This window comes from Pecten maximus, chromosome 10 (assembly GCF_902652985.1).
Source record: "Pecten maximus chromosome 10, xPecMax1.1, whole genome shotgun sequence".
Lineage (NCBI taxonomy): Eukaryota > Metazoa > Mollusca > Bivalvia > Pectinida > Pectinidae > Pecten > Pecten maximus.
Window position 1 is genome coordinate 9,446,851 of NC_047024.1, and position 250,001 is coordinate 9,696,851.

General features: G+C 36.0%; 7 protein-coding genes and 4 long non-coding RNA genes across 26 annotated transcripts; 7 read left to right on the top strand and 4 right to left on the bottom strand.

The window, feature by feature from the left end:
- Positions 1 to 664: 664 nt before the first annotated feature.
- On the top strand, positions 665 to 14,598 carry LOC117336211. Of its 4 annotated transcripts, none has more exons than XM_033896665.1 (8): positions 665 to 884; positions 4,400 to 4,780; positions 5,414 to 5,522; positions 10,755 to 10,871; positions 12,490 to 12,596; positions 12,723 to 12,799; positions 12,902 to 13,085; positions 13,752 to 14,598. In XM_033896665.1, exons 2-8 carry the CDS (start codon positions 4,444 to 4,446, stop codon positions 13,880 to 13,882), a joined length of 1,062 nt encoding a protein of 353 aa, XP_033752556.1. In that variant the 5' UTR covers positions 665 to 884; positions 4,400 to 4,443; the 3' UTR covers positions 13,883 to 14,598. The 4 variants fall into 4 exon arrangements, with proteins under 4 accessions (XP_033752556.1, XP_033752557.1, XP_033752558.1 ...); XM_033896666.1 differs by having other exon boundaries at positions 12,902 to 13,075; XM_033896667.1 differs by lacking the exon at positions 10,755 to 10,871.
- Positions 14,599 to 15,535: 937 nt separating this feature from the next.
- Positions 15,536 to 16,749, top strand: LOC117336213. Its single transcript, XR_004534554.1, has 2 exons — positions 15,536 to 15,707; positions 16,241 to 16,749. It is a non-coding gene; the product is annotated as an uncharacterized LOC117336213 (long non-coding RNA).
- Positions 16,750 to 17,126: 377 nt separating this feature from the next.
- LOC117335982 lies at positions 17,127 to 20,834 on the top strand. Its single transcript, XM_033896283.1, has one exon. It carries the CDS (start codon positions 17,127 to 17,129, stop codon positions 20,832 to 20,834), a length of 3,708 nt encoding a protein of 1,235 aa, XP_033752174.1.
- Positions 20,835 to 26,333: 5,499 nt separating this feature from the next.
- Positions 26,334 to 29,152, bottom strand: LOC117335463. The gene is made up of 2 exons (XR_004534409.1): positions 29,109 to 29,152; positions 26,334 to 28,973 (listed from the first exon to the last, which is right to left on the bottom strand). It is a non-coding gene; the product is annotated as an uncharacterized LOC117335463 (long non-coding RNA).
- A 1,214-nt stretch (positions 29,153 to 30,366) lies between these two features.
- Positions 30,367 to 88,406, bottom strand: LOC117335462 (oxysterol-binding protein-related protein 11-like). 5 transcript variants are annotated; one of them, XM_033895468.1, is made up of 22 exons: positions 88,274 to 88,406; positions 66,378 to 66,412; positions 65,028 to 65,133; positions 62,341 to 62,388; positions 61,649 to 61,730; positions 60,577 to 60,650; positions 59,944 to 60,092; positions 58,445 to 58,559; positions 44,890 to 44,931; positions 44,457 to 44,537; positions 43,230 to 43,297; positions 42,685 to 42,800; positions 40,736 to 40,872; positions 40,015 to 40,100; positions 39,780 to 39,861; positions 39,319 to 39,532; positions 38,788 to 38,898; positions 38,349 to 38,509; positions 37,679 to 37,798; positions 37,090 to 37,251; positions 33,734 to 33,799; positions 30,367 to 33,442 (listed from the first exon to the last, which is right to left on the bottom strand). In XM_033895468.1, the coding sequence occupies exons 1-22, from the start codon at positions 88,370 to 88,372 to the stop codon at positions 33,368 to 33,370; spliced, it is 2,229 nt and encodes a 742-aa protein (XP_033751359.1). In that variant the 5' UTR covers positions 88,373 to 88,406; the 3' UTR covers positions 30,367 to 33,367. The 5 variants fall into 5 exon arrangements, with proteins under 5 accessions (XP_033751359.1, XP_033751358.1, XP_033751362.1 ...); XM_033895467.1 differs by having other exon boundaries at positions 60,571 to 60,650; XM_033895471.1 differs by lacking the exon at positions 88,274 to 88,406 and adding an exon at positions 88,023 to 88,239.
- Positions 88,407 to 103,100: 14,694 nt separating this feature from the next.
- Positions 103,101 to 129,323, bottom strand: LOC117335722. Of its 2 annotated transcripts, XM_033895898.1 has the most exons (17): positions 129,215 to 129,323; positions 125,355 to 127,745; positions 124,676 to 124,883; positions 122,147 to 123,805; positions 121,159 to 121,670; positions 117,875 to 117,918; positions 117,522 to 117,675; positions 117,163 to 117,326; positions 116,189 to 116,343; positions 115,467 to 115,547; positions 114,915 to 115,026; positions 114,514 to 114,591; positions 114,064 to 114,191; positions 113,555 to 113,671; positions 111,347 to 111,457; positions 111,079 to 111,139; positions 103,101 to 110,875 (listed from the first exon to the last, which is right to left on the bottom strand). In XM_033895898.1, exons 2-17 carry the CDS (start codon positions 126,397 to 126,399, stop codon positions 110,846 to 110,848), a joined length of 4,659 nt encoding a protein of 1,552 aa, XP_033751789.1. In that variant the 5' UTR covers positions 126,400 to 127,745; positions 129,215 to 129,323; the 3' UTR covers positions 103,101 to 110,845. The 2 variants fall into 2 exon arrangements, with proteins under 2 accessions (XP_033751789.1, XP_033751788.1); XM_033895897.1 differs by having other exon boundaries at positions 103,101 to 111,139.
- Positions 129,324 to 129,542: 219 nt separating this feature from the next.
- Positions 129,543 to 145,638, top strand: LOC117336164 (splicing factor 3A subunit 2-like). Its single transcript, XM_033896555.1, is given in 10 exon segments — positions 129,543 to 129,632; positions 136,957 to 137,136; positions 138,194 to 138,265; positions 138,713 to 138,759; positions 138,952 to 139,061; positions 139,725 to 139,774; positions 142,703 to 142,807; positions 142,809 to 142,844; positions 144,124 to 144,192; positions 144,871 to 145,638. Coding segments are annotated over 9 exon segments (1,089 nt in total). The 5' UTR covers positions 129,543 to 129,632; positions 136,957 to 137,010; the 3' UTR covers positions 145,345 to 145,638.
- On the top strand, positions 130,049 to 132,094 carry LOC117336165. Of its 2 annotated transcripts, XM_033896557.1 has the most exons (4): positions 130,049 to 130,611; positions 130,803 to 130,929; positions 131,042 to 131,060; positions 131,707 to 132,094. In XM_033896557.1, the coding sequence occupies exons 1-3, from the start codon at positions 130,214 to 130,216 to the stop codon at positions 131,045 to 131,047; spliced, it is 531 nt and encodes a 176-aa protein (XP_033752448.1). In that variant the 5' UTR covers positions 130,049 to 130,213; the 3' UTR covers positions 131,048 to 131,060; positions 131,707 to 132,094. The 2 variants fall into 2 exon arrangements, with proteins under 2 accessions (XP_033752448.1, XP_033752447.1); XM_033896556.1 differs by lacking the exon at positions 131,707 to 132,094 and having other exon boundaries at positions 130,803 to 131,237.
- Positions 145,639 to 153,887: 8,249 nt separating the features above from the next.
- Positions 153,888 to 239,335, bottom strand: LOC117336419 (transcription factor ETV6-like). Of its 6 annotated transcripts, none has more exons than XM_033896931.1 (10): positions 238,930 to 239,335; positions 182,085 to 182,160; positions 170,000 to 170,107; positions 167,258 to 167,362; positions 163,751 to 163,849; positions 161,727 to 161,948; positions 160,988 to 161,062; positions 160,521 to 160,649; positions 158,882 to 159,128; positions 153,888 to 157,113 (listed from the first exon to the last, which is right to left on the bottom strand). In XM_033896931.1, exons 1-10 carry the CDS (start codon positions 238,948 to 238,950, stop codon positions 156,456 to 156,458), a joined length of 1,740 nt encoding a protein of 579 aa, XP_033752822.1. In that variant the 5' UTR covers positions 238,951 to 239,335; the 3' UTR covers positions 153,888 to 156,455. The 6 variants fall into 6 exon arrangements, with proteins under 6 accessions (XP_033752822.1, XP_033752824.1, XP_033752823.1 ...); XM_033896933.1 differs by lacking the exon at positions 238,930 to 239,335 and adding an exon at positions 227,872 to 227,889; XM_033896932.1 differs by lacking the exon at positions 238,930 to 239,335 and adding an exon at positions 214,146 to 214,254.
- Positions 176,878 to 180,258, top strand: LOC117336421. Its single transcript, XR_004534615.1, has 2 exons — positions 176,878 to 176,981; positions 179,908 to 180,258. It is a non-coding gene; the product is annotated as an uncharacterized LOC117336421 (long non-coding RNA).
- Positions 200,947 to 218,165, top strand: LOC117336420. 2 transcript variants are annotated; one of them, XR_004534612.1, is made up of 4 exons: positions 200,947 to 201,740; positions 206,055 to 206,156; positions 206,301 to 214,650; positions 214,927 to 218,165. It is a non-coding gene; the product is annotated as an uncharacterized LOC117336420 (long non-coding RNA). The 2 variants fall into 2 exon arrangements; XR_004534613.1 differs by having other exon boundaries at positions 206,301 to 214,412.
- Positions 239,336 to 250,001: the final 10,666 nt, after the last annotated feature.

A 250,001-nucleotide genomic window follows, 5' to 3' on the forward strand; every position in this document is an offset into this window, starting at 1 on the left:
AGATCATTCACTTAAGTGCACCTGACGAGGTGAGAAGCTGTACAATACACATTATGTCCTATCGTGGTGTATGCGTGTTGTATTTTTGTTTGGTGTGAGTGTTTATAATGCTTTTGTACAGATCATTCACTTAAGTGCACCTGACGAGGTGAGAAGCTGTACAATACACATTATTTCCTATCGTGGTGTATGAGTGTTGTATCTTTGTTTGGTGTGAGTGTTTATAATGCTTTTGTACAGATCATTCACTTAAGTGCACCTGACGAGGTGAGAAGCTGTACAATACACATTATTTCCTATCGTGGTGTATGCGTGTTGTATCTTTGTTTGGTGTGAGTGTTTATACGCATGTGGGTTAATGTTGCGTCCCGTTTTGTTGCTCATTAGTGTATTCATGTAAAAAATACATTGTTGTACTTTGTTGCAACTTGTACATTCCAATGACGTCACATTGTTTACAGATCCCGCGTTGTGTCTGCACTGCCTGACACGAAGGCTTCATTCTGTGTTTTTTAGTGTTTTTGTTAGTTTTCTTACAATTCAATTGATCAGGTATGATTAAACAACCCCAATCAATATGAGGTGTGGATGTAATTTTAAGTTTAAACGGCATGTTGCGAAAAATACTTCAACTTTCACTTTGACAGTGCATTCGTGATCGTCTATACGGGAACACCGGCTTATATAAGCCGCGGTCCATTTTGATTGGCTACTGGTGTTGAGCTCAGCCAATGAGAAATCTGCACTATGTTTACATCCCGACACACGTTCCAACATGGCTGCCTGAGAGCGAAAATACGACCTAACGGAATAACAGAGGCGCTATATCTATCCTGTAACAGCGAACGCCGTCGTACCAACTGCATACAACGCTTCTAAAGCTGGTAGTTATATCAAACCATCATATTACCGCTATTCTGATGTAATAAATCCCCCGACCTAGCTACGTATAAACACATATATTACTCGACTCGACTACACAGTAAAAATCAAAGTACTGGAAGTACTGTAAACGAACATTATTGTTTAATGCAAAATCAGTAATCTTCTAAGTTTAAAGTTGATAAATTTACTGATATTGGTTTAGAAATTAATTGCAAATAATTTGAAATGTTTGCAGCTGTTCTGATATGATTGAACACATGCATGTTTCTGTAAGGTCCTAATTGAAATTGGAAGTTTGTTGATCTATCTTGGATGGATGAAAATAAAATATGTCTTCTTTCTTTCGGGAAGGCATCATCAGTTATAATACAGCCAGGACTCTGTGACCTTATTGATGCCAACTTCTAATATGCATTAAATTTAGGCTAGTTCCATCGTTAGCATATTTCAACTTAATATGATGAAACACACATAAAGAACTACTGAAAACCAAAACCAGAGCTGCTAATCAAGGCCCGCATTAGGAATGTATCCTATTGAAACTGTACTCAAGCAGGTATGGTACTTCAAAACAAAAAACTTGACTCCTTTTGTTCAGGAATCATTTGATGTTAATAAATCTTTATATGAATAGATATACTTCTGGTATAATTACAGTATTGTACACAATGTGATAAAGAATAACAACCATATAAAGACTATCTTCATCAAATAATTCAGCAAACAGGAAAAGAAAACTTCAAGCTTCATTTTCAACTTCAAAGCTGATAAAGGTTACAGTCCATTCGATGGGATGACACATTCCCTATTTATTGTCCCTTTCCAATGTTGATCATCCAATCATAGTGAACCACACAGTTGAGCAATGTAATTGCACAAATCACATCCTTTATGTGGAGAGAACTTTTTATGGGGTGTTATAAGATTCCATAACTGTATGCAAATTTGTGAATCATTCCATATCTATATCTATATATATACCGTACGTGTATATATTTACACATATCAAAATTGGAATGACACAGGAGATTTGCAAGTTTAAGTTCACCATCAGTCATGGGAGGTTTATGTAAAATGTTGTATTTACCGGGGTAATTAGTAATTTTGATAATATATTTATGAAGCTCTATTCTGTACTTTCTACCAGTGCTTATATTAGAGAATGGACACAATTATATGTTCTCCAATGTCAAAATTAATCATATGTAAAATATTAGGGGTTTATTTGACCGAGACGTATTTAATTCGCCATTTGAGGCCTGATTGCCGTCATAGTTGAATTACCAAAATGGACCTAAAATCAATATTTTTAAAAGAGAATGATCTGTGACTTGAATATTTCATAAAAATAATTTAATACACCGTTTATTAACTTCATTCAGATCTTCAGACACCACATAATTTGTGAAGTCATATATAGAAATATATGAACCATTTTGTTATTGATTAATTTATAGTTCATACAAGTAAGCACTAGATGTAAGCAGTAAGTATATGTACCGCTATCTACTGGCATGACTTTGAGTACAGTAGACTACACTCGCTTTGTGGATATTGACAGGATAACATATATTTACATACTAATTCAATTTTAGAATTGTAACTGAAATCTTGTAACAGCATGGCACAAATAGTCATCTGAACATTTGTTGTATATTGAAAAAATACTTAAGGTAAATATTAACTCATTTGCTTGACTTCAATTTTCAGTTTATCAATTCATTGATTACTCCGTGTTTGAAGTATGGTGTAGTGAGAATTTCAAGTCTTGATCATGACTTGATGAAAATTCTAAATTAACAAATTATTAAAATGAATTTGTTTGAAAAATAACACAAGTTCCACAGCAATATTATATAGAGTATCAATCACAATATATCAGAAGTTATAAAACTACAGATAACAATTAACGGCTGAATATCAAATTAAGTGAATATCACAAGTATTTTTGCATTTGTTTTTTAGATAATCCGGATTTCCGTCTTTAAAAAAATTTACCTAGTAGACGTAGTGCATAGTAAACGTAGCCATGTAACAGCTGATTTTAATCAGATTGACTTAACATGAACTTAACACCGTCTCAGTAGTTCGTCACAATCGAAAATTTGGTCGTGAATTCAGTATTTTTCAAATTATTTCAAAATACTTCCAGGTAAATGAAAAAAAAATTCTCGTAAAAATATCGATTTTGGGTCCACTATCGGCCATTTCGGTAATACAACTCTAACGACAATCGGGCCGCGATTCGCAAATGAATAATTAATTTAAAATTCGGTCAAATAAACCTCTAATATTTTATATATGATACAATTAGGCATTGAAGAACATATATATTGGTCAATCCTCTGAAAATAATGCCAATTTATATTATAATTAAGCCCCATTTTTCTTCGTTTTGGTATTTCCAAGTCCGCTTCACGTGTGGTCCGTTTCAGTAAATATTCTCGTCTGTGCCGAAATAAAAACAAGCTATATAATTGTTCATTTTAAACATGACAACTGCCAACCACACGTATCCAAAAATGTTATTGTTGATATCATCTGAATATTGCCGTAAGAAATCTGTCACTTCGATTGTAAACCCCCTGCCAAAGTCGTGGAAGAATCGACCAATCAAATTGGTTTAACTTTTGATTTCCGTAATCTTGCAGTTACCTCCCTTACAACAGTAAATATGTTCCAAGTATCGCCTACAACAAGCAATCCCGTGCACATAAAAAGATATTATCATTTGTATTTGATTTATTGGTCATTTTCGTCAAAGGAAATTGGTATATGGAAATCGATGACAACGTTAACGCTATGACCAGTCACCCTGACCACAAATGCCACCTAATTGTAAGTCTATACATATGTACAGTTCTTTCTCGCAAACACCGTTAACACGTACAGTAACCTATAGTATGATACAATGTATCGTCTCGTATGCCGTTATTGATATATTTCTTTCTCTAAATTATAGAAATACACACCAAGTTGATAATGATGTAACATTCTAGAATATACATATTACACATTTAAGTAAATCGCGGACATATTTGCAGACCTATGCTATAATGTCAGCCGTTTTGGAATGAACACGGAAGAGCAAAACTTTCTAAACATCCGGAGACAAATGCGCCTGCGCAATAGTTGTTTACATAAATATATTGACCTGGAGTTATTCGCAAAGTTCAGGTTCATTTAGTCTTAACATTTCGCTAGCGTTATGCATTTCTCAAATCGTATGCATCTTCAAAACATCTACTGAATATATTTCCATATTTTCGGTAAAACTACTATATAAAACGAAGATGTTTTTGCAGGTAAATTATTTGAAGCGTAAGGCAATGAGGGCAGCCATATTTCATTGAAACAGACAGTAGATGGCGTATTGGTGAATGTGGTTACCAAATATGGTCATATTTCTCAGTCCAGTTCTTGATTGCAATAACCGAACATTAATGTTCGTTTAAAAAGTGAAAGATTGAATTGTTGAAGCAGAGATATTTTTTTTCATATGTTCTCTTTCAAGATATGGTGAGCACACCTTGAAGACATCTACAACACAATAAAAAGATGCTGTTAAGAATTTCTACATCAGTACCAGTACGGTTGCTCCTGACGGGAAATAAATGTTTCAACAGAATTCAAAATCATGCATTAGCAAGAGGACTTGTTTCTAGCTTAGACAATGAACAATATTATACCTTACCGGTCTCATTCCAAACCCGAACTCCTGGGGAGAGGATGACCGTAGATGTTGGTATTTGGGATGTCCGTCCATTCAATATGACACCCCACACTCCACTTGTTTTTGCTGTCCACGGGGAACCTGGAACCTCTCAGGACTTTGAGGTTATAGGACGAAAACTGGCAGGCCATAATATCAGGGTGGTTGGATTTGACCTTCCCGGTAAACCTATACTATAAGTTTTGGTCACTTAATTGTAAATTGTATTTGTAATTTATAAAATAAAAATCTAAGAAATATTTATTTTAGCTGTATTTTTAGCTCGCCTGCCTGAAGGGCAAGTGTCAGTGTATGCAGTACTTGTTATACCCACTGGTATCAAATTTTCCATTTACATAATTTCCAAGTTTGTCCAAATGAAGAACCTTGACCTACTAGATTAAGAGAATATTTCATTTGAGAATATACAGAACATAGTTCAATATTATACAGAATATCAAATTAGTTCCCAACTTCCCAGTATCTGGCAACAAGAGTAGGCTCTTCCATCTCCCAATTCAAGTTAAATTTATTTCTTACAGACATTTTCTAGTTTTTTAATAAGTTGGAAGAAAGCTAAGGCCATGGTATTAGAAGAATGTATGATGCTTGGATGAAGGGCTACATTTGTTTAAATGAATAAACTTAGCCTAGTCTAGACTTACATATGAATAAAATGATAATCAGTTTATCATCACCATGTAATGACCTAGATAAACTTGCATTATAAGCAGGGAGCAACACAGGCACATTGGGCCTCTTTTATATTCAGATGAATGAAATGCAATCTTTTCTAAATGGTTGTTAATGTTACAGGAAATGGAAAAAGCAGACTTCTTAGACAGGATATATACCGCCTTGACTACAGCACAGAAGGGAAATATCACATGCTGACTACCATACTGGATGCCTTGGCAATCACTAGGTATTGATAAAATTGTATGACTGTACTTTTATTTAAGCATTGATGTCATTTTTTTTAGTTTCATCGGGGTATGAAACAAATTTTGTTTGCAAACTGTATGAATCCGCGTAGCGGATTCTTACAGAAGTTTGCAAACAAAATTTGTTTCATACCCTGATGAAATTAAAAAATAATTAACATCAACGCTTATAATTAATTTTTGAAAATGATTTTCTAAATTAAAATATGTTTTATGTACAATTTTACTGGTTTTAAATGGGATTTTTTTTCTCAAATCAATACACAACGTCAATTGTTGTATTGTGACGTCACATTTTTCGTGCCATTCTCGGAATTTCCATAGAAGAATGAAAAGAATTTTTCGACCAATCACATTTGAGTATTTACCATGAAAACAAAGAAAAATTAATTATACTCTGATAATCAGTTTTTAGCTCACCTGGACCGAAGGTCCGGTGAGCTTATGTCATGGCGCAGCGTCCGTCGTCCGTCCGTCCGTCCGTCGTCCGTCAACATTTGCTTCAAATCGCTACTAGTCAAAAAGTTCTTATTGGATTTTGACCAAATTTGGCCAGAAACATCCTTGGCAGAAGGGGAACAGATTTTGCATAAATGGTGACTCTGACCCCCAAGGGGCCAAAGGGGCGGGGCCCAATACAGGAAATAGAGGTAATTCCTTTAAATCGCTACTAGTCATAAAGTTATGAATGGATTTGAACCCAATTTAGTCAGAAACATCCTTGGGGGAAGGGGAACAGATTTTGCATAAATGGTGACTCTGACCCCCAAGGGGCCAAAGGGGCGGGGCCCAATACAGGAAATAGAGGTAATTCCTTTAAATCGCTACTAGTCATAAAGTTATGAATGGATTTGAACCCAATTTAGTCAGAAACATCCTTGGGAGAAGGGGAACAGATTTTGCATAAATGGTGACTCTGACCCCCGAGGGGCCAAAGGGGCTGGGCCCAATAGGGGAAATAGAGGTAATTCCTTTAAATCACTACTAGTCATAAAGTTATGAATGGATTTGAACCCAATTTGGTCTGAAACATCCTTGGGGGAAGGGGAACAGATTTTGCATAAATGGTGACTCTGACCCCCGAGGGGCCAAAGGGGCGGGGCCCAATAGGGGAAATAGAGGTAATTCCTTTGAATCGCTACTAGTCATAAAGTTATGAATGGATTTGAACCAAATTTAGTCAGAAATGTCCTTGGGGGAAGGGGAACAGATTTTGCATAAATGGTGACTCTGACCCCCGAGGGGCCAAAGGAGTGGGGCCCAATAGGGGAAATAGAGGTAATTCCTTTAAATCGCTACTAGTCATAAAGTTATGAATGGATTTGAACCCAATTTGGTCAGAAACATCCTTGGGGGAAGTGGAACAGATTTTGCATAAATGATGGCTCTGACCCCCGAGGGGCCAAAGGGGCTGGGCCCAATAGGGGAAATAGAGGTAATATCTTTAAATCGCTACTAGTCATAAAGTTATGAATGGATTTGAACCTAATTTGGTCTGAAACATCCTTGGGAGAAGGGGAACAGATTTTGCATAAATGGTGACTCTGACCCTCGAGGGGCCAAAGGAGCGGGGCCCAATAGGGGAAAAAGAGGTAATTCCTTTAAATCGCTACTAGTCATAAAGATATGAATGGATTTGAACCCAATTTGGTCAGAAACATCCTTGGGGGAAGTGGAACAGATTTTGCATAAATGGTGACTCTGACCCCCGAGGGGCCAAAGGGGCGGGGCCCAATAGGGGAAATAGAGGTAATTCCTTTGAATCGCTACTAGTCATAAAGTTATGAATGGATTTGAACCAAATTTAGTCAGAAATGTCCTTGGGGGAAGGGGAACAGATTTTGCATAAATGGTGATTCTGACCCCCGAGGGGCCAAAGGAGCGGGGCCCAATATGGGAAATAGAGGTAATTCCTTTAAATCGCTACTAGTCATAAAGTTATGAATGGATTTGAACCCAATTTGGTCAGAAACATCCTTGGGGGAAGGGGAAAAGATTTTGCATAAATGGTGGCTCTGACCCCCGAGGGGCCAAAGGGGCGGGGCCCAATATGGAAAATGGAGGTAATTCATTTAAATCGCTACTAGTTATTAAGTTATGAATGGATTTGAACCCAATTTGGTCAGAAACTTCCTTTGGGGAAGGGGAACAGATTTTGCATAAATGGTGACTCTGACCCCCGAGGGAGCAAAGGGGCGGGGCCCAATAGGGGAAATAGAGGTAATTCCTTTGAGTCGCTACTAGTCATAAAGTTATGAATGGATTTGAACCAAATTTAGTCAGAAATGTCCTTGGGGGAAGGGGAACAGATTTTGCATAAATGGTGACTCTGACCCTCGAGGGGCCAAAGGAGCGGGGCCTAATAGGGGAAATAGAGGTAATTCCTTTAAATCACTACTAGTCATAAAGTTATGAATGGATTTGAACCCAATTTGGTCAGAAACATCCTTGGGGTAAGGCGAACAGATTTTGCATAATTGGTGACTCTGACCCTCGAGGGGCCAAAGGAGCGGGGCCTAATATGGGAAATAGAGGTAATTCCTTTAAATTGCTACTAGTCATAAAGTGATGAATGCATGCATGTTCTAAAAACAATTCTTGAGGTCTTTGAGACCTAAGAGAGTCTGGACTTCATTAATCTTTAAAGCAGTTCGGATTCCCACACTATAACCATATATAGCATTGTTAGAGATTTACAAATAAAACAAATTGAATATGAACATTATTTTGACATTTGGTCTAATCCAACCAGGTGAGCGATACAGGCCCCATGGGCCTCTTGTTTTTAGCTCACCTGGACCGAAGGTCCGGTGAGCTTATGTCATGGCGCAGCGTCCGTCGTCCGTCCGTCGTCCGTCAACATTTCCTTCAAATCGCTACTAGTCAAAAAGTTATGAATGGATTTTGATCAGATTTGGCCAGAAACATCCTTGGCAGAAGGGGAACAGATTTTGCATGAATGGTGACTCTGACCCCCGAGGGGCCAAAGGGGCAGGGCCCAATAGGGGAAATAGAGGTAATTCCTTTAAATCGCTACTAGTCATAAAGTTATGAATGGATTTGAACCCAAATTGGTCAGAAACATCCTTGGGGGAAGGGGCACAGATTTTGCATAAATGGTAGTTCTGACCCCAAAGGGGCCAAAGGGGCGGGGCCCAATAGGGGAAATAGAGGTAATTCCTTTAAATCGCTACTAGTCATAAAGTTATAGATGGATTTGAACCCAATTTGGTCAGAAACATCCTTGGGGTAAGGCGAACAGATTTTGCATAATTGGTGACTCTGACCCTCGAGGGGCCAAAGGAGCGGGGCCTAATATGGGAAATAGAGGTAATTCCTTTAAATTGCTACTAGTCATAAAGTGATGAATGCATGCATGTTCTAAAAACAATTCTTGAGGTCTTTGAGACCTAAGAGAGTCTGGACTTCATTAATCTTTAAAGCAGTTCGGATTCCCACACTATAACCATATATAGCATTGTTAGAGATTTACAAATAAAACAAATTGAATATGAACATTATTTTGACATTTGGTCTAATCCAACCAGGTGAGCGATACAGGCCCCATGGGCCTCTTGTTTTTAGCTCACCTGGACCGAAGGTCCGGTGAGCTTATGTCATGGCGCAGCGTCCGTCGTCCGTCCGTCGTCCGTCAACATTTCCTTCAAATCGCTACTAGTCAAAAAGTTATGAATGGATTTTGATCAGATTTGGCCAGAAACATCCTTGGCAGAAGGGGAACAGATTTTGCATGAATGGTGACTCTGACCCCCGAGGGGCCAAAGGGGCAGGGCCCAATAGGGGAAATAGAGGTAATTCCTTTAAATCGCTACTAGTCATAAAGTTATGAATGGATTTGAACCCAATTTGGGCAGAAACATCCTTGGGGAAAGGGGAACAGATTTTGCATAAATGGTAGCTCTGACCCCAAAGGGGCCAAAGGGGCGGGGCCTAATAGGGGAAATAGAGGTAATTCCTTTAAATCGCTACTAGTTATGAAGTTATGAATTGATTTGAACCCAATTTGGTCAGAAACATCCTTGGGGGAAGGGGAACAGATTTTGCATAAATGGTGGCTCTGACCCCAAAGGGGCCAAAGGGGCGGGGCCCAATAGGGGAAATAGAGGTTATTCCTTTAAATTGCTACTAGCCATAAAGTTATGAATTGATTTGAACCCAATTTGGTCAGAAACATCCTTGGGGGAAGGGAAACAGATTTTTCATAAATGGTGGCTCTGACCCCAAAGGGGCGGGGCCCAATAGGGGAAATAGAGGTAATTCCTTTAAATCTCTACTAGTTATTAAGTTATGAATTGATTTGAACCCAATTTGGTCAGAAACATCCTTGGGGGAAGGGGAACAGATTTTGCATAAATGGTGGCTCTGACCCCAAAGGGGCCACAGGGGCGGGGCCCAATACTGGAAATAGAGGTAATTCCTTTAAATCGCTACTAGTCATAAAGTTATGAATTGATTTGAACCCATTTTGGTCAGAAACATCCTTGGGGGAAGGGAAACAGATTTTGCATAAATGGTGGCTCTGACCCCAAAGGGGCCAAAGGGGCGGGGCCCAATAGGGGAAATAGAGGTAATTCTTTTAAATCGCCACTAGTCATAAAGTTATGAATGGATTTGAACCCAATTTGGTCAGAAACATCCTTTGTGGAAGGGAAACAGACTTTGCATAAATGGTGACTTTTACCCCAAAGGGGCGGGGCCCAATAGGTGAAATAGAGGTAATTCCTTTAAATCACTACTAGTCATAAAGTGATGAATGCATGTTCTAAAAACAATTCTTGAGGTCTTTCAGACCTTAGAGAGTCTGGACTTCATTAATCTTTAAAGCAGTTCGGATTCCCACACTATAACCATATATAGCATTGTTTGAGATTTACAAATAAAACAAATTGAATATGAACATTATTTTGACATTTGGTCTAATCCAACCAGGTGAGCGATACAGGCCCCATGGGCCTCTTGTTTCAGTTAACTGTACCTTTCTGTTAAAATGTATTATGAAAATCTAGGATTATTATGAATTACCCGAGTAATGAAATATGTCTTTGAGACATACTGTTTAGTATTTACCGACATTGCTAATGGAACACATTCATTTGATGATAGAGCATTTAAAATGTGCTGTACTCATCTCTGACATTGCCTTCAGATGAAATCTTGATTTGATACACATGTAATGTACATCTGCCTGACAGGGTCGATGTGCTGATGGGTCATAGTGCAGGGACCTGGCTGAGCTACAAGGCAGCATCTGACCTTCATCTTGTCAAATCATCTGTTTTTCTAAACCCTCTTGCAAAACGACAACATCGGTGAGTATAAAGTCTTCAGACCTCAGTCAATTTACCTAATAATTTGTTATGACCAAGGAAATATCAGAAAAAAGATTTACAAATGGAAACTATGTCAAAAAAAATTTATTTAGAATAAATATTGTACACATCTATATTGAAATCAAAGTCAGGAAAAAAATATTTAGTAACAATCCTGAAATTTCCTTATGTACTTCATTTGTGTACATCAACCCTGAAGTATAATTGTGGCTTGAGGCAATATAAAGGCATTTTTGAAAACCTCAATTAGTATTAAATCATTTACATGAAAGATATTTTGTGAATTTTACATGTGAAACAGATATTAATTCTCTAAATATTTTGAGATCATTAGTAAACTTATTTAAAACTAGTTCATGTGTATTGACTTATAGTTTTAAAACCTGAGTTGCAGAAAAGAGTTAACTCTGCTTATGTGAACAAATTCATTTACACAATGAAATGGTAGTAGAGATTTATGACCAAATGGTGGTGCTATGTTTCATGACTAAAAATCAAATTACTAATGACCCAATCATACTGTTGTCATCAAACTTTACACATTAAGAATTTGAGGGGACATCAGACCCACTACAAATTAAGGTCAAGGTATAATTGGAAATAAAAAGTGACATCTCATTATTAAAGTAAATCTGTACTTCCATAATTTCAACGTCAGAATGCCCAAAGGTTTGAAATTGATACCAGTAGAAATCAAAATGAAAAAATAAGGATTTGCAAAAAGGTAGAAACTGAATACTTATAATTAGGATCAAAGGTCAAATTACCCTTTAATGTTATATATTGTAGATTGGAGTAGCATACATTTTGTAGGTCACTATATTATTGAGTCACTATATGATTTTATTAAGTTCAAGGTCACAGGTGAAGTTCAAAGGTTAAATTGAAAAAAAGAAAAAAAAAAGAAGAAATTTGACATCAGTTTTTAATATACAGCCGATTGGGTTCAAGGGGTTTTCCTCTATTTTTGTGTATGAAAATTGGTTCACTCCCCAAATGTAGTAATAGTCATTTAAGTAAAATGACAATGATCAAGGTTAGAGTGTCCAAAGGACATCAAGGTCATGGAGTCAAAGGTCAAGTTTGTAGCAATAAGAAAAGTATTTGATAGTTGATATTACTTGTTTCGCACTTGTTGTAAAATAAATAAAATTTTCATTTACAAAAATTAACTGACCAAGTGTCAAAATCAATTTCAATATCTCTAAACTGTTCAATGTTTTGTAATGATATTGTGAAGTTGGTGGAAATTGAACCTCACTTGGTAATGATCCAGACAATCAGGTCAAAGGATTGTAATTTGAGGTGGCTGCAATCTTTGAAATTTGGTTGATAATTATGGAGGACAGTGTGTCATTATCAGACATAAAACAGGGCCGTACTGACCTTTGGAAGAGATGTAATTGGTCATTGTGTAAATATTTCCTGATGTATCATACTGTAATTTTAATTTCACCTACTGTTACCTTAAGGGAGAGTATCACACACTGTAATAAAAAAGTAAAGCCTTTTTTCTGAAAAAACTTTCCTCCAATCAACAGATATGCAATAATTAAACTGTTAGGAGTAACACTAATATATACCAATTGATTTACAGAAGTCTCCGTCCATTTGTGGCTATCAAAATGTTAGCAGCAATCCTGAGGAACTCATATCTCCACTCAGCAGTTTACAAATGTCTTCCATTCATTTACAAGATTTTTGGTAAGTCTGAATTCACTATGACATTCAAAGTACATTGAATTTTGTATTGTTAATTTCAAGCCAACCATCATCAGACAGATGTCGTATTTGAAAATTTCATCGAAGTGATAACTTCATTTCCTGTAGGATTTGTGGTGCATGAAGAAGTATTTGCATCACTCCCCATAGCTGTGGAAAGTGCAAGATATGCTGATTTTAACAAGGTAATACTTTTTTTCTACTCACCTGAAACCTTCATAATTGAAAAAATATTATTGTTATGTGATATACATTTATATTAAATTCAATTTTTCAATTTCCTTTAGATGCAGGCCTATGCTGAATCTGCTGCCTGTAAGAAACACCCATTTGTTATGGCGATTACTCGGAATGATAAGATTGCAGAGTGGAACTTTTCCATGGAGATGGCACATCATATGGGAATCGAGGAAGGGGAGATAACCGAGTACAGAGGCGACTCTGTCACTATTGGCGATTCTGTAGGGAAATGTAAGTTTTTGTCTGAATTTTACTTTTGAACTGTTTCAACTCCTCAAAACTAATAAACATTACATTATTATCTGTTGAAGAAGCAGGAAAACGACATTTTCAACTTCTTTATGATAACCAAAAGGCCCATATACCTGATATTAGGTCTGTAGCAGGCTGGGATGAAGGGCTTGTTCAAATGGATGATCTTGACCCTCATTCAAGGTCACAGGGGTCAAATATGCTAAAATCTTTAAACAACTTCTTGAATTCTTCTTAATCTGTACTTTATATAATAAACAAATATTTCCCTCTAATTTTCAACCCCATTAAGACTCTATGAGACGAACATCTGGGCCAACAAAAGGAATTTGATTATTATAAGCTATAAGTTAGTTTTCTAAATCTCTTATGTTTATCCATACTCCAAATCTGGTTTCTACAGAACCAATACCGTGCCTTTGAGAAACTGAGCTAAACACAGATTTTCAATATGGGCCAACACAAACGTAAAAATTAAAACCTTAATCTTGCTATCTCTTCCTTTTCCCAACAAGACAGAACACAAGTTATGATTTGTTTTGAATTTGATAGTATATACATTTATACCTGTTACTGTGTATTTATTGAAAAGCAAATTAATGTAAATGTTTGGTATACTAATGTCATCAATGTTGTCCTTTTCAGATGATAATAGCTGCTATAGGCGAGTCCTCTTGTTTGAGAGAGGAGGCCATTTAGTACACAAAGCCCACGAGACAGAAATCATCAAACAAATACTCCTGCTTTTGAAAGTTGTCTGTAACCATGATTCTTGACTCCATATCACCCTCTAGTATTTTATAGAGACTGTTCGTAGACACTTTTACAACATTAATTGTGCCATAAACTTTTGTCTTGAAACAATCAAAATGTTTGAAGATTCCTGGACCAGATGGTTTGCCATATGTTTTTGTCTTGAAACAATCAAATTGTTTGAAGATTCCTGGACTGGATCTTATGCCATAAGTTTTTGTATTGAAACAGTCAAATTGTCCGGAGATTTCTGAACAGGATAGTATGCCATAACTTTTTGTCTTCTTTTTTTAACAAGATCTTATATTTAACATTCATCATAGTTATAAGTGTATTTCAGCTTATTAGGAAACGGGCATCATTAAAAAAAATCTTCAATTTGCAAAAGATAATTTTTATATTTGTAAATAATAATTTTGGTTTCCTGGTTTAAACTTAAAGTTTTAATATAAGTTACTATTTCATGTATGGCATGTAATCGCTTTATTGTTTGTACATTACATGTATTTGATACATTTTTGACAGTTTTAAATATTACTTGTTATATTGTTAATAACTTGCATAGCTTTAATTCTTGTTGAAGTAGGCAGGTAACCGTAAGAAAGTCAGGGTTGTGACCACATATCAACTTAATTGAGATAGACCTATACAATAAACCATTAACATTTGTTACAGTCAGCCATGTTTTATTATCTTTTATATATTTATATGTTTTAATAAACAGAATGTTCATTATTCAGCTTGATGTCAATTTTTTTGTATATTTATATTTATATACATATGTATATCACCAGATCAAGTTATAGAATTACCTGTAGCCTCTGTCATAGGTACTTTGATATATCATGTAATTACCTACTGTCATCATTTCCTATCCAAATGTTAGGGAACTTGATACACTATTGTTTACACTATTGTTTACAAGCATTGTATCTTGACCCGATTCTTGTTCGACACCACATTATGTAGAACTAGGTCCTTTGTTGATTTTGCAAAACTTTCCTGAAATAATTTAATATAACTTCATTCTTCAAAAATAACTCATTCAACTTCTCAAGTAAAGACTTAAGTAACAAAGTCAGCTTCTCCTACAAATTTGGAGGTTTTAATAACCCAGTCAACATCTCAAATAAAACCTTCAACAACCAAGTCAAAATCAAAACAAAGGTTAAAATAACCCAGTCAACATCCAAACAAAGGTTAAAATAACCCAGTCAACATCCAAACAAAGGTTAAAATAACCCAGTCAATGTCCAATCTAAGGTTTCAACAACCCAGTGAAAAACCAAGTAAAGGTTTCAATAACCTAGTCAACGGCCAAGCAAGGGTTTCAATAACCTAGTCAACGGCCAAGCAAGGGTTTCAATAACCCAGTCAACTTCCAAGCAAAGATTTCAATAACCCTGTCAACTTCCAAGCAAGGGTTTCAATAGCCAGTCAACATCCAAGGAAAGGTTTCAATAACCCAGTCAATATCTAGCCACAGATTTCAATAACCCAATCAAATTTTCAAGCAAGGGCTTCAAAAAACTAGTCAGCATCTCAAGTGAAAACTTCCATAACTCAGTCAATGTCGCCAAAGATGTCAATGACCTAGTTAAGTTTTCAAATGAAGGTTTCAATAAACCAGTCAATGTACATGCTGTCACAATCGCTTGTATTTGTATATTTGTCATGTGTGTCTGTATATATTGTGACGTGTTGTTACTATCTGTATGGCGTAACGGATGTTCCGTAGAGGGTGAGTGAGCGCGCACGAGCAGGAGCCATGACAGTGTTCTAACAGGCCGTGTCGACGCATTTGAGATATTTTAACATTATACGGGCACAGAAACCTTACAGTCTGTGGTAAGTATTGTTTTATCAGTTAGTAATTATATATATATTGGATAATCATCGTTTATTTTGTGTAAATAGGGGTTATTTTACCTTGGAATGTTGTTCATGCATTATGTCAACGTGCGGTCCAATCATGCATATCGTTCACTGATTTGTAACTTGTAATTTATTTATATACATTTGTTCAATCGTACTTTCAAATATAAACATGTATATTAGATATTTGGAAGGTATTTAGGTTATTTGTATATTTAATATGACTTTATAATCAAATTTTATTGTATGGAAACCCATAGGGATCGTAAGGTTAGTTTTTGTATGATTAAGTTGATACATGGACCAGCACTTTTTCGGGGTAAAAAGTGTCAATATTACATTTCCTATAATTGTATTCATTATTCATGCCATATTTATGGTATTCATGATACATTTTAGAAATAATATTTGAAATGTATACTTTGAAAGTAGGTGTAATATTATATAAATTAGCAATATGCGTGGTTGTGTATTTGTGTGTAGCAAGTGTGTTTATGTTTCCACAGCAATAATGTGGACTGGAGAGAGCTCGAGGTGAAGCCGGATGGTCAAAACCGCCTGAGTCATATTACAGGACCAGATGCTGCCATACTGGACTTCAGTAAATAAAAGCCCTATGTTGAGGACAAGGCACCATTTGCCGAATTATGGAGACCCAGATAGATCTGACGGCGGGTTCTCATATGTCAGTGATTGACAATATATCTACATTCATCATTCATTCGATGATATCAGCCGTCCGTGTAGGAGGCTGTGCAGACAGACAAAGTGTTATTTAGTCTGTGATTTTTTTGTATAGGATATTGCAACACGTGGGTAAACATCAGACCAACAGACTGGTGTCCTATATAAATGCAGCTGATCTCCACCTAGTGTTTTTCTGGAGCATAGGAGACATGTGCAGAGACATTGTTAAGTGTGTGTAAGATGTGAGAGTGTGACATGAACATTTGTAGTTATCTTGCTGTATTTTGTGTTGTGTTGTGTATATAAGTATATAAATTTACTATTGTTGTACATATCCGTTATTGAGTTTTCTTTTCCCCAACTGGAGAACAACCTCGCTTGTCCCACGTTACAAAATTGGTGGCAGCGGTGGGATAAGCCACGTTTGTCTCTGTAGGGATTAGAATACCTATAACGCTTTATGGTAATGTAAGAAAAACATTCCTAGGGATATTTCTTGGTACAGGAATTTGTCTTTGGGTTGTAAGTATTATTTACCGTTGTTACTTATCTGGACGGTTCTACATGATACAGGTAAGTACGAGAACTGGGGAGTTCCAAAGGACAAAGCGGAGCCGGTGTGGTAAGTATTACCCTGTGCTGTTTGTGTGTGCAGTCTTATTTTGTCATTCTTCTTTGATTGTTTCCCCCTGTTTGTTCATCACCATGACGTCGATTAAGGAGTTGACGGAGATTGGAAAGGATTTGGGTTATAAAGATACAGAGCTTCAGAGTTTTGTGAAGTCAGAACAAGCCCGAGAAAGAGATGAACGAGAAGCAGAAAGAGAAAGGAAGAAAGCTGAGGCAGACGAGACAATGCAATTAGAGAAAATTAGAATAGGAACTGCCATTGAACTGGATAAGTTAGCAAAGGAACGAGACGACCGAGAGGAAGCACGTGCCGAAAGGGAACACAGAAGGAAAATGGAGTTGCTTCAGGCGGGTTCTGCAGAAGGTACCAATGTGACAGATTACGTTCAACACCAACATGAGTTTAGAGGTGCTAGGGGACCTAAGCTTCCATCCTTTGAGGAAGGTAAGGACAATATCGACGCCTACATAGAACGATTTGTTCGGTACGCATCAGCGCAACGATGGCCGCAAGAGCAATGGGGAGCTAATCTAGGAGCTTTATTGAAGGGAAGAGCTTTAGACGTTTTTACTCGTCTGTCAGTCGAGGATTCTTTGAATTTTTATACTCTGAAGAAAGCACTCTTAAGGAGGTTTGAGAAAACTGAAGAGGGATTTCGGAAAAGCTTCAGATCAGAGAGACCAGAGCCTGGCGAAACCTTTTGTCAATTTGCGATAAGGTTAGACGGATATTTGCAGAAATGGGTTGAGATGACGAACACACCGAAGACATATGATGATCTGAAGGATTTAATGGTGAGGGATCAGTTCCTGCACTGCTGTGGAAAGGATCTCGCATTATTTCTCAGGGAGCGTGTTCCAAAGTCTATGCAAGAGATGGCGAGATTTGCGGATCAGTTTGCCGAGGCAAGAGGAACCAAGACAAATGTGATGATGGCACGACCGGCGAGACCTGGTGACAAGCAACACAACGCTAACCCTTTGGACATCAAGACCAATGATAAGAAAGGAAACTCTTTTGCGAAGGGTCCAGTATGTTTTAAGTGCCTCCAACCAGGACACAAATCTTTTGAATGCCCAAACAAGAAGTCTGGAAACCGGGTAGCTGGAATGACAAGAACTGTTGAGACGAAAGGCAACATACAGACAACAGAGTCCAGAGCCGTGGTAAGTAAGGGACAGGCTTCTGTAACTGGGAAAGGAAGAGGAAAGCGCAAAAACCAAGGATGGAAACCTATGGATAGCTCGTCGTGTGCTGTTGATACAAACACTCCGGAGCTGAGTAAGTCTTGCAGCGCTGATTTATCTGTAGCTACGAGTATGCCGGTAGTAAGAGGATGTATTGGAGAACACTTCGTGACTGTCTTGCGAGATAGTGGTTGTAGTGGGGTTGTTGTGAGAAGGAGTTTGGTGAATTCTACGCAAATGACGGAAAAGAACCAGCTATGTTCTTTAGCAGATGGATCCCGGATACAAGTTCCGATCGCTGAAGTGGAAGTTGATACGCCATATCTTACGGGAGCAGTGAATGCTTGGGTACTTGACACTCCTCTCTACGATTTGATAATTGGCAATGTGGATGGGGCCAGACCACCTGATCAGCCAGATGGAAGCTGGAAACGGACCCAGGAGACTATGCTAGCTGTGGAGACGAGGGCACAATGTCATCGAAGACAGCAAAGTTATAAACCGTTGAAGGTGTCTCATGTGTTAGACGTAGGGGACGTGGATGACTTGAAGAAAGAGCAACAGGATGATGAGTCACTGAGCAAAGTTAGGAAGCTAGCTGATGATGGGAATATCGTAGAAAGGAACGACGGTGGTAAGTCAGAGGTGTACTATCACAAAGGTCTACTGTACAGGAAATTCCACAGCCCTAAGGTCTCAAATGGCAAGACATTTCGTCAGTTGGTGGTACCTCGCAAGTTCCGTCAGGCTGTACTAAAACTAGCGCATGATTCGATCATGGCAGGACATCAAGGAGCGAAGCGGACTACTAACCGTGTCTTGACAGAGTTCTTTTGGCCGGGATTGCAATCGGATGTCGTTCGTTACTGCAGGTCATGTGATGTGTGCCAGAGAACGGTACCAAAAGGGAGGATTACCAAAGCGCCGTTAGGTTCGATGCCTTTGATCGATACCCCATTTAAGAGGATAGCTGTAGACTTGGTTGGACCGTTGCAACCCGCAACAGACAGAGGGAATCGCTACATCCTCACCGTTGTGGACTACGCAACACGTTATCCAGAAGCGGTAGCTCTCAGAGGGATAGAAACGGAGAGAGTGGCAGAAGCCTTGGTCGACATCTTTAGCAGAGTTGGTGTACCATCGGAGATGCTAACCGATCAAGGAGCGCAATTCACTTCCCAGATGATGAGGGAGGTCAGCCGTCTTTTGTCCATTCGTCGCCTGACTACGACCCCATATCACCCCATGTGCAACGGGCTCGTAGAAAGATTCAACGGAACACTCAAACAGATGTTACGTCGTATGTGTTCCGAGAGGCCAAAAGATTGGGACAAGTATTTGAACGCCTTGCTTTTCGCCTACAGGGAAGTTCCCCAAGAGAGTTTAGGGTTCTCACCGTTTGAGCTGCTATATGGGAGAACGATAAGAGGTCCGATCATGATTTTGAAAGAACTATGGACGAAGGAAGTACCAGATGACGAAGTTAAAACAACTTATCAGTATGTGATGGACCTTCGTGAGAGATTAGATGAGACCTGTGAACTGGCAAAAGAACAGCTGAGAACAGCGAAGATCAGCCAACGGAAGTACTATAACAGAAAGGCCAAGGATCGACAGCTTGATGTCGACGACAAAGTACTTATACTACTTCCAACGAAAACCAACAAACTGCTGATGCAGTGGAGGGGTCCGTACAGTGTGACGGCGAAAAAGGGTCCAATGGACTATGAAGTAGACATGGTAGGCAAGAAGAAGACATTTCATGTCAATATGCTGAAGAAGTACTTCAAGAAAGATGTGGAAGGAGCGGGAAGTATTGGAGGAGTCTTATGCTGTGTAACCGCAGCTGTAGTGCATGAGGATGAGTTGGAACCAGAATGTCATCGAGAGTTGGAATCATTTCCAGTGCGAGCAGGGAAAGAAGGAATGGAAGATGTCAATGTTTCTGAGCATCTCGCCACTGAACAGAGGAATGATGTGGATACGCTTCTATCGAACTTTAAGGATGTTTTGACGGATAAACCTGGGAGAACCAACCTAGCAAGTCATGACATTTTCACAACGACAGATGATCCTGTGAGAGTTAGGCCATACCCACTTCCTTTTCACACGAAGAGCATAATCAAGGAAGAAGTGGAAAGTATGCTTGAGATGGATGTTATAGAACCATCCACATCACCATATTCTGCACCAGTCGTTATGGTCAAGAAGAAGGATGGTAGTAATAGGTTCTGTATAGATTTCAGGAGCTTGAATAAGGTAACGGTCTTCGATGCAGAACCTATGCCCAACACCGAGGAAATTTTCGCCAGACTTGCGGGATGTTTCTATTTTTCGAAGCTTGACCTTACAAAGGGGTATTGGCAAGTGCCAATGACGGACAGAGCAAAGGAGATGACTGCTTTTTCTACTCCTCAAGGACTATTCCAGTTTAAGGTCATGCCTTTTGGTTTAGTCAATGCACCTGCAACGTTCAGCAGATTGATGAGGAAGCTGCTGATGGGCATAGCAAACGTTGAGAACTTCATCGACGACATCTTGATGTATACAAAGACCTGGACAGAACATCTGATTTGTGTTGTGTTGTGTATATAAGTATATAAATTTACTATTGTTGTACATATCCGTTATTGAGTTTTCTTTTCCCCAACTGGAGAACAACCTCGCTTGTCCCACGTTACACATGCAAAGATTTCAATAAACCAGTCGACCTCTCTAGCAAAGGTTTGATAATAAACAGTCGATTATTCAAGACAAGAGGGCCATGGCCCTTAATGGTCATCTGACAATTTTAAAATCATGATTTAAAGAAAGCAAAATTACAGCATGGGTCACACCAACCTCAATGATATAAAATATGATTGGCCTTCCCCAGTGATGTCTCGCACCAAATTGGTTGCAATTCACTCAAGGTTATGAAAGATAAGTAGGGTTTTGGAGCCCCACCCCAATGGCCCCAGTGGTCACACCAGCTTCATTTTTATAAAAACATGATTGCCCTCCATCTAGGATGTTTTGCACCAAATTTGGTTGTAATCCACTCCAGGTTTATGATAGAGAGTTTTAAAGCAAAGTTTTAGCAAAGTTCCCCTTTTTGGACCCCGTCCCATTGTCCCCAGGGGTTGGACCAGCCTCATTTATATACAAGAGGCTCATGGGCTTTATAGTCAACTGAGGTTTGAAATACATGTATTTAAGTTAATTTAATTGACCCTTTTAGGCCTGCCCATCAGTCCAGGGGGTCAGTCAGGGCCAACATGTACATACCATCGAGCTGTTATCTAATCCTCCCCAGGGCAAACGTGAGACCCCAGGGTTATGAGATTCACAATTTTGGTAAAGCACCCTAAGACCCTTCCATCTATGAAGAGTACTAATCTACCTTATTTAGGTCTTGAGAAGATGTTTCTTGAAATTTCAGTTAATATATGAATGACCCTTTTTGGCCCTGCTCATAAGCCCCTGGGGGTCAGTCAGTGCCAATATACATGTAGTTTACAACAGGCATCCCATACTGATAATTGTAACCAAGTTTGTATTATTTCCAATGGCAAGTGGAACAAATAATGCTCAAAAATGTGATTTCCCTGTATATATATATAAAGTATAGTAAAATTTACCCCCTCAAACACAAGACCTCAGGGTCATAAAATTCACAATTTTGGTAAAGGACCTTAAGACCTTTCTATCTGTGAAGAGTAATTGATTCTAGCATATCTGGGAGTTGAAAAGAATTTTTTTGAAATTTAGTCAATTTGACTCTTTTTGACCCTGCTCCTCAGGCCCCTGAGGGGGTTGGGACCATATAATAATTCACAATTTTGGTTGATCTTTGGCCATGGAAGCTTCCTGCCAAACATTTAATTTGGTTCAGTTGTTTAGGAGAAGGCGAAAATGGAAACTGTTTACGGAAGGACGACGGACAAAAGGCGGTTAGAATAGGCCACTTGAGACTTCATCTTAGGTGACCAAAAACAAGGCCCCATTGGGCCTGAATCGCTCACCTGCAATGCAGTGATCTTTTCATATATGGATCCTGCAGTTATTTGAAAGCATGCTACAGGGCCAATATAATGTCTCTCGGCACTTTGGCTATTCAGAAGTCATTTAAAGATTTAAGCAAACTTAACCGACGTGACCTTAAATGAGAGTCAGGGTCATTCATTTGAACAAACTTGGTAGCCCTTAACCCCAGCATGCTACAGACCCAATATCAACTCCCTGGGACTCTTGGTTATTGAGAAGAAGTTGTTTAAATATTTTAGCCTTGTTGACCCCTGTGACCTTGAATGAAGGTCAAGGTCATTCATTTGAACAAACTTGGTAGCCCTTAACCTCAGCATGTTACCGACCCAATATCAACTCCCTGGGACTCTTGGTTATTAAGAAGAAGTCATTTAAAGATTTAAGCATATTTAACGGACGTGACCTTGAATGAGAGTCAGGGTCATTCATTTGAACAAACTTGGTAGCCCTTAACCCCAGCATGTTACCGACCAAATATCAATTCCCTGGGACTCTTGGTTATTGAGAAGAAGTTGTTTAAAGATTTTAGCCTTTTTGACCCCTGTGATCTTGAATGAAGGTCAACTTTATTCATTTGAACAAACTTGGTAGCCCTTCACCCCAGCATGCTACAGGCCCAATATTAGGTCTCTGGGCCTTTTGGTTATTGAGAAGAAGTTGTTTAAATGGAAAAGTTGAAGCCGGATGGCCGGACAATGGATGCAGGGCCACCTCATAAGCTCACTTGACCTTCGGGCAGGTGAGCTAATAAGATCGCCCTCCCTAAGTGATGTTTCACACTAAGTTTAAGTTTGGATGTAATCCACACAATGATTAAGGAGAAGGGTTTTAAAGCAAAAATTCACCAAAGTTCCCCTTTTTGTGGCCCCCACATCCACTTTGTTGTTAAGGAGGATTAGTGTTTTGAAAGTAAAAGTTTAATGGCAGGTGACGACGGACGCAGTACAATGGTTTTAAGTCGTTCTGACACTTTGGGTCAGATGACCTAAAAAGGCCTTAATAACCCTGTCAACTGACAAGCAAATGTTTCAATAACCCCATATTTTTTCTTGCGATCATGATAACTTGACTAAATACAAGTTTTTCTTGAAACTCGATATGCATGGAACCCAATACCAATAAGATCTCTTGACAAGTTCAACAACCACACTGATTCAATTTTAACTTGCAGAGTTATTGCCCTTGTAGTTTATAACTATTGGATCTTGTGAGCACTATAACTTGAGTAAATATGAATGGATTGTTATGAAACTTGGTATGCAGCCTTTATCAATATAATCAGACAATATTCCACAATGGGACTAATATGATTGTTATTTACAGAGTTACGGTCCTTTGTGTTCTTACTACCATTGGAACTTTAGTAAAAATGAACAGATTTTCATGAAACTTACTATGCAGCATTGTATCAACAAGATTAAACATTTTTGATAATTGGGCCAATCCATTTGTTACAGAGTTATGGCCCTTTGTAGTTTTATTACTGTTGGACCATATGAATACAATAACTTGGGAATAGGTATGAACAGATTTTGATGAAATTTGGTATAGTTAGTCTGTGATCAGCTTATAACTAAATGGCTCCATAACACTGATCCCCAAGACAAAAACGAGAAGTATTTTAATTGCCGTTATAGTTGAATTACCAAAATGGACCTGAAATCAGTACTTTTAAAAAAAGAATGATCTATGACTTGAATATTTCATAAAAATAATTTAATACATCGTTTATTCACTTCATTCAGATCTTCAGACACCGCATAATTTGTGAAGTCATATATAGAAATATATGAACCATTTTTGTTATTGATTTATAGTTCACACAAGTAAGCACGAGATGTAAGCAGTACGTATATGTACCGCTATCTACGGCATGACCGAGCACAGTAGACTACACTCGCTTTGTGGATATTGACAGTATAACATATATTTACATACTAATTCAATTTTAGAATTATAACTGAAATCTTGTAACAGCATGGCACAAATAGTCATCTGAACATGTGTTGTATATTGAAAAATTATTTAGGTAAATATTAACTCATTTGCTTGACTTCAATTTTCAATTTATCAATTCATTGATTACTGTGTTTGAAGTATGGTGTAGCGAGAATTTCAAGTCTTGAACATGACTTGATGAACGTTCTAAATTAAAAAATTATCAAAATGAATTTGTTTGAAAAATAACACAAGTTCCACAGCAATATTATACAGAGAATCGATCAAACTATTTCAGAAGTTATAAAACTACAAATAACAATTAATGGCTGAATGTTAAATTAAGTGAATATCACAAGTCTTTTTGCATTTGTTTTTAGATAATCCGGATTTCCGTTTTCCGTCTTTGAAAAAAAAATACGTAGGCGTATTGCATAGTAAACGTAGCCATGTGTACATATGTAACAGCTGATTTCAATCAGATTGACTTAACATGAACTTAACACCGTCTCAGTAGTTCGTCACAATCGAAAATTTGATCGTGAATTCGGTATTTTGCAAATTCTTTCAAAATACTTCCAGGTAAAGGAAAAAAATGCATATGGTCTCTATACACACACCAAAGATTAATAGATCCTATATTGGGTCCATTCTTTCGTAAAAATATCGATTTGGGTCCACTATCGGCCATTTCGGTAATTCAACTCTAACGACAATCGGGCCGCGATTCGCATATGAAAAATTAATTTAAAATTCGTAAACCTCTAATATTTTACATATGATACAATTAGGCATTGAAAAACATATATGTGGGTCAATTCTCTGAAAATAATGCCAATTTATATTATAATTGAGCCCCATTTTTCTTCGTTTCGGTATTTCCAAGTCTGCTTCACCTGTGGTCCGTTTCAGTAAATATTCTCGACTTTGCCGAAATAAAAACAAGCTATATAATTGTTCATTTTAAACATGACAACTGCCGACCACACGTATCTAAAAGTGTTATTGTTGATATCATCTGAATATATTGCCGTAGTTATCTGTCACTTCGATTGTAAACCCCCTGCCAAAGTCATGGAAGAATCGACCAATCAAATTGGTTTAACGTTTGATTTCCGTAATCTTGCAGTTACCTCCCTTACAACAGTAAATACGTTCCAAGTATCGCCTACAACAACCAATCCCGTGCACATGGGAAACAAGATATTATCATTTGCATTTGATTTATTGGTCGTTTTCGTCAAAGGAAAATGGAATATGGAAATCGATGACAATGTTAACGCTATGACCAGTCACCCTGACCACAAATGCCACCTAGTATCTACCTTTCTCGCAAACATGTACTGTACGCAGTACAGTAACCTATAGTATGATACAATGTATCGTCTCGTATGCCGTTATTGATATATTTTTTTCTCTAAATTATAGAAATATTCATCTAGTTGATAATGATGTAACATTCTAGAATATATATAATACACATTTAAGTAAATCGCGGACATATTTGCAGACCGATGCTATAATGTCAGCCGTTTTGGAATGAACACGGAAGAGCAAAACTTTCTAAACATCCGGAGACGAATGCGCCTGCGCAATATTTGTTTACATAAATATATTGACCTGGAGTTATTCGTAAAGTTCAGGTTCATTCAGTCTTCACATTTCGCTAGCGTTATGCATTTCTCAAATCGTATGCATCTTGAAAACATCTACTGAATACATTTCAACATTTTCGGTAAAACTACTACATAAAACGAAGGTGTTTTTGTAAGTAAATTATTTGAAGCGTAAGGCAATGGGGGCAGCCATATTTCATTGAAACAGACAGTAGATGGCGTATTGGTGAATGTGGCTACCAAATATGGTCATATTTCTCAGTCCAGTTCTTGATGGCAATAACCGAACATTAATGTTCGTTTAAAAATGTTGGATTAAAGAAATAGACCCATTGGAATCTAATATAAATAGTCTGGAACTATTTATCCACTTACATTTAATTAGATTCCAATGGGTCTGTATTTCTTTAATCCAACACATTTTTTTAGTTTTTTTTTTAGCAGATACCTGGTCACCGATGATCGACCCATTCCAGTCCCACTACACTTCTATAAAAAAAAAAAAAAATACATGTTTGTGGTATCACAGATTTCACACTTTATTTTATCCGTATACATTTTGGGTGATGTATGATATATACAGAATTGGCATTCACTCTGTATACATGTACAATCCAATCGTCAGTCATATCGTTCTCTCAACACACGCCAATACTAAACACATGTGAACACAAAACTTTAGAACATAAACTTTTCCAAATATGGGAGAGAGAAACAAAAATAAAACTTTAGTATTCTCATCTTCACAAGCTATTATTGTAATCACACATGAAACATGTGAATCAATGAATTATGAATTTATCAGTATAATATTGGTCATTTTAACTCTCCAAAATCAAACTTTACTATTAAAATCTGGTACAGAAACCCCCTTCCTGATACTGACAAACCTGTCTGGGTGTCTACTGATCACTATATCTTTGTAAATCCGGTCAAATCTGACCTAAATTGGATCTAAAATCCCTTCAGTGTAAAGTAGACAAGATACACAGATCCCTGACAGCCTAATTACATTTATATACAGTAACTACAGTAAGATCTGGCTTCAGTACTTGTAACTATATATACCTACAGTAAGATCTGCCTTACAGATCACTGTAACTGTATAAACCTATAGTTAGATCTGACTTAGATATCCCTGTAACTATATATACCTACAGTAAGATCTGCCTTAAATATACCTGTAACTGTATATACCTACAGTAAGATCTGCCTTAGATATCCCTGTAACTATATATACCTACAGTAAGATCTGCCTTCGATATCCCTGTAACTGTATATACCTACAGTAAGATCTGCCTTCGATATCCCTGTAACTGTATATACCTACAGTAAGATCTGCCTTATATATCCCTGTAACTGTATATATATACCTACAGTAAGATCTGCCTTAGATATCCCTGTAACTATATATACCTACAGTAAGATCTGCCTTCGATATCCCTGTAACTGTATATACCTACAGTAAGATCTGCCTTAATATCCCTGTAACTGTATATACCTACAGTAAGATCTGCCTTAGATATCCCTGTAACTGTATTTACCTACAGTAAGATCTGCCTTATATATCCCTGTAACTGTATATACCTACAGTAAGATCTGCCTTAGATATCCCTGTAACTGTATATACCTACAGTAAGATCTGCCTTAGATATCCCTGTAACTGTATATACCTACAGTAAGATCTGCCTTAGATATCCCTGTAACTGTATATATACCTACAGTAAGATCTGGCTTAGATATCCCTGTAACTGTATATATACCTACTGTAAGATCTGTCTTAGATATCCCTGTAACTATATATACCTACAGTAAGATCTGACTTAGATATCCCTGTAACTGTATATACCTACAGTAAGATCTGACTTAGATATCCCTGTAACTGTATATATACCTACAGTAAGATCTGACTTAGATATCCCTGTAACTGTATATACCTACAGTAAGATCTGCCTTAGATATCCCTGTAACTATATATATATATATATTACTACAGTAAGATCTGGCTTAGATATAACTGTACCTGTATATACCTACAGTAAGATCTGACTTAGATATCCCTGTAACTGTATATACCTACAGTAAGATCTGGCCTAAGATATCCCTGTAACTGTATATACCTACAGTAAGATCTGGCTTGAATATCCCTGTAACTATATATACCTACAGTAAGATCTGCCTTAGATATCCCTGTAACTATATATACCTACAGTAAGATCTGCCTTAGATATCCCTGTAACTTTATATACCTACAGTAAGATCTGCCCGAGATATCCCTGTAACTGTATATACATACAGTAAGATCTGCCTTCGATATCCCTGTAACTGTATATACCTACAGTAAGATCTGCCTTAGATATCCCTGTAACTGTATATACCTACAGTAAGATCTGCCTTAGATATCCCTGTAACTATATATACCTACAGTAAGATCTGCCTTAGATATCCCTGTAACTGTATATACCTACAGTAAGATCTGCCTTAGATATCCCTGTAACTGTATATACCTACAGTAAGATCTGCCTTAGATATCCCTGTAACTGTATATACCTACAGTAAGATCTGCCTTCGATATCCCTGTAACTATATATTTACCTACAGTAAGATCTGCCTTAGATATCCCTGTAACTATATATACCTACAGTAAGATCTGCCTTAGATATCCCTGTAACTATATATACCTACAGTAAGATCTGACTTAGATATCCCTGTAACTATATTTACCTACAGTAAGATCTGCCTTAGATATCCCTGTAACTATATATACCTACAGTAAGATCTGTCTTAGATATCCCTGTAACTATATATACCTACAGTAAGATCTGCCTTAGATATCCCTGTAACTGTATCTACCTACAGTAAGATCTGGCTTAGATATCCCTGTAACTGTATCTACCTACAGTAAGATCTGGCTTAGATATCCCTGTAACTGTATATACCTACAGTAAGATCTGCCTTAGATATCCCTGTAACTATATATACCTACAGTAAGATCTGCCTTCGATATCCCTGTAACTGTATATACCTACAGTAAGATCTGCCTTCGATATCCCTGTAACTTTATATACCTACAGTAAGATCTGCCTTAGATATCCCTGTAACTATATATACCTACAGTAAGGTCTGCCTTAGATATCCCTGTAACTTTATATACCTACAGTAAGATCTGACTTATATATCCCTGTACTGTATATATATACCTACAGTAAGATTCTGCCTTAGATATCCCTGTAACTGTATTACCTACGTAAGATCTGCCTTATATATCCCTGTACCTGTATATATATACCTACAGTAAGATCTGCCTTAGATATCCCTGTAACTATATATACCGCACAGTTAAGAAAAAAATTTTTCTGGCCTTAGATATTACAATGTAACTGTATCGTACCTTACAGTAAGAATCTGGCTTAGATATCCCTGTAACTGTATATACCTACAGTAAGAATCTGCCTTAGAAAATCCCTGTAACCTTTATACACCTACAGTAAGATCTGGCCGTAGATAATCCCTGGTCAACTTTAATATACCTTACAGTAAGAATCTGGCCCTTAGATATCCCTGTAACTTTATATACCTACAGTAAGATCTGCCTTAGATATCCCTGTAACTATATATACCTACAGTAAGATCTGGCTTAGATATCACTGTAACTGTATATATACCTACAGTAAGATCTGCCTTAGATATCCCTGTAACTTTATACATATATATCAACAGTTAAGTCTGGTTTAGCGATCACTGTATATGTAACTATATTTACCTACAGTTCAATCGGCTGTAATTTTGAGTGGTGACAGTCTCGGCTGTAATTTTGAGTGGTGACAGTCTAACAACCAACAATAAAGAATTGTCCTAAAATTTTGACAATTGGTGATAGTTACTGAATTGCAACTACTTGTTGTGTCTTGCATTCTTTTTTGCATTACCCTTGTTGGCAATACGGAGTTTCATTAATCTTGTTATGATGGAGTTTATCACTCAAGGTTCATGACCGATCAAGTTAGAATCTGTTTTATGAATTCAACATTACTTAGTGATTCATGTATTCAACATTTCTTTGTGATTCATGTCACACCTTTACCTGCTATATTGGAACAAATTAAAAGCAATATGAGCATGACCTCATATAGATATATCTCCTCCCCAGACCTACCGACCTAATCCAGCGTTCAAGTGTGATCTTTGATTGAAATGCTGACTGTTTACCACCAAAATTTTACCAGGTGTAGAACTTGATTGTGAGGTTTGATGAACAAATTCTGTTTAGGGGTCCATGTGATATGTTGTAGACAAGCTTTGCACTGATTCACAAACTCACAGACAAAGTGGTGACTTATATATAACCCCTTTAGATGGGTAGTATAATTACAAAACAACAACAGCCTTCACATGTATCATATTGTACATGTTAGATGATCCACAACACTTACGTCAATAACAAGTAAAACTACAATTCTGACACCTTAAATTGAAATGGCTACAACTGCACCAATGCCATATACATGTAAACATAACATTTTTCATTGCATAATTGTTTTCTTTTCATAATACCCACATGTTTTCTTATATGCTTTGTAGTATAAAAGTGTTAGTGCAGAAAGACAACAATGAATTCTGTTAGCAATGGTCACATTTTCTCAATCATGCAATACACACACAACAATGTAGTTCTCATGGGATGCACAACTCTACTGACATCTTCAGTTTATACAGTATAATTATCTTTGAGAAGTGAACATTTTGAACAATGCAATGGGAATCGGGCAGATTTTTTGTATAATTTGATAAATTCAGATATGTCTGAAACAACACAGAATATGATTAGCTTAATACAACTTCCAAGTTTTAAAATATCTGAGAATAAGACACTGATGACCTACAGTACTTAGAAATCTGCTTTGCATTATTGCTACCATCCAAGGATATAGAGAATACATGGTCAGTGTCTTTAAATATAAGCTGTATTTTATTTAATTTTGGCGAGGGTAAAGAAAGACAAAAGTGGCAAGCCTTGGCGAGCCACTTTTGTCTTTCTGTCCCGAGCCAAAAATACAGCATATAATTTAAGACACTGACCATGTGCATGTATTCTATTCATTCTGCAACAGTTATCAAAAATAATCATTTTGGAATGAAACGGTATCAACTATAATTCAAATATGTTCACTTTTTAAACGTTGTTTCACTTGGAAGTAGGCTAGTCAAATTGACACACATGCTAAGATTCCAAAATACAGCTTTTTTCCGTCACTGCTGTATACAGCAAAAATATATATGGTGGGTGTATTCCGACAATGCGGTGGCAGTTGCAGGATAAAGCATTATAATTGGTTGCTATACCAGCCATATTGTGGGGATTGCACATGGATATAAATAGTCTATATACTTTGATTGGCTCGCTACCATTATTTATATGCAGTGATTGGTACCTCTGTCTGATGTCACCATTCACAGAGGTACCAATGGGGAAATTATTTGCAAACAAAATGTTGTTGATAAAATCAGAGAGATCCGAATGGTTTAAACAAAATTGCTGGACATCAATCTGCTATTGCACACATGGTGGCACTATTGTTTGCTTATGGTTGGAAATCAATAAAATCAGAGAGATATGGGCGTGAGAGAAACTCCAGAGTACCACCTGACCAACATGTACACCTAGCAGGTCAACAGTTGTTCGCTCATGGATTACTTTAACACCAAATTACATCTATAAATAAATTCTCAGCATAACTAAGCAAATTTCAACACGTCCATTTATCTCAAATTTTACTATAACTGCTTACTAATACATAATGCTGTTGGTAGTCATCTAAGCATTATGGGAAGCTAATACTTGTAACCCATCATTAACACATAAATTGCACTTGATGAACATTTTGTTAAGGGGAGGTAATTCTGACAAACCTCCTGGAACAGTTTGTTAAGGGGAGATAATTCTGACAAATACAAGGTAATTCTGACAAATCGCCTTCATTTATTGTATAATTATTGTTTCTAATGTGAAAAAAAAATTCAAAATCAAACAGGAAATACAGTAACTGGTAAATTTCTGTGGTCCTAAGCAAATCACAGCTAATATTCAACATCCAATTAGAGGTAATCTTAATCAATTCAATAGCTAAGCTGTTAAAATTTTATAACACTGAAATTTGTGTACACTAAATTAAACTTTAATAAACTTAAACAAGAGGCCCAAAGGGCCTGCATTGCTCACCTGGATATTTCAGTAATTGTGGCAAAATAGCTTAATTTAATTTATATTTCAAATATTTTCCTACTTTTTAACTGGGTCAAAATTATTAACCCATTTATACAATATTGGATTTTCTTAATCTAATAATGATCCTGACCACACCCTCTGTTTATACCTCATAGTCAAATAATAATCCAGACCATATTTCATAAAATTGCATTCAGGACTAGTAGGGATTTAAATCAAATGTTGACGGATGACAGACAGACAACAGACGGACGGACAGACGCTGCACCAGGGCATAAGGTCACCAGCCCTTCAAGCCAGATGAGCTAAAAATTTGAAACTCGTTTGTGGGATATCATTTCCATCTTATAATCTGCAGTCAAAACTGTCTAAGGTACACAAAAAATATGGCTTTTTTTCATAGAACAGATGCATTGAGACAAACCATGCAGAATATGCATTTTTTGGATTATCATTTACAACCAATTAATATTATGATTAAAGATAAAAGACTTCCTTCAATATACATAACAATATCATATGTATATTGGTTTATAATCAAAGCCCCACATATTTCCTTAAAATATCTGAGGTAGACCATTACTTCAGCTGGTCCCAAAACATTACATCACAACAAAAGCAATTATCGTAGTCATCACAGCTTATCAGATAATTCTGAAATGTGAACACTGTTGTGGATTTGATAGTACAATGTACTTCCCTAGGCTATTTACATAAGTAACAGCCATCCTATACTGTTATACACATCCTGATTGTCTTTGTCACACTCATTCAAACACCACAGTATGCAACATCATACATAGATACTTTTGACAAAGGTTGTTGAATGTATATCACATGTTTTTTCATTGTGTAGAATATCATTAGGCAACACCTGCATAATTCTAACATTGTGTGTTTTGACATTTAATGTAATTGTTGAGTAATAGCTTCTGAAAAGGAATATTTCCCAAGGTATATAACCTTAAATCGTTATATGACAACATAGCAGTGTATACTATATCACATGTAAACTGCTATACAATGATATCACAAAGTTTAGTGAAGTTGTTCATCACAATATACCTATCACAGGACAGTTTTCTATTGCAGACACTTTCATGTCCAAGCACAATTATAATTAATTTTGACAATATATATTATAACACATTTTTTTAAACCATTATACATCCTTTCCTTTGAGTCAATTTAGTAGTCTGTTTATCGTCTTGGCAGGCAATTTGAAAAGGCATGTCCATGCCACGACCTTACACTACACAAAAGGCAGATGCTCTCATCCTAGCTGGATATTCGAACACTTAAACACTGTTTTGCTATCCTTGTTAAGCAGAACCATTCATATTCCCCTCTTCTAGCATAGTGTTATATGTCCAGACGTCATCAACTTTGTGAAAATACTGAAAGAAAAGAAAACATGTCGCACTTTTTTGAAAACAAAATATTGTCACCTTTTTTTAATGTTAAAGAGTTATCATATCAGGACACTAATCATTTAAACTTCATTTTATTATCAATATTTAAAGATTAATAACTTGTATAGGTTATATTAAAAATAACTGTACATGAAAACTGAATTAAATTAAATAACTGACTATTAAGCCAGTTTATGACAAAACGAGAGTTCAATAATCATTGTTTTTTAATATTATCTCGAGTTCAGTAAAGCTGACTGAAGATTAATTACTTACCTTAGTAGGGAAATCAGTGCTGGTTTCCTTTCTGTGTCGCTCTCCTTCTCTCTGTCTCTCTTCCAGCTGATCAACAGAAAATCATGAGGGATCATTCCATGTCACCCACCCAAATTTAAGATATTTAATACAAGTTTAACATCTTTGTGAAAAGTTTCAGTTAAACAAAAACACAACAAACTAGAAATTGTTGGCTAACAATTTGACGGGCTTTTCACCTTCTTAGCATAAATGACCTAAAGGCTTGGTATTTCAAAAGGTAAAAAAAAACTATTTAAAAACACTTGATAGGTCATCCACATTCTAGTTTTGAATTAATCTGGCATCTGAAATGAAACGTTTCAACAGATATTGGACGAGGGGAGGTAACTCGTACAGCACATTGTACGAGTTATCTCCCCTCGTCCAACTAACGTTATATCTCAGATGCCAGATTAATTGAAAATTTCGTACCGCGTTAATGGCAAATGTTACCGAAACACTAAAAACATCAAAATCATCAGAATAACATGCTGCATCATACTGAGAATTTTTTTTGGAAAAAGATTGAAAAATGAAGATTTTCTAAAAATAGACTAATTTGACCCCATAGCGAACTCTTTTATTTGACCTCTGACCTAAAAACTTTTGGTGAGTAAAAGTTAGCGCTAGGCATTATCTACATATAATATAATTACATGACCTTTGTAAAATTAATGCTTTTTAAGTTATGGCTATTTCAAACTTTTTTAATATATGACGTCATGGCGGCCATATTGGATTTCGGACCGAGCCCAAGAAATCAAAACCTGGTCAGTGCAATCTCATAGTGATGTTGTCAAAGTTTGTGCTGAATCGCACTGGCGGAATTGGAGGAGAAAATTAAAATGTGCATGGTCTTGATGCAAAAAAAGAACAATGGAAATATTCAAAGTGGCATACCGCCTTAACGTGAATCGTTACCGAAAAACTAAAGACATCAAAATCATTGGAATAACATACTGAATCATATTTCAAAAGAAGTTTTGAAAAATATTGAAAAATGAAGATTTTCTAAAAGTAGATGAACTTGACCCCTTAGCGAGCTTTTTAATTAGGCATATTTTGTGTTAAGATGGCATAGCAAAAAGTTAGCCCCTTAATTATTCTACATATTATATAATTGCATGAACCTTGTAGATTAAACAGTTTTCGAGTTATGGTCATATCAAACTTTTAAGGTATGACGTCATAGCGGCCATATTGGCTTTTTGACCTACTTAATAATAGATGACTGCACCCCTTTGCCATATGCCATATAATGTAAGATAAATGTTACTGTCATACCTCCTACCATTTCGGAGTGAATCGTTCCGCAAAATCGAGTGCAGAAAAATAATTAAATAAGTATTTATATAATAATCCGAATTTTTATGTTAATGACGGTAGCGACAAAACAACAACTGTTCAGAATACATGATGACAAAATTAGATGATCTGACCACACGGGAACCTTATACGATGTTTACTTGCCGAAATATACGCAATTTAATTTTAATCCAAACCACCACACAGCTTCAGGTCGCCATCTTTGCTCAAATCAAAGCATCTGGGCGTTTGAAAGAGTTAGTATTGCAAAGCTTCTAAACGATCTTGTGATACAAATTCTAAGATTATAATAGAAACAAAATGTGAATTTTAGAATAATTTGATTTCAATTACTTTTAGTATATAGGTCTCTGGGTTAGCGAATCGTTGCAATTATTTACGATGAAACTTTAATGTTGCACTAAATACTGATCACAATATTTCTATTTAGACATTTTTTTAATTCTTCCATTTCATTTAATTCATTTCAAGTGTTGATTTAGATTTCCCAATAAATTCGTGGGAAATGAATTTGATGACGTAACCGGAAGCCCACATGCTATTAGAATGTGACCCGGAAAATATGCATGACGATAATAAAAACAGAAGATCATTGAACATTATACCGGATTATTTTCGCATTTTTTTGAGACACTAATGTGCTTAGATACAACGGAAGGTAACACTTATTTTGTTCATAGCTATCGTATCAAGTAAAACGAACAGTTATTGCGAAAATAGCAGTATTTGCTTTACCTAGTTGAGATAGACCTACTTTCGTTTAACAGTTTGTTACAGATATGGTCGTATAATAATTCATCTACCCAACCATAGTCGATCTAATTACTAATCCGCGAATTTTTCTATTAAGAATATTTGTACTTCTCATGTACAGTGCATCTTTGTTTAAAATTGACTGGTATGCAGGTCTGATCCTATTTTCCTCGTGATCAGCTGACCCTGACCACAGGTCAACGTTACGATCGTATCCTTTCGTAAAAACTTCATAATAAATGTTTATATTATCCACGGCATATTCGTCTTGATTACTACAATTTTCTACCTTCTTGCAGAGATATTATAATGTTAAAGATAATGTAACTATAGATTGAAAAATACTGCACATATCAACGAAAGACAATGCTTTCCCTAGATTAAAATGTTTTAGAATCTAATGCTACTGGTCACACAATATCTTTTTATATCTATTCTTTAAGTGGATGGATATGGCAACATTTTAAATACTTTCATATATAAATACTTATAACCGGTAAGCTTGTAATAATAATAATAAACAGAACAAAAACAATAGGTCTTTTCACCATTTGGTGAAAAGCCCTAATAAATGTAAAGCCAGCAAGCGTACAAGAACAAATCCAATGATTGCGAAATTCACCGGCGGCGGCAATCACACTATGAATTCATTATTTATGTATGCATAAGCATGTATAAACCAAATGAGAAGGGATACTTACAAATTAAAATCTCACAGACTAGAGATACTTACAAATTAAAATCTAACAGACTAGGGAAACTTACAAATTTAAATCTTACAGATTAGGGATACTTACAAATTAAAATCTTACAGACTAAGAAAACTTAGAAATTAAAATCTCACAGACTAGAGATACATGTGTACTTACAAATTAAAATCTTACAGACTAGAGATACTTACAAATTAAAATCTCACAGACTAGAGATACTTACAAATTAAAATCTTACAGACTAGAGATACTTACAAATTAAAATCTCACAGACTAGAGATACATGTGTACTTACAAATTAAAATCTTACAGACTAGAGATACTTACAAATTAAAATCTCACAGACTAGAGATACTTACAAATTAAAATCTTACAGACTAGAGATACTTACAAATTAAAATCTCACAGACTAGAGATACTTACAAATTAAAATCTTACAGACTAGAGATACTTACAAATTAAAATCTTAGACTAGAGATACTTACAAATTAAAATCTTAGACTAGGGATACTTACAAATTAAAATCTTACAACTAGGGATACTTACGAAGTGTTTATGCTCAGTTGCTGTATTTACATCCCCGATTTTAAGAGCATTTGTTACGTGTTCCCACAGCTTGCGTGATTCATAGTCTCCCTGTTTACCGAGCGGTCGTACCCTCTTCCGGAGTATGTTTAGGTTGTTCACATCAATAATTTTAGTCTCTCCCTGAACATAAAAACAAGTGATGACTCAGAACAGTACTCATACAAATCTTTTCTTTCTTGATGAAATGTATAAAACTGTCCTAATTGCAATAAAAAATAAAGAATATTAAATTTTGTGGAATATACATAAAAATGAACAGGTTTAGATAGGAATTTTTTTCAATTATATAGTTGAAGATTCCAAAAAGATTTTAGCTCTATGCATAACATTACAAATATCTGATACATGTGAGCATCATGCATTCATTGATTACGGTTTTATTCTGTGTCGCCCGACCATTTTAAATGGGTTAATATGTTAAAGCCCTAATCAACAAACACCAAACATTTGTGTGACGATGATCAGCTAACTATGATCCCTATCCCTACAGTTATACACAAGACATTCCATGTACATAAAGCACCACTCAGTCTACTTATGTCCTTACATTTGCATAGCTGAACTCGAGAATGTTGTTCCATTCCCCCTGAACTTTACAGGGGACAGTGCCGAGACTGGTGTTCTTCACTTCAGCAGACACCCGGTGTAGCTTCCCTCCATAGAATGGCTGTACATAAAGATAACAGGTGACCAATCAAATACAACTTCAGGGCAATTCAAACCAAATGTCTACAAAAGTCGTCAATTTCATAAAAATACATTTTAACAGCAATCAACCTCCACCTCTTTTTTAGTTTTGGTTTGATTTGTATTTTCCTTTTTTTATATACAATCATAAGACTTGAGGACCAAGTACACAGTCTTTTGACTCAAAGTGTGTTCAGTCTTATGACTCAAGGTGTGGACTGACTATCAAGTGATTGCAATACTTAGTCTTATGGTTCAAGGTGTGTTCAGTCTTATGACTCAAGGTGTGGACTGACTATCAAGTGATTGCGATACTCAGTCTTATGACTCTAGGTGTGGACTGACTATCAAGTGATTGCGCTACTCAGTCTTATGACTCAAGGTGTGGATTGACCATCAAGTGACTACGATACTCAGTCTTATGACTCAAGGTGTGGACTGACTATCAAGTGATTGTAATACACAGCCTAAGGATTTAAAGTGGGGATTGGCCATCAAATGATTGCAATACTACAGCAATACTGTAATACCTTAGTGTGGAATGTGACATTGGAAACAAAATTGGTCTTTTGACAGTTGATTGTAATCTTGTCACCCATCTCAGCCCAGGGAACAGTGAGTATAGACCGAGCATAGGCACTGGGCATCATAAACACATACTCTTCATCATGCTGCAGTAGCTTCAAACATACTGAAACACAACATACAGACAAATAGAGACAGCTGTAAATTTTATTTCGTGCAATACAATGGTTGAGAAATTTGAAAAATACATTCTGTATTCAGTAGTTGGTTTTTATCGAATATGTTCTCAGTCTTAGAGACAGGATAAAATTTAAGACAATAATTATGTAATTGTATGATGTTTGACCAACCAGGCATTGTAAAACAATATAAGCATTCCTCTAGACATTTTGTCTGCTCTGAGCAGGCTAATATTATACTGAAGTGACACAGTTAAGAACCTACTTTTGCCCACCATCTGTACTCCTACAGACATGCCCATGAAGCGTGACTTGGTATATATGGAGGCATTCATGCACATCTGTTTTTCTGGACACTCAAAATAAAAGGCTGACACTGCAAAAACAAACATTACAATTACAAAAATTGCATTAATACAACAGCATTCAGAAGTGGAGAATTTACATAAATCATCATCCATGAGAAAAGTTACTGGGTAAGGTATAGCAGGGGGATTGGAAAAGATGTTATCTTTAAAACAAACAGTGATTAAAACTCTGCAAGCTTTCCAAAATGTGTTTTCTTTGTCAAGCAAAGACTACAAACGACTTGAGCTGTGATGCGATGGTATGAAAGTGTTAAGTCAGCTTTCAAATTGACATGACACATTTTCTTTCCAATCACTCTCTAATAATGCTGACAATCTGACGGAGATGTGACGTTTTATCCATTCCAAGTCTTAGTTATGTTAAAATGGAGTCATAAAGATGAAATATCTTTTCAAATCATATGAAACTGAAAAATCTTGTTCTTTACCTGGGGGATGGTGTGAGACCTGCTCAGCACAAAATGTCAACTGAACTGGTTTATTACAGGTTTCACCTTCCTTTTCAATTGTCTGATTTTCCTGGTCAGGTGATCCAGAAGTGTTTTTTGATTGGCTAGATTTGTTGTTATTTTCTTGTAAGCGCCAGGAGCAATGAAAGGTTTCTCCAATGATAGGATTGTAAGGCTTTTTGGCAACAGAGCCCTAGGTAAATAGGTAAAACAACACTTTAAAGTCAATGTAGAAGGAACTTATACCCATTCAACAATTAATTCTACAAGTTTAAAGTTCTGAGCAAAAATGAAAACTGAAACTGCATCTGTTTGGAAATTTTACATCACAGAATTATTTTGCAATGGCAAACTTTATATCTAATAAAGAAAACCAGTTCTTAATCTACACCATGGCTGCTAGTGGAAGTAGAGCAAGTCAGACTATTACAGACACTTACCTGTCGGGCTGCATGGAAAGACGTGAGGTACCATTCGAGGACAGCCAGCATCCGAGACTCAGGATCTGGAAGGTCAGCAATTCTGTAAAGGAGAATTTATATGTTGAAGCAACTCATCATTCTTCATGAAATCTTATTACCTAGCTTATCAACATGCTATTACAATATCATACAATCCCTCATTTTTTAACGTGTAATTAGGGAAAAGAGTTATCCACAAAGTGTTATTACTCACTTGAGAAAGAAGTCAGGATGAGCCATACAGTCAGCGAACATTTCTAGTAGGGAACGGCGTTCCAGAATAAAAGTAGGAAGAACCACCTACAAGAAAACAAACTAATATTACCTCATCACCCTTCATAGGCTTATATAGTTACATGAAGTATTTTGTCAGTAAATGGAAGACTAAAAGTTTTTAACATAAAGAATAGCCTGGGGAACAATGAAAAATACTGAACACAATCTTGATAATGTATTATTTTTGCATTATTACACCAAGAAATCAGTATTGCTTCATCATGGATTTTATGGGTAATTTTAAGTTTCAAGGTATCTTTGTTTCAGTATGGGAAATGTAAGATTGGTTGACACCAACCTATGTCTGAAAAAGCCATTCTAATGTCTGGTACTGAGAATTTCTTTACACAATATTAATTAAAAAACGTTGGATTTCAATTTTAATATATCTTATTAAAAAATGTGTGAATATTCAATATAACACTGCCACAAAAAATACAAACTATACAGTATTATTTACCTCCAGTATCATATATGTACCGGTATCTTCTACAGAGTTATTGTAATATTTACTATTTGTACCAAGCAACAGAACTCTTTGGTATTAATATTTTTGGGTACTGGTAAAAATGTCAAAATATTCAAGGAGCTTAATATAAAATTCCGCAATGTCAAAAAATGTGTGACTTCGGACTTAGGAATAATTTACGGATACTGACCTTGGTAAGATCCATGCCAAGTTTGAGCTGAGAGAGGAGGTGAAGGATGACACTTTTGTGTTCCTCCACCTCGTTACCAAGGTCTGTGTCCCTGTAGCTGGCACTGTCCTCTACTTCCTCATCATGGTTAATTGGACCTGACAATACAAAACATTCACAGGGTGGTCAGAAAGTTACAATTTAAAGCTGGTCAGAAAGTTACAATTTAAAGCTGTCAGAAAGTTACAATTTAAAGCTGGTCAGAAAGTTACAATTTAAAGCTGTCAGAAAGTTACAATTTAAAGCTGGTCAGAAAGTTACAATTTAAAGCTGGTCAGAAAGTTACAATTTAAAGCTGTCAGAAAGTTACAATTTAAAGCTGTCAGAAGGTTACAATTTAAAGCTGTCAGAAGGTTACAATTTAAAGCTGTCAGAAAGTTACAATTTAAAGCTGGTCAGAAAGTTACAATTTAAAGCTGTCAGAAAATTACAATTTATTTAGCTTTACAAACTCTCCTTTTCTTCTTGTCTTTAAACCTGTGTAACATACCAAAATTTCCTATTCCTTCAATATCTCCATCTTAAGGTATTCTTAGACTAATATTTGCAGGATGTAATAATTGTTTATATACATTTCATTACAGTGAGGCTATGATGAGTAAAAATGACCAATGTCTGACAAGTAATATGTTTCGTACGTCACTATGAAACAGATCCGAAATAAATGTTAATTTCTGCTTATCGCTCATCTTGGGTTTCAATTATTCACGAAAACTTTGTGTCAAATATTCATGAAACTTTGTGTAAATTTTAAAAAAGTATTAGAGAAATATTTGTATCAAGTACTCATGAAAACAACATAAATGAAGTTGACTCAAATATCAAAACACCAGCATTCTGACTACAAGATTTTAAAGTTTCCATGAATTTGTTTAACATGTTACTGTGGAAACCATAAAGGTGACAACTGAAACAATAGGAATCTGCACATAGATGATTGATCATACCACATCACGTTATATTATTATACACTGATAACAGGGTAGCCTAAATCTGTGATTCATCATGTATAAATATGATAAACATTACATAAACTGCACTTCGCTTTTGGCGACTTGAGACAATTTGAGACCAAAGCAAAAAAAAAAAACAAACAGCTATACACTTCTTTGGCAATTAAAAACTGTGTTTTAAAAAATTTTGACAATTTGTTCCCTTTGTCCAGCAAAGACTTTTAAAGACCTAGCTTTGATGACAGTTCACTCTTCAGTAAAAGTGTTGAAAGTCAACTGTCATGTTTTCGAGACACATTTCCGTCCCAATAGCACTCTAATACTGCAGGCAGTCTGTTCCTTAATTGTATCAGTCACTTGCACTCTTTCTTGACAAAGGAAACACAACCAATTGCTGTTTGTTTTAATGACAAAAAATCTATCCATATAATATTGATACCATACTGATGTCTCTCATCCCAAACATCAAAAGACTTCCTTACTCAGGAACACAAAGTACCACATACAGGCCGAGGGTAAAGAAATAAAGGATATATATCAATCGCTAACATGCCAAAAACAGGGAATACTCAAGAGGTGCTTTTGAAATGAAAGATAACAAGGAAATGAAATAAAACAAATATATTTTGCATGCTTGTTTCTTTTTTATATACAGTGTTATTTACCCCGAAATATTTAACAAAATATATTTTTTTGTGAAAAATAGGTTACTATGTACCAAGTGTTTGTGAAATGTGTTAATCTGTATGGTGTCCCTGTAGTCCTAACAGTGTTAGTATGGTTTGAACACCACGACAATCTGAACTACTGACAATGAGATCAATTGGGATATTTACAGACTTCATGGATCTTCTCCAATATCAAACATAACCACCTTCACCCAAGGGAAATTCAATAATAACCTTTGTCCAGGGTCATACCCTTTGACCTTGAGGAAATGCTCGGTTAACTACTTACCATCCTGGACTTGGTCAGGCAATGTAAATGGCAGTGATGTGGCCGAAGAGAAACTTCCTGTAGGAGAGGGCACTCCCCCAGAACTGGTGGCTTTAGGCACAGCCACATGAGTATTACTGTGGTAAAGGAGTATGGGGGTTAATGCTGTTCCATCAATATCTACATGGGACCATACACTTACCGGTAATATCAGAAACATGATATGGCAGGCCATCGATATTCATCTGATTACATAATTATGTATATTCATGCTTAGTCTAAGTATTGATATGATTACCAACTTCTTTAAATATTTTCTTTACTTGTTATTTTTATTTAAATACAACAAACAACATTTAATACACTCAACTTATTTCCAGCACAATCCTTTTTTCTTTTTTAATTTCAAAAACTGTAATTTTTAAAGACGTAATTTTCATAGTAATGTCACTGAGTTATGACCTCATTCAGATACGTAAAATGTTGAACAGCACTGTTAGGGTTGACATTGCTCTGTGATAAAGAACAGGTTAGATGATAAGACAGTTTTTCACATGTAAACTTACACTGGTTGTGTGTTAGGGTCGCCCCAGTTGATAGCGGTAGTATTAGGGACAGGTTTGACGGAGGCTCCCTATGAAAGAGACAAAACAAGACTGTCAGGAAAGCCAGCAAGCTATATACAGTAACTCTGTCAGGGTTAGGAATGTACAAAAGTGATGGGCTATCATGAATCTAAACAAAACAATAACCTGTTGGATTTACCTGGTTAAAGCAACCAGAATGTTAAGCATTTTTAGGTTAGGAATGTGCCATCATAGCAATGTCTAGTTGTAGGTATATACATGTATCATGTTAATGTTTATCTACCTGAACCCACATAACATCATTAATATAACATAATATTATACAAATTGATTTGAATATGTTATAACTCAGTCTGTTCAATATGTAGGCAAGAATACTTTGTATTACTTGAATGCTGAAGGCTAACTTTAATCTTAATTGCTACAATTTTCTATTCTTTTTATAAAAGTCCAGTATATGTATAAGTCTGTATTGTTAAAGACTACACTGCAACACAATGTTCTCATTCTACACAATCTACATTACAGTAGACTAAAAGATTTTGAAAAAAAAGGATATTTGCAATCTTTTTCATGCAACAGAAAAAATAGAAAAAACATGATACTTCACTGAAGCAGGACATTTAAATTCAACAGGGAAAATAGCAAAACAAATTTACTGAAACCTGTAACAACAACAACTAAGACGGCTCCAGACAGAATACTCAGTCTAATTTTTTTAAGAAATATCTCAAATTAACAAGTATTTTATATCTCTGCATGATTAGCTTAAATCCCTATCAATACACTTTTTACAGTACATTTTGGTATAGGTTTCAGGTTTCAATATTTTTCAACATTTACCTAATGGAAATGAGTGAAAACTTGATATACAAACTATTTTTGAAGGAACTATGTCTTAGATCTCATCAATTATAACTGTCTTATTAATGAAGGACTAGGTGTTCTTGAAAATGGAATTACAATTCTGACTGAAAGTGTCTAAAACGTCACAGAGATGACTACATCTGTCACCACCTAGTTTTATATATCATAAATACTGGATAATAAGTTTCTGCAAGCCTTATGATAAAGTGTACTTAATTTAACAATTTCCTCAGAATGACCAACATGAAGATTGGAGCTTGAGACAAGGAAGAATAAAAAGAGCTTTAAAGGGAAAGACCGAAAGGAACAACATAATAGGTGTGCATGCTAACAACATACCTGTCGCTGTTGTAACATCTTCAGGCATTGTGATAGACAGGTAAGGGTAGCGTTGGAGGTCGCCTTGATCAGTAATATATCCTGTAATGGTACAAAGTTCATTAAAAATATAAGTCTCCATAACTTGATTTTAATACATAATTGGTACTTCATCATTAACAGGCACTAAATACTTCATACACAATGAAATATACATCTACAATTAGTATATCAATTCTATACAATTCTTACTTAAACATATTTCAGCAAATTTTCAAAAAGAAAAAGAAATGAAAACCTTTCCCTAACTTTTGAAAAATAGCTTTCCAAAATTTATGAATAACATTACCTGGGTATTTTCTAATTAATACTAAATTAAATATAAATTTAGATAATAAAAGTAATGTTAAATTCACATGCTTGAAATAAATTTGCTCCAGAACAAAATACTTACTGGATCAAGTCCTGAAATTGTTTCTCCGGCAGAAGGAAGGTGCTACAATTACAATACATTTTTATTGAAAAGAAAAAGTAACTGCCATCATTCCAAATATATATCATAATAGGTTGCCGATGTACATTCAAAATGGCTGGTGGGGAAACAACAAAATTGCTAAGATCTCTGTAACTTGACTTTGTGACTTGTGTTCATTAATGCAACCTCTTCCAAACTAAAGCTCTGGTCCCACCAATACTATAATCAACATAATAACAGCAATTTCACTTAAAAAAACACAAAAAGGGATGTGCTCAATCAACCATGTACAGGGGACCGTGTGAAGTCTTGGTAGAAGAAAATAAAAATCTATGGTTAAAAGACCGAGGAATATATCAGCAGATCAGTAGGGTAAAACCTTTCTATCTGAAAAAAGTGGGAGTGCCCCTATAGGGACAGGTATGCTTATTAGGTCAAATAAGGCATCTCAAACTCTATGGAGTTTGTCTGAGGTCAAATTAAACAAGCTGTAATATAACCAACAGTGTGTGTCCACACCTGGTCAAACTAAACAGGCTGTAATGTCACCAACAGTCCACACCTGGTCAAACTAAACAGGCTGTAATATAACCAACAGTCTACACCTGGTCAAACTAAACAGGCTGTAATATAACCAACAGTCTACACCTGGTCAAACTAAACAGGCTGTAATATAACCAACAGAGTTTGTCCACACCTGGTCAAACTAAACAGGCTGTAATATAACCAACAGTCTACACCTGGTCAAACTAAACAGGCTGTAATATAACCAACAGAGTTTGTCCACACCTGGTCAAACTAAACAGGCTGTAATATAACCAACAGTGTGTGTCCACACCTGGTCAAACTAAACATGCTGTAATATAACCAACAGTCTACACCTGGTCAAACTAAACAGGCTGTAATATAACCAACAGTCCACACCTGGTCAAACTAAACAGGCTGTAATATAACCAACAGTCCACACCTGGTCAAACTAAACAGGCTGTAATATAACCAACAGTCCACACCTGGTCAAACTAAACAGGCTGTAATATAACCAACAGTGTGTGTCCACACCTGGTCAAACTAAACAGGCTGTAATATAACCAACAGAGTTTGTCCACACCTGGTCAAACTAAACAGGCTGTAATATAACCAACAGTCCACACCTGGTCAAACTAAACAGGCTGTAATATCACCAACAGTCCACACCTGGTCAAACTAAACAGGCTGTAACATCACCAACAGAGTGTGTCCACACCTGGTCAAACTAAACAGACTGTAATATAACCAACAGTCCACACCTGGTCAAACTAAACAGGCTGTAATATCACCAACAGTGTGTGTCCACACCTGGTCAAACTAAACAGGCTGTAATATAACCAACAGTGTGTGTCCACACCTGGTCAAACTAAACAGGCTGTAATATAACCAACAGTCTACACCTGGTCAAACTAAACAGGCTGTAATATAACCAACAGAGTGTGTCCACACCTGGTCAAACTAAACAGGCTGTAATATAACCAACAGAGTGTGTCCACACCTGGTCAAACTAAACAGGCTGTAATATAACCAACAGTCCACACCTGGTCAAACTAAACATGCTGTAATATAACCAACAGTCCACACCTGGTCAAACTAAACAGGCTGTAATATCACCAACAGTGTGTGTCCACACCTGGTCAAACTAAACAGGCTGTAATATAACCAACAGTCTACACCTGGTCAAACTAAACAGGCTGTAATATAACCAACAGTCCACACCTGGTCAAACTAAACAGGCTGTAATATCACCAACAGTCCACACCTGGTCAAACTAAACAGGCTGTAATATCACCAACAGAGTGTGTCCACACCTGGTCAAACTAAACAGGCTGTAATATAACCAACAGTCTACACCTGGTCAAACTAAACAGGCTGTAATATAACCAACAGTCCACACCTGGTCAAACTAAACAGGCTGTAATATCACCAACAGTCCACACCTGGTCAAACTAAACAGGCTGTAATATCACCAACAGAGTGTGTCCACACCTGGTCAAACTAAACAGGCTGTAATATAACCAACAGTCTACACCTGGTCAAACTAAACAGGCTGTAATATCACCAACAGTCTACACCTGGTGAAACTAAACACACTGTAATATAACCAACAGAGTTTGTCTACACCTGGTCAAACTAAACATGCTGTAATATAACCAACAGTCCACACCTGGTCAAACTAAACAGGCTGTAATATAACCAACAGTGTGTGTCCACACCTGGTCAAACTAAACATGCTGTAATATAACCAACAGAGTTTGTCTACACCTGGTGAAACTAAACACACTGTAATATAACCAACAGTCTACACCTGGTCAAACTAAACATGCTGTAATATAACCAACAGAGTGTGTCCACACCTGGTCAAACTAAACATGCTGTAATATAACCAACAGTCCACACCTGGTCAAACTAAACAGGCTGTAATATAACCAACAGAGTTTGTCTACACCTGGTGAAACTAAACACACTGTAATATAACCAACAGTGTGTGTCCACACCTGGTCAAACTAAACATGCTGTAATATAACCAACAGTGTGTGTCCACACCTGGTCAAACTAAACAGGCTGTAATATAACCAACAGTCTACACCTGGTCAAACTAAACAGGCTGTAATATAACCAACAGTGTGTGTCCACACCTGGTCAAACTAAACAGGCTGTAATATCACCAACAGTCCACACCTGGTCAAACTAAACATGCTGTAATATAACCAACAGTCTACACCTGGTCAAACTAAACAGGCTGTAATATAACCAACAGAGTTTGTCCACACCTGGTCAAACTAAACAGGCTGTAATATCACCAACAGTCCACACCTGGTCAAACTAAACACGCTGTAATATAACCAACAGTCCACACCTGGTCAAACTAAACAGGCTGTTATATCACCAACAGAGTGTGTCCACACCTGGTCAAACTAAACAGGCTGTAATATAACCAACAGTCTACACCTGGTCAAACTAAACAGGCTGTAATATAACCAACAGTCTACACCTGGTCAAACTAAACAGGCTGTAATATCACCAACAGAGTGTGTCCACACCTGGTCAAACTAAACAGGCTGTAATATAACCAACAGAGTTTGTCTACACCTGGTCAAACTAAACACACTGTAATATAACTAACAGTGTGTGTCCACACCTGGTCAAACTAAACATGCTGTAATATAACCAACAGTCCACACCTGGTCAAACTAAACAGGCTGTAATATAACCAACAGAGTGTGTCCACACCTGGTCAAACTAAACAGCTGTAATATAACCAACAGTGTGTGTCCACACCTGGTCAAACTAAACAGGCTGTAATATAACCAACAGAGTGTGTCCACACCTGGTCAAACTAAACATGCTGTAATATAACCAACAGTCTACACCTGGTCAAACTAAACAGGCTGTAATATCACCAACAGTCTACACCTGGTCAAACTAAACAGGCTGTAATATAACCAACAGTCTACACCTAGTCAAACTAAACAGGCTGTAATATCACCAACAGTCCACACCTGGTCAAACTAAACAGGCTGTTATATCACCAACAGAGTGTGTCCACACCTGGTCAAACTAAACAGGCTGTAATATCACCAACAGAGTGTGTCCACACCTGGTCAAACTAAACATGCTGTAATATCACCAACAGTCCACACCTGGTCAAACTAAACAGGGTGTAATATCACCAACAGAGTGTGTCCACACCTGGTCAAACTAAACAGGCTGTAATATAACCAACAGTCTACACCTGGTCAAACTAAACAGGCTGTAATATAACCAACAGAGTTTGTCCACACCTGGTCAAACTAAACAGGCTGTAATATAACCAACAGTCTACACCTGGTCAAACTAAACAGGCTGTAATATAACCAACAGTCCACACCTGGTCAAACTAAACAGGCTGTAATATAACCAACAGAGTGTGTCCACACCTGGTCAAACTAAACAGGCTGTAATATAACCAGCAGTCTACACCTGGTCAAACTAAACAGGCTGTAATATAACCAACAGTCTACACCTGGTCAAACTAAACAGGCTGTAATATAACCAACAGTGTGTGTCCACACCTGGTCAAACTAAACAGGCTGTAATATAACCAACAGTGTGTGTCCACACCTGGTCAAACTAAACAGGCTGTAATATAACCAACAGAGTGTGTCCACACCTGGTCAAACTAAACAGGCTGTAATATAACCAACAGAGTTTGTCCACACCTGGTCAAACTAAACAGGCTGTAATATAACCAACAGAGTGTGTCCACACCTGGTCAAACTAAACAGGCTGTAATATAACCAACAGAGTGTGTCCACACCTGGTCAAACTAAACAGGCTGTAATATAACCAACAGTCCACACCTGGTCAAACTAAACAGGCTGTAATATAACCAACAGAGTTTGTCCACACCTGGTCAAACTAAACAGGCTGTAATATAACCAACAGAGTTTGTCCACACCTGGTCAAACTAAACAGGCTGTAATATAACCAACAGAGTGTGTCTACACCTGGTCAAACTAAACACACTGTAATATAACCAACAGTCCACACCTGGTCAAACTAAACAGGCTGTAATATCACCAACAGTCCACACCTGGTCAAACTAAACAGGCTGTAATATAACCAACAGAGTGTGTCTACACCTGGTCAAACTAAACAGGCTGTAATATAACCAACAGAGTGTGTCTACACCTGGTCAAACTAAACAGGCTGTAATATCACCAACAGTCCACACCTGGTCAAACTAAACAGACTGCAATATAACCAACAGTGTGTGTCCACACCTGGTCAAACTAAACAGGCTGTAATATAACCAACAGAGTGTGTCCACACCTGGTCAAACTAAACATGCTGTAATATAACCAACAGAGTGTGTCTACACCTGGTCAAACTAAACAGGCTGTAATATCACCAACAGTCCACACCTGGTCAAACTAAACAGACTGCAATATAACCAACAGTGTGTGTCCACACCTGGTCAAACTAAACAGGCTGTAATATAACCAACAGTGTGTGTCCACACCTGGTCAAACTAAACAGGCTGTAATATAACCAACAGAGTTTGTCTACACCTGGTCAAACTAAACAGGCTGTAATATAACCAACAGAGTGTGTCCACACCTGGTCAAACTAAACAGGCTGTAATATCACCAACAGAGTGTGTCCACACCTGGTCAAACTAAACAGGCTGTAATATAACCAACAGTCTACACCTGGTCAAACTAAACAGGCTGTAATATAACCAACAGAGTGTGTCCACACCTGGTCAAACTAAACAGGCTGTAATATCACCAACAGAGTGTGTCCACACCTGGTCAAACTAAACAGGCTGTAATATAACCAACAGTCTACACCTGGTCAAACTAAACAGGCTGTAATATAACCAACAGAGTTTGTCCACACCTGGTCAAACTAAACAGGCTGTAATATAACCAACAGAGTTGTCCACACCTGGTCAAACTAAACAGGCTGTAATATAACCAACAGAGTGTGTCTACACCTGGTCAAACTAAACAGGCTGTAATATAACCAACAGAGTGTGTCTACACCTGGTCAAACTAAACAGGCTGTAATATCACCAACAGTCCACACCTGGTCAAACTAAACAGACTGCAATATAACCAACAGTGTGTGTCCACACCTGGTCAAACTAAACAGGCTGTAATATAACCAACAGAGTGTGTCCACACCTGGTCAAACTAAACATGCTGTAATATAACCAACAGAGTGTGTCTACACCTTGTCAAACTAAACAGGCTGTAATATCACCAACAGTCCACACCTGGTCAAACTAAACAGACTGCAATATAACCAACAGTGTGTGTCCACACCTGGTCAAACTAAACAGGCTGTAATATAACCAACAGTGTGTGTCCACACCTGGTCAAACTAAACAGGCTGTAATATAACCAACAGAGTTTGTCTACACCTGGTGAAACTAAACACACTGTAATATAACCAACAGAGTGTGTCCACACCTGGTCAAACTAAACAGGCTGTAACATCACCAACAGAGTGTGTCCACACCTGGTCAAACTAAACAGGCTGTAATATAACCAACAGTCTACACCTGGTCAAACTAAACACACTGTAATATAACCAACAGAGTGTGTCCACACCTGGTCAAACTAAACAGGCTGTAATATCACCAACAGAGTGTGTCCACACCTGGTCAAACTAAACAGGCTGTAATATAACCAACAGTCTACACCTGGTCAAACTAAACAGGCTGTAATATAACCAACAGTCTACACCTGGTCAAACTAAACAGGCTGTAATATCACCAACAGAGTTTGTCCACACCTGGTCAAACTAAACAGGCTGTAATATAACCAACAGTCCACACCTGGTCAAACTAAACAGGCTGTAATATCACCAACAGAGTGTGTCCACACCTGGTCAAACTAAACAGGCTGTAATATAACCAACAGTCTACACCTGGTCAAACTAAACAGGCTGTAATATAACCAACAGTCTACACCTGGTCAAACTAAACAGGCTGTAATATAACCAACAGAGTGTGTCCACACCTGGTCAAACTAAACAGGCTGTAATATCACCAACAGTCCACACCTGGTCAAACTAAACAGGCTGTAATATAACCAACAGAGTGTGTCTACACCTGGTCAAACTAAACAGGCTGTAATATAACCAACAGAGTTTGTCCACACCTGGTCAAACTAAACAGGCTGTAATATAACCAACAGAGTTTGTCCACACCTGGTCAAACTAAACAGGCTGTAATATAACCAACAGAGTTTGTCCACACCTGGTCAAACTAAACAGGCTGTAATATAACCAACAGAGTGTGTCCACACCTGGTCAAACTAAACAGGCTGTAATATAACCAACAGAGTGTGTCCACACCTGGTCAAACTAAACAGGCTGTAATATAACCAACAGTCCTACACCTGGTCAAACTAAACAGGCTGTAATATAACCAACAGAGTGTGTCCACACCTGGTCAAACTAAACAGGCTGTAATATAACCAACAGAGTGTGTCCACACCTGGTCAAACTAAACAGGCTGTAATATAACCAACAGAGTTTGTCTACACCTGGTCAAACTAAACAGGCTGTAATATAACCAACAGAGTGTGTCCACACCTGGTCAAACTAAACAGGCTGTAATATAACCAACAGAGTGTGTCCACACCTGGTCAAACTAAACAGGCTGTAATATAACCAACAGTCTACACCTGGTCAAACTAAACAGGCTGTAATATAACCAACAGAGTGTGTCCACACCTGGTCAAACTAAACAGGCTGTAATATCACCAACAGAGTGTGTCCACACCTGGTCAAACTAAACAGGCTGTAATATAACCAACAGTCTACACCTGGTCAAACTAAACAGGCTGTAATATAACCAACAGTCTACACCTGGTCAAACTAAACAGGCTGTAATATCACCAACAGAGTGTGTCCACACCTGGTCAAACTAAACAGGCTGTAATATAACCAACAGTCTACACCTGGTCAAACTAAACAGGCTGTAATATAACCAACAGAGTGTGTCCACACCTGGTCAAACTAAACAGGCTGTAATATAACCAACAGTCCACACCTGGTCAAACTAAACAGGCTGTAATATAACCAACAGTCTACACCTGGTCAAACTAAACAGGCTGTAATATAACCAACAGAGTGTGTCCACACCTGGTCAAACTAAACAGGCTGTAATATCACCAACAGAGTGTGTCCACACCTGGTCAAACTAAACAGGCTGTAATATAACCAACAGTCTACACCTGTTCAAACTAAACAGGCTGTAATATAACCAACAGAGTGTGTCCACACCTGGTCAAACTAAACAGGCTGTAATATAACCAACAGAGTTTGTCCACACCTGGTCAAACTAAACAGGCTGTAATATAACCAACAGTCTACACCTGGTCAAACTAAACAGGCTGTAATATAACCAACAGAGTGTGTCCACACCTGGTCAAACTAAACAGGCTGTAATATAACCAACAGTCTACACCTGGTCAAACTAAACAGGCTGTAATATCACCAACAGAGTTTGTCCACACCTGGTCAAACTAAACAGGCTGTAATATAACCAACAGTCTACACCTGGTCAAACTAAACAGGCTGTAATATAACCAACAGTCTACACCTGGTCAAACTAAACAGGCTGTAATATCACCAACAGAGTTTGTCCACACCTGGTCAAACTAAACAGGCTGTAATATAACCAACAGTCCACACCTGGTCAAACTAAACATGCTGTAATATAACCAACAGTCTACACCTGGTCAAACTAAACAGGCTGTAATATCACCAACAGAGTTTGTCCACACCTGGTCAAACTAAACAGGCTGTAATATAACCAACAGTCTACACCTGGTCAAACTAAACAGGCTGTAATATCACCAACAGAGTTTGTCCACACCTGGTCAAACTAAACAGGCTGTAATATAACCAACAGTCTACACCTGGTCAAACTAAACAGGCTGTAATATAACCAACAGTCTACACCTGGTCAAACTAAACAGGCTGTAATATCACCAACAGAGTGTGTCCACACCTGGTCAAACTAAACAGGCTGTAATATAACCAACAGTCTACACCTGGTCAAACTAAACAGGCTGTAATATAACCAACAGTCTACACCTGGTCAAACTAAACAGGCTGTAATATAACCAACAGAGTTTGTCCACACCTGGTCAAACTAAACAGGCTGTAATATCACCAACAGAGTTTGTCCACACCTGGTCAAACTAAACAGGCTGTAATATAACCAACAGTCCACACCTGGTCAAACTAAACAGGCTGTAATATAACCAACAGAGTGTGTCCACACCTGGTCAAACTAAACAGGCTGTAATATAACCAACAGAGTGTGTCCACACCTGGTCAAACTAAACAGGCTGTAATATAACCAACAGTCCACACCTGGTCAAACTAAACAGGCTGTAATATAACCAACAGAGTGTGTCCACACCTGGTCAAACTAAACAGGCTGTAATATAACCAACAGTCCACACCTGGTCAAACTAAACAGGCTGTAATATAACCAACAGAGTGTGTCCACACCTGGTCAAACTAAACAGGCTGTAATATAACCAACAGAGTGTGTCCACACCTGGTCAAACTAAACAGGCTGTAATATAACCAACAGTCCACACCTGGTCAAACTAAACAGGCTGTAATATAACCAACAGGTGTGTCCACACCTGGTCAAACTAAACAGGCTGTAATATAACCAACAGAGTGTGTCCATACCTGGTCAAACTAAACAGGCTGTAATATAACCAACAGTCCACACCTGGTCAAACTAAACAGGCTGTAATATAACCAACAGAGTGTGTCCACACCTGGTCAAACTAAACAGGCTGTAATATAACCAACAGTCTACACCTGGTCAAACTAAACAGGCTGTAATATAACCAACAGAGTTTGTCCACACCTGGTCAAACTAAACAGGCTGTAATATAACCAACAGTCTACACCTGGCCAAACTAAACAGGCTGTAATATAACCAACAGTCCACACCTGGTCAAACTAAACAGGCTGTAATATAACCAACAGAGTGTGTCCACACCTGGTCAAACTAAACAGGCTGTAATATAACCAGCAGTCTACACCTGGTCAAACTAAACAGGCTGTAATATAACCAACAGTCTACACCTGGTCAAACTAAACAGGCTGTAATATAACCAACAGTGTGTGTCCACACCTGGTCAAACCAAACAGGCTGTAATATAACCAACAGTGTGTGTCCACACCTGGTCAAACTAAACAGGCTGTAATATAACCAACAGAGTGTGTCCACACCTGGTCAAACTAAACAGGCTGTAATATAACCAACAGTCTACACCTGGTCAAACTAAACAGGCTGTAATATCACCAACAGAGTGTGTCCACACCTGGTCAAACTAAACAGGCTGTAATATAACTAACAGAGTTTGTCCACACCTGGTCAAACTAAACAGGCTGTAATATAACCAACAGTCTACACCTGGTCAAACTAAACAGGCTGTAATATAACCAACAGAGTGTGTCCACACCTGGTCAAACTAAACAGGCTGTAATATAACCAACAGAGTTTGTCCACACCTGGTCAAACTAAACATGCTGTAATATAACCAACAGAGTGTGTCTACACCTGGTCAAACTAAACAGGCTGTAATATAACCAACAGTCCACACCTGGTCAAACTAAACAGGCTGTAATATAACCAACAGTCCACACCTGGTCAAACTAAACAGGCTGTAATATAACCAACAGAGTGTGTCTACACCTGGTCAAACTAAACAGGCTGTAATATAACCAACAGAGTGTGTCTACACCTGGTCAAACTAAACAGGCTGTAATATCACCAACAGTCCACACCTGGTCAAACTAAACAGGCTGTAATATAACCAACAGTGTGTCCACACCTGGTCAAACTAAACAGGCTGTAATATAACCAACAGAGTGTGTCCACACCTGGTCAAACTAAACAGGCTGTAATATAACCAACAGAGTGTGTCCTACACCTGGTCAAACTAAACAGGCTGTAATATAACCAACAGTCCACACCTGGTCAAACTAAACAGGCTGTAATATAACCAACAGAGTGTGTCCACACCTGGTCAAACTAAACAGGCTGTAATATAACCAACAGTGTGTGTCCACACCTGGTCAAACTAAACAGGCTGTAATATAACCAACAGAGTTTGTCTACACCTGGTCAAACTAAACAGGCTGTAATATAACCAACAGAGTGTGTCCACACCTGGTCAAACTAAACAGGCTGTAATATAACCAACAGAGTGTGTCCACACCTGGTCAAACTAAACAGGCTGTAATATAACCAACAGTCTACACCTGGTCAAACTAAACAGGCTGTAATATAACCAACAGAGTGTGTCCACACCTGGTCAAACTAAACAGGCTGTAATATAACCAACAGAGTGTGTCCACACCTGGTCAAACTAAACAGGCTGTAATATAACCAACAGTCTACACCTGGTCAAACTAAACAGGCTGTAATATAACCAACAGTCTACACCTGGTCAAACTAAACAGGCTGTAATATAACCAACAGAGTTTGTCCACACCTGGTCAAACTAAACAGGCTGTAATATAACCAACAGTCCACACCTGGTCAAACTAAACAGGCTGTAATATAACCAACAGAGTGTGTCCACACCTGGTCAAACTAAACAGGCTGTAATATAACCAACAGAGTTTGTCCACACCTGGTCAAACTAAACAGGCTGTAATATAACCAACAGTCTACACCTGGTCAAACTAAACAGGCTGTAATATAACCAACAGTCTACACCTGGTCAAACTAAACAGGCTGTAATATAACCAACAGAGTGTGTCCACACCTGGTCAAACTAAACAGGCTGTAATATAACCAACAGAGTGTGTCCACACCTGGTCAAACTAAACAGGCTGTAATATAACCAACAGTCTACACCTGGTCAAACTAAACATGCTGTAATATAACCAACAGTCCACACCTGGTCAAACTAAACATGCTGTAATATAACCAACAGTCCACACCTGGTCAAACTAAACAGGCTGTAATATAACCAACAGTCTACACCTGGTCAAACTAAACAGGCTGTAATATAACCAACAGTCCACACCTGGTCAAACTAAACAGGCTGTAATATAACCAACAGTCTACACCTGGTCAAACTAAACAGGCTGTAATATCACCAACAGAGTGTGTCCACACCTGGTCAAACTAAACAGGCTGTAATATAACCAACAGTCTACACCTGGTCAAACTAAACAGGCTGTAATATAACCAACAGTCTACACCTGGTCAAACTAAACAGGCTGTAATATAACCAACAGAGTTTGTCCACACCTGGTCAAACTAAACAGGCTGTAATATAACCAACAGTCCACACCTGGTCAAACTAAACAGGCTGTAATATAACCAACAGTCTACACCTGGTCAAACTAAACAGGCTGTAATATCACCAACAGAGTTTGTCCACACCTGGTCAAACTAAACAGGCTGTAATATAACCAACAGTCTACACCTGGTCAAACTAAACAGGCTGTAATATCACCAACAGAGTTTGTCCACACCTGGTCAAACTAAACAGGCTGTAATATAACCAACAGTCTACACCTGGTCAAACTAAACAGGCTGTAATATAACCAACAGTCTACACCTGGTCAAACTAAACAGGCTGTAATATCACCAACAGAGTTTGTCCACACCTGGTCAAACTAAACAGGCTGTAATATAACCAACAGTCTACACCTGGTCAAACTAAACAGGCTGTAATATAACCAACAGTCTACACCTGGTCAAACTAAACAGGCTGTAATATCACCAACAGAGTTTGTCCACACCTGGTCAAACTAAACAGGCTGTAATATCACCAACAGAGTTTGTCCACACCTGGTCAAACTAAACAGGCTGTAATATAACCAACAGTCTACACCTGGTCAAACTAAACAGGCTGTAATATAACCAACAGAGTGTGTCCACACCTGGTCAAACTAAACAGGCTGTAATATAACCAACAGAGTGTGTCCACACCTGGTCAAACTAAACAGGCTGTAATATAACCAACAGTCTACACCTGGTCAAACTAAACAGGCTGTAATATAACCAACAGTGTGTGTCCACACCTGGTCAAACTAAACAGGCTGTAATATAACCAACAGGTCCACACCTGGTCAAACTAAACAGGCTGTAATATAACCAACAGAGTGTGTCCACACCTGGTCAAACTAAACAGGCTGTAATATAACCAACAGAGTGTGTCCACACCTGGTCAAACTAAACAGGCTGTAATATAACCAACAGTCCACACCTGGTCAAACTAAACAGGCTGTAATATAACCAACAGTGTGTGTCCACACCTGGTCAAACTAAACAGGCTGTAATATAACCAACAGAGTGTGTCCATACCTGGTCAAACTAAACAGACTGTAATATAACCAACAGTCTACACCTGGTCAAACTAAACAGGCTGTAATATAACCAACAGTCCACACCTGGTCAAACTAAACAGGCTGTTATATCACCAACAGAGTGTGTCCACACCTGGTCAAACTAAACAGGCTGTAATATAACCAACAGTCTACACCTGGTCAAACTAAACAGGCTGTAATATCACCAACAGTGTGTGTCCACACCTGGTCAAGCTAAACAGGCTGTAATATAACCAACAGTCTACACCTGGTCAAACTAAACACACTGTAATATAACCAACAGAGTTTGTCTACACCTGGTCAAACTAAACAGGCTGTAATATCACCAACAGTCCACACCTGGTCAAACTAAACAGGCTGTAATATCACTAAGAGTAGTTCCCAGCATCAATGTGAAGAACTGAGGCTACTAAGAATAAATACCCAATAAATAATACACGTACTTACTATGTACAGTAGCTACATTAAAATGAAGATTTTCTTTCGAAAGATCTTAAAATTTGAGTTTATTTTTAACCATATGTCATGAAATTTATTATCACCACTAAAATAGTAACTTAATTTCAAAATGCAGAAAACTTTTCCTTAAAATCTGTGATAAGTTAAAACCGATAAAAAAAATTACATTGATTTTTTCGTTGAGTGTCTCGGAGTAGTCCTCTGCCTCGATAATGTACTCCTTGACCTCTCGGAATGGGTCGAGTGTATGGGGATGTGCTGCTGGGGCCTTGCCATGAGACCTGTATGCAAGTCAAACCATACATGTTATGCATACATTATGTGAGGGTTTTTTGCTTCACATTGACAAAAACAAAAGATTGAACTTAAACAAATTAAAAATGAAAAATAATTGCTTTCAGGTGAATCACCAATTACAGTCAAACCTGTCTATAGCGACCGCCCAAGGGGAGGCAGAAAAACGGTCACTATAGACAGGTTGCCTTTATAGACAGGTCAAAATTATTGCACCAACCAATTTACTTAAAACTGTCATAAATAAATTGTCATTGAACAGGGCATTCAGAAGACCAGTCAGAAGTTAAATAAATGCATAAACTTTATAAATCTGAAGGGTTTAATATTTAATGATTTGTGGACCCAAACACAAAATATAACTCAAAATGGTCTTATGGATAATTTTTTTTTAGATATTTTGTTCTGAAATAATGCTATATGTATCTATCAAATTATCTCCCTTTCTTTCATAAATAAAGAAAAAGAATACACAATAGTAAATTAATTAATTATATCTGTGTTACTACTAATTATTTTGTGTTATAGTCTTACTTCTTAAAACCAAAATATTTTTTTTTCTGACCCAAAATGAAATCCGGATATTTGTGTCAGTTTACGACTTTTTATTAGTATTGACTAATTAAAGATGGCGGCAGTACAAACGCTAGTACCGACAGCTACGATTAAGAAAGGCATTATTGGCTTTCATGTGAGTAAATCTTGTTGACAGATATGACCAGTGTTTGTTATTGAAGTGATGTATCCTAGTTGTAATCACAAAATTAACTGACCGTGTCAAATGAAGCCACCTGTGCACAGTTGCAATGTAATACCGACACGCATGGTGACCCGACTCCTCTCTTACCGAGCCCCAGGCCAGGGCAGCTACAGCAATTATAGGCTAACAGGTGGTAGGGGTCTTTTGTTTATATACTCAGGCCAGGGTTGTGGTGGTCCTTTGTTTGTATAATCAAGCCAGGGTCGATGTGTCTGAATTTTCCGGGGATTTTATGAGGGATGACTGCCGAGAGCAGAAGATGGCTGACAGAAATCGGTCGCTATAAAAAACAAATTAGCGACCGCCGTTCTGAAATCACCGGTCGTTAGCCACATTAGACAGGTAGTCGCTATACAGAGGGTCGTTATATAGTAAAATCTCACGGGGAATCTTAAAACCGGTCGTTATAGACAGGCAGTCGTTATATACAGGGGGTCGTTAGAGCAGGTTTGACTGTACTATGAGTACAGAATCCATTCAGAGGATCATGAACATTCTTTTCAAAATTTGAAATTGAGTGGCACTCAATGAAGTCTATATTCAATATTTAAACAGCATTGTTTTGTTGTAATGCTATGGATCCTCCACAAAATGGAACTGAAAACACTTACTTGGCAGCAACAGATTTAGTAGGTACTGCTACATCCTGATCTCCACGGACCGAAGGAGACTTCCGTAACCTGACTGGTACGTGTGCCGTCTCGTTCGGGGACAAGTTCATGGAGAGTGACCTTACATCAGGTTTTTGTGGCGGAGAACTCTGTAAAACAAATTAAATCATCTGTATTGTGACGCAGATCTACCTTCTCTCTAACTGAATAAAGTTTGGTGTTGTAAATAAACATAAGTATGCAACGCTCAATAAGCTCTGGAATACCTTATGTCATCAGAAATAGCTTTTTACTTTCCTCTTCACAACATTGTAGAATGTGAGAAATTATATGAAGATGAAGCAAAGAAGAAAAACAGGAGACTGTTATTACTAATTTGTATTTTGGATGATTTGTTGCCATGGTAAAAGAGAAATAGCAAAAAGTGACATCTTGCCAACACAAAAGGCACAACTAGGGCACCACTTTTCTGATAGATGTGCAGTACAAAGTATTTTAGTGGTAATTGCTGAATGATATTGAAGTTGTAGTCTGGCTAGCTTCTCAGATTTACACACATGCACTCACATGCATGCAGTCGTATTGAATATCCCCATCCAACCTGTTTTGGTGGGGACCTGTACTAACATTTACCATGTTGGCTGTGTGGTACTCAGCTGTAGACCGTAGCTTGTCTACCCAGTGTTGTCTCTCCTTGGCATCAGAGGCTGGAACAGCAAAATATTAATTTTACAGTTTAATATATTGAATTGGGTTTTTTTTGACAAATATTCTGAATGTTATAACCACCATCCTTTTTTTTAACTAAACATCCTTGAATCACCAAATTACAACACAATTACTTTTCCCAAAATAAAATGCACAATGAATATCAGTATCATATTATTTGCAAGATAATATTTCTCATATTGTTTCCATACAAGTGATTTATATATAAGGGGGAATAACCCTGTATAGCTAATCATAAACAAGGTATCATACCATGCAAGACATGAAATCTTATACAGGCAAAGAACAATTGCTAGGTTGTACAGCATCCCCTATAGACAAGTATCTTGGTTTTAGCTACAATGTATTTTTAAAATAGTTCCTGTATGGCACTGAAAATGTTCACTCAGCAGGTAGAGAGATTAATATGACTATACTATTCTACTTTCTTATACGTTAAGTATAACCATTATGTGTAATGTGGTTAACAACCAAGCCAATCTGATTAGTCAAAAGACTCAGCTTTATCAATGACAAGTATGTATTGCTGTTCACTTGCTACTACCCATGAGGGTAAGGACCATAACTCTTCCTTCATTCCATGTGATAGTCCACAAGGAGACATAACACAGACATATACTGCAGCCTCCTAAAACACACATACGCACTCACCACACGCATGCACATCGCAGGCACGGGAGGCCTTCCTTAAATGACCTTAGCTGTTGATAGGACGTTAAACAAATAAAACCAAACCAATCATTCCATGTTGGGGGGGGGGGGGGGGGGGGGGGAAGCACAGTACATTTATAAACTGATATCCCATTTTGGCATAAACAGGAAATTTTATGCAGTTCTGAATTTTAAACAGCTTCCATTCCAACACTTTTTCACATATCAAAATATAAATGGAATGAGAATGTATATGAAAGAGTCTGTAGTGAGAAGGTTGTAGTATGTAAAATGATTTTTTTTCAATATTTTGAAGAATGAATACCTCGCAGTCTATACAATTCACCATTGGCTGCATTAACTGTGAATGTCTGCGAGTCCTCATCCGAAGGAGATATGACTGATGCCTGAAGTATAAAGTAAGAAACATTAAGTCCTTTCTATATAGACAAGTATTATCTACTGGCCAAGTTCGATTCTGATTCTAGAAGTTTTCAGAAAATTAATCAATATATGGACTTTTATTTTTACACATTCATGGCATTTATAATAAGCAGTAATTGCAGGATTTTTTCTAGGAAGCTTTTTGGGGCAGCTACCCAAAATATTCAGTTTACTTCTTTAAATTTCCTTCCCAAGTCACTTATTTTTTCCCAAAAGGCAAAAAGGCCCATTCCCACACCAAGGGAAAAAAATCATCATGATATCTGAGTTTTTCCCTGTGATATTTTGTAATGTTTTATTTTTCATTTAGCATAAAAATTGAAAATTCACACAAAATATGAGCTATCCATGTACTGCGTATATAATGGTAGAATTCAGACTACTTTTTTATTTATCTATTCATTCTTAGGAAGTTGAGCAGAAGGGGTATATATGACTATAGTACGGATATAGACTACCCCTCCAATCACCATTAAAATGTCATCAATGAGTTTGAGAAGAGACAATAGACCAGTGAATGTTATTATCAATTAACAATTTAAAACTGTTGAATACTGCTTCTAGGGAACTTACTGCTAACTGGACGTAACCTCTAGGCCTCTGTTTTTTCTGTTCTTCTTTCTGTGAGAAATAAATACAGAACCATGAACATTAACATTGAACACCTAGTAATGACAAGTTAACTCAGCTCTTGTCTTTAGATATTAGAGTTCAGAGTGACTATAATGCTAACATCCTAATTAGAAACATAAACAGCAGTCTACTTTTTATAATTCAATGAAGATTGAACAGTTACAGCAGATCAATATGTAACTTGGTGTATACTGACCAGGGGATCTGTGTATGTAACTTGGTGTAGACTGACCAGGGGATCTGTATATGTAACTTGGTGTAGACTGACCAGGGGATCTGTGTATGTAACTTGGTGTAGACTGACCAGGGGATCTGTATATGTAACTTGGTGTAGACTGACCAGGGGATCTGTGTATGTAACTTGGTGTAGACTGACCAGGGGATCTGTATATGTAACTTGGTGGAGACTGACCATGGGATCTGTATATGTAACTTGGTGTAGACTGACCAGGAGATCTGTGTATGTAACTTGGTGTAGACTGACCAGGGGATCTGTGTATGTAACTTGGTATAGACTGACCAGGGGATCTGTGTATGTAATTTGCATGGTGTAGACTGACCAGGGGATCTGTATATGTAACTTGGTGTAGACTGACCAGGGGATCTGTATATGTAACTTGGTGTAGACTGACCAGGGGATCTGTATATGTAACTTGGTGTAGACTGACCAGGAGATCTGTATATGTAACTTGGTGTAGACTGACCAGGAGATCTGTATATGTAACTTGGTGTAGACTGACCAGGGGATCTGTATATGTAACTTGGTGTAGACTGACCAGGGGATCTGTGTATGTAACTTGGTGTAGACTGACCAGGGGATCTGTATGTACTTGTGTAGACTGACCAGGGGATCTGTATATGTAACTTGGTGTAGACTGACCAGGGGATCTGTATATGTAACTTGGTGTAGACTGATCAGGGGATCTGTGTATGTAACTTGGTGTAGACTGACCAGGGGATCTGTATATGTAACTTGGTGTAGACTGACCAGGGGATCTGTATATGTAACTTGGTGTAGACTGACCAGGGGATCTGTATATGTAACTTGGTGTAGACTGACCAGGGGATCTGTATATGTAACTTGGTGTAGACTGACCAGGGAATCTGTGTATGTAACTTGGTGTAGACTGACCAGGGGATCTGTATATCATATATATGTAACTTGGTGGAGACTGACCAGGGGATCTGTGTATATTAATATAACATGGTGTAGACTGACCAGGGGATCTGTGTATGTAACTTGGTGTAGACTGACCATGGGATCTGTATATGTAACTTGGTGTAGACTGACCAGGGGATCTGTGTATGTAACTTGGTATAGACTGACCAGGGGATCTGTGTATGTAACTTGGTGGAGACTGAACAGGGGATCTGTGTATGTAACTTGGTGTAGACTGACCAGGGGATCTGTGTATGTAACTTGGTGTAGACTGACCAGGGGATCTGTGTATGTAACTTGGTGTAGACTGACCAGGGGATCTGTATATGTAACTTGGTGTAGACTGACAAGGGGATCTGTATATGTAACTTGGTGTAGACTGACCAGGGGATCTGTATATGTAACTTGGTGTAGACTGACCAGGGGATCTGTGTATGTAACTTGGTGTAGACTGACCAGGGGATCTGTGTATGTAACTTGGTGTAGACTGACCAGGGGATCTATATATATAACTTGGTGTAGACTGACCAGGGGATCTGTGTATGTAACTTGGTGTAGACTGACCATGGGATCTGTATATGTAACTTGGTGTAGACTGACCAAGGGATCTGTGTATGTAACTTGGTGTAGACTGACCAGGGGATCTGTATATGTAACTTGGTGTAGACTGACCAGGGGATCTGTATATGTAACTTGGTGTAGACTGACCAGGAGATCTGTATATGTAACTTGGTGTAGACTGACCAGGAGATCTATATGTAACTTGGTGTAGACTGACCAGGGGATCTGTATATGGGTATGAAATAATTCATAATCACATGAACTCATTGATTGTTTCCATGATTAATGGATTTCTACATCATAATTGAATTTAAGCAGAAGCAATTTGATATTCAATATTTATTCATACATCAGAATAGAGCTCGAAATTGATTAACAGACCTGATAAGTTATGTAACAGCTTGGTAGGCCGTTGTGTGGACATAAGCTATATATAGAAATACCCTAGAAACAGCTCAGATGATAATGTGACAAATAGTCATGTTACACTAATAATTGTATATTAGTAATCTGTTGGCAGTAACAAATCACATGCATCTGATAACAGATTTTTAAGATAATTTACATGATATCTGCATGGTAAACTGAAGAATACTACTGATTTTCCCATAGCAAGCATTGTTAACCCACCTTAAATACCCATGCAGGCATCTGTTTCATCAACTAATTATGGAAATTCCATAAACTTCAAATTTGTCATACTAAAGCAATACAGAATGTAAGGAAGGTTCAAATTCCTTAACAAAGCTTTTTCCTTAAAATTGTGTAATGGTTTCCTTAATGGATACTTTTAAATTAAGGTTTAAGTTAAGGAATTTTCTGAAGTTGAGGAATGTTGATGAAACTGAGCTGGAACAACAAAATTTTGATAATCTCTCTATAATACATAGCAATAGATAAAACATACCTCAAAATACTCGAGCATGCCTGAATCCGGGTCCAGGACAAACCATCTGAACTGCCAGCCCTTGAAGGCATTGGTATATTTGTGTAGTTGTCCTTCCATTGGTTGTCTGTAAAACACCCAGGTCATGGCACTATCAACACACTAGACCATGCCAATATACACTTTCTGTCATAAAGTGAATAATCCACTAACACGATTTCCTTTTATTGTTCCAAGTACATGTTCATATTCATATTTACATAATATTTTATCAAGGTTTTAAATATGACTCTGCATTCATTAGGAGACAGCAGACACTTGACAAAGGATACAGTACTAGTGTAAGCGGACTCCAGAAACTTGTAATATTTATCATACACAACTGTGCAGTTGCTTGCTAAAAGTATATATATATATATCTTCTGGTTAATTGAGAGGAAGTCTGTTCTTATATATACTTCTGAAAAGCTCCTGATACAGAAAATTAAAGGAATACGACACTATCTTGGAAATAATGAACCGATTTTCAGGTCATGAAAATTGACATGAGTGATCTTTGCGTCACCATCGGCTTTGTTCCAAAAATTTAGTACATTGTATACTGCTTTTCAAACTGTCTTTTTTTGGTGTCTATGGTCGATATATATATATATATACATGTAGCTGCCAGAGCTCTGCAAATAAACGTCATATAGTGCGCTAGCACAATATGACACTTTTGTTTGGAAAGCTCTGGCATCTATATATATTTTAGATATATCTTGAACTACAAGCGAAAGTTGATTGATTGCGAAAATTACCACCACGCATATAAATAAGTTTACATATTGATTTTGAGCTTCTTTATTTTTCATTTTTTTTTAATATTATTATCATTTAAAAAAACGAATAAATAACTGCATCCAGTGTGCAACGAAAGAAATTTTGAGCAAGAACATCTAAATTTGGTACATGCACGTGGTAACCTTTGATCTACAATAATGTTTACAATATTGTTGGTTTTTTTTTTATTATTTGTTAGTATTAATAGATGAAGGATGCCATTTTAGGCATTTGTGTTACAAACAGTGCATAACAAGTTTCTATATCAACATCTAGGTGTTTTGCAAAACAATATTTGTCATATGATTATGAACTTGTATAACCTTACTCAGTTACAAAAGTACACATTTTATATTCCAAATGTCAGATGAACATATGAAATCCACTGTGTACGACCCTGACAGTATCTGTTTTCCCATGAAAAATTGATAGGCTTCAGTGGATCTGGAGTGTATCTGTCCCCCGTGGTGTTCCCGTCAACAGACACCAGGACAAATCCTGTTGTGTGTTGTCAAATGATATTACAAACATGCAACCAACCAACCTTACCTCATATGTTTTGCTCCCTCCACTTCTTCAAAATCCTTCAAATAAAAAGATAGAATACATTTTAAAAACACAAATGGATATCACATAACACACAAGTGTTGTTCCTACAGATAGTTTTATAAGTATGTATGAAGCTGGTGTATGCAAAATGAATCCTATTTTACAGAAAGTTTGGTGAGAATATGCATTATTGATGAGTACAGTACATATACTTGACACTGATCGTTATCTACGTGCAGTTACACAGACCTTCAGGTCGGATTCCATACCCAGTACATATCATTGTTTCATATGTACACTTAATCAATAACCATTATTTGGATTACCTCCACATGTGGTGTATTGAAGGGGATGTACCCTGGCCTAATATCACCCACAATCGATAGGCAGGGCACCCTTGTTAGGCCCGACAGCCAACACAAATAAAAAAAATCATTGGCAATCAACACATGTACATTAAAGGCATTACCAATTTACCTCTAAAACAGATAGAGGTGTTGGTATAAAAAAAAACACCATACCTTATACCTAAATCGAGTATCCTTATACGTATACAGCATTTTATAACATTCAGGTATAATGGATTGGTATCATAAGTATACATACAAACTTATGCATTACATCTAGACATTAGAGAATTACTAACAATGTATTACATCTATATGTTAGAAACTAGAGACAATGTATATTACATCTATAATGTTAGAGAACTACAGACAATGTGTTTCATCTAGAATTAGAGAACTACAGACAATGTACATCTAGAATTAGAGAACTACAGACAATGGATTACATCTAGACATTAGAGAACTACAGACAATGTATTACATCTAGAATAGAGAACTACTGACAATGCATTACATCTAGAATAGAGAACTACTGACAATGTATTACATCTAGAATAGAGAACTAGTGACAATGTATTACATCTAGACGTTAGACAACTACAGACAATGTATTACATCTAATTAGAGAACTACAGACAATGTATTACATCTAGAATTAGAGAACTAATGACAATGTATATTACATCTAGAATTAGAGAACTACAGACAATGTATTACATCTAGAATTAGAGAACTACAGACAATGTATATTACATCTAGAATTAGAGAACTACTGACAATGTATTACATCTAGAATAGAGAACTAGTGACAATGTATTACATCTAGACGTTAGACAACTACAGACATTGTATTTCATCTAGAATTAGAGAACTACAGACAATGTATTTCATCTAGAATTAGAGAACTACTGACAATGTATTACATCTAGAATTAGAGAACTACTGACAATGTATTTCATCTAGAATAGAGAACTACAGACAATGTACAGTGTATTTCATCTAGAATTAGAGAACTACTGACAATGTATTACATCTAGAATTAGAGAACTACAGACAATGTATTACATCTAGAATTAGAAAACTACTGACAATGTATTACATCTAGAATTAGAGAACTACAGACAATGTATTACATCTAGAATTAGAGAACTACAGACAATGTATTACATCTAGAATTAGAGAACTACAGACAATGTATTACATCTAGAATAGAGAACTACAGACAATGTATTACATCTAATTAGAGAACTACAGACAATGTATTTCATCTAGAATTAGAGAACTACTGACAATGTATTACATCTAGAATTAGAGAACTACTGACAATGTATTACATCTAGAATTAGAGAACTACAGACAATGTATTACATCTAGAATTAGAGAACTACTAACAATGTATTTCATCTAGAATTAGAGAACTACTAACAATGTATTTCATCTAGAATTAGAGAACTACAGACAATGTATTTCATCTAGACATTAGAGAACTACAGACAATGTATTACATCTAGAATAGAGAACTACTGACAATGTATTACATCTAGACATCAGAGAACTACAGACAATGTATTACATCTAGAATTAGAGAACTACTGACAATGTATTACATCTAGAATAGAGAACTACTGACAATGTATTTCATCTAGAATTAGAGAACTACTGACAATGTATTTCATCTAGAATTAGAGAACTACTGACAATGTATTACATCTAGAATTAGAGAACTACTGACAATGTATTACATCTAGAATTAGAGAACTACTGACAATGTATTACATCTAGAATTAGAGAACTACAGACAATGTATTACATCTAGAATTAGAGAACTACTGACAATGTATTACATCTAGAATAGAGAACTACTGACAATGTATTACATCTAGATTAGAGAACTACAGACAATGTATTACATTTAGACCTCAGGGAACTACTGACAATGTATTTCATCTAGAATTAGAGAACTACTGACAATGTATTACATCTAGAATTAGAGAACTACTGCCAATGTATTACATCTAGAATTAGAGAACTACTGACAATGTATTACATCTAGAATTAGAGAACTACTGACAATGTATTTCATCTAGAATTAGAGAACTACAGACAATGTATTACATCTAGACATTAGAGAACTACAGACAATGTATTACATTTAGACCTCAGGGAACTACTGACAATGTATTTCATCTAGAATTAGAGAACTACAGACAATGTATTTCATCTAGAATTAGAGAACTACTGACAATGTATTACATCTAGAATTAGAGAACTACAGACAATGTATTTCATCTAGAATTAGAGAACTACAGACAATGTATTTCATCTAGAATTAGAGAACTACTGACAATGTATTACATCTAGAATTAGAGAACTACTGACATTGTATTACATCTAGAATTAGAGAACTACAGACAATGTATTTCATCTAGAATAGAGAACTACTGACAATGTATTACATCTAGAATTAGAGAACTACAGACAATGTATTACATCTAGAATTAGAGAACTACAGACAATGTATTTCATCTAGATTAGAGAACTACAGACAATGTATTACATCTAGAATTAGATAACTACATACAATGTATTACATCTAGAATTAGAGAACTACAGACAATGTATTACATCTAGAATTAGAGAACTACTGACAATGTATTACATCTAGAATTAGAGAACTACGGACAATGTATTTCATCTAGAATTAGAGAACTACAGACAATGTACTTCATCTAGAATTAGAGAACTACTAACAATGTATTTCATCTAGAATTAGAGAACTACAGACAATGTATTTCATCTAGAATTAGAGAACTACAGACAATGTATTTCATCTAGAATTAGAGAACTACAGACAATGTACTACATCTAGGATTAGAGAACTACAGACAATGTATTACATCTAGAATTAGAGAACTACATACAATGTATTACATCTAGAATTAGAGAACTACAGACAATATATTACATCTAGAATTAGAGAACTACAGACAATGTATTTCATCTAGAATTAGAGAACTACAGACAATGTATTACATCTAGAATAGAGAACTACTGACAATGTATTACATCAAGAATAGAGAACTACTGACAATGTATTACATCTAGAATAGAGAACTAGAGACAATGTATTACATCTAGAATTAGAGAACTACATACAATGTATTTCATCTAGAATTAGAGAACTACAGACAATGTATTTCATCTAGAATTAGAGAACTAGAGACAATGTATTACATCTAGAATTAGAGAACTACAGACAATGTATTTCATCTAGAATTAGAGAACTACAGACAGTGTATTTCATCTAGAATTAGAGAACTACTGACAATGTATTACATCTAGAATTAGAGAACTACTGACAATGTATTACATCTAGAATAGAGAACTACTGACAATGTATTTCATCTAGAATTAGAGAACTACAGACAATGTATTACATCTAGAATTAGAGAACTACAGACACTGTATTTCATCTAGACAATAGAGAACTACAGACAATGTATTACATCTAGACAATAGAGAACTACTGACAATGTGTTTCATCTAGAAGTTAGAGAACTACAGACAATGTATTACATCTAGAATTAGAGAACTACATACAATGTATTACATCTAGAATTAGAGAACTACAGACAATGTATTACATCTAGACATTAGAGAACTACAGACAATGTATTTCATCTAGAATTAGAGAACTACAGACAATGTATTTCATCTAGAATTAGAGAACTACTGACAATGTATTACATCTAGAATTAGAGAACTACAGACAATGTATTTCATCTAGAATTAGAGAACTACTGACAATGTATTTCATCTAGAATTAGAGAACTACAGACAATGTACTTCATCTAGAATTAGAGAACTACAGACAATGTATTACATCTAGAATTAGAGAACTACAGACAATGTATTACATCTAGAATTAGAGAACTACAGACAATGTATTTCATCTAGAATTAGAGAACTACATACAATGTATTTCATCTAGAATTAGAGAACTACTGACAATGTATTTCATCTAGAAGTTAGAGAACTACAGACAATGTATTTCATCAAGACATTAGAGAACTACTCACAATATATTTCATCTAGAATTAGAGAACTACTGACAATGTATTTCATCTAGAATTAGAGAACTACAGACACTGTATTTCATCTAGAATTAGAGAACTACTGACAATGTATTTCATCTAGAATTAGAGAACTACTGACAATGTATTTCATCTAGAATTAGAGAACTACTGACAATGTATTTCATCTAGAATTAGAGAACTACAGACACTGTATTTCATCTAGAATTAGAGAACTACTGACAATGTATTTCATCTAGAATTAGAGAACTACTGACAATGTATTTCATCTAGAATTAGAGAACTACTGACAATGTATTTCATCTAGAATTAGAGAACTACATACAATGTATTTCATCTAGAATTAGAGAACTACAGACAATGTATTTCATCTAGAATTAGAGAACTACAGACACTGTATTTCATCTAGAATTAGAGAACTACAGACAATGTATTACATCTAGAATAGAGAACTACTGACAATGTATTTCATCTAGAATTAGAGAACTACATACAATGTATTTCATCTAGAATTAGAGAACTACAGACAATGTATTTCATCTAGAATTAGAGAACTACAGACACTGTATTTCATCTAGAATTAGAGAACTACAGACAATGTATTTCATCTAGAATTAGAGAACTACAGACAATGTATTTCATCTAGAATTAGAGAACTACTGACAATGTATTACATCTAGAATAGAGAACTACTGACAATGTATTTCATCTAGAATTAGAGAACTACATACAATGTATTTCATCTAATTAGAGAACTACTGACAATGTATTTCATCTAGAATTAGAGAACTACATACAATGTATTTCATCTAATTAGAGAACTACAGACAATGTATTTCATCTAATTAGAGAACTACAGACAATGTATTTCATCTAATTAGAGAACTACTGACAATGTATTTCATCTAGAATTAGAGAACTACAGACACTGTATTACATCTAATTAGAGAACTACAGACAATGTATTACATCTAATTAGAGAACTACAGACAATGTATTTCATCTAGAATTAGAGAACTACAGACAATGTATTTCATCTAGAATAGAGAACTACTGACAATGTATTACATCTAATTAGAGAACTACAGACAATGTATTACATCTAATTAGAGAACTACAGACAATGTATTTCATCTAGAATTAGAGAACTACAGACAATGTATTACATCTAGAATTAGAGAACTACAGACAATGTATTACATCTAATTAGAGAACTACAGACAATGTATTACATCTAGAATTAGAGAACTACTGACAATGTATTTCATCTAGAATTAGAGAACTACAGACAATGTATTACATCTAATTAGAGAACTACAGACAATGTATTTCATCTAATTAGAGAACTACAGACAATGTATTACATCTAGAATAGAGAACTACAGACAATGTATTACATCTAGAATAGAGAACTACAGACAATGTATTACATCTAGAATTAGAGAACTACAGACAATGTATTACATCTAGAATAGAGAACTACTGACAATGTATTTCATCTAGAATAGAGAACTACAGACAATGTATTACATCTAGAATAGAGAACTACTGACAATGTATTTCATCTAGAATTAGAGAACTACAGACAATGTATTACATCTAGAATAGAGAACTACTAACAATGTATTTCATCTAGAATTAGAGAACTACTGACAATGTATTTCATCTAGAATTAGAGAACTACAGACAATGTATTACATCTAGAATTAGAGAACTACAGACAATGTATTTCATCTAGAATTAGAGAACTACTAACAATGTATTACATCTAGAATTAGAGAACTACTGACAATGTATTACATCTAGAATTAGAGAACTACTAACAATGTATTTCATCTAGAATTAGAGAACTACTAACAATGTATTTCATCTAGAATTAGAGAACTACTGACATTGTATTTCATCTAGTTAGAGAACTACAGACAATGTATTTCATCTAGAATTAGAGAACTACAGACAATGTATTACATCTAATTAGAGAACTACTGACAATGTATTTCATCTAATTAGAGAACTACTGACAATGTATTTCATCTAGAATTAGAGAACTACAGACAATGTATTTCATCTAGAATTAGAGAACTACAGACAATGTATTTCATCTAATTAGAGAACTACTGACAATGTATTTCATCTAATTAGAGAACTACTGACAATGTATTACATCTAGAATTAGAGAACTACAGACAATGTATATTACATCTATGATGTTAGAGAACTACAGACAATGTATTACATCTAGAATTAGAGAACTACTGACAATGTATTTCATCTAGAATTAGAGAACTACAGACAATGTATTTCATCTAGAATTAGAGAACTACATACAATGTATTTCATCTAGAATTAGAGAACTACAGACAATGTATTACATCTAGAATTAGAGAACTACAGACAATGTATTTCATCTAGAATTAGAGAACTACTGACAATATATTACATCTAATTAGAGAACTACAGACAATGTATTACATCTAATTAGAGAACTACAGACACTGTATTTCATCTAGAATTAGAGAACTACAGACAATGTATTACATCTAGAATTAGAGAACTACTGACAATGTATTTCATCTAGAATTAGAGAACTACAGACACTGTATTTCATCTAGAATTAGAGAACTACAGACAATGTATTACATCTAGAATTAGAGAACTACAGACAATGTATTACATCTAGAATTAGAGAACTACAGACAATGTATTTCATCTAGAATTAGAGAACTACTGACAATATATTTCATCTAGAATTAGAGAACTACAGACAATGTATTACATCTAGAATTAGAGAACTACTGACAATATATTTCATCTAGAATTAGAGAACTACTGACAATGTATTACATCTAGACATTAGAGAACTACTGACAATGGATTACATCTAGACATTAGAGAACTACTGACAATGTATTACATCTAGAATTAGAGAACTACTGACAATGTATTACATCTAAATATGAGAGAACTACTGACAATGTATTACATCTAGATCAGAGAACTACTGACAATGGATTACATCTAGACATTAGAGAACTACAGACAATGTATTACATCTAGAATAGAGAGCTACTGACAATGTACTACATCTAGACCTTAATTAGAGAACTACTGGCAATGTATTACATCTAGATTAGAGAACTACTGACAATGTATTACATCTAGAATAGAGAACTACTGACAATGTATTACATCTAAATATGAGAGAACTACTGACAATGTATTACATCTATATCAGAGAACTACTGACAATGTATTACATCTAAATATGAGAGAACTACTGACAATGTATTACATCTAGATCAGAGAACTACTGACAATGTATTACATCTAGACCTTAATTAGAGAACTACTGGCAATGTATTACATCTAGATTAGAGAACTACTGACAATGTATTACATCTAGAAGTTAGGAAACTACTGACAATGTATTACATCTAAATATGAGAGAACTACTGACAATGTATTACATCTAGATCAGAGAACTACTGACAATGGATTACATCTAGACATTAGAGAACTACAGACAATGTATTACATCTAGAATAGAGAACTACTGACAATGTATTACATCTAGACAATAGAGAACTACTCACAATGTGTTACATCTAGAAGTTAGGAAACTACTGACAATGTATTACATCTAGAAGTTAGGAAACTACTGACAATGTATTACATCTAAACATGAGAGAACTACTGACAATGTATTACATCTAGATTAGAGAACTACTGACAATGGATTACATCTAGACATTAGAGAACTACAGACAATGTATTACATCTAGAATAGAGAACTACTGACAATGTATTACATCAAGAATAGAGAACTACTGACAATGTATTACATCTAGAATAGAGAACTAGTGACAATGGATTACATCTAGACATTAGAGAACTACTGACAATGTATTACATCCAGAATAGAGAACTACTGACAATGTATTACATCTAGACATTAGAGAACTACTCACAATGTATTACATCTAGAATAGAGAACTACTGACAATGTATTACATCAAGAATAGAGAACTACTGACAATGTATTACATCTAGACATTAGAGAACTACTCACAATGTATTACATCTAGAATAGAGAACTACTGACAATGTATTACATCTAGACATTAGAGAACTATACTGACAATGTATTACATTTATTAGACCTCAGGGAACTACTGACAATGCATTACATCTAGACCTTAGATAACTACTGACAATGTATTACATCTAGAATAGAGAACTACTGACAATGTATTACATCTAGACATTAGAGAACTATACTGACAATGTATTACATTTAGACCTCAGGGAACTACTGACAATGTATTACATCTAGATTAGAGAACTACTGATAATGTATTACATCTAGACCTTAGAGAACTCATGATAATGTAAAAGCTAGTTGTAACAAACCTGTCACACAATGCCTCTGATACCTGTTACCACATATCTGCCTGGATACTTAACTGTTTTACATACATGTATTATGAAACATATATACCATCATGTGTCAAGTGTCTAAATTTTGTGGCTGGCAATTAATTATAATAGAAACACTGCATAATTAAAACACACTATAGCGACACCATGACTAACATGTGTTTACCCTGTATTGTCTAGCCTTATGTACACATGATATAAATTTTCAGTTAGATTATTTCTTAAAACTTAATCAAACCTTTTCACATTATGCATAGTGCCCCCTCCCCGTCTTTTGTTAAGATAAATACAGCTAGCTCTACCACATTGACCTTAGAGAAGAAAGAGAAAGCGCAAATTAACATGATATGCTTATTAAGATATAAAATTACAACATATAAAATCACAACAAAGTTTATTAACTCAAATCAGTTATCAAAGTTTCATGTATTAGCTTATCGACTAATATTCACATCTGACACTATACAGTCTCCCATTGCCTCGGTGTTAATCTGGGCTACATCTATGAGCATTTATACAGATAAGCAGTCAAGATAACATGACGTAATTGTGGTCTTTTGATCAACATTATCGAAATAAAGTTCACTATATGGCTACGAATGATTCAAACACAGCCAGGATAGTGATGGAGAACAATTGCGTTACTATGACATTATTTTGGCACTGTGTTGATCATAATGTCACCACAAGACTTTGTACTGTGTATCAAATTGCTTGCAATTTAATCACAGAAAGGAAGTTGATTTAACAAGAGGCCCATGGGCCTTAACGGTCACCTGAGATTTGAAATATTTCAGTTTATTTAATTGACCCTTTTTGCCCCCCCTATCAGCCCCTAGGGGTCAGTCAGGGCCAACATATGCATATTATCAAACTTTCATTCCATGCTGAAAATGTTAACCAGAATGAATTCCCATAGAAATCAAAACAAATCAGTCAAAAATGTGATTTCCCTATATAAACTATAGTAAAATTTACCCCCTCCCCAGGGGCAAACTTGTGACCCCAGGGTCATGAAATTTAAAATTTCAATAAAGCACCATAAGACCCTTCAAACTATAAAGAGTATTTGATTCCACCTTATTTCAGTCTTGAGAAGAAGATTTTTGAAATTTGAAATTATAAATTATAGTAAAGTTTACCCCCGCCCCAGGGGCTAACTTGAGACCCCAGGGTCATGAAATTCACAATTTTGGTAAAGCACCTTCAGACCCTGCCATCTATAAAGTGTATTTGATTCTATCATATCTGAGAGTAGAGAAGAAGATTTTTGAAATTTCAGTCAATTTGACCCTTTTAAGCCCTGCCCATCAGCCCCTGGGGGTCAGTCAGGGCCAACATGTGCATGCCATCAAACTGTCATCCCATGCTGACAATGGTTACAAAATTAGAATGAATTCCAATAGAAATAAAACAAATAAAAGTCAAAAATGTTATTTCCCTATATAAACTATAGTAAAGTTTAGCCCCTCCCCAGGGGCAAATGTGAAACCCCTGGGTCATGAAATTTACAATTTTGGTAAAGCACCTTAAGACCCTTCATTTATGAAGAGTGTTTGATTCCAGCATATCTGAGAGTACAGAAGAAGATTTTTGAAATTTTAGTCAATTTGACCCTTTTTGGCCCCGCCCCTCAGGGCCCTGAGGGGTGGGGACCAAATAATTTACAAATTTGGTTGACCTTTAGCCATAGAAGCTTCCTGCCGAATTTCATAGAAATTGGTTTGTGGGTTTTGGAGAAGAAGTCGAAAATGTAAATTGTTTACGGACGCACGACGGACGACGGCGGACAAAAGGGGATTAGAATAGGTCACTTGAGACTTTGTCTCAGGTGACCTAAAAATGTTATTCTTCCAAACGAACATGCAAGGACATGTATGAAAATAAAGAAGGTATAATTTGTTTAGGAGTTTAACATAGGTAAATGTAAATATAACAAGAGGCCCAGGGGCCTTAACGGTCATCTGACTCTAAATTAAAACCCTTATATTATTGTAGTATGCATTCTCTGTAGCAAGTATATAGTGGCACTGTTGGCCATGGTGGCCATCTTGGATTTCTGAACAACCCAATAAATAACAACACTTGGTGTGGACCATCTCAGGATCATTTCTGGTAAGTTAGAGCTGAATCCCACCGGTGGAATTTGAGAAAAAGTTTGAAATAGGTGTTGTTCAGGAAAACCATGATTGCGCAATCATGTTACAAAATGGCCGCCATTGCTGCCATGTCAAAGTTTTTACGAGGCCAAAAAAATAACAACACTTTGTTGGCCCTGCTTCCGTAACATCTTCACCAATTTCCAGCTCAATGGCACCAGTGGAACTGGAGAAGAAGTATAAAATGTGTTTTTCAAGATGGCTGTCATGGCAGCCATCTTGGATTTCTGGCCGACCCGATAAATAGCTACACTTGGTAAGGACCATCTCAGGATCATTTCTGGTAAGTTAGAGCTGAATTCCACCGGTGGAATTTGAGAAAAAGTTTGAAATAGGTGTTGTTCAGGAAAGCCATGATTGCGCAATCTTGTTACAAAATGGCCGCCATATTGCTGCCATGTCAAAGTTTTTACGAGGCCAAAAAAAACCACTATGTTGGCTCGCCTTCCTTGACATCCTCATCCATTCCCAGCTCAAAGGCACCAATGAACCTGGAGAAGAAGTTTAAAATGTGTTTTTCAAGATGGTGGTTATGGTGGCCATCTTGGATTTCGGACCGACCCGAAAAATAACGAAAAATAACAACACTTGGTCGGGATCATATCAGGATCATCTCAGGCAAGTTTCAGCTCAATAGCACTGATGGAACTTGAGAAGAAGTTTAAAATGTGTTTTTCAAGATGGCGGCTATGGCGGCCATCTTGGATTTCGGACCGACCCGAAAATAACAACATTTGGTCGAGATCATATCAGGATCATTTAAGGCAGGTTTCAGCTCAATAGCACTCGTAGAACTTGAGAAGAAGTTTAAAATGTGTTTTTCAAGATGGCGGCTATGGCGGCCATCTTGGATTTCGGACTGATCTAAAAAATAACAACACTTGGTCGGGATCATATCAGGATCATTTCAGGCAAGTTTCAGCTCAATAGCACTGGTGAAACTTGAGAAGAAGCTTTAAATGTGTTTTTCAAGATGGCGGCTATGGCGGCCATCTTTGATTTCGGACCGACCCGAAAAATAACAACACTTGGTCGGGATCATTTCAGGCAAGTTTCAACTCAAAAGCACTGGTGGAACTTGAGAAGAAGTTTAAAATGTGTTTTTCAAGATGGCAGCTATGGCGGCCATCTTGGATTTCGGACCGACCCGAAAAATAACAACACTTGGTCGGGATCATATCAGGATCATTTCAGGCAAGTTTCAGCTCAATAGCACTGGTGGAAGTTGAGAAGAAGTTTAAAATGTGTTTTTCAAGATGGCGGCTATGGCGGCCATCTTGGATTTCGGACTGATCTAAAAAATAACAACACTTGGTCGGGATCATATCAGGATCATTTCAGGCAAGTTTCAGCTCAATAGCACTGGTGAAACTTGAGAAGAAGTTTTAAATGTGTTTTTCAAGATGGCGGCTATGGCGGCCATCTTGGATTTCGGACCGACCCGAAAAATAACAACACTTCGTCGGGATCATATCAGGATCATCTCAGGCAAGTTTCAACTCAATAGCACTGGTGGAACTTGAGAAGAAGTTTAAAATGTGTTTTTCAAGATGGCGGCTATGGCGGCCATCTTGGATTTCGGACCGACCCGAAAAATAACAACACTTTGTCGGGATCATATCAGGATCATTTCAGGCAAGTTTCAGCTCAATAGCACTGGTGGAAGTTGAGAAGAAGTTTAAAATGTGTTTTTCAAGATGGCAGCTATGGCGGCCATCTTGGATTTTGGACTGATCTAAAAAATAACAACACTTGGTCGGGATCATATCAGGATCATTTCAGGCAAGTTTCAGCTCAATAGCACTGGTGAAACTTGAGAAGAAGTTTTAAATGTGTTTTTCAAGATGGCGGCTATGGCGGCCATCTTGGATTTCAGACCGACCCGAAAAATAACAACACTTTGTCGGGATCATCTCAGGATCATTTCTGGCAAGTTTCAGCCCAACAGCAGTGGTGGAACTTGAGAAGAAGTTTAAAATGTGTTTTCAAAATGGCGGCTATGGCGGCCATCTTGGATTTCGGACCAACCCGAAAAATAACAACACTTGGTCAGGACCATCTCAGGATCATTTCTGGCAAGTTTCATGTGAATCCCACTGGTGGAACTTGAGAAGAAGATTGAAATGTGAAAAGTTTACGGACGGCGGACGACGACGGACGAAGCACGATGGCTATAGGTCATCCTGACCCTTCGGGTCAGATGACCTAACAATTAAATGTTTCAAATTGTTAGATTGTAATTATTGACAATATAAATGCAATCTCGGTGACAGATAAATATTCACGCCGTACCTTAGTTTTAAAAAGAAAGCAATTAATATGGGAACACAACTGGTTTGTCTGAAATTCCCTTACTGCATTTATCCTGTGACAAGCTTAAGTTTATCTACATGGTGAAGGTAATGGGCTTAATTATTACTGGCAACTACGTACCAGTATCAGGTAAAAGCACTGATTTTATTAGTGTTTCTTTACAGGGCATCACAAACCTCCATCACAAGTATTATGTTTAAAGATTGCAGGTGTCCTATATAGCTTAATAACTCCCATTCAAACAGCAAGTCCAAACAGACATATTGACCAATGGAAACCTTGTCAGTAATGAACACATCTCCTATAAAATGAGGCCACATAGTGATAATTAACTACAGCAGCACAATCTAAGATAACACTCCTACTTAACAGTGGATCCCTATCATCCCTATCGCACTGTTATCATTGCCTGTATAACAACAAATCTTCTGCGTCATTAACACCTTATTATACAGATTACACACCAAACAACATCCGACTTCAATTATTTACTGTAGACTCATCATGGATCTCCACATTATAGAGGTACCCAGTTCTGAGGAAACACCTAGTCATTGATCTTTGACCAGGCAATCTGGTGCACATCAGGATATCATAGAACAGTATTTACCTGCATGGTCAGCTTATAAAACAAGTTTTGACTATTGTTTTTCAGTCTTTGATAAAAAAAGTAAACAACAACAACAAAAATAAACAATATGGGGTCAAGTTTATAAATTACTTGATCTATTTTACAAATTCATTACAATTATTTGATTTTATATGTATATTGTTAACTCAATTCAGAGAAAGTTGATAATCCATTGAAAAGCATTACTGAATAGTTAAAGCATAAAAAGTGAGTGCTCTACAATACAAGAGGCCCAGGGGCCTTAACGGTCATCTGACTCTAAATTAAAAACCTTCTATTATTGTAGTATGTATTCTCTGTAGCAAGTATATAGTGGCAGTGTTGGCCATGGTGGCCATCTTGGATTTCTGACCGATCCAATAAATAACAACACTTGGCCAGAACCATCTCAGGATCATTTCTGGTAAGTTACAGCTGAATCCCACTGATGGAATTTGAGAAGAAGTTTGAAATAGGTGTTGTTCAGGAAAAACCATGATTGCGCAATCATGTTACAAAATGGCCGCCGTGGCTACCATGTCGAAGCTTTTACGAAGCCAAAAAATAACCACACTTTGTTGCCTCTCCTTCATTAACATCCTCACCAATTTCCAGCTCAATCGCACCAGTGGAACTGGAGAAGAAGTTTAAAACGTGTTTTTCAAGATGGTTGCCATGGCGGCCATCTTGGATTTCTGACCGACTTGAAAAATAACAACACTTGGTCAGGACCATCACAAAATCATTTCTGGTAAGTAAGAGCTCAATCCCACTGGTGGAATTTGAGAAGAAGTTTGATATAGGTGTTGTTTAGAAGAACCATGATTGCGCAATCATTTTCCAAAATGGCTGCCGTGGCTGCAATGTCAAAGTTTTTACGAGGCCGAAAAAATAACAACACTTTATTGGCTCTCCTTCCTTAACATCCTCACCAATTTTCAGCTCAATCGCACCAGTGGAACTGGAGAAGTTTAAAATGTGTTTTTCAAGATGGTTGCCATGGCGGCCATCTTGGATTTCTGACCGACTTCAAAAATAACAACACTTGGTCAAGACCATCTCAGGATCATTTCTGCTTAGTAAGAGCTGAATCCCACTGGTGGAATTTGAGAAGAAGTTTGATATAGGTGTTGTTCAGAAGAACAATGATTGCGCAATCATGTTACAAATGGCTGCCGTGGCTGCCATGTCAAAGTTTTTACGAGGCTGAAAAATAACAACACTTTGTTGCCTCTCCTTCCTTAACATCCTCACCAATTTCCAGCTCAATCGCACCAGTGGAACTGGAGAAGAAGTTTAAAACGTGTTTTTCAAGATGGTTGCCGTGGCGGCCATCTTGGATTTCTGACCGACCTGAAAAATAACAACACTTCCTCAGGACCATCCCAGGATCATTTCAGGCAAGTTTCAGCTCAATCTCACCAGTGGAACTTGAGAAGAAGTTTCAAATGTGTTTTCAAAATGGCGGCAATTGCGGCCATCTTGGATTTCGGACCGACCCGAAAATTAACAACACTTGGTCAGGACCATCCCAGCATCATTTCAGGCAAGTTTCAGCTCAATCCCACTGGTGGAACTTGAGAAGAAGTTTAAAATGTGAAAAGTTTACGCACGGCGCACGGCGGACGGCGCACGGCAGACGGCGCACGGCGCACGACGACGGACGAAGCATGATGACTATAGGTCATCCTGACCCTTCGGGTCAGATGACCTAAAAATACAGTTCATCCTTGTTATCTCAGATTCAGTGGGGCTATAAAAATACTGTCTTAATTGTCCCTAGTACATGTATTCACAGCTAAAGAGAGATTCTACATAAATTTATTACTTATGTATGACCCAATTTTTTTTTCTGATGTTGAACCTGAATTTTTACAGATTTACGACTGATTTTTTACCGATTATATATACGAGGTAAATTTTTACTGATTTCACCATGTATGACCTGAATTTTTACTGCTTTCACCATGTATGACCTGAATGTATACTGATGTACAATGTATATGTACCTACGTACATACTACCCAAGTTTTCATTGATGTTGTATGACCTAAATTTTTTTATTGATGTACGACCTGATTTTTTTTTTTCCACAGTCTTTTGACCATGAGTTATCAGAGTCAGAGATAACAAATTTTAAGTTTAACTGCAAGGTATCTATAGTATAGATAAAAACAATTGCTTGTATCAGGAATAGTTCCGTTATGTGTAGCTTCATTAAAGTGATGAGTGGTCTGGTGGCACAGTGGTAACACACTTGCCTTTCACCTAAGTGTTTGGGGTTTGATTCCCCTATCAGATGTGAAAAGGTATCGTAAGACCCCTCGAGCACTTCAATCCAGGCCAACAGGCCTAGCTAGGCATGATTAATATATACAGAGGATACTGAATGGTTACCCGTTAATATAACATATATTTCACGTGTATGACAGAATATCGATATTTTCACAAGTCCTAGTGTGGAGCACGAGCAAAAAAATATCGAAATATGTATGTTGTATTGAACAGGAAACCATTCAATTTCTTTTATTGCATTTGATATACTTAAAAAAAAACAAAATTATAAACAGCGAAAAATAAAAATATTGTCAAAAAGTGCGGAAATCAGTAACATAATTCATGATGTCATCTATTTGTGATGTTACTTCACGTCAACATGACAATGTCGTTTTGAAAGGACATATCAACGCAATTAAGCATTTTCTGCTGTTTTCAGAGAATCTGTGCATGAATAGCTAACGTCAAGTGAGTGTTGTGCAAAACCTGAATATTTCAGAAATACAGCAAAATAACCAATTTATCTATCTTCACTTTGAATCATTGCCTAGTTTAAAATTTCAATGAGGTGAATACGAAGGTTTGCTCTGACTGGTCAAAAATGAAAAATTTTATTTTCACTGCAAAATCTTATATTTTCACTTTTCATCGCTGCAGTAAAAATATAAGTTATATTAGTTAGATAAATTTCTTAATTTCACTGGCAAAAATGCAATAAAGTTGATAAACTTGTATCACTACTATTGTAAACTATATAAATTTGACATTAAAAAAAACTAAAAAAGTGATGAATCAATACTTACCCACCACAGTCTGTGATCAGCCATGTATTGCTAACTTTAGAAATTTCTAATCCTTTATACAGACAGAGAGTTGGTACATAGACATACATGAATACAAAACACAACTCTAGGACAAAGATATGAAGATCCCAATCACCCAATGGTGGTTATATATACCATGTCAAAGTGAAGCTAAAAAACAACTTTACAATTGTAAGTTCACCATATATATAGAAATCAATAGAAAACATCTGACATACACACAAGTCAGGCGGAGAAATGAATTTAGGAGACTTACCTAACTAATAATCAATATTGGCATCAACTTTATCACTGTGAAGTAGCCTAGAATACACAATTGTACCCTCAGGATACCTACATGTTCTTTCATAGTATAAATGTCTAGGTACATAATGAGAGGGAACTATTTAAAGCTACAATTGTAAAGTACAGAGACTGATGAAAACATCGGACTATATAAAAAGATCCACAGTGCAGGTTCTAATAATAAGTGTGAACAATTGTTAGGCAGCTACACATACTGAATTTTATAATAATTTCAAAACAGTGTATACGTAACCAATTCAGAAACAAATTTCCCAGAAGGATATTGGCAGCCACGGTCAAATGACATCTATCCAATCTCTATTAAAGTGAACATTTCTCTGTTTTTCTTTTCATATAAAACAAGAGGAACCTACACATGAAATCAGAGAAAGATCCATCAAGACCTCGGAGATAAAAGGTTAACAGCTTTATCTGACACAAGACAAACCTACCTATGAAATTTGTGAAAGCTCTAGATCTGTGTTTAACTTTTTTTGAAATACGATGTAGTGACACAATTCAAAATGGCCACCTAGTCTGTCAGCCAAGACACGATGGCTACATGTTGCCTACCTTGCTTTTTAATCAGTCTAAAAATGAAACCTGCATGCACAACTGTCAGGACCAAGGAAAACCTTGGGAAATTTGAGAAAGATTGGTTTGGTTTGTTTTTGCTTAACGTCCTATAAACAGCCAGGGTCATTTAAGGACGTGCCAGGTTTTGGAGGTGGAGGAAAGCCGGAGTACCCGGAGAAAAACCACCGGCCTACAGTAAGTACCTGGCAACTGCCCCACGTAGGTTTCAAACTCGCAATCCAGAGGTGGAGGGCTATAGTGTTAAAGTGTTGGGACACCTTAACCACTCGGCCACCGTGGACCCTTTTTGAGAAAGATCCAAATCAAGAGCTTTCTAAGAAATAGCCATAACAAACTACAAAGTTCTGTCAAAATTTAAATGGCTGCCAACTGTCAGCCATCTTGTTTTCCAATCAGTCTGAAAATGGAACATCCACATGAATTGCTAAGAATCAAGGGGGAACCTACATGTGGAATTTGAGAAAGATCCATTGTTAACTTTCTGAGAAATAATGAAAACAAGGATTGTTTATGGAGAATGACGACAGAACATGGATGAATGGCAATTTGAATGCATTCAGCCCACTATTTGATGACGATGGGCTAAAATTGATGCAAGGTTCAACAAAAATACAGTTATCCCTCTTTTTGCAGACATTATATTTCCAGTAAAAAATTGTCAATGATATACAATTTGTATTGTGATATTTAGAGTACCGTAAAAACTCGTGTAATTTGTGCAGTTTTTTCTTCTGAAATAAAGTTTAAAGTTGGAGGTGCACAAATTATACAGGTAGAGATGTTTTCAAGTTTCTTTTAAAGAAAAAAGATTGTCAATTCTCAATGTCCGCCATCTTGGAAAAAGACAGAAATTCCTGTTTGCAGATTAATAAACATGCACACAGCAATTTAGTCTGGTTAAATGTGTCAGATAATAAAGTGATGTATAGCTACCTACTATATTTGAGACCTCCTGGACATCGTTTTTGGTCAATTTTTTTCATGCACTAAATATATGGATAGAATGTTTTTCCAGCATTTTCAGCCTCAAAAATTACCTTTGCAAATTACACCGGTGTGCAAATTACAAGGGTTTTTATGGTACATTTACTTTCCCATGTAAAGCTTTAATTGAAATTCCTACAAATTAGGCATATATACAATACAACACAGCTAGCAATTGAAATAAAATGTACTTGGCCTATAGTTACCACGTGCACTACAACACAGCTAGCAATTGACATGAAATGTACTTATCAATATGAGTTTGGAGAGGCAGGCTAATCAAACTATTAATGTATCCATGAAAGAATAGCTATTCTACCATGTTTGCTATGTAACGCCGGTTTTGATTGGTTTAAAACCATGTATTATTTTCCAATAACCCACGCTCGTGCAAATAATACATGGTCGTGAGTCATGGCTATCACAATTTTAAATATCTAATATTCACCCATTTCATAAAAGGTTACTATAGCCGAGTGGGCTAATTGGTTAGTCTTTCAATATATTTTTATCACGACGCGAGTTCGAATCCTACGGAGGCCCCCCTTTTTTTTCTTTTTCTTTTTTTTTTTATCCTTTTTTTTTTAAATTTTCAAAATCAATGCCATATGATAGATGCTCTTGATCGTAGTACTGTATTGCCTGTATATTTCATCAACAAATAATACAATACTCAAGAAATAAGGTTTTCCCTGGGTTTCTTTGCTGTTTTTTTATTAGAAAGAGGTCGATCTCAGAACTGAACAGTACATGGTAGAATAGAAATAATCAACTTTGACTCGTGTATTGTTGCAGGATATATAACGAGGACGTGGATATTTTGCAATTAAATTAATAACGAAGGCCGCGTCTAACCCTACCCTAACCTGCGGCCTTCGATTTCGTTATTAATTTAATTGCAAAATATCCACGTCCTCGTTGTATATCCTGCAATAATACACGAATCATCGTCAATTATTTCTTAAATAAATTATATAAATCACCTTCTAACTGACTTGGTATTGTAGCCAGTGCTCATTTGATTTACAAAACGTGTGTACATATACTGACATCCCATACTATGTTCATACTATATACACCTATCAAATTTCTTATTATTACAATGGATCAGCATATTCATAATGACATTGCTTTGACAAAACTTTGACTAGCGAAAAATGTACATGTAGGTTATAATTGTAGATATTAACACTAAACAAATTAAAGGTAGGTATAGTTCACCTATACGTTTTGCAAACTTTGTTGGGTGTCTTCCAAGGAAACTATACCGGCCATATATCTTGATTTTAGGACTTTTTTTAATGAAGTAACAAAGTTGCAATTGACTACTTGATTGAATGGGTCAAGTTAATTTCTTTTGCAAACTTTGTGGGGCTCCATCCTAGGAACCTAACCATTCAATTATGATATGGGAAATGTTGATGCTGGACAGACAACAAACAGTGGCCTAATTGCTCTTCAGGCCAAGTGAACTAATAAAACTGATACCATGTAACATGAGACCTGGAACATTTCAATTAGAAACAATTCATGTCATACCCATTCATTTATATATATCAACCTAAAGGAAAAGGTTTTTTTTCAAAAAAATTACCTTCCTTTTCAATTTGTGTGTTAATATTGCTGAAACGATTACCCCAGCCAAACTTCACAAATAATCAGGCCCAGCCGGTGAACTATCACAAGAGGATTCATATAAGACAGCTATAGTGAACAGTGATCAGAAGAAATTGAAATATGTTATGTACTGAAGCTTATTTGATAATGAAATATTGTTGGTATTCTTAAACTGGGAATACATTTTATTGCTTCATTTTCCAATTCTTACTCAGGATGTGGCAATAAAACACTGGTAGTATATTTACTGAAGTTAACATTCCAACAATAAAATTCAAATATTTCAAAGACAATTTAACAGGTTCATGGATGGGGAAAACTGCCAACTTGACATTTGTGTACTAAAAAAAGCCAAAAATGCTAGAACAGTATTTTTTGCAATACATCTTATAAAGGCACATTACAAGAAGGTAAATAATAGTTTACTGAAACCGTTGTCTTCTTGATGTTACTCTTTCCAATGTGAAAATAATTTTTATTTTTGCATTTAATTATTATTGTTTAATGACTAAATGCAACTTGGATTTCTTTTGAAAAGTTAAGTTAAAAATGATTTTGACTTTATATTTTTAGTAGCAAAGGTAGAATCTATATCTCAACTAACATATAATAGGCAATTTATGCAATGTACATAATATCTAATCAAGTATCTGACAAAAAATCTACTTGTTCTAGCTTATCTGAAGTTTGAGTTTATTTCAAAGATTGTCTGATAGGATTAGGAATTACTGAATTTGTAATTCATAAAGAACTCACCTTGGTTACTTTAAAGGTATCCTGGGCATGATTCTCCTTGAATGACACATTATATAATTATATAACTGACTACATTTGTTACATGTACTGGACAGTATAAGTCTTAAAAATGCAAAATAATTAATAATAGATGTCAATTTAGGCTTACCCTTTGAGAGTTCCGGTATGCCAAAACTCCACATGAAGTCACGAGAGGGGGTGGAGCAAAAGTCTGTTTATGGTCCAATGACTTTAGAAAGTCAAATTCTAGACCTATTTAGCTGTTCGCAATCTTGAAAATATATATTTTACTCTCCGTCAAAGTTTACATTAATTTGAAAGTTTTCTTCAATAACGCTTGCTTACCTGACAATGGATACACAATTACTGGATATGTGACATCTGTTGTATAATCCGAAATCTATAGTGTAGCTTTGATAGGTCGTTTGCAACTTAATGAATCCTTCTAAGTATATAAATGCTGTGTGTCGGGTGACCGGAGCTTGTCCAATCGTTATGGATCAATGACTGATCGAGCGTGTGACAACTCGAGGGAGCAGCTTCCGGTCAGCCTGAACGTGTTGTATACACCCACTTTTATTACCAAAACAACATACCTTAGCCCTTTGCATCACTGCCATGACCTGTAGAGCCTCGGCTTCAGACAACCCAGACAAATCGGGCAGTCCAAGGTTCACTTTCTCGGTAGCTGCCATCCTAACGTTGATTGTGTCAACTTCCGTTACAGCGTCATCGAGTTTACTAAGGGAGACTACTCCGACAGAATAGCGTGCATCATATGATTAAAGATGCTGGGTACTGTTTTGATCGCATGGTACTATTAAAACTTGCTTTAATTCAAGGTCCAACTAACACGCTGCATGATGTTCAACCTTAATATGAATCAAACTCACAAATCATATCCAAATCTTATATTGTGAAATGACTTTCTTCTTTTATTTTAAAATTCTAAACTAAATCAATCATAGACATAAACAAGACAGTAATTAATCAACCCAACCCAAGACCTTTTACACCTATTCTCAAGAAATGGTGTAGAAGTTTAAAAGCATCAAAACTACCGCAAACGGGCACCTTCGTCTGCCATTATTGGACTGGTAGGGTTCCCATATATGTTACAGGTCACGTGAAAAAAATCATCTTCTTTTTCTCAAAGACTTGCTTAATGTTAAGAAAACGGTAAATTCTGCTTTGGTCTTCTTCGAAACTGGTAGATATTCATTGTATGTGCAACGTAAAATAGCAGTAATGAAATATTGACTGGAATTATTAAAAACCAATATTTTGTTTTAAAATCATGTTATGATTTACTTGTCGAATTAATTTAAATAACAAAAAACCTAATTGTAAAATTGGTTTGGTTTGGTTTATTTTGTTTAACGTCCTATTAACAGCTAAGGTCATTTAAGGACGGCCTCCCGTGCGTGCGGCATGCATGCGTGTGATGAGTGCGTATGTGTGTTTTGGGAGGCTGCGGTATGTTCGTGTTTAGTCTCCTTGTGATAGGCCGGAACTTTTGCCGATTTATAGTGCTACCTCACTGAAGCATACTGCCGAAGACACCCAGCAGGACACCCCACCCGGTCACATTATACTGACAACGGGCGAACCAGTCGTCCCACTCCTTGTATGCTGAGCGCTAAGCAGGAGCAGCAACTACCATTTTTAAAGACTCTGGTATGTCTCAGCCAGGGGACAGAACCCAAAGCCTTCCTCACAGGGGCGAACGCTCAACTAAAGGCCAAATGTGAGGCAGTGTCAAGGGAGACGCTAGGAAGAAGAAAGTTGTTAAGAAAGAAGAGAAAGGATAATATCCCAAATTTAGTCGCCTCTTACGATCATGCAATGGGGGCAGCAGGTACAATTCTTACGCCCTACCAATTGTAAAAGTAATTGGGTTTATCATATTAAAAATGAGCTTTGTAGTTTTGGTTTTGGTTATATTTGGAACAGCCAATACGTTTTAAATGAAAATCATTTTATGCAAGTATATGTCCAGCGTGTTCATGATGTATTCGTTTGATATATCTTCGAAATGTTATTTATACAAACATGTTGTGGATCCCTTCAATACTAATTTTTATCTTATTAAGCCAATTCATTATAAATTTAAAAAGTTGTTGCGTCAATTCCGTATGCAAGGACACAATCTTAATATTGAATCTGGGCGCTATAATAAAATATACCTAGAAGTCAAAGAATTTGCACAGTTTGTGACAAAAATGACGTCGAGGACGCAGTACATTTTGTGCTTCTTTGTCCTGCATATTCTGAATTAAGAAAACATTTCAAAAATTATTATTATTCCCGGCCAAGTACTGATAGAATTATTTTCTAGTAAAAGTGTTAAAACTTTGAATAGATTGGGTAATTTTTTGTTACATGCCACTGCAGAAAGAAAAAAACTCTCCTCGTAAGTAATTAAATTAAATTAAATGTGTTTTGGAAATTAATATCACAGTTTTCATATATAGTGTTCTTGTGTATATTTAGAAAGTATGTTACTTTTATTGAATAGTACCTGTTTAAATTATGACGTCATACTGTCATGACGTCATATGTATGCATGACGTAAATGCTGAATTGTTATGCATCAATTACAAGTTTTCAAAATCATTATATAATTCATTATTATGTGTCGTAATTATATTGCTTGTGTTGTGTCCTCCGCCATCTTGTCATTCAAGTTGCAATATGTATACAAAATACATGAATATTGTGTTATCCTATATGCTGTTGCATTTGGAGCCAGGGGCCGCGGTGACCGAGTGGTTAAGGTGTCCCGACACTTTAACACTAGCCCTCCACCTCTGGGTTGCGAGTTCGAAACCTACGTGGGGCCGTTGCCAGGTACTGACCATAGGCCGGTGGTTTTTCTCCGGGTATTCCGGCTTTCCTCCACCTCCAAAACCTGGCACGTTAAATGACCCTGGCTGTTAATAGGACGTTAAACAAAAACAAACAAACCAAACATTTGGAGCTATTATCACCAAATATTGAATGATGTCCCCCTCTTAGTCTTCTCAATCGTGATGTTGGAAGCTTTTAAAAATGCCTAACTAGCCTTTCTTCATATGTTTGGTGCCCATCTTTGAACACTCCAGCTTATCGGTCTGTCATTGAGTGAGGGTTCCATCATCTTCGCTAACCAAGGGTTACTATACGCTAAGCTTCCTGGAGCTTAGCGTAGAATAACCCTTGGTAAGATGGAGTTCCATACGCTCGCTCCATGCTCTAAATGCAGACATAAGGTTTTGCTATCTAGGAATGTACAAGATCTCCTAATTTGTCCCATAATTGTGTTTGTCTTATATTCAGCAGCATGGGCGTGATATTGAAACTTAAATCCATCATCTGTTATGATCCCGAAGGCATTCTCTCATCTAGCCTTCCACTTTTACTTGTCCGTTCTTGGCTTCATAGGAAAATGGTTTCTTCACTTAACTATTTGCCTATGGTCATAACTTTACATTTGTCTAAATGAAATCTCAGTAACCATGTGTCGGACGAATAATGTTTTTTTTGTACATTGACTTTGAAGATTTCCCTTGTATATATATGAAGAAAAGTTCGAATTTTTAAATATTGGTTGAAATAAAGCATTCAGATAACTGTGTACTTAAAAGCATGGGCATATATTTGGAGAAACTAGTAATTATTCTGATCAATTTCATAGTAATGTATTAAATCAACATCTTTTTGACAATTTCGCACAAGAATGTGTTGAGAATGTTAATTCATCATCTAGAAAGGAATTCTATACCAGAATCTAGTTGAGAAAATTAAACTTCAGTCTTATCTTTATTAACCGGTTGATTTTAATGATCAAAAAATTATTTCAAAGATTCGTTTTTCTGCACATGATCTAGCTATTGAACGTGGAAGATAAAAATATATTCCGAAACGAGAAAGAAAACGATGAAAATGACACAGAAGACGTGGCCATTCGTATTAATTTGATTAAACTATGTTGTTTTAAAAATCCTAGTATGTTTAAACTTATTCAGTTACAAAACGTAAAAAATATCAAAGAACTTAGCAATTTAGAAAATATTTATCGTTAGCAAATAAACGTAGGAAAGATCGAATTTTAATTAGGATATATTTATTTTTAACTTATTAAATTAATAATATATTTATTGTTATTGTTCTTTAAGACGGCAGTAAGAATCATTATTGTTGAATGTATATTAATTATTTGACGACAGTAAAAACTATTTTGTAGAATCAGAGACTTGTATATCAGGTATATACACGTCTCTGGTAGAATGAATGATTAATCATGCATACATATATACAATATTATCCAATAAGTTGTAAAACTTATGAAATAAAGTTGAATTAATAATTGAATTGAATTCGCCCAGCGTTGTAGCCTGTCTAAGTCTTTCTATATAACTTCGTGTCACCAGCAAACATGTAATCTAGTAGATTGTTATGATAATGTTAAACAAATAAACACGGTCCAGACCACAGGCGCTTGCATAGAAAATGCGATTTTCGAAAAAAAAATCTCATTTTCTATGCAAGCGCCTGTGGTCCAGACACGCTGCCTTGTGGTACACTACTTGCAACATTCTGCCATTTAAAGATTTCAGGAAGTCTCTTATCCAATTTATGATTTCTATAGAGAATCCGTAGGATTCTAGTTTTCCTGTAGCGGAACTGGACCGGGTCGATCGTCGGCGACCAGGTAGCTCAATTGGTAGAGCATCCGGCTAGTGTTCGGGGGGTCCCGGGTTCGAACCCCAGTCTGGCTACTACATTTTCCTATTCTCCTGTTACAAAATTGGCGCCCAACTAAAATACCCACGGTGGTAGTATAAGTGTCTTCGGGGTCGAAGACTTTGAAAAAAGGAGGGAGGTATGTAGCGGAACTGGACTGCGTAGATCATCGGTGACCAGGTAGCTCAATTAGTAGAGCATCCGGCTAGTGTTCGGAGGTCCCGGGTTCGAACCGCGGTCTGGCCGTGCATTTTCCCACTCCTACTACATTCCTATCAATCTTGTAAATTGTTTGAACTGAATCGTCACTGGCTCGTGTTTCTGTCAAGTGGTTAATGACTTTATAAGCAGGTTAATATGGACTGGACGAAATTTTCCATTATTTTGCCAGTAGGATTAGTTATGTTGACTGTTGAATTGATGAATTTGTTTTAATCTTACTTGAACTCCAGGATATACATGTACAACAATGTAACAAACGTTCTAAATTTTCCATTATCTGCTATTGTTCATCTTCTACCGGTGATCCTTTGGTCACGGATGCTGTGAGGCAAAATTTCCTACCTATTGTATTGATCAGTAAACATGATGGCTAGATAATGACATTTTGGCTTCAACGTATGCTGAGTAGTGCTGACGTCATAAAGCATTCCCTATGACGCGACATCCATTGTGACGTTGTCTGTATTATTACTTACCCCTGGTTACGGAGCTAGACCGCGGAGATTCTACAGTTATCCATGAAACAAAGGGTAGGTACTCATCTTATATAAGCAGATCTCTGTTTTCTATATATCCCTGAACAGCCCTGTACAGCCCTGTACTCAACACACCTCCACACAGCTCTGTACTCAATATACATCCACACAGCTCTGTACTCAATACACCTCCACACAGCTCTGTACTCAGTACATCTCCACACAGCTCTGTATTCAATACACCTCCACACAGCTCTGTACTCAATACACCTCCACACAGCTCTGTACTCAATACATCTCCACACAGCTCGGTACTCAATACACCTCCACACAGTTCTGTACTCAATACACCTCCGCACAGCTCTGAACTCAATATACATCCACACAGCTCTGTACTCAGTACATCTCCACACAGCTCTGTATTCAATACACCTCCACACAGCTCTGTAATCAATATACATCCACACAGCTCTGTACTCAGTACATCTCCACACAGCTCTGTATTCAATACACCTCCACACAGCTCTGTACTCAATATACATCCACACAGCTCTGTACTCAATACATTTCCACACAGCCCTGTACTCAATACACCTCCACACAGCTCTGTACTCAATACATCTCCACACAGCTCGGTACTCAATACACCTCCACACAGCTCTGTACTCAATATACATCCACACAGCTCTGTACTCAATACACCTCCACACAGCTCTGTACTCAATACACCTCCGCACAGCTCTGTACTCAATATACATCCACACAGCTCTGTACTCAATACACCTCCACATAGCTCTGTACACAACACATCTACACACAGCCCTGTACTCAACACACATGTACACAGCTCTGTACTCCACACAGTTCTGTACTCAATACACCTCCACACAGCCCTGTACTCAACACACCTCCACACAGCCCTGTACTCAACGCACATGTACACAGCTCTGTACTCAATAACCTCCACATAGCTCTGTACTCAACACATCTACACAACAGCCCTGTACTCAATATACCTCGACACAGCTCTGAACTCAATATACCTCCACACAGCTCTGTACTCAATATACCTCCACACAGCTCTGTACTCAACACACCTCTGTACTCAATACACCTCCACATAGCTCTGTACTCAATACACCTGTGCACAGCTCTGTACTCAACACACTCCACACATCCCTGTACTCAACACACATCCACACAGCTCTGTACTCCACACAGCTCTGTACTCCACACAGCTCTGTACTCAATACACCTCCACACAGCTCTAACCAATACATCTGTACACAGCTCTGTACTCAATACACCTCCACACAGCTCTGTACTCAACACACCTCCACACAGCCCTGTACTCAACACACGTGTACACAGCTCTGTACTCAATACACCTCCACATAGCTCTGTACTCAACACATCTACACACAGCCCTGTACTCAACACACATGTACACAGCTCTGTACTCAATAACCTCCAAATAGCTCTGTACTCAATACTGCTCCACACAGCTCTGTACTCAATACCCTCCACACAGCTCTAACCAATACACCTGTACACAGCTCTGTATTCAACACTCCTCCACACAGCTCTGTACTCAACACACCTCCACACAGCCCTGTACTCAACACACGTGTACACAGCTCTGTACTCAATACACCTCCACATAGCTCGGTACACAACACATCTACACACAGCCCTGTACTCAACACACATGTACACAGCTCTGTACTCCACACAGGTCTGTACTCAATACACCTCCACACAGCCCGGTACTCAACACACCTCCACACAGCCCTGTACTCAACGCACATGTACACAGCTCTGTACTCAATAACCTCCACATAGCTCAGTACTCAACACATCTACACAACAGCCCTGTACTCAATATACCTCGACACAGCTCTGAACTCAATATACCTCCACACAGCTCTGTACTCAATATACCTCCACACAGCCCTGTACTCAACACACCTCTGTACTCAATACACCTCCACACAGCTCTGTACTCAATACACCTGTGCACAGCTCTGTACTCAACACACTCCACACATCCCTGTACTCAACACACATCCACACAGCTCTGTACTCCACACAGCTCTGTACTCAATACACCTCCACACAGCTCTAACCAATACATCTGTACACAGCTCTGTATTCAACACTCCTCCACACAGCTCTGTACTCAACACACCTCTACACAGCCCTGTACTCAACACACATCCACACAGCTCTGTACTCAATACACCTCCACACAGCTCTAACCAATACATCTGTACACAGCTCTGTATTCAACACACCTTCCACACAGCTCTGTACTCAACACACCTCCACACAGCCCTGTACTCAACACACGTGTACACAGCTCTGTACTCAATACACCTCCACATAGCTCTGTACTCAACACATCTACACACAGCCCTGTACTCAACACACATGTACACAGCTCTGTACTCAATAACCTCCACATAGCTCTGTACTCAATACTGCTCCACACAGCTCTGTACTCAATACCCTCCACACAGCTCTGTACTCAATACACCTCCACACAGCTCTGTACTCAATACACCTCCACATAGCTCTGTACTCAATACACCTGTGCACAGCTCTGTACTCAACACACCTGTACACAGCGCTGTACTCAATATTGCTCCACACAGCTCTGTACTCAATACACCTCCACACAGCTCTGTACTCAACACACCTCTGTACTCAATACACCTCCACACAGCTCTGTACTCAAAACACACTTCCACTTAGCTCTGTACTCAACACATCTCCACACAGCTCTGTACTCAATACACCTCCACATATCTCTGTACTCAACACATCTACACTACAGCCCGGTACTCAATATACATCCACATAGCTCTGTACTCAATACACCTGTGCACAGCTCTGTACTCAACACACCTGTACACAGCGCTGTACTCAATACTGCTCCACACAGCTCTGTACTCAATACACCTCCACACAGCTCTGTACTCAACACACCTCTGTACTCAATACACCCCCACACAGCTCTGTACTCAATACACCTGTACACAGCTCTGTATTCAACACATCTACACCACAGCCCTGTACTCAATATACCTCCACATAGCTCTGTACTCAATATACCTGTACACAGCCCTGTACTCAATACATCTCCACACAGCTCTGTACTCAATATACCTCCACACAGCTCTGTACTCAATACATCTGTACACAGCTCTGTATTCAACACACCTCCACACAGCTCTGTACTCAATATACATCCACACAGCTCTGTACTCAATATACCTCCACATAGCTCTGTACTCAATATACCTGTACACAGCCCTGTACTCAATATACCTCCACACAGCTCTGTACTCAATATACATCCACACAGCTCTGTACTCAATATACCTCCACATAGCTCTGTACTCAATATACCTGTACACAGCCCTGTACTCAATATACCTCCACACAGCTTTATACTCAACACACCTCCACACAGCTTTGTACTTAACTCATCTACACACAAATCCGTACTCAACACACATCCGAACAGTTCTGTACTCAATACACCTCCACACAGCTCTGTACTCAACACACCTCCACATAGCTCTGTACTCAACACACCTCCACATAGCTCTGTACTCAATACACCTCCACATAGCTCTGTACACAATACTCCGACACACAGCCCTGTACTCAACACACCTCCACACAGCCCTGTACTCAATGCCTCTCCGTATAGCTCTATATCCGTGTATCTATCTGCGGGGATATGGGTCTAAATGATGAATCAACAGAAACACACTTCGGGTTTACAGGGTTTATTCAATCTGTCTAACAAAGTGTGGAAGTGATGCTTCATTTTCTTTTCAAGGCGACATGTTCGGAATGACCTTTGTCACCATGGCGCTCCATGAGGTGATCAAGCTTTTTGAGAATAACGCAGGTGAGACTGACCAGTCATCGACATTGTACGACATCATAACTGGTATCTTTACATTGTACCGTGTATATATACATTGTACAGGGTATCCATACAATGTAACGAGTATTTCTACATTGTATCGGGTATCTATACATTGTACGGATCGGGTATCTATACATTGTACCGGGTATCTATCTATACATTGTACCGGGTATCTACACATTGTACCGGGTATCTACACATTGTACCGGGTATCTATATCTTGTACCGGGTATCTATAAATTGTACCGGGTATCTATACCTTGTACCGGGTACCTACACCTTGTATTGGGTATCTATACATTGTACCGGGTATCTATACCTTGTACCGGGTACCTACACCTTGTATTGGGTATCTACATGTATACCTTGTACCGGGTATCTATACATTGTGCCGGGTATCTATACCTTGTACCGGGTATCTATACCTTGTACTGGGTACCTACACCTTGTACCGGGTATCTATACATTGTACCGGGTATTTATACCTTGTACCGGGTATCTATACATTGTACCGGGTATCTATACCTTGTACCGGGTATCTATACCTTGTACCGGGTATCTATACCTTGTACCGGGTACCTACACCTTGTATTGGGTATCTACATGTATACCTTGTACCGGGTATCTACACATTGTACCGGGTATCTATATCTTGTACCGGGTATCTATAAATTGTACCGGGTATCTATACCTTGTACCGGGTACCTACACCTTGTATTGGTATCTATACATTGTACCGGGTATCTATACCTTGTACCGGGTACCTACACCTTGTATTGGGTATCTACATGTATACCTTGTACCGGGTATCTATACATTGTGCCGGGTATCTATACCTTGTACCGGGTATCTATACCTTGTACTGGGTACCTACACCTTGTACCGGGTATCTATACATTGTACCGGGTATTTATACCTTGTACCGGGTATCTATACATTGTACCGAGTATCTATACCTTGTACCGGGTATCTATACCTTGTACCGGGTATCTATACCTTGTACCGGGTATCTATACCTTGTACCGGGTATCTATACCTTGTACCGGGTACCTACACCTTGTACCGGGTATCTATACCTTGTACCGGGTATCTATACATTGTACCGGGTATCTATACCTTGTATTGGGTATCTATACCTTGTACCGGGTATCTATACCTTGTACCGGGTATCTATACCTTGTACCGGGTATCTATACATTGTACCGGGTATATATACCTTGTATTGGGTATCTATACATTGTACCGGGTATCTATACATTGTACCGGATATCTATACCTTGTACCGGTCATCTATACCTTGTACCGGGTACCTACACCTTGTACCGGGTATATATACATTGTACCGGGTATCTATACCTTGTACCGGGTATCTATACATTGTACCGGGTATTCATACCTTGTACCGGGTATCTATACCTTGTACCGGGTATCTATACCTTGTACCGGGTATCTATACCTTGTACCGGGTATCTATACCTTGTACCGGGTATCTATACATTGTACCGGGTATCTTTACCTTGTACCGGGTATCTATACATTGTACCGGGTATCTATACCTTGTACCGGGTACCTACACCTTGTACCAGGTACCTACACCTTGTACCGGGTATCTACACATTGTACCGAGTATCTTTACCTTGCACCGGATATATATTCATTGCACCGGATATATATTCATTGTACCGGGTATCTATACCTTGTACCGGGTATCTATACCATGTACCGGGTATCTATACATTGTACCGGGTATCTATACCTTGTACCGGGTATCTATACCTTGTACCGGGTATCTATACATTGTACTGGGTATCTATACATTGTAACGAATATTGATATATTCTAACTTGTATCTTTACCTTTTACTGGTTATCTATAAATGAATATTTATACATATTAACCGGTATCTATACATCGTGACTACTATCTATACATTGTAACTGATATACATATGTATATAATATTATGATATCCGATATCTTTACATTTTAACTGATATTTATACATTGTAACGGATATCTACATTATAATTATTATCTATACATTGTAACCGGTATCAATGCATTGTATAGTGTTCATTATACCATGTATCTATAGCAAGTAAACCAGGTACGTCTGGCTGTTCATAGCAATTTTCCATGTCGATGTTGTGTATATGACCAAGATGAAATAAAGAATTTAAGGAATTTAATATTCTGTTTCAGAAGATGAACTAGATAAACTTCCAGAACCGTCCTCTGTTCACGAGCCGGACCAATTAGAAAGTAATAACACCAGAAAACTTGTTACGTTTAATGATGTATAAGTCAAAAACAAGAATTAGTATTTATTTATATGACCAGACATCACCTAATATTTTATACAAACAATATTACCACTAACAGGCCTTTCTACTACTTATTCGCTTTTATATATTTTGATATTCAATAGCGTTTTTACTCAGATTTGTATTTTGATCATAAATTACATCTATGAATTTCCCTTTTAAACATCTTTCACTAGAGAGTACACACCTAACGACTACTGTAGGGATTTAACACGATGTCTGTGTTAGTTATCGATACATTTGATCCTTGTCACTTAATTGTCTTTCTCTAGTCCTGCAGCTCCCACCACCCCCACGTCCAAAGTTGCTGTTGCGACATCGACGGCGCCAAGCTCGTAACCGTGTTTACACGAAAACGCTCATCAAATCCCTTCCGGACGATCTCAAGTTCTAGAGAAGATGATAATGAAATAAACTACCAAAACAATTTGTTTTGTTCCGTATTTTTTTTTTATATTATTATTATTGTTCTCTGGTAGCATTGAGATTTCCAGTAACGCTGCCATCGTATTCACTTGAAAAGTAGGCATATACTATCAATGCACGTGCAAAATTTGAACATGTCACGACAAACAATAATCCAGCTAAGAATTGAATAATGGTTCGTGTATCCCTGACTGGTGATATAATTATATTAAAGAAAGGTACATCTATATCAAATATTGGTTTCAAACACTATATAATGTCTCTGTAATACTTGTTATTGGTATTTTTCTCGTCCTTGATTGGTATCTGAACTGATGACCGACCAGGATTCGGAACTCATTATACGGTTTGCATTACATGGCCTTGCTTGTCTTTACTCTTTAGCGTTTAAAGTAGTAAACTCATGTCTCGTCCTCTGTAAGGTTTCTTGAACTACAATAACCATACGCTAAATGGAAGATTTTATAAGAACGCGTGGTCTGTTTTACAGATGTCAGCCAATGGAGATTCATTATATGCACAAGGTTTTTTCAAGCACTTGGTTAGTGTGTGCCATACGAGTTATCACGGAACCGTTTTGAATCTGAAACATGTACAACTGGCCTGTCTGAACATGTTTACTCCACTATAAAATCTTCCCCTTCTAAATTTACGGTCATACTGAAAAAAGTTCTCAAAGATTGTACTGCACAACTCTGTAGGTCTCTGTTTTGGATGTTATATGTGAAGCACGTGTTTTAAACGTCACAGTACATATAACTAAATAGAATGCATAGTGTACGTGTTCATAATATATTCATGACAATGCTTCATCCCACGAAAGTAATGTAACAGAGCGCATGATTAATCACTGCCTCCGCTAGGTATCGAACCCGGGACCTCTGGCTTACTAGTCTTACGCTCAACCGATCGAGCTAAAGAGAAGATCTCTCTAGCCGAACGGTATATTGCGGGTAGTATTTTCCAGAGTTACATACTCCCCCTCCAGGAAAGAACTCGAGTTTTCCAGGGGTAACAGCGGTGCTTTTGCAAGCAGTGATGAGTTTCATTCCCGAGTCCCTATACATGGGCTCCAATTTGTAACCGGGTTGCCGGGATCCTTTATAATGAAAACCACAAGACAACCGGGTCGGGTTCGAGGTTCTTTATTGGTGAATGATATATATCTAATATTTTTTAATTACCATTGTATCATTGCAATTTGAATTAGTAAGTCTATGTTAAATGTACTTTTGACAAAGCATCAATAGATATTGTTTTACCTGAATGAAATTATAGTTACTGATTGATTGATCTATTTGGTCTTTCAGTATTAGAAACATCGATCCTGTACAATACATATACAATTACGTTTGGGGCTCTCCCATAGTGAGGTAAGAAATCGGTTATTTTTACTGTATTTAGAAAAGGTTATACTTGCATTATAATTGTAGAATTCTTTGCCGTCATATTATTCAATGTGGTCTGTATATTTGTAAATGCAGATTTGGATCATATCCATAATCTAGAGTATTAATTTAATCTATCTCCCCTTGTTGTATCCTGTTATATGTTCATATGCTATGAGGTAGAATGTAAAGGTTATTGTTTCTATGTACAATATTACACTAATGTATGTATGTAGGGAAACATGTAAACATTATTGGGATCATATTCATCAAACTCATCTATTTATCAAATGTCATTCATTCACCAATAAAGAACCTTGAACCCGACCCGGTTGTCTTGTGGTTTTCATTATAAAGGATCCCTTCTAGGCAACCTGGTTACAGTAATACTACAGTGGCATTTTAACTAGAGGATCTATACAGTACAGATTGACCACCCATGCTTTTCACCAGACCAAAACACTAGGACTCCAATGTGTGCCTAAAAGATGGCGCACCATTTTTAATTGCAAAAGAAACAAGAGATCCCAGAGGGATCTTGGCGCCCACCATTGAATGATCTTTATAGGTTCCATGTCAGATTGATCTTTTCTATACTTTTCCCTTCCTCTAAGTCTTACTAATCTGTGTAAATTCAGAAACAGTCCTCTAGTACTTTTCAAACAAAGGGAACCTATATAACAAATTTAAGATTTAGCGATAATGGCTGTCTGTCGGCCATGTTGTTTTCAGATTGGTCCAAAAATGCAATACCAGGGACCAAGGGGAACCTACATATGAAATTTGAGAAAGATCCTTTCAGCAATTTCTGAGAAATAGCGATAACAAACTTCAATAGTCAAAATCAAAGATGGCTGCCTGTCGGCCATGTTGTTTTCTTGTCAGTCCCAAAATCCAATATCCTTATAAGAAACCAAGAGGAACCTACAAATGAAATTTGAGAAATGATCCCTTCAGTATTTTCTGAGAAATAGCGATAACAAACTTCAATTGTCAAATCAAAGATGGCTGCCTGTCCACCATGTTGTTTTCCGATTGGTCTCAAAATGCAATATGCATAACTAGGAACCAAGGGGAACCTACATATGAAATTTGAGAAAGATCCCTTCAGTACTTTCTGAGGAATCGCGATAACAAACTTCAATTGTCAAAATCCAAGATGGCTGCCTGTCGGCCATGTTGTTTTCCGATTGGTCTCAAAATGCAATATGCATAACTAGGAACCAAGGGGAACCTATATATGAAATTTGAGAAAGATCCCTTCAGCACTTTCTGAGAAATAGTGATAACAAGAATTGTTTACGGACGGACGGACAGACGGACCACGGACGCAGGGCGATTTGAATAGCCCACCATCTGATGATGGTGGGCTAAAAATCAATATTTGATTGAGATGCCATTTATGACAGAATACAATATATACTGAGTAGCCTCATGAAATACAAACACAAGGCTGAGGTATTCAGAACTACAAACCCTGTAAAGTATACAAAATGTACAATCTGGTTTGTAATTAACCCTCCTTCTCTAATTAATTGTTCCCACTACTCTAAGTAGCCCACGTTATGTGTTTTACAACACCATACACACAAATACGTGTTAGTGAGCTGACAAACGGCATTGTGTGTAGTATATCTGTCTTCTTACTCATGTATCTAATTACCTGAAGTTCGCCTGTAGCTGGTCTACATTTTGATTCCTTAATTTGCATAATTGTGTTACTGGTTCTACGGGAAACCCTAGTGCACTTAACTGGTGTGTTTTATTTTGACAAGAAAATCTTTCATAGTCCAGAATGTGCAGAAGTACATTTTCAAAAGATAGCCAGCAGCTTTTTACCCCCTGGGCTGATCATGGGAGATACAATGTACATGTATTTGGTTTCTCCAAATTTTCAAAAGAAAACAAGAACAAGCTGGATGATAGGGGAAACATTCTGTATTGTAGAAACCAAGATGGAAGAGAAAATACAATGGCATTGGTAAACATATAAAATGATAAAAAGCAACGTTATGGGCCCAGCCCTCAAATAAGTAGACCATTGGCACAGGTATTGAATCAGGCCACTGGCCAATAACACAGATATAACTTATACCAGTGGCAATACCAGTGGTCAATAACACAGTTATAACTTATACCAGTGGTCAATAACACAGATATAACTTATACCAGTGCTCACTCAAAAATATAAATGTTCAGGACTACTGGTCACTGACTTTTAAAAAAATGTTGAATCTGACCATTTATCACTGTCCAGGTAAATACATGTAATTCTGACAACTGACCCAGTTACTGACTCAGACCAGAGGTCACTGACAAAGTTATTGGCTCAGACCAGTGGTCATTGGCACAGCTGTTGACTCAGACCAGTGGTCATTGGCACAGCTGTTGACTCAGACCAGTGGTCATTGGCACAGCTGTACATGTTGACTCAGACTAGTGATCATTGACACATCTGTTGACTCAGACCAGTGGTCACTACAACAGATGTGCCTCAGAGATTCCCACATGTCATGGGTAATGTTACACTCAGCAGTTACACTCAAAACAATACAGATATATCATGGTGTAAAACAAACTGATACTTGTTTGATAAAGAAATCACAAATATACATTTGTTTCATTGTTCAGTGAAAAATAATGCTCTTCTTACTTCTGTACATCGTGGTAATTTTGTAAAACACAAATTTTCTAATTACAATCTACATGTATGTATGCAGTAACAAGTCAGATGATTAAAATTCATACAACAAACTAACATGTCCTGTCTGCTCACGACTATCGGCAATATCACAGCTGTTGATTCCATCAGTGTTCATTGTTAACAGAAACATGATCTGTTTACAAGACTATTATGTATAAGAAATTTACTGAAAATAAGGACAGCTTTAAGTTGTGAAACTATTTCATTATCCAATATTGATGGTTAATTCAAGACTTGGCACATATTTCAAGTAGTGTTTGTTGTGGTATAGGATAAAAACACAAACAATGCATATCCAAATTAGGTAAACAGGCTAATTTAACATCTGTCACATTAAAAACAAATATTGTAGGATAGGATAATGCAAATTGGAACTACAATGTATTATTGTAATGAAGAAATATTTCACTTTGAATAAGGAGAACGAATTTTGCCTAAATTAAACCTAGACATCTCAACCATATTTTAACACTTTCTGGTCTAGCATGCAGTTGATAGGTAGAATGTTTCACATTTTCAGTATTTTTACCTTTTTTATGAGTATCTCATATACACATTACATTCAGTGTAGTTGATATGAACTTACTCCAAAGTAACACCTACAGTTGGAAGAATCAAATGGACATTAGTATAAACTACTTGGATTGAAACTTATGAAAATTACAAAAAGATAGAATGATGTAAATCTCTAACGAGCCTAAGGGGAGACTAGTAATATTTCACCCACCCCAGTATAACGAGATTCAACATGACAAGAGTCCTGAAATATTACTTTTCTATTGCTTTAAAGTTAAGCCTAGTTCATTTTGATGCAGAGTAGCCCTAGTCACAGTGTTTGAACAGATAACAACATAAAAAAAATGTATCTTTAATATTGGAAATCACAGACAAAAATCAGAAACGCTTCTTTCAAAAAATCACAGGAAAAATCACATAATTTCATTTTCTTGAAAATCACAGACAAAAATCACATACTTTTATCTACCTTAAAATCACAGGTAAAATCCACATTGTAAACAGGCTCAGTCTGACACATTTTTGTATACAATACCACTTGTTACATTTACAATATTATAAGACTGAAACATGATTCTATACATCCAATGTACGTGGAAATTTGTAACTGCAGAAATAAATCTCTAATATCAGTATATTTTATTTTTCATAAATATTTGATATCTTTCTGTTTATATCTAGGTAATTTAATAAGTCATTGACCTATTTAACAGCGATCAGTCTTGTCACAGGTTTCTGACACACATATCCCTTGATTTCTAATTTATAACATACATGTACACAAAGTGTCTTATGTTAATACATATCTGTAATGCTTTAAAAGAAATTATTTCACTTAAAAGAATTATCCATATTTCTTTGTATGTTTTGAGATGTATATACAAATACTGGAATATGCTGTCAAAAACTTTTCTGAAACAATTTATATCTAAGTTTATACATGCAGATGTTTTGGGGTTTTTTTACCTCAGAAGATAGGCATTTTTTATGATTTTCTGAATAACTCAAAAGTCACCTCTCCCCAGCCCTAATTATCTTCCCACCCCCTTTTATCTCCCACCACTAATTAGATATGTAAGTCAAGATGGAACACTACTGAATTACCACAGCTGCATATATATATATCTGTTAATTACATATCCAGTATGTAGGGGATCATACAATTTAGTTTCCTATTGAATTTATTTTATATAATACTGCTACTATAGTTTAATAACTGGATATGAGACAAGTGCTTATTCAGTGAGAAGCATATTCAACTATTTAATTTTATGTATTCCAGATCAAATATCTAAAGAAGAAAAGTACAAGATCATACTTCTCATACAACTCATGTACGAGAAAATATTCGAATAGGCCAGAAACCCATTATAGACAGTTATATAAGTCTCTGTCTTATGCAGCTTTACCATGGGGTATTCATAAAAAAAATTATATATGATGTTTGAATCTCTTAACTCTATCAGTAAAATCACTAATATTTCATATGACTTGTAACCTATACTATTGTTTCTGCCATCATTGTCAGAATTTTTTTTCCTTAATGAGAGGTAATTCAGAAGTATCCCATCTGAACAGTGAACAGCATTAACAGCAGGAATGACAAATATGAATATAATCTATAATATTATGAATAAAATTTAGATATAATCTAATACTTAAATCACATATTACATCCATCATAAACACAACTTCATATAACAATACAATGTAATACTGATAGATTTTTTCTTGCATTCGATGTCAATTCAATCATGATTTGACGAGGAATTCTATCACGATTTGATGAGGAATAAAAACACTGAGCACTAATCATCACAGATTATTCTGCCGTGACCCACAAACATATAGATAACATTAAGTATTACTGTGTAATCAAATTACACTGCTCCATAGTTCCACTTCTCTAAAAGGTTAAATCACAACATACAAATTCCACTAGAGAGTTTTAATAAGATATACCATCCATATCTGGCACTTTCAAAGCCCATGGTGAGTATGTGTGTTTGATGATTTACAAGTGTCATTAAAACATCTCTACAGACAATGGACTTGGAAATGTTTGCCAATATGCCATCACCAAGATAAAGCTATCTTGGGGCAGTAAATGAGTAGGTTCATATAGACTATATATTAATCTGTTTCTAACAAGATAAAACAGTGTGTGGTCTCAGTAATACAGACTGTATAAACAGTGTGTGGTCTCAGTAATACAGACTGTATTCACAGATTTACTACACGAAGCACTTCTACAAATATCTTAAATAAATGATTCCTTGAAAAACTATCAACGCTATACTCTCCAGGAACACTACAAATGGCTATTGAACACCTATTTATACAATTTGAGCAAATCATTCATCAAATTCAGTCATCTACGTGGCTGACCACTCTCTCTGTCAAAAACATATATAAAGGATATAAGCATTTGTATGGATCACTCATAACCTTAAGACCCTTTTTGGTTTGAAATTATAAAATAAAAATGGATCTATACATCATAACCAAATAAATACATCTTTATTAATATTTGAAGAACATGCTTTCATTTATGACTTCATCTATGGAAATGAATGCAATTATTTATCTTACAGTCAAAAACTGTAATTTGATGTAAAGGTATAAGAAGACTATAATGTGGATTAGATATCCCTGTCCAGGGTAAGAGATAAGAAAATCTCACCCCGGTAAAACTGTGGATATCCCTGTCCAGGGTAAGAGAAAATCCAGTCTTTCCCAAAAGTAGTGGAGCAATTAAATACTGTAATACTAAACTAAAAAATTCTTTATATTGAACAATTATCCATTTTCCTCATTTCTGATATCAATATCCTTTTTGTAATGGCACAATTATATATATTTAACTGATATACCCTGATCACAGAATCAAGATGAACATATACTATACTATATACAGCAAAAGTACATTATTTCAACAGTAATCTTGTTTTCTTCATTTTTTGCAATGAAAACATTGCACTAAGTGATGACTAATTGCATTTTAAACACAAAGTTATTTTTATGGCATTCATCTGTTAAAATTTGGTAATGCCATAAAATCTGAGTCAATCAAAACGTGTACATACATTGTAAACTCTAAAGACAAGACCAGACCTTGGGTGACAATCCTAGATCTCATCATGTCATTATCATTAATAATCATCTGAATTTGATCTTTTAAAAAATGAACTGTACATGTATAATCCTAAGAGGATGATAAGTATACAATGGCTATCTATAAACTACATACCAGTGTATTAGGTCATTATATACAATATCTTCGTATTGAGAGTTTTATAAAATGATGATTCTTTGTCTTCATAAATTATAGCTTATGACTAGAACTCAAGCACGAATGCTAAACGACTTCAACTTTCCTTGAATTATTCATTTATGAATTAATAAATTAATACTAATAAAGTTAAGGAAGATTAACAAAGGCCCAAAGGGCCAGCATTGCTCACCTGGTTTTATTTTTAGAATTGAGGTTGAATTCTAAACATTAACTTTGGAGATCAGTTTACCATGGTTTGTTGACAAATGATCTTGATGTGGCTAACAATGCTACAGTACGTCCAGCTTGGTTCAAACATACCCCGTAGTTTGAGAAAAGATGGCATAAAAGACATTAATCAATTTTGTCATGTCTCTCGGCCCCTTTGGGAGTCACCTCTCTTTGTGAAGCATTTTATCATCCTTCAACCGAGAATGGAAGCTACCGATACAGTTTGACAGAAATGTGTGTTTCAGTTTTGGAAGACATGTTGTTAAATCTGAATTTTGAGAGACGATTGACGAAGCAACACCGCATCAGCTCATGAAAGTGTTCCAAACATGGTGAGTCAAATAAGTTAAATATTATGGCTTTATATTGAATACATAATTTGTTTACCCTCTAGTTGTACAAATTGTCCCAATCCTGTTGGTATTCAAAGGCAATAAAATGAAGTAATTGAAAAGTTTTTCTGTTCCAATTCATTGGTGGACTATATATATAGCTATTACTAATAAAATATTTATAATCATGGCACAGCCAAAAAGCAAAGTATATTTAGTAACATTAAACTCCATGTAAGTTAATTATAAATGAAATAACAGATACCAGTTTTTCCCCTTTGTCTTATAAGCAATGTAAAAAATCAAAAAACATACCCTAACTGTCATATCTTGGTTTGATTCAAATACATATGTAAAGCATACTAGAAAAGTAAAAAAAAAAATAGAAAAAAAGTTCCCATATAATTTTATACATTATAATGTGTAGCTACTTGGTTCGTACACTGTGAACAAAAAATGACTTCAAATATAATCTACTATCAAACCTTCTAAGCACTTCCTTAATTACAATACAAATAGTTGTAGACTATATTCTAGATATCAAGCCACTGCACAAATCAAATATTATATTTCAGTTGCAGATTTAGACTTTTAAGCAATGGTCAGTAGAATTTAATAGCTCTAAGGAATCTCTGCTTCAGCTCCCCCTACTCTAGGTTTCCTTAACAAGATTTTTACACAGCTACAAAGGATATAAACTTCCAAAAAAAAGTGAATGTCAAGATTGTATGATTTATATATACAAAATAGATAAACAGCACTTCTATCACCTCCTACAGAGGGACACCCAGCAAGGTGACTATCATAAATAATTCTACCAAGCCTCATTACAATAGTGTGTGTCGAGCCTCATCACAATAGGGTGTGTCGAGCCTCATTACAATAGGGTGTGTCAAGCCTCATCACAATAGAGTGTGTCGGGCCTCCTCACAATAGAGTGTGGGCCTCGTCACAATAGGGTGTGTCAAGCTTCATCACAATATGGTGTGTCGAGCCTCATCACAATATGGTGTGTCGAGCCTCATCACAATATGGTGTGTCAATCCTCATCACAATAGGGTGTGTCAAGCTTCACCACAATAGGGTGTGTCGAGCCTCGTCACAATAGGGTGTGTCGAGCCTCGTCACAATAGGGTGTGTCGAGCCTCATCACAATAGGGTGTGTCGAGCCTCATCACAATAGGGTGTGTCGAGCCTCATCACAATAGGATGTGTTGAGCCTCGTCATAATAGGGTGTGTCGGGCCTCGTCACAATAGGGTGTGTCGAGCCTCATCACAATAGGGTGTGTCGAGCCTCGTCACAATAGGGTGTGTCAAGCCTCATAACAATAGGGTGTGTCAAGCCTCATCACAATAGGGTGTGTCAAGCCTCATCACAATAGGGTGTGTCAAGCCTCATCACAATAGTGTGTGTCGAATACATCATACCAGGAAGCACAATAAGCTGCTTCAAATATCCAGGATTGCTTTATACATCTGTACTTAATTTGTTTAACACTATTCTATGTAAAATGTAAGTTCTGTTTCAGTGAAACATAAAAAGTTATCAACAAAACCTATATCGTCTATTGACCCTGTTTACCATATATATTACACGACCTTCATGAGTGACCTACATATTTTAATGACTTTCACATACGACAATATTCACACATTACCTTCCCACACATCCATCACACATGACCTTTCCATAGGACCTTCACACACTACCTCCATACATGACCTTCACAAACAGATGATATGACAGAAACTTAGGACTGAGATCAAGGACATGATAACAAATGTTGTCATCCATCTATAAGATATATGTACGCTCTATCTACACACCTGTACCTGATATATATATTTTATGTACACCAATACTACTTTGGGTATTTACATACAAATATTTTTATACTTTCTAAAGTGTGTATTATATCTGGAACACCTCACACTTTTGCTCATTGATTTTTCATTGTCATGATCAGACATTACAGAGGACATGCATTCCAAGTGCATGTTAATATGTAACTTTAATATAGAATTGTTGTCTATTTAACAGATACAATTGTATTAACAGGTATATATACTATAATAGTACACCTTATTTCAACTATGATATACTATCAAAACTTAATACTATGAGAGAATTCCCTATACCATACGAGTATCACATGTCCACCTCCACACTGGTATTGACCTTTCCGATACTTTATGAGTATCACATTTTAACCTCCACACTGGTATTGACCTTTCCGATACTTTATGAGTATCACATTTTAACCTCCACACTGGTATTGACCTTTCCGATACTTTACGAGTATCACATGTCCACCTCCACACTGGTATTGACCTTTCCGATACTTTACGAGTATCACATGTCCACTTCCACACTGGTATTGACCTTCCGATACTATACGAGTATCACATTTCCACCTTCACACTGGTATTAACCTTCCCGATACTTTACGAGTATCACATTCCCACCTTCACACTGGTATTAACCTTCTCGATACTTTACGAGTATCACATTTTAACCTCAACACTGGTATTGACCTTCCCGATACTTTACGAGTATCACATTTTAACCTCCACACTGGTATTGACCTTCCCGATACTTTACGAGTATCACATTTCCACCTTCACACTGGTATTGACCTTCCCGATACTTTACGAGTATCACATTTTAACCTCCACACAGGTATTGACCTTCCCGATACCTTACGGGTATCACATTTTAACCTCCACACTGGTATTGACCTTCCGATACTTTACGAGTATCACATTTCCACCTTTACACTGGTATTGACCTTCCCGATACTTTACGAGTATCACATTTCCACCTTTACACTGGTATTGACCTCCTTGATTTTGTCACTGTTCCTGATACTGGTACAACCATACAAATGTAGCAACTTCAACCTGAAGATTTAGAAAAGAAAAAAAGAAATGTTATTAAAAGTTTTATAGATAAGTTAACACTTTTTCAAACACTAATTATAGAAATTTTCTTAATATGCAAAACCTTTGTAGTATCAGTAACATTTGCACTTTTAACTTTAATAATTATATTAAATGTGATAAAGCTATATATCGGGTTAACTTTGATTGTTTACCATAATAACATACCTGCGACAGTGTTTGGCCAGTTTGATGATCACAGGGTCCGTTATATCAGACAAGAAGTTTAACTTGACTGTCTCTAGACGTTGGTTACAAAAGTTAGCCAACATGGATACACTGTTGATGACAATGATATACAGAATAAACATAGCACTCAGGTAATTAGGTAACAGGACAATGATATACAGAATAAACATAGCACTCAGGTAATTAGGTAACGGGACAATGATATACAGAATAAACATAGCACTCAGAACATTAGGTAACAGGAAACAATGTCATTCTACTGTTACATAATACAAATGGTTTTTGTTATTCTCTTCAGTAGAAAGTATAACTTTTATATCTGTATTTAGCAAATCTTAATCTGATATGTCAATGTACCCAGAGTATATTAGTGTCACCCTAGTAAAATACTAGCCTCAATATATCGCTTGGCGAGAGAACTTAATTCTCTTTTAAATCAACTTCAATCTGTGATTGATTGTGGTTGAGCATATATAAGTACAGAAAAAATGTAGTTGTAACCCAGAGGTCCTAGGTTTGATCCCTAACGGAGGCAGAACCGTAGAGAACAATATCCATTCATGATTTTCTAGATTTGTTGTATTCTTTGTGCTAAATTGTAATTTTGCTAAAAGATGAAATAATCTAATGCCACATCCAAGGAAAGCATCTGTATAAAGAAACCTTGTCATCAGAAAAGATCTAATAAAGAATACCGGGTAATAATGGATTATCTACTGTTTTAATTATCTTTAATATTTCTGTAGTAACACATTGTCATATTCTGTAAATTTGTCTTTGTTTTGTTGCACACTATAGGTAACATTTAATGAAAGCTTTTACGGTAAACTTCCAGTTAGTTCGAACAAAATTAAATAAATATTGACGAACCAGTTCGAATTATTCGAAATTATGCTTCAGAAAATAAGTGTGAGTTCGAACTATTCGAGTCAATATCGGCGAAAATCTCGGCAGAGTGAAATTATTAGACACAAACACATCCATCGTAAATCTGATACGTAACAACAGCGGTCTGAACAATGGCACATTTATAAGTTAGTAAAATGATAGTATTTTATTTAATTCAATGTTAATTGATCGTAAACGTTCTTCATTTCACGATAATTATGATGGTTATTGTGCGAAGCCGCTCGGTTAATGCGTAGCTACAGTAGGCCCCAAAACAGTACAGTAGAGCACGTTTCATTTGTGACACAAAAGTTAAACATTTGTACAGTATAATCTTTGCATGGTTATATTTTTTATCTAAATCAGAAACTATCGCAATATTATTGTAATAAATGGTCTCTTAAATACATCAAAAGCAGTCTACACAACCTGTTGCGTTTACGAAATCAATACTGTAAAAATAGGCGATATTATATGTTGGTAAAATTAGGTCAGAACATCAACATGTCTGCTTTTAAATATGCCCAGTCGTATCATCTACCAAACATAGTTGATACCTGCAAAATTATCAATCACTAATTGGGACACCTGTGGATTGTTTCGACTTGATATGAATGCTCTTCACGTCACTCAGCACGATCGGGCAGCCGATCCTTTCAACTTTACCGCAGGCGACACCTCGCGTGGCCTGCTTACCTAGCGTGAGGTCGCAGGTTTTCAGGTAATACTTTGATTGGCAATACTTAAGATATGTCCAGTCACAACTAGATAATCATAATGCTATGTTAACACTAGTTATATGTGAAAATACACGGACGATTTCTTAGTTTGCCATACAGCACGAATACAAATATCGCATGTTATTTATACATTGTCGGGGCCAAAATTTGCAATCAGCTGTCTCGTGCGTGGTGTATTTTGGAATGTAAAAAAAACCTGAATTAACGCTAAAATATGTGGCATATATTAAATCACAGACGCATTCTAATGATCACGCATACAATCTAATAACCTAGCGCTAAACGTGCTTGCTGATCAAATTTAAATGTTGGCATTGGTCCGGTCATCGGGGCTGAGTCGTCGCGAGCTTTCAATGGAGTTTACGGGGGAAAAAATCTTACTTTACGTTCTTCATTTGACAAGTTCGAACTATCCGAAATGGTGTCAGTTATAAACAGCCAGAGGTCGAACTATTACTAGCTAAAAAATTATTGTTTTTCTAGAAAAAAATGTGTGTTCGAACTATCCGCCTGTTCGAATTAATTGGAGGTTTACCGTAGATGAAATAATCTGCCTTACCTGCGGTGGGAACAGCCTGTGGAACTGATGTCTATATTGCGAAGATTTTGACAGTTGTTGGCTAAGGCTCTAATACTATTGTCTGTAATATTCCTACACCCACAAACATCTATAGTCCTGCAACAAACAACAAGTTAAATGAACATAGGTAAAAAAGTTATTAAATCTTGACTAACTATCATAAACAACTGAAGATACATGTATGTTTGTTTATCAAATATCATGAAATCGGTGAATAAAATAATCCAATTGAAAAATGAAGACATTTATTTTAAATGCATAATATAATACAGCAGGTATACTGAAAATGATATATAAAAAAAACTTGAATCATATACATGTTTGCCTTGATTAATATATATACAACAATTGTTTTTTTGAAGAACCAAGGTTTAGAATATCTTAATTTTGTCCCAAAAGTGTATTTTCTGTTGATCAAATTTAACCTTAACAGCTTCATCTTTGAAAAACTTTTGACAAGGGGAGATAATCCTCCAGTCCATCCATACCTTATATCTGTGATGTATGTGGAAACTTCCAACATTGAGACATCTGTGATGTTAGGACAGTTGGCGAGGGAGATGGTCTGTAATCGGGGACAATTCTTCACCACGTACCTAATACAGTTGTCTTTGATCTAAAAAAAGGCCAATACAGATTACAGACCTCAGACAAGTCAAAATATAATACTTACTTCTTTTAGCAAACTATTAGTTAAAGAAAGGTTTAATACAGTCACTTTTAGAAATTTCTACATTCATATAAACATATTCTGATCATTTCATTATACATAATATTGCATATACCTGGTATGCAAAGTTAGCTAAAGTTTAAGCGTATTCAAGTAAAATGTCATAAAATGTGAAGATTATTAATTGAATAGACGAAATCTTTTATAATGTCAAGCCAACCTTATTTCAGAAAATTCATACTGGATTTGAATATGGGTAAATTTTCACCTGTTTACATCCACGAAGGTCAAGGTTTTCTACTCGGCCAAGACTAGAAGACAGCTGGGATATACATGAGTCTGTCAACTGAAACACAAATATCGGCAAATATCGGCATCACTAATGGGACTTCTATCTCAGTAGACACACATGGTCAACAGCAACAGGAGTTCGATCTGGAGGGAAACAATTACCTGGGAGAATGGTTATTTATTTGACCGAACTAAAGGAAAAATGACAATTGAATAATTCAAGTGAAATAATTTGAACAATTTCCCGAAGAAACCAGGCATCTATGAGGTAAATATAATTTTTAAAATTCTTTGTTTTGGACAGAACATGTGGATTTAACCCTATTGAAACCTCTTGAGATTTAGGACAATCAGCAAAGGTGTTAAACTTCATCTTACCTTATAACACTGTCCTAAGTTTATATTCAGTAAGTTCAGACAGTGGGTCGCAAGAAAACGAATACTCTTTGGTGTGATATTGAAACATCCAAACATCTCCAAATGTCGTAAACTAAAAAGAAAAAGCATGAAGATTAAAAGATAAGTATGTAATCATGTGGGATATGTTAATGGAGATCAAATGATGAAACCACATAGTCAGAATTGTCCTTATTAAACTCTTTTAAACTTTCAACAAGCTGTCATTCTAATACAGGGATTTTTTTTCCTGATAGAAACTGCATTAAAATTTGACAAGGTAAGTTATTACAAGTTAGGATGAGTCTGTATTGAATAAGTTAAATCTAATTCATATGAAAATAGCTGTTAATCATATTCCAAACAACTTCACTGATTGATCCAAAGCTGGTCAGTTATGAAATAAGGACCCAGTCATCTTATTTTGCTTTCAGATGAGCTTTGAAAAAGACTTTCAAAGCTTGTATCAACATCTGCAGGTCTATCAAGATTTATAGCTGAAATGTATCTTGACAATGATGAGAATCGCCTCACCTTTTCCCATGCTTCTTTATCACAGTTTCCAATCCTTCATCTTTAACATTCTGACATCCATTTATACACAAACTTTCAAGTCTGAAAATCAAACAATTCAAGATTTTTACTTCTTAATTGAAAGGTTAGATTCTTTAGTCATCTTTTCACTGTCATCATTTCCATATTTTCCCTTCAATTTATGATTAGCAACAAGAGGAACCAAGGACCTGTATTTCTGACCTAGCTGTTTAATACTGTTTTCAAAAGCCAGCAAAATATGATAATGCTTAAATTTCCTGCATATTACTGGTGAATAGTCCATGGGATATAAAATAAGGTGTTTTTAGTCATACATGTAGCTAGCACAGACAGATTGCGTGTAGATAATACGATAATTTAATTCATACACCTGTATAAATTTATTGTATGTATGAGAACCAACTAGACATTGTTTTTTATTTGTATCTGAAATGTACATGTGTGTAATTACAAGTAACAAATTGAATGTAAAACTCATATTTCTATACATTTACTGCTCAAATGATCCACAGATAGTAGTATCCAGCATATAGCCCACAAAAGACATTACCAGATGTTAACAATGTACAGCACAAGCAGGATAATATGGTTATTGTTTTTCACTTTTTGATGTCCTAGATGTGTGCTGAAAGCTACCTATTTGAGTTTATTTACTTAAAGGAATTTTCAGGAATTGATAAATAAGCAAAAAGCATATATACCTGTCACAAGACCCAGATATAGCACCAATTCCACTGTCTGTTACATTGCACCAGCTAGCGTCTATATGTGTAAGGCCACGACAGCGGGCGGACGCGTGGAGGAGGATACAATCCCCGGTCAGGGCTCCTCGACTACAACCACACAGGTTTAACTCCTGTGTAAATAGATGTCCAGATTAGCAGAGGTGTTCACATATCATACTGTTATGTGTATGTAAAGGAAAACAAAATTAATATAAAGATGAGCAGTTACCATTCTAATACATTGAATTGTCAGGAATTTGTAACTATATCTAAAGGATGCTTCACCACAGACAGCCTAATGCACTGCTTTCCACAAAATGCATAAAATGGTACCCATGTCATCAAATTATATCTCAACTTATACCACAGCATCCTAAAAATGATCATTTATATGACTGAAAGTTATGTACAGTGGTTATCCTCAAATAAACGCCTCCTCTAGTGTAAAAGTTCAGGGGAAGGTTGTTTTGAGAACCTCTTTTAGCTTTAGTTAAATGATGAAAGAGAAGCTCGAACACTTTGAAGGTGGTAATAGAATAAAGTATATTATAAAAAATATAATACAACTTTACTGTAAAAAAGTCTATCCTTTGTTTCCACTTGATTATAATGAATAACTACTCTTTTTTTGCAGATTTAACATCTTTAGAATTATAGTTGGCTATGTCCAAAGAGCAGAGGAAAGAATTCAACTGATCAAATTTTGTCTGTGAATTAAACTTTTAAAACTTTTTGAAGATTGAATAGTTTTTACATTTCGTGTAGATAAAATATTGCTTTAAATTATCTGCTAAAAAATAACTGAAAAATAAATCTTGTTAGAATGTTAACTGGAACTATTAATAAGTAAGACTTTTGAAAAAAAAAAAATCAAAACCCATAAATTTTGTTATAGGATTAAAAAAAAATTCCTGTTAATAGATAAGGTTGTGTGTACATAAGGAACCTACCCTGAGACTGTCTGCACATTCTCTAAACAGGTCGCGGAGACCTCGGGCAGTGATGTTGTCACCATGGCACTGAATGAAGGCTAGACTGGCAGGGTGTCTCTTACCAATCTCGGCGAGAGACTCGTCACTAAGGTGGTGCTTCTTCTTCAAGGTGATGTATTTCCCTGAGGAATTTATTAAATTCATTTTATCAACTATGTATTAAAGAATATCAGTCCTTTCTGTAGATTATAAGGAAACCTATATGTATTTGTGATGATAACAAAAACATTTTGATTAAATATCTGGAAAAGTTTGGAGCTCATCACATATGTTCAGATGTACAAATATAATACTTGACTAAGGAAGGCTATACTTACAGAGCGAGTCATCCATGGCCACACGGTGAAAATCTGTACATGTACGTGCACACCGTGCCAAATCTGCCATTGTCACGTAGGACAGTATGTGTAGTAAGATCTCGTCCGGCAGGCACAGCCAGGCTGAGAATTTACCTTTCTGTATCCTTGGAGTCTTTAATATAAAGATAATGAAATTTCAAAAACTATAAATTTGTATCTCGCCATCAGCACAATAACATATTATCATTATACATCTCATGGATTTTAGTTAAAGAGATTTTTCCCCAGGAAAGTCTTAGTATAATCTATATACATATACATGTGTATACAATGTCAAAAATATTGCACATTGTTTGGCAATTTCAGCTTACCATTTCATGATATTTTGAATAAGCATTCAGAACGGATTCTGCATCTGAAAACAGACAAAATGGATTTATTAGGGTGCAAAGTTTTGTAGCAGCAGCTTTTAACAGATCATTACAGAATTTAATTAAGATCTGAACATTATATGTAATACTATCATTCAACTAAAACCATTTTATATCAAGGCTATGCCGTATGTTATGGTTTTTTCAGATATCCATAAAATAGAGATTCCCAAATTGACAGATAAAAGAATAATATGGTCCAGGAATGAAATAAATAATAATATAAGATTACCTGGTGTTTGAAAAAATAACACAATATCAAAATGATTATGATAGAATAACATAATATTGAAATAATATAATCATAATTACACCAATTAAATAAATGTCTATACTAAATTATTACAGCAGTGTAGAACTAACAACATGTGGTAAAGATAGTAAATAATATATCTATACCAATATAATTTACATCAAATATGATTACAGTTGTTCAAATTTCAGAAAATATCATGTATATCCATAGCATATGCCAACTACAAATTAAGTTTTTTTCTTTTATTTTGTTTTAACAAACATTTAAGCAAAAAGCACCATGTCCTTTTCACATGATAGCTTTTGTGACAGCCTATTATTTGATGTATCTTGAATTTAATATATCCACTTTCTGTGATCTTTTCTCCTAGAAAACAAGGGCCCAATGGGCCCAAATCGCTCACCTGCAATGCAGTGATCTTTTCATATATGGATCCTGCAGTTATTTGAAAGCATGCTTCAAGATTTTAGCCTTTTTGACTCCTGTGACCTTCAATGAAGGTCAAGGTCATTCATTTCAACAAACTTGGTAGCCCTTTATCCAAGCATGCTACAGACCTAATATCAACTCCCTGGGACTCTTGGTTATTGAGAAGAAGTCGTTTAAAGATTTTAGCCTTTTTGACTCCTGTGACCTTGAATGAAGATCAAGGTCATTCATTTGAACAAACTTGGTAGCCCTTTACCCCAGCATGCTACAGGCCAAATATTAGGTCTCTGGGACTGTTGGTTATTGAGAAGAAGTCGTTTAAATATTTTAGCCTTTTTGACTCCTGTGACCTTGAATGAAGGTCATGGTCATTCATTTGAACAAATTTGGTAGCCCTTTACCGCAGCATGCTACAAACCCAATATCAACTCCCTGAGACTCTTGGTTATTGAGAAGAAGTCGTTTAAAGATTTTAGCCTGTTTGGTCCCTGTGACATTGAATGAAGGTCAAGGTCATTCATTTGAACAAACTAGGTAGCCCTTCACCCCAGCATGCTACAGACCCAATATCAACTCCCTGGGACTGTTGGTTATTGAGAAGAAGTCGTTTAAAGATTTTAGCCTTTTTGACTCCTGTGACCTTGAATAAAGATCAAGGTCATTCATTTGAACAAACTTGGTTGCCCTTTACCCCAGCATGCTACAGACCCAATATCAACTCCCTGGGACTCTTGGTTATTGAGAAGAAGTCGTTTAAAGATTTTAGCCTTTTTGACTCCTGTGACCTTGAATAAAGATCAAGGTCATTCATTTGAACAAACTTGGTAGCCCTTTACCCCAGCATGCTACAGACCCAATATCAACTCCCTGGGACTCTTGGTTATTGAGAAGAAGTCGTTTAAAGATTTTAGCCTTTTTGACTCCTGTGACCTTGAATGAAGGTCAAGGCCATTCATTTGAACAAACTAGGTAGCCCTTCACCCCAGCATGCTACAGACCCAATATCAACTCCCTGGGACTGTTGGTTATTGAGAAGAAGTCGTTTAAAGATTTTAGCCTTTTTGACTCCTGTGACCTTGAATAAAGATCAAGGTCATTCATTTGAACAAACTTGGTAGCCCTTTACCCCAGCATGCTACAGACCCAATATCAACTCCCTGGGACTCTTGGTTATTGAGAAGAAGTCGTTTAAAGATTTCAGCCTTTTTGACTCCTGTGACCTTGAATGAAGATCAAGGTCATTCATTTGAACAAACTTGGGAGCCCTTCACCCCAGCATGCTACAGGCCAAATATTAGGTCTCTGGGACTCTTGGTTATTGAGAAGAAGTTGTTTAAAGATTTTAGCCTTTTTGACTCCTGTGACCTTGAATGAAGGTCAAGGTCATTCATTTCAACAAACTTGGTAGCCCTTTACCCCAGCATGCTACAGACCCAATATCAACTCCCTGGGCCTCTTGGTTATTGAGAAGAAGTCATTTAAAGATTTTAGCCTTTTTGACTCCTGTGACCTTGAATGAAGGTCAAGGCCATTCATTTGAACAAACTAGGTAGCCCTTCACCCCAGCATGCTACAGACCCAATATCAACTCCCTGGGACTGTTGGTTATTGAGAAGAAGTTGTTTAAAGATTTTAGCCTTTTTGACTCCTGTGACCTTGAATGAAGGGCAAGGTTATTCATTTGAACAAACTTGGTAGCCCTTCACCCCAGCATGCTACAGGCCAAATATCAACTCCCTGGTCCTCTTGGTTATTGAGAAGAAGTCGTTCAAAGATTTTAGCCTTTTTGACTCCTGTGACCTTGAATGAAGGTCAAGGTCATTCATTTGAACAAACTTGGGAGCCCTTCACCCTAACATGCTGCAGGCCAAATATTAGGTCTCTGGATCTGTTGGTTATTGAGAAGAAGTCGTTTAAAGATTTTAGCCTTTTTGACTCCTGTGACCTTGAATGAAGGTCAAGGTCATTCATTTGAACAAACTTGGTAGCCCTTCACCCCAGCATGCTACAGACCTAATATCAACTCCCTGGGACTCTTGGTTATTGAGAAGAAGTCGTTTAAAATTTTTAGCCTTTTTGACCCCTGTGACCTTGAATGAAGGTCAACGTTATTCATTTGAACAAACTTCGTAGCCCTTCACCCCAGCATGCTACAGGCCCAATATCAGGTCTCTGGGCCTTTTGGTTATTGAGAAGAAGTTGCTTGAATGGAAAAGTTGACGCCGGACGGACGGCCGGACGGCCGGACGACGGACGGACGACGGACGCCGCGCCACGGCATAAGCTCACTTGCCCTTTGGGCAGGTGAGCTAAAAATAAGTCACAAATGAACTCTTTGAAAACAAACATCTTTACAGAAATTTCCCAGTGTGTATTTGATGTATTTCCCCATAAACATCTTTGCAGAAATGTCCCAGTGTATATCTGATGTATTTCCCCATAAATATCTTTACAGAAATGTCCCAGTGTATATCTGATGTATTTCTCCATAAACATCATTACATAATAACATCTTTTAGTTTACACTTATTATACCTACTTGTGTGTGAGGTAAGCGGAGGGTCCATCACCACCTCAGCAGGCAGTCTGTGATCAACGACGTACGGAAGACTGGAGGGGCTGTCAGGAATAGGGGTAGAAGGGTTGCTGTTCTCAGACTTCTGATTCTGTGCCTGAGGGATCAGTGACTGGGGCTGTGGGGTGTTGGTTGCCTGAGCTGAGTGTTGTGGTTGCTGGTTTTGTTCATCTCTACCAGTATCTGATGCACTCGGGGGTCGCGGAATAAACAGGCTGTTCTCCACTATGTCAGGAGATCGACTCTGTGAAAGAGTTCGTTCCTTTGATTTGGGACGAATTCTTCGTGCAGGACTGGTTCTTCTCTCCGAGGACAACGGCTGGTCCTGATCGGCTGGGGTCAAAGCAGTCTCTGAGGAACTGCGATGATGTAAGCGCCCATGTCGTACATCAGAGGAATGAGGACGATCTTGAGAATTTCTGCTAAAATCAGTTGTTTTCCTGTTTGGGTTCTGAGCACTGCTTGGTCTCTGTTTCCTAAATTTATAAAGTTTTCATCATATTTTATCTTAGTGTTCACATTGTAATTTGAAAACGGAAGTCAATAGATGTTTTAGATATGTACATGGACATATAACTTCAAGTAAATATAGTAATATACAGATTATGTCCACTTATCCTTACTCTAGATCTTCATGCATGCAGCTGCTTAGAAAAACAGGTATAATTTACTAATTTCTGTTGTGCAATGCCCTAAATCATTGAATGTTTCAGACTCAGAAATTGAGTATTTGTATTGAATTAGCCTTGGTTTATAACCAGACTTGACTTCATTTTGACAACAAGGAGATGTAAAGTAATAAAAAAGTTACACTTTTACAAGAAAACATAATTATGTTTGCACACAATTTCCATAGATAGTCCAGAAAAACTAAAATAATGGACATTTTTCAGACTGAAAATTATACTCTTATACTACCGGTATATTACTATTACTAATAATACAATATTACCTTTTGGACAGATCAGCACTTGAGGGGCGTGGCTTCTTGCTCTGCCTTGTTGCCTCACTGCTGGAAGGCGATTCATCAAATGGCTGGGATATGCTGTCAACACTGACAGATTTACTGACCAATCGCCGACTCGCACTAGATGGACGTGCTTTGCTGTTCTGTGGACCTTTTACACTTGAATTGGTGGACAGTTCTCGAGGGTTGTAGGACCCCCATGCTATGCTGGATCTCTCCCAGTGTCTCTGGTAACCAGGTGTTTCCATGGATTTTCTAACTTTAGATTTTTTATTATTTTTAGAGGAACTTTTCTTTGGTTCACCACTTGCTGGTGGTTTCCTAGATACGTCTTGTTCGACTATCTGTTCCAATAAGCTTTTCTGCTCGTTCTCGTCCTGTGACAGATCGACCAAAGGGGGAACGGGAGGTGTATTGGGAGGGGTTCTTCTGTTTTGCTCAAACATCTGATGCCAATCATCACTTTCCAGAGACATGCTGACTGGTGGTGATTGAATGGGTTCTTCATGAGAGTTATTTCCCCTTACCTCATCCTCTTCATCACTGCTGTTGACAAGATTTAACATCGGAACAACACACTCCACTCGACTAGAGTTCCTGCTCTGCCTTGTCTCAGCCACACTGAACACCTCAATATCCAGAGGCCCACTTTTTTTGCCTCTTAATGGTTTATTTTCAACCTCTGCTGACATCTGTTCATGGAGCCAAACTTCCTCTTTCCTCAACAATTTGTCATCGAATATATCATCAAAATTCTCTGGGTCTTTTGGTGAAGGCTGATGATTCTCCCATTCCTCTTCAACAACTTGAGATTCAGAAGCTTCTTGGAACTCTCCTTCCAAGCTTTTTCTTGTCTCCTCCAGCGCCTGCCTCTTCCTGTTAAAGTAAGACTTGATGAAACTCTTAACAACAGGATCATCTATAGACTCGCAGATATCAATGACCTCCTTTTCAGTTCGACCGCCATCCAGGTCTTCACTGGACGGCCGACCGCTGTCCCGACTTTCTGATTTGTTTGGAGAAGACTTCTCCTTAGGAGAGTCTCCATATACTGGTGACTCGTAATTACTATCTATAATTTCATTCCGGTGACTGTCTGTCTTATCCTTAAAGGTCACATTTTTGTCAGTCTTACTATCTACCATTTTTCTCACCTGTCTCTTCTCACGGTTCTTTTTCTTTGTAGGTAGTATTGGTTCTACACCAATCAGAATGTCTCCACAGTCCCCACACCAGGTCATGTAAGGCTTGTTGACCTCGCCACACTCTGGACAAACAATCACACGTTTGTCTTTAGAATTGTCTCCCTTGTTTTCTTCATGTACTGGTGGTACCTGCTTCTGACCTTCCTGGTCTTTACCGTCCCTAAGGAAGGAGAGGTCTAACCCAAGCTTTTCCATCCTATCAGTAATACCCCCTGCCTTTATTGTTGCCACAGTAACCTCTGTGTTTACCATAGTTTCTCTGTCATCATTGACAACTTCTCTTTCATCTTTTTCTTCTTCTATTTCCTCCTCCCTATCCTCATGGCTTGCCTTTTCTCGCCGATACAAACTCTCAAGAGAGTTGAAATACCGGTCGATAGATGCCTTTGCAAATGTTCTCTGCCGCTCTAATACTTCTTCATCTTCATGTTGTTGTCTCCTAGAGAAAGATTAATATACAACAATATTAAACAAGTGCAATCAATGATTGCAAAAGCTCACCGGCGGCAACAATCACACTATGCATTCATTTTTTATGTATGTATAAGCATATAACATCTAATGGATGTATAAACCAAATAAGAAGGGTGTGGACTTACAAGCTTTCCAAAACTTACCCAAAAATCTTTAAAGAGGGTTTTTGTGCATGATTTTGATATAACATCACTGCTGGACATCTAATGAATGCATAAACCAAATTAGAAGGGTATGAGAGCATAATTTTGGAATTACCCCAAAAACTTTAAAGTGGATTTTGGTGCTAAAAAAGTTCAGTTCACAAAATGGAAAAATGCGAAAAAATCCCAAATTTTGCCATAACATTACTCCTAGACCTCTAATGAATGTATAAACCAAATTAAAAGCGTGTGAGGTGTATACTTTTGGACTTAGAAGCTTTCCAAAAACTGATCCGAAAAACTTTAAAGTGGATTTTTGTGCTAAAAAAGTTAAGTTCACAAAATGATAAAATGCCAAAAAATCACAAATTTTTTCTGCATGATTTTGCTACAACATTACTCCTAGACCTCTAATGAATGTATAAACCAATTTAGAAGGGCACGAGGTGTATACTTTTGGACTTGGAAGCTTTCCAAAAACTGATCCCAAAAACTTTAAAGTTTTGGGGTGGGACACCAATGCCGACGCGGACGTGGACGTGGACGTGGACGCGGACACCGGGGTGACAGCATTAGCTCTCGGTTACTCGTAACCGGTGAGCTAATAAATGAATTCAGAATTTTTAATCTTTAAATTAATCATCCTATCTATCATCAATACATGATCATCATAAATACTAACAGGTACTTACTTTTGTTCATGGTACTGTCTGATGCCATCCACATGTCGTTGAGATGACTGGGAAGCCCGATCATCTATGCTTTCTCTGTTTGGTGTCTGGCGTGCACTTTCTGGTTTTTTACTTTCGAGTAATTTTTCATGTCGACTGCTGAGGCGGGGTGAGGCAGTGGTCTTCTTACTCTGAGAGGGAGGCCGTGGCACCATCATCTCATATGGAGCTGGAAGTCAACAGCAATCATTATAATATAGCATACAGTTACTGCAGTAATGAAAATATTTGAAATTTCACTTAAAAGTTTCTTATTTGAAACTTAAAAATTATATCTAATTTACTGGTACAGTGTATTTACTTTAATTTGTTTTCATAATTTTTTTTCTTCATCTTTGCAATATGACTGTAAATACACAATTTAAGTGAATTAAATTCACTTAAGTAATTTAAATAATCAAAATTTAAATACATATCATTATACATAAACTTCATAATGTATTTATCAGGTCCTCAAATAAGCCCCATCCCCTAGTGTAAAAGTTTTGAATCAAAAGTTTGGGGATAGGGTAGGTTACCTGTGAACTATTTTAAGCTTACTATTCTAAAATTGATGGTTCTGCTAAAAGAAGGGTACATCGACTTATTTGCAAATAAATACAGCATTAACTGGAAATGTGTCTTATTGTATATATCCTACCTTGTGTATTACCTTCCCCTTCACCAAAAAGCTCTGCCCCAGGCTGTTTCTGAGAGGCCATCACCTGGTAGGGCACAGGATAACCCTGACTCTCAAGGAACTGGAAGTAGGCCTGTAGGTCCACATTTTCTGGGGGCGGGGGGTAGGGTATACCCTTGGGTGGTTGCTGTATGTAGTTTTTATGATATTCAGGTACATCTCCTGACTGAGATCCCTGAGCAGAAGTTGGATGGGGGTGGGGATGTGGGTGAGGGTGAATACCTTGTGGAGTTGGAGGGTATTGCTCTGCCGGGTAAAACATCTGAGTAGGTAGCTGACTCATTTTCATGTTCTGCACTGAAGGAGATTTCATTCCAGCATTGTTAGGAAGAGGGGGTTTCTTACTAGAAGATGTCTTTGCATCAGGAGGATGGGGAACTTTTGATAAGGGGATATAATTTGCTGGGTATTGACTGAACAAATGAGCATCTGATCCATCATAAGACTGGTAACTTCTTGCAGATAGCTGTTGTAGGTAAGCTTCAACTGGTGGCACGCCCTGTTCCGACGGATGGGGCACCACTCGTGCTGGTCCCCCAGGTAAACTTGGGATGGAACCCTGCATAGGATAGTATGGATACATGAAGGAGCCATGAACAGGAGATGCCGGTGGACCCTGGAAAGGCATATGGTTGTAATACGGATTAGGTTGCATTGAGTTGTACATATTTCCATATGGATTTCCTGCCATATGCTGCATCATAGCTGGGTTCATTGCCATTTCTGGATGGTAAGGAAACATAGAGGGAGACTCATACCCTGGTATCTGACCACCTTTATAGGCCTGTTGATATATCTGAGAAGAAGAAAACACTACATTGCGTGGTACATTGACTTGTTCATAGTTTCCTGACCCAGAAAGCTTTTGAGCTATTGTTTTCTTTTCCTTCCTCATTTTGTTGGAAGACATTTCTAATTGGATCATATTTAGGACGGTTGAGCAGGGGGCGAGCTGACTCCTGACCACCATCATGGTCGATCTGTGTAATATCTGTAAGACTACCATTAACTAGAGTTGAATTGTCTTGGTCTGTTGTGTCCTTATCTGTCATAGTTTGTTGTCTCTGATCTGCAATCTGGAGGTCAGATTTTTGAGTCTTAGATGCATTAAGATCACCAGATGATGTTTTTCTATTATTTTGTGTTTGCTTTTCTACATTATTTTGTCTTCTTGATACGTTTTTTTGTTGTTTGTCAATGGATCGATCTGAATTTTGACCTTGGTGAAGTTCTTCTATTTCCTTAATTGACTTCTCAAGGAATGCCTTATACTTCATTTCACCAAGCACTCCTTTTAAATCATTGGATGCAATTTCATCTAATACTCTGGGAGATTGCTTTCTGATCTTTTCCTCTAAGGGTTCAGTGTTTTGCTCCTCTGTTTTAACATCATCAACACGATCTGAGTCTGCTCTATGAGTTTGAAGACCAATACTTTCTAAATGTTCAAAGTCTAATGATTTTTGGAACATATAAGTCACATCAAAATCTTGTGAATCTCTCATTAAATGAGAATTTTGACTAGAACTATATCTATCAGCCAGTATCTCACCATTATTGGTGGAATTACTTCCCTTTACATTTTTTTCATGACTTTTTTCATGCTCAACATTGTCACTCCTCTCTATCAGATTTTGCTGCTGCACATGTCTAGAGATGTCATTTCTAATGACATTTTCCGAGTCTACTGGGAGTCCCTGAGTCCCTCTGTCGACTTTCATTGGTTACTCGTGATGAATTCTGAGCACTCCCACGTCTATCGCTCCTTTGACTCTCCTCGCGTATGATTATATCTCGTTTGGCACACTGTATGAGGCGTTCCACCAACTCATTGTAACCATCTTTACCTGAAGTAACTGTCTGTTGTTTCAGCTGTTCTTTGAGCTCATCAAAATCATCATTCGGAAATTCTTTGTCTGAAAAATTTCTAACATTCCAGCCACCAGCATCTCTGTCAAGATTCAATGATAAAGAATTTGAAGGTTCATTTGTTTTATTTGATTCTGCAGAATCATGTTGGGTCCAGTTTGTTGTAGGAATTATGCCGTGTGATGTTAGATTATCCTTAGTTTCTGTGTTTCTTCTGATGTCTTTCAAACTGTTTGTTTCAGAAGGGTCAACAGTTCCATTCTGATTAATTTCTATATTTCTATTAAAGGTTCTTGAAGTTTCATTGGTTTTTTTAATCGTTGGTGGCGGAACATCCTGCACTTGACTTTCTGTTGATGTTTCCTCTCTGGAGTTGGACTTTGATCTAAAGTAAGCCAATCTGTGTTGTCGGAGTTCCTCCTTTGTGGGGGAATTTGAAGCAGTTTTGGAATCTTCATCACCATCCATGGTCTTCTCAAAGATCTGTAAATAATGACACATGAAATTAATAAGAGCTTAGGGATTGATCCACAATATATGCTGATGATAAGATTAAAACTGCCCTTAAGCTTCTAGGACTTTTCTTCAGAAATACTAGTACAAGTTAAAGATGGAGTAAAAAAGGTAGGAAATTCTAATCTACATTCACAAATCTGAATAAATGTAAAAATATGTAAAAAAAAAAAAATGCCTGTAAATGAATTACTTTATAAATACCTTACTAAATTATCTTCCTTATAAAAAATTGTATAACAAGGTACATCTCCATGTGTAACCCTACTAGTAAATGCTAGCCGCAACATACTGCTTCCATGCATGGCTATCAAAATCTGACTTCTCTTTAGCTCAATGGGTTGAGTGTAAGACTATAGCAAGTAATTATAAACCAGAGGTCCCGGGTTTGATTATGCTCTGCTACATTGCAATTAGCACTCATGACGGAACCTGGGAAAAATACTCCAAAGGCGTCGCTGTTACCCAATGAAAAACTTGCCTATCAAGATCTTGTCTTTAGCTAGATCAGTTGAACATAAGACTAATATGCAGAGGTCCTGTCTTTGATCCCTAGTGGAGGCAGTGATTTAAATTTGATTCATCATGCACTCTGTTACACATGTACTATAACTAAGATTATAAAAAAGCAATAAAATATATTACAGTACAAATAATAAATTGTTTTAAAGTGGAGAGTATTAGGTCAACAAACTAACCCAAGCTAGCAGGAAATTCTCTTTAGCTTATTGGTAGGATGTCTGCTCGGAGAGCAGGAGGTTGCAGTTTAAGGCCAAGCAGGGACAGGGTATAGTTCATTTTACTCCTTCAATTCCTCGTACAGATTTTGTGTCGTGGGATATGACCACTCCAAGCTATAGAGGAGTAAGAGGCTTACTTGGAGCTATAAAGAACCTGGATTGTGGATGTCTAACTCTTCAAGGGGTGAAGACATATTTGTAAAGGAGGCATGCATGAAGTTACTACATGTATGTAGTGAAAAACGGGAGAGAATAATTGATTATAAGGTCATCTGCAGATTATATGACTAACTCAGGTAAGCGAAAAATTTCCCTTTCGCCGACTGGCAGGACGTTCGCCCGGAGAGCGAGAGGTCGCGCGGGCAGGATATTTTCCATTACTTCTACAGAATTATTACAATTTAATATGTTATGGTTTCAGGATTCTCCAGTTTCCTACCAAACTTTTGCATTGAGATTGTCAAATTAACCCAGATAAACTGGATTCTGTCTTAACATGCAAGATATGAACAATTTTACATATGTCGTTGAACTAAATAAAGTGATGCCTGATGTCAACTAGTGGTAAAGTGGTATTGGACCAAGTTAAATTACTGCTGTCATTCAATTACCAATCAGGAATGTATGGCACGGTGATGATATTTTAGAAAACAACAGTAAACTATGTATATTGGTCATTTGATACATAAATTAACTTACGGTTTACGTAAGTGTCTTGTGTAGAGATGTTCACACTTAGCGGCATTTGTTATATCTTTCGAAAAAAATCAGTGTTGCAAGTACTTGTTTGTATCGGTGACCGCCATCTTGTTTCCCTGTAAACAACTTTGCGGTTTTGTTTTTATTGCGCTTTTCCTCTCTTTGTTAGGCGGATTCGTGTATAACTTTATAAAAAAAACATTTTTTTCGAACGAGTTTCTGCTTATGAGTATTTTATTATGAATGATGCTACATCTAAAAAATATCATTTTGTTAGAGATTAAGGGTTTCTAATCCTCCAGGTTGTATGGAAGCTTTAACATTTGTTCACTGCTTCCTTAATTTCAAACAGATCTGTGACCCTAAAAACGTCGACAGACGCATGCAGAACATTCGAACCGGCTAGCCTGGCTGATATGTAAATACTCTTCAATTTCTCTTTATCTTTTTCAGATGTATGATCTGATACATTGCTGCACACCTAAAGTATTGTTCTGAGTATAATTTGTATAGATGCATTGCTACTTTATGCACACGTGTCGCAATTATTTGGAGAAAATAATGTAGCTAAATCATGTCACCTGTTTTGACGCATTGAAAACACTTGCTGTGTATCGTGTAATCCCCTAACATATTGGCTAGAGTTGATAGGCAGGCCGATATTCCCTCAAGGATACTAACAGTAGCATACTTAATTGCTAATTACTTTGTCTATTATAATTCAATTAAACAAGTCCATTGCAACGGCACGATATAGAAAACAGACTGCCAGATCATAAGGCCTAGAAAAAAAAATGTTGTGTTTCCCCTTTCCCGACCGACCCTATATTTAGGCCACCGACCCTAATTTTTTTTTGTTTGAAATACTGAAAATCCGGAAATTTTCGTAAATTTAGCCCGTTTTCCGTTTTATTATTATACACACCCAAGTCTTATAAACGCTTGTATATGACGGGCACTGGTTTTAAAGCGTATTGATGACCTCGATGTTCAAAAAACATGGCGGCTTTTTGCACGCCGTCGTCTGTTTTGGCACTGACGATAAAAAAATGTAAACACATGGACGAAAAGCGAATTATGACATCACTGCCGCATACAACGCTATGTGGAGATATATTTTATAGATATCACGAAAAAATTGTAAAAGGTGATTGTGTTATATTGGGGAGGGAGGTTGGACAGTCGACTACCTTTGAGGTTGGACCAGGGCTGTCTGTTGGCGACGTTATGAATTTCAATGTGAAGAGCTTGGAATATCACTGTCGATGCGATGATGAGGTAGAGGAACTTAAACAGAAGATCGAGGACTCATCCAAACAAGCAACACAAAAAACAATCAATGCCTTTGAGCTCTTGATGGCAGGGGGTCGAGATTTCGTTAAAAAGAAGGAACGAAGGTATGTAATGTTAAAACAACAGTACTTAGTGTGCATTTACTATGTCATGTTCCTGCTAGCATAAGGGGAACAGCCCAAACATATGTATACTATCCTGACAGTCAGAAATAATTCAAATATGTTGATATAATATGATACTGAACTATACCATCCTCAGAACATTCATTCTGGAATTTTTGTATTTTGCATAGTTCTGGAGTGAAAGAAGGTCTGAACCAGAAAGATGAATTATTTAATGGACTGGTAGATGAATTCAAAACGAGTAAAGTCGATTTCCCCAAAGCACATGTCAACACTGATGGACCTTATATTGTACAGGTTTGTTTATTTTCCCCTTTTTTTTAATATACTCAATTTTAATACTTGTCTAAGATATCAAATATTTGATGTTAGAATATATATAGTTTAAATGATATCTTTCTTGTGGCAGGATTAAAGGACACATTGAGGTTCGTATTGTCTATTTAAACTCTAGTGGTGTGAATAGTAGTTTAATATGTATATCTATATATTAAACCTGCTATGTGTTTTTAACTCATTGTAATCTCAAAATTGCCTTCAGTTTTGCTTTTAAACTCTGTCTTGAATGCTGCCTTTCCTGTCCCTATATCTAGTGCACATATATAAATCTGACTTGCACTATTCCACAAATGGTATCCAGTGTGTGATGAAGAAGTGCTGCAGCCATAGCCAATACTAGAAGATCTATATTATAAAAACTAAAAACACTAACTTTGCTCTGTGGATATATATCTTGGAATCTTAATCTGTGTCAATATTTCATTCTTTTTTTTTTTAATTTGATCTTTAATACTTTGTCTTGTGGTTATTTTAATTTGCCTTCTTTACATACAGGTTAATTTGTAAAATTAAAATGTTGTACAAAATTAATAAAAATTTGAAAGTTAAACATGCACAAAAATGAATTGTTTACAAAAGTACTGTTAAAATGGTGGATCATTTAAATATATTATAAAAATAAAAATATGCACACAATATTTATTTTTAACATGAGATTGAAAAACATCATACAGGTTATACTGGAGGTTTTGTAAATAATATGTTATATTGTAAATATGTCTTTTGTTGTTGTAGGTACTCTGCAATGCATTATGGTATATCACCAACCACCATGACAGGATCAACAGTGAAAGCAGACGCAAAGGTGTTGTTAGTGTACCAAAGGTCTTTGATAAATATCAGAATTTCAATGACACAAGAAAAAAGAAAATAAAACAAGAAAATCTATCAGCTGATCAATTAGAAAGCCATAGTCAAGCCCTGTATAGCTTGCTGCTGAAACCTGTAACACAGAGCACCCCAGCATGGAAGGAAGTTCATGACAACATTAAAGGTCTTGCTGATTGCCTCTCTTCATACAAAACATATCTTGTCAACAAAGCAAAAGAAATGAACTTTAATCACGAACTTGAACACCCTGTAAGAACAGTGGGGGAAAACACAACAGTGGAGCATAGACAGCCAGGAAGAGAAATTGATGAGAAATATCTAAACCTTGATGCAGAATTAAAGACAAAGGAAGAGGGTTCATTTGTTTTTTTTGATGAAAGTAAACATGTTAAAGTCCCATTTGAAAGTGCCTTGCAACGTTTACGGTTTCTCGAGGACTTACAGTTATCTGTCCCTGTTGATGTCTACAAGTTTTCACCTGGGGGAAGTGCAACATCAACAGTGTGTATTGTAAAGTCAAAGCTACAAAGAAGTGAGAAAGAGATCTTGGTAGATGGGGCAAAATTTGTTATGACAAATAAAGACAGTTTTTGTGAGTTTCACACCAGGTCAATGAAACGCGCTTTCAAGAATAAGATAAACAACATTGCTCATGTTTCTCCAATGATTTTGAACTTCATCTATAAGGAATTAACTATGGATGCAACAACAGCTGAACATCCTGACACACAAGAAAGGCTACGTCTGATTTCTTTGGGCGAGACTGACCTCATTGCTGATCTACGACATTGCAATCCAGGCAGACCATCGGAAAAGTTTGATACCTTTTTTCAGCACCTAGCCGATTTAGTTGAAGAATCCACAGCAGCAGATGAACGCAGACAAGGAACCTCTCACCTCTCAGAATGGATATCCCTTAGTGATATGATTGAAAAAGCTCGTCAAAGATGTCCAGAAATGACACTGATTCCATCAAAAAGTCTAGTCAGACTGCAATTTGCTCCCAGAAACCCCTACGCTAAATCAGCCTGGAACTTTACATCAAAGATTGATGTGCAGTACAAAATACAGAGGCGTCAGCTAAGGATGAATCACCCCGATCAACATTACTGCAATGCTCTTTTTAAATACATGAAGGAAATGGCAATTGAATTACAGAAAGAGGGAGTCTCTGTTGCCTTATTTAGCTGTGATGACAAGGCAAAGGTGCCGATTGGGGAACAAGGTTTTTCTGTCAGCACTGGAGTGAGAGGAAAGCAAACCATAGCACCGACTTCAACAACCCTAGTTGCGGCTGATCATGATATGACAAAGTCATCATTAACACCTTCAGTTATACTAGAGTGTGACATTCCTGATACAGTTGAAAAGTCATTTGTCAGAGGACAGGTCTCGGTTACCGTAAATGATTCCGTCTTTCAAACCTCAAATCCATTCCGACATGCTGCATCACTTTCAAAGCGTCTCGCTGGAAGGAGTCTTCAAGTTCTACTTAAGTACACTGATGGTGGTGTAGACCACAGGAACACGCTTGAAAGTGTCAAATGTGCCAGTATCTGTTTGTTCAAGGAGCACAACCTTGATCTTCTTGTAGCTGGAAGATGTGCTCCGGGACATAGCTGGAGAAATCCTGCAGAAAGGGTTATGTCCATACTCAATTTAGGTTTGCAGAACTGTGCCTTAGAAAGAGTATCATTAGATGTTGACAGCGAAAGGATGTTGGGTAAATGTGGTAGCATGAAAGAAATACGAGAGATGGCTTCAAAGAAACCGGAACTACGGAATTTGTACACACAATCAGTTGAGCCAGTTCAAGCACTAATCAGCAACAGATTTCGACGGTTAAAATTGAAAGAAAACCCCATTGTAGCATCAGATCCAGTTACAGATGAAGCGATTGATGTATTAAAGCGACACCTGCGAGAGCTTTTTCCTCAGATGGATCTTGATAAGCTTCAGAAAGTACACACCAAGAAAGTTCCTGCATATGTTGCATGGAAGGAAGTACATTGCCAGGAAAGACAGTATAGTTTCCAGATTAGAAAATGTGACAACCCAGCTTGCTGCTTACAGGAAATCCCCAATTCCACTCGTCCAAAATGGCTTCAAGACCCTGTTCTGAGAGATGCTGATCACTACATGACTTACAATGAGATGAAAGGTCTTGAAACTGCAGACTTGATGCCAACGAACACAGTTGATATGAAGAAGTCTACTGTGACCCCAACTACGAAATGTGGATCAGTTCCCAAAAAAAGGCAGCCTAAAACATCTTTCATTTCTGAAAATGAATTGGAGGGAGACTTCTCATTTTCAGCACAGACCGCAAGATCCTCCGTAACTTGTGTCGAGTGCCGCAAGCCACGTGTTGTGTACAGTAAATTAAAGTTCTCTGGCCGACAGGAACTGCAACTTGCGGAACTAATGAGCGAATACATATATACATGTGGATCACCTCTGACACCCCCTGGCCACGGTCTTCATGGCAAAGCATTGGTTAGAATGACCCTCACCTGCGCTAATCCCATCGAAGTACCATTTTACAGTGCATCTCTTGGACGACTCGATTTGTGCTACTATTGTGGTGGTTGTGATGGGGAGGTTGATCAGGAATTAAAGAAACAATATAAAACTGTTCTGCCCGTGTGTCTAGAATGTCTCGAACATGAACAGCCTCCATGTTATCGTCCATACGGAAAAAAATCGAAGAGTGGAAACTCTCAATAAACTGCGTTTATAATGACATGGTTTTACTGTTCTGACTATTAATATGATGCTCCTATTTGAGATTATCTGAAAAGAGATAACAAACACTGCAAATAAAGTTTGATATACTTTTAATATCATTTTCATCTCCCAATACATTGCATTTCAAAATGAAGTTAGGTAGAAGAATGATCAAACACTGAAATATAATGATATTGAAATGATATATACAGCATATATAAATATTCAAATATGAACATTTGATTATTTATTTAAAAAAAAAAATATAAAAAAAAAAAAAAAATCCCTACCTACCTACCCTAATTTTTTGAGAGACGAAAGGGGAAACACAACATTTTTTTTCCTTGGCCTAAATCTTTTTTATTTTATAGCAGTCGGCCTACCTCTGCCTTGTTAGGTAAATCTTGGAGTATAGGTGTGTTGTACGGGATTCATTCTGCAAATATAGCATATATAGCTAGCTATCTAATAGCCTGGAGAGGGTACAGCATAAGGCTGCACGCTTCATTACTGGTGCTTACAAGAACAGAGAAGTGGGCTATGTAACAAAGACCTGCACAGGCCTGACTCCACTGTCAGAGCACAGGCAAATGTTTCGTCTTACACTATTCTTCAAAGTGGTTGAGGACACATGACTGACAGTCTTTGCCCTCACAGAACTTCATAACATCAGAAAGGAAAAATCTGCCCGAGAGTTCAGCAGGTTCTCCTGTAATAAATACCATCAGAAAGCATTCATGCAACCACAATAGGAGATTTAAGGTTCCATATACAAAAACCGAAGTATACAAGAACTCTTTCTTCCCACGCCCGGAACATGCATTATGTGATCAAATAATACTGAAACCAGTATATTACAGCAATATGAGCTTCATAACATCAGAAAGGAAAAATCTGCCCGAGAGTTCAGCAGGTTCTCCTGTAATAAATACCATCAGAAAGCATTCATGCAACCACAATAGGAGATTTAAGGTTCCATATACAAAAACCGAAGTATACAAGAACTCTTTCTTCCCACGCCCGGAACATGCATTATGTGATCAAATAATACTGAAACCAGTATATTACAGCAATATGAGCTTCCACTGGCCCTGGTACCATGTCTGGTGTAAGCCAGCCCAGAGTGCACTATTATATATATGAAAACTTGGAATTATGTGGTGTTGCTAGGATTTTGGTGCAGACAAATAAATATATCATGACAGACCACCTACCTTACTTACATATGAGATAACTGGCCATGATTATCTATTTATCCAGAAACACTCATTTATTCCCATATTGATGGTTTATTCCGTCCATTTAGCCCCCCGCTTTAAAATTTCCTCTGCCCGAAATTTTCACACTGTTCGACGCACCATTTTGTAAGTGACAGTCTGTGCAACTAATTAACTATCCCAATCAGAATGCAATGGACCTATAAGTTATTGTTTTTTACATCATAGGTAGTTAAATCAAGAAAACTAAGCATATTATTTCCTTAAACCTGTTATGTTTAATGCAAGAATACATTTTTTATTATTAACATAACAACCAGTAGACTAATATAAATAGGTGTTTTTTTTTCTTTTTGATCCATCATGTTCCGATGGGGTGACCTACCAGGCACATAGTTTACAATATGGTGTTGAATTTTACGGCGTAAAGCGAAAGTGCTGTCATGTCCGATTTTATTTTGTCTTCACCAAAAACACAAAACAGTTTTGGAGAATTTCACATTTTCATATAGTATTGGGCTCTAGATGTGGACCTATAGATATACCAGATATGGTGTCTGGGCCAGAGGAAACCTGAGCTACTGTTAGGTCTGCTTTGTCTTGTATATCAATCTGTATGAGATGGAGTCTATCAATCTGTATGAGATGGAGTCTATCAATCTGTATGAGATGGAGTCTATCAATCTGTATGAGATGGAGTCTATCAATCTGTATGAGATGGAGCTTTCATATTTGACATGTGCTCCTTGTGACAAGAACTTTCCATTGGCGCTACATTTACAGATCTACTGTGACCATGCCTTTTTTACCTAAAAAGACTAATTCTGAATTTCAATCCACTTGTCAAGCTATGTTGTTTTCTGACAATTCTTGTTTGCACACATTGCAGCATCAGGGTGGGAACTCCGGAAAGCTGAAAGATTTTGCAAAATTACTTTTTACATTATTTTTATTTATTTTGGTACTAAAAAGGCAGTATATTTGATTGATAGCCACAACTCTGTTGTGAGGTAATATTAAAATAAGTTTTGTTTGGTCAGTTTTCGTTACGTTGTGAGGTAATATTAAAATAAGTTTTGTTTGGTCAGTTTTTCGTTTTTTAACGATTTTCACTGATTTTAGATTTAATCAGAACATCTAAAAACTCTTTTTTTCAGAAGGTGTAAATACCAAAAGAATGTTTTCATTGAGAATTCTTTTTTAATTGCAGAGTTTCTGCCATAAACAACATAGGTAGGTAGCTACTCATTGGTTAACCTACACAATGGATTTCCAGCATCGAGCTGGAGGGAAGACGGGGACAGGGGGTGTCGCCTCCGCCTCGGAATCCAACAGAGATCGAAGGGAACGTCTAAGACAATTGGCCCTGGAAACAATAGATCTTCTCAAGGTATGTAATTTTATGAAGTTGTTAGAACAGCATAACCATGGTATGTTTTTTGAAAATATTTGTTTTTATTTATTTGTAAAATGTAGTTCAGATGATGAACATTGTTGCATGAAATATAAGTATGCAAAATATGAGATCTGGCTCTACTGATAGACAGACTTACTGGGACTAGTCAAATTTGAAATAATGTAACAAAGCAGCCATAGCTAGAGATACTATGTAGGATAAGTGTGCTTGAGGAGTATACAATGATGTAAATGTGAAATTTTGAACAGATATTTTCAGTCTGATACTGATCTTGATGACAATGAATCCTTGTGTCAACATTATAGCTAATTGACAGTCTGTCCTGTCGATGTGGACATGTGTAGATGACAGAAAACATTTATTTTACATTGCGCATTATATAATGTTCAAAAAAATGTGATGCTTAGACATCTATCATGGCATACAAAAGCCTTATGTATGGTTCCATAGAAATAAAACTTAAACAAAGCTACATGTAAATTAAACATGTTCAAAACTTGCGAAAAATTTATATAAGTATGTGTACAATTCAATATACCCAGTACATGTTTGCTATTCATAATGTCATCTGCCTGCCCGTTATTTTTTACTGTTGTCTCATTTCACCTACAACTTACAAGTATCCTTCTTTCTCTTCCCGAATCCTTCCTTTTTCCTTTTCTTTTTCTGCTCTGTTTAAGATACTATGATGAATTAATTATATGCTGCTTATCACTAGGCCATTGTTTAGTTTTGCATATATGCATAATTGTATTATGGAGAAGACATTGATAAGTTGTGATAACTTGTGTCCATTCCTTTTGAGTATTTATGCCATAAAATTGATTTAAATTAATATTCTGTTACAATGTGAATATTTTCAATATTAGTTTATAATGTTTATAAATTTCAGATGATAATGAAAAAAAATTAATTGTGGCAATAACAAAGACACTAATTATCATACAATTTGATCGCGGTTTTATTATTAATGTTTTTGTAGGTTTTTGTTTTTATATGAATTTTGAAGTATGTATATTTTTTTCTTCAGGATCCTTACTTTATGAAGAACCACTTGGGCTCCTATGAGTGTAAGCTGTGTCTGACACTACACAATAATGAGGTAATGTATTTACAGAATGACGCGAAAATTGTAGATTAAAGTATTGTAAACATTAACAAGTTGATATTTAATACAAAGCAATTATTATGATATATCAATCATTTCTCTTGAATACTTAAGTTAAGAACACCAAGCTGTTAAATTAAGGACATTATTGTCTCCCTTTTTTGAAATTGAGATGTTGCAGAAATTTTGGTTGGAGTGAAAACATTTTAGTTAATGTGACATTAGGGTTATCGTAGTAAGATCTAAATATCTATTTTATCCCTAGGTCTTATTAGGGTTATCACCCTTGGGGTTTAAATTGAACCCCACAGAAATATAAGTTGGAAGCTAGATCATGGGGTCTTAGGTTGACAGATATTTTTTACTGGAAGTGGGGGTATTTTTGAAGACAATAATCACTTTGCGAAACTCTACAAAACTGATCTGAACTCTTATTTACAGGGAAGTTATTTGGCTCATACACAAGGCAAGAAACATCAAGCTAATCTGTAAGTATAGAACTCTCAGCTTATGTAGCTAAACCTTGTACATTCACTTTGAATATTTTCATTAATATTTTTTTTTAAGCTAGCTATTAAAACTTTCATCATCTCTTTATATAAAGCTAATGCTGTCGTATGATTTCAAATTGTTACATAACCATTGTGAAATTCATATTTTTGTCGTATTGACTTTGACAGTGCTCGTCGTGCAGCTAAGGAAGCAAAAGAAGCCCCAGCACAACCTGCACCAGAGAAAGTTCGTGTTGATATAAAAAAGTTTGTCAAGATTGGACGTCCTGGTTACAAAGGTAATAATGATTAACCATTTAAACAAAATTTCATACACATTACTAAAAGACCTTATTCAAATAGAGTAACACATAGCTTTAATATAACAAATCCCATATGGGACCTAAGAAAATATTTTTAGCATATGCACAATTTTTTTTTGTTTTTAAAATGTTTTAAAATGTATAAGGTTGAGTCTATTTCAGGATTTGTATCCAGCCTGTTCTACTTTTAAAGAAAGTTTTAATGTCAATAATAATTTGGAAGAATAACAGACCTGGAATTATTTTTTCAATGCTGGCATGCCGTAGCCATTTTTCTTTTAAATAGTCTGCATCTAATAAATACATATATTCAACTACTATTTGTCATTTAATCATTAAAACATGATTAAAAAAATTCAATGCTGTATTTCATTTGTACCATTCTTATAATCTTTTCATTCAGTGTAGACATATACAGTATATGTACTTCAGATACGTGGTATTCAAAAATCAGTTTGAAAAAGTAAAATGCTTGAGTGACATCCTTAAATATTAGAATATTATTTTAACATATATTAGAAGGCAATAAGTAATTGCATAATTATGGTAGAATGATTTTTTAAAAATTTTAATAGTGTCTCTGAAATGATATAAGTTTGTGTACAATCAGTTTTATAAGAAGCATTTTGTTTTTCTCAGTGACAAAACAGAGGGACCCTGACAATGGACAGCAGAGTCTTTTGTTCCAGGTAAGAGATTGGTGGACACATCATTCTTAACGGTTTCTAGAACGGACAATAAGAGTTAATGATTCTACTTCTATATTCTATAACAATTCGAACCAATAACCACCATCAGATGGGACATAAAGATGTGTTTAATGTGAGAACTGTCAACCTTGTACGGTAAATATCTCACTCTTAAGAAACGTTTACTTGCAGAGTTCAGATGGACATTGTCAATATGAATTAGAAAAAAATCCATAGAAATAGAACATCCACCCCTTCTTGCCACATCCAGTTACTATTATACAGCGAGTGATGTCATACTGATTTAAGTAGGACAAGGCACTTTTAGGCCCAGGAATCGTCTTCCAAAACCACACATAAACATATTTTAGGACAGACAGTTCTATAATAGAGGACTACTCCCTTAAGCCAACAGATGAGACGAAACCTAGCAATAGGCGGAGTTATGTAGGCGGTAAACCAGTAATCAAAAGCCAACAGAACACTGACTATAGTCAGTGAGACGAAACCAATCAATAGGCGGAGTCATGTAGGCGGTAAACCAGTAATTAAAGCCAACAGAACGCTGACTATAGTCAGTGAGACGAAACCAATCAATAGGCGGAGTCATGTAGGCGATAAACCAGTAATCAAAAGCCAACAGAACACTGACTATAGTCAGTGACGAAACCTAGCAATAGGCAGAGTCATGTAGGCGGTAAACCAGTAATTAAAGCCAACAGAAAACTGACTATAGGCGAAACCTAGCAATAGACGGAGTCATGTAGGCGGTAAACCAGTAATTAAAGCCAACAGAACACTGACTATAGTCAGTGAGGCGAAACCTAGCAATAGGCGGAGTCATGTAGGCGGTGAACCAGTAATAAAAAGCCAACAGAACACTGACTATAGTCAGTGAGGCGAAACCTAGCAATAGACGGAGTCATGTAGGCGGTAAACCAGTAATTAAAGCCAACAGAACACTGACTATAGTCAGTGAGGCGAAACCTAGCAATAGACGGAGTCATGTAGGCGGTAAACCAGTAATTAAAGCCAACAGAAAACTGACTATAGTCAGTGAGGCGAAACCTAGCAATAAGCAGAGTCATGTGGGCAGTAAACCAGAACCTATCTAAATATTAACATCATTCTTATTAGCTCACCTGGTCCGAAGGACCAAGGTGAGCTTATGCCATACTGTGGCGTCCGTCGTCCGTCCGTCCGTCAACAATTGACTTATTTGACTTCTTCTTCATAACCGCTGATCGGAATTTAAACAAATTTAGTCAGAAGCATCCCTATGGGTAGGGGACTCAAAATTGTACAAATGATGGGGCTGACCCCCTGGGGGCCTCTGGGGTGGGGCCAAATGTGGTCAATCTGGCTATATTGATATAAACAACTTCTTCTCTGAAACCAAGCAATGGCTATCGCTCATATTTGCCTGGTAGCATCATTATGGGGTGGGGATTCAAAATTGTACAAATGCTGGGGCTGACCCCCCAGGGGGCCTGAGGGGTGGGGCCGAATGTGGTCAATTTGGCTATATTGATTTAAACGACTTCTTCTCTGAAACCGAGCAATGCCTGTCACTCATATTTGTCTAGTAGCATCACTATGAGGTGGGGATTCAAAATTGTACAAAAAAAGATGGGACTGACCCCCCAGGGGCATGAGGGGCGGGGCCAAATGTGGTCAATTGGGCTATATTCATATAATTGACTTCTTCTCTGGAACCAAACAATGGATATCTCTCATATTTTACTGGTAGCATCACCTTGGGGTAGGAATTTGAAATTGTACAAATGACGGGGCCGACCCCCTGGGGGCTGAGGGGCGGGACCAAAAGGGGTCAGTTTTGCAGAATTGATATAAACGACTTCTGCTCTGAAACTAAGCAATGGATATTGCTCACATTTGTATGGTAGCATGGTTATGCGGTGGGGATTCAAAATTGTACAAATGTTGGGGTTGACCCGGGCCGCCAGGGGGCTGAGGGGTGGGGCCAAAAGGGGTCAATTTGGCTAACTTGATTTAAACAACTTATTCTCTGAAACTTAGCAATGGTTTGACTGGTAGCATCCTATTGGGGTAGGGATTCAAAATTGTATAAAGGAAGGAGCTGACCCCCAGGGGGCAGAGGGCAGGGTCAAAAGGGGTAAATTGGTCTAAACAAGATCTTCTCTGAAACTAAGCAATGGATATCACTCACATTTGTGTGGTAGCATCCCTATGGGGTCGCGCCAAAAGTCAATTTCATTTCATGAATTAATGCACTTTTTGGCATTTTTAGTAATAAAATAAAACCAATGTACATGTACCCATATAAAATGCTGATGATATATATTGACATAGCAATACCAGTGCCAATATATACTTAAGCATCATTCTTGTTTCATATCTCATGAAACCAGGTGAGCGATACAGGCCCTCTGGGCCTCTTGTTCTCTTAGACTAATGTCTCCTCAAAAATTTATCATCAGATAATTGCTGAAAAAATTGTTTGCTGTATCATTTGTTGGTGAACATTTCAAACATATGTTTGTACATGTATATTGTATAGAGCCACACACATTTGTACTGAAAACTTGATACATGTGCTGTGTTCAGTTGAAAAAAAACATTGAAATGAGAAATACCATCACAGCTATTTCTTTGTTTAAAATATATCCCCATTAGGAGAGGGCTTTTTAAGCCCCTGTCTATTGCCTAATTTGTAGGTGTATAACATCAGTATATTAGCATATTCTGAAATGAAATATCTGTTATATGAGGGCCATCTTAACAGTTAACTTGGAATAGACCTCTTCACTTGAGCTTATGCAATGAGATGTATGTTTATCTACCATGTACTACAAACATGTTTTTATATCCAAAGTCAAAGAAAGGGGTTTTATGTAGCTTTGTAACTTCTCTGATTAATAACAAATGTGTGTCATTTAAATGCAGATTGATTACCCTGAAATTGTGGAGGGAATAATGCCACGTCACCGATTTATGGCAGCATATGAGCAGAAGATGGAACCCCCAGACAGGAAGTGGCAGTATCTTTTGTTTCGCTGCAGAACCTTACGAGACTATTGCTTTCAAGGTTTGTAAAATTGAATATCAGCTTACTCCAACATTGAATCAGGTTCAAGCATTAAGAAAATTCTTACACTTTAGAATAAAGATTAATTTTCAACAAATTGAAAATCTATACGTAAGAAAATTTTAAATGATGAACAAATTTATGTTGATTAAGGTGAGGCTATTCCTATTCCTTAGAGTAAAGAATTTTTATAATTTAGGTCTTGTCCTCATTATAAAAACTTTAAAAAATGTTAGAAACGGTGTGTATGATTGTACTTGCCATAACTTGGATGATTTTTTAGGTCACCTGAGATATTGCGATCGCCTTTTGTCCGGTGTCGTGCGTCAAAAAACGCAGAACCAAATTCAATGAAATTTGGCGGGAAGCTTCAATGACCAAAGTTGTGAATTATATTGGCCCCAGCCCCCAAGGGCCTGAAGGGTGGGGCTTAAAAGGGTCCAATTGAGTACCATTTCAACAATCTTCTTCTCAACTCCCAGATATGGTAGAATCAAATACTCTTCATAGAGAGAAAGGTCTTAAAGTCCTTTACCAAAATTGTGGATTTGGGGTTTCACATTTCTCCCTGGGGAGGGGGTTTGATTTTTATTGGAATTCATTCTAACTTGGGAAATATTATCAGCATGGGATGAAAGCTTGATGGTATGCACATTTTTGCTTTGACGGACTCCCAGGGGTTTATGGGCAGGGTCAAAAAGGGTCAAATTAACTAAAATTTCAAAAAAACCTCTTCTCAAGACCCAAATCAGGTAGAAACAAATACTTTCATGGATGGAAGGATCTTAAGGTGCTGTACCAATTTGTGAATTTCATGACCCTGGAGTCTCACATTTGCCCCTGGGGAGGGGATAAACTTTACTATAGTTTATATAGGGAAATCACATTTTTGACTATCATTTGTTGGATTTGTATTGGAATTCATTCTAACCTGGTTAACATTATCAGCATTGGATGACAGCTTGATTGTATGCACATGTTGGCCCTAACTGACCCACAGGGGCTTATGGGCGGGTCAAAAATGGTCAAATTAACTGAAATATTTCTAAACTCAGGTGACCGATATGGCCCGTGGGTCTCTTGTTAGGATTTATGTCCGTGTAATAATTCCTTACTTTCTTAATGTTTTATACTTGTAGTAATTTTATTAAGGCCACTAACATCCATACAACCACCTCTAAAACATTGGGTCTGAAGTCTGCTTAGTTAAAGAACTTAGATTGCAATAGAGCATATTCTCTTTGATTACAAAGTTCATTTTATGGTGTTTGAATTCCAGGTTCCTAGTCGGGAAGTGGACAAAGATTCCAAGAAGATCTGGTCTCACTGGAATAGAGAAACAAAACAGGTAGAGTTTACCATTAACACAAGGGGAAATAACAGAACGATTCATTTACTGAAGCATTGAAGATGTATTTACGTATGTATAGGCAATAAATCCTCCATTCTCATCGAGATAAATATTTGTCAGAGATCCTTAACATGGTTTCTATTTATACAAACATTGAGTTAATATTGTGTTTTACTATGTCTTAATCATTGTGATGTCACTATGCCCAAATGTAGATTTCCTGTTATCAAGATACATATAATGCAATTTCACTCCTATTGACCTTGACTTTGACCTGTACTAATATTTGATTCTATGTCATTGGTATAACGCCTTATTGATCTCCCCAAAGGTCCATAATGGATCAATGTACTTATTTTGAGGAATCTCATTAAAATAATCAGTAGTATATTCAAATTATTTTGTGTTGTACCCGATGCCTTAAGATAATATGAATAGTGTGTAATTTTCTCAGAAATCCTTAAACTGATGATGTTTTATTTATTTCTTTTAAGGAATCTTTTTTCTTGTTTTTATTCTGCTTTTGAACATAACAAAATTTCATTCCTTCAATTTTAGCATATCTTTCACAAAGTAAAATAAGTTTTATAAACCTTTTATTTTTTACCTTGTTTTTGTTAGCATGATGAATTACATTGTTTTTACTAATACTTGTATAATTTACTTCTTTTTCAGTTTTTCCTTCAGTTTGCCTTCAAGGTTGATTCAAAGCCAGCATCCTCTGCACCACAGCCACCTCCAAGTGGCCCCCCTCCTCCTTCTCAACCTCCAACACAACCCACATCACAACCCCCCAGCGCCCCTGCACCACAACTGCCTCCCCCTCCCAGGATGCCCCCACCCCCTCGCATGCCCCCTCCCCCTCCTGTACCTCATCCAATGCAAATGAGTGGAGGAGCACCACCTCCCCGCCCGCCTATAAGTTTTCCACCCATGCCCCCGGGTCCTCCTCCGATGGCCCCTCCTCCTATGCCTCCAGGAAGTGCCCCTCTGCCAGGTCCTCCACCCCCAGGCCCCCCACAAAGCATGCCAGCACCACCCCCTCCTCCTGTTCCTCCCCCTATGGTGCCTTCTGCAGCCCCACCCATGCTACCTGCAGCCCCTCCCCCTCCACCCCCTCCCTCAAATCCTCCAGGAACTTCATCATGATCATGCAAAAGGCAGCTTATTGGTGGACTTTAGTTATGGAGTTGTCTGTACATTTCTGGAGATACTTCAAAATGGACACATTTATTCAACAAATTAGATCAAGATTTCAAAGTGATGATTATTCATTTCATCAAATAAAGACTTTAAACTGAGCAATGTTTTCCCTCAGATATATTCATTAAAACACGATACTTTAGTATCGTGTGTAAAGTATCGTGTTGTGTTGTCACACAGAACATTACATAAATAATTTGAAATTGTGTGAAAAAAATCAGTAAAAATTGTAAATACTCAGTGTTTTTCTTGCCTTTTTTATCCACACTACATTGTGATAAATAATTGTCTTACAATAATACTACCTGTTGTGTTGACCTACAGTTATACTGATATTGGAAGAATCTATATCAGAAGACCTATCAAAAAACAAATAATAGGTAAAACAGTTGTGATGTCACAGGGCATAGATACTGCTAATACCTCTTCGACAATTGATATATGGAAAGATGGGGTATACATATTCTCACATTAATTTGTTCAATATAAACATGCCATTTGAAAGTAAAAATAGACGGCCATTTTTGGCTGACTACACTTTTCTCAAGACGATAGCTGGTTGTAACAACATACTCTACATAAACATATCTAATGTAATCAATATCTACAATGCATCAAGATGATATGGTGAGTTATCTCCCTTGCTGTAGGGTTGGGAATACTAGCACTGCAATATGATTTTCTATCAGTATAAATAATTACTGGTAGTCCAGTTTGGATGTTAGTTTTAATGGTGCTATGTATGCGTTTTTTTGTTTTCTTTTTTTTTTATCTTTAAAAAAGAAACTAGAACGATGACGTTAACGAGGGCCAAGTCATTTTGTTATTTATACCCCATATTCACAGAGAAAGCATCTGCTTATATCGCTGAGGTTGACGCTTGGACTTGAACGACAGTTACAGAAAAACGTAATGTACATCATGCATATTCTATGATGTTCAGTGCAAACATATCTGGTCTGTTGACCTATTTTTTAACTCAAGCCAATTCTTTCTAATATAAAATCTTCACCAGTAAAACGTAAAAAATTTGAACCAGTGACCTTGACCTTTAATCAGCTGACTCCTTGTTTGATTCAAACTACTTTGCTTCGTGATATAAAAACAAAACATCGGCGAAAGGATACAAAGGTGGGGGTTCAAAATGGCAAGGAAGCAAATATGATATCTTGTATGTGCTATTGATAGCCTCCATAGTCCTACGTTCAAAAATGGGTATCTAATTCCAAAGATGTACAAACGCAAGACTATAACACCCATTTTGTGCTAAAAAATTTAAAATAAAATATACTAAAAAGGAAGGTTATTTGGGAAAATGCTACAGTATCAATTCTTAATTTATTTTGAGAAAATTAAATATGAATATGTTGATGTTAACTTGTCAGATATATATGCAAAGCAAGAATTTACAATTTTGAATACATGAGGAACAGGAGATATAAATATGATGGATTTTGAGTAAGAAGATGCTCTTTTTACATTAAGCGAAATTATCTAAAGGTCAAAAATACAACTTCCTATTGCAGTCCATTCGTATTTGTGTGCTAAAAAAAATCCAAAACAATGTAAAATAAATTGCTCAGAGTAATAAGGAGTTTTGTGCTAACTAATTCAAACTGATTGACAACATTGTTATGCATTTTTTAAAAGAAATATGAGCATATGGGAAATCTGTTTTGCATTGAAATAGTGTAAAGTGAACTAAAATAAAACGTTTATACTTGATTTCATCAGTACACCGGGACTGACACCTCGACTAATAACCAACCAAAGTGAAATTTCCACTTTCATAATTGCCGCCATGTTCCCTGATAACCGCAAACATTAAATGTTCTTACAGCTGCTGAATCACTTATCTTATCACATGATAGATTAATGTTGCTTTACACATTGAATCATCTAGGAATCCAATATGGCTTCCTCCTAAAATCTTATTGTCCATGTCGGTTTTGGTCTACATCGTAATTGTCCAAGTCGACCATACCTAATTCCTTGAAGATGACTGTCAGTAGCGATATCTACATTACTTCGGGTTTGTCTTAATCCTTTTGACCATATCTTGAAAAGGTTTACCGGTTTCCAAATGCATGTAGTATCTTACAGTAAATATTATATGATACTGGCTATGTGGGCACATATGGTTCTCTGTCCAGTAGGACACTGGCAATAATGGTGTCGGAGCTGTCATGCTGGATTCAAGCATTGTACTTCACACTCCTCTTATGTCTCGAGTGGATCTGACATCGTTCAATGTCCCTTGAGTGCCGATAGATTCAGATCTCGTAGTCACCATCATCACTTATGTACTCGGCTGCCTGTGATATTTGGTATGTGCCACAGGATATTGTCCTAGGTATTCCATATCTAACTTTGGAAACTCACAATTATACGCAGTGGCATCTAGTTTGACAAATAGTGACTTGACCTTCCTGGTAAGATCTGGATCATATTTCACACGCTGAGCTAAGGTGTTGTGAAAACCAATGCGCTTTCATTTGGTCAGTCAGCGCTCTTTCCTTTGCGTCTTGCTCTGGTGTTCAAACATTCATGGGTCCTCGGATTCCATTCAGACAGGCTGTTACAATTCTAACGAGTGCCCCGATAACATCAATGACATAGTTGGAGGCAAGGTTTGAAAAACAGTTCGTCATGTTGAGTCTGCACAGTGTTTAGTTAAGACTACATCTTTATTGTCAAACCACGTGATTTCAAATCTGGAAAAGCATCCCTAAACCCCCTATCAACAATGACATTGTCATTTTTCTCCAGCCTGGAGAGACTATTCATGATGGCTTTTGTAATCATCGTATCATTATTGTTTCCAGGAAAAGTTCCTACTGTGTCCAGAAGGTAACTATCAGGTAGGGCTATGCTCATGAACTTCAAATAGTCCCGCTTCTTCTGGCCACAGTAGGAGATTCTTTGGAGCTTTTGATCAGAACTCTTAGGAATAAAGATATACTAGTATATACCGTCAAGTATGACACTCGCCCGCTTGCCAAAAATTGTTTCGGAGAACACTGTGATGTGGTCCAGAACGTTTTCTCTTGTAAGATGTTCACAACATCATAAGGAACGGAACGATAGGTATGCGTAATGCTTTCACTATGGAATGAAATGTTTTCGATAAGTTGTACACTGTTTCTATGACATATGTTCATCTTCACTTTTACCAAGAAAAACAGTAGTGCATCCTCGTGGTTTGGAGTGTAAATACCGGTGTCAGTAGAGGAAGAACAATGTGAAATAATTTCTAGAAACTGTGTACTTGTCCAACTTGTCCAGACTTTACAATCTGCATAATCCAGAGAGGAGAAACGCAGACTAAAGAAAGATCCCTACTTCCTTATGTTTCTAGTAGATTTCTTGGTTTTAATGTCTCTCCTAAAGACAACTTCACAACCTGCACCTACACACCTATCTCGCATTAAAAGAACGGTACTGTATTAGGTGTTTAAAGATTTTGTAAAACACGGTTTTATAAATAGGATAGAAGCGCTTTAATAATATAATATTTCAAATCATGTACAGAGAAGCTATTTTTCATCATGAAGAAAATTTAAAAATTAATAGCTAAAAGAACAATGAAATTTGGGTAAAGGGGATATATACCAACTTTGATGACACAAAGCAATGTATCGGTGAGTGGTCTCTAAGTGTAGAACAAATCTTTAGGCCGACGGGAAATTAACATGGCTGGAAACCCCACATTTGACCTTGATTTTTATTCTCTGTATGCGTGTTTGTGAACTGAACATCTAAACTGAATTTCATATAAATCGGTTATAAAATTATTTGATAAATGTGCATTGTCAATTAAATGTTGAGATAAAAAGGAGTTAACATATACGGTATATAGGACTTGTTACTGAAAGTAGAACACAGAACTTTTTTCATCAGATAGGAGAGCACAGACTACCGTATGTTGATGGATTTACTAACTATTTTGGTATGCTTGTTGTTCAGAGCATTATTATGTTACATAAAACATTCATCTGTGGGGCGTAACGTTACGTTGTCAATGTAGGGCGACCTGACTTTTCGAGCATGTTAGAATGAATGGGTTAGACTCATCCCGAGGGTGATGTACGATAATGGATAACAAACTGTCACAGAAATCCTGATAATGGGAACAATATCGAACTGGGAAACCGTCCACAGGGACGGAGTTCCCAAGGTCCATGTTATTGGTAATTCGTGTCAAGTTCTTGTGATACCGTTGGTAGGGGAAACAGGGAGGTATGCTTCTATTTCAAATTGGAAAATTATCAACGGGGAAAGGGAAATCATAGCGCTAACTCTACGGCTTAGGTGAAAGTAATCCCTGCTGCTTACGTCGAAAGCAAAAATCGATAAAAAAACACACACATATATATATAAGTGGCTGATGTTGAAAAATTCAGTATCCATTCATTGCTTTCAAGTTGTTTAGGGTATAACCAACTTAATAGTCAATAAAGTTTTTGTAAAATTCCACAGGTGAAATTGAAGGACTTTTCAAGGTATCGTCATCTGTTCTGAGCAGGTCATAACTCTCGATAATTGCGAACACAAAACCACCCAGAAATAGATTAGAGTCAAATGCCTTTGAAAACGATGTGCCAAATATTGGAAAAAATATTGAAGGTCATAACCCTGTTCGAATTATAAGGGGATAGAATTTGGTTGACTTCCGCCAAAATGTTGTCCTTCTAATGCTGGTCATACCGAGATAGAGAACTGATTTCCCCACGACATGCTGTTAATGAGTCCAGTAGATCGTTACCTACTAGAATGATATGAACATGTCTGTCTGTCTTCAAGCAATCATGGTCAGATCTTCAGAATGTTAATATACTTCTGTATCCATACAAGGCCGTCATCAGCAGAGTGATGTGCGTTGCTGATGAACTTATTCATTGGAGTACACCGAGACGTCTTTCCATTAAGTTGGATTTCCTATTCAAGGAAAGGAGTTGTTGCCATTGCCTCTGCACGACAAAATACGTTTATTTGTCGAAAACCTTGTCAGACTATTCTTGAAAGTTAAGCACAGCCAGGATATCTTCCCTGGTCATTGCACTGACGTCCATTGGATGGAACAGACTGTTATTCAATGCAATCGGTTTCGGAACTATTACCGAAAGGCAGCGAGCTTGAAATCCATCCAGGCCTGAAATTATTTCACAAATATGAAGTCAGTGCCTTTTTGTCGATCGATATTTAGACACAAATAGACTACATCAGGAAACTGAAGTACGAGGTTATTTCGTGCACATATTGCAACTACACAGTAATCGTCTTCTAATTTGACATTAGAATCTACCCTCAGAAATCAACCTCCGAACCTTGCCTGACTTCAAACGCAAATTCCAGAATGACCTCAATGAACGAAGAAAAAGTCGTGTCTGTACATTAATTTAAAACCCAAACAACTAGATGTAAGCTAAGCTATAAGATAAAATGAGTATATTGAATTAATTCAATGCAAACTCCTTATTTGTCATTATTTTGGGTATTAGCCTTAGATCATTTACATTCTATACAACGCACATTTGTCCAATTACATTGCCTTACAACTTTCGGATGCCCACAACATTTAAAATCTTTTATATTTTTAATAGTTTCGATGTGACGCTACAATGATTATATGTACAGTACGTATACTTAAGATTCAGAAATAAATATAAATAAATGAATGATAAAAATATATATATAAAGGCTGGTAAATGGTCTCCCATTACAAACAGTTTGCTTTGTCAAGCACTTAAAATGAAGACGGATGATACTATAATGTGTGTGTTAGATTAATTGTGCATATATCTTTTTAACTGAATATTTAACTCAGATAGGCAGGATCGTGTGATTTAGATAAATTGCATTTTACTGTGAGGCTATAAATCGACCCTTGTATGTTATTCCTATCTGTTAAATACTACTATCGTGCAAATCTTTAAATCACTTTTATACATGATGGATTGCTCATTTCACTAACCGTCATCTTTTGGACATGTTATACTGGCTTCGTTTCCTAAATAGCTTAAAGTAGTTTAACGTTTGGTAGGCGGGTCCTTAAGAAGAGTAACAAAAACTAATTCCATAAATCCTTCCTGCACCAGGGGACCGTGGTTAGACGAATGCTGATCCTAGCAACAGGTGACGATAATACATCCTCAGACGGAACACTTTATTTTTTAAAACAAATACATGATGATGCAATCCAATGGTAAATCTTTGACACTAGTAAAGATCAAAAGTTCCGCAATATTTCATTATTTTTAAGCTTCACTTTCATTTTAGGAGTTTAGGTGTAATTGGTCACCTTAAATCAAAAATAGAGTTGTATTTAGGCAGGCTATGAAACCACAAAGAACAATGTTAATAGTTTTTATATTTTCCACCAATTACATATATTTAAACATTCTCTATGTGGCAATATTCCATTAACCTTCTTAAGACGTCAATAACTTAATTAGTTATTATATTTCGACTCCATTCGATGTTTATCTATCCATTTCGCTAAATGGCATTGATTACCACTAATGTATTTTTAAAGATCCATTAGAAATCCAGTTTCTCAAGTTGAATTTGCATTTTGTGTTAAATAAAGAAAAAATGTAGCAGAAATCATAACCGGTTTTATTTAGAATAATCGTTTGCCTGACAGCTGTCTGATACTGGTCATTTAACTGTATGCTTCTCGTCTGATTTAATCATTTTTCTCTTTCAAACGCGCAAAATGAAATTTATTTTTTATTGAATTGCATAGCCTATTTTAGTATTTTGGCGGTCAGTTCGTAAAGGTCATACTAATATCTTTTTTCATCCTACATCCGCGTTGATAAATAACAACTTCCTGGATAGTGTTCCAAAAATGTGATGATAATATTTTATCTAAACCTAATTACCAAGTTCAGGTTTATTCTTGTATCCTAAATGTTGATTGGCTGTATCGAGAACCAATAGTCTTAAAGTACAAGGAACCGGGAAGGCTTTCTAGAGTCTAAGTAAACTTCAGACCAAACTTGGCCAGGAGATTATATCATAACATTTACCATATAAATAAGCTTGTATTTGGCATGTGCGTTTTCGTTAAGAATATATCTTACCCATCAGGAAGTGATATGATTGTCACTTGTTGATATACTTCCTTTATCACAGCGACATCAGTTGAAGTGGTATCTGTGTAAACCCATCTCTTAATCCAGTAATTTCATGTACTCGTACTTTTATACCACTGCTTAGCCAAAATACATTGCATGGTTTATTTCAATTCTTATTTTACGCTAGGGGGACTGAAATTCTTAATGCTACACACTGTTTTTTTTTTTATTGAATTCTTATAAAGGGAGGCCTACACATAGTATGTACACACATAATTCAAATGAAATACACCTCTTGTACACCTTACACGATTTTATTATTTAGTTATATGACATATGGTTTTTTCTTAGGATACATATGCTTATTATAATGATCTCAAGGAATTATTTCGACTCAAATAAAATTTTGACAGAACACTGAGCATTTTGGAACTAACAAAGGCTCTGCAGAACGGGAATGGGATATCCAAAATGTTTGCAACCCTTGGTATTATCCATTATACAGTTATCTGTAAACTTGTCAATTTATGCAAATCACCTTTTTTTTTTTATAGAAAGTTAAGTAGTTGGCGGACTTTTTTCTACAAACCACGTGTCGGTGGTTAGTAAAAAAAAAATGCCATGTCAACATCAACTTATCTATTTTATGAAATACGCTCGTACTAACAACTGTAAACTTGTTGAAATAAATAAAATATTGCGATTTAATGTAAATACAATAATTGAATAAGGTATCTGTTATTAGGGGGGAAGTGAACTGGGTTTAGCTGTCTGTCAACGACTTTCCAAAATTTTGAACGTTGATCATACAAGTAAAATATTTGTATCTGACTTTTAGAATGCTATTATTGTTAAAAGAAAACAATTATGATATAAACTTGAAGTGATCTTTTATTATGTTTAGTTTACGAGATGATAAATTCAATGGAGGCGTCAAAAATTGTTTTAAAATGCTTTGCGTCTACGCAATATACGTGATCCATTGGATTGATGATCTCATAAACTAAACGAAATAAAATTAATCTGCGACTGATTTTACCATTAGTTTGTTCCCGATGAAAAGGAACTCATAAATCTCTTTTGTATGAAAATACGAGACAATCTTATACAGTGTATATATATTTTTTATATTTCTCCTTGCTCCGCCTTCTCACAGAAAACTGTTCGTGTCGTCATGGACCTGATGGTTTGATATAGTAGTATTAACACGGAGAGGAATAAAGCTTGAGTCAAGATGACATCTGTTTCCTCAGTAAGCAATATTAACCCAAATACTGTATGTATTGTTGTTTAATTACACGGGGGTAATATTTCTCAGCTGTTCCGGTCAGAACTAGTTCGTTGTCATTAAATGTCTCGCGGTCATGCCTTGGAAACGTTATGAAATAAACACACGTATACATTTAATTTCAGTGTATATTCGGTATTTATTTTCGCGCTATATTCAATGACTGCTAATATAGCGAAATCAAATATCCAACATCACCAACTATTTCCTCAAATCATATGTAATATGACTTCTTTATTAAAATATCTCGTTTATATTACTAACAGGATCGACATTGTACCTGATGTTCTTAATATAAATTCTTCTTGTATCAAAACGAATTTAAGCTATGGGAATATAAGAAGATGAATTATTAGATATTCTCATGAATGGTTTAGATTATAGAAAGACGTGTCCACGGGTGTCAACGGTAATTTTATATCACCATTAATTGTTACACAACTACATACGATCACGATCTACTTCATATTCCCATGAACATTCTCGAGAACATAGCACATATACACACTTTCATACTTAACATTTGTAAAATTGATTTCCATTATTTCTATGCAGAATGCAGCTTTCTAATTGGTTGAGTTTTTCATTTCATACCTCCATGAAAAAAGTAAAGGGCTAGAAATAGAAGTCACAATACGACCATTGGCATCGCATATTGATTTTTTTTCTTCAAAATAGTCCCTGATTAAATAAGTAAAATTGTACATAAAACATGTTTTCAATTTGACATACAGTTTCAGAAATTGATTATAAGCATTGCAATATTTGTTAAGTTGCATAGGAGTATGAACTGTATTTTTGCAAACTTTTGTAAGAATCTGCTACGCGGATTAATACAGTCTGCAAACAATTTGAAAACGACATTATAAAAATATTGACACCAATGCTTAAATGATAATAATACAATAACAGAGTTATCCATGGATGATTATGCCGGATGAGTTTTACTTCTAAATGTTTACCGGGTGTAATTGTTGTAACATATGGTAGAATGTGTGTCGCCTGTTTGATCTAAAACTAGTATGTTTATCTTGTGGGTTTTATGAACACAAATAAGAACATAAAAAATCTTCGTTTAACAACTTAGCCTACTCTATGTTATACTAATTGCATTTCATTTTTGTACACGTCTTACAGTGTATTTTCTAAATTTTTCTCATGAAAAAGCTTTGTAGATAAACATACCTTTATATACATATCATGGTTATAAGCATTGATTTATTTATGGGATAAGTCAGGAGTGTGAAATTTATTTCCAGCGGTAAGTGAAAACTAGCCATATCAAAATATATTAAAATGATCCGAAAGGCATGAATGAATCAAAAACTCCAACATAAAGATAATTCCATATCATGAATTCGCCTTTTTAAAATCAAATCTCAAATTATAATTAAATCAAATATTACTAACAATAAATTTAAATGCTGTGTTTATCGCCCCGTGAACAGCCAGGGTCATTTTGAGGCGGGGTAGGAGTTGCATGGTGATGACCTCTCTGAACAACATATGAGAGGCCCGTCGCATGCTATCCATAGCAATGTAAGGGTACAGTACCTTGCCCATTGACACAATTTCGGTGGCACAGACCAGCCCGTTTCTCAGCTTCCCGAGAAACACAAACCGACACAGGTAACAGGTAGAGAGTTCATCTTTCAAGAGACTTTAAACTTCCGAGATAAACAACAAAATAATGAACCCAGCATACGGAAATGTTAACCAAATACTCGTATATCTGCATCTGAAGTGTTACCATGGCTGTTGAGAAATGATTTTATATAAATTCTGAATAAATGACGGATGTTCTAGTCATAGAATACCTAAGAACAGACTTTTTATTCTATCTTTATTATTTCAATATGATAGATAAATGTATATATAATATGGGATTTACCTCCCTTGAATAACAAATCACACGAATTATATCAGGAAAACATTGTGCTTCCCATGCTGTCCGAGGGCACCCTACAGGATATCAGGCCCGTTCGCTGTCACCAAATGTGACGTGCATAGCTCGACCTTGCTTAACGTCGTTACACAGGGGCACGACACTCAACCGCACAGCTACAAAGGCTAACTATTGGACTATGCAGCTGAAATGCCCATATCCATGAACCATCACATCTTTGCCAGAGTAATGTTACTAGATTAAATATTATTTCAAAGAATATATCAGATAAGGTTCATTAACATTAAGAGATTAGTTTTGCAAATTTAGTACGCAATCTCTCCAACAAATCATTCAAACGAAATATGATTTTGCGGTATGATTTGAATTTCACTTTTTGTAAGGAAATTCCTAAAGCAATTCTTTCTCCCCAAGCTTGCTTTGAAATTGCTTATATTGTATAATGAATCTGACAAGCAATATACTTCATATCGCGATATGATTGTGGTGTATATGTGATTGGTAAGGAACAGCGAAAATAAATACAACGAATTTAATACCCGACTGCTATATGTTAATATGGAGTATCTTCGAACGTTTCTTTTACGAGACTTTCGAAATAATTTGAATCCACGGTTATACCGTAATCATGAATACCTTCAAATGTTTGTTAAAATAAAAAAACAATGTTTATTCAAAATTTTGTTTGGAATGAATTTAAATCCTTATATAATTCAACATGAATCCACGGGACAGCTGCTACCGTCCATATACCGATGTGTCAATGCATCATTTGTTGCCGTCAGCTGAGTTGTTTGAATAGCGCTTTGACTGGTAACCGTTTACCATGGCTGTCTCTTTGAAGTTTCACAACACTTTCGTCTAGTTTATCAGGGAAAGTCTGCGAGTACTGACGTTTTAATGTATTCATAGACAAATCTTCGGGCTCGTTCTGAACTTCCGTCTTCACTGATGTTTCTGAATCTTCAATCACTGGAGAATTTCTCGACGAGGTTCCTCCTTCAGATTTTACACTGCCTGAATGGAACATTTTCGGAACATCTTCAAGACATACAGAATTACTCGGACTTACTCTACTTTTATCAATGAGATCAGTACTATCTGTAAGCCGGAATCCACTCATTAACCCCCCATCACTATGTTGATGTACACTTTTAGGGATATTAATAAACCCGTTGTTGAATGAAAGTCCTGATGGGAAATCACAATAATGGTTAGTGAAGTTATTATGTGAAGGATCACTTGGTTGATATTCTGACTTGATAATTGACGGAATGTTGGGTGATGTTTGTGATCGTTCATCCACCTCCTCTACCCTTTCGGAACTCTCCTCTTCCTCGATTTCATGCTTGACTGGCGTATGTGGTGGTGAAATTGTCTTACTGTGTGGTTTAGCACCTCTCTGACCTTTTTGAATTTTGGACGGAGCTTGAAGAAACCTGTTAAATATGAAACATTTTATGATGTATTTGTGAGTTACAATATAGTTATATGCAAGCCTCAGTTGAAGGATTGTAACAATCAATAACTGCTCACAACTCTGCATTACGAAAAGACGGAATAACATTTTCAATTTAAATTTAGTAATGAATAGATTATACACCGGATGATTAATATAAGAACATCAAACAACTGTGACTGAACCTTCTATGATTCGTCAGTGATGATATGGCAATGCGTAATGCACCAAAATTTACCCAAACCATAGTATCAGTCATCTGATGGTGATCCGTTTGGATCCAATAACATAACACGAATCTATTTGATCAAAGTCAGTGCAAACCTTGAATAACGCTAACGTTATAGCTTCAAGACAAAACAATTTAACATGGATATTCTTCAACTATACGATTGGTTAATTGGCTTGCTTACATTTTTTGGGCAGAAACCCCAGCAATATTCGGAGGATACTACGATATTATATAGCATGGCTATCAATAATCTTTGAAAGCTGGTGAATTATTTGTGTTTTATTTGCGGTATCTACTTCACCTTTACCAGATTGTTATATGAAAAACAAAGGAAATTCAGTGTTTTAACAGCTTCCTTTCCTCTAATCCCATCATACTGTATTCACTGTATTTGACTTATCTGTCAGTCAATCATTATAATATACGATTGTGTTACGTAGCGTTTTCTATAGATTAGCATTTTAGTATTAAATGTGTATCATTCAAAAAATTTTTTTATCAAATAATTGGTCAGAATGATGTTTCGAAGATTTTTAGATCTAAGCATCGATCCGTTCTAGGAATATCACTTTGTCGTAGATATCGTTATGATTTACATCCTTATTGAGTTTCTGTATCTTTTGTCTCAGATTAAACGTGTCCTGAATGGCCATATTTGAAGAAAATGTCGATAATGGATGCATCATGGAAGGTTAAAAGGTCAGTTATAAAGTATATCATATTTGTTCTGAACCATATGTTGGTTAATCGTGTCCTCCCGTAAAACAATCTTATTCCAGGTAGGTAAACAGTATACATAATTAATAAACAGTCACAACACAACAGATGCTAAGAGGGAATTTTGTATACTTACTGATACAACATATACTAATAGGGGATTTTGTATACTTACTGATACAACAGATACAAATAGGGGATTTAGTATACTTACTGATACAACAGAGACTAATAGGGGATTTAGTATACTTACTGATACAACAGAGACTAATAGGGGATTTTGTATACTTACTGATACAACATATACTAATAGGGGATTTTGTATACTTACTGATACAACAGATACAAATAGGGGATTTAGTATACTTACTGATACAACAGAGACTAATAGGGGATTTAGTATACTTACTGATACAACATATACTAATAGGGGATTTTGTATACTTACTGATACAACAGATACAAATAGGGGATTTAGTATACTTACTGATACAACAGAGACTAATAGGGGATTTAGTATACTTACTGATACAACAGAGACTAATAGGGGATTTAGTATACTTACTGATACAACAGAGACTAATAGGGGATTTTGTATACTTACTGATACAACATATACTAATAGGGGATTTTGTATACTTACTGATACAACAGAGACTAATAGGGGATTTTGTATACTTACTGATACAACAGAGACTAATAGGGGATTTTGTATACTTACTGATACAACATATACTAATAGGGGATTTTGTATACTTACTGATACAACAGAGACTAATAGGGGATTTAGTATACTTACTGATATGTAAGACGCCGACCAGAAACCTTTTTGATGATATTCATTCTGTAGTAGTACCTGAGAGCCCTGGACAGTTTCTCATAAGTCATATTAGTACGGTTTTTCTGATGGCCCCATAGCTGGGCCAGTCCTGTAGGATTTATTATCCGGAACACGTAATCCTGTGTATTCTCCCAGCACACATAGTTACTGTACTGGTGTGGATTCTGTAGCAGCTGATAGATAAACTCCCACAGTAAACGGCACTCTGGAAGGATTGAACAAAAGGCACACACAAAACATTAGCATTGTCAATACAAACTGAAAGTTACAATAGAGCCAAAACTGAATTAAACTGCATCATGCTGATTTCAATTATAGAAAGCATCACGGAACAATTCATATACAAAGTCTGTACAGACTCTATTCCCTTTGGGTTGAACATACGTCTCATTTGAATGTTAACAGCCGTTTTGTTACAAACCACACAGAACAGGATTACTCTTTTTTAAACGTTTAACATTAGACGAGACAGGTTTTATTGAACTTATAAAAAGTACCATTCATTAATGTGTAATGGAATGCTAATTATCTTTACTAGATATTACCTATCTAAACCAAACATTACATTTTCAATGAGTACATTTCGACCACATAATCCTCGCATATTTGAATTTAGGTCGCTTTAATTAAGTACATAAAATATATAACCCCAATCAATTTTCTGTCAAGTCTGAATTCAAAATTTGGAAATATGTTAAATCTTATACTTTTAGATAAGTTGAATTTATTTGAGTTTAAAATCAGCCTTATAATTAAGTATTTATAAGTGTCTCATCCAAGGAAAAGAAGCAATGCAATGACCTATGCCACTTTGAGAAGAGAATATCTACATAGGTTTTATTCAGATAAGTTATGGAGTAATATCCCCTGTTTGTATGATTCTTTAATACATGATGCTTGCGTTATATCCATCTTATAATGTTTTTTTTCATGACATTTTTATAAAAAAGTTATATTATGTTTCCATGATCAACGTCATCTTTTATAAGATGTTTTTGTTTTTCAATACAACCAATTATTTGATTTTCATATGGAGCATGCAACAAACCTTATCTAATCAAACGGACACATATCCTGTTATCTGGCCTTTCATCGACGTTGACAAATCAAGTTGTGAACCATAACATTATATTTACATTTGCTCCGCATTTCCCCATTGGCGCAATGCTAAGAGGCAGTTGCCACCATACGCCTATTACACCCAGTGCCTCAGGCTATAACACCCAGTGGGTCATGTGACATTAAAAAATGCGGGATTTTTTTTTTGTGGTTCAGTTTTTTTCACAGTTGAGGAAAATGGTAAGACAATGCAAATATAAGTATTGAACAGTGGTTTTAATGTTGTTATAGTCGATATGGCAGCAAGATGTATGGTGGGCAAATGTAGCATGGATGTCCTGCGACCTACCGGAGACGACTATGTCATAACGATTATCTAAATGGTGAAGGATCTAGATGTCCTGCGACCTACCGGAGACGACTATGTCATAACGATTATCTAAATGGTGAAGGATCTAGATGTCCTGCGACCTACCGGAGACGACTATGTCATAACGATTATCTAAATGGTGAAGGATCTAGATGTCCCGTGACCTACCGGAGTCCTGTTTGCGGAGCATGAGTGTATGTGATAGGGTCGTGTCCCCCGTCGGTAGTGTTGACGGTATGTTAGGAGAAAATGCCATGCTGTCACACAAGTTACTCTCTTCAGCCAGTTTCTCGCATTCTGAAACAAAAATTACCAAACTTTTAGGTGATAAACTTCCTCGAAACATCCAGGGTAATATGAAGACGGGTGGCAAGGAGACCACTACAGAAGATATCAAAGCAGAGAAATACGGAGCAGAAAGGGGAAAACCGATTTGATATATCAAGTGTTGAAATGGGAGGCAATTATTCGATTCAGTAAATTTCAGACAGTCAATAGTGTTAAAAGAACATGTAATACGCGTGAATAATGTAGTGTGTAACCAGTGTCCCCCATAACTCATACGCATGTATCGTTACCTTGTACTCGTCAAGCACTAAGATGCTTCTTAATATTGACAAGGTCTGTCTATTTACCGTCAAGGTCTGTCACTGGGTCCTCATCAGATGCACTGTCGGTGTCAGCTATCGTGGGGGCCGGGCTTAATACTCCTACAAAGTAATATTAGTGTATTGTTAACAGGCCGATACGAATTGTTATTGCATACATTTTTTTTCACTCTCGTTAGTTATTTTTCACAAGTTACAAACACACGAGCTTTATAATCAATATGTGACCTGTTTCTAAAACAATAACATAGATATTCTGACACTTCTGTGTATTTTGGTTACAAAATCATTTTGGGGTGTAATGATATGGCCTGTAGTAAACTGTCGCTATCTAATATGCAAACTAACACTTTTAACATCATGTGGAAATACTTAATTTATTGCAAATCATAACACGTGTTTAAACAAGTGTATTATCTCCGAAGCATTAGATAGATAAAAAGCTACAAATTAATTATCACAAAAACGATTGTGAATTATTTTCTGTGTGGTAGAAACTTGTATGTCATTCCACAGATGTAGTGATTAATTAATGCATTGAGAGCTCAATAACACCCTACCTATCAAGGATCAATATTAATGCATGTTTGATATTCTGTAATAAAAGGTATAACAATTGGGCACATGCCACATGTGCATCATTTCATTGTATTCTTGTGGTGTGCTATCTTACTTATGTTTACGTTTTATATGATTCACCCCTTGGTAAATAGTACCGTTTGCTCTGCCCTTCATAGATATTGGTAAAATGCACACTATGTACGACTACCTGGTACGGATGTAGGCGGTAATGATATGTCATTCTGATGTAAAGTAGTCGTGGATTGATTGGTGTTATGGTGATGAAGGGGCGATGTCTTAGGCGGCTGAGGTAAAATTGGGACCAGTGAGCGTTGTTGGTGTCCCAAACGAGCGGGGGAGGGCGTTGTCGTAGGCTGCGCAGAATCAGAGGAGCTTAAGACGATCAGTCCGGCGTTGTGATTATTATCTGTAAGAAAAAATGCCAACATGTTTATTTTCTACTATTTTCTGATGACGTAGCAATGACCATATAACATGTTCTTGAACTTGATAATTTGCACTTTCATTACTAACAATACGACACCTGCTATTGTATGTTAGTTTAGGTCAAATCCATACACGCCCTCTTAACGAGAATTGTGGTAATGTACCAAAGAACAACGAAATAGTTCCAAACGAGATAGTGTGGTTTCGGCCATAAACCGAAGATCACCAAACGTATGGTGTGCTAAACGAAAGAAGGTAAATTTGTCTCAATTTTATATTTGAGTCAAATTTACCTTCTTTCGTTTACTACAATTTATAAACAGCTATCAATACACTTGTCGGCTCGGATGTAATCGCTGCGGTTCTTATGTGCCCAGGGCGAGGGCAGGTGTCCCTAGATATACGATTGGGATTTCGCTTAAGTGGTAGGCGAGTGTTATTTCAACTGTGCCATCCGATCAACAATTAACATCTATAATGTGAAACTGCTGTTTGGGCCATTTTATCTCTAGATAGTAATATTTTATTTTGTTTAAACATTGATTCTGAGAAACCAATAACGTCATGTCGGAATAAATACACATCTCGCCTAGATTTACAATGACTAAGTACGCCTCAATTATGTAGATTATACAATTGAAATTTATGCATGACAGGTTACGATTTTAATTGTTTACTTGATTAATTTACAATTCCTCATAGGTAAAATATTTGTAAACAATTCAGTAAATAAACATGTTGTAATGGTATAGTAAACCGGATATTAGGCGAGGAGGATGAGTCAGTTCTGTCACAACATGTACCTTTATGCGACCAAACCCTGATCATGCAGTACCTGGTACTAGTGTCGATATGCTACAATTAACCGTGCACATGACTAAGCATACAGTAGGTTTTATACCACAGCTATAATTAATTCGTGTCATACACATCCGGCTGTGGTTTGTTTGTCGTAAGATCAGTCAACCGTGAACGGATGTATTGATACAGGAACCGATAGTGTATCTAGACGTTTTACCTCCGTTATCAACACCAGCGGAAGTTTATTTCACACTAATATGGAAGAATATAGCGTGTGATATAAAAACACAGCTACAGATATATGTTAGAAGACGTGTTTATTACGCGGTGTTATTACGTATAATATCCATACATTTTTAGTTACAAACATCTTTCATGGTGATAATGATGACGATAAATTGATTGAGAATGAGTTGATTAATTATATGACAAAAAATATTAACCCTACAATATTAGAGAAACAACAGAGAAAATAATGAAATTCTAACACTATCAGTCAACTACAAGTAACTCTCTGAACATCATTGCTACTCTAGGTTCATTTAAATGGAATGGTACATGCATAGAAAGTATTAGAATAATAATGACAACAAGTTTATTGCTAGAAAACCTTTAAAACACTTTTGTTTTAAAATCTCATTATAAATCTAAAATTGGGTTTTGGAAATTCGATGGAAACATTGATAAATAACCAGTGAAATGTGCATACAAGGTGAAATTAATGTTCGCATTGCAATTTCTTTCCATGATGACACAGGTACTTTTAGCAGTAAATATAACAAGAAAACGTTTACCCTAAACCACACTTTCTAGTGTTTAATGCTCAGATTATCCGACCAACTGTATAATGATTGATTATGTCAAGCCCCCGGCGCCATACTCTACACAATTCCACGACTTGGCCGCATTACATTATATCCATCAATTGTCCATCTGTTCCTTTAGTATAACAAAGGAATACCGAAATACCACTCGACTTACCTCCCCTGGTCTGCTGGTATGCAGCCGTCGAGAAGCTGGTGCTGACGGGTGGGAGAAGGGACGGATGGTAGGTGGGCACTGGCGAACAGACTAGGTTTGCTGAAGTAAAAAACAGAGTCTACAGATACAACCTATTCTATACAACGAAAATGCAAGCTAAGATAAAGTTCGCATCCTACTTTATCTTCTCTCACCTCACATTAGCCAATGAGCCCTGTATCCGGTTTGAATAAGAAAGTGCTTTATTACTCTAAACTGTATTTTATTTATATATTCTTGATTCCATGTCCTGGTAAATCTCTGATGTAGGAAGTTCATCCAGCCCTCTCAAATGTTTTATCTTGTTATGCTAATGTCATTTTGAAATCGAAGTCTCACTGTTCGCTAATTCGTTCCAGATATACCAGAAACGAACGAGAGAAATAAAACATTTCCTTTGAAAATCGGAAAGGAGAGCGATATATTAACACACAAATACACGAGTTAAACGTATAAAATGATAGGGATATTTTAGGAACCTGTAATAGTTTTACAGATTAATCATACCACAGGTGACACTTACTGAGTCTTTGATGACATCATAGCATACTATAAAACAATATAGATGTTTATTTTATTGAGAGCGGAAATTCTGAATTTTGAAGATGAATGTAAAATGAGTAGGCATCAGTGTAATCGTAGATATACTTCCATTAAAAAAACCGCGAGTGATGTGTAGACGCTTGTATTTATAAATTGTTATATAAAACGAATGGTTTTAATCTTGAGTGCTGATATTATCTCCCCCTAATAATTATAGCCGAGTTTGTTTCACCTCTCGTTCAATTTGTTGGACTTATAGATTCGTTTTATAAGGTTTATAGATATCTTTGATAGACTTACAAAATTATTTTAGGTGGTTTATAGATATCTGTGATGGACTTATAAAGCATTATCGGAAGAATGCAATGTATGTATGCAGAATCTTTTGCGAACCGGCTCTTTGCAAATTGATGTTAGCTCCGAAATTGTATACAGCAAGCAGTTTGGCTTTCCGGATGTACATTTAGCAAAAAATGGAGTTACCCGGATGTACTCCTTCAAAGAACACGGATTACGTTTAAAATGAGAAATAAAACGCAATTAATTATAATTGGTATACTATTTAGAACATTTTATGTATGAATTCATTTAATGTTTTTACTGTGATAAGCATATCATATCCGGTTCAGAAGGTAAACATGCGATACATGAAATTAAGGTGTAGCCCTTTGCCAAGATCAACGAAATGATGTAACGGAGGACGAATGACTTTCGTTGTCCACTTTCCTTCCTTAAGTTTTGTTATGTCCTCTTTGACTGGTGTTACCGAAAACAATTATAAGCTAAATAACCGGTCACTAAAATTAATGTATATATATATATATATATATTTATAGGGTCTAGTAAGTAATAACGACGGTATAATCCAATATAGGTACTGGATCCTAACAAACAGATGTTCGTTGGATGCGTTTACTAGAAATAGATAATTGTAGTACAAGTAGTAATAACGACAGTACAGACAAGTAAATTGTCGAATTTTTGAGGCAATCTGCCCCTTTATCAAGACACAGGTAAGTTACAAACGATCACATATAGACATAGAACACGAACAGTTACACAAATATAGTGGGTATAAACAACAACAAATATCGTTATGTTGTAAAAACGATCCCCTCGGCCGATAATTAATTCGCCGAGGGTCTATTATGATAAATTAGAAAACATCTTAGGTGGTGGACATATGGTAAAAGTAAATCAATCAATAAATAAATAATATAACTAAAAGGTTTAACAAAATAACATCGTGAGTTGAGTCGATGTGATGACAGCGCGTGCTGTGTAGTGAATGTTTTTGTTTTTGTTTTTCTACGCGATATGTTCATTTAGTCCCAAACAGCGGGTAGTAGTGACAATTTCGGGTGGCAAATCCCATATTACTGACTGAAAAATAAAAATATGTCGGTCGTCATATTCTATTGTGACGTGTCAATCAGGTTAATAATCACTGTAATTCAATAGTTGAGGAGGGGGCTTTTATAAGTTATTATTACTTGTACCCAATTCATTTATTTATTCCAATATAATATGTTTAAATCAAAACATTTTTCTGTTGTGACGTGTCAATTACGGGAATCATCATATTCAAATGTTGAGAAAGAAAACAAAAACAGGATGTATTCTCTGTTTAATGCGTAGTATATTCGACACATCTACCGGAAGTAGAGTTATGGGATTGTGGGGCGACGTATACAGACATCAAGTAATACTTGTGTATCAAGTGTAACAAAGCGGTTATCAAGGATGAATGGTGTTTACTCGGAGATTAATCGCGGAAATATAACAATGCGTACATTATGCAAGATTAATTTCAGAATAATCTTCATCTGGTAATTTGAATAAAAAACGATTCTGATTTATTTGACATATAATGACTCGTTAAACACAACTTATTAATCCGGGTACTTTAAAACATATACAATATACTAAAATCAATAGTAATCTATTTACACTGATACAGCAATGGAAACGAAAGGTTATAACAACAGGGATGATAACTCATTCCATATTTGTGGTCTAAACACTCTGATCTATTTGTCAGACCCTATATCTATTGTTTTCTATCATCTTATCGAACGATATTTCCATGTAGCATTGATTAAAGGAGTCATTACACCTATTGTTTTCTATCATCTTATCGAACGATACATTGTATTTACTTTTGTTCGATGTAGCATTAATCAAAGGAGTCATTACACCATCCTAAACTACGATTGTTTATGCGATGCCTCATTGCCATACAGGTCTTTATAATCAAAACACTTAAAGGCCACACATGAGATGCTTATGATGTATATGTACAGGGGTTTAACTATTTATTTAGTGTTAGCGTTATGGTATTGTGTCACACGGTACTTCATACACTTAGTGTCCATATACAGCCGACTTCCTGTCTGTTTTGTAGAGTGAAATTTCACCAAAGCCACTTAAACTGTTATTTCCGATGTTCATAGTTTACATTATCTTCCTAAATGAACTTCCGCCTAGGAAATCACCAAGCTTTTAGTATTGGGAAAATAGGTCAAATACATGTTACTTCTATGTAACGTCACAGATTGAAAGTTTGCTACTTTCCTTTTATACAAAAGCTTATTATGCAGTAAACTAGTTCATTCTACGACGCATATAGCGTGGGGAGACCCTGAATGGTTTCATTTTCCTGTTAATCAGCTTATATACCACTTACCCAATGACGTCAACGAACGTCTCCGCTTTTATTCTTATAAATGTTTTTCTAACAAATTCTTTGTTCTAATTTGTCATCAGGACCACATCAAACACAAGGTTATGTAGTAAGTTTGAGTGCCTAAAATACACAAGGTTATTTGGAAGTAATTGATATATTACAACTGCAACTATTATTATTTTTACTTAGTATCATTATTATCATCATTGCGTGTTGGAGATCTAAAGATAAACACTTACCTGGGTTTCGTTGTATAAGTTTTTGTAAGGCGTTATATAAAAGGTCGCCATTTTTTGGGATCCTTGCCATAAAGTCCTCCCGACCTAGTAGACATAGCGCTTTACCTGCGACAGAAAAAATAAAACGTGTTAAGAATGTCATAAAATAGCCACTCCATCACCAGACATTCTTTGGTTGTATAAGGAATAATACCGCTCTCACAGTTGCTGGTGACTGTTGGAGAATGAAATCGTCTACAGTGGTGAAAGGCAATGTATAGACAAATTTCTAATACTTTATGCAAGTTGATTTATTTTTGTTCTTTATATTTTCAATGTCCAAAGTCCAAACGATGTCCAAATCGATATCAGTAAGTGACATGCTTATTAATAATTACAGTGATATCGTTTTACGATATTGCGGAATTTACTGTGAAGCGGAAATACTGAATTAACATTCAATGATATGACACAGATCGGACTTAGTATCCGGATATAGCGGAAATCCGCGAAGGACTCATAATATAAATATTACCTAAGCCACCATGTTTGTGGTTGATAAATAATTTTAAATATCTTTGAACGAAGATAAGATTTCTAAGATATATCGAACGAGAAGAGTGAACGGGAAGTCGTACAGTGTGGAGATGACAGAGATGTCGCGTGAACGTCTCCTTTACATCCAGGTCGTTTAAATTTGTTTGTGAGATATGTCAGTTACCTGCATGACGAAGGGGAAAGGGCGGAAAGAAAAAAATACCTGAAGATCAATTGCAATGTTTAATTGTCCCGAACTAACGCTCCACATAGGTGTTAGTTCTGCACATTGTATTGTGTTGATCAGACAGCGAAGTGAAACGTTCGGTTAATGAAAAAAGAATGCCCACGACCGTGCTTTTAATTACAATAACGGAATCGCTTAAGTGAAAGTATGAGTAATGAAATTCATTACACAAATGTTATCGATATAGTTTTGCCTGGAATATGTTAGTGTCATGTTTGAGATTATGTTAAAACAAAAGAAGAATAGATATATATGAAAGGTAAACCGTAAGTCCTATTGGATAGTACAGAAAACAATGGAAACTGATGGGTACATACATTAGTCTCTTAGTATATTGGTATCTGATTGGTAAATATATAGAGGATATTGAATGGTTTCCCGTTTAATATAACATATATTTCACGAGTATGACAGAATATCGATATTTTCACGAGTGCGAAGCACGAGTGAAAAATATCGAAATATTCTGGCATACGAGTGAAATATATCTTATATTTAACGGGAAACCATTCAATTTTCTTTTTATTGCATTTCATAAACTTAAAAACAAAATAAAAAACATCGAAAAATTAATAGTGTCAAAAAGTGCGGGAATCAGTAATGACGTCATCTCTTTGTGACGTTACTCTACGTGAACTTAACGTCGCCATTTTGAAAGGACTGATCAACGCTATATTTAAGAGTTTTCTGATGTTATAGGAGAAATAAAAAACATCGAAAAATCAATAGTGTAAAAAAGTGCGGGAATCAGTAATGACGTCATCTCTTTGTGACGTTACTCCACGTGAACTTGACGTCGCCATTTTGAAAGGACTGATCAACGCTATATTTAAGAGTTTTCTGCTGTTATAGGAGAATCTGTGCATGAATAACTAACATCAAGTGAGTATTTTGTCCAAAAGTAGTCTGAAAATTTCAGAAATACAGCAAAATAACCCATTTATCTATATCCGCTTCGACTTGAAAAATCGGGAAGTTTCAACGAGGTGAATACAAAGGTCCGCTCTGATTGGTCAAAAACGGAAAACCTTACATTTTCACTGTAAAATCTTATATTTTCACTGCTCATCGCTGCAGTGAAAATATAAGTTTTATTAGTTTGATAGTTTTCTATATTTCACTGGCAAAAATGCAATAAATATATATTGGTATCTGATTGGTATATATATATATATTGGTATCTGATTGGTATATATATATTGGTACCTAATTGGTAAATATATATATATATTGGTATCTGATTGGAATACAGTCAAACCTGCTCTAACGACCCCCTTATGAGATATATTTGACAAAAAGGTAAAACAAAATACGCCTTTTCCTCCACCTGTCTCGCCCCTTTCTCGCAAATCTACATTTAAGTGCATAGTTCTGCATTTTATATATGTATACAAATAAAGGGATTGTTTTGGATATGTGCATAGTTTGAAGGTGCTTGATATCGGGTTTTATGAGTAAGGATACGATATATCTAACTGAAGGGCAAGCTGGCCTGATCTGTGTATTTCTACAAAAGCTAAATATTGCATTAGCGTTCGTTATAATCCAGATACCAATGTAAATATACCCATCAGATACCAATATACAGTATATATACCCATTAGATACCAATATACAGTATATATACTCACCAGATACCAATTTACAGTATATATACCCACCAGATACCAATGTAAATATACCCATCAGATACCAATATACAGTATATATACCCACCAGATACCAATTTACAGTATATATACCCACCAGATACCAATGTAAATATACCCATCAGATACCAATATACAGTATATATACCCACCAGATACCAATTTACAGTATATATACCCACCAGATACCAATGTAAATATACCCATCAGATACCAATATGTTGGTATCTGTATTATTTCTATTCTGATTTATATAGAATTGTTTTACCGTTCCTAAGTGTTGCCGTGCCGTAAACTAAATGATGGAGATTTATTAGTAACTGTTTTTACCGTTCATGTCGACTTTGTCCGGAGGTATGTGGTCGATGCTATATTCCTCCGAACACCACTTGAGCCACACGCCCACTTCATGCTTGCTCCATTGCTGAGGATGTTTGGCTGGAAATAACAAAAGAAAATTGGTAAAGGTCGTATGATATAAATTTGGTAGAGGTCGTATAATATAAATTTGGTAGAGGTCGTATAATATAAATTTGGTAGAGGTCGTACACTATATATTTGGTAGAGGTCGTACACTATATATTTGGTAGAGGTCGTATAAAATGAATTTGGTAGAGGTCGTACACTACATATTTGGTAGAGGTCATAGAATATAAATGTGGTAGAGGTCGTATAATATATATTTGGTAGAGGTCGTACACTATATATTTGGTAGAGGTCGTACACTACATATTTGGTAGAGGTCATAGAATATAAATGTGGTAGAGGTCGTACACTATATATTTGGTAGAGGTCGTTTAATATATATTTGGTAGAGGTCGTACCTTATATTTGGTAGAGGTCGTATAACATGAATTTGGTAGAGGTCATATAATATAAATTTGGTAGAGGTCATATAATAGGAAATTGTTAGAGGTCGAATGATCTAAAATTGGTTGTTTCAAAAAATTTCACTCAGCCACAATTATCTGATATATAATGAACATAAGTCCAGAATCCAGCATTAACAATACATTTTTTTCAGGTATCTTAATAACAAGACCACCTATTGTATATATAAACCAACAGGCGTATTAATTTCTTCAATATGATATAACATATAATATATTGCAGATTCTGGAATTAGATGTCATCTGTGGTGTAAAATGTGTAAACATATTTTAAACCTAAAGGATACTTGAGATGTTTCACATGTGTGATTGGTAGTAAACAATCAGTGTACGTTTCACCTTAACACATTGACTCGTTGTACGTATTTCTCCTGTCCTTTACTTTCATTCAGAAGCTTATATCAATATTTACTTTACCTAAGTACTATAGTATATAGTGTATAGTTTTATACATTACTGACACACCGGAGATAATGAGATTTTTGTCTTCCTAATACATTTCGCGTGGAGATCCGACTTAATAAGTCATTTTTTTTGGGGGGGGGAGTCATTTTTTTTGGGGGGGGGGGGTTTCTACGTATATTTCATATTTTAGTTCCATCTGTCAAAATATTTTTATTTTTGATTTTGAAAGGCCCCAATGTGTTAAAAATGAAACCACAGTGACGTCATAAGTCCCGTATCCGAGTAAATTAAGTGGCGCCTCTATGACAGGAGAGGGTTTTTTTTCGAGGAATTTTCTTATTAATTCTTCTTTAATATACATTATATTTCCTGTCATGCATCCTAGACAAATATGATGAAAGCCATTTACGATATCTTTATATTTAGAAACAAAAGTGTTTACCCAGAAAATCCCAAATACATGATCTTAGGTCGAATATAATGCTATTGCAATATCTTATTATTATTAAACAATGAATTATATCTAATGTTGGGAAATACATTATAATTCATCAGATTCAGTAAATGAAGAAATTGAATCTTTGTATGTGATAATTCAATGCTTACTCAGTCGAGCAGGTGAATGTTATGTACTGTAATTCTAACTTATGACACGCTAGCGTACTGAGGTTAACTAATGTACCAATTTCTATTTATGTATCACTGATTCCTGTGATTGATGTATACATATGATAAAGCATGGTTCTAACATGGTTGATATGGATCAATCCAGTGTGAACTATCAATGTCTTTAAACTACACAATTCATGTAGCTCACTCTGAAAATCCGCTATAAAGCTGTCTTATCATCACTATCATCTTAACTGTCTATATGATTAAAGCTGTATCTCGTGTAACATTATATTGAATACATTAGGCGCGTACAAGCCAACGCAGTATTAATTGTGGTCAAACTCAATTCCTTTACACTAATCTAAAAACGACTCTTTATATCTATGGAATCGTCGATATTGTCATAATAGCACAAAGTTCGAAATTCAGTTTGAATACGCGTATTTGTCATTTACTTTAAATTTGAAAATTAAAGAGTACCGGTATGATAAACTACAGTATATATATACATTGACGTTATAAGTATATAGATTGGACCTACTTGACTGTATCAGGCTGTGTAGCCTGTACTGTTCCCCGCTATACGTAGTGACGTGCTGCTCCAGTAACATAACTACGTCGACTGATCACAGCCATAATAGAGGAAGTCCTATCTATGTGACCTACGCGTTTCCAGGAACTCGAACAAGACTTACAACAAGGTAAGCTGTGCTAATAGCTTACCTATATATATATATGTGTGTGTGTGTGTGTGTGTGTGTGTGTGTGTGTGTACTGATATATATATATATATAGATAAACCCAAAGAGTGAAATATACGTCGGCCTGATTTATTGTTTACTGTGTAATCACCCGCACCTTATGTACTACTCTCACAGGTGGGAAGACTAATGGCTTTTTATGCTGAAAAGGGAAGGAGTGATGTCATAGTAAATAATAGAAATAATAAAAGAAAAATATGTTGTCTATTAATCTGCATCTCATTTTTTATTAGAAATGAAGGGGATAGTGAAACGTTCCTGAAGTCAGAGGACCTATCACTTAAAGTATTACTGCAGGATTTTGTAGTATTTTAATCATTTTTTCCTTATTTTAAACCAATAAATCCATGTTAAAGCATTTTATATCCGTTTTTTTTTGTCTTAATACATTTTATACCTTGATTTAGTTTTAAAGTAAAAGTGATATAGCCTTAATATTTTATTTCTGTGCGTGTCAAAAGGGAGTCGCGTGCATTAGGAATTACTGACGTATCGACACCAATCGTAAGTTACAGCGGTGACACATAGATATACCACACGTATACATTGTAATCACGACTCAGCACCTACACTGTATGTATTTAAGTGTCCTGAGCAAATATAAAGGGTCAGATCGATTAAGAGGACACCGTATAATTTTTTTTCTCCGAATTTGGTTGCGGAAGTTTATTTATAGGTCGCGACATTACTTGAATGGTACGTGACCAGTTACAAGAAACCTCTCCAGCGTTGACCATTGTTACATATATATATATACACACCTTAATGACGGGACAGTAAATATATATACACCTGAGTGACGGGACAGTAAAGCACCTGGGCTTTTAAGCGCAAATGTCAAATACGCCACACCTTTTTATAATCAATAATACATTAACAAATGTCTGACACCAATCCTTAGCAAGATCTTCAGAATAATTAACACGACCATCTATTCATATCACATTGCTCACGATTTTACATAGAAGCTCAAATGCACAGGAAAATAGAGCTGAAACCATGATATTTTGAATAGTATTATCAGGCACGAAAACAAACTCTGATGACACAGAGTCGTAGGTAATGTAATGACTACGCATACCAATGTGCCTCATCAGTCCCGAACGGAGCGATGTTGGTGATATTATTAGAAATATTAGGAGGTTTATCAATGATCATTATATATGTTGATGTAAAACTGGTCCACGACATGTTGATGTATGCTTTACCTACTTAGTATCAAGAGGATTTTATAAATAGTTAATGTTTATGTCACAGAAACAGTCATATTCACATCACTAAGTACCGACCACCTAAATGTAACTAGTGTTAAAAGTATAGATACACACCACCTAAATGTAATGTCGGTTACTAATGTGAATATTTATAACTATAAACATTATGTAATATAAATACACACCACCTAAATGTAATGTCGGTACCAGTGTTAAGATTTATAACTATAAACATTATATAATATAAATACACACCACCTAAATGTACTGTCGGTTACTAGTGTAAGGATTTATAACTATAAACATTATATAATATAAATACACACCACCTAAATGTACTGTCGGTTACTAGTGTAAGGATTTATAACTATAAACATTGTTACTGGTGTAAGGATTTATAACTATAAACATTGTTACTAGTGTAAGGATTTATAACTATAAACATTGTTACTAGTGTAAGGATTTATAACTATAAACATTGTTACTAGTGTAAGGATTTATAACTATAAACATTGTTACTGGTGTAGGGATTTATAACTATATACATTGTTACTAGTGTAAGGGTTTATAACTATAAACATTGTTACTGGTGTAAGGATTTATAACTATAAACATTGTTACTAGTGTAAGGATTTATAACTATAAACATTGTTACTAGTGTAAGGATTTATAACTATAAACATTGTTACTAGTGTAAGGATTTATAACTATAAACACTGTTACTGGTGTAGGGATTTATAACTATAAACATCGTTACTAGTGTAAGGATTTATAACTATAAACATTGTTACTGGTGTAGGGATTTATAACTATATACATTGTTACTAGTGTAAGGATTTATAACTATAAACATTGTTACTGGTGTAAGGATTTATAACTATAAACATTGTTACTATTGTAAGGGTTTATAACTATATACATTGTTACTGGTGTAGGGATTTATAACTATATACATTGTTACTAGTGTAAGGATTTATAACTATATACATTGTTACTGGTGTAAGGATTTATAACTATATACATTGTTACTAGTGTAAGGGTTTATAACTATATACATTGTTACTAGTGTAAGGATTTATAACTATAAACATTGTTACTAGTGTAAGGGTTTATAACTATATACATTGTTACTGGTGTAAGGATTTATAACTATATACATTGTTACTAGTGTAAGGGTTTATAACTATATACATTGTTACTAGTGTAAGGATTTATAACTATAAACATTGTTACTAGTGTAAGGATGTATAACTATAAACATTGTTACTAGTGTAAGGATTTATAACTATAAACATTGTTACTAGTGTAAGGATTTATAACTATAAACATTGTTACTGGTGTAAGGATTTATAACTATAAACATTGTTACTAGTGTAAGGATGTATAACTATAAACATTGTTACTGGTGTAAGGATTTATAACTATAAACATTGTTACTGGTGTAAGGATTTATAACTATATACATTGTTACTAGTGTAAGGATTTATAACTATAAACATTGTTACTAGTGTAAGGATTTATAACTATAAACATTGTTACTAGTGTAAGGATGTATAACTATAAACATTGTTACTAGTGTAAGGATTTATAACTATAAACATTGTTACTAGTGTAAGGATTTATAACTATAAACATTGTTACTGGTGTAAGGATTTATAACTATAAACATTGTTACTAGTGTAAGGATGTATAACTATAAACATTGTTACTAGTGTAAGGATTTATAACTATAAACATTGTTACTGGTGTAAGGATTTATAACTATAAACATTGTTACTAGTGTAAGGATTTATAACTATAAACATTGTTACTAGTGTAAGGATTTATAACTATAAACATTGTTACTGGTGTAAGGATTTATAACTATAAACATTATGTTATATAGATAAACACCGTCTAAATGTACTGTCGGTACTAATGTGAATATTTATAACTGTACACATTGTTACTAGTGTTAAGATTTATTGCTATAGACATTATGTAGTATCAACATGTATTAATCACTCTTTTTGGCCCGAATGGAAGAGCACGAGGGCTCTTACTGTGGAGGACCCCCAAACCTTGTCACGCCCTATCGGTAAATCGAACCCCGGTAGTGTAAGTGAAAAACGCGTGTGTCACCCCTGAGCCATTCAATCACCCAACGATTCCCCGCCATTTTACAAATCTAGGTCAAATCCGGGTTAAGCCTCATTACAGTTACGAATGAGAATGCATTGACAACGGACTACTAGACACATCAACAAGTACCGAAGGCATGACTCCATATCGCACACTGAAACTGAATATGTCTAAATGAGACCCTGATAACGACCATAAACCTTTCCTGTGGTCTTCATCAACCTTTCCTGTGATCTTCATCCACATTTCCTGTGGTCTTCATCAACATTTCCTGTGGTCTTCATCAACCTTTCCTGTAGTCTTCATCAACCTTTCCAGTGATCTTCATCAACATTTCTTGTGGTCTTCATCAACCTTTCCTGTGGTCTTCATCAACATTTCTTGTGGTCTTCATCAACCTTTCCTGTGGTCTTCATCAACATTTCCTGTGGTCTTCATCAACCTTTCCTGTGGTCTTCATCAACCTTTCCTGTGATCTTCATCAACATTTCCTGTGGTCTTCATCAACATTTCCTGTGGTCTTCATCAACATTTCCTGTGATCTTCATCAACATTTCCTGTGATCTTCATCAACCTTTCCTGTGATCTTCATCAACCTTTACCTGTGATCTTCATCAACCTTTCCTGTGATCTTCCTCAACCTTTCCTGTGATCTTCATTAACCTTTCCTGTGATCTTCTTTAACATTTCCTGTGGTCTTCATTAACATTTCCTGTGGTCTACACCATGGAATAGATTACTTGAAAGGTTATGATTTTGAGGGGGTTTTAGTCTCGACTTTTTTGTGAACATTTGACCATCGAAAAAAGAAGTTACACAATAATATGAAAAAATAAACGTATTCGTAAACGTAATTGATAATCTAAACACCACTCAAATTGTATACACGAATTAAGGATTACAACAGAGTGACGAAAACTGGGTTACTATGACACGCAATCCGTTACCATGGAAATCAAACATGCATGCAATATAAGTGATTATACAATATCGACAACATTGTCATTTAGTATAAGTGGTTAAAATGTAGATTGCATTATAAATCCATAATTTCTACAGAATAGCCGTGGATTAGGGACTTACAACAGTACTACTCAATTTAACCCGAATACTCGTAAACACCAATTATTTAGGACGCTACAGGGCGTATCGGTATAAGAGCTTTTATCAAACCACACAAGCATTTCACGTGGTTTTCGCTTGATTTAATGGTACTGAACGAAGAGGACACTGGAGGTTTCTCAGAAAACTTCAGTGACCCAGAAAAAAATGACTAATGATTCGAGACGATTATCAGTTAACTATAAAGGTAAGTAAAAAAGTATGAGGTTGCGGGTATTCAAATTGCTATTAGATTATATATATATATTAATGGACGGAAACACATCAGGGTTATTTAACTTGTATTTAGTTAAACATGGAGCAGTTACCAGAAGCTAATATACAATTGTGGGTGATAAGTTCAAATACAAGAAGGATTGTACAACAAAACACACATGGAATTAGGACAAATCTTGGGGACTTTAAAAGTCCACCAGCAGTGTGTACATCCCACAATCTCATAGGATTGTACAAAACACACACGGTATTAACACAGTTAAAAACAAAATGAGAGTTTGATACAGTAGAGTTAGATACAGTAGAGTTAGATACAGAAGGGAGTGAGACACAGTAGAGAGTTAGACACAGTAGAGTTAGATACAGTATAGTTAGATACAGTAGAGTTAGATACAGTAGAGAGTTAGATACAGTAGAGTTAGATACAGTAGAGAGTTAGATACAGTAGAGTTAGATACAGTAGAGTTAGATACAGTAGAGTTAGATACAGAAGGGAGTGAGACACAGTAGAGAGTTAGATACAGTAGAGAGTTAGATACAGTAGAGAGTTAGATACAGTAGAGTTAGATACAGTAGAGAGTTAGATACAGTAGAGTTTGATACAGTAGAGTTAGATACAGTAGAGTTAGATACAGAAGGGAGTGAGACACAGTAGAGAGTTAGATACAGTAGAGAGTAAGATACAGTAGAGTTAGATACAGTAGAGTTAGATAGAGTAGAGTAAGATACAGTAGAGTTAGATACAGTAGAGTTAGATACAGTAGAGAGTTAGATACAGTAGAGAGTTAGATACAGTAGAGAGTTAGATACAGTAGAGAGTTAGATACAGTAGATAGTTAGATACAGTAGAGTTAGATACAGTAGAGAGTTAGATACAGTAGAGTTAGATACAGTAGAGAGTTAGATACAGTAGAGTTAGATACAGTAGAGAGTTAGATACAGTAGAGAGTTAGATACAGTAGAGTTAGATACAGTAGAGTTAGATACAGTAGAGTTAGATACAGTAGAGAGTTAGATACAGTAGAGTTAGATACAGTAGAGTTAGATACAGTAGAGAGTTAGATACAGTAGAGTTAGATACAGTAGAGTTAGATACAGTAGAGTTAGATACAGTAGAGTTAGATACAGTAGAGTTAGATACAGTAGAGTTAGATACAGTAGAGTTAGATACAGTAGAGTTAGATATAGTAGAGAGTTAGATACAGTAGAGTTAGATACAGTAGAGTTAGATACAGTAGAGTTAGATACAGTAGAGTTAGATACAGTAGTGTTAGATACAGTAGAGAGTTAGATACAGTAGAGTTAGATACAGTAGAGTTAGATACAGTAGAGTTATATATAGTAGATAGTTAGATACAGTAGAGAGTTAGATACAGTAGAGTTAGATACAGTAGAGAGTAAGACACAGTAAAGTTAGATACAGTAGAGAGTTAGATACAGTAGAGTTAGATACAGTAGAGTTAGATACAGTAGAGAGTTAGATACAGTAGAGTTAGATACAGTAGAGAGTTAGATACAGTAGAGTTAGATACAGTAGAGTTAGATACAGTAGAGAGTTAGATACAGTAGAGTTAGATACAGTAGAGTTAGATACAGTAGAGAGTTAGATACAGTAGAGTTAGATACAGTAGAGTTAGATACAGTAGAGTTAGATACAGTAGAGAGTTAGATACAGTAGAGTTAGATACAGTAGAGTTAGATACAGTAGAGAGTTAGATACAGTAGAGTTAGATACAGTAGAGTTAGATACAGTAGAGAGTTAGATACAGTAGAGAGTTAGATACAGTAGAGAGTTAGATACAGTAGAGAGTTAGATACAGTAGAGTTAGATACAGTAGAGTTAGATACAGTAGAGAGTTAGATACAGTAGAGAGTTAGATACAGTAAAGAGTTAGATACAGTAGAGAGTTAGATACAGTAGAGTTAGATACAGTAGAGTTAGATACAGTAGAGTTAGATACAGTAGAGTTAGATACAGTAGAGTGTTAGATACAGTAGAGTTAGATACAGTAGAGTTAGATACAGTAGAGAGTTAGATACAGTAGAGTTAGATACAGTAGAGTTAGATACAGTAGAGAGTTAGATACAGTAGAGTTAGATACAGTAGAGTTAGATACAGTAGAGTTAGATACAGTAGAGAGTTAGATACAGTAGAGTTAGATACAGTAGAGAGTTAGATACAGTAGAGTTAGATACAGTAGAGAGTTAGATACAGTAGAGTTAGATACAGTAGAGAGTTAGATACAGTAGAGTTAGATACAGTAGAGTTAGATACAGTAGAGAGTTAGATACAGTAGAGTTAGATACAGTAGAGAGTTAGATACAGTAGAGTTAGATACAGTAGAGTTAGATATAGTAGAGTTAGATACAGTAGAGAGTTAGATACAGTAGAGTTAGATACAGTAGAGTCGAAATGAATTAAACTGCACCACACTGGAGTTCATTCAATGCTGCCAAGTGCCTAAAGTTTTGATCAAAAGAAGCGACCAAAATCTCGAATTAAAAATAGAAAAATCGGTATGGAGAGGTACAAAAGATCCATAATTCAATCATTCAACATAATTACGTTCGGAATTCGATTTTTAAATAAGTTAACCTTAGGTACATGTGTATAATCTGAACCTATTCAAATGAATCAAATGTTACAAGCAGGTAAGGTTACGATAAACCTTGGTGACTAAAAAGTCCACCAGCAGTGTCTACCAAGTGTTATCTCAAAGGATTGTACGAAAGACATGCATGTTATTAAAACAAACCGAAACTTTGGAAGAAAAGAGAATCATAGAGTTTTATCGTCCTTCATTATTGGTTTTCTTAATTACTTTTGATAACACTTTTATACTACTTTTATACGTTACACAAATTATTATTACATTTTTGTTTTTGTCTGCTTGTAGGAAATAAAATGAGTTTATAGTGATTTTGACGGGATGAGGCATTCAAACAGATGCCTGAGCGAAACGGAAACATATCGAGTATGTATTATGTCCGTCTTCTGGAGTCGCGTTATTGTTTGGAGAAAATCACCTAGAATTATACATAAAGCCCTCCTGTCTATAGGAGACAACGATTCTATGGACAGTTCGTAAATGGGATTCTATGACTGGAGTGTCGGATCAGGGTCTAGCTAGCAGACGACCTTTGTTTCAAAGAAAAAAAAGGTGATCTTTATTTTAAAATGTTCAAATATGATCTTATGAACATTTAATATTTTTGAAAATAAATTTGGAAATTAATATGTTATAGCATCATAAAGTTGTTTTAATTTTTCGTGAAGGTCTCAAGCTACATGTAGACAACGAAATTTGGATATACAATGTATTATCCCCGAAAGTGCCTGCGACCAAGACCTTTTTCTATTGCGGAGACATCACTTGTTTTATTCCTACACTGACCGAATCAATGTCAATTGAAGTATGCAACATATAAACTACAATCTAATTACTTAGTAAAAAGAAGCAAATGTAACACAGATTATAAATATTCTGATTCATCAATAATATCGACCGCTTAATTATATATGATATCCGGTAATGTCAGGTTCTCTAGGTGTGAATTGTGACAGCGGAATTACAAATATTAATTTGATTCAATCTATAATTACAATTGCATTCATATCTTGCCAGAAAATAGATAGAGGATATTGAATGGTTTCCCGTTTAATATAACATGTATTTCACGAGTAAGACAGAATATCGATATTTTCACGAGTGCGAAGCACGAGTGAAAAATATCGAAATATTCTGTCATACGAGTGAAATATATGTTATATTAAACGAAAAAGCAATCAATGTTCTTTTTATTGCATTTTATATCCTTAAAAACAGAATTAAAACATCGTAAAATTAATCGTATCATTTAGAAAGGACTGATCAACGCAATTTAAGCGTTATCCGCTGTTATTGGAGAATCTGTGCATGGAGAGCTAACGACAAATGAGTATTTTGTCAAAAACTAGTCTAAATATTTTAGAAATATTGTAAAATAGCCCATTTTTCTATCTTCGCTTTATTTGGAAAAATCGGCAATGAGATTAATACAAAGGTTCGCTCTGATTGGTCGAAAACAAAAAAAACTTATATTTTCACTGCTCAGTTTTATTAATTTGATAAATTTCTATATTTCATTGACAGAAATGCACTAAAACAGTATTATACATTAATTACGGAAATCATGAGAATTGAAAATTTAAAACGACAAGCTCTTCAAATGTAGCTTACAAGTAAGAAATCCCTGTTGTATAAGGAGTATAAGGTCCTAAGTAAACGATGTATATAGAAGAATATGAACCGTCATATAGATAACCAATAAGTTAAATAGAATAATATGAACCGTCATATAGATAACCGATATGTTAAATCAATCATTTTTGATGCAGTTCATGAATGTATTAAAACATAAAACTCCAAATGTTACTCGATTAACCTCATTATCCTTTATCGAAAGGTAAACTCCATGATGGAAACAAAGGTTATCTACATCATGATTAATACTTACTATGACTTTAAGATGTCTTTTATATTTACAACATAGCTGTTAAACATAGGCATTAATAAAGCTGTTTCATATGATTTCATTTCCATGACAGCGATGATGGATGTGAAAGGAAGTGAGGTTTTCAATTAGCGTGTGTTATTAATGTCTATAAATTATTAATTCAGATGTACATTTCCTATACTAATCCAAGCCTATTCATAAAAAACCTGACACAAAGTCATCATTTGTCAACTATCAGCTTTCATGATTCAACACAGATTTCGTTTGCATTGTTTGTAAGATGCATATTTTAAGAATAAAAATAGGTAAATTATGTACAAATATACCAATTCAACAACAATATGTCGACAATTCCAAAATTGTATAGATAGCTTGAATGTCAAATCAATATTCTTCGTGAAGATTTTTCATTTAGTATGAGCCTGCACTAAAATACTACTTAAAAAATAGCTGCTAAGATGGGTTTTTTTTAAATACAACTCCCCTAATCAAATTTCGAAATAAAAACGGGTATAATATTATAGTGTAAGTTCCCGACATGCAATATCAAACATTATTGTAAAATGTTTAGACTTACCGAGGCTAGCCGGTAGTACCAGTGGCGTGGCTACGGGTTGGTACACTGTTTGTTGCCAGCTGTTGTACATCATATCCTGAAACCAAAACGCATTTTATCAGCACTATAACAAACATTTTATTTGGTTAGAAGTCATTGTGTTTTGGAATTTGTATCATGTCCATAGAAGAAACATTTTCCTCGCTTAAGACTTGAGTTTAAAGGTATTTCGAGACTAAACGACCCACCGGTATTAGGTTTTATTTGCGTTATCGAAGCAATCACCATTTATTACAAAAATCAACAGTATATAATTATTAAATATTTCAGTTATTTACCAAGCCCAACTGCAAACACTATGTAACATCAACTTAAAGTCTTAATTCGGGGAGAAAAAGTGAGTTAGTATTCAGCATAACTTTGGAGGCCGCAATATATATAATCACGCGAAGAATGAAATAGTCTCGGTTACTTTATATATCCATATACCACATATGGTTTAATCAATAATAATACTTCCAAACGGTGAAGAGGACATTTCTTAAAACCAATTTGGGTCGATTTTAAAACGGGGCGAATATGTTTTGTGTTGCTCAAGGGCGAAAATAACCCGAGGAAAAATTACTAGTTATACAGTAATAATAATTTTAAAAAAATATCATTGAATGTCTTTAATAAATATATTCTGCAAAATGTAAGCGAGTATTTCTTTGAAAGTGTAGCATTCTATTTTCAAAAGATAATTGTCTAATGTTACGTTCAGCAGTTCAAACTTATTGTAATTCTAATATTGACAGACTTACATTATTTATCAAAGCAATTTATGCCGAGAAATATTTCATTTTTATAAACATAAGTACTTTGTCTTACTTACGCTTTCATTGTTCACTATTCCGATGGCTTGATCTAAATTGTTTTCTTTTATCGAGCGCGTATTTGCATTACACCTCTAAGCAAATATCAATCAAAATAAATAAAAGTCGAAAAAAAAAATTCAATCTGGAAGTTTTTTTTTTAAATACCCTTTTTTTGGTGGTTGCAATTTCCGTAAGAACAATGGTAAAATGACCTTTTGTCAGTATGTTACTCTTGCCAAAGCATTTCCACGAATCTCACCCGGAAGGGGCGGGACTCGACCAGAAGGTGAATGCAGGTATCATGCACTTTGCATACCTAGGAGATATGATTGTCGTTATTATCTTAACTCAACCTTCCTTCTCTAACCCCACTTTCTGGTCAACAATCCGCCTATTTATATCGGTGAATTATTTCTCATTATTATTAATTTTCAAATTCCATTCGGTAATATGAAGCGTTGTGATAACTTCCATAATAAATTAATTCGGCAAGAATTCCTTTAGACTAATATATTAAGTCTGGTACTTAACATGTAAGATAAATAGCTAACAGATCACCAAGACCTAGAGTTTTACTAATCACGGATTTGGAGATGCTATTTTATTTTTAAATTTACATTTATATCGAGTTTTCATTGGTAACTATCTACATGGACAAACTCCTTGTATATATATTAGATAAAGTGAACATTCTTAACATATTTAAGATTACTAAAAGAACATACCCACAGATATATATATGCATTAGGCACCACAGAGAACAAATTAGCCAACAACACATGGTGTATGCTTAGGTAACAACAGGATGCATTCCTTGACCGTCACAACGAGTTGAATTAACCGGTAAGACGGAGATAACATATGTATTTCGTATGTGTACTAACAACATTTACTGGTAATATATTCCATCCCTTGTACTGACGACGGACATATATTTCAAACGGCCACATTTATTTGTTAATGTTTTACACGCCTACGTGTAGTAAACAACTTTGCGACATTGTCGAAGTACTCGTGGGCAAACGGGATTATAGTTTGTATATATAGTGAGCTGACGGGGAGTCGTCTGATTTCAATGTACGTCAAACATTTGATAGCATGATAACACAAAAACAAAATAAGTTACCCTCAGATAATAACAGTTTGACTAGAAGAATGGTTACTAAGAATTTAAAAGATAAGTTCAAACTTGTTGTTATTATCATATAGACTGTACATAATAAAACAATTCTTTCAAATGATTCAAATGTTAAAAAATCTTTGTAGGGCGTTAGCAGAGGAAAACAATTTCTTGAAAAAAATAATCATGTATTATTAATAATATTGATGTGTTTTCGGTATGTGTGTTTTTCCTTGAAATAATTTCAAATGTACATACGAAATGTAATCCTGTTCACTGAACATGCTATTCTATCGATAAAAGATTATCGCTAAATTGCGTAGGAGTGAAAACTTGTATGTTTTAACATGAGAAAGGGACCTTGGTATAGTCTTAGTTATGGGAACTTGTGATCATGTAGGGGTCGCTGGAGTAATATTTGATACTGTTCAAATATAAGCCGAGGACCGGAAGTGAATTCGTACCGTTCGTAGTATGGAACATTTCAATGACGGGGCATTTGTAACGATAACTGGTTCATGACACTACATAACACACAGTGTTTATAAATCAAAGGCACCGCAACGCTCTACAACTATTAATTATACAGTTTGTAAGAGGTTATTTCCTGGAATAGTCTGCTATACCAAACAATAATTCATAATTCATTAACAACGATTTATTAATTCGTTTATTTTGATGAGTTTCTCAGGCCTAGTTATTAAGCCACTTGCCTAGAAATGCTGATTGTGTGTGTATTCGTTTTTTTTGTGCTATAAAAGAATGAATGAAAACAAAACTGAATATGCGAGAAAATAATTTGCAAGATGTATACCCTACTTACAAAGCCTATATACGCTATCCTCTTTAGAAAAAAAAACATTAAAAAGAACCCATACAAAATAGATTATGTAGACATGAAAAAAGACAAATAATATAGCATTGTTACTGAGGAGTTAATGGTCTGTCCAGCTACATTCCTCTCCTTTTTGTGACCTGGCGGATGGATGAAATTTCTCCAAAATTGTATTTGTCAAATCTGTCATTATAACAGATATGCTGCTAGACCTTTTAGAGGAGACTCATCCGTTGATCATTGTGTCGTTACTCGTTACTGATTTTGTAAACAGTACCACTTTCGTATCACTATATGTGACGTAATTGTTATGTTATTTCTTAATTTACAATACGTTACTTCTGCAGTTCGAAGAGGTGAACGGTTTAAATATTTGCCTTTTGTTTTTGAAATTGTTCTATTTGGGGATTTATCTTTCTAAAATAACGTTAATTTTTAAATGATCAGTCTACTAAGAGATAAATAGATTTTTATGTGGCAAATTGAGTTTTACCTCTGCAGAAAACTTGTTTTTCTAAGCACGGGACAAAGCCAAATATTTAGACAAAATATTGTGTAGGTGGGGCCGAGGGGGCCGAGTTTTTCTAACAGACGTGTAGTATCTACACATATACACTTGGCATAACGACGTAAGAGATCACGTACATGTTACACTATTGATATCCTTTAAAATATTGTCACTGGTGCATGTTGTGTTGGAGTAGTCTGTTAACCAGGAATTGGATTAATTCCCTTTGTTCTAGTCAGTTGAAATTTAACCAGGAATCGGATTAATTCCCTTTGTTCTAGTCAGTTGAAATTTAACCAGGAATCGGATTAATTCCCTTTGTTCTAGTCAGTTGAAATTTAACCAGGAATCGGATTAATTCCCTTTGTTCCAGTCAGTTGAAATTTAACCAGGAATCGGATTAATTCCCTTTGTTCTAGTCAGTTGAAATTTAACAAGGAATTGGATTAATTCCCCGTGTTCTAGTTAATTTTCATTGTACGTTATTATGGAGAAACAACAATACAACAGCATGTATTGTAACCTTCTGACCCCAAATATTACATGTGTATAGCCTTACATGATAAGATCACACTGCTGTCTATACGAACATACCCAGTAAGACGGCTAATAAATAGCGTAAGATACATTTTAAAAATCCCTCTACATATCTCTCCTGTACCGTATGATCTGTGGGTGTCGTATTTTCTTCCATATCCTGTTCTACAAGTATCATATAAACTCACATCTATCTTGATCTAGACAGTTTGAATAATTTACTGCGCCAAGGAGAAATGAGAAAGGAAACGCCGTCCTATTATATATCAAGTCATTATATGTTAAGGTATTTCTGCAGCGAGGATCCGAAACGAAAAACACGTACTGAATCTGTACGAAATCGTTTATATCATGTATCCGTTTTCTTTAAATATACGCAAACAAACATGTAAGTAATATGTTTATATCATTCGTAAAGAAATCAAGTTGATCTTCAATTATAATATAATAGTAGCATACACAAGCACACATTTAACTATTGTATCATACGTGTATTGGTCACATAGTGTTTATTAATGGTTTAAATAGGAAACAGATGACGAAGAGAGACAACTACAGCATTCTACGACAAATTAATATCCTGGCACACGACAGTTACTTCGTTTCGTTATATCTTAACATTGAAATCACTCACAAAGTACAACTAAAGTACATGATAAGTTAAAATATCATTAAATAAAAGCTTCAATCTTAAATATTAAATATGTCTCACTCCATTATTATCAATAAATATAAACCCCACTCCTTAAATATAATTAAATGTAAGCATCGCTCCTGAAATATCAATAAATGATAGCCATAATCCTTCAATATCACCAAACAAAATACAGTATCATAACGTATAAACCTCAGTCCTAAATTATAAAATATTAGCCACACTCTTAAAATATAAGAAATAAACCCCACTTCTTAAATATCAATAAATATATGCCTCACTCCTAAAATATCATAAAATACAATATTATAGAATATAATCCCCACTCCCAAAATAATGTAAACTTTATTTCGATTCTTTTGATAGAGTATATGACAACATTTTTGTATCAACAAACAGAAACAGGATATGGAAACAAGCTTGAAAGCTTATACTAGTCCACTTCCTTCAATTGGAATTTACATTATTAAGATGGACATCAATAAACGAAATATGAGAGAGAGAAAAAAGATGTGATCATATATAAATCCTAATATTATCTAGTAGAAGGAGAGGGTGTGCAGGGAAGAGGGGATAGGTGAAAGTGCAGTGGGATTGCCAGCTTAATTATTAACAACATCGAATCTTTCATGATTATAATTATCTCCATTAAGAGAAAAAAATTAAAAGGTACCAAATGATTCGTTAACTGAGGTAGTAATGTCCAAAGTGATGAAAGTAACGAACATATTATGTATGAAATCAAAAGCGTTTAGTAGCAATTATAATTTTTTGAATACATGTACACAATTTCTTATTTTCTTCGAAATAGTAACCAAATAGTAACATCATTTCAATTAAATGATACTGAAATATCGTTAAATATAAGCCTCACCCCTATATTAGCATCACTCCTTAAATATAAAATATTAGCCCCAATCCTAAAATACAAAATATAAGCATCACTCCTTCAATATTAATAGATATCAGCAACACTCCTAAAATATCATAAAACAAAATATCTTAGAATATAATCCTCACTCCTAAAATATCGTTAAATATAAGCCTCACCCCTTATATATGAATAAATATTACCCCTGCTCCTAAAATATTAGTAAATTTAAGTCTGACTCCTTAAATATCATTAAACAAAATATAAAATATTAGCCCCACTCCTAAAATATCACTAATTATAAACCTCACTCCTAGCATATCATCAAATATTAGCCTAACTACTAAAATATCATGACAGCCTCACTACTAGAATATCATTAAATATAAGCCTGACTCCTAAAATATCATGAAGTATTAGCCTCTCTCATAAAAATCAAATAATATAAGCTTAACTCCTAAAATATCATTGAATATTAGCATCATTTCTTAAGTATCATGATATATTAGCGTCACTCCTAAAATATCATTAAATGATAGGCTCACTCATACAACATATTTGTTGTCATTATTATATATCATCTATTTCCTATAATCTCTTTTATTGTTTTATATTTAAATGAATCAGATATATTCAGAATATCCGAACAGGCCTGGTTATAATGAAACACATTTACTCTACTCTCGAATTACTTCCGAGTGTCCTTCACATGCAACGTCACATCGTGAAAGAATGTGTGAGATGAATGAGTTTTTTCCAATAACTAGCGGTCATGTGTATTGCTTTGTAGCAAAATATGAGTCATTGTAACTTTGCACACAAATATTAAAATCCTGGTTAGAATAGATTAAAATGAAAATAAATTTCCTCATCTTGTGGCAAAATATGGAGTCGCTGTTTGGTACATCGGTTTTGATTTGCTAGAAGAGCTTCGTAGTTACTTTTCAGGAAGGAATCCGATAATTATACTGAAACAACTTCAGTCATAGCAATGCAGACCATTTTTGCTGGAGTAATTGCGTCATAGCACAAAAAGTCACTGTGTGTGTGTTATTGTTTTACCATAAGATAACGTTATTCAAGTTACTCCTTATGCAATGATAATAACATTTGACACAAGCAGTATGCGAATGATTCATTTTTCACGGAAACAAATCATCTAAGTGATTCTCGATAATGACCCTAGTCAAAGTCAAAACATGGCCATGAACAATGAAGCCGGGAGAGAATAAAGGAAAATAAATAAATAGGATGAATCGGTCTTCATGCAAGTCTATTTTCTATTATCTTCAGCACTGTGTGGAACATACCCTGTGATTGTACAGATTTTGCGTCAGTACTCAATATCACATTTATATGTGAATTTAGCAATATGTAAGCATTTAACTGCCTTGTTTGGAAAGTAATAGCGATAAACTTCTCACGGGATTACGGCCAAGTTTAATAACATCAACTTGCTTGTCATTGGGAACTTTTCATGTGACGTTACGAGTACACGCGACTGTTCCCGGGAGAGAAATAGTTCATGGAAATAAACAGAAAATCACCGATTCGATGTCACCATTTAAATCAGTGTATTCCACCGTTAAGATGTTCACCTTTCATAGAATATAACTATATAAACTGTTGGGTCTTTTTGTCTGGTGGCACAAATTTCCGTGATGAAAAAAAAATGCACTTTATATATTGACGTCAGACAAATCGACGTCATTTTATCCATAAACAAGAGGCCCAGAGGGCCTGTATCGCTCACCTAGATTTCATGAGATATGAAACAAGAATGATGATTAAGTATATTGTCACTGGTATTGCTATGTCAATATATCATAGGCATTTTATATGGGTACGTGAGGTTTTTATGCCAAAAATGCATTAATCCATGAAATGAAATTGACTTTTGGCGCAACCCCAGATGCTACCACACAAATGTGAGCGATATCCATTGCTTAGTTTCAGAAAAGAAGTTGTTTAAACCAATTGACCCCTTTTGACCCCGCCCTCTGCACCCTGGGGTCAGTTCCTTCCGTTATAAAATTTTGAATCCCTAACAAAAAGGATGCTACCAGTCAAATATGAGCTGTTTCATAGAAGTTGTTCATATCAATTTAGCCAAATTGACCCTTTTTGGCCCCACCCCTAAGTCCCCTGGGGGGGGGGGGGGGGTCAACCCCAAAATTTGTACAATTTTGAATCCCCACCCCATGACCATGCTACCATACAAATGTGAGTGATATCCATTTCGTCAATTCTGCCAAAATGACCCCTTTTGGCCCCGCCTCTTAGCTCCCCGGGGGTCAGCTCTGTCATTTATACAGTTTTGAATCCCTACCCCGGGGGTTGAAGCAGGCAAATATGAGCGATATCCATAGCTTAGTTTCAGAGAAGAAGTTGTTTATATCAATTTAGCCAAATTGACCCCTTTTGGCCCCGCCCCTCAGGCCCCCGTGGGGTCAGCCTTACCATTTGTACAATTTTGAATCCCCACCCCATACTGATGCTACCAGGCAAATATGAGCAATATCCATTGCTCGGTTTCAGAGGAGAAGTCGTTTATATCAATATAGCCCAATTGACCACATTTGGCCCCGCCCCTCAGGCCCCCGTGGGGTCAGCCTCACCATTTGTACAATTTTGAATCCCCATCTCATAGTGATGCTACCAGGCAAATATGAGCAATATCCATTGCTTGGTTTCAGAGAAGAAGTCGTTGATATAAATATAGGTATATTGACCCATTTTGGCCCCGCCCTCAGGCCCCCGTGGGGTCAGCCTCACCATTTGTACAATTTTGAATCCCCACCCCATACTGATGCTACCAGGCAAATATGAGCAATATCCATTGCTCGGTTTCAGAGGAGAAGTCGTTTATATCAATATAGCCCAATTTACCACATTTGGCCCCGCCCCTCAGGCCCCCGTGGGGTCAGCCTCACCATTTGTACAATTTTGAATCCCCATCTCATAGTGATGCTACCAGGCAAATATGAGCAATATACATTGCTTGGTTTCAGAGAAGAAGTCGTTGATATAAATATAGGTATATTGACCCATTTTGGCCCCGCCCTCAGGCCCCCGTGGGGTCAGCCTCACCATTTGTACAATTTTGAATCCCCATCTCATAGTGATGCTACCAGGCAAATAGGAGCGATATCCTTTGCTTGGTTTCAGAGAAGAAGTCGTTTATATTAATATAGCCAAATTGACCCCTTTTGGCCCCGCCCCTCAGACCCCTGGGGGGTCAGCCCCACCATTTGTACAATTTTGAGTCCACACCCCATAGGGATGCTTCTGACAAAATTTCGTCAAATTCTGATCAGTGGTTATGAAGAAGAAGTCAATTGTTGACGGACGGACGGACGACGGACGACGGACGACAGACGACGGACGACGGACGACGGACGGACGGACGGACGACGGACGACGGACGCAACGGTATGGCATAAGCTCACCTTGGTCCTTCGGACCAGGTGAGCTAAAAACTGGATCACACGTACAGTTGCTTCGTCCGTCTTGGTTTCTTTAGCTATGATAGTGTTTATTAATAGTACAGTCTTTCTATGGTTTAAGTTCAAACTAATTACAACAGAACTTATTTCCGGTTTTTCATTCAAATCAGTATATACTTTGCAACATAAAAAAAATTCCAAAATCAACCTTTGCATTATCCGAAGGATGATAAAGAAAATAAGAATCATTTATTACTTGAGCGAATTATTGTGTAACACTAAATAAAAGAATTAACTTATTACAAGACCAAAAATTTGTAGTACAGATAAGATAATGTACACCAATAGGAACAATTTCAGCGAAAAAATATCACACCATGATTGTTGATGAAAAACATTCAAACGTCGGGCATACCAGCTTTTGTTGCATTTGAAAGAAGGAATATTTGAATCCAACAACATCAATATTGATAATGGTTTTGTGGCTTTAAGTTTGTGAATTAGTCCGAACTTGACCTAGATTTATTTGGCGGGTGTCGATGATGAAGCAGAAGACGCTTTCCCTACAGGAGCTCCGGGTCTTATTCTACTTGTACTTTTTCAGGAGTCTCCATACACATCTATATTTTTGTTTATATTTTCCTTTCGTTAGATCGATTTTGAGTTTGAATTATTGTTTCGTTATTTTATTAGTATTCTTTATTGTTTTTGTAGAAATGTGCTGAAATATTATTTGTGTATTCAAGTGACTATAACTAGATTTCGTACTCATTAAACCTTGATTTCTTCTTACAAATATTGAAATAGCGATGCATGGGACTATACCTTGAAGAATATTCTATAAATACATGTCTACAAGTTTTGAAAATTATTTGCTTCGGTTGATGTTTGTAAAGAATGGTAACATGCATTCTTGTGTAACCTATCGAATTGAAAGGTTACTCCTTTGAACTGATCTAGGAATTTCCAAAACATGGTTGCAGACACACACTTTTAATTTTTGTAAATAAAGGAAAGTCTTATTTTCATGAGATAATTTACTATCACACATTAGAATTAATGAATATTCAATGCTGGCCTGCGTGTCCAAATTGAACCACATTCAAATTTATGCATGCAAGACTTCAGCAAAATTTTCAGCAGATGAAAAGTGAATGCCATCTTGGATAAGGTATCTCCAAATACTGAATGAAAGTCCGGTTGATGGAAACCTCATCATATGAAACATTTTCTGAACAATAAAAATGGTCCATGATTTTGAAAAATACGAATTTTGAACACGTAATTGTGAATATATTTGTTCTATATATATATATGTTTTTATCCGGTTCCTAAATCTTTCCGCCATAATGACCACCATAACCGGGTCCTATTAAATAAAATTTGTTTAAATAAACAGTTTATTGTCACATAATAGTTCAGAATGGGGATACGCTGTTTTTTTAAATAAACGATGAAGTTATATGAATGTTTAACTTATAGCATGATGAATACATCCATTTTATGATTAGCTAACTGGCAAAACCTCTGTAAATGTGTCAAAACCTGTGCAAAAAGATTTTCGTTATTCAGAGTCTTTTTTCGGTGATGATTAATTACATATACTCATGTTTTAGTGAAATGTGGACACTTTGTAAACTCATCTTACCAAAATTAATATTTCTTGTAAGTGCTGCAAATACACAAACGATTTGAAATATTTGTACACATTTTCGTGTCATTTCCAAAAATTACACGATAAAGAAATATGTCAGTTGTTCAGTGTAGACATAAAACAAATTTGATCAAATTAGGTGGTTAATATTGATGTGTACCATGTGTATAATTGTGCCATTTGTCATGCATTGATATTAGGTAAAATGTCATGTTTTAAGAAGATATATAAAAACTCATATTATCTCTGAGATTTAGCCAATATCATCAAGTTAGGAAAGCTTTTAAGCCATTTTTTTTTTTAAAGTTTGATAATTTCTGACGCAATGCATCAGCTGTAATATTGGTCCTGCTATAAAATTAACTCCATATAAAAACTTGGTCAGATATGCAATTTTCCTTACTATTTCTAACCTAAATTCAAAACGATTTTACCTGAATTAAAAATAAATAAAAAAAAATTTGGGTTAAAAATGACTGGATTAAAAACCATAGGATGATTTAGGTGAAACGAAATTGAAAAATTGATAGTACAATGTACATAAACACACAGATATGTCTAGCACATTAACTCCGATATATCCGGTACATTAACACCGATATGTCTGGTACATTAACCCCGATATGTCTAGTACATTAACCCCGATATGTCTGGTACATTAACCCCGATATGTGTAGTACATTGACCCCGATATGTCGGGTACATTGACCCCGATATGTGTAGTACATTAACCCGATACGTCTGGTACATCAACCCCGATATGTCTGGTACATTAACCGCGATATGTGTAGTACATTGACCCCGATATGTCGGGTACATTAACCCCGATATGTGTAATACATTAACCCCGATATGTCTGGTACATTAGCCCCGATATGTCTGGTACATTAACCCCGATATGTGTGGTACATTAACCCCGATATGTCTGAGTACATTAACCCCGATATGTCTGGTACATTAGCCCCGATATGTCTGGTACATTAACCCCGATATGTCTGGTACATTAACCCCGATATGTGTGGTACATTAACCCCGATATGTCTGGTACATTAACCCCGATATGTGGAATACATTAACCCCGATATGTCTGGTACATTAACCCCGATATGTCGGGTACATTAACCCCGATATGTGTAATACATTAACCCCGATATGTCTGGTACATTAACCCCGATATGTCTGGTACATTAACCCCGATATGTCTGGTACATTAACCCCGATATGTCTGGTACATTAACCCCGATATGTCTGGTACATTAACCCCGATATGTCTGGTACATTAACCCCGATATGTCTGGTACATTAACCCCGATATGTCTGGTACATTAACCCCGATATGTCTGGTACATTAACCCCGATATGTCTGGTACATTAACCCCGATATGTCTGGTACATTAACCCCGATATGTGTAGTACATTAACCCCGATATGTCTGGTACATTAACCCCGATATGTCTGGTACATTAACCCCGATATGTGTGGTACATTAACCCCGATATGTGTAGTACATTAACCCCGATATGTCTAGTACATTAACCCCGATATGTCTGGTACATTAACCCCGATATGTCTGGTACATTAACCCCGATATATCCGGTACATTAACACCGATATGTGGGGTACATTAACCCCGATACGTCTGGTACATTAACCCCGATACGTCTGGTACATTAACCCCGATATGTCTGGTACATTAACCCCGATATGTGTAATACATTAACCCCGATATGTCTGGTACATTAACCCCGATATGTGTAGTACATTAACCCCGATATGTCTGGTACATTAACCCCGATATGTCTGGTACATTAACCCCGATATGTCTGGTACATTAACCCCGATATGTCTGGTACATTAACCCCGATATGTCTGGTACATTAACCCCGATATGTCTGGTACATTAACCCCGATATGTCTGGTACATTAACCCCGATATGTCTGGTACATTAACCCCGATATGTCTGGTACATTAACCCCGATATGTCTGGTACATTAACCCCGATATGTCGGGTACATTAACCCCGATATGTCTGGTACATTAACCCCGATATGTCGGGTACATTAACCCCGATATGTCTGGTACATTAACCCCGATATGTCTGGTACATTAACCCCGATATGTCTGGTACATTAACCCCGATATGTGGGGTACATTAACCCCGATATGTCTGGTACATTAACCCCGATATGTCTGGTACATTAACCCCGATATGTCTGGTACATTAACCCGATATGTGCTGGGGTACATTAACCCCGATATGTGTAGTACATTAACCCCGATATGTGTGGACATTAACCCGTCCCCCCCCCATTTCTGGTACAGTAACCCCCCCGATATGTCTAGTACATTAAACCCCGATACGGTCCTGGCACATACCCCGATATGTGTGGCTACATTAACCCCGATATGGATGTGGGTACATTAACCACCCGATATGTGTGAGGTCACATTAACCCCGATACGTCTGGTACATTAACCCCCGATGATGTGTAGGACATTAAACCCCGCATATGTCGGGGTACATTAACACCGATATGTCTGTGTACATTAACCACCCCGATATGTGGGGTACATTAACACCGATATGTCTGGTACATTACCCCGATATGTGGGGGGTACATTAACACCGATATGTGGCGACAGACGACGGACGACGGACGACGGACGGACGGACGGACGACGGACGACGGACGCAACGGTATGGCATAAGCTCACCTTGGTCCTTCGGACCAGGTGAGCTAAAAACTGGATCACACGTACAGTTGCTTCGTCCGTCTTGGTTTCTTTAGCTATGATAGTGTTTATTAATAGTACAGTCTTTCTATGGTTTAAGTTCAAACTAATTACAACAGAACTTATTTCCGGTTTTTCATTCAAATCAGTATATACTTTGCAACATAAAAAAAATTCCAAAATCAACCTTTGCATTATCCGAAGGATGATAAAGAAAATAAGAATCATTTATTACTTGAGCGAATTATTGTGTAACACTAAATAAAAGAATTAACTTATTACAAGACCAAAAATTTGTAGTACAGATAAGATAATGTACACCAATAGGAACAATTTCAGCGAAAAAATATCACACCATGATTGTTGATGAAAAACATTCAAACGTCGGGCATACCAGCTTTTGTTGCATTTGAAAGAAGGAATATTTGAATCCAACAATATCACTATTGATAATGGTTTTGTGGCTTTAAGTTTGTGAATTAGTCCGAACTTGACCTAGATTTATTTGGCGGGTGTCGATGATGAAGCAGAAGACGCTTTCCCTACAGGAGCTCCGGGTCTTATTCTACTTGTACTTTTTCAGGAGTCTCCATACACATCTATATTTTTGTTTATATTTTCCTTTCGTTAGATCGATTTTGAGTTTGAATTATTGTTTCGTTATTTTATTAGTATTCTTTATTGTTTTTGTAGAAATGTGCTGAAATATTATTTGTGTATTCAAGTGACTATAACTAGATTTCGTACTCATTAAACCTTGATTTCTTCTTACAAATATTGAAATAGCGATGCATGGGACTATACCTTGAAGAATATTCTATAAATACATGTCTACAAGTTTTGAAAAATTATTTGCTTCGGTTGATGTTTGTAAAGAATGGTAACATGCATTCTTGTGTAACCTATCGAATTGAAAGGTTACTCCTTTGAACTGATCTAGGAATTTCCAAAACATGGTTGCAGACACACACTTTTAATTTTTGTAAATAAAGGAAAGTCTTATTTTCATGAGATAATTTACTATCACACATTAGAATTAATGAATATTCAATGCTGGCCTGCGTGTCCAAATTGAACCACATTCAAATTTATGCATGCAAGACTTCAGCAAAATTTTCAGCAGATGAAAAGTGAATGCCATCTTGGATAAGGTATCTCCAAATACTGAATGAAAGTCCGGTTGATGGAAACCTCATCATATGAAACATTTTCTGAACAATAAAAATGGTCCATGATTTTGAAAAATACGAATTTTGAACACGTAATTGTGAATATATTTATTCTATATATATATATGTTTTTATCCGGTTCCTAAATCATTCCGCCATAATGACCACCATAACCGGGTCCTATTAAATAAAATTTGTTTAAATTAAACAGTTTATTGTCACATAATAGTTCAGAATGGGGATACGCTGTTTTTCAAATAAACGATGAAGTTATATGAATGTTTAACTTATAGCATGATGAATACATCCATTTTATGATTAGCTAACTGGCAAAACCTCTGTAAATGTGTCAAAACCTGTGCAAAAAGATTTTCGTTATTCAGAGTCTTTTTTCGGTGATGATTAATTACATATACTCATGTTTTAATGAAAGGTGGACACTTTGTAAACTCATCTTACCAAAATTAATATTTCTTGTAAGTGCTGCAAATACACAAACGATTTGAAATATTTGTACACATTTTCGTGTCATTTCCAAAAATTACACGATAAAGAAATATGTCAGTTGTTCAGTGTAGACATAAAACAAATTTGATCAAATTAGGTGGTTAATATTGGTGTGTACCATGTGTATAATTGTGCCATTTGTCATGCATTGATATTAGGTAAAATGTCATGTTTTAAGAAGATATATAAAAACTCATATTATCTCTGAGATTTAGCCAATATCATCAAGTTAGGAAAGCTTTTAAGCCATTTTTTTTTTAAGTTTGATAATTTCTGACGCAATACATCAGCTGTAATATTGGTCCTGCTATAAAATTAACTCCATATAAAAACTTGGTCAGATATGCAATTTTCCTTACTATTTCTAACCTAAATTCAAAACGATTTTACCTGAATTAAAAATAAATAAAAAAAAATTTGGGTTAAAAATGACTGGATTAAAAACCATAGGATGATTTAGGTGAAACGAAATTGAAAAATTGATAGTACAATGTACATAAACACACAGATATGTCTAGCACATTAACTCCGATATATCCGGTACATTAACACCGATATGTCTGGTACATTAACCCCGATATGTCTAGTACATTAACCCCGATATGTCTGGTACATTAACCCCGATATGTGTAGTACATTGACCCCGATATGTCGGGTACATTGACCCCGATATGTGTAGTACATTAACCCGATACGTCTGGTACATCAACCCCGATATGTCTGGTACATTAACCCCGATATGTGTAGTACATTGACCCCGATACGTCTGGTACATCAACCCCGATATGTCTGGTACATCAACCCCGATATGTCTGGTACATTAAGCCCGATATGTCTGGTACATTAACCCCGATATGTGTGGTACATTAACCCCGATATGTGTAGTACATTAACCCCGATATGTCTGGTACATTAGCCCCGATATGTCTGGTACATTAACCCCGATATGTCTGGTACATTAACCCCGATATGTCTGGTACATTAACACCGATATGTCTGGTACATTAACCCCGATATGTGTAATACATTAACCCCGATATGTGTAATACATTAACCCCGATATGTCGGGTACATTAACCCCGATATGTCTGGTACATTAACCCCGATATGTCTGGTACATTAACCCCGATATGTCGGGTACATTAACCCCGATATGTCTGGTACATTAGCCCCGATATGTCTGGTACATTAACCCCGATATGTCTGGTACATTAACCCCGATATGTCTGGTACATTAACCCCGATATGTCGGGTACATTAACCCCGATATGTCTGGTACATTAACCCCGATATGTCGGGTACATTAACCCCGATATGTCTGGTACATTAACCCCGATATGTGTAGTACATTAACCCCGATATGTCTGGTACATTAACCCCGATATGTCTGGTACATTAACCCCGATATGTGTGGTACATTAACCGCGATATGTGGGGTACATTAACCCCGATATGTGTAGTACATTAACCCCGATATGTCTGGTACATTAGCCCCGATATGTCTGGTACATTAACCCCGATATGTCTGGTACATTAACCCCGATATGTCTGGTACATTAACCCCGATATGTGTAATACATTAACCCCGATATGTGTAATACATTAACCCCGATATGTGTAATACATTAACCCCGATATGTCTGGTACATTAACCCCGATATGTCTGGTACATTAACCCCGATATGTCTGGTACATTAACCCCGATATGTCGGGTACATTAACCCCGATATGTCTGGTACATTAGCCCCGATATGTCTGGTACATTAACCCCGATATGTCTGGTACATTAACCCCGATATGTCTGGTACATTAACCCCGATATGTCGGGTACATTAACCCCGATATGTCTGGTACATTAACCCCGATATGTCGGGTACATTAACCCCGATATGTCTGGTACATTAACCCCGATATGTGTAGTACATTAACCCCGATATGTCTGGTACATTAGCCCCGATATGTGGGGTACATTAACCCCGATATGTCTGGTACATTAACCCCGATATGTCGGGTACATTGACCCCGATATGTCTGGTACATTAACCCCGATATGTCCGGTACATTTACCCCGATATGTCTGGTACATTAACCCCGATATGTGTAGTACATTAACCCCGCTTTGTGTAGTACATTAACCCAAATATGTCTGGTACATTAACCCCGATATGTCTGGTACATTAACCCCGATATGTCTGGTACATTAACCCCGATATGTCTGGTACATTAACCCCGATATGACTATACTGTCGCTATCCCTTGATTGATCCTGTGTACTGTATTATTCTAAGCCGCTGTATATGTGACATTCGGGATTTATCCAACTTGTTAAAACCCATCAATCTCAAAGCAATAAACAAACTTCACACTTGTAGCCAATGGAACCGTTCATTATTAATTATTTTGACTTTAAACTATATCACTATCAGTTTAGTGGCTCTAGAACTCGTCAGTAACGATATTCAATTTTAAACCATCAAACTATCTTAGTAGTCTCTACGGTACAGACCAGTTTACCTGTGTATACGATACAGACTATTACACCTGTGTATACTGTTCAGTCCAGGGTACCTGTGTATATGATATATATTATTACACCTGTGTATATGGTACAGTCTAGAGTACCTGTGTATATGATACAACTATACCGCTTGTATTGTATGGGAATGGGATACAGGTTTGTCTGACATTGAAACAGATCGATAGGTGTGCTGTAACATTTTCGGCAGCGAGGTGGGCGTTAACATAATGAACGGTCTAATGTCATTAAAGCATGCTGAAAACCACTTTTATCCTAAATATATTAAGTTTAGCTCTGCTGAATTTCCGAAATCTATTTTTAGAACACTGTATTTAAAAATAGAACTAGTGTGTCGTGTTAATAAGGAAGACATTTTTTTAGATGGTAACCGCCACCTATGTCGAAACTGAAACACATTGAAAACTGAAACTGAAATTCAAACACACGTGTGTACCTGTATAAATATAAAGGGGTTAAAATCCAATATAGTGTTTCAAAACTTATGTTTTTGGTTCTATTACAGACAAGGAATGTTCTGGTCCTCCATATATAGGTATGTACATTGACATATGTCTCACGATATCATACTAAATATATTGCATTGTCAGTATAAATGGTATTGTAGAGTTAGTAGTATAATATGGTTCAATTAACGTTTTAAAAATAGTTTGATGTTTGTGGTCATGTACTCATTTCAAAGTTTTAATTACCGAGTAAGAAAAACAATCGGTTAAAATTTACAATTGTGTACAGTGTATATATATGTATACACATTTATTGGGTTAATCAAGACAAATATCAATGAGCAATTAATTATATTCAATATTCTAAATGCTGTGTACCTTCTGTTAAACGCCTAACAACAAAATGTCTTCATACTAGGATAAATGAGCAACATTGCGTATGGCGTGCTGAACGTTACACAAACATTCTAGATTGTGTGAGTGATATTTTAAAATGGCATGTCAAACATTGTACTAGATTTCTACATCTTGTGATTAATATTTTAAACCTTTCAATTTATATTCAAACCATGTCATATCAATCCATCTCTTATTATTTAACCTCAAAATATTGTGAAGCATTAATGCTACACTTTTTACTGGTCTTTTATAATGTACATCATGCGTTATATGACGTAATAGATTAATTTTGTAATGCCATTTTGTATCGACTGCAGATGTTTTTTACTTTCGATATTAATCATGATTATTATAATTCAATATATATGACGCCGCTTTGTATAATGAGAAAGGAATTGGAAAGTCACGCACAAGACGTCAAGGACAATTAGCTATAGAAATCAGATACCAACGTTGGCCTTCATCAGCCACTTTCGCCTTGACAATATCATATATAACAAGTTTGATTTATGATTTTCAATTATCGATTTCACAAAACAAATCACCAAATCGATTAAGATCTTATATCAAAGAAAAAATAGTTTGAATATAAGCTATTATAATGGGAAATGAAACAATAATAATTCAAAACCTATGATGAACTTATAATTATATTTCGAACATAACATTTGAAATCCGAAGTTCTACTTCATAGTCATTATGTGTGATGATTACCCCAGTATATCCCATTATGTTTGAATTAATTTTCATCATCAAGCTCTTGGTCTTGATATTTTTCATAAACATACCATGTTGATAACCATTTTCTATTCTCTTACAATTTGTCATTAAGTATTTAGAATTGTTTTTATTTTAATGATTTGTAAGCTATAATGTGTGATAAGAGAGGGGTACGAAGACACACATGATCTCCTGATTAGGCACGGATCGATAATTATTGTTAATTGTACTCCAATAAACGTCAATTATACATTCATAATCATGTTCTTACGCGTGATATCATAACTTTGATGAGAAATCAGGATATACAAAAACGCAGTGAGTATTAGCATAAAAAGTGATATATCATAGTCGATAGGAAAAAGCAACTGATTCAATAAAACACCAGGAATGACAATCCAAATAGCACACAGCATATATAATTATAAACATAAAGGAATATGTATTTTTTCGTTTATAATGATCGAATTAATGCTTACGAACAAACAAATAAAACAATGCTTTGGAATGATTTCATATTTATCAATTATCACAACTCCTAAAATTAACTAATTATTTCCTGAACACCTAATCAGATAGCCAACGAGCTGACCGCCTGACTGAAACTGGTGAGAAGACAAACTGGTAGAAACCAGAAACGCAACAGAAAAAAATATACAGGAAGAAACAGCGGCATCTAAATGGTAAGCTTCATCTAATCACATGTAATAACCACTTGATAAAGAGCAGACTGATCGAGAGGATCAAATTAATGGTGTGAATTTGCCGACAACTTCAAAGAAACTTAAGATATAAGCAATGATTTAGATAATGTAGTCGATGATGATCTTGAGTCAAATTATATATTGCTATATATTTTGATGTAAACAGTTTGTGGACCATTAATGTATCTTATAATAAAACACAGTAGTCCAGTGATGGTGCTAGGATTGACAATTCCATTCAATTATTACTACTCGACATTATCCGTCCCAACAGAGCCAAACCTACCTGGTTCCAATACATAAAGCAATTACACCCAACCCAGAACTATACCGTATATATCATTAGGTATTTGTTGTCTTGGTAAATTAGTGAACTCTGCTTATGCTAAACAAAAGACTTGTTAATGTCTGCAAACGTGATTACCATAAGTTTGTGTTCAGAAAAAATCACACAAAAATCAACAGGCATTTTTTTTGTCCTAAAATCTCTGATTTTATAAACTATGTGTATGGTAATATCAGTAATATACTTTTATTTGCTTTTTTTGTTGATTTCAACAAAGAGAGAGTATCAGAGAGATCTCCACACAATCTTCATATATATTGTTGTCAGTGAACCCAGCAATATTAAGACTATATCACTCCTTGTACCGTACAGACCAGGAGAATTCTCTCAGTTTCCTGTCGAACCCTACATTTTACCCAAAACTTACAATTAACTGCTGAGATCGGTTAGTAGTAGTGACGTCATTCCGAAATTTCAGAGTCACTTTGAACAAAACAACTCAGTATCATAATATCTCAAATTCGTATACATTAAAAAAAATTAGTATCATAATATCTCAAATTCGTATACATTAAAAAAAATTGTTTCAGAAATCTCCAATTTTTATTACCAAGAAGTAAAACATTCATCCTCTCCCGATATAAGCAGAACGAAATAAAAAAAAAATGGCATCGTCAAAAAACTTAGACAAGCATTCCTTGATTATCTCACGTCACTGGGTGAAAGCTAACATAAAAAAAACGACATCACTGAAAATTGTTTCTTGATATATATCTGATTTCTTTCCCCGAAAGTTTTTCTCAAAATTATTAAGTATGATATGAACGCAGAAGTTGAATTGCATTTTTGCACTGTTAACTTTACAATTCTACTAGAAAATATATTGTTTTTGGATCGGAAGTTTATTGAATTCTCCATTAAGTGATCATATTTTTTTTTCTACAAATATATTCTATGTGATTTATCTACAGAATCTTTAAACCTATTTACTCCTTAAGTACTGACGAGACATATACTATACATGGACTGTCCATCGTTACACAATGTTTTTAATTATTTTATAATTTTGTATGTTTCCGGTTTATTGAAAAAATATTACTGTGATTGTGTAACTATCGTTATAAAGTATGTAAATGAAGTCTGTGATAGACAGCAATACTCAATCCTGATGGATGCTCTCAAACCTGTCACGGTTTTTATGTCCCTTAATACACTTCAATCATATAGCGCCTACCTACTAATGTCACACTTTTTAAGGAATTGCGGAAATTGTGGTAAGATGAACAGCTTCAAAGTTTATGAATTGATTCCGTCCAAAATAACATTTTATCTGCCATATATTGCAGCACTTTAGATGTGTACAGAGAAGGTAAAAACTGATATCACACTGTGTCTTGTAATTGGTTTAGTTTAAAGAATTTTGGCCACGGTTTGATATTCTTGATTTACACATATTATTGCATCAGGTGAGCAGAAAATATAATCATAGCCTAATTCCTTTTAAATCATAGTTTTGGCTTTGAAATGACAAAAGAATAAGATAAATCTACATAAAAATGTCAACTTCTTTTCCTCAGATAAACACAAACAATGCTCACATATCTACATAATTTAGTTGTATGTAATCAAATCAATAAAACCTAAAAAGAAAGCAAGCAAAGACAACATGCAAGCAAATACACAACATAAAGCCAGAAATATCAATCACTGTATTTAAATATTATAACTTTTAACCCGGTGAATAGTATAATAATGACAGTTAAACAGTATTTATTGATCAAGTGATGGTAAATATTAATTTTAACTGGTCTAGATCTATTACTGCTATTGTATAATTGAATTTATCTATGATACCCCTAACTTGTGTAGAAAGCAATACATGTTCGATGCTAGGCAATATCTAAGTAAACCCATCGCTGACTGATATTTACTTTTTATTATGTATATCCATCGCCTACTAACATTTACTTTTTATTATCTCTTATCTTCTGAAGTCCTTGTATATCACTTTGAACAAACAATAAATTCATTATCAGTTTTGTTTCTGCTGTGAAGACTCCCAACACGGCGCATTCCAGAGGTAATTTTAGTACTTTTTACTTAAAAGCCGTACACAAAATATTCAGTTCATTTGTTAACTTGTCATCATATTAAGGAGTTAAGGTTGACACAAAACTGAATCATACCATAGTTTGTTTTTTCTCAGACCGTTTTTTTTCTTTAGACGTGACATAATCCATGATAACTGTATAGGAGTTATTTCAATCTTATCTTCATAAACACACAGTGTCACTATTATTTCAATTAAATACCAAGGATTATATCATAACCTGATATAGAGAATTTTATTTTTATTTATCATATATATATAAACATAAAATGCAATTGTATATGTACACGGATTATTATTTTACTATCATTTTATATTGAGAAGGCTTTATTTGTTATTTTTTCTGTGTTTGAAATTTATCCCATTAATATATGGAGACTAGATACTCCATGGATATGTTCATAAATTGTTAACTTATTCTACTGAGGTGACTTCAATAACCAATGTTATATCTGCTCATGAATTACCTCAGTGTTATTGAACATAGAGACGCCTTAATGAATTAGGTTTTTTATATACAAAAATAGTTCAATATCATTCAAAGTAAAAACAGTTTAATACATTGGAATTAATTCATTATCATATAAAAACGACTAAATTTCTTATATTTTGATGTAGGTAATTAAATTAATTCTTTTTTGCTATTGCAGGTGTTGATTACAATACAAGTAATAAATCAATATTTCGGAACAAATACAGCCTATCACACACACTCACACACACACCCACACACACACTCACACACACATACATATATATTATTCTATTTGATTTCTATAATTAAGTATGCATACTAATCACCACTTTGGATATTTATTGTGTTTATTATCATCACTTTATAAAAAAAATGTATTTACTTGTTACAACTCAGTTAAGCTTTCGTGTCTTCGGATGTATTATGTAAAACACACAGGCTTTGTTCCATAAATGTAGTGACGTCTTCATTAGAGGAAGAATATCAGCTCCAAGTATTGTCCACATTGAAAAGCTCAAATGATTTATACGCCATGTACAAAACATGGAGGACATGTTTTCGCCGTACCAGTCAAAATTAAAGTAACAACTTAGTCCAACAGAAGTGTCCAAATCTATGTTTCGTGAGTCCAACAGAAGTGTCCAAATCTATGTTTCGTGGGTATAACAGAAGTGTCCAAATCTATGTTTCGTGGGTCCAACAGAAGTGTCCAAATCTATGTTTCGTGGGTCTAACAGAAGTGTCCAAATCTATGTTTCGTGAGTCCAACAGAAGTGTCCAAATCTATGTTTCGTGAGTCCAACAGAAGTGTCCAAATCTATGTTTCGTGAGTCCAACAGAAGTGCCCAAATCTATGTTTCGTGAGTCCAACAGAAGTGTCCAAATCTATGTTTCGTGAGTCTAACAGAAGTGTCCAAATCTATGTTTCGTGGGCCCGACAGAAGTGTCCAAATCTATGTTTCGTGAGTCCAACAGAAGTGTCCAAATCTATGTTTCGTGGGTCCAACAGAAGTGTCCAACTCTATGTTTCGTGGGTCGAACAGAAGTGTCCAAATCTATGTTTCGTGGGCCCGACAGAAGTGTCCAAATCTATGTTTTGTAACTTCTTTCTGCATTGTGTTAACATCTTAACGCCTACCTTGTAGATACATATTTACCTGATATTTGACTGAGACAAATCTACTTAAGATTGAAGATACTCATCTAAGGAGTAATCTTATCAAGTCATTTTCTTGGAAACTAGTTACCTACTTTCAGTTTGTATGTTAAAATAACTAAGTCTACTAAAATATCATGTTTATAATTCTGATAGATTCTGGCATGAAAATCAGTTTCCCAAACTGTACTTATGTAGATATTATATATAACACATGGAGCTTCATTCAGCGCCAACATGTCAAAGTTTCATGGATGCTGTTTCAGGTGACGACAGCCAAACACCTTTATCATACCTTCTTATATATGTCGATTTGGAAAAACCCATGATGAGATACCCATTTTCATCACAATTAAACAATATCTCAGGTAAGAAACACATTTCTTATTTTTTCTTCAAAAGCAATAACCGAACAGTAAAGTTTGTTGTAAAACTGTTAAAGTATCAGGATGCGATTAACGCTGTATAATATGAAATTCGTTGTCAAGACTACCATGCACTTTCTGTTACAGCCTCTACCCAAAGCAAACCCGATCGATACACTGTATGTGATGTGAAGCCACTAACCTGTGTCAGAGTGTCCAGCAGACGTTTGTTACGGTCACTCACATAAGACATCGGACCATGATACGCAGGGGACGCGCGGTCCTCCTATTGTCTCTCCATGCTAGTGCACTCATTTACACACGTACACACATATACTATATAATCACAGTCACACACAGCTGAACACGTACAAATACTAATACTTTTTTTTTTTAAATTTAATGTTAATGTTTGAGAACGATTACTTACCACCAAAATAATATATATCTTATTGAGAACTTGTCTGGGGGCTACATGCTTTGTCTTCCTATGCAAGAATGCATTGGATCTGATTGCATAGGTCTCATATGGATACGATCAAATTTTATTTTGAAATTGGAAATTATTTAGGTTTAACAGAAAGTCATGCAGCTCTTAAACTTATTGAAAACTTATTGGTTCATATAGCATGTGCACATGTTCAGAGATTTACACCTATATATCCGTAAATATGGTAAAAATAGTTTGCTACATATTATTTAAGCCTTGTCAGCTTGTGCAATCAGTGAGTATTCGTCATAACTTTGTCATGTTAGCTTAGTTTTACAAACATGGTAATGATAAGGCGCTATACGTTAAAAGCGAGAGCTTGATAACAATATAAACGAAATTTATTTCTATATATAAATGTGAAACAGAAGGTAACACGAAGCCAGACTAGTCGCATAGGCCGCTAATCCACAAACAGAGTCAGACGACGGCTCTGTCAGCCAGCAGGAAGCTGAACGTTCAACCGTACAGGTATTTTGACGAGGTCATAGACACATTGTGCTCCCGGAAAACGGATATATGATTGGGACGTTTTAAGCCAATCAGAATGACTTCCTTGTACCGGCGGAGTAAGCTGGTCTCTGTGACTATTTTTTAGGTATATGTTTGCATGCCTCACCGTATGTGCTATCTCAGACTGACATATATAATCTATGTAGTACATTAATCGGTCTTTCGTCACGTTGACGGTAAGAACAAAAATCACACTTATCATCTGATTTTTTAAATTTACCTGTACATATGTAATATATATTTGTATGCATATCGCTAGATGACGTAAGTTGACATGGCGCGCTCGCGCATATACATTTAAATATAAATACAACACACACTTACAGAGCACACATACACATATCGACCAATATATAGATTGGCACAGTGTTATATAGATCCGGCTTTTTATATCATAGTCATTCCTTATTGCAATTTGCAACATATAAAGTACTTGTAAACTACAATTCACAGCATACATGATATATTTACTTGTATTTTTTTTTTTTCAGGAATGACGACACTATATATAATTAGATGTCAAATCATCAATAGCGACATTAAGGAAAGCAGTGATCCGATAGTGGAATGTTAGAATGAAATGGTTGTAATCAATTAGTATGTCCTTAGTATGTTACCCTTGTTTACTGACAGACTGACGGTATATAGAGTGTAGATAATGATAGGACGCGTATATATATAATCAGTCCAGACTATGTAGTAGACTATATTTAGAAACAGATAAGGCAAGTATGGTATACATCTCACATAACTGTTCCCACAAAACTGTCCAACAAAACTGTTAACATAAATAACCTTACAACTACATATCCTTCTTATCAATCATTTTCATTTGACTCATAACATGAACTGATTGGCCACAGTTTAGTTCTAGGTCTACATGTGTATACGATATATTAGTTTCAGACTAACGGTTCTTTTTACGGTAAATCAGTCTCCAACTAACGGGTTGGCGTCAGTATCGATGACAAAGGACCAGGTAGAACTGAATACAGGAGTTAGAAGTACCTACATTGTTTGTAGTCTACACCGCAGACCGGTGTGGAATTTATAAATATAAATGAGATTTAAAAATATACGTAATCTTGTGTGTTATATAACGTTTTATAATCAGTAATAAGCTAAATTAGTGTAGTAAACAACATGTCCCACCGTAATAATTCAGTGTAGTAAACAACATGACCCACTGTAATACGTTATTGTAGTTAACAACATGTCCCACCGTAATAAGTCAGTGTAGTTAACAACATGTCCCACCGTAATAATTCAGTGTAGTTAACATCATGTCCCACCGTAATAAGTCAGTGTAGTTAACATCATGTCCCACGGTAATATGTCTGTGTAGTTAACATCATGTCCCTCTGTAATACGTTATTGTAGTTAACATCATGTCCCACCGTAATAAGTCAGTGTAGTAAACAACATGTGCCACCGTAATAAGTCAGTGTAGTTAACAACATGTCCCACCGTAATAATTCAGTGTAGTTAACATCATGTCCCACCGTAATAATTCAGTGTAGTTAACATCATGTCCCACCGTAATAAGTCAGTGTAGTAAACAACATGTCCCACCGTAATAAGTCAGTGTAGTTAACAACATGTCCCACCGTAATAATTCAGTGTAGTTAACATCATGTCCCACCGTAATAATTCAGTGTAGTAAACAACATGTCCCACCGTAATAAGTTAGTGTAGTAAACAACATGACCCACTGTAATACGTTATTGTAGTTAACAACATGTCCCACGGTAATATGTTAGTGAGGTAAACAACATGTCCCACCGTAATAAGTTAGTGTAGTAAACAACATGTCCCACCGTAATAAGTTAGTGTAGTAAACAACATGTCCCACGGTAATATGTTAGTGAGGTAAACAACATGTCCCACCGTAATAAGTTAGTGTAGTAAACAACATGTCCCACCGTAATAATTCAGTGTAGTTAACAACATGTCCCACCGTAATAATTCAGTGAAGTTAACATCATGTCCCATCGTAATAAGTTAGTGTAGTAAACATGATGTCCCACCGTAATAAGTCAGTGTAGTAAACATCATGTCCCACCGTAATAATTCAGTGTAGTTAACAACATGTCCCACCGTAATAAGTCAGTGTAGTTAACATCATGTCCCACCGTAATAATTCAGTGTGGTTAACAACATGTCCCACCGTAATAATTCAGTGTAGGTAACATCATGTCCCACGGTAATATGTCTGTGTAGTTAACATCATGTCCCTCTGTAATACGTTATTGTAGTTAACATTATGTCCCAACGTAATAATTCAGTGTAGTTAACATCATGTCCCACCGTAATAAGTCAGTGTGGTTAACATCATGTCCCACCGTAATAAGTTAGTGTAGTAAACATGATGTCCCACCGTAATAAGTCAGTGTAGTAAACATCATGTCCCACCGTAATAATTCAGTGTAGTTAACAACATGTCCCACCGTAATAAGTCAGTGTAGTTAACATCATGTCCCACCGTAATAATTCAGTGTGGTTAACAACATGTCCCACCGTAATAATTCAGTGTAGTTAACATCATGTCCCACGGTAATAAGTCTGTGTAGTTAACATCATGTCCCGCCGTAATAATTCAGTGTAGTTAACATCATGTCCCACCGTAATAATTCAGTGTAGTTAACATCATGTCCCACCGTAATAAGTCAGTGTGGTTAACAACATGTTCCATCGTAATAAGTCTGTGTAGTTAACATCATGTCCCACCGTAATAATTCAGTGTAGTTAACATGATGTCCCACCGTAATAATTCAGTGTAGTTAACATCATGTCCCACGGTAATAAGTCTGTGCATTTAACATCATGTCCCACCGTAATACGTCAGTGTAGTTCAGTGTAGTTAACATCATGTCCCACAGTAATACGTCAGTGTGGTTAACAACATGTCCCACGGTAATACGTTAGTGTGGTTAACATCATGTCCCTCCGTAATAAGTCAGTGAAGTTAACAACATGTCCCTTCGTAATAAGTCTGTGTAGTTAACATCATGTCCCACCGTAATAATTCAGTGTAGTTAACATCATGTCCCAACGTAATAATTCAGTGTAGTTAACATCATGTCCCACCGTAATAAGTCAGTGTAGTTAACATCATGTCCCACCGTAATAAGTCTGTGTAGTTAACATCATGTCCCACCGTAATAAGTCTGTGTAGTTAACATCATGTCCCACCGTAATAAGTCAGTGTAGTTAACATCATGTCCCTCCGTAATACGTTAGTGTAGTTAACATCATGTCCCAACGTAATAAGTCAGTGTAGTAAACAACATGTCCCACCGTAATAAGACAGTGTAGTAAACATCATGTCCCAACGTAATAAGTCAGTGTAGTAAACATCATGTCCCACTGTAATAAGTCAGTGTAGTTAACATCATGTCCCAACGTAATAAGTCAGTGTAGTAAACAACATGTCCCACCGTAATAAGACAGTGTAGTAAACATCATGTCCCACTGTAATAAGTCAGTGTAGTTAACATCATGTCCCAACGTAATAAGTCAGTGTAGTTAACATCATGTCCCACCGTAATAATTCAGTGTAGTTAACATCATGTCCCACCGTAATAATTCAGTGTAGTTAACATCATGTCCCACCGTAATAAGTCAATGTAGTTAACATGATGTCCCACGGTAATAAGTCTGTGTAGTTAACATCATGTCCCTCTGTAATACGTTATTGTAGTTAACAGCATGTCCCATCGTAATAAGTCAGTGTAGTTAACATCATGTCCCACCGTAATAATTCAGTGTAGTTAACAACATGTCCCACGGTAATAAGTCTGTGTAGTTAACATCATGTCCCACGGTAATAATTCAGTGTAGTTAACATCATGTCCCGCCGTAATAATTCAGTGTAGTTACCATGTCCCACGGTAATAAGTCAGTGTAGTTAACATCATGTCCCACCGTAATAATTCAGTGTAGTTAACAACATGTCCCACGGTAATAAGTCAATGTAGTTAACATGATGTCCCACGGTAATAAGTCTGTGTAGTTAACATCATGTCCCTCTGTAATACGTTAGTGTAGTTAACATCATGTCCCACCGTAATAAGACAGTGTAGTTAACATCATGTCCCACGGTAATAATTCAGTGTAGTTACCATGTCCCACGGTAATAATTCAGTGTAGTTAACATCATGTCCCACCGTAATAATTCAGTGTGGTTAACAACATGTCCCTCCGTAATAAGTCAGTGTAGTTACCATCATGTCCCACGGTAATAAGTCTGTGTAGTAAACATCATGTCCCACCGTAATAAGTTATTGTAGTTAACAACATGTCCCTCTGTAATACGTTAGTGTAGTTAACATCATGTCCCACCGTAATAATTCAGTGTAGTTAACATCATGTCCCACCGTAATAAGTCAGTGTAGTAAACAACATGTCCCACGGTAATAAGTCTGTGTAGTAAACATCATGTCCCACCGTAATAAGTCAGTGTGGTTTACAACATGTCCCACCGTAATAAGTCAGTTTAGTTAACATCTTGTCCCACCGTAATAAGTCAGTGTAGTTAGCATCATGTCCCACCGTAATAATTCAGTGTAGTTACCATGTCCCACGGTAATAAGTCTGTGTAGTTAACATCATGTCCCTCTGTAATACGTTAGTGTAGTTAACAACATGTCCCACCGTAATAATTCAGTGTAGTTAACATCATGTCCCACGGTAATAAGTCTGTGTAGTTAACATCATGTCCCTCTGTAATACGTTAGTGTAGTTAACATCATGTCCCATCGTAATAATTCAGTGTAGTTAACAACATGTCCCATCGTAATAAGTCTGTGTAGTTAACATCATGTCCCACCGTAATAAGTTAGTGTGGTTAACATAATTTCCCTCCGTAATAATTCAGTGTAGTTAACATCATGTCCCACCGTGATAAGTCTGTGTAGTTAACAACAGGTCCCACCGTAATAAGTCTGTGTAGTTAACAACATGTCCCACGGTAATACGTTAGTGTAGTTAACATCATGTCCCATCGTAATAATTCAGTGTAGTTAACAACATGTCCCATCGTAATAAGTCTGTGTAGTTAACATCATGTCCCACCGTAATAAGTTAGTGTGGTTAACATAATTTCCCTCCGTAATAATTCAGTGTAGTTAACATCATGTCCCACCGTGATAAGTCTGTGTAGTTAACAACAGGTCCCACCGTGATAAGTCTGTGTAGTTAACATCATGTCCCTCTGTAATACGTTATTGTAGTTAACAACATGTCCCACCGTAATAAGTCAGTGTGGTTAACATCATGTCCCACCGTAATAATTTGGTGTAATTAACAACATGTCCAATTCTGCGTTTTATCGCCTATATATTTACGCGGATTTTAATGAATGTTTTTTTTTACAATGATATAGAATTTGGATTCGGGGAATATATCACAGTTAAACATTTTCGCATTTAAATAAAAATTGCCTAGCTTTTTATTTATAATACATCATGTTTATTTGTTTATTTTTTTGCAAATTTCCGAAATATATAAGTACTTTTACATGCCCACGCCCTAATTCCAGATGCATAGAGTATTTTAATATGACCTTTTGACATTTCCCCATTCGATCAGAGGATCAGCCGCCCCACATTAGCCGGTAGGCGTGTAAAGTTTAGCGGATATATCGAAACCTTTAATAATTAAGGAAACAGAGGTAACATTGCTAAGATCATTTAGAATTACCATTGCAAAATTCAAAGAATTGTACAAAGTTATATGGTGAACAAAAACAAGGATATCTGAAAACGTAACAGCAAATGCTATATGATGAATTGTCTGATACGAAATCGTTAGCTGGTCAATTTGACTAATCAATTTAACCGATATATATACTACTATTAATACTATAACATCGACTATCAATACAGCAAGGTTTACACACATTTTACACGTACAAGTAAATAGCTGGCACCAGTTCAACAAAGACGTGTACATAGTTAATGCCCTCTATTCCGCTCTACAATAGACAGACTGATTGCATACAGATAATACTAGGTAACACTGCAGGTCCCCAAGGACTCCACGCCTCAGTGTGGCTCATTATGTAACCTTAGAAAAATATCACTTAATATAAATACCTGGCCATTCTGATTGAACTACTGGATGTTGACTCAAAGACAAACAAAACTGGGAACTCGTTGAATGATTGCTTGGCTGCAAGGTGTCAAGAGGCATAACGTACCTTTACATAGGTGTGATACGTGTCAATGGTTAAGCTCGGGGAATATCTAGAATCCGACTAACCTAGTAGATATTATCAGATATCTGATTTGTGTTTCTTTTGATAGCTGGCCTGAAGTGTTCCAAGAACCCGATATTTATTAATCATCCTTTATCATGTTTCACTGTATACATTATCTATATAATATCCCCACAAACAGTTAAGTTTCAGCTCATTTGTTATTGACATATATTATTCTGTCATGATATATTGATTTAATAAACATAAATTTCTAATTAAACAGATTTGTAAGTGTATATGTATGATACTAATGGTATTTATGATTTAAAACAGGAAAAATGAAATGTTTTTGTTCCTTTGGCTAAAAATTTTAATCTAAAAACAATTAAAGACTCTTTCAGACAAAAGCAATGGTTTTATCAAACATATGACGTGGTGAATAGATAAAACAAGGCATAGTTATACGATTAAGTAGGACGGTGCGTTCGTTCTGAACGGGTTATACCAAAATGTACCATTGTATGGTCATAACTTTGCATTAAATCATCAATTTGGAAATGCTGCCCCATTTCATAAAGCTTACGTACTACATATAATGCTAGAATCGGCCTGAAGGTTATTTCCCAACACTATATTTTGGATCGCACCAGGGAAGACCCTCGTACAGCAGTATCAATGTTGAGAACCTCTTATCCAACTCTGCAGCAATCATCTCCGTCAACAAACCCGGCAATAACATTACGGCATAACATGTTACATTCATATGAAATTGGGAAAATAGAAACCCTACCTGGAAGGTGTAATCCATGCTGCCCTATTCTTATGCAGGTACATTGTGAGGATTATAGACTGGGCGTCATATCTGCTGACATGCACAGAGAAAACAGGGACCATTGTTGTCAATAATGTGATTACTTCCGCCGTAGCGTGATGTATGAATACACATTTCCGGGAAACACTTCCGCTAAGTACGTTAATATCCGGAAGCAGAAAAGGCGTCCCTCTGTGTCAGTAATGATACACACTGGCAGTCAATACTCGGAAACAGACATCTTGTGTAGGCAGGCTTCCTTACTCATCTTACAACCACCAGTTCATGATGTATTTCATCGACTTAACATAGTCTGTCTATAATACGTTTATTATGTATACTTCATAAAAGGATGTAGGCATGGCACCACACGTTGACCAACTTCCGCCCAAAGTTCATTCAGATTGTGTCGACTATTGATCATGTTCTCCTTGTGGGTTGTAGAGTGTAGAGGAAGCTGGTGACACACAACACCATACAATAGGTACATACGTGACCGAATACTGAATATGATACTGTTTCATCTTTTTCGTTCTTTTAGAACTCGTTAGTGATGAAAGGGACCGAGCATATTCTAAATTTCCTGGTATTTAGTATTCAATTTTATGTATGATTTGAACGTCGATCTATAGTATGATTTCCGACACAATACATGAACTGATCCAAAACAACAGATAGTTGTATGTATTGAATCATTTACATTCAATCTAGAAATTAACTCCTAAATGTCAATCTGATGCCTGATATTTTTATTTTGCAGATTCGACTTGTTACAGGACACACACGAGAGTTATGACAGCATTCTTTATATAACTGTTGGTCATCAATGAACGTTGGATATGATAATCATCGAATTTACCATTGTTAAGAGCATTTTGTATGATTAGCTGCGTTATGTTACGTCGGAGCACAACATACCTAGACGAGCTTTGTGATGCAACAAGATGATATGTAATAGATAAGTAGACAACGCCGAAATACAAACAAACCCTTGATTGAAACTCAAATGGACACCATACAAAGGGATAATAAGACAGAGGCCTTCTGGAATAATAAGGATAATAAGACCAGGCGTTCCGGAATAATAAGTATAATAAAACCAGCTGTTCCGGGATAATTAGTCAAATAAAACCAGGTGTTCCAGATAGACGAGGTGTTCCGCAATAATAAGGATAATAAGACCAGGTGTTCCGCAATGATAAGGATAATAAGACCAGGTGTTCCGCAATAATAAGGATAAGACCAGGCGTTTCGCAATAAGAAGGATAATTAGACCAGGTGTTCCGCAATAATAAGAATAATAAGACCAGTTGTTCCGAGGTGTTTATTGAAGGGTAAATCCGATCGACTTGCTCAATTCAATTTTGTTATTCAAAGACAACACATTGTCAATATGTCATAGGTTAAATTGAAGAACGCTGCACTATTTACCAGAAATAAGTCATTATCATGATTTCAGTATTTTTAAGGAAATACGTGTAGTTCATGTTCGCCTTTTTTGTTTCGTTATAGTGTCTGGGTATACATCTATATGGATGTTTCACGTAAACAAAGAATATCGTGATACAAACTTTCGTTGAAGGAAACATTATAGTGCATCTTAATTCTGTGTTGTATTTAATAAATGTTTGTTTTCGCATCTACTTTTTGTTTACAAACCATCCCCTTGCTGATATTACCATGTTTACATTGTATGGCATAGGAATGTGCTCATTCCAAAGCTTACATGTAACCATTCAATATGTTACCTATAACCGCCCAATATGTTACCTATAACCGTCCAATATGTTACCTGTAACCGTCCAATATGTTACCTATAACCGTCCAATATGTTACCTATAACCGTCCCATATGTTACCTATAACCGTCTAATATGTTACCTATAACCGTCCAATATGTTACCTACAACCGTCCAATATGTTACCTATAACCGTCCAATACATTACCTATAACCGTCCAATATGTTACCTGTAACCGTCCAATATGTTACCTATAACCGTCCAATATGTTACCTACAACCGTTCAATATGTTACCTATAACCGTCCAATATGTTACCTATAACCGTCCAATATGTTACCTATAACCGTCCAATATGTTACCTGTAACCGTCCAATATGTTACCTATAACCGTCCAATATGTTACCTATAACCGTCCAATATGTTACCTGTAACCGTCCAATATGTTACCTATAACCGTCCAATATGTTACCTATAACCGTCCAATATGTTACCTACAACCGTCCAATATGTTACCTATAACCGTCCAATATGTTACCTATAACCGTCCAATATGTTACCTATAACCGTCCAATATGTTACCTATAACCGTCCAATATGTTACCTATAACCGTCAAATATGTTACCTATAACCGTCCAATATGGTACCTATAACCGTCCAATATGTTACCTGTAACCGTCCAATATGTTACCTGTAACCGTCCAATATGTTACCTGTAGCTCTCCAATAAGTGCATTAATTTGTGTACTTATTGGACAGGTGATGCCTATGAATTCTGGTGGATAGTACTCAAATAACAATGGATGGCATCACGGCTGTGTTTTAAACATAGAAAATGGTTGTCTGTGGAAGCGTTTTTGTTATGCTCTAAACCATAACACATGCGCTTACATATGTCCTTCACAACGCGAAGAAAGAGTATCACAACCTGTATTGCATGTAAGCGTGACGTTTCGTTGACCGGACTTTGTCACCTTCATCAGACAAATAACACAAAACAATACTCTAACTTCCAGTCTCATGCCCCTTTATACCTGGACGTTGCACAAACATTTCCATGGATGTATATGACTAAATAGTTACAGAACGATATGACAACTTACAAGAATAGAATCATGTCGGTTCTGCTCTGAGCACATGTACTGATTGACTTTCAAGAGGGTAAGGTGACAACTGAAAAAACAATAATGAAATGAGCAGTATGAAATAGCAGGAAGCCGATATGGCATCGCAATAGCCATGAAGCCCTATAAACCTCTTAGAAAAAGTCCTTATGTTAAAACAACCGATGAGGAAGTTGCGGAATGTATATACAAAATCAGAACTGTGACGCGTCAAGAATCAGAGGGACACGACGTCCGTCTTTGAGAACACCAGATAGATGTAGAAACACATAACGATTTACAAGGGCGGGATCAATAGATCGGCAATCACATACCACACATCAAACTGATATCGTTAATTAGAAAACAAATCCAAAGTGATTGTCAGAGAGAACAATGCAGCAGATGAAGGAAGTCATCAGGATACACCACAGCGGTTCAGTGCTTAATCGGGACTCTCGCATTAACGCATTGCAGACAAATCGAAACTGTTAACCATTTAAGTATACATTTTATTATAGTGTAGACGAAAAGGACCTGTTGATTTGATCACAGTCTCGTACACCTACCACATCAGTGGACACACGCTGAAATGGTCATTTGTCAGATTAAGGTGACCGAGTGGAGTCACGTCACTTTAAATCAAGCACTGGGAAATACTAAAGTCCATCCATGTCATTATCAGCCTGAAGAACATGTTTCGTGAAGGCTTAACCCATTGTTATCCCCCCTTTATAACTGTTTCGTGACATCTTAACCCATTGTTATCCCCCCTATATAACTGTTTCGTGACATCTTAACCCATTGTTATCCCCCCTATATAACTGTTTCGTGACATCTTAACCCATTGTTATCCCCCCTATCTAACTGTTTCGTGACATCTTAACCCATTGTTATTACCCCTATATAATTGTTTCGTGACATATTAACCCATTGTTATTACCCCTATATAACTGTTTCGTGACATCTTAGCCCATTGTTATTCCCCCTGTGTATATCACCTGTTGTTTCAAGTTTGCTTTGTTTACCGTCGTTTATATTGTTTCGTACGATAGAAATGCATGCATAAATAATCAATGGATTCATACAAAATGTATAAATATATTCCCGTTTGATATAACATTTGTGTGATATCTAATTTTTTGTACCTAATATAGATAAGTATTTGTATGTAATATAACTATTTTTGTAAATATATAGTTTTATTATTGATATACATGTAACTATTTTTGTATATATTATGATTTCTTACTGATATAACTTTTTATTTATGTATGTATATATTTTAACAATTTTTTCTATGAATATTAATGATTTTGCAAAAGATATAAATGATCTGAAATGTGGCATAGATATAGTGTATTATCTTCATACTTCTTTATTCTGACGACATTGTACTTATTGCCCCCGATGAAAAGTCTATGCAACTGATGCAGAAAGTGAAATCGAACTAATGTAGTCCATTTTAGGAATAATTCCATCCCTGTAACTGATTATAAATTTTCATGTGGTGACATAAATATCTCCTTGAATAGTATGAAGAACATTTAGATTTGCATTTTGCTGTCAGAGAACTTTGTAAATCTGCTAGTAGAACACTAACATCTTTGTATTTAAAACATATTCAAATGCCGGTGAAATGTCTTATGAAGTATTTAACAAGCTATATACAACTTTAGTTGAGCCAGTACTTTTTTATGGATGTGGATTAGGGGGTATAAATACATACAGAGAGGTTTCTGTTATATTACACAAGGCAAGTACATGCAGATATGTTTGGGAGCCTCCCGTCGAGTAAATAATTTAGCACTTAGAGGTGATATGGGATGGCACTCTTGCAATGTAAATCAGGTTTTAGAAATGATAGGTTTATTTTTAAGAATCAAATATTGTAATGATAGTAGGCTCATCAGTGGTCCGTTAACATGAAAAAATCATGGGATTCTAGAATAAAACAAAATGATTGACAACAAAAATTTGAATGAGATTGTAAATTTAACGTTTTCTAATAAACACAAGATTAGACGAGTGAAAGAAAACCTGGTTACTTCCGATACTGATGATTGGTACAAATCTATATGGAATGACACCTACAAAGTTGTTAATGTCCAACGAGGAATTACTATAAGTATAACAGTTTTTTAATGTAAATTATATAGATATATTATTGAAATACCTATGTTTATGTAAATATTTATTTGTTATTGACACAACTGTTTTTGTAATATTGGTTTAATATTGATATATATTTTTTTCGGTATATTTATTGCTTTATTATTGATATAACTATTTTGTTTATGCATTTTGTATATTTATTTATCATTGATATAACTATTTTATATACGTATTGATTTATTATTGGCGTCACTAGATATATAAATATATAGAGGATATATAACAGTGTCTTCAGTAATACCAAATATATTTCACTCGTGTGGCTAATATTTTGATATTTTTCACTCGTGCTGCGCACTCGTGAAAAATATCAAAATATTAGCCCCAAAATATCAGCCTCGTGCTGCGCACTCGTGAAAAATATCAAAATATTAGCCCCACTCGTGAAATATATTTGGTATTACTGAAGACACTGTTAGATATCCTCTATATATTTATATATATAGTGACGCCAATAATAAATCAATACGTATATAAAATAGTTATATCAATGATGTTCATTACATTTTTTATCAACGAAAAACCTACCCCGTATGCTAACTAGGCCTACAGCGATAATTTGTTTCCCCTGTCCAGGTGCTGACATATATGTCGGGCTTTCTGATTGGTCAATTATTTTGGTATTTTCTAATCATTAATTTGATTGGTCAAATCAGCAAAAGTGATATTTTTCATTAGTGAAAAATAGTGAAAAATATCACTTTTATAGAATGAATAATTTTTGATATTTCACTGGTAAAAATGTAATAAATATTGATTTATCATTGATATAACTGTTTTTGTATATTTATTGATTATTGCTATAACTATTTTCTTATATATTTTGATTTGTTATCAATGCAATATTGTATAATTATGATGCGCCCATTTCTCACTAAGAAAACTTTCATGAATCATTTAATTGTGTGTTCCCAATATTACAAATTGGAAAATCCCACTTCCTGATATGTAAATATTCAAGTTCCGCTTGTGGTAAGGAATCATCTCCATAAGGATACTTTATTTCTTAGGCCAATATAATTGTATCTGGACTATTAACATCGGTGCCGTGGTAAGTATGATTTAAAAGCCTTTTGTGTAAATGTATAACATTAACTTGGGTATATTTAGTTTCAGAGCCTGAGGCCTTTCCCTGAAAAGGAAATGATACTACCTATCATAGATATACACTATCTTATAGGAACACTTACATGACAGGAAACATCACAAGATGCCTGTACGTGATAACCTATCAAATGATTTTTGTACGTGCAAATATCAATGTGATATCTTGACAATCCTAATCTGATATCTCACATTCTTTTATACACTGTATACGTTTAAAAACACATGCTATAAAACAAATAAGGAACAGCATTTGTGACAGGTCAATTTATGTACGCTTGGTTCATAAACATAATACCATATATGTGCGTCTGTTATACTACCATTCATATGTACGTAAACACGTACTTATTTATTAAATTATCATGTGTTTAATTTAAAATCTGGTTTAGGTTCTAACAAGAAAGATAACTCTTACATGCGAAGTATTGGACTTCTTAGGTAATGGCTATTGATCCGCCCTCGCTAAGAAAAGTATTAAATATCAGTTTGCATGCAAAACTGCTGCGTGCGGTAGCCGCATTCCAGTTTTGTGAAAATCAGTTTTAGGAAGTAACAAGAAACATTTTAAAACCTTTGTCAAGATAATTTGACGATATGAACAATTTTCGGCTGTAGAGGTGACAATGTGCACGTTAAGTATACAAATCGCTAGTTATCACATCCAAATATTGTTTACAATGTGGATGTTTATGGTTGTTTGCTGACATATTGACCTTCAATGATCTCATGACGTCACTACTACGATATTCCAGCACTTATGGAGTATATTGATGAAAACACCGTCAGTTCATTGAACAAATATTAAGAACCAATGAATTCCCCTCGATATGCATTCCTGTGTTCACCATAGCATTTTATAATATATATATTTTTTAATGTTGAAGGTGTTGTTATGCAATATGATATAGACGATGTAATCAAATACTGCTCCCCCATGTACAATGCATTTCAACATTTAAAAGCTCAATGTGACACAAACGGTTAATAAACGAATCAACACTAATGTTCTGTATCACATTCATCTTAATTGATAAAATGATATTTGTTTAAATAATACTAGATTATAATAATGAAATGATAATTATTACATAAGTATATATGTTTTATCATAATACATAGGAGCTGGGGGATTTTTGGCAAGGCGATTTGGTGCCTGATAATGTTACGAGTCATACATGTGTCTTTTTTGGGTTACTATTTCATGTGGTACTTTTGTTATTATGACCGATTATCTTTTTCGCGGCAAACGTCTGTATTTTAGGGTCTAGTACCTTTATTGAACATATTGCACATGTACATTTGTATTTGGAATCAAATGTGTTTACAGTATTTAGTGCTACACATAATGTTTATTTTAGCTGTACCCAGATTGTTATGAACCAGTTAAGCCAGTTTACCAGACGAAGTTAACGCAAAATCTAAATATAGACTGCAACTTTGCCTGTCTCTTTGTATACATTAAAACAATTTAACTAATTTAATTCATTTGGACCTATATTTAGTAGAGCAAAAACCATTTAAACTGCGCAATACAGCAGACTCGTCCTTCATTATTCTTTTTTGATTTTCCTCCTTTGAGATTTACAGTGTTGATCAATGCGGTAAAATGAAAGGAAATTATCCCTAGATGTTTTTCTACGGTGCCAATAAAAATCGTATTTGCCTTGATATTGCCATATTTCACATATTCAATTTTGGTAGATGGATCAAAAGTCCTAAAATCATCTTTAAATGTTGATTAGATGCAATATATTCCTAATAATGATTAAAACTGCACAATGTAACACTTTCTTCATCATAAAACCAAGGTCACACATGCGTTATATAACGTAGATTAACTTACTCAGAACAGTAATTACAAGTTACGTACTTTAAAGACGTTTTCATAACGTTAATTACAAGATACGCATGTTATATGATGTACTTACAACTTACGAACTATAAGTACAAGTAACTTACGATGAATCATGTACTCCGAATGGTAATTACAAGTTAATATGTTAAAGACGTATTCGGAACGGTATCTACATGTTACTTGCGTTAAATGATGTACTCTATAAGGTAATATAAGTTACGTACGTTAAAGACGTATTCGGAACGGTAATTACAAGTTACGTGCGTTAAAGACGCATTCAAAACAGTAATTACAAGTTACGTACGCTAAAGAATGATTCAGAACGGTAATTGCAAGTTAGGTGCGTTTAAGACGTATTCAGAACGCTAATTACAAGTTACTTACGTTAAAACTGAATTGAGTTAAACAAGTTAAACTTGGGCCAGTAATGGACTATACATATGCTCAAGTTCGTTAACTGGAACAGATGGGAATAGGTGAAAGTATATTATTCAAGTATCATCAAGTTAGTTTAAGTACGTTCAGACTCGCTGTTCATGCCGTAGTTGTCATTTGAATATGTTGAAAAATATTATTAGCAATTCACAGCTGTACTACTACTATTTTTACTTAAAATATGTTAATGTACGTTTAATGACGCTGGAGTAGGTTAAGTTATTCTTTAGTGATGCTAGCGGACAATCGTGTGTAAGTCAGGATGAAGGTCAGACAATCAAGCTGGTCTAAACAAAAGGTAAGCTCAATGTACAGAAGAGTTGTCCTACAGGTATTTACTGAATAATCATTACGGTTAGAGCCTCGGAATGGTTTTTCTTGTTTTCTTAACGCTGTCACCGAGTCATGCTGACAATGTTACAAATGACTTTGGTGTGTAAATACATTTAAATAGCGCAATTGTGTAAATGGAGGGTATTAAGAGTCACACAAACTGCTGTTTTATTATGATTCTTCGCTTGTAGTGAGATACTTATGATCAGTACCACTTTTATTTGCTGCTCTGTCACTCGCCTTCATCAACAGATGAACGTAAAGAACGTAAACAAATCGTTACTTATTTTAACGTTAGTTTGTATAATCTCATTCATGATTCGTTAAATACTTGGACAAGTATATGTTTTTTATGGTAATATGTATTTGGGTTTCCTTTTCGGCAATGCCACAGCCACAACTGAAAAGGAACTAGTTGTTTCCCCGTCTACAGACTGTTTAAACCTTGTATAATTTAATTATAGTGATGTTTCCTTGTCAACAGACAGCTTGTTACATTGTATAATTATAGCGATGTTTCCCTGTTAACAGACAGATTGTAACATTGTTAATTATAGTAATGTTTCCCCGTCAACAGACAGATTGTAACATTGTATAATTATAGTAATGTTTCTCTGTTAACAGACAGATTGTAACATTGTATAATTATAGCGATGTTTCCCTGTTAACAGACAGATTGTAACATTGTATAATTATAGTACTGTTTCCCCGTCAACAGACAGATTGTAACATTGTATAATTATAGTAATGTTTCCCTTTTAAAATATGGAGGGTTAAAAGGGACATAATTCTATGTTTAACTTTTCTTGTTTGTTTTAACCATTTAACTTATTATTTTGATTATTGTTCCTTTATCTTTTATTTTTTCATTTCTTTATTTTTACAAGGTGATAAGTGTTGATATTTAATTTCTTTTATTCAGCGTTAGATAGTTTGTGTTTCTTTATTTTACATTCCTATTGCTGCAGACTGATGTTATAAACTAAGTAAAATTGGGTTTAACTATTTTAGATATTAGTCGGGTATTTCTATTTTGTGACCAAAAAATTTGATTTAATATGTCTTTTTTTAGTTTCAGCTTGATAGTTATATGGTTTTCAAATTTAGTGGTTTAATATTGTATTTTCTTGTTATCCCATTTGGTTATTTAAGTATATTTTATTTCACAACAACAATGTTAGTGTTTCAGAATTATGTCCCTGGGATTTTTTTGAAAAAAATAGTTTGTTGGCAGTTTTGAGGGGGAAAAAAGTTTGTTTGCAAATTAGAGCTAAAAAAAGGGGGTTGTTCCTTTAAGATTACAAAAAAAAATTTATTTTTAATATCTTATCAATGTGTTATTTGTGAATTTCTTCATAATTATATATTCAAAACCATTGTGTGAAATCTACTCTTACAACAGCATAATAAAAGTGATTGTGGTGTATTAAATTGTTGTTTTGTTTCAATCTGTATATATAACAGCTAGTATTGCTTTATTTCATTAAACTTATTGATCACACAAAAAACACTTAATTATCTCCCTTTACTTAGTGGGTAATCAAGATATATTCTGATATTTGACATGTACATTAGATCTGTATCATTCTGATCAATTAAAAAATGGACTGCTGTACAGGATGAATGATCAAATTTGATAAACTGAAATAGATACCAACGGATGACAAAATCACAAATATTAACACTTTATTTTCAAAACGAATGAAATATTCACAATGCCATTGGAAAATTAAAAACAAAAATTGAGAAGTTCAAATGGAAGAAAAAATATTAGAATTATTAAATTTTGCTAAAATATTTTGACAAAAAAAAGTTTGCCTTTCATTCTAGGCAGAAAAAATAAACTGTTTTCCACTGCGTTTGAAAAAAAATTACCCCGATAAAAATCCCAGACCCGCCCCCCACCTTGAAGTTAAATGGTCGGTGCCTTAGACCTAAGGCCTGTGTGTCGATCGATTGCTAGGCCTATATATGGAGTCAGTATGGGTCATCTTGAGGTCCAGGTAAGACAGGAAATAACACACCAATTGATTAGTTTGACAAATTGATAAGAGAACGACAGATTACAAAACATTGAAGGTGAACTGGAAAGAACAATTGATATATTGAATCAATTTTCGGCGATATCATCGGTTGATATATCCGAAGTCTTGGAACTGGCAGCGCGGGCGCTGTATAATTTGCGGGAATACGAAGACCAGTCTAGTATTTCGAGCTCTAGGCCTACTGCCTGTGCCATTCAACCGGAGCACGAAACGAAAGCAGACACGAAAAAAACGGGTTCGGTGTCGTAAACACTTTTTTTCTAACTAGGAATTTATCATCCGAGGAGTTAATATTGATATTATTTCGAATATTAAGGATAAAAAGCAGCGAGTGTATAATGTAGGGTCTAAGCTTAAACCAAACAATCGGGCTTTGGTAGGAATTTGAGAATTACTGTTGCCATGGTTGCTGTAGGGAGTAATCCTTACTTCCGAAAGCGATTGATTTGAGCACCCTCTGCCGTTAAAATGAAGATGAAAAATGCATTAGGGTTTTTCGGGACATAATTCTAACTTTCTATTTCTTATTTTTCCCCTTTTTTTCTCCCTTCATTTTTAGTTTTCATCTTTCATGTAACATGTTTTAGCAATAATAGTGATTTTACAAGTTGTAAAATTGGAGAACAATAAAGTTATATTTCAAACTTTAAAGTTTAAATGTAAAATCTACACAACAGGAATAAAGAAGAAGAAAAAAACCAGAAAAAAATCGAAATTGAAGATAAAATGTTAAAATAGAGAGTTTGAATTCAAAATAGTAATAACGTAAAATGAAGCACTAAAATTGTGAGAAATAAAGCAGTAATAAAAAATAATGAGAAGATGCAATTAGAAAAGTAAAAAAAGTAAGAAATAAGAATGAAAATATTATGTTTTACTTATGTCCCTTTTAACCCTCCATATTAAAAGACAGATTGTAACATTGTATAATTATAGTAATGTTTCCCCGTCAACAGACAGATTGTAACATTGTATAATTATAGTAATATTTCCCTTTTAACAGACAGATTGTAATATTGTATAATCATAGTAATGTTTCCCCGTCAACAGACAGATTGTAACATTGTATAATTATAGTAATGTTTCCCCGTCAACAGACAGATTGTAATATTGTATAATCATAGTAATGTTTCCCCGTCAACAGACAGATTGTAATATTGTATAATCATGGTAATGTTTCCCCGTCAACAGACAGATTGTAATATTGTATAATCATAGTAATGTTTCCCCTCCAACAGACAGATTGTAATATTGTATAATTATAGTAATGTTTCTCTGTTAACAGACAGATTGTAACATTGTATAATTATAGTAATGTTTCCCTGTTAACATACAGATTGTAACATTGTATAATTATAGTAATATTTCCCCGTCAACAGACAGATTGTAACATTGTATAATTATAGTAATGTTTCACCGTCAACAGACAGATTGTAACATTGTATAATTATAGTAATGTTTCCCTGTTAACAGACAGATTGTAACATTGTATAATTATAGTAATGTTTCCCTGTTAACAGACAGATTGTAACATTGTATATATAGTAATGTTTCCCTGTTAACAGACAGATTGTAACATTGTATGTTTCATTGATAGAATTGCTTACCTACCAAAGACGGCTTGTAACATGGGATATTTCAGTTTTGGAATTTTTATCGTATGTTTGATATAAAATGTTTTCCTAACTTTTTTGTTCATCTTCACTTTGTATATATATTGGGTTTTTTTGTTTGTTTGTTTGCAGTGTAGGTTAAAAGTGTCCGTGTTTTAGATCAGTAAACATAATCAGTTAACCCTTTATATTCCCCATACAAAAGTGTTTACACTTGTAATCAACGTAACGTAACAATTGTAATATAATATTGAAAGATATGTAAACACTATTTTTCTCTGTATTACAGACATATGCAAACCATGTGAAACAACCGTGTAAACATTGACCGAAAAATTATATATATTTTTCGTTTTTTTCTTTCTACGTTTGATAATACATGAGTATAGGAGTTATATCTGCTGAGCAAAATAAAATTTAAAAGAAAAAAAGAAAAAAAAAAAAAAAATCACAACAACAAAAGACAAAAAAAAAATGACCAGGCTATCCTACTGTGTTACTGTGGTCCGATACCTTTTTCTCTGGAGCAATATCAAATAATCTTAAAATATAAAAATGAAATCATATTATTCGCGCAATATCGATAGAAATATTTTGATTATAAAGATTTAAATGCATTATAGCAAACAAAATATGAAAATGTTGTGTGATGACGTGTTCAGATGTAACCATATTTTATCTGTATAGTACGTTGATAGATGGCAATATTGTGTACTAACACACCGACTGATTTACGTTGTGATATGAATTTCAGAAAACTGTTACTTCCAAACCCCGACAGAATTCCGCGAACTGTAACTGGGTTTTCCTCAGATAGCTTTATCAGGGTTTTTTTGACCGTTGTCACATGACAAATAACAAAAGATAGTCGGTAGCGCGTGAGGTTGATTTAACATTTTAACAAAACATCTGGGGTGAATATATAGGTTTGTTTATACTTAAATAGGTTACTTCATTAAATAAAGTCATACATACATTATAGTGTAATTATTTCTAGGACACATGTTCTCTGACGGATTTTACATGGAAAGGATCCGGAAATTCGGATACTGGACTAGGTTTGAAACCGAACGGAAATACAACCAACACGAGTCTTAGCGGCCTTTGTTAATCAATCATTTTGTCACATTCTAATGCTTCCAATATTTCACTGTTTTAAGTCACAAGTTGATATTTTATATTGATAATGTCATTATATAATAAATTAAATATGATGGAATCTAATAATGATAGATAACATTTAAATTAAAAAAAGCCAGTGTCCTGAGTTCCGGAAAGGTTAGTATATAGGGAAACTTACCTTTAGCTACCAGGAAGTTGTTATTGCCGGTAATCCAATCAGAATGAGAGTCTATAGACGATAAACCCACAGTAAGGTCGCTGTCTCAGAACTAGGCTATAGCTGACTTACCTTTGTTTACCTGTGATCTTTGATCCAAGATGAATAATCAACCGAAATTCTGTATAATTACTAAACGACTTACTGAGTTACTTACATGATGACGGTTAATGATATCAACATGGAGTATATACTTACATGTATATATATATATATATGTTTATGTTAATGCATGATTCATTGTATATATTTTCAAAGAATAAATCTTGTATCGTTATTATCAGATTGGTGATGTTATGTATTGCGAATCTAAAGCGTCATATGGAAACAGGATACCAATTAAATTGTGTTATGTTTGGAATGTATTCGCTTTAAAATTGAACAAATTTAGAAAGGCAGACTCTAAAACCGCATTTTTAATTGGAGTAGGTCTCTGAGTGAGAGCACAGTCTTTACTGACAAAGAGTCTTTACTAGAACACGTGGACTCGGTTTATTTTCCTATTAAAATAAAATGACTACGCTTTTCATTGACTAGTCGACATTTTTGTTCTGACAAGCTGACCGATATTTTGGGGTAACCCTTACGCTACATAAAATATACACATGGTTTTATGATACATATAATCGTGGGTTATCTCTTCCATAGTCATATTTTTAAAACAGTTGATCATCAATATTTTAATCTCATCTTTATTTTCATAATTAAATCATATTTGCAAAGAGCATTTCGGGTGGCCGAACAGTATTTGTGATAGGTCAGTAACATAGAAAATGACCGCTGATTGTAACGTGACCTTTGTTTGGTAGAAGAGTCAAACATGTCGAGTCATATATCTACGTTTATCAAATTATTAGAATATTCTTTTAATCGATGTAATAATTTACTATTTAATGAATTTGAAATCAATCTGATTGATATATGCTGTGATTTAAACTCGTCCAGTCGAAAAATCATCATTAACTATATAAAGGTTACTGCTGTCTAATACCGTTCTTATGCAATATGAATGCACACAAAAATCAAGCCGTACAATGAGAACAAATTAATACATATTCGAGTTTAACGAATTTTCGACATGAAAAACATTAAAAAAATAAACAATAAACAATAGAAACGAAAAAATTAAATAAATGAAAATAAAAATAAATAAATAAATAAATGAAATAAAAAAAAATACAGAAATAATCTATGAATAGATAAAAAAAGTCGCGAAGTGCATTCGGCGTGTTGAGAGTAAAGAGCATGTCATGTGGATGTATCTTGTCCTTTCCTGATGGAAGCTGTACATACCTCTTGGATAAAATCAACCGTAATAAAATGTTATGGCATGCACGAGTAGACATGCTATTGCGGGCCGCATTGGTGGATGTGATGGTCCTCTGATAGCCCTGTCATTGGTGGATGTGATGGTCCTCTGATAGCCCTGTCATTGGAGATGCTACTGACGCTGTGGAGCTATACCAAGTGTAAGGCGATGTTAGAACCAACATATAGTGTACCAAGTGTAAGGCGATGTTAGAACCAACATATAGTGTACCAAGCATGTTTGGAACCTCTGCGATATGGACACTGACCTTTTAAAGAAAAAAAACTAATTTTTTTTGCTATGACTTCCGTCTGAACCACGCTGAGATACCAACATAACACACTAATCAATCTTACCTTCCGCATTGTTAGCCTGGTATTCGTCACATTCGCTTTTCTACCCGCATTCATAGGTTAAAAGCATTATGACGCGAAACAAATACATCTTGGGTTCGGAAGACCTTCAGAGTATGTTTGATAGCGTTTAATTTTTCCCTGCACATACAAATGCACATCATTCTAAGAACAGTAGAGATGAACGTCAACATTAAAACGTTCATTCTAATTTGAAGCTAGGATAAATACGAAAAAAGAGATATTTCCAGTAGCCATGAGCAATATCGGTTCAGTTAAGTTGGGTTAAGATAAAAATAAGCAATACATACTAATAAAACTCTGATATCTATGTTCAGTTTGGTAACGTTGTTAGATCATTTGTATACCTACAGCAATAATGCTTTTGAACGTTTTAACCACGACGATCATCAATACCCTCTTGATGACACCATAGATTCGTTTACTCTGGACCTTTAACCTAGCGCTTCAAACAAAACTCTGCCAACATGTCATCTCACCGTTAAATTATAGGCGTAATAATTACGTTGTCGCTATTTAATGATTCGATAGTTCCTTTGACACATTTGTTTACATACATAGAATGTATTTATAGTTACTAAGGATTTACCTGTAATGTAATAGGTGTAATTATTAAACTACACTTAAATTGGACTATTTTCTGTGTATTAAATTTTACTCAATGCTATGTTATTACAACCGTCATACTGACATTTGCCTTTATCTTAAAAAGTATGTTAAATTAAAATTTTACTGATGAAATATCCGTTATGTTTTATTATGTAATAGTAATGCTTATTACTTGTTATTGGTCCGTTTCGCTGTTGTGAACTGTTGATTACTTTGGTATTCGTTGATGATGATTGTTTATTAGTCAAGATGGGTTGAAATTTATAGCTTTGTTTAAAATCAGGAACGAGTATTTACAGCGGAAAGATTTACGGCATTATCCCAAGGTATTCTGTCACCATGGATATACAATAGTAGCGCTTGTCTGAGAGAGATATTTCAATTCAATGTTGAAAGAAAATTCTCAGACGACGACTATTTACACAATTCACTTTTATTATTCCCTGACGAACGATTCTCTTTTTAAGTAAATGACTTCAATACGACTATAAGTTAACTTCTGTATATTTACATTTGCGTTACAGTATCGTTATGTGAACCTAGTAAGGGTTATAGTATTATGAATATGAACGTGAAATGAATGTTAGCAATGTAAGCCGCCCTTGAGTATGGTTTGGACGAGAACTAATAAAAAACTTAGTGGCAATCCTTGTTCCCGTTAGATTATTATCTTGTAACACGCCACGAACTTGTTTAAAGTTGAGTAAGTTGGTACCGACAGCACTGATATGTTTTAATCACTATCTGCTTGCTAGGCCAAGTATCGTTTCAGTAGTTTCTGGGATAATAAGGAAGTCCGTGAAAACTATTTGTCACGGGATAGGGAGCACGCATTATGGGCTGTTTACTAATTCAACCAATCCAGAGAATCTTGGATATTATATTGTTTTGATTTCCTGTCGTCCTTTTTTTCGCGTACATTAAGAGTGGCATCATATCCCAATGCTACAATGTATACCTAACTACAATGTATACCTAACAACAATGTATACCTAACAACAATGTATACCTAACAACAATGTATACCTAACAACAATGTATACCTAACTACAATGTATACCTAACAACGTATACCTAACTACAATGTATACCTAACAACAATGTATACCTAACAACAATGTATACCTAACAACAATGTATACCTAACAACAATGTATACCTAACTACAATGTTTAAGGTGTCTCACCTTAATAAGCTGAATTATCACTGGAATGACGGTAAATATTAGGTTACAAAGGGGGTAATGATGTAACATGTACATTCCTAATTGCCACAAAGGTATATAGTATACGTTAGTATATACTTTGGGATATACTTTGGTATATACTTTTGGATAAAGCTTGGGAAATACTTTGGGATATACTTTGGATTATACTTTGGTATATACTTTGGGCTAAACTTTGGGATATACTTTGATATATGTGTTGGGTATACTTTGGGATATACTTTGGATTATACTTTGGTATATTCTATGGGATATCAGTAATAACGCCTTTTTTTGGAAATATACATTGCATTCAATATGCTAATCAAAACATTTAGATTTATTTATAAAACATGTTTTTGGTCAATTATAATTTCATTCTAAAATTTCATACAAATTCAATCTAATAAGTGAAACAATTAAAACAAAATCAAATTCCAGCTTTATGTCACCTAAATCAGGTTTAAATCTGGTCTATTTTTGATATAAAATACTTTAATAGATTGTTGTTTATATCGTTACGTAAACAAGACAGACGATATCGCTGATATGCCTGGTGGTTCTGTTGTCACCACATAGTTCTCATATATCCCGTATATGACATAGATTTACATGGCGGGTGTTGTGTATGACACAGGTTTACATGGCGGGTGTTGTATATGACATAGGTTTACATGGCGGTTGTTGTATATGACATTGGTTAACATGGCGGTTGTTGTATATGACAGGTTTACATGGCGGGTGTTGTATATGACATAGGTGTACATGGCGGGTGTTGTATATGACATTGGGTTACATGGGGGGGGGGTGTGTGTGTGTTGTATATGACAGGTTTACATGGCGGGTGTTGGATATGACACAGGGTTACATGGGGGTGTTGTATATGACATAGGTGTACATGGCGGGTGTTGTATATGACATTGGGTTACATGGCGGGTGTTGGATATGACACAGGGTTACATGGGGGTGTTGTATATGACATAGTTGTACATGGCGGGTGTTGTATATGACATTGGGTTACATGGCGGGTGTTGTATATGACACAGGTTTACATGGCGGGTGTTGTATATGACATAGGTTTACATGGCGGGTGTTGTATATGACATAGGTTTACATGGCGGGTGTTGTATATGACATAGGTTTACATGGCGGGTGTTGTATATGACACAGGTTTACATGGCGGGTGTTGTATATGACATTGGGTTACATGGCGGGTGTTGTATATGACACAGGTTTACATGGCGGGTGTTGTATATGACAGGTTTACATGGCGGGTGTTGTATATGACATTGATTTACATGGCGGGTGTTGTATATGACATAGGTTTACATGGCGGGTGTTGTATATGACATTGATTTACATGGCGGGTGTTGTATATGACATAGGTTTTCATGGCGGGTGTTGTATATGACACAGGTTTACATGGCGGGTGTTGTATATGACACAGGTTTACATGGCGGGTGTTGTATATGACAGGTTTACATGGTGGGTGTTGTATATGACACAGGGTTACACGGGGGTGTTGTATATGACATTGGGTTACATGGCGGGTGTTGTATATGACATAGGTGTACATGGCGGGTGTTGTATATGACAAAGGTTTACATGGCGGGTGTTGTATATGACATTGGGTTACATGGCGGGTGTTGTATATGACACAGGTTTACATGGCGGGTGTTGTAAATGACAGGTTTACATGGCGGGTGTTGTATATGACACAGGTTTACATGGCGGGTGTTGTATATGACATTGGGTTACATGGCGGGTGTTGTATATGACATAGGTGTACATGGCGGGTGTTGTATATGACACAGGGTTACATGGGGGTGTTGTATATGACATTGGGTTACATGGCGGGTGTTGTATATGACATTGGGTTACATGGCGGGTGTTGTATATGACATCTGTTTACATGGCGGGTGTTGTAATCGGACAGGTTTACATGGCGGGTGTTGTATATGACATCTGTTTACATGGCGGGTGTTGTATATGACAGGTTTACATGGCGGGTGTTGTATATGACATAGGTGTACATGGCGGGTGTTGTATATGACATCTGTTTACATGGCGGGTGTTGTATATGACAGGTTTACATGGCGGGTGTTGTATATGACATAGGTGTACATGGCGGGTGTTGTATATGACATAGGTTTACATGGCGGGTGTTGTATATGACATTGGGTCACATGGCGGGTGTTGTATATGACATAGGTTTACATGGCGGGTGTTGTATATTATATCTGTTTACATGGCGGGTGTTGTATATGACACAGGGTTACATGGCGTGTGTTGTATATGACATAGGTTTACATGGCGGGTGTTGTATATGACAGGTTTACATGGCGGGTGTTGTATATGACATCTGTTTACATGGCGGGTGTTGTATATGACATCTGTTTACATGGCGGGTGTTGTATATGACACAGGTTTACATGGCGGGTGTTGTATATGACACAGGGTTACATGGCGGGTGTTGTATATGACACAGGGTTACATGGGGGTGTTTTATATGATATCTGCTTACATGGCGGGTGTTGTATATGACACAGGTTTACATGGCGGGTGTTGTATATGACATTGGGTTACATGGCGGGTGTTGTATATGACACAGGTTTACATGGCGGGTGTTGTATATGACATATGTTTACATGGCGGGTGTTGTATATGACACAGGTTTACATGGCGGGTGTTGTATATGACAGGTTTACATGGCGGGTGTTGTATATGACATAGGTTTGCATGGCGGGTGTTGTATATGACATTGGGTTACATGACGGGTGTTGTATATGACATAGGTGTACATAGCGGGTGTTGTATATGACACAGGTTTACATGGCGGGTGTTGTATATGACATTGGGTTACATGGCGGGTGTTGTATATGACACAGGTTTACATAGCGGGTGTTGTATATGACAGGTTTACATGGCGGGTGTTGTATATGACACAGGTGTACATGGCGGGTGTTGTATATGACATTGGGTTACATGGCGGGTGTTGTATATGACATTGGGTTACATGGCGGGTGTTGTATATGACATAGGTTTACATGGCGGGTGTTGTATATGACACAGGTTTACATGGCGGGTGTTGTATATGACAGGTTTACATGGCGGGTTTTGTATATGACATAGGTTTACATGGCGGGTGTTGTATATGACATAGGTGTACATGGCGGGTGTTGTATATGACATAGGTTTACATGGCGGGTGTTGTATATGACAGGTTTACATGGCGGGTGTTGTATATGACATCTGTTTACATGGCGGGTGTTGTATATGACATCTGTTTACATGGCGGGTGTTGTATATGACAGGTTTACATGGCGGGTTTTGTATATGACATAGGTTTACATGGCGGGTGTTGTATATGACATAGGTGTACATGGCGGGTGTTGTATATGACATAGGTTTACATGGCGGGTGTTGTATATGACACAGGGTTTACATGGCGGGTGTTGTATATGACATTGGGTTACATGGCGGGTGTTGTATATGACATAGGTTTACATGGCGGGTGTTGTATATGACATTGATTTACATGGCGGGTGTTGTATATGACATAGGTTTACATGGCGGGTGTTGTATATGACATAGGTTTACATGGCGGGTGTTGTATATGACATAGGTTTACATGGCGGGTGTTGTATATGACATAGGTTTACATGGCGGGTGTTGTATATGACATAGGTTTACATGGCGGGTGTTGTATATGACATTGATTTACATGGCGGGTGTTGTATATGACATTGGTTTACATGGCGGGTGTTGTATATGACATAGGTTTACATGGCGGGTGTTGTATATGACATTGATTTACATGGCGGGTGTTGTATATGACATTGTTTACATGGCGGGTGTTGTATATGACATAGGTTTACATGGCGGGTGTTGTATATGACATAGGTTTACATGGCGGGTGTTGTATATGACATAGGTTTACATGGCGGGTGTTGTATATGACATTGGGTTACATGGCGGGTGTTGTATATGACATTGGGTTACATGGCGGGTGTTGTATATGACATTGGGTTACATGGCGGGTGTTGTATATGACATTGGGTTACATGGCGGGTGTTGTATATGACATTGGGTTACATGGCGGGTGTTGTAATACACTCCTTCGTCCGGAACTTTCAAATGTTCCAATTTAGATATATATGTTTGCTTTTTTTTTTTTATCTACTTTGAGTAAACATAAAGATAAAACAAAATTTCAAATGCCTGTTTTTGATAACAGTAGTGATGCTGTTTCTAAAGTATAAATTCTTAAAACATGCCTTTAGGGATTTGATAGGTATCAAACTTTAAGCTAACAATTTAAAGTAGAATGCATAAATGTGACTTTTTGGTGGCTCTAACGACAACCCCCAACTTCCAAGAGTCTCGACCAATGTTTTTAACTACATATTCTGATCCGACCTATAGTGATTATTGCTACCAAGTTGTAAGTCGAATTGCACTAGCCGTATTTTCATAAAATTGATTGATTTTACATAGGAATATTGATTTCAGCCATAATTGCCTAGTAAAAGATCCAAGGATCTAGACAGAAAATTATTTTGAGAGGTAATTTAAATGGTGACACATAGGCTACTTCGATTTGAGAGGATATTTGAATCGACAGCGGGACCACTAAGTATGTCATCAAAAGCTCAACCCCTAATATGGAGCCTAAATGGATAGCTTGATGGTCATTTATTGCAATTAATTACCAATACAAAATGCAAAATGTACCAGAGGAAATGCACCTCATTACCAATACAAAAGGCAAAGTGTGCCACAGCACCAGGCGATAGCAAAAACGGAGAAGAAAATGCACTAATACAACAGTAACAATACAAAAAAGGACAAAATATACCACAGTGACAGTACAAAAGGACAAAATATACCACAGTAACAATACAACAAAGGACAAAATATACCACAGTAACAATACAACAAAGGACAAAATATACCACAGTGACAATACAACAAAGGACAAAATATACCACAGTGACAATACAACAAAGGACAAAATATACCACAGTGACAATACAACAAAGGACAAAATATACCACAGTGACAATACAACAAAGAACAAAATATACCACAGTGACAATACAACAAAGGACAAAATATACCACAGTGACAATACAACAAAGGACAAAACATACCCCAGTGACAATACAAAATGACAAAACGTACCCCAGTGACAATACAACAAAGGACAAAATATACCACAGTGACAATACAAAATGACAAAACGTACCCCAGTAACAATACAACAAAGGACAAAATATACTAAAGTGCTTTACAATACAAAAGAGGACAAAATATAATGCAGTGCTTTACAAAACGAAAAGGAAAAATATACTGCAGTGCTTTACAAGACAAACAAGTACAAAGTATACTGCAATGCTTTACAATACAAACAAGAAATATCTTTAAAAAAGATAAACGGCATAGTTTTAATGCTGGTGGTTATAATGTAAAACTACCGGTGAAATAAATTAATGAACTACAATTTAATTAATAAAAACGCAGTTTCAGCACGGATAACAAAATTATATCAGTTTGAATCATTTTTGGTGATAATAGGACTGCAAATGTGTCATTTGAATAGATGCATCCACTTATTCAGCTTGCATTCAATTTAAAAGGGACATCACGATAAACGTTGCAATTTTCACTGAATGTACGCGTTTTGTTCCTTTCCAGTTATGTTTCTGTGCTGTCCCAATGTTCACAGTCAATCCCTATGTCCAGCTTGACCACTCGATTTAGTTGGGAATCCCCCTCTTAATTTAGCGCGGAAATTATTTTTAAATTATTACGTGACTGTTTTGAAATCGTGGCAACACAAACAGACGATAGTTTACAAGGCGATATCTATATTCCGTCTGGGTTAGTTGGATAACGATATTATACAGTGGTTTAAATGTTAAATAACACGTTCTGTATATATTACGGCACACATATTTATGTGTAAATAAGTGTAAACACTGTTCATATAGTATAGTGACAGTAGCGATGTACTGGTACAGACTGTGTAAATATTACCGAGCCTGTGGAACTATTACAGAGTTTGTGTTAATATTACAGTTTTTGTGTAAATAATACCGAGATTGTCATGACCTACTATCAAACAATCAAGCAGAATACGAGCGGCGACCGTATTACTGCTGTTTTCATGTTTGAACTGTTACAATCTATTGTACTGCTTCCCAAGTTTAATTCTAGGATTGTGTTTGACCTATTTCCCTATTATTCTCTTCAATGCGGAAGCTGTTATCGTTTCCAACCGCAGTCGATTCACAATGGAAGCCATTTTTGTTTCCATGTGTTTTAGTTTGTTGTGCGCATGCGTTTATCGTATATAATTGATAATTGATGTTTTTATGTACGTACATCATCAAATTCGAATGGCTATTGTTCAGAAGGTTATTTTTTTAAAAGATATACCCAATAATATGATAGAAAATACAAAATAAATATTGGTTTACCGTGAGGTCCCTTTAACTTTGTTTCGTTTTAAACTGTATATGTGCATTTTGCATTGACCGCTACATTGACCAATCACGTACTTCATCTTGACAGAAACGCCACCTGTCGCGTCATATCCGGGGCCAAAACAAAATTAGACGGCTATGCCGAAAAAGGACAAAATGTACTGCAGTGCCAATACAAAATGCAAACGGACAAATGTGTAACAGAACAATCACTCAACGACACGTTATGTTACATAACACAATCATCAGGACACAATGTACAGCAACACCGACATACGTAACCAACACTAGGTCTAATATACAGCAGCGCCACCTCGTGTAGGAAAAAATAGTCCACAAAGTCAAAACAGCACGTAAAGCATGTCAGAGTCAAGAGTGAGCAGATACAAAGTCATAACGAAATAAAATAATGTTCACATAACCTAGCAGTTGTGATCTCTGTCATAAAACGTACGCGCCGCCATTTTGGTATCGGATATCGGCATGTGTTCTATAATTATATAGCATTACCACATTGTGGTCGCTTTAACACTATTAGAACTAATTACAACTGGGTGGTTGTATCAATTTAGAGTGGTTCAATGAATTTCAAACACGTGTTCCTGTTACTTTTTATGATTTCATGAGTTATACTAAGCTTGTATAAAAACTAAAACATCCTAAAAGAAAGATCGACAGAGATTCGCCCTTAAACGAATGTAATATCAACTACATACAAACATGTCCAATGTGACGATGACGCTAACCTGTTCATTTTTATAGTGGCCGTAATACAACACTACGTTGGATACCAACCGCTTTGTTAACGCTAAAGCAAATTGCTAAATCATTTTGTTATATTGAGCAAAAATATAATGAATCTACGTATCAAGTTTATATTGATATGAAGATATCCAGTTGATATTGTAAAATCAATTCCAATTCACAGGTTATAAAATGCTCATCAAACTGGTAATCCAACAAATATACATGAAAACAAATTGGAAATGGTATAAGATGTTGGCCGTATTTTACAGCAGTAACTTGTTATCCTACCTTATTATCTGAGCTGGTCATTGTCCACTTGTGTGTTCGACTTCTGCCTTGGTAGGTGGGCGGGGCTAATATTCCTTATATAGGAAGGCTGTCAACATTACTTCCTCTTTGAAAACACATGTGCGTACAGAATAAAATACAAACTAATTTATCGCTTGCACTTTTAAGCCATGTATACACTATTGAATGATATGCATTTCAAATAAGCTTTACCTTACTGTAACAAACTAAAAGTTAGTTTTAATTGAGAAAAAAATATGATTAATTGGAAAAACCTGCCCATACAATGTGTCGTATTCGTCTCCTTCAGAATCCCGTTGTCTGTACACATGTTTAAAACTGAAAAAAATCTGTTTGAAGATAATAATCGTAGGACAAATCCAACGTAAATTCACATTAAAACTGTTCAAAGCCGCGGTGGCCGTGTGCTTAAAGCCACATACTCCCGAAGAAACATATATCAATGTTTACATTTCGAGTTTTTTTTTTTTTTTTTTTTACAGTTTTCGGACTTGATACATACCTAACAGACTATCGTGAGTATACGGGGAATTCCCAAAAATAATAACTGTGGCTGCCGGACCAAATTTTTTCTGAAAATTAGCCCCACAATGCAATGGCGGGTTTTACAGTCTATACAAAATGGCGGAACGCCGAAAGCGTGGACCCGAGAAAACACAGACAGATTCTGCTAAAAAAAGGACGAAAAAGTGAGTGAAATCGGGAAAACCCGAGTATTTCCTTAGGAAAGAAAATGATTCGTTGGAACTTAACGAGAAAAGAAAAGGGAATAGACTCGAATTCCTATTTTGCCGGACGTCTATTGGATTGCTGGTTAGCTTTTGAACAATGTCAACTTCACCGATCTAAAATTTTATCGATGTTTTGTTGTATGCATATTGCTACATTTTAGAATTAAGTATTTAAATGTAAACTATATATATGTTTGTTTATTTTGTTCAGTTATTACGTGAATATTATGTTAATATGTTTAAGTGAAAGCATTGTTAGGCAAAGTTCACGTATGCTCGATATGTAAACAACGGCCGTGTGTAGTTTATGTGCAGCGCACGTTGTTATAGCCTCGTTCTCGGCTCCGTGACAAATCTCGCGATAAATATAAATGCGGCGAGTTATTTTTATACACTGATGTCTCGAGGACTTCCCCGGTCAAGCGTCCAGGCAAGTGGTCATTTTAATGTTAGGAGAGCGTGAATGAGCATCTTGGATTGCCATTAATACATGTGTGCAACAAGAATTGAAGGTTGTTTGGGAGTATGTGGCTTTAAGGTGTCCCGACACTTTATCACTAGCACATATACAGCATACAATGTATCTTGGCTGCGAGTCCGAAACCCACGTGGCAGTTGCCTTGTACTGACCGTAGGCCGGTGGTTTTCTCTGGGTACACCGGCTTTCTTTCACCTCAAAACCTGGCACGTCCTTAAATGACCCTGGCTGTTAATAGGACATTAAACAAAATAAACTAAATAAAGCATTCATGGCCAAACTTGATGAACAAAACTATACTATATATCCCTAATGCATCGCACCTATATTGTACTTATATCCTGGCTTTGTTATGTATTACCGGTAGTAAAGTTAGCGAAACGGAAACGTGTCTATCATTATAATCTCATCATAAAACGATGCTAAAAATGTACTCTCCAATTACATTCCCTCGCCATTTAATGCTTATTTAAAGTATAAATATAACAAAACATCTAGTGTTTATGAAAACCAGACGGTGTTTTGATAGAAATACATTTGTTTTATTGTTTGCCTTCAAGTCCACAAATAAACAAAAACAAAATATTTTTGTAATGAAAAAAATAATTAATGAAATTCTTAAAATTCTATATCATATATGTTCACCAATTTAGTAAACTGTATGTATAAATGGCACGTGATGTAAGCTGGAATGCGATGACCATATCAGTATAACACAGTTATGTATGGGGAAACTTATCAAAAGTCAGGATCCATCCTTTATTTCCGAAATAGTGTCTGAATGTGTTTTTATATCGAATTTCCCCCTGTGAACAATATGGGATTCTTTGACATTTATTTTTTTATTTTATATCCAATTATTTATGTACATATGTTTATGTTTATAAGAAATAGCAATAGTATGGTCCAGCATAGGTACTGGATTCTTACACACAGACGTTAAATGATATACATGTAGCGAGAGTAAAAATAATTAAGTTGTCAAATATCCGCTGTATAATCGCGATTATTACTTGATTTAAGCTAAAATAAAGACATTTGGTTTAAACTGTATTTTATTTGGTTATAGCAATGGTACATACAAATAATACAAATATAAGGATACAGAAACAAGTACTTGGTACTTATATTAATCCGTCTCCTGATGTAGATATAGGCTATGGACTGATATTGACAAAATTAATACATTTGTCATATATATTTATTTATATATATATAAAATGTGCAGTGAAGAGAAAAAGAACGGGTGCAGGGGTCGGGTTGGGGATTACCTGGTGGCATCGGGTTTGGCATCAAAAATGCAAGAATGGAACAAACACTGGTTATTTATCATCAGAGTTCATAACAAATATGTACTTACACTATATGATATAAGTAATGGGACTGTACATGTATTTCAAAATAAAGATATTTATTACTGACACTTTAATCTTTCAGACTTACAATTTCTACAACGTCAAACTTTGCGCGCTATGAAGGCCATTTCCGTATTTTATATAGTTCAAAATTTGTTTTTAGTTATCGCAATGGTTTACGCTAGAACTTACCCTATTGAACAGGTAACTAGGTAAGAATGTCACAAAGGCATTTTACACGTAATTGTCACGAGGTGGACTAACGACTGCTTAGATACTCACACTGTATTAGGAAAGAACTGTTTATATAACAATTACATGATTTTTTCATTATAAATTAGAACATTCTTAATGATTTTCTGGTTCCATACCTAATAAAAAATACCTGGACTGAGTTTCAATTAACATATCATTATTTGAATAAAAAAAGAAAATTTATTTCATTTTACTTTAAACATATTTTATTGTCTAGACAAGAACAATAGGATTAGGCACAAGTTATTACAACTTATGAAGCCTTCTCCACTCAACATGTTAATATTTACAAGTAATGACATACAAATGTAGGTATAATATATAGTAAATCATGTAACATTTAGGAGGAAAAATGGATAATTTAACATACAATGTACTTTTACATAATAAAGAGATACAAGTATATATATTCAAAATCTTCTGCTGGACTTTATGAAAGACTGCACATATCCAAATACATAACTTATTTCAGTATTTTGATATTGATACTATGTATGCTTTTTCTTATTTCTAAGAACCATAAGGATGTCTTAAAGCTGTATGATAAGTGTAATGGCTTCAAATTCCAAACTGTTAATTTTCCCTTTCTAGATAGCAACATTCCTGCATCCCTTACGTTGTTTACATTTCTCAGTTGATTCGATATTCAGAGGCTTATATCAAGCATCACGCTTTAGGGACAGATGTCAATTACCGACTGATGAAACAACACAAGGTTTCGAGAAACACAGGTTGATGAAGACAACAACACAAGGTTTCGAGAAACACAGGTTGATGAAGACAACAACACAAGGTTTCGAGAAACACATGTTGATGAAGACAGCAACACAAGGTTTCGAGAAACACAGGTTGATGAAGACAACAACACAAAGTTTCGAGAAACACAGGTTGATGAAGACAACAACACAAGGTTTCGAGAAACCTTGTGTTGATGAAGACAACAACACAAGGTTTCTCGAAACACAGGTTGATGAAGACAACAACACAAGGTTTCGAGAAACATAGGTTGATGAAGACAACAACACAAGGTTTCGAGAAACACAGGTTGATGAAGACAACAACACAAGCTTTCGAGAAACACAGGTTGATGAAGACAATGGGAAGGTTTTCTGGTCTATATCATCATCTCATTTGGAAAAATTCTATTTCCTTATGCGATATCAAATCAGGCGTGTTCAATGCTTGTTGATATGCCCAGTAGTCTGCCACCCTAACCCTCATTTGACATCGTAACTTAACCCGGATGTGACCTATATTTGTATAGCGTGTGTCGTTGATGAAACTGAAGACGCTTCATCTGCCGAAGTACCTGGTCTTATTCTACTTGTACTTTTTCGGGTGTCTTCGTGCAAAACTATATATTTGTGTTTTTATTTTGCTTTCGTTGTATCGATTTTGATTTTGAAATTTGGATATTGTCGTTATTCTTTGTATTATTTATAGGTTTTTGATGTCGGTCAAAACATGAACAGCATCTATTCTCTTACGATTCAAAAAATTAAAGGTAAGTTATGCAATGCTTCATTACTATGTAGGCGGGTAGATTTTTATAACAAATCCACATGATTTTAATGCAATTCTTATTCAACTTTTGTTGTTTATATAATATGGCGAAATCAATATTTTATCAATTTTATCAATTTTTATCTTTAAATGAAATAATTAATTATGTTCAATTCAAATCTTTTCCCCGTTTTTTCTTACAATTTTTATGGGTAAAAAGGTTTTGTTTTTTGTATCTAACGACTCCGCAATTTTTCACGTTTTTGTGAGGATTGACATATTGCGAATCATGTGGTGTTATTTCTTCATTCGCGTTTATTCACTCTATTTGAAAGCTTCACTTCTCCTAACTTACTATCTCGAAATGATTTATCGAGTTATTCAGTCGAAATTTCGAGTTACTAACATAAACAATCGTTTTCTCCTACATGGCCTTACTGCTCTTTTCGTTTTATTGTACATGTCCCGATGGAAGTGCATCATACTCTGTGAAGAATCGAGAGCAGCTGGGTAAAAGACAAATGGCCATGCAGGTGACTCAACTCCTCCTCGGGTGACTCAACTCCTCATCGGGTGACTCAAGTCTCCATCAGGTGACTCAACTCCTCCTCGGGTGACTCAACTCCTCATCAGGTGACTCAACTGTTCCTCAGGTGACTCAACTCCTCATCGGGTGACTCAACTCCTATTCAGGTTACTCAACTTCTCCTCAGATAACTCAACTCCTCCTCAGGTGACTCAACTGTTCCTCAGGTGACTCAACTCTTCCTCGGGGGACTCAACTTCTCATGTGAGTCAAGTCCTCCTCGGGTGACTCAACTCCTCCTCGGGTGACTCAACTCCTCCTCGGGCGACTCAACTCCTCCTCGGGCGACTCAACTCCTCCTCGGGTGACTCAACTCCTCCTCGGGTGACTCAACTCCTCCTCGGGTGACTCAAGTCCTCCTCGGGCGACTCAACTCCTCCTCGGGCGACTCAACTTCTCATGTGACTCAAGTTCTCCTCGGGTGACTCAACTCCTCCTCGGGTGACTCAACTCCTCCTCGGGCGACTCAAGTCCTCCTCGGACGACTCAACTCCTCCTCGGGCGACTCAACTTCTCCTCGGGTGAATCAACTCCTCATCAGGTGACTCAACTTCTCCTCGGGCGACTCAACTTCTCATGTGACTCAAGTCCTCCTCGGACGACTCAACTCCTCCTCGGGCGACTCAACTCCTCCTCGGGTGAATCAATTCCTCCTCTGGTGACTCAACTCTTCCTCTCTGTCCTTACGGCTCATCTTTTCAATACAAACATATGAACAGAAATGACCAAACATGATAACAAGATCCATGAACACACTCACACCCTTACCCACACATCACTCTCTTTATAGACATACTCTCCTCCTCAGTGATAGTCTAGAGAGACATTCCTCGTTAAATTGTTACATATTCCTTTCTTTACTTTTTAATAAGTTTAATGTTCAATAATTGTTTTTGTTAATCTTTTACATAAGTTAGACTACATACTAGGTCTGGTTAAGTAGTATTTCTTAATAAGATGCTTTCTTAAATCTGAATAGTATTCAGATTTCGAATGACTTGGTTGAAGTAAAATAAGATGTACCAGCGTCGCTATACGATCCAAACTGTTTGGTCTCATCAAAACTCACAGAATGCATGGATAATGGTACGCTTTCTAGTCGGCCGCAATTTGCAAAATAAATAAATCTTCGTGTATTTCTCGTAGTTAACATATAGTGTATCCCAAGCCCCTGTGGTGTATCCCTATGTTGTATTGGCAATTAATTTCCAATATCTGTGCAATTTCTAATTGTTCTATTATCTTTTCCTGATTATGCTAACTAGATATGATCATTGATTTTAGATAATTGGTCTGATTTGTGTCCTGTATTATACTTGTCTATTTTGTTCCTCGTTGTCTTCGTGTGTTTATATTATACACAATATGTGAACGTGACATTCGAGGTATATATATGTAAACATATATAAACACTAGTTGCTATCTTCCTGGTTTAAATATAGACATAGAATAACAGCAATAATTTATGGCGGACTTCCTCTAAAGTGGTGTTAGACGGCACGAGTCGTGTATGGCATATTGTTTATAATGTCCGTTGTTGTTGTCGTTTAAGGATGGATGTACTCGTAGACTATATATAGACTAGGAAGTAATTCGCGTACCATATCTGCACTCAGTCGTATCTAGGCACGTGTTGGTAATTTATAGGAGTCTTTTGATTGACTGATAGACACGTTTGTAAGGCGTAGGTATATAACTCATATATAACAACCGTAATAGCAAACCTGTCTTACAGTGTTATGTAATGGTAACAATGCCTTGATACTAACAATTTATTGTCTGGGTGTGTAATCCGAGAACTCTTCTCGGTGAATCATTTAAAGTAGGCACTATTCTATATGTTATGTAACAGGAGAGGAGAAAATGTAGCGGCCAGACCGGGGTTCAAACCCCAGACCTCCAAACACTAGCCGGATGCTCTACCAATTGAGCTACCTGGTCACCGATGATCGACCCAGTCCAGTCCTGCTACACACCTCCCTCCTTTTTTCCAAGTCTTCGCCCTCGAAGACACACGAGACCCTTATACCACCACCGTGGGTATTTTAGTTGGGCGCCAATTTTGTAACAGGAGAGGAGAAAATGTAGCGGCCAGACCGGGGTTCGAACCCGGGACCTCCGAACACTAGCCGGATGCTCTACCATTTGAGCTACCTGGTCACCGATGATCGACCCAGTCCAGTCCCGCTACAGTTATATAATATCAAGATACTGTTTATGTTTTAAATATGTTTCGGCAGCATGGCTGACATTGTTGTTACCATGCCTGCCATGTTATTCGTCATTTAATAAAATGAAATTTACTGGAAACAGTTCTTCTCTGTTGTTCTTGATATATACTTACGACACATTATAGGTAGCCAAAAACATAGCTAAGTCGTGACTTTGTTATCGTGATGAAGATTTAGACATAAATGTTATTGTATGATATGGTCTTTTGAACCTTGAGCCCCTCATAAACAAACACTAGGTCACAATAAACTTGTATCCTTTTAACCATACTAAAAACAAATTCTCCCTTAAAAAAACTCTCTCCCTCTCTCTTTTGTTTAATTAGCGCCCCTGTGCACCCCCACAAAACACTCCCATAATCGTCATCATTGACGGAGGCGAGTTAATATGACTTAGAAGTTGTTATGTGAAACACAACTGGGACAGAAAGAGTATGGTCATAAACTAACAAAATGTGAGTTAAGAAACTATTTCAATTTTAATCTTTGATCATTTTCACTAACACTTAAATGAATTAAACTGTTTTAAAGTAATTTAACAAACAATATTTAAATGTTACCAGAGTTACTATACAAAATCGCAATAAAATCGTGTTTTAGGCTGAGGATATACCACTTAAAGAAAGATAACTCGTTTCATTTCATTTATTAGGATTTATTAGGAAACATTATGGACGCAGGCTGAAAGCCTCTATATCCATATCCAGTAAATTACAAAGAAATAATAATTAAATAATATCAGTCCGGTGCAATGTACATGTAGCATTGTTCTTTATAAATAAACCGGTTATTTTCCCAATAATTGTCCAACAGGATTTCAAACTGATAAACAGTTTCTGCATTTATGACATGTTGGGGAAGACTGTTCCAGAGATCAACAATTCGATAGCTAAAGAAGTGTTTCCTTGCATCCCGTCGACATCGTTTTTTTGAAAATTTTCTTGGAGTGACCTCTAGTTCTGTTATTATTGTCCATTTGTAAAAAGTTTTTCGTTACTCGACTATCATATATATTGTTCATTATTTTAAAAACATTGATGACATCTCCTCTAGTTCTCCGATGTGAAAGTGTTGGAAGATTTAATCTTTCCAAACGTTCCGAATACGATAGCGTTTTAAGTCCTGGGATGAGTTTAGTTGCCCTCCTCTGCACATTTTCAATCAGATCAATATCGTTAATTCTGAAAGGGTTCCAGACGCTCGCAGCATATTCAAGATGTGGCCTTACTAGTGCTTTAAATAGTAATGTAAACATTGATTCATCTAAATACACAAATGATCTCCGTATCAATCCAACTATGCTATTTGCTTTGTTGACACTTAATTGTATGTGTTTTTTAAAGTTCAGATCTTCGTCGATCATGACACCAATATCCTTCTCACACGTAATGTTTTCTAGTTGAAATTTTTCTTCACCCGGTCCTGACATGTAGTATTTTATTACATTTTTACCAGTGAAATATCAAAAATTATTCATTCTATAAAAGTGATATTTTTCACTAGTGAAAAATATCACTTTTGCTGATTTGACCAATCAAATTAATTATTAGAAAATACCAAAATAATTGACCAATCAGAAAGCCCGACATATATGTCAGCACCTGGACAGGGGAAACTACTTTTTTTGTTGACAAATTATCGCTGTAGGCCTAGTTAGCATACGGGGTAGGTTTTTCGTTGATAAAAAATGTAATAAACAGAATGTCTAACAGTGTCTTCAGTAATACCAAATATATTTCACTCGTGTGGCTAATGTTTTGATATTTTTCACTCGTGCTGCGCACTCGTGAAAAATATCAAAATATTAGCCCCACTCGTGAAATATATTTGGTATTACTGAAGACACTGTTAGATATCCTCTATGTCTTTTCTCAGAAGATTTAATTGAGAGAACTTTACACTTCTTTGGGTGAAATTTCAGTAGCCATGTATTTGACCAAATTTGGAGTTTGTCCAGATCATTTTGAAGTATTTGAACATCATCATTGCTGTTTATCTGCCTGTATAGTTTAGTGTCATCTGCAAATAATGGCGACTGGGAAGCTGTTATTTCGGGAAGATCATTTATATATATATTACAAACAGTATTGGACCTAGTACACTTCCTTGGGGAATACCGCTGATTACTGGGTAAGTTTTCGATGGTTTGCCTTTGACAATTACACGTTGGCAACGATTACTAAGGAAGTCCTCAATCCATTTAACAATGTTTTGACTTCATGTCTTTAGCTACATAGGTTTTCTGTGTGATAAAGGTGTATACCAAAATTGATTTCACTATCGCTTTCTGAAATAATCATCATACCATGTTTTTGCTAAATATTGTTTTGTGTGTATTAGTTCGTTACAAACGGAAGTTCAAATTCAATTTCTTGGTAGTGATATTTCTGCTTCTTGACCAATGTGTGTATCAAATATGGCCAAAAATAGATTACAAAATAACAAACGGTTTTTAGGTATTCATATATTTTTATTCTCGTTGGTGTGTTTTACCATTTCCTGTATAAATACCCCGATCAGGAGTCTTTAAGATCCTCACATTACATGAACGGAGGGGTGCCAATTTGGGCGCTCTGGTGGCTATCACCGATAAGTTTTATTTTTTGAGTAAGTTGGAGAATATGTACTGAACATTGAAAAGTCCAACAGCTGTTTTGGTCAGTATCAATACTGCATCAACTATGAAAAAGTGCAATTACACAAATACAAGTTTGTATCTGTTATGGCCTGTTTGCTGGTATGATAAAAGAATTTAAACAAAGAATACATAAAATGAATTATGTCTTGTTCTGCAGATTGTTGGACATACTGGTAGTGTCGTTCATTCACTGTCACACTCAGACTCTGACCAGTTCTCAATCATCATCACATCATAAAAACAGGTGCAATAAATTGATGAGGAATTACGATGTGCTACACCAGACTGATCATATATATTGTTCTTATGTGAAGTTAAGGCACAAAATAGAATATATATTTGATATAATTGGCATTTATAAAGTTCGATCACTGTGACCTACTTTTTGACTATGGGTTATTTATTTCAATTGGTTTTATTTTCGAAATATAAATGCATCATAATTATAAAAAACAAATCTAGAAATATCGTTACGTTTTATGAAAATTGAGTCAATCGGAAAATTAACCCCACACTTCACCCCCTCATAACTCGAAATGGCCGCTGACCTGAACTTATAATTTCTTGTCATATCTTGACCACCTAACCTCAAGGTATTCATAAATAAAAAAAATAAAAATGAAATAAAACTTATCGGTGATAGACACCAGAGGGCCAGGAATGGGTACCCCTTCTTTGTATACCGGTTGCCGTCGAAAACGAAGACATTTTTGAGAATTCAATTACGGTTTGATTTACACACCAGGGTTAACCGAGAAGCTATAATCAGCATATCATGTTAAACAACTGAAAAGAATGGACTGCCGTTCAAGTGTCAAATCGTGGGTTATGTTATACAGTCTGGTAGTGTGGTGTCACATCGAAGGTAAATTCTATAGGTCTTGGTAGTGAGGTGTTAAACCGTAGGTAAATTGTACAGAGCTTGGTAGTGAGGTGTTAAACCGTAGGTAAATTGTACAGAGCTTGGTAGTGAGGTGTTAAACCGAAGGTCAATTGTACAGAGCTTGGTAGTGAGGTGTTAAACCGTAGGTAAATTGTACAGAGCTTGGTAGTGAGGTGTTAAACCGTAGGTAAATTGTACAGAGCTTGGTAGTGAGGTGTTAAACCGAAGGTCAATTGTACAGAGCTTGGTAGTGAGGTGTTAAACCGTAGGTAAATTGTACAGAGCTTGGTAGTGAGGTGTTAAACCGTAGGTAAATTGTACAGAGCTTGGTAGTGAGGTGTTAAACCGTAGGTAAATTGTACAGAGCTTGGTAGTGAGGTGTTAAACCGAA

Bases quoted from the DNA above. Each gene is read 5' to 3' on its own strand.
- LOC117336211 (XM_033896665.1), top strand. From the start codon at position 4,444: ATGCTGTTAAGAATTTCTACATCAGTACCAGTACGGTTGCTCCTGACG. The intron at 5,523-10,754 runs GTATTGATAAAA...TCTGCCTGACAG, and splicing joins GATGCCTTGGCAATCACTAG to GGTCGATGTGCTGATGGGTC. The intron at 10,872-12,489 runs GTGAGTATAAAG...ATTGATTTACAG, and splicing joins CTTGCAAAACGACAACATCG to AAGTCTCCGTCCATTTGTGG.
- LOC117335982 (XM_033896283.1), top strand. From the start codon at position 17,127: ATGACGTCGATTAAGGAGTTGACGGAGATTGGAAAGGATTTGGGTTAT.
- LOC117335462 (XM_033895467.1), bottom strand. From the start codon at position 88,372: ATGGCAGCTACCGAGAAAGTGAACCTTGGACTGCCCGATTTGTCTGGG. The intron at 65,134-66,377 runs GTAAGGTTGGTT...GGTGTTTTACAG, and splicing joins GAGGGAGCAAAACATATGAG to ACAACCAATGGAAGGACAAC. The intron at 44,538-44,889 runs GTAAGTATTTTG...GTACCATTACAG, and splicing joins CAATTTCAGGACTTGATCCA to GATATATTACTGATCAAGGC.
- LOC117335722 (XM_033895898.1), bottom strand. From the start codon at position 126,399: ATGGTAGTCTTACAGATATTACACAGATCGACCATGATGGTGGTCAGG. The intron at 117,676-117,874 runs GTAAGCTGAAAT...TTTATATTAAAG, and splicing joins ATTCAAAATATCATGAAATG to ACTCCAAGGATACAGAAAGG. The intron at 113,672-114,063 runs GTATGGATGGAC...TGTTTGTTGCAG, and splicing joins ACATACATCACAGATATAAG to GACTATAGATGTTTGTGGGT.
- LOC117336165 (XM_033896556.1), top strand. From the start codon at position 130,214: ATGGCGGCTTTTTGCACGCCGTCGTCTGTTTTGGCACTGACGATAAAA. The intron at 130,612-130,802 runs GTATGTAATGTT...TATTTTGCATAG, and splicing joins GTTAAAAAGAAGGAACGAAG to TTCTGGAGTGAAAGAAGGTC.
- LOC117336419 (XM_033896929.1), bottom strand. From the start codon at position 206,406: ATGTCTTATGTGAGTGACCGTAACAAACGTCTGCTGGACACTCTGACA. The intron at 161,063-161,726 runs GTCGTACATAGT...ATTACTTTGTAG, and splicing joins GCCTACATCCGTACCAGGTA to GAGTATTAAGCCCGGCCCCC. The intron at 159,129-160,520 runs GTAGGTCACGGG...CAATCCTTCCAG, and splicing joins GCTCCGCAAACAGGACTCCG to AGTGCCGTTTACTGTGGGAG.